Source organism: Centruroides vittatus, unplaced genomic scaffold (genome assembly GCF_030686945.1).
Source record: "Centruroides vittatus isolate TY-2023 unplaced genomic scaffold, ASM3068694v2 scaffold_435, whole genome shotgun sequence".
NCBI classification, from domain to species: Eukaryota; Metazoa; Arthropoda; class Arachnida; order Scorpiones; family Buthidae; genus Centruroides; species Centruroides vittatus.
In genome coordinates this window covers 886,367-1,115,596 of record NW_027122708.1, presented here as the reverse complement: position 1 = coordinate 1,115,596, position 229,230 = coordinate 886,367, and the positions used below count along the sequence as shown (strand labels likewise).

At 30.0% G+C, this 229,230-nt stretch overlaps 4 protein-coding genes across 8 annotated transcripts; 1 reads left to right on the top strand and 3 right to left on the bottom strand.

Annotated features, from left to right (window-relative positions):
* Nucleotides 1-436: 436 nt before the first annotated feature.
* LOC136989037 (guanine nucleotide exchange factor DBS-like) lies at nt 437-177,734 on the bottom strand. 5 transcript variants are annotated; one of them, XM_067287089.1, is made up of 27 exons: nt 177,490-177,734; nt 173,963-174,418; nt 125,941-126,024; nt 124,969-125,083; nt 124,461-124,611; nt 91,456-91,569; nt 86,313-86,429; nt 84,589-84,866; nt 76,244-76,358; nt 74,181-74,300; nt 71,369-71,560; nt 70,723-70,929; nt 70,409-70,621; nt 58,366-58,505; nt 46,587-46,653; nt 46,391-46,506; nt 44,563-44,632; nt 41,658-41,756; nt 41,439-41,531; nt 41,234-41,359; nt 33,303-33,503; nt 25,840-25,941; nt 25,637-25,715; nt 6,610-6,697; nt 6,347-6,521; nt 6,054-6,270; nt 437-3,863 (listed from the first exon to the last, which is right to left on the bottom strand). In XM_067287089.1, the coding sequence occupies exons 2-27, from the start codon at nt 174,315-174,317 to the stop codon at nt 3,787-3,789; spliced, it is 3,711 nt and encodes a 1,236-aa protein (XP_067143190.1). In that variant the 5' UTR covers nt 174,318-174,418; nt 177,490-177,734; the 3' UTR covers nt 437-3,786. The 5 variants fall into 5 exon arrangements, with proteins under 5 accessions (XP_067143190.1, XP_067143189.1, XP_067143191.1 ...); XM_067287088.1 differs by lacking the exon at nt 177,490-177,734 and adding an exon at nt 176,776-177,121; XM_067287090.1 differs by lacking the exons at nt 173,963-174,418; nt 177,490-177,734 and adding an exon at nt 172,579-173,868.
* Zw10 (Zeste-white 10) lies at nt 55,082-57,656 on the bottom strand. The gene has a single exon (XM_067287136.1). The coding sequence runs from the start codon at nt 57,513-57,515 to the stop codon at nt 55,305-55,307; it is 2,211 nt and encodes a 736-aa protein (XP_067143237.1). The 5' UTR covers nt 57,516-57,656; the 3' UTR covers nt 55,082-55,304.
* Nucleotides 104,243-105,724, top strand: LOC136989128 (uncharacterized). Its single transcript, XM_067287229.1, has 3 exons — nt 104,243-104,282; nt 104,370-104,776; nt 105,068-105,724. The coding sequence occupies exons 1-3, from the start codon at nt 104,243-104,245 to the stop codon at nt 105,722-105,724; spliced, it is 1,104 nt and encodes a 367-aa protein (XP_067143330.1).
* A 1,939-nt stretch (nt 177,735-179,673) lies between the features above and the next one.
* LOC136989094 (centrosomal protein of 63 kDa-like) lies at nt 179,674-205,394 on the bottom strand. The gene is made up of 6 exons (XM_067287196.1): nt 205,257-205,394; nt 202,227-202,419; nt 200,760-200,855; nt 198,689-198,781; nt 181,399-181,535; nt 179,674-180,044 (listed from the first exon to the last, which is right to left on the bottom strand). The coding sequence occupies exons 1-6, from the start codon at nt 205,283-205,285 to the stop codon at nt 179,822-179,824; spliced, it is 771 nt and encodes a 256-aa protein (XP_067143297.1). The 5' UTR covers nt 205,286-205,394; the 3' UTR covers nt 179,674-179,821.
* Nucleotides 205,395-229,230: the final 23,836 nt, after the last annotated feature.

Here is a 229,230-nt window from a genome sequence, read left to right as displayed (position 1 = left end):
ATTTGTTACATATTTTGATAAATGTTTTATATAATATTTACAAATGTATATTTTAATTAGAAATTGATTTATTTTAGTGTCATTTTTTTAAATTTATGGAGATATTATTATTATTATATAGGTGTTAAGTTAGTTTAGATTCAACACCTTACATCTGAATGCTATAAGAAACGTATACGAAAATAAACACGTAATTTAATATTTAAACTAATAATTAGCTGTAATGATAACTCAAATTGAAACATAAATGCAAATCTTTTAATTAATGCTCTTACTAAAAACTTGTAAAACAGGATTCAGATTTCTTATTACAATTACACGACGATCAATATCTTATTGCTAGTAGAATAGCAGAAGTTATTGTCTGTTAAAGCATAGTTGTGTTGTTAGTAATGGTGTTTACTTTGATAAAAAAAAAAATAAATTTAAGACAGTCTGGAATGCTAACATTTTATTATCAGGATACATCACAGAGATTATTGTGAGGATAAAACACATTCTTTCCAGCAGTTAATCATTTATTAACTGCACATTTTACCCTCTACATAACAAATGGTTTCAAAGAATTATCAACTTTTAAGAAAAATTTCAACTTTACATTGGATGGGGGAAAAAAACATCAAACTAACTAAACAGCACAATTCTAATAACTTCAAACATTGTATATAAATTTATAACAAGTTGTTTTTTTTTTTTTTTAAACATCTTTCATCAGAAACTGCCATCATTTGTACTTTATTAATCTATGAGTGCTGAACATGTAAATGTTCACACTTACATCATTGGTGTTTTCTGTTTCCGGTGTATTTACATAGTCGTAATTGGTGAGAGCTAATCGATAATAGTACAAAAACTTTAACATAATTATTATTTACTAAATATCAGATCAAAAATTTTCAGCTATGTTAACGTTTGCATGAATGACTCTTTGTGACCAAAAAATTTCTATTTACAAGACTTAGAAAATTGGCAAAAGTTGTGAATTTAAGGATCATAACTTGTACAAATTGATCCTTTCTTTTATTATTTTTTTTTTTTGTACTCCAAAAAATTGCAATGGTGATGAAGCTACTTTTATTTTCTTGTTTTCCACAAATGGGATTCGAATAATGTGAATTACGGCCTGTCCGACCTCGAAAAATATTTGCAGAAAGAGTACAGTTATATAAGAAATACAAAATCATTTTGCATGGAAGTATTTTTTTTTCTTTTATAAATACAATACTTAAAAAACAACTGTCATAAAAAATTCATAAAATTAACATTTCCTACACATTTCAATTTTAAACGAATTTAAATTGTACAATTTCACACATTTACATTACATAGATAAGTTTTTTTAGCTGACACAATTTGAAACCATTGTGCTCGAATGTCGTCATAGAAAAAAACTAAAGAAATTTTTTGGAATTAAACCTCGTTTCTTTTAATACAATATATTGCGTTTCTTCTTCCATCTAATGAAAACTCATTACAAATTTATCCGACTTGAAAATAAGACATATGTAAATATTATAAATCAGTTATTTAAAACATGTTTTTAACAACAAAAATTTATCATTGCATATACAATACTTATATATCTATATATATAAATACATATATAGATTATTGCTACTACCAATTAATAATTACAATACAATATTGAAATATCATATAGACTCTTGCATGTTTATTACTTGGCAATTTAAAATAATTTGTTTTGTCAAAGCCTTATTATTTATTGCTACAAAAATCGTTGTTTCTTTGCTACAGGGAGGAAGAAAATGACGAAAATATGTTCTCGGCAACACAACAAAGATAACGAATGTAGGTGCAAATTCATAAAACTGATGATATCGATAGATGGATTCCCTGAGATTTTAAACTGCAAAATTATCATTAATAAGTTTATAACAATAAATAGAAGAGAAAAAGAGGGAGGAGAGAGGGGGAAAACATAAAAGCTACAAGACAAGTTCTGTATTTGCATTTTCCACATGGAAGTTATAGCTATCTTTTGATTGCAGATGCAAAAACAAGACACTGTTAAAGTTAAGGACTGCTTGGTGAATGACTTGAAAAGTTTTGAAAAACCATAAATTTACTTTTATCTATTTAACTAAATTTATCGTGCCACACAAATCTCTCATATTCTTAACATGGCAGTCATTGATTGTAAAAATTTTTATGAAATTATTTTGTCTACCATAAAAAAGTGTGGAATAGAAAAAGGAATTAGTCGTGCATATTTTAAATATAAATACCCACTTGGCATGAATATGTAACAGTTGAATTACTTTGAAGTCTGGAATGCATCTATGTTATCAAACCTAATGGTAGCTGCGTTTAGCAGGGTTAAATGCAGATGTTTAACTTGTATGATTTTCACAATATCATAAAAGATATTAAATTTTGACAAATGATCTATGCTTCTATGATAGGAATTTCTATTTGACAATTTTTAGAACTAGTCAAATCATATAAGTGCCGAGAAACAAAGACTTTCAACAAAAGTGCTAAATCCTTTCCATTTTCTGAATAACATTTAGTATTATGCAATTTTCTAATTGATGATGAAACTACATACTGTAATCAAAGCATAAGTGCTGTTATGCGTTCACGAGTTTGAGTATAATGCCATTAAACTATCGCTATCGTGAGATATTTTCTTGACATTAAGAATGCCATTAAATTGTGGAAAGGCAAAATTTCTATATTTTAACTTTCTAAAACTCTCAAAATTAATCTGGATATAAGTTTTACAAAAAAACTGGAAGTTTTTAAAACTGTTGTATAGTAGATGAAATTGTAAAATCTTAAAAACTGCAGAAGCTCAGTTATTCGTTCTGACGTTTCTACAAGAAAAAGCCTAGCTAATGAAGGGCCAAATGGTAACTATTAATCTCAAGACTGATTTTGCTTAAATAACTGTTAATGCGATACAACATGAATGCTAGGATAACTATATATACATGAAGCAAAGGCCACACTGGGAGTAATGGTAATAAAAACATTCCATGAAAATTCAATGTCAAAATTAAAAATAGATGACAACTATGGGAAACAACAGTATTACAACATATATAATATACTTTATAGGTACTAGATTTCACAAAATGGGAGAGTCAAGATGAGTAAAACTTCCATTAAAATACAATAGAGGAATATCAAGGACAAAATATTAATCATTGGTAATTTCAAATAACAGTAATTTGGTCATTATTGTGTTTGTTTTGCAACTAGAACTGCACTTTGCTATTAAATTGAAAAGATTTCAATGATTCTAAGCAATATTGATGTTAAATCTTTCGTGTAATTTCTGTTACATTTTAATAATCTGCATAGTATCGTAATAATACATTATCCTAAATGAACGTCGACAAATAATTTGTTGTCGTCGTAACTAAAATAGAATGCAATGAAGTATATTATGAATGTATCAATGTCAAATATTGGTATTAACAATTAAGTTCATGGATTTATTAAAATTTTTTGCCCATATAAAAATCTTATGAAATTTTGTTTTATAAAAAAAAACAGAAATTTTAACAAAATCACATCAATAGTTTCTAAAGAATTAAAACAAGAATAAAAATTGAAGAAATTACTCAAAAACATTTTGGTTTCAGTATTTTTTTTTTTTTTTACAGCTTTAAAATTTGTTCTAAATTTTATTTTCTGAGCTGAGTGTTGAATAGTTTAATCAACCCACTTTGACTAGAATTTCTAAGGCTTCATTTCCTTGTTGAATTAATTCACCAAGGCAGTTATAAATGGCAATGGCATCATGATGGAAGGTAAGTGTTATGCAGTAGTTCCATCGTGGCAGGATATACTGCTTGCAATGCTTGCAATGGGATATACCACACCAGTTGCCGAGTCTAGTCAGAAACAGATACAAAAACTTGGATTATGCTTCAATATCATTTTTTATTGGAAGTACTTTGATATTAGAAATATTCCAAAATGATATCAACATACAATCAATGCTAATAATACTTATATATGTCCTTATTGTTAAAAAAATATCAAATCGCACTTTTCACATTAACACAATTTGTAACATTTTGTTTTACTTCTGTAAGATGATAATATATTATTTTATGTTAATATTTGGACGTTGTGCCGATTTGTGTAAGATCAAATTACTTGTCATTCAACACTATCTAGAAATGTATTTAGTAGTTCAAATGCAACCAAATCTGGTATAGTAACATTCCAGAACATGTGGAAGACATTTCCATTAAAAAAAAGTAGTACTAAAATTCACTACTATGGCACTTTTGAGCTGCAAGCAATGAAAAAGCAGTTTCTTTCACATGTTGCAACCAAATTTTGGTATAAAAGTGGCCAGAACTGTTGAATGTCATTCTTATCAGCTTTGATGGCATCACCTTGCTGGAACATGCATTTCCTGTGAAGATGTTTTATGCAAATAATGGCAATGTTGCAGCTATACTTCAGGAATTTCACTATTGTAAGAATTTCTGCCAAAGACCATTGACTCCACAAGCTCTCAGAATTTCTCTCTCATGATCACTTTGAGGAAACTGACATCTGAGAGTTCAGTCTGGTTAAGTGCACAAACCTGTCATTTCACAAGCTGTTAAAGATGTTACCACAAATGTTGTTGAGCAGACAATGAATAATGTTTCAGAATCCAGTATCACATGTAGTGTCATGGCAGTTGGGTGTATCCAATGGCACAGTGTGAAAGGTACTGAGTAGGTTGGTGCATTATTATACATGCAGATCAGCCATAATGAACACTTACTTGCTCCCATCAGGAAATTCTGACTGACCTTTGCATTGACCTTCCTTGCCAGATTGGAAATAGATGTGTTGTGAAAGATTTAGTGGAGCAGTGAGGCAAATTTTCATCAGAGTGGAACAGTGAACATCTGAACTGTCACACCAGGCCACAGAAAACACTCATATTTTCTAGCAAATTCCATTGCATTCGTCTAAATTTATGATTTGGTTTGAATTCACAGGCATATTTATCCTTGGACCATTATTCTTTGAAGAAGCTAGTCTCCAATGAGTCTGGCATGCTCTATGACAGCCCAGAAATACTGAGAGATGTCAATACTTTTGTCATACTTCAACAGTAACAGCAATAATTCCTTGAGTTAACCACTTTCACACAGGATGGAACCTACACATATTGGATGTTGCACACAGCAATTTGTACAACATTTCACCAATAACAGAGTGATTGGTTGTCAGTTTCCTACCACCTAGCTATTTATTCTCCAAATCTTAATCTGTACGATTTCTGGTTGTGGAACACTTTTAAGTGTGGTTTATTAAGTACACGTTGCAAAGTTGGCAGCTTTGAAAGACAGTACTACACTTCATGTGAGAAGCATCACCTAAACTCAATTACAGTTGGACATTGAATACATTGTTCATTGCCTTCAGGTTTTACACCTTCAGATTGGGGACCACATTGAGCAGTATTTCCTGCATTGCTAGTCTCTGTATTGCATGACTCTTGTATAATAAAATGTCTGTTGTTTGCAGTGCCAAAGATGTCCTAAGGTAAGTTTTGATGATTTTTTTTTACCAAATGTCTTCTACATGTACTGAAACATTACCATACCAGATTTGGTTGCATTTGGACTACTAAATCTCTCTCCAGACAGCATTGAATAGAAGTACAGTACTTTAATTACAATCACTTGATACTCTAGACCAGATCTGGTAGGTCTAGATTGAAAACTGGTAAAAAAGTACCTTCACATTTTGAAATAGTGACCATTTTTATGTTCCTGCCTGTCTAAGCCAGAAAGTTTAGAGAGTCCCTTTGCAATTTCAGCTTTCACAAGGTTTTTACTTTAGTATTAAATTAAATTCAATATCAACATAGCATTAAATATTCATTATAACTTTTTTAAGACTGATAAATTAGAAATTTATGAACTTTAAAAAAAAAAACTTTTCTAGATGAAAGTTAATAATTTATAGCATTGAGCTTCCCGAAAATAATATATTAAAAAAGATATTTGATGTAAAAATTATGAGTTTAAGCTAAGAAACATTTATCGATAAAAAAGTAATAAAATTACCTTGACTACTTAATGATGGTGAAGATGGGCCTCTTCCATTTAATGGTCCCAAATAGGAGGCTGGAACCCATCCTCTGTTTCCTGTTCCTGTAACACGAACATACCACCATCCTGCGCATCCAACTTTTTCTACTTGAATCACTTCTCCCTCTTTGAGAGTGGCTTCTCCAACATCAACTGCTTCATAATCACCCAAAGCAACATAGCGTCCACCCACCTTAATTAATATTTATAAAGTTATATTCAAATAAAAACTTTTTACATATAAAATTCAATATATTTTACAAACTAACTTCTGTGGTATATGCAAAAATATCACTGTCATCATCTTCGTCTTCTGTCTGTGACATTTCGTCTGTCGACCATCCGTCGTCATGACTATCGGAATAGGTGGCAGAACTTATGTTTTCATTGCGATAGCGTCGTAGTGAAGGTAGACTAGCTCTTCGTCCCAATTCTGGTCGACGGCTAAAATACATTTGTCAAGAAATAAGATAGCATTTATAATCAATTACAATAATAATAAAAAATTTATTTGAAATAATAGTGAACATACCTATGTAACACAACAGGTGAATCTATTTTTACTCCATTAATTAAGCTCAATGTTTGAATTTTATCTGAATACTGTTTCATACTAGCATCTAATAATCAATAAAACTCGGATTATTTTTACATGTTCACAAATAAAATGACAAAGAATATAAATTAATGATTAAAAAATACATTAGGAATATAAATTAAATGCACTGTATATTAACTTTCTATTGCTAATTTCAAAATTAGGTTTTGATGAATTCTAATGATATTATATTAATGTAAAAAATTGATAAAATTATTTCATTCTTTAAAATTATTTTACATATTTATATCATCATTTTATCATTCTATTATTTTTTACTTAATGAATGCATATTTTAATTAAAAAAAGCACAAGATAACACGTGTGATTATCTTTATTGCTTATTTACATTCTCTCCACAATTATCACCTCTGATGTAAAGAACTTTGTCCAATTTATAAATTTAAAATTTAAAGTTCTTTTCTTTTCCATTTCATTCAATTCTGACAGAAGTTAAACTAATTCTCACTTATGTACTTTCAGTTAAATCAGTTTTATACATATATATATATATATATATAATATATATACACACATCTTTAAAAGTTGTTTAATAACATCTGCTTTATTGCCCTGCCTTCATATCTGATTTTTGTGGCGTACACCTCTTTCTTTTGATTTAAATTAATTCAAATTAGGTGTAAAATATTTCTTATAATTCAACAACAGGACCAGTAGTTCATCAACTGTTTTAGAGCCTCATTAATTATTGACTTCAGCATCTGTCGTTTCTTGTTCTTATCTTCCTCTATCATCATCTGCTAGTTCCCATTCACACAGGTGACAATTTGGTGTTCTGTTTCTGGTTCCCATTCCCGTAACAGGTTCTAGTTACTGAAATCTGTGATGTTGGATTGCTATTGGTTACCCAAACTTTGAGATTTCTGTTGTTGTGTGATATTTGAAGGTACGGGAAGGTAAAATTAATCCTCATTCCAAAATTATAAGATGATTGACCATTCTGGAAACAGAATGATGTATGTCAAGAATGACAGGAATGGTAGTGATAGGAATAAACATGGGAAGTCAAGCACCACTTAACACAGTCACCACAGAGACACTCAGTAACAAAAGTGATTCTTCAGCCTCCAATTGAATGAATTACTTCCCGTAATGAGAACATCAGTTCTTTCTAACAAATCTTAACCCAGTATTAGATCATAACTAGTATGTTACAGAACCAAAAATTCCACAGGAATTGCTAAGGGCTTAACTTATGTGATCCACACATGGTCTGAATTAGTGTTACTACCAGGCTGGTTTTCACCCAGATAGGCCTGATTTAAAATTCATGGTCTGGATTAATCATTAATTTGTCTGGTTTTTGTAGAAATTGTGAAATTATAGTGAAACAAAATAAATTTATAAAAATATTTGTGAGTATTTTATTTTAATGGTTACAGACTTTAACTTTACATCCCAAACTTATCCCTAGGCTAAGAGCAACAGAAAATATACTTTTAAAATTCTAACTTGCAAATATCTCTGGCAAATACAGTGGAACCTCACTTAATGAGCATAATTCGTTCCAGAATCTTACTTGTAATGTGAAACACTTGTTAAGCAAAACAATTTTTTCCATATAAATTAATGTAAAATACGATAATGCATTCCACGATGAAAAAAAAATACTCAAATATTTTATGTATAACGTTTATTCAAAGAAAATTATACAATCATACATTGTTAAGGAGCGTGAATCATCATCATCTTTTCTTCTAGCACAGAATGAACCAACCTGGAATGTGAATTTGATTTGCAGAAAACAAAAAAATTCAAAAAAATATGTCTCAGTCAAATGATATGCCAAATTTTTGGGCTCTGTAAAGGCTATAATTAGAAATTAATAAATTTGACTAGAGGTGGGCAGTTATGCTTCCATCTCGTAATAAATTTAATAATTATAAATAATTAAATTTTAACTTAAACATTTCTAAAATTTAATTTGAATTGGTCATTAAATTTAATACAAGATAGCAGCATAATTGTCTACCTCTAGTCAAATTAATCAATTTCTAATCTTTAATTATAGCCTTTACATAGCCCAAGAATTTGGCATGTATATTATATAATGGGCTATGGTTGTTGATGTTTATATGTAATATGTCTAAACACAAGTTTGGAAAAGTGTATGATCACAAGCAACACTAAGATGCTAGTGGAACGAGTGCTAAACAAAGACTGATGTAACATGCGCACAATTTGGGACTTTCCCTCTCCTCGTCACTCATTATGCAAACATTGCTCATTAAGCGAGTCATTTTTTACAATTTGTTTTGCTCATTATGAGAAGTACTCATTAAGGTTCCACTGTATTAAGGAATGTTCGGATTAGATAGGTTAGAGTATCTAACATTCTCTTAGGTTAGATAGATAACCTAAGAGAATGTTAGATATTCTATTCTTACTGTGAGGTTTGCCGACAGGGTGCGACTATTTCAAGAGGGCAAGTGGTCGCGAAGGGTCGTATGTGGGCGATCGGCACTGAGACAGACTCTACGGTTACAAGAAACCGTTTATTTGACACGAAAGAAGCTTACAAGATTTCCGCGATCTTGGAAGTTCTAGGTCGGCAGCAGCCTCTGGGTCTTCCTCTCCTTTCGAATATAGTCTCATTTTGAAGGAGTGTCCCTAGGTCGCGAATGGCCAGTTCCCTCGACGACTCCGCGACTCCAGGACGATGCGGTCGACTTCCGTTGATGGAAAGATGTCGATCCGAGGTCGGGAGACGGAGACGAAGATGGGCACCAGACACACACACAACAATAGATCCGTCACTTGGAACTTTCGGGAGAAGAAGCCCTCGCGTCCTTGAATTCTCAGGTTTTATCTGTTTTCCTCCGATTCCGCTTTCCGATTGGTCTCTTCTCGTCACCTGGTGACAATTCGAAACCTTTCGGGGGCGCGGGAGAGGTCAAAATCGAAGTTTAATTCGATTCCCACTCGGAGATAGACGATCTACGTTTCCCCATTGTTCTATTGTTTAAAAGTTCGCGTCGTTTTCTTTAAGAAAAACTATTTCTAACTTCTATTTTTTTTTCCTCTAAAAAAATAATTTTTTCTAAAAATAAATGATTTTAACGCGAATTTCAGTGAGGTTCGGACCTATCCAGAGCCTCACAGAGCTTCCCGCCAATTTAAAATGTCGTAACGAAATAACGACATTTTAGCTGGCAGCTCTGGAAGCTGACAGTCCTTTCTCCCTTTGTTTGCCAAGTGACGTAACAGCGATACTTGTCTGAGAATCCAGCCTTCTCTGGCGCGCGTTCGGTTTCGCGTTACAACAAAGTTTTTTTTTTCGATACATTATTGAATGGTATAGAATATCGTTTACAATTCATCGAAATGTTTGTGTAACATCACATGTCTGTTTATAAGATTGGTTACAAATAATCAAATAACAATCACGGTCCTCGAATAATATTTTAACAACATAAATGATCGACAAACTATTTTCTAAAACATGTGAGTTTTTTTTTTTTCGTTTTCAGACTGAGCAATTCACACAATCTCAAAATTTTCAGAAAATGGTCTGAAACGGAGGGGGGAGGAATGGAATGTATTCGTGTTCCCTTCCTAATTTTTCGGAACATCTGATTCAGAAATCTGATAACAGGTTCAACGTTTAGTTTGATTCGCCTGTCTCAACCAGAATTGGAACTTGGGAACTTCATAGCCATTTCCGGTGCACGTGTAGCGCGGAGTTCTCTGGATCTAAGTTGAAGACACGTGCTTTTCGAAGCTATGCATCTAGTTCCGTTCCAAGTTTTCTGAAAAACTTCGTCTTTACCATGGGGGTCGAATCTTTTCCATTTTTTTTTTTTTTTTTTTTTTTTTTGTACTGGACCGAAAGAGGATCATGGAGCTTCTGCATTGACGGTGTGCAGTTGTGATCTTGCCAATGTCTTTACGGCCATAACTTCCGGATGTCAGTCTCTTGAACCAGTGACAGTTCTCTATCATCGGTTTTCCGACGCAGATTACCGCTAATCAAGGTCACGCAGTTCAGAGTGTTGTTCCGTAACTTCCGTTTGATCTGGTCAGAGTCTATTCGCAGTCTCGACTGTGACAGGTATGATCAATCATCATGTACGCAAAAAAGGAAAAAATTTTCTGACATTTTGACTATATAAATTACTCAATCTATAACAGAAGTTTTCATCAATGTTTTGATCACGACAAAATTGTTTTCCGATGAGCGCGAATCAAATAGAAGATCATCGTTAAGTTTTCTCGAGAGTGATCAAATCCTCATTCTCTCTAGGACGGACAAAGTGACAATTTTCTGTCATCTATCCTAAGTATGAGAAAATTTTGGAAAGGCGTTGACCAAGGAGATAAGTCGCTTCCCCGACATGACTCTCTTCCCTTGACCAGTGTAGGCTCAATCGTGAGCGCTTCGTAAGGGATGGACAGAACAGTTTACACGAAACAAAAACAATACTATGGCTCCCTTTCGAAATGCACCACGCTCACATTGACTTGAATTCCGATTCGCGACAATTTTAACATTTAAGCACGTTTTTTGCATACATTTTTTTCAGCGACAATTTTTATTTTCAGAAAACGTGAATTCAATTAAAATTAACATTCGCTTTTGTTTTTATGATGATCTCTCCTCTCCAGAATGAAAGTTCATCATTCACAGTTCGCAAAACCGGACCGATAGAAAATAGAGAGTAGGATACCGTAATCGCTTATAATCTTGACCTTAGGTTAAAGTTGCTATATTTTTTTTTTGCAATTGACAATCTGCTTGCTTTGCGTCTACCTTGGGACTGAGAAAAGCTAAGCATCTAGTTGCGGTCGCATTGGCCTGTTTCCGGGCTAATACTGTCAGAAAATCCTCTACATAAAGTGCCTGTTCTAAATTTCGATCGACTTCGGATTCGATTTGCCTATTCTGCGGTTGATGAAAGAGTATCTACTGAAATAATTAGCCTATATCGCAATGAATACGATGGATTTATAATCGGAACCTGCAACGCATTGGCCTCGATCTCCACTCGACTAGAGATGGCAGAGGGACGTCCTTTTCTCCGTACCAATCGGGCGACAGTGGTTGCATGTTATGAGGTTGTGAAAAGCATTGCAGCGAATTCGGATAGGGGTGTGCGTTTCCTACTTCGCTATTCCCTCGTTCCATGGGTTGTCCTGTTTGTTTATTCTGAATATTATCTTTGCGCACCAGTTATCGGTACTGACAATGTTCGATTATCTAACAATTTTTCCTAAAGTTTTAAACTGTTTAAAATTTTGACCCATCTTTGCACCGAACGCAGATTTCTTATGGAGTTTCACTCTTCCCGAATCCATTAGGTTATTCTCCGCCGTTTCAGCTTCGCGCCTGACAAAACTGTGCATTCTGCTAGTCACTCGTTTCTTCCCTAATGGCTACCTTTAGAGCTTTTGTGAATGAAGCAGTGCCAAGCATCCTGACGCTCAGTTTAATGTTTTTACTTATATTTTGAAAAACTGACCTCGGAACATCTTGCCTACTTCCGCTGCTGGCACTATTTTATAGTGGCGTTTTGTTGCTCGGTCAAGCCTATTTATTCTATCATTGTCGCACCTGCGAGCTTGCGCTTGGTTAACTAAAGCATTTCTGCGGGATCATCCAGCTAAGCTCGATATTTTTTTAAGGGATCGAAGAAGTCATAATACGCTTACTTTCACCGAAGAAAGCAGGTATCATTCCTCTCAAGGCCAATGAAAGAGAACTGCTAACTAACTCGCGAGTTCGCGCCGAAGTGTCTGTCTCAGCATCTATCGTTCCGACCCACCTTTAACTCAATTTCGGGGCGAAATTTTGATGTCGGCATCCTCAACTATAGTGTGGGCCCGCTGAATTTGTGCAAATTCTGCATTTAAAATCCCACTTCTGACACCAGTGTGAGTTTGCCGACAGGGTGCCGACTATGTCAAGAGGGTCGAGCGGTCGCGAAGGGTCGTATGTGGGCGATCGGCACTGAGACAGACTCTACGGTTACAAGAAACCGTTTATTTGACACGAAAGAAGCTTACAAGATTTCCGCGATCTTGGAAGTTCTAGGTCGGCAGCAGCCTCTGGGTCTTCCTCTCCTTTCGAATATAGTCTCATTTTGAAGGAGTGTCCCTAGGTCGCGAATGGCCAGTTCCCTCGACGACTCCGCGACTCCAGGACGATGCGGTCGACTTCCGTTGATGGAAAGATGTCGATCCGAGGTCGGGAGACGGAGACGAAGATGGGCACCAGACACACACACAACAATAGATCCGTCACTTGGAACTTTCGGGAGAAGAAGCCCTCGCGTCCTTGAATTCTCAGGTTTTATCTGTTTTCCTCCGATTCCGCTTTCCGATTGGTCTCTTCTCGTCACCTGGTGACAATTCGAAACCTTTCGGGGGCGCGGGAGAGGTCAAAATCGAAGTTTAATTCGATTCCCACTCGGAGATAGACGATCTACGTTTCCCCATTGTTCTATTGTTTAAAAGTTCGCGTCGTTTTCTTTAAGAAAAACTATTTCTAACTTCTATTTTTTTTTCCTCTAAAAAAATAATTTTTTCTAAAAATAAATGATTTTAACGCGAATTTCAGTGAGGTTCGGACCTATCCAGAGCCTCACACTTACTTGGGTTTGATCAGTTTGTTTGTCAAAATGTTGACAACAATTTAAATTCCGGGCTAATCCTCACCATCTATGACTAGTTAATTTTAATTTGACAATTCTTTTATCTGTGTAAAGAGGTATCCTCTTTACACAGATAAGAGGCATGTGGTGCCTCCATTAAAATGTCACAAATAAAAGAACAAAAACATGATTTTTGTAAACAGTCAAATTTAACAATAATTCATAAGTAATGCAAGCTTGCCGATTAGGGGTTTTATTTTTATTCCCTTTTGTTGGGATGGTCTAAGGCCTTCGCATATGTGGGTGGTGGTTTTCAGAGGCAGAAAAAGACAAGTGTTTCACAAAAAAACCATTTATTTTTTGAAGATCATGACTGACAAGGTCCCAGAGGTCACTGTCCTGTCAGTTGGATGTCTCTAGGGGTTTTCTCTTCATCTTGCGGTGGTGGAGCCCCGGGGCAATGGTGAGTTAGAGTTTGGAGTAGAAAAGATTTAATGGATATTGGTGAGTTAGGCACTTATTAGTGGAAGCACGGAGAGAAGAGGGTGACGACCAAAAAGAGTATTCTCTAGAGAAAGCTTTCTTTGTCCTTGACATGAGGTTTTATAAGTTTTTTGGGATTGATTCATTTCTAATTGGTCAGGATTTCCTTCCCCACTCCCCTATTGGTCTCTTCCCTGTCTATAGGTGAAAGTTGAGATCCGTTTAGGTCATGAGAAAGGTCTGCCCGGGATAGTTTATTCAACACCTCCCTTTTGACTTTGATTGCGCTTTATTGACGACTAAGACACCTAGGCTCTTATTTTACATTCTTATTTCCTTTTACCTTAATGCATCTTAAATTTTAAACAATTTCCCTTTTAATTTTCTTTTATTCTAAAATTTTGTTTTTCTCTTTATTCTTTTTGAGTGATGATGTCAAAGTCCAGTGTTGCTGACTCAACACTTATATTACCTGTTTTCCCAATGGTTTACCTTAATAAAATTTACATTTCCTTTTTATTGTGAGGGTCTCACAGTAATACAAGATGAATGTACAAGTTGATAAGTAGGCACAAATGAAATAAAAGAGCAATCAAATGAATTTTTGTCCAGAACTTGAATGCCAACATGCACTGTTATAGAACAGCACAGCATGCTGAATTTTAAAAGTTGATGTTCTACCAACTCATTAGAAGGAGAGCATCCAAGTTCATGATGATAATATTTATATATATAAACAATGTAGAAATAAACTGTTGAATTGACCAATTAATTATATTTAAATCATTTTATTAGTAGTTATTTTTTTCATTAGAAGTAAGCATATCACTATATATTAATAATTTTAATGATTAAATATTTTTAATTTACTTGAATATTATAATTTTAAAATACAGAACAATCTCAGTAATCTGGCTGTTTACTAGTTTGACACATCCAGTAATCTGATACTGGATCTAGTCATAAATTCAACTGCTCAAACTGGGAATACATTAATAAACACTGCTCATATAACCAATATACAGCAGATGAGATTACACAAAAGCAATGTTTTCAACAGTATTTAACAGGCATCATCAGGCTAACTGACCTTCACAGTTCAAATGCTGCTGTTTAAAATATAATATTTTAATTTTTAACCCTTTTTTAAATTTAATTTTTAATTATAAACATATAACAGATATGTTTTAAGTATTGATAATTGGCAAAAAAAACCAGGGTGGAAAAATTGAAGTGTATGAAAGAAAGATATTGTTATATTGATAAAAATTATTTTAAATGATATCTTTTAAATTTAAACTGAGGAGGACCAAACAATTAATTTGGCTGAAATACATTTTGTAAAAAAGGTCAAATCACTGGAAAATATAAAACCTTTCTGAATGTAAAAATTCTCATTTACTTGGGTCTCGATGGTCAGTGACAAACAGAGAAATAGAGATCATTATTTATCATCTCAACTGCACTAATTTAGTTATTCAAACAATATAGTAATACCAAACAAATAAACAAATGAATGATTAAACTACTGAATTCACCTTACTTCCAATAGTCCACAATCTCCTTAATCCAACATTCTCCTGGTCCCATATATATCAATTACCAAAATTATACTGTATTTGATAAAGGAATAATTCAATATAGAATTCAAATCTGTGATACAATTCTTCAATTTAGGTGAGTTAACTTGTTTAAAATCAAATAAAACTTTAAAAAATCATCTTTAAAAAATGAGAAAGTACTGATTCTTACAGATTAAATTAGTGTGAAAGATGATATGTAAGAAAAAATTTCAATCCTCAGTACATTAACAATTTACGAGAAAAAGACTGATGACAACACTTTTGTTTCATCTATAAATAATTATATTACTTGTTTTTAAAAGACTTTTAGAGACACTCGATTATTCCTTTTTTTGCAATGATAAATTAAACATCATGTAGTTTTTTGGTGATACTGTACATACAATGAAGTAAGCTACAATCTGGCTGCATCAAGAGCATATGATAAAAAATTTGATAAAATTAATTTTGTATTTTGTCTATGAGAAGTTAATATTCCTTATTTTTAGATAATTTTGTACTTTAAAAATATTTTACTATTTTAAATACAGTAGCCACTTGTTATATTGCACAAAGAGGGATACAAACCAAATAAGCAATATATCTAATGGCTACTGTATTTGACAGATTATATCTTTTTTATTTTACAAGATGATGGTAATATGATCTATTTTATAGATATGATAAAATTAAGAATTAGCTTCATGTATAGAATAATTTTTATATTGAAACTAATTTTTCATAATTAACGTTTTAATGGCTGGTTCAATTTTCAGTCATTCAAATAATGTTATTTTTTAATGTGTTACTCTATGACCTACTCATCACATTTATGTGAAAATCATTTGAATTGCATCAATAATCATGGAATTTTATGTTCCCAAAATGGGAATATTGGTATTATCAATGTACTAAAAATCCATACTTTCATTTAGCTTCATAAAAAAGTTTATTATACAACAAATTTTAGTTATTTAGGTTACTTTTTATAGCAAGCTACAGCAAATTATTTAGTATGATAAAAAATTGAGCATTGTTTGTAAAGATGTTTTTCACATTTTTGGCTTTGGCTTTGAAGTCAAGTGTTTTTACTGTACACTATGTATCCTCGTTGGGTTACAGGGCATAGGATGAAGTTTATACCATCAAAGCGAACATCTCAAATAGTTGGAGCAGTTGGGCTTCCCAGATTAATCCTATCTAATCTCCCTACCTTCAACAGTGACATTGCAATTTTACATCAGAAAGAAATATATGAAAACTTTTCATCAGGATGGAGATATTGCTAGAACTTGATGATAATCATATTCAAGACATTACCAAAGAAATTTCACCACTACTTTTTTAAATCTCAAATGAGGTCTGCATACTCCCATACCTTGATTAAATCTATTTATTAGATTAAGCTGTATAACTTCTCTTTCTCCTTCCTTCTTCATGCACTGCTTTGTTTTTATACTGGAGTAACTGTGTTTAGTAGTTAGTAGTTACTGGCTATTGTTACAATGGAATTATCATTCCATTTTATGCAGATCCCTTTCCATCTGAACAAAATAGTCGTATGAGCCTCTTTCAATTTTTTAATTATTTTTGGTGGAAGAAAGTGAATGATTTGAAGTATGATTCTCTCAGATTGTACCACAGGCTTGGAATCCCTTGTCTGAAAGATGTAGCAAAAGTTTATGGCTAGTGAAAAAATTGTCAAAAAACTGTGTGACTCCAGAACATCCATGCACTGCATCCAATAAACTGCAATCTATTCGACTTCCCAATGGAGTGTTATCATTGTGAAAATTCAAACCTGCCAGAATTAAACCGTTAATAATGAAATATTTAATTGCTTGGTTCCCACGGAGAAAACATGAATCATGAGGAACAACATTCGAATAATGCTGGTTGGTAAAATGGAGAAACGTGACCGAGACGATAAAAGCGTGACAAGAGCGGAAAAAGGGGTCAGTTACATAGTGTCAATTAGACAGAGGGTGTGTGTCCGAAGTCCCAACGGAACCCGACAGCGAACAAAGGAATACTTGACCTAGAGGAAAGACCGACCCAGATCACAAGGTATGACCCAAAGTCATGTAAACTCTCCCTCCGCGTATCCGAACTTAGGTGACAGTAGCTCGCCCCTATTGTAACTTTCGCTTTAGTCTTAATAAACTGTTGTTGTTTTTAATTCGTTGTTAATGTCTGTTATTTGAATATCGCCGCCGCTCTACCGTCAAACCCATCCACTTCCTCCACTCGCGTAACGCGTAACCCATCCGAACCGCCATCTTGACGTGGGCAGGTCTCACCGACCTGTTAGCCGAGAAAAGGAGGAACGAGTCTCCGTCCACCTCCCGGCACCCACAAATTGGTTTTTCAGGAGTGGGGTTCAACTCCTTTGAAATATCGATAAAGCGGAAAGGACCATATTCGAATAAAGAGAACAATTCCAGTTGAAGTAGGGACCTAAATCATAGGTAGAAAGACTAGGAATAGTATCGGAGGTAGTTCCAATCTAATCGAACCTATTAGGAAAAATGGAGGGCGATCCACAACCCGCAGCAGGACCAGCTCACCCGAATCCGAATCCAAATCCCCTCACACTAGGAGGGTTGGGCAGAATCATAACACTACTGCCCGTATTCACCGGAGAAATGGGAGGCATTAGAGTTACAGATTTTTTCGACTCCTTAGCGGACGTGATGAAAGTCGCGGCATGGTCAAAGGCCCAAATGCTGGCCGTAGCCAAGCTCAAACTCACCGGGATAGCTCGGGAATTTGTCCGGAAAGACCGACGAATTCAAGCGCTTAATGATCGCGCGGTTCGAGCGGGAACCCTTTTCATTTAGGCTTAGTAAATTCTATACCTGCGTACAAAGATGGGACGAGGACGTACAAGGTATGCCGTCCGGCTTCAAGCGCTCGCCATGGAAATCGAGATCACGCCGGAGCCCGAGCAAATGCCGCGGAAGCTGCTATTATTCAGCGCATTCAAAGGAAGGAGTTAGACGAACGGTTAAAAGCGCAATTCCTTAACGGGATCGATATAAGGATCTGCAGAAGGGTAATGAGTCGCGAGGCTGAGACCTTTGATGAGGCGCTCAAAGCGGCGATCAGTGAGGAGACGATTGAACAGCTCACCTCCCATCTGCAGGGAATATTGTGAACAGTCCGGGACAGCGAGCGGGTGACAGACTCCCCCTCACAGGACAAGATAGCCCAGCTAACGTTGGCTATGCAGGAACTTAAAGCCAGAGTGAAAGGGTTAACCCGAACCTCCGCGACCGGTAATGCTAGAACCCCTCCAGGAAGGCGGAATAATCGGGGAAATAATCGAGGTAATCAGAATAATTCGCCTTTCCGGCGAGGAGGATACCGGCCAGATAACCCTAGTCGTGGGCCCAACCGACCAAACAATCAACCCTATAGGAACCAGAATCCCTCCGATCGCCGAGATAATAATCATAGTGATTCTCCTACCTGTACACGAAGCAACGTCGAGCATACGGAAGCCCCAAGAAGACGCGAAAGCAATGAGAGCAATCGGGGTCGTGCTAGAGAGGAGAAACCCAACAGGTGGAAAGGAAACGTGCGAAGCGTCCAGGGCCGGCGATCTCCGTATAATAACTGGAAAACTCGAGGGATCCGTCCTCGACGAAGGCCCTCTCATGTCGGACAAAATCCCGAAAAGGACAAAAAGCAAAAATTTCAAGCCAAGAGGCCAAGGACTCAATCGGTAACTGCTATTACCTATCCCGATATTCGGAGCGAAACCACTTTTGAATGTTATATAGGAGGGAGCCCGGCCATCGTGCAGATCGACACCAGAGCTAAAGTATCCCTTTTGTCTAAGGCTTTTGCCAAAACAATGAAGGAAAGGATACAGGTCGACCACAATAAAGAGACCGATTTAAGAAGCGCTACTGGCCATATCATTCAAACGTACGGTATTGCGAACCCTACCTTCAAAATCGGCGACCTGCAGTTCCCCTTTACTTGTTGTCTAGTAGATATAGACGTTACATATCCTTGCGACGGCATTATCGGTAGAGATATGATCACTGATAAGGGCTTTCTTATCAATTTAAAGAAAGGAGAATTGATTATACCCCCTGTTACGGTAGTAACATTATTAAACTCCACGATGTTCGGAGAAGAATCGGGGGAGGAACAAAATAACCTAACGACAGAGAGTAAACCGAAATGTCCGGGAAAGTCAGAAGAAACCTAGAGAAAGGGCCCAGGTAACTGCGGCTATAAGATCTAAAAGGGGATCACAGGGCCAGGTAGAAGTAGAAGGAAAGGAGGTAGTTTTAATAGAACCGTGCCGACTTACCCCTATGACGGATAATATCGTAAGCGCGACCATCCAGGGACGTCACCGTCCAGGTAATAAAATGGGAGTAATCGAGACACTTCCCCTTGCCCAGGAAGGGATTTTTGGAGCCGATGTATTGGTCACACCCAACAAAAAGGGATAAGTACCTATCCGTCTCCGTAACTCGACCCACCAAACTATAACTTTAAAGAAAGGAGAGAAGGTAGGCATGTATTTCGAGGCGGTCCAGGAAACAGACCCGGTCGAGTCTATCCGAGAAGGAGAAACGGCACAATTATCAAAAGCCGAATTTAATCAATTATTTGACTGGACCGATATCCCGGAAGACGAACACCAAGAGCTTTTAGCCTTATTATATAAATATCGACACGTTTTCGCCATAAATGATTATGATTTGGGGTATGGCGATATTCTGCAACATAAAATTGATACCGGCGATGCGGCGCCCGTTTATTCCCCCCTTATCGAATTCCATATGCGCAATGTCAGCAATTAAATGAAACAATCGATGGACTTCTAGCGAATAATATCATCGAACACTCTACATCACCCTGGAGCTCTGCAGCGCTCCTTGTTAAGAAGAAATTGGGCAGATTAAGATTAGTAATAGATTATCGTAAATTAAATAAACTCACCAAAGTAGATCCATATCCACTGCCCTTAGTGCAGGAACCCCTCAGCTTGATGGGCCAAGCAAAGTATTTCTCCACAATAGACACAGTCTCGGGATTTTGGCAATTGAGTGTATGTGATAAGGAGAAAACCGCCTTCTCCACACGTGATGGGCACTATCAATGGAACAGGTGTCCCATGGGGCTACGTAACTCTCCTGCAGCATTTGAAAGGACCATGGACTTCGTCCTGCATGGTCTTAAGGGAAAGACATGCCTCGTCTACATGGACGACATCTTGACTTTCAGTCCCGACTTCCCTACTCACCTCAAACGTTTGGAACAGATATTCCAACGACTAGGCGAAGCCGGAATTAAATTAAAACTGAAAAAATGTCATTTCCTGCAGAGGCAGATAAAATTTCTAGGCCATGAAATTTCCGAACAGGGTATAAAACCGGATAGCAATACGGTAAAGTGCGTCTTAGACTTTCCTAGACCTGAAAATGAGCGAGAAATTCGATCTTTTTGGGACTAACTGGTTATTATCGTAGACATGTAGACCAGTACGCAAAAATCGCTAAACCATTGACTGGATTTATTAAAGAAAGATACCCCTTTTGAATGGGGCCCGACTCAACAGGAAAGTTTCGAGACTCTAAAGCAAATTCTAACGTCGACTCCATTATTAAAATCACCGGATTTTTCGAAGCCTTTTATACTTGCTACGAATGCTTCGAATGTTGTCTTAGGAGCCATATTATCCCAAGAGGAAAATGGCACGGAGAAACCGATTGCTTATGCAAGTCACTTACTAAGGAAACCCCAACTTAACTACAGCACGACTGAGAAGAAGTGTTTAGCTACTGTTTGGGCTGTAAGATATTTTAAACCCTATTTATATGGGCGAAAATTTACGATACTCACGGATCATCGACCTTTGCGTTGGTTACTCGACTGTCACGATGGATTATCTTCCTCCAAGAATTCGACTTTGACATTGTTCACAAGGCAGGAGAGTCTCATAAAAATGCTGATGCTCTTAGTCGCATTCCTATTCGTCAAATCCAGGAGGTAAACCCTATATTTTCCCTGATGCAGATAGTGAAGGCGCAACAAGACGACGCTCGTTGGAAATCCCTCATCCAACAACTGCAAGATGGAGCAACCTCAGGAAGTTGAAACGGCCTTAACTTGGACGAATTCTATCTCAATGAAGAAGGCGCCCTATGCCACAAAGACACCAATAAAGGCCAGTCCGACTGGTGGGAACAAATTGTTGTCCCAGCCACTCTTAAGGATTATCTTCTATATACTTTCCATGATAATCCCATCGCTGGACATCTGGGAGAACTTAAGATGCGAACTAAAATAGCTAAGTCATTTTATTGGCCAGAAATGACCAAAGAGATACAAAATTATTGCCGGAGTTGTCTAAGCTGCGCGACACATCGTCGGCGAGGACGAGCCCAAGCCGAATTACAATTATTTGTGCCCCTTTCACACGTCTTTGAATGTACTGCTATGGATATTGTTGGACCACTCCCGCGCACAACTACGGGAAATAAATATATCTTAGTATTTGTCAATCACTTTAATATAGAGAAGGCAAAATAAAGAATATTGCAGCACCAAAGCAACTAGCAAGTATTACAGAAGAGGCAAAGATGAAGGCTAGTAATATATTTTATTGCTAACCTTCCTTAGTCTAATTCCCCGGTATGCTGAAGCTATTCCACTACCGGATGTTAGTAGTAAAACGATCGCAAAAGCCTTTGTTTCCAACATTATACTATGTCACTCAACGCCGACGCAATTACTAACGGACCGAGCCCCGAATCTCATTTCGAAAATGTTTACCAAAGTATGTGAACTCTTGAACATAAACAGGCTCATCACTACAGCCTATCATCCCGCCAGTAATGGCGTCATGGAAAGATTTAACAAAACGCTAATTGATATCTTAGCACATTATGTAGCCAGAGATCAACACGATTGGGACGAGTGGATACCTTACGCTCTCTTTGCATACAACACATCAGTGCACGCTTCTACGAATGAAAGTCCATTCTTTCTTTTGTATGGAAGAGACCCTACCTATCCGTTTGATATAGTTACTAAGCCGGCGGAGGTGCACTATGATATAGACGACAATTTTGCCTCAGAATTGCAACAACGGATGAAAATGGCTCATCAAACGGCTCAACAAGTGGCTGAACAGGCCGCCGAAGCTTGACAAGAATGACATCGGCGACAAAACAATCCTCCCTGTTATAAGGTGGGAGACCAAGTGCTATTAAAAGAAGTCGTTACGCCACGAGGGTTAAAACAAAAACTAGCACCTCGATGGTCTGGACCCTATCAAATTATCGAAGCTCTCGGTCCTGTTAATTTTAAAATTGAACACCTAGAAACCAAATGGAAAATGCATGTCCATGCGGATCGAATAAAACCAACAACAGCCCGCGAGGAAGTCCACCTACGGCAAGACCAAAGTAACAATCAACGCACAACTTTGCCCTCAACCGCCGAGCTTGACCAATCCTTGTATCTCAACCCGTGGGACGAATTCATCTTAGCCTCAATCCCTGCTCAACCCCCTACGAAAGAAATATTGGAAAGGGAAAGTGAAGAGGACACCGAGCGCGGGGAATCAGAACACGAACAATCAGAAGCCGAAATAACCGAGGAACAAGAAAGTACGCCTCCATACGCTCTACGCAGCCGCGGCCCTGTCCCCGAGCAGCCATGGGTAATGCCGCGGCCGAGCCGTAATCGTAGTCACATCCCGTGATTCGTTTTTCCCCGCGACGAGCCAACTGTCATCCCCTGAGCCGGGGAATTAGACTAAGGAAGGTTAGCAATAAAATATATTACTAGCCTTCATCTTTGCCTCTTCTGTAATACTTGCTAGTTGCTTTGGTGCTGCAATATTCTTTATTTTGCCTTCTCTATATTTTCCGATCGGTTACACGCCGCCGACGACAAACTCTGGCGGGCCGACAACAACCGCAAGAAACTCGACCAGAAGAACTCCCTCTTCCAGAAAGGGAAGCTAACTTGCTTCCGGGAAGTGACACACCCTTACAGGAAGCACCCCGGAGCGATACCACCCGACCTCACCAACGGTCCATTGTTCAAACTTATTAACATCGCCATTTTAAGATCCTTTGTTCAACCTTCTTCTCTCGAAGTTTTCGACCTTATTATAATCCCAACCTATATATCAATATATCATATTATAAAACTATATATCATATCATATATTATATTACATATTCCATTTATTCGAATTTTATTTAACCATTTTAACTAACGCTTTCGATTATACCAACGTATTAGCTTTTCCCATTTAGACTTCAGTAAGGATTTTATCATCCTATCGACCTGAGGGAGAGTAACCCCGTTTATAATTTTTGTAACATGTGTACCTCGATCCGAGAACAAATAAAATTCTCATTTCAAATAACTGTTTGTAATTAACTTTTGTGAGTACCAGATAGGACGACATCCTCGCCGCAATGGACTAAGACTATGACGATCCACCAAAGTTAATCATGCACCGAATTCAATGCACGACGACACCACTACCCTATACCGAACTATGCAAATCACCACTCACCGGAATCCTCCCGCCATCAAGTTCCTGTCCAAGTTCTATCTTCAGCAAACAAGCCAGCAAGATAGCACGAGTCAACGAACTCACCTCCACAAAGGGACATAACGAACACTCAAGACCTTGAACTTTACTCTCGTACCCAAGCGACAAAAGGAAGCTACGTCTGCACCGCGTGCCAGCTAAGAAACAACCCTACTTCCGGAAACGCCGTTATTGTTTACCAAACCCACCGTGTTTGGTCTAACATAACAACTTATTGTAACGCGTGCCTGAATAATCTTTTATTGTCGCAAAGGAATAAATTGTCCAATTCGCCATGTAAATCATTGTTGCGAATATTTAACGTCGCCCTGTAAGTCACCACTCAGGGAGAGAAAGTGCACTTAAAATAGCCATCCTCCCCAGAAAAAAAAATTGAACCTGCCCTTCAGGGACAGCTACGATTTTAGAAAGCCCAAGGTGGTGTGAAAATTCGAACCCGCCGGAACCAAGCCGTTAATAATAAAATATTTTATTGCTTGGTTCCCACGGAGAAAATATGAATCAGGAGGAACAACAGTCGAAAAATGCTAGTTGGTGAAACTGGCAAACATGACCGAGACAATAAAAGGGCGACGAGAGAGCAAAGGGGGGCCGGTTACGTAGTGTCACTTAGACTGTGTGTGCGCGCCGAAATCGAGAGGAAACCGCCTGCAATCCAAGGAATACTTTGACCTAGAGGACCGACCTGGATCACGAGGTATGACCCAAATTCTTGTAAACTCTCCCTCCGCGGATCCGAACTTAGGCGACAGTCGCACGCCTCTTTTGTAATTGTAACGTTAGCCTAAATAAATTGTTGTTGTTGTTATTATCTGTTGTCTATGTCCTTTATTCGAGTATCGTCACCGCCGCTCTATCATCGGACCCACCACTTCCTCCACTCGCGTAACGTGTAACCCATCCGAACCGCCATCTTGACATGGGCAGGTCTCACTGACTGTGAGCCGAGAAAAAGAGGAATGAGACTCTGTCCACCTCCCAGCGCACCCACATCATCATTGCTCCTTCCACAATAAATTTCATAATAATATTTTATATTTTACACAAAATTACATATAATATTCAACAATATTTGTAAAATAATTATAAAACATAACATAATCTACAGCACTAAGTAAAAATTATCCTTTTGTTTTATGAATAAAACCAAAAAATTAAAGTTTTAATTACATTCTCAAAATGGGAACATTGGTCTGTAAAAGGTTAAGTAACAATTTCATAATATTTCTTTATCTTAAAATCAAATTTTTGATTAACAATAAAAAAATTTTAAGAACTTTTATAATTAAATAAAATTTTATTACTAAAATGTTATTTCAGCAACCTAATAGTGAACTTATCACAATGACTTCTGTATATTATAACACTTTCATTCTTTTTTCTCTTCTTAATAATCCAGTATATATACCAAATTCTAATATTTTAACAACTGTAAAACAACTGAACAGAGACGATACAAGTCCAAAATCCATTTTATTAAAGGTACTTAAATAAAAGTGTGTTAGAATAAGTGTGTGAAAAGAATAAAAAAAGTGTGTTATAGTATACAGAAGTTGTGATAAGTTTGGCAAAACAGCACTATTAGGTTGCTGAAATAATAATATAGTATAAGTTACCAAACAAGAAGTTAAATGAAGGAAATAAAATTTTATCATCATTTTGTAACTAATACTATATAGTTAAGTAAAATGCAAAACTTTTACCTTTAAGATTTTCAAATTGTTGAAGAAGTACTTTCTTTATTTCTTTAACCCACGTTTCCTTTATTTCTAATGATGGGGCCTTCAAAAGACCTCATTTATTAAAAATTCTTTTAATTGTATTACATTCAAATAGACATAAAAAGTTTTATTATATTATTAATTATATAGTGTATTTAATTATTATGAAAAGCTTCAAAACTTACTTGAATGATAAATACTTGAGTTCTACCATGAAGCCACACTTCAAATTTACGTCTATCTCCTCGTGATCCACGTACATTCTCTGTTAATCCAATTTGTGATGTCTAAAATTAATAGACAAAAGTTAATTAAATCTTAGTAACTTATTTTTGGAATTAGTTATTTCTATACAGAGCTAGGAAAAATACCAAAAGAGCATTTCAAATACAAATACCAAATACTGATATTTGTATGCCCTATTTGAAAAATAAAAAAAATGTTTATTTTTCCTTTAGGACAGAAATTTTTGACTGTTAAATCAAGGGTCAAGGTCCTAAAGGAAAAATAAACATTTTTTTTATTTGCAAATTTATATATATATATATATATATATATATATAATTACAAGGTAGCTTTAAAAAGTTCCTGGAATTGGTTATTATTCAAAAGTATGTGTACAATTGACAAATCAAACGATGTGTCCTTCAAAGTATTGTCCTCTGGCAACCATACACTTTTGCCAATGCTGGTATAGCTGCTGAAAACATTCTTGGAAGCAATCTTGCAACAGCACCTGCGATGCAGATGTACTCTGAATAACCTCATCCCATATCCTCATTCTTGATGTGGCATCCCTTGATGGCATCTTTCAAGAAGGTAGGGGAACTGGGAAAGAGTACTGGGTACTTAAGGAAGAGGTAGAAATCTCATGAGGTCCGCCAAGAGCATTCATGGCACTGTGTGTTGGCAAACGCTGTGCATGATCAAGTGATCATGCAGGATGGAATGACAACTTTCAACCGAAATTCCTGCTGTCTTGGCGATCTGCTCAATTAACTGCTGCTGTCTGACCTTACAATCTCATATACTATCAACAATTTCTCCTCAGACATTGCTGTTGATGGATGATTGCTTCACAAATCAAAAACAATACTTTCTCATCCTCATCCCTCACAAAAGCATTTTTGCCAGTCATAAACTTGAGAATGCTTCATGGAAGATTTAACATAGGTGTCCTGAGACATCTTCAAGGTCTCAGAAGGTCTCCAATAACACATAGAATTTTATATTTGCATGTTGTTCTTCCACAGACATTTTTGCCAGACTCTATTTCAGACATCTCACTAACACAACCTTCAGTGAATGGTAATTGTTGTCATCTTTGCAGCGAGTATGAATTTGTTTGAACGTATTTCACTATTCCTGACACATTTAGCTAAGACATGCATTACATGTTCCCTTTTTCATCGCCTTTTATTGACTAACCCAAAATAATTCCAGGAACTTTTTGAAACTACCTTGTATATATATTTTGTTTGTTTATTTGTTTAATTATACATAACTAAAATTCATTAAGAACTAGAGATAACTTTCCTCCATAACAAAATGAAAATCATATATAAAAACCCAATAAATACACAGGATAAAAAAAAATACTAAAAATTAGTTAAAATACACAATATGAAAAATCCTTATAAATCAGGGCTGTAGAGTTGGAGTTGTGGATTTATTTTATTTTAGATGGAGTCGGAGTCATAAAAATTCATTTTATTTCGTATTTTAAAAAAATGATTTGAGAATCATCATCATTAGTTTTTATTATGGCTGTTTATACATGGCAATGAAATTACATGTAGGAAAAAATTCAGTTAAACTTTTTTAAATTGTTAAAATTGGAGTTGGAGCTGAAGCTGATAGATTTTTAAATGACTCCATAGCCCTGTTATAAATCTATGATTATAAAGATACTGCTTACAGACAGCTTTGAATTTAGAAAAATTATAATTAAGGTAACCCACAATCTGCTTTAAAAAACCAGAAATTCTGTTATAGTATGCTTTATGGCAGAAATTTTTTGCTTTATTCTGCCTAATTTCATTTTTTTTTTTTTTTTTTGGTTTATCTGATTCTCAACACTAGTTTTACTTTATATCTTTGTCTGAATCTGATAGATCAGCCGAGTTGAACATGAGGTGAATATGAATGTCCAAATTTCTTTGGTAAATGATGATCTCTTCAGCATGAGAGGATGGTTCAGGGTAGAAAAACTTCTCTCTACATCTGCACTGCTAGCAGGAACTGACAGAGCTTTTAATGCCAGCTGGCTCAAATTGGCATTTTCCTGGAAGAGTTCTTCCAGAAATTTATTACATAATTGCACACTGCGCTGTTTTCATTGTTGATAAAAGCATCGTAGTATGCTATCTTTTCCTTTGGTACCTCTTTCTTGGAGAATCTGCAAAATTGAGAAGTTTATCGTGTCTATTGCTTGGTTATGATTTGGATCTAGAACATCAAGCTCTTTCCAAACTGCCATGCTAGATGTCTACTATCTAGATAAAGTTAGAGCTTTGAACCCATACCAAGTGGTACTGACAGTTTCCAAATGCCTCCAAGAATTTGCCAAATATCACTTTGGATCAAACAACACTGGATTTGGATCCAGGCTATGACTCAGTTTCCTGATCAAGTTGCATAAGGCTTCAGCTTGGCTTGCAACTACATATAGCTGTTCAAAGTTTGGACTGATCAAGTAACTTGCCAAGTTCTTGCAATGCAGCTCCTTTCATAGTCTGATTTTCTCTAATCCAAATCACTATAGCATCCCCCCCTCTTATGATAGTATGAAACTGCTTCTAACCACATCCTCCGTCGAGTAATAACTGGTACAGGTGGAAGTGCCAAAGAGTGGTTCTTGGCAGATAGAGCTATCTGCAACAAATGCCTTCATTCCCGAGATGAAATGGTTCAGGATGCTGTACTTAGTGCACACTTTCATGACTAAATGTGTAATGTGTGTCCAGCATGTCATGTGGAACAATCTCATGTATACTGGCATGATTTTCAAAGCAGCAGCATGTACAGAGGGTTGTCTGTCAAAAGTCCAATAAAATTGTCTAACTCAACATTCAAAAGTTTAAGAGATGCAAACACTTCTTTGACAATGATACAGGTATCACTATTCCACTTCTTTACAATCTATGATCACACTAGACAGGGTGGTTCTTAGCTTCCAAGGCACAAAACCAATGTTCCTGTAGGTTCCTGTTTTTTACATTGACTGACTCATCTAGTATCAGCAGAACGTCAATACCTTGACACATTTGTACAGTAGCATCCAGTGCCATAACTAGGATTTTGGATGCCTATGGCCAAGAATAAAAATGGCAGCTTTTTAATTTTTGTTATTAAATAATAATAAAAATGGTGGTTTATTTCTGAAATATATGTTCGTAGAAATTACAGATAATAAATACTATGTAAATATAATTATAGAAGTTTTTTGTGTTATTAATTTTGAATACATATTATTCCAAAATCTTCTCATTGGCGACTTTATTAAATTGGTGCCTATGGCAGGAGCCACATTGACCATACCCTAGGTACGGCTCTGGTAGCATCTAAATCTTTGTTACCAACATTGGGGAGAATCCTGTGCAAGGTGCTTTCACTAGGCAAGTTTTCACTCAGAGATAGTTTTAAATTAGACTTCATTTACTTTTTGTGACAGAAAATGTTCAAAGGTATTCCCACAGAACAGAATACAGAAACCATGTCTTTCCATCTTGAAGGTTTACTACTTCCAGAAGCAGTACTTTTACTTTGCTTGCTGCTGCTACTACTAATTACAATGTTTTACACTTACAATATGTGTACTCACAGTGGATTTCTTCTCAAGTGATCATAGTATTGCAGTATTCACAGTGCAAATTTCCTTCTTACACTACAAATCCTTCATTGGGAAATTCACAAAATCGAAGAGCTGCAAAATCGATTTAACTGGCATCTTGAGCATTATCTTAAGATACAATGAAATACTCTTAATGTGGATAAGCCGACTTACAGGGGGAAATTGTTAATCCCTCGTCAGGGTAACCTAGGGGCTCTCATGTATGTGGGTGGTGTCATAGATTGTCATAGGTGGCAGAGAATACAAGTGCCTTTACAAAACCATTTATTAAGCAAAAGTTGTGCTTACATTAAATATAAATGAGTCCTTTAGGTAACAGACAAATTCTAGATATTCCCGGTTGAGCTGGATTCAGTCCACAAGGTTTGATAGTTGGCAGTGGCAAGTTGTCATAGGTTTGATCAGGTCAAATCCAGTAAGGTCTCATAGAAACTTCGGAAGGAAGGCGATGACACAGAGAGAGAGAGAGAGAGAGAGAGAGACAAAAATAACACTAGAAAAACAACACCATTGACAATTATGATGATGACGTTGTCGATGCTCTCTGTTGATGCTGTACGTGCCTTGACACTTATGGGTAGAGTGTCTTGTCCTTGAAGACCAGGATTAAATAAAGTTTCATCCTCAATTGCCCACTCCGATTGATCACTCTCCCTCCTCCTCACTTTCCATGTGGTTGCCTGCCTACCAATGCAACAAGATCCCAACTTGGATCACGGGAGAGGTCAAATTCAAAATGAATTCAATCTCCCAACCATAGAGGGTCAATTTTAGGACTCACATTTCTCCTATTGTTTATGGTGTTGTGTCGTGACTTTTAAACAGACAATTTTTTCTAGCTTCTATTTTTTTCTCCCTTTAAAATGAATAATTTTAACACAAATCTTAACGGAGGTCCAGACCTGTCCAGGACCTCACATTAATTAGAAATTTGGTTTATTCAAGTCTCTACAGCAATAACTAGTGATTACCATATCCTGAGGCAATGGGAATCATGTTGCCAACCATTTGGAACAAAAAGTTGTTACATTTAAAAAAGACATCTTTTTTGCTTTCAAAATTTTAAAAAGTTGCTACTTTTTTGCTACTTAATTGAGAAAATAAAAATAAATGCCAAATTATCCAAAGTAAAAATTTTAAAATAACAAATGTTTTATTTGACAAAAACAGTAAATTTCTATTTAATAATAAATACAATAAAAACACTGCAATTTTTCTGAAAGGAAGTGATTAAATCTTTATAAGGTATGAAAATGAAGTTTTTAATATTTAAAAATGATACCAACAGAGGGCACATGAAAGTAATGTAAGCTTAATAGAAAAAAAAATTATAAATTTGAAAAGTATAAATAAGAACTGAAATATGGTAAACAAGATTTGTACGTTGTATTTTCATACGGATATATTAAAATGACAAAAAGTCTCTATTTTTGGCTTATTTGGACACAGCTGCGGCAATGCTGCTACAACCCTCAAAAAATTTGCTATTTTGCCAGCCAGTTGCTATGGTTGGCAATGTGGGATGAGAGAAAACAAGGTGTGGGAGTTTGAGAGGGGTGCAGAGGGAAAAACACAACAACCTTGAGAAAGTTCCTATAAATTATTGAGAAGTTGTAATGAATTACAAAAATTCATTCCAGGAAAATCTTCATTATCAGACATTTCTTGAACTTCAACATTAAAACTCTCTCTCTATATTCTAGTATTAAGTACAAAGATATCTTTCTTTTATCATCATTTTTCACTCAAAATCTTTCCAAAACCGTCTAGAACTTTCCAAACGCCAAATTTTTTCTTTGTTCTTGCAGGTGCACATTCTCACCTATCTCAAAAACATCTACTATTGTCTTTATTTCATTAATCAATTATTTTGTCATCTAGGTTGAAAGGGATCAAATAAACTTTTGGAAATAAAGAATTCTCCACCGACGTAATGTTAAAGAAAATTACTTTTTATTTTTTACTGTTTCCATTGAGTAAAAAATTTTAATATTCTATATTACTACAGCACCTTAAGTGTTCTATCATTTATCACACAATTTTTTTGAAATTGCTATCATGTTATGAAAAATCCTTATGAAATGAATTTCTATGAGATAAATGGTCTTAATTTGTGTAAATTTTTATTTACATACCTAATACAGATATGAAAACTAGAGTTTAGCAAAACTTGGTATTTTAAGACTTGACAAGTCAAAATCTGTGTTTAAATACTGTGTATTGGTTTCTGTTTATTGAACTTTGGTATCTCCAATATGTTCAATCAATGAAAAATCTACACATTTTTAACAAAGTCCAGAGAAAATACTTTTGTCTACTTTAGTTACTTTTTGTTTAGGTATTTGCAAACCTAACATAGACATTTTGCAAACACCACTTTAATTATAATTATCAAATTTTTGTTGTTTGCAGCAATACTTTTCTGTAACATTTCAAGTATGCACAAAATGAACCACTATTAAACAAAACAAGATATCTTAAACAGAAATCAAATAAATACAGTAAAACCTGTGTAAACCAGAATTGCAAGGTACAAAATATTTTTTTGTTTTAAACAGGTTTTAGTATACAGTATTTTTCTTTTTATTATTAAACCATACCAGATAAATGTCACACAGTTACGTTAAATTTTTTATAGTAAAATCAATTTTACATATATAAAAATTTTTATTACTAGGTTTAGCCCAAATTAATCCAAAGCAATTCCAAAGGTGTGAGTATTTGAATGCAAAAATTGAGAATTATTCAATTGCAAAAAAGTTTTCATTGTTTCCAAGAAGTTATGTTAGATATTTGAATACTTCTCAGATATAAACTTTATGAACTCATAACACAATGACTAAGTCAATTCAAGTACCAAAATCTAGTGTCTTGCTTGCTGTCAGAAATTCTAATTGAATTACAGTAATATAGAGACTGAGTTATTCTGTGATCTGGCTTCTCAAGGAATTTTAAAACTTACGACTGTGAATAGTGAATGAATACTTTTCCTACAGTTTAAAGATACATAAATGATTTTAATAATTACATAATAGTATTTTGGGCCAAATGTATTTTCTAATAACTCACTGGATTGCACACTTCAAAAAAAATTATAATAAAAGATGGAAAAAAGCAAGACAAATCTGCAACATCAAGCTTTCTAACCCTATGCCTTACTAACTGGTCCATACTCACTTGTTACAATTTGTTTATAGAACTCAATATATAACACAAACGGAAAAGTTTAAATAATGACATCTCCTAAACTATTGCTCATTGGCACGAGTTATGTTACAATGCATTACAGGTATACCAAAATGTATTAAAATTTCAACAAAATTCAGGACGTCAAAGCTTAGATGGCTCCTTATAAGAAGGCCATTTTTTTCTATGCCCATCATGGATTCAGCCAGGACCAAAATGGGGTGGCTGAATGGTGAAGGACAGAACTCTTGAACGTTGTGAATACAGTCATGAGTGAGTTATTTAAACAGATGGTCTATGATATTTAAATATATTAAAAAAGAAATTATGAAAATTTTTTAATGTAATTATTTGTAAGAATACAAAAATGATAACGTAGAAATATCAATATAAAAAATGCAATAATGTAAAACTTTAAACTTTAAGTTATTAATAGCTTATTATTTCTCATCAAAATTAGCAACAAATAGAAAAAACAGAGTAAATTTCTAAAGACTATATTTTAAAAAATGTAACGTTTAAATAAATTTTCTAATAATGAAAAAATGAAAATGGATATTGAATTATTGTAAAAAATAGTTATCTAATTCTCATAATTGCTTAATTCACCTTCAATGCATTTTTGAATGCATAACTTGGATTATCTTCTCGTCCATATTTTTTAGTAAAGAGAACCAGTTGTTCATATAGAAATATATAACGTTGTCTTGGTTTGAATCTTAGTTCTCTTATTTTTTCTTTTTTCTTCCTTTCCATCCAAACATTGAATGAACTTTGTAGCAGCAATTTTCCATAATCAGCAAGACTACCCTATATGATATAATATATCATCTAACTGATACATTTAATATTGTCTAATGTAGCAAAATAGAAAGTAAAAATTCTACATTGTTTAATAATACAAGGTGTCCCAAAAGTTACTGTACAGTAATGCCATTTTCTTTTTTTTTTTTTTTTCAGATATTTTCAAATTAAAATTTTTTCATATATAAATGTCTTGGTGAAAGCCCAACTTAGCCTGTTCAGTTACCAAACCCAAGTCCCACAAAAGCAAACTAAAAATCCAAAGTTCTTTGGATTTTTAGTTTGCTTTTGTGTAGGGTGCACTGAAAGAAAAGGTTTATAAAAAAACAATCCACACTGTTGATGAACTAAAGGTAGCAATAAACACTCATATTCAGCAGATCTCATTGGCCACACTATAGATGCTTTTCAACAATATGATAAAGCATGTCCAGACTTGTCTTCAGGCCCATGAGAGACATTTTAAACATCTGCTTTAGAAAGAACAGATATAGACAATAACTTTTGGGATAGAGTATAGAAAGTTTTCATTTTTTTTTTTACATTTATTTCATAAATTCAATTTCTTAAATTACAATTCGTTTGTTTCCTCTCTAAGGGAACATCTACAAACCATATAGCTCAATATTTTTCAAATTTTGGCCCCTCTTTGCTCTGGTTACTTTTTGTGGCCAGACAAGTAACCTTAAAACAATATATAGTCACCTTCATTTAGCTTCTTGTTTAGATCTGTATTAAATGATTATTTCCGAAACCTAATTGTGCTGTTTTTTCCAAAACTTATCACAACGACATCTGTATGTTATAACTCTATTTTTTTAAAATTCTTTTTAAGTACCTTTAACAAAATGCATTTTGGACTCATATCGTCTCTCTTCAGTTGTTATACAGTTGTTACATATTAAACTGTACAAAACAAAGATACAAATAAAGTCCCACTTTTAACAACAAAATTATTAAAATATAAACAATTACATAAACTTACATTTGATGTACAAACCAAACTATTAAATGCACATTTGGCTTTCAAATCTTCAAATACATTATTGAAATCAACAAGACATACCATAAGATAAGGACACATTTAAAGAATAAATAAAACACAAAATGAAGAACTTTTACTTTACTTTTACAGGGTACTTAAACATTTTTGTAAGGGACTTTGTTTTGTTCCCTGCTCACTAAAAATTGACACCAAGAGAGGTGTAATTGCATACTATCATCATTATTATTAATTTTTATTCCTTAATTTCATTTTCTTATTTTAAAATGTTCAAGAATTTTCCTTTTAAATTGTACAGTTTAATAATATAGTTTAGTATAACAACTGTATACCAACTGAAGAGGAACAATGAGAGTCCAAAATGCATTTTGTTAAAGGTATTTAAAAAAATATTAAAAAAAATAGAGTTATAACATACAGAAGTCATGATAAGTTTTGGAAAAAACAGCACTATTGGGTTGCTGAAATAGTAATTTAACGTATAGTCTGAAAAAGCTGAACCTCGAAATACTTTTATTTTATCTTATTTTTTAAACACCAGATTGGTTTTCTAAATGGTTTTTTCCTGTTTGGTGTTCTTTTAACTTTTACAATTTACATTATACTGTTGTAATTATTCATGCCCCACTATATAAAACTACAGAATCAGTGGCGTGCCGTGACATTTGATGATAGGGAAGCTGTGTTTCTGTAAGAAGCCGACTTTCAGGGGCAATCAGTTAATTGCGCGTCAGTGATGGTCTAGGGTCCATTCGTACGTGCGAATGACAAAAATAAACAATTTATGTACTTTAATTCTAAAATACAAATAATACATACATAATACAATTATAGAAAAACTTGTTTCTTTTTTTATTTTCTATAAATTAACTCTATTCGGCGATGTTTTCCCGCAAAGTCGTTAATTACTTTATCATAAAAGTCACTCGTCGTTGATTCCATCAACGTATTTAAAAGTTCTTTTTCTATAGAAAGCAACGCTAGTGACGACAATCTTTCCTCCGACTGAGTGTTCCTGGCGAATGTATGAATTCGCTTCATTGTTGAAAAACTACGCTCAACAGACGCACTGGTAGATGGTATTGTAAAAATTAATGATATTAAACCATATAATTCTATTAGTACGTCTTTGTTTAGGTCATCATTAATTATAATATTTTTTATGTCTAAGAGTGACTTGCCAATATAGTCCGGACACGAATATAAATATTGCAATTCACTACGTAATTTACATAAATTAAAAAATTCTCCATAAAATTTACGTAAAGCATTAAAACTCTCTTCGGGAAATTGTTTTTCATAATATTTAAAATTATTAAAATCTAAAAGTGATAAAAATTCTAGAGATTTTATGTCGGCAAATCTGTCAATACAATTTTGTATCAATGTATCCATTATTTCATAAAACAGACGTCTATATAAATCCTTTTTAGACTCAATATCAGTATGTCTCATTCCTCTTTTTGGTTGAATTTCTAAAAAAGTTTCATCTTTTTTCAAAGCGTCCCAAATCAAATCAAAATCATTTCTTTTCTGTCGTAAAAAATCAATAAAGTGATTTATTCTAGTAATACAATATGCTATATTAAAATTTTTTTTTGTAATATATCAAAAAGGATATCTGAATGTGCAAATATTTGATGAAAAACTAGTAATAAAAAGTGAAAATCAAAATCTATTAAATAATGGTATAATCCTCTTGCGGCAATTGTAGTATCAGAATCCCATTGTTCTGGACTTTCAACCATATTCAACAACAAAAGTTTTAATTCTTCTTTATACTCCATAACGCAGTTTACAATCCTGCTATTGTAATTCCATCTAATAGGTGTGGCTGAAGGAAAACGCTTATTGACTTCTAGATCTAAGGCGTGAGATCTTTTAGAAGATTTAGAAAAAAATGAAGAAAATCCTGTCATAGTTTGAAAAAATATTTTACATTCTTTTATATATCCAACAGATTGAGAGAAAACTAGGTTCAATCTGTGAGCATAACAGTGCACGAAAATAGCATGTTTGGATATTTCTTTAATTTTAGCTCGGACACCATTATGTTGTCCGGCCATTACGGCAGCACCGTCATATGTTTGTGCCACTAATTTTTTTAGTGCATTGAAATTCGTCTAAGTAACTCTTAATGTGAGTGAATAACGAATTTGCGTCTCTGTTCTCACTCACATCAGTAAAGCCCACAAATCTTTCTTCGACGTTACCGTTTTCTTTCACGTAACGAAATACAGTCGACATCTGGGCTCTGTGGCTAATGTCCGTTGTTTCATCTACAATTATAGCAACAAATTTTGCGTTTTCAATTTCTTTTTTAATTTCTTGCAATAAAACGTTTCCTAACGAATTAACGAGCTCATTTTGAATTTTGTTCGATAAGCCAGTAAAAACTGTAGACTTCTCTAAATGCATTTTTAATTGATTATCTGACGTACTTAATAAAGAAACGAGTTCAATATAATTACCTCTGTTATTAGATTCAATACATTCCCTATGCCCTCTAAATGCCAATTCTTGCTTTGCTAAAAAGCATGTAATATCTATTAATTTAGATACAATATATCTATTAGCCGTAACTATCTTGTTATAATTTTCAATATTAATTTTATATTGTTTACTAATGTTAAATTCTATTCTATTTTGATTTCCAAATTGCTTCAATTTTACGAAAGAATCGATGTGACATTTACGATTTTCGTGTCTTTTTCTAGCTTTACTCAAATTATTTAAATCGTCAAAGCCATTCTTATTCCACACACTAATTTCATTTGAAAATAATAGGCAAGGCCAACAAAACAATTTTTGCATTTTTATGCATCCACAAAGCCATTTTACGTCTTGATAAATTTTATCGTGAAAATGTCGAACAAATTTTTTTGTCGAAGTACTTATATTTAATTTAGGCGTTGGTCTTTCTCTTTTAATAATGGCTTCTTTTTCATTATATTGTCTTGAGCCAAAACTTTTTTTAAGTAAATTTTCAATATCACAATTACAGTTTAAATCGCTAGCCATGATATAAGGGCTAAAATTAAAAATAAAATTATTAAAACTTACTTAGTAAAATAAAATTTGTGATGGATATACAATTATACATACCTGGTACAAAATATTCAATTGTATGAATATACTTTTGCGAAGAAACGTATATAAAAATAACATAAAATATTGTTTATTTTTAAATATTTAAACAATCCACTGAGTTAAAATTGCTCCCTGCGAGTGGCTCACGAATGGAAACAGAGACGATTTTGGTAGGTGTACAGTGAATGCATGCATGACAAATCCCGAGGGTGCCGATACCGGTCAATGTCAAATGCCTCTTTTGTCGCATCACTAGTATATCTCAAAGGACGCGACAGGGCCGTTGTAAATTTTAAACGTTTCTCACCATAGATGTAAATATGTTAAACTTAATAGTCATTTGTTTTCTAACTACTGCAATTCGTTTTAGTACCAGGTGTACACGGAAATCAGTTCCCCACTGTACTGAGCTAGTAATTGCTTCGGTTAAGCTTTTGTTTAAGTCAGCAGGGTTTTACTTATGTCACCATTCCCTAATCTCTTAATTATTTAACTACTTCTTAGTAGAAATAACTCGAAACCAGTTACTTTGTACTCGAATATCTGTAGTCTTGGGAAAAAAGTGGAAAGAAATTTTTATGACAACCGATACTTAGATCGTACATTTAAGGAAAATAATTCTAGAGCTTTTTTTGTACCATTGTACGTCTCGTTCATTAAATTTGGTTGTAAATAATGATGCCAAAGTAACAGTTAATTTTTTAACATTATACAAGAATTGTACACGTTTTTTCTGCATTCCCTTACAGATGGGACATACTATAATCGTAATATCACTGGTTTAACATTGAAATCTGTAAGTAATATAAGATGGGAGAGCGGAATAAACGCAGAATAAATATATCAAATATTTTAATGGAGTTTTTTTAAACTCCTGTCAACTATACAGAACTATCATAAAAACGTGCAAGTAAACTCCTATCGGTTGGGTTGTTATAAATCTAGTCTAGGGTGGGCAACCCTTTTTATAACACGGGCCAGAATAAATTTTACGTTTTTCCGCGGGCCGTAGTAGTTAATTGACGCCTTTTTGTAACTCGTAATTTTTTTAGTCTGCAAATATGAAATAAATAAATAAAAAGTTTATACTACATTTATTTCTCTTATCGTTTTCGAAAATTACAAAGAATTGGAAAATTAACTATTAATTAGTTATTTTTCCAATTTAATAATCTATTAAAGATCTCGCGGGCCGGATAGAAACTTTTCGCGAGCCGTAACTGGCCCGCGGGCCGGGGTTGCCCGCGGTTGATCTAGTCTACTCGTGATTCACGTAATCGGGCGAGAGTGGCCGAATATCTAGCAGGCAGGCGGCTAAACAGCCCACAACCGGTCCGGGATATAAAGTTAGAAGCTTTATGTGTGAAGCATCCACCAGCTAAACCGGGTGAGGTTGGTGCACTGTAAACCGCATGTGCTAATGCCTATATAATCTGGCTGATTGGAGACTGACCCGGTTTCGACATTCCTTCCGCCACCGAATTATTCGAATATACAATAGCAATCATATCGTTTTTTTTTCACATGTAGTATAGAAATTTGTAAAAGATACATAATGCAGTTATAATAAAATATTAATTTTAATTAATTCAAAGTACGTTAAAATATGAAAATTTATATTTTATAAAATTCAAGGGAAAGTCATTGGAAGGTGGAATCGGCGCTTCCATCGCTTCCAATGACGGCACGCCACTGACAGAATATGCATTTTTATGTTACTCTTGTAACTATATTGTATATCATTCTGTATTAATTTTTTATAATAATGAATTAAATTAAATAATTATAACTGTGCAATTACATAAACGCACTCTGCTATTGCATCACTGGTTCTTGATCAATATTGCTGATTTATTGCCCCTTCTGTTCTGTTAATAGTTTCTCTGATACTGTTCATGCTCATACATCATATCTATGATCACTTCTAACAATAGGCTACAGTGGAACCTCGGTATATGTCTGCTTTAGAATACGTCCAATTCGGAATACGTCCTGTTTGGACGAAACAAATTTTGCTCGGTATACGACTTTTGTTCGGTATATGACTTAATTCAATTATACGCGCCATCTATGAACAAGTAGCACTATCGGTGTACTAGACCAGACTAGACGTTCGTGTCCCATGGTTTATAACTTTGTTAATTTTTTTCTGATTTTAATTTGTAAGTAAAATTTTATTATTTTCATTAATCATGAATTGCAAAAATGCAAATGAAAAGCAACAGAAAACTAAAAAAATGACTAGAATCACAATGGAACTGAAAAAAAGAGATTGTTAAGAAATATGAAGGTGGCATGGGTGTTCGAGATTTAACTGTTGCATACCGAGAATGACGATATCGACAATTGTGAAAAATAAAGACATTATTAAATCTGTTAACATTGCGAAAGGGGTTTAATCAATTTCTAAACAGATTATTAGTATTAAGGAGAGTTTGATTTGATTTGATTTTGATTTAATGATTTAAATAATATAATACAATATATTGTAATAACTTTAGAAAATCTATAATAAAATTTATTTTTTTATTAATGTGCTCAAACAGTGTTTAAATTATTTTACAACCCCATTAATATATCATATCAAGAGGGATTTTATTTACATGAGAACAGATTAATCATTTTTACATTACTTCCTATGGGAAAGGTTGGTTTGGTATACGTCCTATTCGGTATAAGTCCAAACATCAGGAACGGATTAAAGTCATATACCAAGGTTCCACTGTATATTGAAACTTGGAACAATTTTTTTAAGAGGCTAGCTACATAACCAGATCTAGAACCCTCCTCCATTATAGTAGTCCATACTAACTGCCGATTTACCCCTATCCCCTTCAATTGGACTATGCGGTTTGTGGACATTCTCTAAACTAGTGTTTCTCAATCTTTTTCTCATTTTGGACCAGTAAAATTATGGATAATTTTACGTGGACCAGTAATTATGCTTATATATGTTTATTTTAGAGCAGTGTTTCTCAACAAGGGCGATTTTTTATGTTGAGGGCGATTAGTAACAATTTATATTCTGGGGGACAAAAACAATTTTTTGGGCAATTTTTTGGGCAACATTATATTAAGAATAATTAGATATTTTATTTGTTATATCGTACAATATTTAAACAAATAACATTATACTAGTCACTAGTCTATTCAATGCAATACAAATTTGAGGCCGAGGCTAACGCCCAAAAAATTCTTTTTGAAGTGAAGGGGGCGATACTATGTAACAGTTTTATTGAAGGGGGCAACAATAAGTAAATCAGCTACTGGAAAAATAAACTATTAAAAAACAAAAACCTTAATGTTTCCAGCAATAAAAACTATTTAATAATAATGTTTTCGATTGTTTTAAACAGCCATCATCAGTCGAAAACGTTATTATTAAATAGTTTTTATTGCTGGAAATATTAAGGTTTTTGTTTTTTAATAGGGGGCAACAATTCGTTAGAGGTTGAGAAATACTGATTTAGAGTTACTGTATATAACAAACTATGTACAGTAACTCTATATTACTATTTAAATATCACCCATAATTAACTGTGCTAATTTCAGTACTGTCAAATGTTTTTCTGCAGACAAGAAGTTGAAAAACACTGCTCCAAATTAATATCATCATTGCAAAGATTATAAATAAATCACTAACATGAAATCCAGTAATAGCTATTTGGTGCATGCTATCATTAACATATTTCAAAACACCTAGCATGGCATCCACCGATTCTTGTAATTCATTTTGACCAGGTCCTTCTTCTGAATACTTCAAAAGATCCTTTAATAAAATTATTTATATTAGATTGAAAAATAAAATATGTTAATATACATGATAATATTTATAATATGTGAAGTACCTTTAATAATAATTGGTATTTGGTTATCCTTTGTACTGGTTTCAGCAAATAAGCTCCTAAAGGTAATTTATGACCCAGATTTTTTTGACATTCCTAACAAATATCATTTTAAAATATTTAGTAAATTATTCTTAAATTTCATATTTTTAATTTACATTCATATTCAATAATATGATGTTAAATATGATTACAATTTTAATTTAATTTAAAAATTAAGACCTTAAAAAATGGATTATCATCACCACATTGTCTCCTGAGTGCTTCTGACTTAGGTTTATTCAAGCAGTATGTACTATAGAGTTTGTGAAAAGTCTCCCTCTAAAATAAAATTAAAATTTTCAAATTAATAATTATGTTATGTATTTTTTCATTTTAAAATAGCTATTTAAATTAATCATTTTATGATATATTACTCTCAAATTTGGCTTTGTTATTAAGAACTATCAAGCTTACATATAGTTAATGCAATAAAAGATTTCACTTAGTCAATACCGACTGTGTCTGTTTACAGGACATAGGGTGATGGGATGGAATAGTTCTGTGGTAATTTTACTACATGTGAGTGCTTAAGCTGTACAAATTTTATCAGTTGTAATATTGATCATGTCATCAATTTTTTAAGTTGTTAACCATCTGTCTCTAGTTGGAATATTAAAAAAGGATTTGAACTGATCCAAAATTATTGGTATGGTCAAAACTTGTTTTAATCAAAGTTCCTTTTAATGGGTCTTGCAGAAGCTAGGTTTTAGGTGAAATAAGCTAAATGGTAGAAAATTTCTGTGAAACTCTGCATATTGTTTCTCAGTGAAGAAATTGTAGTTATTTGATAAAAATGAATGCAGAATCATCCTGTTGTCTGGCTTGATGAAACATGGATTTTGATGAGCCATATGCAGTCAAAATCATAAATGGACACAACTGTTGATGACCTTTTGGGTATTTCTGTCCCTGTGTCAAAAGAAAAAAGACTAATTGTCATTCATGCAGACACAGAAGACAGATTTATACTGATTTGATTTTCACATCTAAAACAAAAGTTGAGGAATATCTTGACAAAATTTTCAATGTTGGTTTGTAGAACAGCTTCTTAAAAACCCAAATATGCCTAAAAATTAAATTATTGTGAAGAACAATGTCTGTTACCACTGTTCAAATCAACAAGGCCCCCCATCAGCCAAAACAGGAAATCAGAGATCATCAAGTAGCTTTGAAGTCATGATGGAGAATGTGACGATGGCTTTCTGAAACTTGAGCTTCTGAAAAAGTCAAATTGTGGCAAAAAGAAATTCATTATTGATGAACTGGCTAAACAGTGGGGACACACAGTGGTAAGGACCTGTAACAGTCCTTTTGGGACTACATGAGTGCTGCAAAGGATAGGTTCAATTAGTATTATTCCAACATTAAATAGACAGTTTAATTTTGTCATTGGTTGTAATACAGTCACCTACACTTGGAAACCAAGTTGACAACTTGGATTAAAGTTGTCAAACCTATCTCTTTTTCTCTCAAACACTAACAAGATTATTGAAGAATACAAAAAACTTCTATCTTCACAAATCTGTCATTTCACAATCACCAGTGACAAACAAACAAACAATCTTCACTTACAGAAATGGCCCTTTATCTGAGGTGAATTAACTATTGCTTAACTCTGTAAACATGAAATCGGCCAAAATTGGCCAAGAAAATGTTGTTTGACTGGTTTTTCTATACAAGTTCCTCTTGTAGCCTGAGGGGTAAAAACAATCTAGTCTGCAGTTACATAGAAAAAAAATTTTCAGAGCAAAAAATGTTAATGAGCAAAGGAATATTTTTTTTTCATAGATCATGCATAAAGAAGTGAGATGAGAAAAGAGCAGATAATAAAATGTTGCAGGTCAAAACCAGAGTGCAAGATGTTATGATTTTGAATGAAAATTTTACTGGTAATTCACAAAGTAATATTCAGGAAATTTGAGAAGTGTGGTAAAAATTTAATTAAATGGAAAATATACACTTTTATATTTTCTATTATATACAGTATGTTTATCTTGAAAAAAGGACTATGTAATTTGTGATGAAATGTAAAGTCAGTTTAATCATGTAATTGTTTAATAATGTAGCAATATATTTAAACATGATTATAAAGAATTAAGAAAAAATTTGATCATTATTTAAGCTCATGAGTTATAGATTCGGGCTGTTTTTAATTAAGGCAAAATTAGATAAAATATTAAACTGCATGCAAAATCCAAACATATCTATACACTAGTTCACTACTATACACTATTCAACAACTGGTTCTCTAGTCTAATCATCAATATAAAATCATTAAGAAGCAACAAATATTTTTGTTGTTCATCCATAAATCTATGCACATTGCATACTATTCTGTGAACCTGGCAATTTAAAGGCTTTCCTTTTTTGATGGAAGCACTCATTATTTTGGAAAAAATCTCCAGAAGCAAGTAATTGAAATAAAAATGAATATGACTGACTGTTAAATACATAAATCACCCATCCAGTCCTCCCCTACTTTTCCAATTATCCCTAGGCTACAAAAGGTTCACTTTTGTTACAGGCTATAAAGGGTCAGCTTAAGTACTCACACATATAGTTTTGTGGTAATTTTGCTACAACATCCCATCATCATACCTCCCCTAAGATAGTCATAGTTGGTATTGACTAAATGTAATCTTTCATTGTGCAAACTATACATATTTTTGAATTGTAGAAAATTAAGATGAAAGTAATTAAAATATAATATAGGTTAATTCCAATAAAATTACTCCTAAAAAGTTTTGATATTTAACACATATAACTATGTTGTTATTCTACAAATGTATATGAAATAAAATTTTCTATATTTTCAACTACTATAAACAAACATTTGAGCATTGTTGAAGTAAGATTTCTAAATTTTAAAATATATTTGAAGCAACTTCAATTCTATTGTCAATTGTAACATTAAAACAAAACTGTTTTAAGCATTCTGTAAGATAAAATAATTTATGGAGTTATTGAAGTTATTTGAAGGTAAGTTAGCCACTTATTATAAACAAAAAAAAAAAAAAAAAAAAAAAAAAAAACTGAAATTTACAGAGAACTCATGAAAATATTTTATAAAAATGATCTTGTTTACCCTTTGAACAAAGCATCCTCCAACCAATTCAGGAGTGTTACTGTATTGTTGTAAATCTCGTAGGAAGACACTGTAAAAAAAAACACAAATCAATATATTGAATGCGAATATTTACTACTTATAATAGTTATAATAGTACTGTAGTTTCTATAACATTTGGAATAGAAAATTTGAATAAAAGCATCTGTAGCTTTCTGTTGAAAATTTAATAGGTTTTGTTTTAGTTATAATAGTGCTATAATAATAGTATTGGCTACTTTTATATGAAATTGAAATATAATAAAATTTTAAAAAACTCAAAACTTTGACATCATTTTAAGTATTTATAATAAGCCTGTACAGTCAAACCTGTTTTTATGCGGGGGATAGGGACCGCATTAAAAAAAACGCATTAAAAAAAATCTCACGAAACTTCACGAATGGCTGTAAATAATAGTTTTCGCAACACAATTAAAAAATAATTTTTTTATGCGGTCAACAGGGACCGCATAAAAAAGTCTCACATAGAAAATAACTCAAAACCGTACGAAATAGAATTTATTGACAACAGATGTCAGCACTTGACTGCATCGTCTGGTCTATCGTCTGTTTTACATATTTTTGTCCAGGTGGTGTTTTGTTGACTTAAAAAGTAAATTATTTCATTTTTCGCATATTCATGCAATAATATTACTATAATAAGTGCATTTATGCTATAATAAGTTTATTTAGCTATAATAAGTCAACGTGAGACATGACGAATCGCACGAGACTAGTCGCCAACTATACCGCACAAATTAAAAATTTGCATTAAAAAAATCGCACATAAAAAGAGCGCATAAAAACAGGTTTGACTGTATTTTCATGTATATAACTCTTGATGGTATATAACCTGTTGAAAACTGATAGAACAAGAATAAAACCTTTGCATAACTCATCCTCATGTATACCCTGTACATTTTCAAACTGCTTTTTAAACACAGATAACTTGCAGGTTAAAAGCATGAAAATACTGTATATAGTTTAAGAAACCAAATATCTTTAATAAAAATTATTGAAATTGATTATCATTTACCAATTTTGTTTGATTTACTATTCTAAAAATTAGAATAAATTAACTTTCAAATGATAAAACAATTTTAAAATTTAGATTTTTAAAACCTTTATAAATTTACAAAGTGATTTGAAAATTATCCTATTATACACTAATCTGAAACAATAATTTAAATATTCTTTAAATTCTTATTATTATTAAATCAAAAAGTATTATTAATATTTACAAGAAATATTTTATGTTGGGTTGGCAACCTTTTTGTTACTAAGGGTGCAATAAAAATTTTAAAAACCATCGAGGGCACATAGTTTAATTTTTGGAAAAAAAAAACAATGTTGTAATAAATAAACAAAATAATTATGTTTTGAAATATGTATATTTATACAAAATAACGATTATACATGCAATGTAATATCTAAAAAATGAAAGTTAAAAGTACATACATAAAATAACACAAAATTAAATTAAATTACAAGTATATGTATATATATTTGTGCTTGCATGACTATGGTCCTAGAGGGTGCATCTAAAATGCACCACAGGTGCCACATCGCCAACCTGTTTTACATCATGACATTGAAGACGTCAGTCATACTTTTGTCATCTGTGTTGCCCAAAGTGTAATTTATATTTTTATATTATTACATATACTTATGTTGTAAAATATTAATATTTATATTACCATAATTATAAAATAATGATATTCATTTTTTCATTAATAACCATTTATAAAATAAAAGTAATCTCTATTGAACAATTTCAGAAGCATCATTTGTCATTTTACGAAAAACTTACTCTTTATGAAATTGGCAAAGATCTTCTATGTTTCCAAAAAGAACTTCAGTTTTACCATAAAAAGCGGATGGAACGAGATCTCTCATTGCTGGGCTATCCATTTGATATTTGTATCCCTAATTTAATCAGGAAAGATATAATATTTATTGTTTTTGTAAATATAATAATTTATATTAAAAATTATAAAATTGACTACCTGAATAATGCTGGTAAGTTCTGAAACATATGCTTTTTCTGTTTCAATCAGTTCTGTCATTACATGACTAAAAATTATATTTTTCATTATTAAATATTTTTTAGAACATATATCTTATTTTTATATTTATGTTTTAATTTTTCTTAATTTCTATTAAAATATTTTGATCATATTAAAGTGAAAAACAAAAGTTAACAGTAATATAACCTATGCATATTATGCAGTAATGTGCTTAATCATGCTTGAACTTAACATCCATTGTTTTACCTACAAGTGCTCAGACACAATGTACTGCTATTCAGTCAAAAACATATTTCTGGCTGTGGGGTTATTTGAAAGATTGTGTATCAGGACACATGCACTCGTGTCAGAGCTGTAGGCCACATAGTGCATCATGTCTCTTAGATTCCTCCTGAAATGTGCAGTAGTTGATAATGCAGTTTTATGATTTCAACATGAGGTGAACAGAGAAGGATCCTATATTCAACACATACTGTAAATATGTAAAATGTAATTTTATTCTTCTAATAAAATTTTGTTCATGTGTCTTATAATTGTCATCCTTGCAGTGCCACATTTTTACCTGGTGCTAAAAATTTCAACTAATTTTTCATCCTTGTAAATCTCTTCCCCATAATCTGCATTGCATGTGTACAGAGTTTCATTCAATTCATGCAGAGCCTGCTTCACATGTCTGAATACTGTCAATTTAATTCTAACCACCCTGCATTTCTAAGATAATGGTCCATTCCTGATTGGCATAATTCTGAGCTTGATCATTGTCATGACCCAGGGGATGCTCATTTTGAGTATGCAGTAGGTTTCTCTTTTAATCATTGTGCAATGACATCACCATCAAGAAACACAAGCTTTTGACATACTGTGGTGATCTTTGTTCGTTTACATTCAAAATTAAGTTTTGGTGGGTGTTCAAAATACAAGTATACAGTGAAATTTAATATTTTCAAAGTATTTGTTAAATAGTAGTGTGTTGACATGTGAATTTTTTAGTTACATGTTCCTTAATCAAGTTGAATAATGCCAAACTGTTGTGTGGCAGTACAAATTTGTGTGTTGTGTGAAAATTACAATCAAAAGACTAAAGTAAGTAATGTAATTTATCATTCTTTCCCTAAGCATCCTACTCTTAGAAGTAAGTGGATTCACGCCTGCAAATGAGAGGACAAAGTCAATGTTGAAAATGGAACAGTTTGCAGTGCACACTTCCTTAAACACGACTATGAGAGAGATCTAAAAGCAGAACTCTTATATATACCTTCCAGGAGACACTTAAAGCCTGATGTTGTGCCATCTTTAAATCTAGCTCCTGTTAATCTTCGGATGTCCAATGTATGTCAGAGATAGTAGAGAAAATACATGACAAAACAATAAGATATACACAGCGAGAGAATCGGAAACATGCACTGAACAGACTGTCCCATCTTTCACAAAAAAAAATAATAAAATTGACAAAGGGTACTGAAACTGAACCTATAAATGAGCCTTCTCTGGAAGTGAAATTAGCAAAAAAAACTGGATTTAGCAAATGCAAAAACAAATTGATCACTTGAAAAGGGAAATATTTACCCTGAAAAGAAACAAATAAATTATTACAGTTGTCTCTTCCTGAGAAAAAACAAAAATTAAAATTATTAAAAAGTAAAAAATATAAAGTGAATGAGAAAATAAATAATATTTTGAAAAAATATTTACCAAAACACAAAAAAGGAAGCTATATTGGACAAAAGAAACCATAGCAAAAGCACTGACTCTGCGTTCTTTGTCTAGGAAGTGTTGTGTATATGAGAAAAAGCCTTGAAATCCCTTTACCTGCACTTTCTACTTTAAGGAGATGGGTTTCTTCATCTTTTCATTGCTACTGCATGATGTTTTGCAAATAATGAAGATGAAATCTGAGTCTCACAGTAATAGAATCTTTCTGCATTCTGAGCTTTGATGAAATGAATGTTGACTCCAGACTCTGTTATGACCAAGAGATGGACAAAGTTTTTTGGACCTCACAGTCAGGTGCAGGTAGTAATGGCTTGTGCTCTCTGTGGGAATTGGAAACAGCCTTTATATTATGACTTTGATACCACTATGACTAGTTATTATTTCTTTCAATAATTCACCTAAGTTCAGAGTGCAGGTTTTATAGTTGTTGGTGTTGTGTGTGATCAGGGGAGGAAAAAATTCAAAGGTATGGAACTATCTCAAAGTTGACCATGAAAATACATGCTTTGAAAATCCTAGACATCCTGGAAAGCACATATGGGTCTATTCAGATGTTCCACACTTGATTAAACTTTTGAGGAATCATGTATTAGACAAAGGCATTATCTTACCAGGAGGAAAGCATGTAAATAAAGATGTTTTTCTGAAAATATTATCCGTGGATAATGGGGAAATAAAACTATGTCCAAAAACTGACACAAGCACACATGGATATGCATGGAAGAGAACGTCAAAGAGTTAATCTTGCTTGCCAGTTATTTTCTAATCGTGTTGCTCAAGCAATATCTTTCCTTCTACCTGATGACCAGGAAATTTCTGATTTTGTAAAACTTGTAAATGATACTTTTGACATCCTCAATTCAAGAATCCCTAAAATTGATGATCGTCCAATTGCTAGTGCCTTTGGAATGCATACAGAAGCCCTTCAAATTTGTGAAGAACAAGTACTTCACAAATTTTATTCTATTTGTAAGAGAATACAAGGTTGGGAAAAAGAACACATTTATTACCATTTCAAAAAGGTTTCCTTATGTCCATTCGTTCGCTCCTCTGCTGCCACACAGACCTTGGTAAAAATTACAATATTAAGTACATTTTAACTACAAGATTTAATCAAGACTGTTTAGAAAATTTTTTTCTCAGATTCGTGCATTAGGAAGAGCATACGACCACCTCCTCCCTGTTGAATTTAAGAATCGTTTACATCTTATGATCATGAGTAGAAATGTTACTGACATTACATCAAGCTCTTCATGTCCAGTAGCAGTTGACAAAGATGCTGATGTATACCTTACATCACATCTTTTCACTGGATTAAGTCCTAGTATGGAAGAAGCACTTAAGATGATTGAGGGGGATTCAGAGGTGCAAGAAATGACTTTAGAAATTTCTCCATCTTCTCTGTCAGTATCTATGGCTGAATGTTCTGAACAAGGACTGCACTACTTAGCTGGTTACATTGCTTATCGTTGCAAGCAAATCGATATTTCTCTTGGTCATAACAGTGAAGAAATGAAACCCTCTTCACCTGAATTGAACAATGACTGGATAGAAAAGTTGTCTCGAGTGGCTTGATAATGCCGACAGATAGCTGGCTGAACACTGTAAAGCAGTTGGAAGTAACATTTTTGCTGTTTATTGGAAACAATATTTCTAAAGTGAGCAATATTGTTAAGGGCCTCTGTAAAATTTTATCAAAAAAGTTTCCACATTTGCATCCCCAAGTAATAATATTGTATGTCAGCAAGACTTTTTATAAGGATACGTTATATAAATGCAAAAAGCAAGATACAAAGGTCCACCAAACAACACCAAAAAAAGGCAAGAAAGTGGCAAGCTTCATATGCTTGCACATCCAGACATTAAAAAATTTATAATTATTTACAGTAGGCCTATAGCTCTCTTGATGCAATGTTTTGCTTAAACCAGTATAAATATACATGTTATTTAATATCTAGCTCTAAGCTAGATCTATTGTAATAACTCCATTAAAAGCAAAAATGTATTTTGTTACTTGTGAAGCATTGGTATCCTTTTAAAACTTTAGTTTTGTAGAAGAAGCATATTTATAACAAAAAAGCTTTTCTAACAATCTTCACATGAAAGTTCAGAATTTTCTTCTTTACTCAGAAAATATCATGGAAAAACATTTACCTGAGGAGCAGCCATAAGGTAAAATAATAATTTAATTGCTTGTAGAATACTTTTTCTCTAATTAGTTTTGTCATATGAGTGAATTGCGGCATGTTATGTAGAATAAGTTTACAGTGTAATTAAATTAATTTATTTGATTTTGAATAGCACCATATTAACAATCATACATGTTTATTAACCGTTGTTTGAGTTTTGCAATACATTCATTTCTCTAAGATTGCATTTCTGACAAAACCAGCACGTGTTACAGAACAGTGGTGAATCAAGTTTCTCGATGGTGACGTCATGCACAGTGGTATTTTTCTCACTAGAGTGAGTTGCGCTACCTTTTCTCAATATACCTTGGTCATGACCATTAAAGCTATAAAACTGCATATATTGTAAACATAAGATTTAACGTTAATTTATTAGCCATTATTATATTACAAATACAGTCAAACCTGTTTTTATGCGGGGGATAGGGACCACATTAAAAAAAATCTCACGAAACTTCACGAATGGCTGTAAATAATAGTTTTCGCAACACAATTAAAAAAATAATTTTTTTATGCGGTCAACAGGGACCGCATAAAAAAGTCTCACATAGAAAATAACTCAAAACCGTACGAAATAGAATTTATTGACAACAGATGTCAGCACTTGACTGCATCGTCTGGTCTATCGTCTGTTTTACATATTTTTGTCCAGGTGGTGTTTTGTTGACTTAAAAAGTAAATTATTTCATTTTTCGCATATTCATGCAATAATATTACTATAATAAGTGCATTTATGCTATAATAAGTTTATTTAGCTATAATAAGTCAACGTGAGACATGACGAATCGCACGAGACTAGTCGCCGACTATACCGCACAAATAAAAAAATCGCACAAAAAAAACCGCACAAATTAAAAATTCGCATTAAAAAAATCGCACATAAAAAGAGCGCATAAAAACAGGTTTGACTGTACATATATAATAAAGTAATTTTAAATCAAGTTGTAAAAGTTCAGCCTTACATCTAGAAGTTAGATATTTTTCAGTTTTGATTTTTATCATTCATAATGAATACAGTGTTGCAAGATAATTTAATCAGGTAAATTAACGAATGCAGTTTAACATCTTTAATAAAAGTGCATTGATTAATTCAGCTAAGTAACCAGTGGTAGTTTATCCTTTTTAAGGTTTATTCATGTAATCTTAAGTTTGATATTTTTTTAATAACTTTATTTTTCATTTGAAAGTTGTAGATTCAGAATTTGATGACAGAAATTATTTAAATTTAACTGTCACAGTGTTATCTTCTAAAATTTGACTAATCAAATTATATTCTTTGCTGAATTACGATTATTGATGTTATATTTGTTCAATATAATCAAATTATATTGATTAACTAAAACAAAGAAATATCTAAAGTTCAGTTGAAAAAATTAGCTTTCTTCAAGCAAAATTTTGAAATAATTAGTTAGCTTAATTAATTAAACATATGTAATTCTTAAAGTTATTAAAAATTACAATTTTGGCTACCTATAGTGTCAAATAAAAATGGTATGAAAAAAACCTGATAGTTACTGTTATTATAAATTACAATCGTAAAACTTGTCACCCTGTACTTATCCTGCAAAAGTTTTGACAGATTCCCTCCTTTTCCCACTACTGAGATTGCCATTAGTTGCTCAAGTTACTTTATGACAACCCTGTGTTTTCAGATTGGCAAATCAGTTCATCCCATATTATATCACCTACATCATGGCCAAATTCATTATCTAATCTTTTATGATTCTTGATCTTAATTGTTTTTGCCTTTCTACTATATTTGAAAAACAGATCTATAGTACAGTGATACCTCAGTTTTCGTCAATAATCAGTCTGAAAACAATCGGGGAAATTTGAAACTGACGAAAACCAAGGCAATTATTTCCATATAAATCAATGTAAATCCAATTAATTTGTTCTAGACACTCCAAAATACATACCAAAAACACATTTTATAGAGAATTAATATAGTGCTAAATACTAAAAGCAGTAAAAAATTAATGTAAAAAACTAATTAGCATAAAGATAAAAGCATTAAGATTACAGATAAGATAATTAGCATTAAGATGAAAGCAATGGAATTGTTCGGCTAGACATGCTGGGTAATATCTTGTCTTGTAGAAGCTAGTTGGACATGAGCTTCTAGCCTATATCGCCCCGTGGTAAAGTGTGACATAATTGTCATGTAATAGTAGTTGTATGCGTTTATGATGGTTGTATCGAGGGGAATAATGCCTTCCAGGAAATCCATTTAAGGGTAACTGGCCCGTATTCAGGAGTTAGACGTGGAGAAAACCCAGAAAACTTCATGTGGCCAGCCTGTCCTGGCAAAGTGCAAACCCATGACCGAACTCCCAGTGTTCATGGAACAGAACCGTTGGCCAATGGTGGGCCTTCGTGGGGTAATGCTCACACGAGAAATAACGCCACACTGAGTCAAAAAACGTGTGGGTCTCCCTTTGTTTTCGCAAAATTAGCAGCGAGGTCACTTGGGCATGCCAACGAAATCCGAGGCAATCGACGAAAACTGAGACAAATTTTTCACGAAAAAAATCGAGGATAACCAAAGTCAACGAAAACCGAGTTATTACTGTATATTCTTTTCATTTCTCAAGAAAAATGTCTGGATATTTAACTTATTCAATATGGATAACGACAAGCACGATACTGAAGCAGTTTTACAGAAATGTAAGGAATATTTTGCATTAAAAAAAAATCTATTTGTACATATTAAGTTTTAATCCTAGAAATAAGGGTCATTTTTTTCATATTTAATAACTTTTAATTTATGACATGAATTTGATGAGTTATGGAATGGTTTAGTGAAAGATATCATAATTATATGCAGTTTAATGTTATGTAGTTTTATCATATATGTAAAAGGACGGAAATGCATTTCTTTCTTATATGATAGTCTACATAACTAATCAAGTGTTTCTGTATGGTAAGTTCTCCATAGCAATTCTGTGCTTATTTCCACAGACCTAAACAGAGAACAAGAAGCAATTGCGTGATAATTACACGCATTCTGCTCATTCAAATTTGAGAGCAGCAACTATTGCCAGTATATGAGTTGATATTAGAGGTTAAACCCATTATTTTTGAATAACAGTGTAATAACTTAGATGCTCACTATTCAATTACTTGTGAGGATCCTAACAGGCATGGAGTAAATAGTAACAAATTACTGATGTTTGATTACTATTCATTTTCAGGTGTAAGCTTTACCAGGGAGACCTCCCTCCTAAAAGAAAAGACTGGCCAGCCAGTACACGAGAAGGTAATCAAGGCTGGTGGGTTTTTTTTCTTTAAGGAAAGGTTTTTAGAAATATTTTAATTGATATTTTAATGAAAATATTTTACTCATGTATTTAAAGAGAATCTTTCACTTTATTTGAAAGAAAACTGAGAAGGGACAAATTCTATATCAAAGATAAGCCCAAAATATATATTTTGTAACAATTTGGAAAGTGTGTATTTAGCTGGTTTACAATTGATAATTTATGTAAATTTAATCAAAACTAAAAAAGCTATTTAATTTGAATAGTTTAAAAAACAAAAATGGATAATAAAATATAGTATACAAATGTAGTAAAACTAACATCAATTTTTAACTTCTAACAAATTCAAATATTTAAACATTTATTTTGAAAAGTTTAGATATAATTTTCAGATTGAAAAAACTAGAAATTTTACATATACGTGATGAAAACAAATCTCTATCAACTTATCTAGGAATTGTATATAAGAATAGATATGTTAGGAAAGTAAAATATAAGTTTAACACACACTAATTAATAAATACAGTATGTTAATATTTATCGATTTAAATTCAAATTACTTAATAAACAACTTCAAATCATTTTATAATGATAATGTAACTTAAATTTTATTCATTCTTGAAATATTTTATTTAGTAGCCAATTTAGTCATTTTGGCAGATGATTACTTTGTAAGCAAGCAATATCACACACACACAGAATTCAGTAAAGATCAAATTATATAGTATATCAAAGATAAAATCAGTTTTAAAATTATCACAATCTGTAATTTTATATTTGCTAATAAAATGAATTATAATTAAATTCTACTGTATCCTAAGTAAATATTTTGTGTAATAAATTTCAAAATCAAACACTCAAGTTTCATTAAAACTAATGCTATACTTGAATGATTCATATAACTTAATGAAAAAAAAAATTAGGATATTAATTTTATATCTCAATTTCAATGAAATTACATTATTATTCTCGAATATCATCTTTTGCAAAAATATAAATGCATCATACATATAATTATTTATAGAGATTGTTAGGAAAACAACTATATACATGTCCAAAGCATTAACATAAACTAAATCACACCATCACTACAAGCAATGATCAGGATAGTAATCACATAACATGTTTCAATTACATAACATGTAATCACATAACATGTTTCCTAGTTCAAATAATAATTCTCATTATTGTAACACTAAAAAAAAAATCTTAATTTTGTTAAATTTAAAATTGTTATTTTGAAAAACTACATAATAAAATTATCATACACAAAGTTGTTAATAGTAATTCACAAAATTTAATGTAAACACAATTTTTACTTTTAATAACTTTTTAAACATTTTAATAACTTTTGGCTTTACACGTAAGTTTTTGATATACAATAAATGCAACTATATAATTTCTTATTTGCATTTGTTAAAATCCATTTATTAATTCAAAATTATATATAAAAATGCATTTTTTAGAAGCAATAATAAATAAGAATAAATTCCATATAATATGCTGATGTTTTACTCAATATTAATGGTATAAAATTAGCGTATTTTTGCTAATGCTGCTGCTCTCCGATCTGTATTTTGAAATAATGCTCTAATTAATTCTTTTACTTCATCTGCACTGAATTCAGCTGCCAAAACACCTTTGCCACCTGCCCATAAGTCAACAATCTCCCTCATGCTGGCTCCAAGCATCCATTGTAATTTCTGAAATTTGTCCCATTTACGTACATAATGATTGACTACCACCATCTCTTCTTTGTCTTGTGTCTTAAATAACTGTGGAGTTTCACTTATAATAAGACTAAAAATTGAGATTAATCTTGTAGCACATGGAACTGTTATATCTTCTAAACATTTAATTCTTAAAATAATTTCTTCTAAACATGTATTAAGCAAAGTTCCAATTGCACGACAGTACACACTTTGTGGTAAAGTGTCACTCCAGGCACGAGATAAGAATTGAAGTTGGCACAAACATTTTCTTACCGCTTGTTCTGCTTTTGGCAATAAATTTTCGTCGGCAGATAAATTTAGAAATATAGAATTATCCTGCAAATATTGTAATAGTTGTTGCTTTTGCTTTCTCATCTGTGAAAGAAAAGAATCTTTTGCTAAAGTACGAAGCAGAGAAATCAGATCTACAAAAGTGATGGAACATGTTGATAAAGGCACTGGAAGTTTACTTTGATAGTAGTGACCAACTGTTAATAAATGATGAGCTAAAAACATGCAATTATTATGATAAATTGCAGATTGTTGTGGGATTTCACTTATTCTATCCTGATGATAAACTGGCACAACATTACAATAAAGTTCACAAATATTTCGAGCAATGTAGAAAAGTTTAATGGCACAAGTCTGATTGCTTTTTGTGGCTTCTTGAAGCACTTCATGAATTAAATCAAGAATTTCTTTAGTAAAAACACTTATTTCACATTTTGGAAATTTAAAATTCTCATTATTTAAACCTTTTTGAGGCATTAGAATCTTTTCATCTGTTTGTTCAGTAATAGTTTTATCTAATTCCACTAATTGATAAAGTGGAGTTGTATCTGGAGTAACTACAATAGTATTGTGCAATTCTTTTTTCAATAAATTTCTTGCCCGAACAAGAAATTCCTGGCACATTTTATTAGCAAACAGAGTATCAATATTTTGTACATATTCTAATGTAGAAGACAGATCTTTTGATAAAAATCCTATATTTATAAGCATATTTTGTAGATCAGTAGTCATTTCAATGACATTAGAATAACTTTCCAAGTCTTCCGTACGGCTCGGAAGAGCAACATCAAGACAATCTCGAATCAAGCAATTGCAGAATTCTTCACCTATTACTCTACCTAACATATTCATAATAACAAGTTCAGATTGCTTATCGTCATCATCTCCGGTTAATGAAATATCAGAAAACAAATCACATAAAAATGAAAACACAGTTTTCAAATTTAAAAACACTTTAACCGGCTCTGGTCGATCTTCATTTATAATGGCAACCGTCACAGAGTTAATGCTATCTTCTACGACGACATCGAAAGAAAAAATCATTTTTAACATGTGCCGCATCAGTTTTTTTCCGAACGACTCAATAAATCCTTTTAATTTATTCACGAAATAGAGAGCTTTAATAAGGCTTGTCCTCTCTTCCATACTTTCTTCTACGACAGAGAGTTTCGTCCGTCTGTCTTCGACGTCCCAGACGACGGACCGGTCCCAGATCTCTCGCAGGTCGTAAAGTAATTTTTCTTTTCTGCTGATCATCTCTATTTTAAGTAATTCGACAATTTTTACACTTTGATCATAATTTAAAATTTCTTGCAAAATCTCTTGGGCATTTTGTAAATTTTGGGCAGAAACAAAGTAATTCTTCTGAATCAAAGCCTCGTCAGCCTCTTCTAAGTTTTCGTGTATTTTAACCAGATTTTCCACTACAGCAGCAATGGTAATAGCATCTCGAAGTTGATCAGAAAGGTCCTGAAAGTCTGTAACAGCACTCTGAATTTCTGGTTTAATCTCTCTTTCCATTTTATTTATAAGATTTTTCACTTCTTTCTGCGCGTGATTTAACTTCTTGTTTAAATCGGTGACGGCAAAATACGGAGAAAATTCCGCAAAATGTAATTTTAAAGCATCCTGAACGTCTAATTTAATTTCTTCTACACGTTTAGTGAGCTTCGTCACTCGATTATTTAAATCCTCCTTGTCCATTTTACCCGCCGAACTCAGTACGTCAGTCACAAGAGACATGTCTAACCTCTAATATAAAAATAAATTGAAAATATAAATTAAAACAACTTATCTTTCTAACGTATTTTTGCCAAACGACATTAACTTACCGCCATTTACTCGCTTACGTTCGAAATTTTGTCGCACTGCGGCGCTCTCCGTTCATTTACCGGATCGATATTTTATTTTTGTTAAATAAATATATAACATATTTCGAAAATATTAAAAGAAGACATAATTTTATCATCATTTTAATCATTTTACTTTTAAAAAGATTAATTTACTTAAATATTATTTTTATATCTCTACAAAAAAATTAAAAAATTCAAATAATTGCCAAAAATAAAACCGTATTTGTTTTAAATTATTAAAAAGTTACGAATTAGTATATTTACATTTATCCTGAAAATAACTGATTTATTTATCATTTGTTTTGAATAAAATTAATTTCCGAGAAATTTTATTTAATTCTCTAATTGGTAATTTTTTTTACACATAAAAAGCACATTTTTTTTTTTTTTTTTTTTTTTGCTCTTTCCGCCCAGTGGGCACTAAGAGGGTCTCTTACTGCAAGTCCATTATGAGTTCGGCCAGGCCCACAATGGGGCGGCCGGGTGGTGGTGGACGGGGCCGACATATCCGGTCGGATTACCTCCGAAAAATTCCTGGGGCTTTTTCGGCCCGTCCGCATTCGATCCCGGGTCCCCCAGAGCGGTAGGCCGCCAACTTGACCGCTCGGCCAACCGGTCAAGCAAACACATTTAATCGCATTTACTTTTAAAATGCACAATAATTAATTATTTGTATATAATAATAAATTTCTAAATTGAAAATTTGAAGTCATGGATACTTTTATAATTGCGATACATACCCTCTTTTATCCTTCATGATCTCGATATTATTTCGGGGTGATGGGGAACGAGATTCAGAACTCCAGGATTCAGAAGGAGGATGGAGAAAATTGGAGTCTTCTGCCGCGACATTTTGACCGAGGCGCACTTCAATTTTCAGCTAGAAAGAATAAAATTATTAATTTAAAACATTATAAAGCAAAATTACAAAGCTTACTAAATGGTATCGATGATACTCGCTAAATGATTTTAGTTGACATTCAATTGATATCACACTATTCATTACAGGATCATTTGATAACAATCATTTTCATCATTTGACACTTGTACAAATTAAATGATTGCAAATGACTTACCATTTGTTACCGTTTTCTACTTATCAATCAGCATTAACGTGTATAATTTGAAATCATTTACCATTAGAAAATGATTTCAAATGATATTTTTACTAGGCTTTATCAATATTATATTGATGGCTTAGATATCATTTGATCAAAATATAAATCCAAAACTTCGTAATAAATATGGAGTAGTCGGTGCCAAAAAGACTACATTAGCACTGTTTCAATACCATTTTGTATGTCAATAAGAGATTCCAGTTGTGGATTATTTTGTGACCATATTTCTTTACCAGAATTTATCAGAATTATGATTTATAAAATAAAGATTCTGTCAATGGTTTTTCTAATTTTGTCAGTAATCTTTCTGATATTAAACAGTATAATTCATTCTTTTGACTACAGTTTAATTTTATCACCAATTTACTACTGCTATTTTAAACCATTTATTTAAGTGGTTCTCATCAATTAAATTTTCGCATATCATCCAAACAACTAATTATGCATTGCTTTTTGAGTAATTTATTGGCAGCAGACATTTCCAATAATTACAATCATTCAGAACTTTTATTCATTCTAAATTATCACGATGATGAACCTTTACACTCTTTTCTCATTTTAACTCTTCAGAAATTTAGTGATATTGTTAGTATATTATGTTTGATTGGGCTGCAATTTGAAAAAAAATGTCTATAAATTCCCAGTCATCCATCTGTCTTTCCTTAATCTCGAGAATGGAGTTAAATAGATAAAATCTGAGACCAGATAAGAAAACCTTAGGGGCAGGAGGCCCTGATTAACTATATATGAACTTCTGATGCAAACTAGAAGTCACATTATTTTAATTCAAAACTTTTCCCCTGAAAATAGTTAATAGATGACTGGCACAACTCTATTGATAATAGGAAAAGTATGATATACAGAGGCAAAATACTACTAATTTGAGGTGGAGAGCATATATTTGAAATTAAATAAATTAAAAATTGCAGCCTGGCATTGTGACGACGTCACAATGAATAATTGCTCATTTTTAACCTATTTTTGAACTATTAGATCAAATTTTTTATAATTCTAATTGTATCCTTTCAATATTTCAGTTTAGTATATTTTCTCTATACTAATTATTTGTAAGTACTGATAATATATATTATTAGAGATTTTTATTAAATATAATGTATAATAAAGAGTGCTTATTGGAATAAACCTATATCTTGTGATAATGAAGATTGCAGAAAACTTATTTTGGTTTATATGATATAGTTCTAATTCAAGTTTATTTTCTTGCAAAGTATAATCAATTAACTTTGCATTGAAGTAATGAACATAAAAGTTCTATTATTTCAGTTTCATTACAGATTAATTTCTAGTCTAATTAATTAATATGATTCCTAGTTTCTGTTTACATTTTTGCAAAGAAATATTCTATTTTAAGAAATTCTGATATTCACTCTAATGAAATGAATATTTCTGTCATCTCAAATCATAATGGAAAATTAAACTCCTCTTGGTGTTAAAATAAGGTTTTTGGTGTGTTGATCAAGTAATCCAACTTTCAGTAATCTTCTAGATCGAAATCACCGAGGATAGTTTCCAGCTCTCTGACTAAACTGCATTGCAGCTCCACATTTCGGATCAACACTGCCCTGCAGCATCTACCTCACCGAGGGACAATCTTATACATCTGGATTTAGAGACAGTTCTGAAGTGATTTAGGAGAACTTTTATAAGCTCCTTTTGAGGGTTAAACTTTTAAAGGAGACTCATTTCCATGTCCACACTCCTACATACTCACCCACATTTGTTCATCCACCCTGACTAGAGGACAAATACTCACAACCCTGTTGGCAAACCCACAAAATCATTTTGTAAAATATTGTTTGTGTTATTTAATAATATATAAATGATCATCAGAATCCCCACAGGGCAGATAAAGTAAAAAAAAAAAAAAATGTTTTATTGAAAACATGTAAAAAGAAAGTTTTGATGTTTAAATTTGTGTAGAACGGTCTATATTTGTATAGAAATTTGTATGGGATAGTGTATTTAACTTGAAAAACAATGTCACTTCTTTTAATCTACCAACAGTTCTTATAAATTTTTTCCCTGATTATTTTATATATTATTAACAAAAGCATTAATTTAAACAAGCAATTATTTATTATGACATCATCACAATGCTGGACTGCAATTTGTAGTCATATTCTTAATTTATTCGATTTAAAATGTATGTTCTCCATCTTAAATTTGTAGTGTCTTGTCCCTGTACATCATACTTTTGCTGATAACAACAGAGTCATGCCAGTCATCTATATAACTCATTCAGTAAAAAATTTTTGAACTAAATTCACATGACATCCACTTTAGACTGGAGGTTTATATATAGTTAATCAGAGTCTTCTGCCCCTAAACTTTCCATATCTGGTTTTGACTTTCATCTATCTAACACCATTCTCAAGGTTAAAGAAGGATAGACAGATGACTGGGAATTTATAGATCTACGATTTTTTCAAATTGCAGCCCAATAATCTTTTCATTATTATTAGAAATGAATTATATCAATTAATTAAAAAGTGTAAATATATTTCTAGTACATAAATAATGATGGCTGAATGCCTACTGTTCTAAGAGACCCAGGATCAAATCTGGATGGGTTGAAAAAACCCCAGAAATTTTTTGGGGTGGTCCATCCAGATATGTCAGACCTTGTCCCTCACCACCCAGCCACCTTATCGTGGGCCTGACCGATTCCATAATGGGCTTACTAAAAAGGTCTTCTTAGTGTCTACAGGGCAGCAAGGGTTTTAAAAAAGTACATATATAACAACTTAGTATATTTCATTGTAATAGTTATTTTATATACAGAAAAATTAACTTTTATATTAATAATTTAAAAAATTAGTATTGATTGACTATTATGATGTAAAAAGGACATCAAAGAATTAGATTCATTAAATCAATTGGTTATTAAATATAAAAGGATTAATGCGTGTGAAAAATAACTGTAAGTAGTAACAATTTTTGCTCAGAACTGGTCCACTAGACATCACCATGTGCAGAATGAAGAAAAAGTGTGCAAACTCTGCAGAAGCGGTCAACATAGAGATTTGTATGAGAAATTTTGTTAATGTGCATGTAGAATGATTGTGCAAAGAATAACAAATTAAAATAATATTCCTTTTTTTCTTAAAATTAAATTTGTAAAATAATCATTTCTTTTATTGTTCTGTAATTATAACTTATATCATCAAGTCTGTTACAAGGCTTCAATACTTGCAGATTTCCAAGTCAAGGATCAAAATATATGAGATACCTCAAGATGACATTGTACCATATTTTGAAGAAAATTCTGCCGATGAAGCTCTATTGGCTGCAACTGTATCAACATTGTCCACAAATAACAAACATCTTTAATAATGTTCAATATGTTCCAGTAATCAGAAAATTATGATGAATTTTTTGAACAGATTGTTTCAGTGATGAAGCCATTTTCCTTCAAAATGGAAAAATTGACTATCATAATGTAAAGATATGGGATATTGCAAATTCCCATATTGCATTTTCAAAGGACTTCATCAAGCATGAGAGAGAAAATCCAAAATTAAGTGTTTTTGTACCATAAACTGATATAAAGTTTGCTTTTTTTTCTTTAGTAAAACATTGTCAATGGAATTATGTACTGTACCTTGACGTGTTTAGAGGATTACTTGCCACCATAGCTCTATGAGGAAGAGGGTATTTATGGTATTTTCAACAAGGAGAAATTCTTCCCCATTTCCACCATGACATGAAATGAGCCTTAAATTCTACATTTTATAAATGGTTAGAAAGAGGGACGAATTTCTGAGATCTGCTGATGTTATCTTCTAGCTTTTTGAGGATTACAAAGAATCGGGTTCCTTTTCCTATTGTGAGGCCAACCATTTTTCTTAAATTTTGTCTGTCATGTCTGTCATATATATATATACACTCTATGTTACTGAATTATTATTATTATTTTGTATAACCTTAATTTTAATCAATTTATTTTAAACTAATAATGTAATCTCTTTAAATAATAAGTTGGACATTTTATTGTATTATAAATTATATATGTATTTTATATCTGTTTTTTGTTCTCTGTTTGTCAAACAATTGTTAGCTACCAGACAAGATGCCTTTTGCACCCATTCAGCTACAGTGAGACTGTGGTTGTTTACTTTATCAAGTAGTGTTGTAATGGAATTTTGTCTATTTTCCCAATTTTAGGGACCCTCCCTTTAAATTTTTAGCAATATAGATTATAATATCAATAGAAATAAATTAGAATAAAAAAATTATCAGTTAATTGTCATTAACCTCACAACATTCAGAGGAAAAGATGAAGGGGATGATCGTCATTTCCTCCTTTCAACTAATGTTAAGTGACAGTTGTTATCTTATCCACATAATTCATCCTAGACAAGAGGAGGAGAATTAAAATAACCAATCAAGCTTATCTGTCATTACATCAGCTTCCTTCAAAATAAAATCATAATGGTCAGAAAAAAAATAAAGCAAAGAGGAATGACAAAAAAAAATGGCAGAGAGAGGAGGAGAGTCAATGTCAAAAGAGAGATTCAATTTGTCAGAAGAAACTCACAGCAGAGAGAAGAGTGTCAACTCTGAAGGAGACAGGAAGAGAAAGAAATGGAAAAGGTAAAATAAAGGAAAAAGGAACTGAAGAGATGACAGAAGCAGCAAATCTTTTCCAAGTATGTTGTGAATTGCAAATTTCAGATTATCCTCTCTGGTTAGGCATCTCTTAGGTTTAACAGTACCTAAATAAGCACGTTCCGAGGATAGGCTTTGTTTATCCAGGTGTAGGTATAATGTCATGTTTAGTTTTGCAATAAATTTTCCATTCTTATTTCTACATTTGATTTTACATATGTTTTCCTGAGAGGCTCATGCTCGAACTTCAGAGTGACTCTTACCCTCATATCTTACATATTTCAATCTTATCTAGAACCCAAATCTTTGCCATCATGTCTGACAATAGACATCTGATGGCAAAATCTCTACTGAGAAGGTTAGATCTGAATTTTGACAGCTCTTAAGCCAACACACTATAATCCCTAAGAATATGCTGCCTGGTATCTGAAGATGAGATTATGTGCTCTTGGGACCTCTATTGTGTAATATCAGGGAGCCATATTAAATATTTTTTATGAAAAACTAGAAAAATATTGAAATCAGAAGCAAGTTACTTCATATCTCTTCTTGTTGTCTATTAATAAATAGTTGAAATTACCCAACTAATTCCTAGACATTCTGTATGCACTTAATATTTTTAAAAAATATTAACTTCTGATATATAAACTCCCAAAGCTGGAACAACAGTCAATACTTCAAATAAAACATAAGTACTTGTTCTACACACACACAAACGTTTTCAGCCCTTAAAAAGACCAAAAAGGTTTGTGTGTTTATTGAATCGTGTGCTAGAGTAAGAACTGAGGATTTATTTGAGGTAACTTCTGACATAAAATTTATACAAAAAACATTTTACATTTTAAAAATTTTATATTCATGATTCAACAGTGCTTTTTATTTTAAAAAAATGTTTGAATCAGGAATATAAAGTTTTAAAACTATTTGATGGTCAAAATGACAATCATCATAGTTTAAGTTTTTGTAAATAATGTACTGTAAATTTTTATATAATTTTCTTATTTAAATATTATCTATTGATATAATAGTATCATAGATATATGCACACTACATAAATATGTACATACTCCAGAGTACATGTACAGTACATACATATATGTAACATGCATTATTCTAACTCATACATTGTTTTATTTCTTCCAAATATGTACAGTATATGTTTCTTCTGGGTTCTAAGTTCTGATCATGTAGTGGAAAGTTATTGACTCTGTTTCCACTTTATTATATTAAATTATACAGAGTTTCTGATAAAAGGGACTGAAATTTTAATTAAACTGTAGCAAATAAGAAATCAGAAAGTTATTCATACAGAAAATCTGTCTAAATTATGTAAGGCAATTTTATTAAAAAGTTCTAAAAAATCTTCAAATTTTATTAATGCATTATACAAATTAGCATATTTTATCAAATTATCAGAGAAATGATGAAATTTTAAAAATTAATCTTTACCTATGATATATCTGCATTTGTTAAATTTTTAAAATAATTAAAAAAAAATAAATCAATGGAATTTGCAATTATAGAAATTTGACATTTTGTTTATGATCACAAATATTTTATGCATTATCTGAAACACTCAAATAGAAAAAAAGGCACTGGACATAAAAAAAAAGCTATTAAATGTTATATTTGTCCTATTACTAATTCAATGAATATTGTTTTATGAGTTATTACATTAAATAAATAATTGTAATTATTATTATTTTTAATGATTTAATTACTAAGAAAATATCCAGACACTTTGCAAATCTTAGCACCATATTATATTTTGCTTCATAGGACTGCTTGTTAAGGACACCAACATAATTAAAAACTATAAATGGAAATGTTTTTGACTCTCTTCAGTAAACAAAAGCAAAACAAAAAAAAAAATCATTACAAACTTTCTAGAACTTTGAATGGAACTCTGTTGTACTGTATGAAGGAATAAAATGAGAAAGAAAATGTAAATGTAAACATTTTCAATGATGGCTATTTTAATATAAAAATAACTTTGACATTTTATTTCCAAGATTATGATCAATAAGTAACCTAGAGTTGGCAATGATATTAATTTCTTCATTATAATAATTAATACAATTATATATTTTTTTAATGTACAAGGTCTTCCAAAACGAATGCTATCATTTTAAATTAATTATTATCTGAGAAGTATGCGATGTACAGTACACCAATGATAGATTAACTTCCTAAGGTTCATCTGCATTCAAATGTCTTGTTGTCTACTATTTTTAGAAAGCACCATAAATGAAAATGACAACTCCACAACAGAGAAAGCATTTTGTGTTCTGCAGTTTGCAGTCAGAATCACTCATCATTGCGGAACATCAGTAATCTGCAGGAGCTGTAGAACTGTGGCTGCTATGGGAGTGATAACAGATATGCTGTAGTGAGCATTGGAAGAATTTGAGTATTGGGTGGATGTGTGCTGTGTAACACAAGGTGCACACATTGAGAAATTATAATGAGCAAATTGAAATATGGAGAGTTTTTCAATGTTTTAATGTACATTATAATGTTCTCAGATAATAATTAACATAATTACAATAATTTAAAATGGTAGCATTCTTTTTGAAAGACCTTGTATTTCTACTTTCTTTCCATCAATTCTTTTATTCATAATAAAAAAAAGTGTAAAATGATTTTCCTCATTAATCATTCTAAAAATTAAGTATATTTAATATATAAGAGTGCAAAGTATTGAGTAAATACAGGGTAGAAAAGAAAGTCACTTAACACCCCTGCTACAGAATATAGAATGTACCAAAAAATGTACATTGAGCACATCATGTAGCGTGCATAACTGTAACTGTTTGAGGTAGGTCAATAAAATCTTTCAGCATTCAATTCCTTGTGAAATTCTGACCCTAAATGATGTGTCACATGATCCCCTTTCCATTTACAGTTTTGGAGTTGCATTCAATATGGCCACCATCTTTAATGGTGGCCATGCATGTAACACACATCAATCTGTTTCCCCTTTAGTCAAATGTGTTCCTGACAAAAGCAAATTAACTCTGGGTATATTCTATATTCTGTAGCAGGGGTGTTAAGTGACTTTCTTTCCCACCCTATACAATAACATCATTTCTTTTTGAAGTAAAAGATTTTATATGTAAAATAAATATTGAAAAATAAATAAATAAATAAGTAAAACACAACAAATTAAAGAAAATAAATTTTATTTAAACGTGCACAATAAAACAATATACAAAAATAACACAAATTTTTTAAAGTATATAAAACTAAAAACTTTTCTTATAACAGATCATAAAATACAATGCAACAGGAGAAAGCGCAGAATGTCATATTTCATATTTACAAACCAAAATCAAAACTTGGTAACAAAATTATAAAATAATTTTAGATAGATATATTTTATATTAATTAAATTGTTTGGACTTGCTGCATAATTATATTACATTAAAAATTTTACAAAAATTCTTAATTTATTTATATTTTTTAATACTTTATATATTCCTTTAAAATAAGGTATGTAATGAAGTAAGATTTGAATACATGTGAAATATATGATTAATTATATTTATATACAGACAATCTGTTCCACTTTAATGACAAGTTGATTAAGGAAGGATTACCCCTTCTCAGAACTCTTGGTAGAACAAAAGGGTAGAGGAATTATCGTTTCTCCAAATTTTCAAGGGAAACAAAAAGGCAAGGACCGGAGGCAAAACTGCCAACGGAAGAGTCATTCTTGGTCAAGATCTCAGAGTGGATGGCAGGACAAGAGAGTGCTCCAAACTTGAAAAAGGGACAAAGGGGACTGCGAAGCCAAGGAAAACCGAAGAGGTCGAAAAGAACAGAAAGAGAAGGGTCGTAGGGACAGTGAGTACAACTGGAGATCTACGAGGCACCGTTTTGTTTGTTTTCGAAGGAGGGAGGCATCTGAAAGCATAATATTCTAGAGACACCTTCCACATGGTACCTACCACTTAACAAGATCCAGGTATTTTCTACCTTCGTCTGTCTATCTGACATACTTCCCCAAGTCTCTGTTTCTTCCTTTTCTTTTTTCTTAGATTTAAGATAGATATAAGCTTAGTTGTAAGTCGGTCGGGTTAATACTGTATGTATATGCGCATGTTACCTATATGCTTATGAGAGAACAATAGACCATCCTTTTGTTAATTAGTAATATTAATATCTGTAAAGTTGGGATCTGTACTACAAGAATCAGTTTGAAGAGAAATAAAGGATATTTTAATTCTTTTTAATTTAAAACTCTAAAAATCTTTCTAAAACTCTAACAAATTTTCAAAAAACCTTTAGGTTAAAATTCAAGTAAAAACTACTCTTTTATATCTGATTTCGAGTGAGTTAACTAGCGTGCAAACAAATAGACAACGAAAGTATAGCTATACTTTCGTTGTCTATTTGTTTGCACGCTAGTTAACTCACTCGAAATCAGATATAAAAGAGTAGTTTTTACTTGAATTTTAACCTAAAGGTTTTTTGAAAATTTGTTAGAGTTTTAAATTAAAAAAAGAATTGGATATATTACCTGATCCCATTGATTTTTTATCTCTTTGAAAGGATATTTTGTTTATACATCTGTTTTATGTATCCCTCTTAGTAATGTTTGTTCGCGGGCATTACTATCTCTCAGTACGAACAACCACATTAGAATGTCTTCTGATGTGACCAGTCTTATTTGAATACCTTGATTATGCAATGTTATACTGCTGTAGTTGTTGGCATATTAATGTATATTTTTTGTAATTAATAATTCTATAAATTTAAGTTAGGCTTAAGATTTCTTTTGTTTCTCTCCCTTTCCTGTCGACTAAAGAAAAGACTTCCTTCCTAATTACTTTACTATTTAATTGCTTTACTATCTGATGGGGAGTAATGCCTCCGACACGAAAAACAACGTTGTAAAAAACAAAGTAATAAAAGAAAGGTCAAGGAGAACAGGCTCTAAAGCGGAACGACAGAAGGTAGGAATTGAGGCTCGACAAGTGAAGTCAAGGCGGAGAAACCATCTAGTCTGTTAAAGTAGGCAAAGAACTTCTTACTGATCTGCCAATTTTGTTGGACTGATTCGGCAGTGGATTATCGACAAAGCGAACGATAGAAATCTACTAAAATAGATAAAAGAAAGAGCCAAGGAAAGCCTCATTGATAGGAGTGGATGATCAGAGACATCAGTAACCCTGCCCAGTATCACGGAGCACCCAGAGCAGAAATCCGGATATTTCCACTTCCCCTTATCTGTACTTATATTCTCTCTCCTTTCCTTCTTCTAGTTTGTAAGTAGGTTAAGTATAGATATAAGGATACTTGTAATATTAATAGTATTGTTTTATGTATTCTGGATTTTGTAATTTCACTGCCTAAACGTTGGGATCCAGTGTACAAAGAACCCAATATTGTAGCAAATAAAAGTATAGTTTGTAAATTAACAAAGTGTGTTTGTTAATCCTCGCTTGTCATTCGCTGTCAGTTATCACACTGCTTTACTATTTTCATATCTGTGGCATAATAAAAGTATATGATGATGAGATAGTTTATATAACTGATATTCAAAAAGAAATGAATAATTCAAAAACAAAATAACTTTTATGGTATCTGTGATTGTACAGTAGTTGATTTTTTATTTAACATGAAAAAATTCATCTTCAATTTTGAAAATGTAAGTATATAATAATTAATGGTATTGAATAGCAAATGAATTAAAGTTATAATGCAATTGACATAATGATGAAGAACATACTAGATCATAGTATACATCAAGCATGTATCAGTTATCAGCCAATGTGAAAAAATATTAAACTATTTGATACCATTCTATATTAAGTAATTGAAACTGTTTGATAAAAGAAACCAAATTTGAACATTTCAGTAACCTTACATCCAATCCAGCAGGGTAACAACAAATCAGTTCAAATGTTTTTGGCCTATACCAAAGATCTTCCTCAGGAACAACCAAGTTCTAAAGTGAAAAAATGCTAACATACCATGGAACATGAATTTAAAAAACTTGAAAACACTTGATCTGATGGAATTCAAAGATCAATTGCAATTATGTTGTCAAAATTAGCAACTTTCATTGGATACATACTGGGTTCACACAAATCATAACAGGCTTGTCATGCTCTGGAAACAGGTTTCTCATTCTTGTAATTGATACAATTGCCCTTTAAGATAGTTTTATGTTTGAAGTGATTTGTTTCTTATTCTGCTGGATTGGATGTAAGGTTCCTGAAACATTTATAATTATTGTCCATTTGAATTTGAAGAATTTGGCAAAACCAAATATATTTTTCAATATGATACTAGATGAAATCTTAACTTCTGACTCAGAAAGAGAGGGGATCATTAAAATGACAATATACAATATCATCAAGGGCAGAGAGTATAAAACTCAATGTTGTGTAAAAATTTCCTAGCCTGGTAGAATATTACAGTCAAGTTCACTTAAGAGAGCACCTTCATTATGCTTCTTTATCCAAAGTAATATTCTTAATTAATATTTTTTATGTAATAATACTCTAATAAATAGATAAACTTTTTATTGAAATTTATTGAAAATATAATAAAATTTTGTTATATGCTATAAATTTATTCACATTGTATTTTCAAATCATACTTCATATCTTATTAAAATTATCACATTTTTATTTTATCACTAAAATTTTATTGCATGCTTTTATAACTTTTCAATAACTTTTTGGAAATTGCAATAATAATACAATTTCCAAAATGAGTTATTTTTTAATATATATTTTGATATTTCATTTCTAAACAAATTAAAATTTTGGAATGAAAAATAAAAGTTCTAAATGTAAGATATATATTAATTGCACTTTCATTTTAAATGAAATATTCGAATTGTAACAAATATTTCTCACAGAGATACCAGTGAAAATATTCATAAATAATTAATCTTAGTATATTTAATAATTAGGATTTAATATATTGGAAAGTTAGGAATTAAAACAATGAAATAAAAAAACTCTTTAGTAATTGTATAAAATAAAACTTTTTTAAATTTTAAATAGAAGAATTATTCCACCTTAGGCACTGTCTTTGCTTTCCTCAATAATCTCCTACTGGCATCAGGAGATCTTTTGGAGACAAAAGAGGAACGTGCAAGGGAGTTGAATTGAGGCACTGCTGGTTCAGGAACTACAGCTTGCACAGGGCACGTAGGTCGACTAACTAAATTATGGAGACTAGCTCTACGTTTCTCACACATCATTTGGACATCTTCTATCCTTTTTAAAACCTATATATAAATATACATATATATATTTATTATATGCATTAACAATGTATTTTTGAAATGCATTAAATATACAACATCTATTTTTATTAAAAAATTGTTACCTGCTGGACTAATGCCCTTGATTCCGGTGTAATGGTATTTTGAAAAAGTGCATGAAATTCTCTTGGACTATTAAGATGAAACTCATTTGAACTATCAAGAAATTCTTCTACTTCTTGTAATGCAATTTCTGCTGCAGATGATGATGAATATTTCTCTATTTGTTGGCTTGCTAATAAATCAACACCTTTTCCACACCATTTATTAGCCTGGTAAATTATTAAAAGAACATTTATTTTCAAATTTAAATATATCTTTTAAAATTTTTAGAGCATGTTCTAATTTTAAACATATAAGAAATTCTGCTTGAAATGATAAATAGTTTCTAAATTTTAAGTTGCTGTGAGTTGTACTGTACACAATATAATATTTTATTAATCAAGAAAAAAATAAAATACAATATATTTATTTCACTTTTTCAAACTGACAAATTCAAGTTTTAAAAAAATTTATATATTTTGTAAAAATTTCTAACTCTCACACAGAATTAGTAAAATTAATTTATTTATATTAATATTTTAACACTGATTTTTAATGGTTATTAATTTAGAAATAACTAAAATAAAAAATTATAATATAATTCCAAAAAGTCCATTTTGATTATTAATTATTAAAAATTGGTATTATTAAATATGGTAAATTAATTACCTTTTCAATTCTTTTTTGAAGATCTTTATGTTTTTGAAGCACTTCAAATTGTCGAGATACTTTCTGACGAATGTTGCAGACCATCCTTTCTAATTCTACACATTTTGGAGCAATTGAATCAACAGCATAATGATTAGCAATTATTAATTCCTTTCCCATTTTCTGAAGACTTTCAGCCTTTTCTAATTCCTCCTAGAAAATTTTTTTAATTGATTACATAAATATATATTTTGTAATGCAAGAATAGTATTGTTTTTATTAATTCATTCATTAAATTTAAAATTAGATTTATCGTTTAAAACAGGGGTGAGCAACCTTTTTAATCAACGGGCCAATTTAAATTTTAAAATTTTTTGGCGGGCCGCACATAAAGTAACACTTATTAATAATTTACAAAACTTTATTTATAATAAACATTAGAATAAAAAAATATAAAATTTAAAAAAAGTAAAGATTTCATATACAAATTTTAATGCAAAATAAAAACAAACAAGAAAAGAACAGAAAAACGAATTTACTTGAAATTTTTAATGAGAAATTTGGCACTGTTTTTTCGATACAAGCTGATCAATATCAGCCGAAATTGATGAGGTAGCTACACGTACGCAGCTTTCTAATCGTGCATCACTCAGTCTTGATCGGTGGTCATTTTTGATTAATTTTATGGTTGAAAATAATTGTTTGCAAACGTACGTACTTCCGAACAGAGACATCATTTGCTTTGCATTTTTCGTCAAAAGCGAAAATTTCTCAGGGCTCACATGAGATTTATAAAAATTTTCGATGTTTGCTGAGAAAAATACATTTTTTAAATCGGTATTATTCTGCATGTCAATCACTTCCATTTGAAAGTCTTCGGGAACTGTATCCACATCGATATTAAATGGCGAGGAAAACATTTTCGTGGAAACCGCTGTCTTCTCAGCTTTGAACATTTGGAATCGTAATTGAAATTCGTTGATTAAAATGTCTATATATTGTGCGTACTTTTGAGAAGTAGTAACGTTTTCTTTTTCTAAATGTGGAAAGTGAGACACATTATTCTGCAAAAGATGCTGTTTCCACAATTTTAATTTGCACTCAAAGCCCTGAATTTTATCATACAAATTGTGAATAAACTGTCCTTTGCCTTGAAGTTCCACATTAAGATCATTGAGATGCTGAGTCATGTCGATAAGAAACCCAAAATCGCACATCCATTCTTTATTACCAAAATGAGGAAAGGCATATCCCTTCATATCCAAGAACAATTGTATTTTGCTTTTTAAGTTGTATACTCTTTTTATCGTTGCACCTCTCAGCCAATGTACTTCGGTATTAAAAACCACATCTCCATATTCAGTTTCTAAATCTTTCAGGAATTCTTTAAATTCATGGTGATTTAACGCACGCGACTTTATAAAATTGATTAGTTTAATTATTGGTAGGCCTACTGTGAAATTTGGCAAACTCAATCTTTTCGCACACAAATTTTCCTGGTGAATTATGCAGTGGTTAACGAATATTTCCCTTCCTGTGACCTTCTTAATGTCTTGAAATAGCCTTCCCGATACTCCTACCTCCATGCTTGACATTGCTCGTGCTCCATCTGTCGATATACCAATAATCTTTTCTAATGAAATTGAAAAATTTTCCAACACAGACTTTAGTTCATTGTACAGGTCTTTGCCGGTTGTAGTCCCTTGCATTGGAATCAGTGAACACAATTCTTCGGTAATATTAAATTTGGTGTCAATACCACGTAAAAATATAGCCAGTTGTGCTGTATCGCTAATATCGCAACTCTCATCAAGTGCCAAAGAACAGTATTCGAATTTTGCAATGCGTTCACGAAGCGTTGTTGCTATGTTCTCGGACAAGTCTTCAATTCTCCTTGCAATGGTGAATCTTGATAAACTAATGTTTGAAATAATATTTATTTTATCAGGAAATGCTATTTCTGCAACAGCAGTCAGACATTCTTTTATCATCTCTCCATCCGCAAAGGATTTCATTTTTTTTTTTTTGCCAGTATTTGACTGACAACAAAACTAGCCTTTACTGCCGTATTTGATAAAATAGCTTGATTTTTAAAAATAGCCTGTTGGTTTCCCAAGTTTTTCTCCATTTGATTAAACTTATCTATCCGGAGTTGTCCTGTTAAGTTTTTATATTGTTGTTCATGTTTTGTATCGTAATGCCTTTTTATGTTATATTCTTTTAATGTCGACACAGTCTCTGAGCATATTAAGCATACAGCTTTATCTTTGACGAAAGTGAAAAAATAATCAAATTTCCACTTTTCTTGGAAATGCCTGTGCTCATCCGCAATCTTCCGTTTTTTTTGTTTGCTTTTCCGACATGCTATTATGGATTAAAAATTTGAAAGTTAAAAAAATTTGTAGGAAAACTTAATTTTGAATAAAAAAAAAACTCTAGTATTACCTTTTTGACAATAATATTGCACTAACGCCTTTCAAGAAATACAAGAATTGCTAAAATTGCTAGTTAACAGCTTACCAGTCTGACTGTTTGTGTGACAGTAGCAAACACAAACAAGCACAGACGTGGCACGTTCGTATTGCATGTTTGAACAAGTCGCCGACAAGTGAGTAACTCGTCACAAAAAATTGTTTCGGTTTAGTATGTACTACCATTTTAATATAATTAATTTTATAACAATATATTGATGGGAGAAAGTCGATAAAATAAATTCAATTTTAGAAATGCTTGGCGGGCCGCATAAACATCTTTAACGGGCCGTGTGTTGCTCATCCCTGGTTTAAAACATTTGATAATGTAAGGTTTGTTTAACTGTTTTTAAATTTAATACCTCGGTTTGAAGTTGAAATATTTCTAAATCAGCTAAAATACTCTCCACTTGTGCAACTGTTTCTCCAGTTTCTGGCATATCACATAATTCTCTCATACTACTAGCAAGAGCCACTTGAAGCTAATTTATAATTTAAAACAAATATTTATAAAATATATTTTTAAAAATTTAATTTTATGCTCTAAAATGATAAATGATGAAGAATTATCAGTTTATTATATTAATAATTAATACAATAATTAAGAATAAGAATTATGACATTAAATATAGGAAAAGTTTAAAGTAATATTTACCATAACTGTAATTTTAGAAAATATAAATATTCATCATATCAACACACATTTTTAATTTTGAAAACCAGTTATTTCATTAAAATTATTTATATGAAATATGACAAATATTACAATGTTTATTGAATGAGTACTCTTTTATCTATAATTTAAAACATTAAATAAGAAAGTATTAATATATCTTTCAAATATTTTACATGGCTAAGTGGAAACAACTAACTAAAAAAATAATCACTAAATTGATTATACATCAAAGAATTTGTGACTAAAGTACAACTACTTTACTAGAGATAAACAACTAACCTAGAGTCAAACAAATACATATATCAGAAAGTGATTTCAAGTTTATAGCTAATAATCAGGCTGAACAACATGTTTTCAAAATTTCAAATGTTATGAATGCATAGTTATTGTTAGGTAATAGCCAGTCTGCTACAGATTAAATGATGTTTTACACATTTAATTTATAAAATATTTTTTTATATAATCACCCATTATTTATTTATTTAATTAACTTTTCTTTTGTATCTTTACTTTAAATTTTTAAATCATGGAAATGATTTAAGTAAAGATTTAGGGTTTTTTTCCATTGATTATGCTGTTCTGTAGATAGCTGACAATATCCATATTTATGGCCATCTTAATATTATTGTATGGATGCAGTTTTTCTAAATGCTTGACAACAATGTTTCTCTAATCTTCAGGTGCAAGGCCACACAGTAACTGAATTGCTGCCAAGAATGACCAGCATTTATATCCCGGGGTAAACGGCTCTGCCTTGGACTATTAGTAGAACACCCTTGTAAATTGGAAACTGCCTGAGATTCTCATCCTGTACTCTTCTACAAGAGTAATACATCTGTAAGATAATTTTTTTCTTTATGTTGTAATAAATCAGGATGAATTTATGTAACTGTAGGGTCTGTCTCTGTGCCAATCACTCCCACTTACAAACAGGAACTACTCTGTCATTCTGATGTTATGTGCAGATCAGTGTTCTCACAATATATTTCTACCCCTACCATGGTCCGACTTAACTATTGCCATCAATATGACACTTCATCCATTCAAAGTATTGCCATCTGTCCAGTTTTTGCATTGTGTGTCTGGGCAAAAACCAAAAATGTCTAGGTTTTAAGAAAATTTAGCAAATCATCAATAATTAATTATTTTTTAATGATACAGCTAATTTTATAACCAACAAACAGAAACAGTCTGATAATTTAATTAGTAAGTCATTTATAATAACATTCCAGAGTAGGAATCCAGATACTGAGCATTGAGGATAGCCTTTATTTAAGAAGTGGGTTTTTTTAAACAAAGCTCAGCTGTTCTTTTTTTTAAAGAAATCCTTGAGCAAGTAGAAAATATTTTGTGGTACTTTGGTATCTCTGATAAGTTTTAAAATTGAGGGCCACCATGCATTGACAATGCATGGTGGCCTCAATTTGATATCTAGAAATATTAACAGAGACATCAATCTCTTCTTCTTTCCTTGCTGTACATCTGTCTATCTTGTATCACATAATTTAACAAGGGCATCTGCTGCAGAATGCTGGGATATGAAACCATATTGGTCATTGCTCAAAAACTTTCTTTAAATAGAAAAAAATGTATGGGAAATGGCAATTCATGATACAACTACTATTTGATGAAATACATTATGATAACCTGGAGTACATCTGTAATTTTTAATTTTTGAAATCAACATTTAATAGTATTCCACAGTTAAACTAAGCTTCCATTCTGTAAATATATTTTTAAATAAAATACCTCTTTAAATTCATGTTCAAATTTTCTAAGTTCAAGGCACTGACTAAGTTTCCTTTCATGTTCAGTCCAGAATAAATCAAAATCTTTTTCTACATCTTCTAATTGATCCAATAGCCTGGAATAAAACATAATAAAAAAAAAGTTTTATTATATAAAAGTATGTTAATGGCATTGTTCAAATGGAATAATAATATTATTCTATTCTTTTGAAGAGCAAATATAATAAATTAATTCAATCTCAATGTTTTAACTGCATTCCCATAATTGTATTTTAATCACATTGTAAATGATGCAAAAAATAAAATCTCTCTGTTTTTGGAGAAAATCCTGAAAGTTTTAGTGTTATCAATGGAATTTCTGGTATTGAAAGGTTTCCAACCAGTCCAGGTATATTAATACCTGGACTGGTTGGAAACCTTTTTATTCTTTATTAAAAGAATAAAAACTCTGAAAATAATGATCTACAATGTCAGTAACCTTATAATTAGCAATTTTCCTCAGCCTAAAACCATCACTAAACTCTGTTGTTTTTCAGCCATGCTCAATTTTTATAGATGCTTTTTGCCAAACACTGCACAGACACAGGCACCACTACTCAAGTTCCTTAGAGATTCTAAGAAAAATGATAAATGCATCATTTCCTGGAATGAACCTGCTCTAGTCTGCTGAAGTCCTTCAAAGAATGTAAGACAGATCTCCCAAATGCAACAACCCTAGCATACTATTCATCAAATGGCAGGCCCTCCATAATGGTTGACACATGTGACATCACCATTGGCACTGTACTCCAAACCCACACTGCTGAGGGACCTCACCCACTAGCCATTTTTTGCAGAAGCTAACTCCTACTGAAATAAAATACAATACCTACAACAGAAAGCTGCTCGCTATAGACTCCGCAATCAAACACTTCTGCCTTACTGTCGCGGGTCAAGACTTCATCTTCTTTATAGACCATCATCCACTCACCTTCGTGTTTCACCAAAAACTGGAAGCTTGTTCCCCACACCAACTACAGCACCCCGACTTCATTGTATAGTTCAGCATTGATATCAGATACATTACTAGCTCAAATAATATTGTGGCAGACACTCTTTCTTGGATCAATGAGATTTGACTTCCCATGACAGACTTTACTGCCATAGCAAAGTACAACAAAACATCACTCACACTATAGCCACTTTGAATCAGCACGTCACTACAGCTATATTGTGACACAAAGGACAATGGGTTTGCCCATACATACCCCTCCAATTTTGCCATCAATTCTTCTTTTTCATGCACAATTTGGCCCACCCAGGAATGAGACACCTAATTCAAGAACATTACATTTTGTATGGCCTTCAATGCAGAAGGACATTACTAACTGGACCCGTTCCTGCATAAGCTACCAACACTCCAAGGTGAACCAGCATACCAACAGCCCTCTTCAGAAATTTGACCTTCAATCCCATTGATTTGCATGTGTACATCTTGTCAGATCACTTCGTCCATCAGATGGATCTACCTACCTACTCACTTGCATAGACAGATTCACAAGGTGGCCCAAAGTTGTTCCCCTTTACAACATCACCACCAAAACAGTTGCTTGCACCTTCATTTCTCATTGAATCTCCAGATTTGGCCTACCTCCATCTGATCAAGGCCAGCAATTCCAATCACACCTCTCCCTGATAGCTATGCTGGACATCCAAGCACATATGTATGACACCATACCACACCAATGGAAACATTCAACTAAACCATTGGCCATCAGCCAATGGTTTAGTTGATCGTTTCCATTGTTCCGTAAAACAAGCTCCCAGATGTCATGAACAACACTGGATGAAATCCCTCCCAATCATTCTTTTTGGCCTTCAATTCGAATCAACAGTACTTGTACTGAGATAGTATACAGCACAACTGTTTGTCTCCTGGCAGAATTCTTTCATCCTTGATGGGAATCATCAATGGGTCCTATATCCTTTCTCCACTGCCTACAATCCACAATTCAGTCTCTTATGCCAACTCTAACATGTGCACACTAGGATTTCTCTAGGATTTAAGAAATTTGCAGGATATTACTTTAGTTATAATTAGGGTTTCTCTAACCAGATCCTGGGATCCCGGCTGTTTTTTTAATCCAGGAAATTCTTCTCATCCCGATAAATCCCGCAAATTTCTTAAAAGTTCACATTTTCTTATTATGTGTTAAGGTTGAGGAAATTTTGCAAATAGAAAGTATAATTAACTCATAAATTGTCAGAATACATTTGTATTTACTAATTTTAAGCCTGCTTATTAGGTTTTTAAATTTTTGCTTATTATGGCATGTCACAGATTGTCAATAATCAATATGTAGCCTATTTGTGGCAAGACTTTGAAAATTGTTTACTTGTCGGAACCTGTAATATCTCGAATAATTGCACTGGTGCTGTCTTAATTTTTAACCATCATGCCCAGTAGATTCAATAACTGAATTATGCCAGGTTGTGCAAATTGGGTAAGGATACAAACAAGTATGAAGTTTTTCTTCATAAACCTGATTATTAAAGCCAAATGAACTGCTGAATTATCAGGCTTTAAGCTTGATGCTGCTATTAAAGTAGCTGAGGTAGACAAATCAAGAATACCAGACAACAATTTTTCTATTTCTGAAAATTTCTACATAATTGATGAGACTATGTCTTGTTTATAAAATCACACTGCTGTCAATGGCTGGATACCTTAGAGGTATTGAAGGGAGTTGCACTTTGGCACAGAGTATTTCGTGCCAAATCTTGCGCACATAAAAAAAAAACTTGTAGGTACTCAGGGGACTGAGAACCGAGTCAAAATAAAATACAAATTGGCGATGGCGACACTCTTTCTACAAACAGGTGCTAGTGCGAGATTTGTGCACGAGTTTCTCGTTGGGAAGTTGGAAATGCAAACGCTGTGAAATAGAATTTTGACAAATGAATCTTTGAAAAAACCCATTTACCTGTCCCATGTTATTCCAGACATATCTCTGGTCGCGACCTGCTGACCTTGACTGGTTGACCCAAGATATCTTGTTTCAGCATAGGAACATTTTTGAAACTAGATGGCACTAGTCATTATAATTTAATATTAAAACTAACTTCTGAAATATAATTTTTTTTTTGTTTTTACATTTATTAATATATTTATTTTGTTTGTGCAAAATAAAAAAATAATTTCAGATGATACAATAGCCATGATTACTTTTTCAAAAATGGGAAATTTTCGTTAGGCATTGACAAAAATTCAACCTGGGGCAACACGCAACGGAGAGAAATTTCAACATTGCATAGGTTAATTTCACCAAAAATGCATCCTGGATGACCTTGTGGTTGTGGTCGTGGTCGTGGCCGTGAAGTTTTAACATCGTGCTCAAAACCAGAGATACCAAAGAAGATTGGAGAATGAGAATGAGACCTGCCGTGAGTGTCAAAGTGATCCCACTTAGTAGTGAGTCTCCAAGACGTAGTCTTGTCCCAAAAATGGCCTTGCCATTTTTTCTTGTTTAAAAGTAATTTTTAATGCATATTTTACAGCATTATTAATATTATTTTGGAGGTTGCAGGACATATTAAATTACTTAAAAAATAAAAAATAATTATATCATTCAATTTTGAGATTTATTTTATACCTTAAAAATAATTAATTATATCCCAGGATTCCAGTGTGGCAATACACCATATTAATGTATATATTAGATATAAGTTTAGTTTTAAGTTTTCTTTCTTCTTTGTTCTTCCTTTTGTTTTCTATTAATAGAAAACTTTCCACAAACCAGGTTAACTAAGGGAAGTGAAGTAAACCCTTTCCACAAACCAGGTTAACTAAGGGAAGTGAAGGCTCTGAGGGTACTAGAACGATAAAAAGGTTCATTCTTGGGTCGGACTCTCAGTGAAGGTAGACGTGCAAAAGTTACGCTCCTGCTCGTCATCTAAAAGGACAAAGGGAGATGAAGCTGGCCTACAGAAAGAGAAAGGACCCCACTAACGTAAAGAGAGAGAGAGACAACGTCCCTTGTATAAAGAGAATCTTCGAAGAGATCTGAAAAAGATCAGCGAAAAATGATTTAGAGTGGTTCCGCACCAGAAGAGTGTCAATACCAAACAGAGAACCCGGGTATTCCTCATAACCTCCTCTATCATACTAAAACTTCTTGCTATTCTTCTTTTCCTTTTTAGTTTATAATTTATTGTAAGTTAGTTGTAAGATTACAGGTCCATCTTTTCTTATTTGTCACGAGCACGTTCTTTTGCTCTGTATTCACTCGATTCCTTGCCCCAGTTTGGGATATTGTATACTATTAAGAGTTGGAATTTGAAAGAATCCTGTATATTGCTAATCACGTGAAAAAAAATAATTGTTGTTATTTTTTTGGTGTGCTGTCTCTCGTGGATTATTGTACGCTCACATGACCATTACACCAGGAGACAAATCACTTTTTTCTTGAAATCTTAGGAGAAGCAAAGGACCAGAAAATGAGAGACCCTAGTGTACACCTTGTACACCCAGAACTTGACACCTGCTTGCACGTTTTCATGTGAACAGAAGGACATAGAACTTCTCTAAGCCCCCCTTATGACGTCCCCTTCTGGTTACCATTTGGACACCTAAGCATTTCATGATCCTTGCCTATGAAAAAATGACAACAGTCAACATCAACCGACAGCACACCATCAAACTCATCGTACAAGATTGCATGCCCAGACTGCCCAGAATGACCAACTACGCACTGAGTGAGCCAGCACCTCCGATACAATGACGACATGATCAGGAAGGAGGGTCAGGTTCAACTCCCAATACCACTAGCTTCATACCTACTGTACTGGGGGGAGTACTGTGGTGATGTTGCTGGCCATAAATCCAAAAATTGCCACCAGAAGAACTCCAAAACCTCAATGGACCCAGCAACACTGATTTGAAACCTTCTTCTAGGTTCAGACCTTGTAATGTCTACACGTTTGATATTGTGTTCATTCAATATTATTGCACCGCATCATATATGTGGTACAATCCAAAAGTTCGGGGAATGCAGTAATCTATGACAACAAAAGCATGTATTTGAAGTTACAGCGTATGAAATGGATTCTACCAAACCACCTCTACATGTTCAGGTTAATTTCACCCATGTCATGTGATTAAACCGCGAGCGCTGCTGTTTTTTTCCGGAGATAGTTACCTTTGTTCTGCGACGTAACCAAAGTGGAGTTTCAAGAACAACCTCCAACATTTCGACTTCACCGTGACCTTTCACCGTAGAATCACCGTACACCTTTCTTAGCAATTTTAAAATCTCCATAGGTGTTTTACCTAAACGCTGACAAAATTTAATGTTGGAGGTTGTTCTTGAAGCTCCACTTTGATTACGTCACAGAACAAAGGTAACTATCTCCGGAAAAAAACAGCAGCGCTCGCGGTTTAATCACATGACATGGGTGAAATTAACCTGAACATGTAGAGGTGGTTTGGTAGAATCCATTTCATATGCTGTAACTTCAAATACATGCTTTTGTTGTCATAGATTACTGCATTCCCCGAACTTTTGGATCGTACCACGTATAACCCTAAGGAATAATAAAAGGAGAAGTTATTAACTCTTTTCTGTGGCCTAGTATTGTACCCTAAGAGAATTCATCATTTCCTCCATATGGAACTTAATAATTAGTTACAAGCTGATGCTACAGTACTGTACCTATAACTTGACTAACTCTCTCTCTCTCTCTCTCTCTCCCTCCCAGGTTGATAAAATAGTAACTGAAATTTTGATAGTAACCAAAATTAATATGACTTAATGTAAAAAATGTATCATAATAAATGAATCTTTTTTTGGTTAAACTTTTGAGCATAATTATTCTTCATCTGAAGTCATTTGGGGCAAGATCACTTGACAACCAAACTGAAATCTTCATATTGAGCATAAATGTGAACATAATGATAAACAATGTTGAAATGGATTACATAACCTGTGTGTGTATATATCTCATATAATAAAATCTAATGAGTCTATGTGTGTTTATTTGAAGATTAATTGTTGTTTGAAAGTTTCAGGAGATTGAAAGTAAAGCATAAAAGTAAATGTTGTGTATTCTGAAACCACCAAACTTTTATTTAAAGAATATCAAAAATAAAAGAAATTCCGATTTCAGATCAAAATCAAGAATTTTTTCTAAAAATACTATAATACAGTAGAGCATCGATTATCCGACCCCCGATTAACCGACCGCGTTCTAGTTGGCAAATTCAAATATCCACTAGTGATGTGGCGCTACAATATTTGGTTATGTCTTAGCTACTTTAATATTATTTTTGTTAACTTTTTGCATGTTTTAGCTGGCAGCACTGGCTCGATCATGAAAAGGAGGCTAGTATTTAAACCAGGCCTAATACACTATACCAGTGATTCTCAAACTTTTTCAATCCACCGCCCCCTTTGTTCCATAAAGTTATACCCAACGTCCCCGTGAGAGAAAGGATTGGAAATATTCTTAGGAAAACTTTTCTATGAATCTCACACTTTGTGCCCTTATCGTACATTGTTCTCGACATCTGGAAACCATTAAATGCAATGTTTCCTCTTATCCATTTGACAGAGGAAAGGGAACTTTTACCTTTGATCACCGTTCAGTACCCTGCCTCCAGCGCCCCCTAGATTTATTTACTGACCACAAGGGGCGTTATCGCCCACTTTGAGAAACGCTGCACTATACTAATAATGTATTTTTTCATACTTTTTGGTTATCCGACCAACCCCAGTCCCCAATTAAGTCGGATAATCAATGCTCTACTGTATATATTTATAGTAGGAAAAAACCAAAATATCAATTCAATATAAAACAGATAGCAAAAAAATGGACTAATGTGTAAATCCAATTCTTATTTGTCAAACCAATGTTTTGCACAAATACATGGGTTATTCAAAAAGTTTCCAGACTTTTTGAATAGCATGCCCCCAGTTGGTTATTTTTTAATCTGCTTGGAGGCGTGTCTGAAAAAACCTTCCGAGTAACATGTTTCAACCTGTTTGTTGATATCTTGTTTTGGTGATTAGTTATGGCTGTTTATGTGAAGGGGTGTTTGTGGGGTTCGTAAAAAAATCGGATCTGCGGAAATGAACTCTTTGAAGGAACAGCGTTGTTCTGTGAAATTCTGTGTGAAACTTGGGAAATCCTTCACAGAAACTTTTGAGTTGATTACCAAGGCTTATGGTGAGGGTGGGTGAAACATCCCCGCCTCAAAAAAACTGGACAAGTTTGCTTAAACATTATGATGATGTTAACTGTTTTTTTCAATACAAAGGGGTTGTGCATCGTAAATACCTACCTACAGGCCAGACAGTCAACACAGAGTACTACTGGGGGGTTATGAAACACCTAAGAAACAAAATAAGGTGAAAAAGGCCTGAACTTTGGAGGAGCAGTGAGTGGTTTTTTCACCATTAAATGCAACGACCGACTCCTTCGTCCCTCAGAACTCATGGGTTTTTAGCCAAAAAAGAAAAAAAAAAAAAGACCACTGTTCTTCCCCACCCACCCTACTCACCTGACTAGCCCCATGCAATTTTTTCCTGTTTCCTGAACTAAAAAACACACTCAAAGGAAAAAGATTTGCCACCATTCCAGAGATAGAAAAAAAACGACGGAGGAGCTTATGAGCATTCGGGAAAAAGCGTTCCAGGACTGTTTTAAAAAGTGGAAACACCATTGGGATAATTGTGTATGTTGGGGAGGAGACTACTTTGAAGGGGACCCTGACAAATAAATTATAAGTGAAGTTTTTTTTTTTGTAATAAATAAAGTTTGGGAACTTTTTGAACAACCCTTGTAATATGATGTAAAATATTTCTGTTCATAATAAAATGTAAAATTTAATAATGACTAATAAAATCATTTAGCAAATTAGAAGAATAAGATGTTTATTAGTTATGAAAAAGTCACAATTAAAAAAGGTCAAAACGACCATCTCATGACTAATTACATTCCATTGTTGAGCATAGCCTCATAGAAATTAAATTTATGCTACAAGTGTTCAATTTTATAAGAAATAATGAAAATGATCAGATTCTAATTTTTATAACAAATCTATAAATAGGCTACTATTTTAAATTTTGATAAACAATTGTGGCTTTATTAAACCTTATTTATTTTCTTTTCTTTACTTTCCTTATACTATCTTCCTGTAGTAACAATTTTACTTCCGTTTTCTGTTTACTTAACCATTATATAAAAAATGAATTATTTTAAAAGTTTTTGTTATGCAGAACATATAGTATATCACATTTAATTTTATAATTATGTTTAAGCTATTAATAGTTAATATTTATTTTTTTTATTTGAAGAATAATTATTTACCTTTCTACTGCTGATACATTAATTAATCGATCTGGATAACGATCCAATACCAAATAATTATCAAGGGAAGGTCTACGAATGCAATTTAACAGACTTTCTCCATGTTTTGAAGCATTACGAATATCATCTTTTAATTCTCTGTATTCTCCACATTGATTTTCTAGCAGAGCCATTGTTGAACCCACATCATTAGGTAATTCTGTTTCCCTTAAACTTCTTTTCATTTCTTTTAGTGCAAGAGAAATTTCTTGAAGATTACTTGAAAATTTTTCTACTGCCTATAAAAATCATAAATATAACATTGTATCATTTTCAATATTTATAAAATTGTATAAATTGAAATGTATATAATTTTATATAATTTTTAAACATTAATAGTATTATAAAGACATTTGTCACAGCAAAAACTGGTTTGGAATAAAAGTACACACATCAAATACCCAAAAAACCAGTAAAAGGAATAAAAGTACACACATCAAATACCCAAAAAACCAGTAAAAGGAATGAAAATATTTACTTATACAAATGTATTTGTCCATTTGTAATAAACATCATCAGGTATTCTGTAAGGAAAACAGATCAAGCAATTGAATACATTTTAAATACAATTAAAGTAGTTCAAAGTGTGGACATGCATAATGTTAGTGTTACTAAGGTAAATTAAAAATTAAAATTTCCTACATGCAGGTGTACAGTAATAAATATACAGAATGGAAGTCCTAGGAGTGTTCTAAACAAGCCCTCCATGCTGTAGAAAATATATCCATCTCTCTAAAGTTGACCACCTTCCAGTTTCTAACAATCTTGTAAATTTCAAGTGCTTTTAAATATTTCAAATGTGTGGATCTAACACCTGATTTGATGAGTGGGTCTATTACATTGGATGTCAGATCCTACATAATTGAAATATTTAGAAGTTCTTGAAATTTACAAGGCCATTAGAAGGCAGTCAACTTTAGAGGAATGGATACACTTTCTACAGCATGGAAATGTTTTGAACTCTCTTAAGATTTCCATTCTGTGTTTTTATTGCTGAACACCTACACATAGGCAATTTAATTTTACAATTTTTAATTTTTACAATTTAAAATGTACAATTTTTAATTTACCTTTGTAATACCATACCATTTTACATGTGCTAGCTTCAAAATACTTTGAATTTTTGTATTTAAATGCATTTGATTGTAAATGGATGACCAAGTAAAGCATTAATCTACTGCTCTGGGGAGACAGAATTGTATCCAGGCAAACCAGCCCAGTAATTTTTCATAGACAGTCTGTTCTGGATAGACTCCATCCCTCGCCACCTGTTACTTCCATTGTGGTCCTGACTGAACCCATAATGATCATGATTAAAAAAGTCTCTTAGTGCCCACAGGATAAAGAGCCAAAAAATGGAAAAATCACACAAATGTAAATGTAGAATTGTCATCTTTTCTTTTTTATCATCAATAACATTTGACAAAATGTTTGTGAAAAATTAATTATATTTATAAAAATTCATATTTATTTTTAATATAATATTTAATAAAATAAATTTTTTCCATATTCATTGAATGTAATATTTATGTTGACAAAATATACATCATATTTAGTAAAAAAATTATACAACACTTGAAAATCTTAAATTTCAACTAATTATACAGAAATAAATAATTTTAAAAATTTAACACAAAGATATTATATATATGATTTTTACATCAAATTAAAATTTAAAAAATTACCAGTCTTTGTTCTATCCAATCTTCATGGTTATATGGAATTGTTCCTCCAAGATCCTCTGTTAATAAAGTTGGGTTAATGTGTTCATGAAGTTCTTCTAGACAACTACATATGACCAGCTAAAAATTTTAAAAAATTATTATTATTATTCAAGAATAAACCCAAAATTTTGAAATTATTAGAATACAAATTAAAGTATTTACTAAATCTTCAGACAGCTGGTTATATAGTAAATAACATCAACAAACCTTTATAATTAAACCAGCAAATAAAGTTTTTAATATATTTTGACAAGCGCTTTCGATCCTGATTGGGTTCTGCTTCAGGTCAAATGTTTTATACACAAAAGTTTGGAATGCTTAAAGAGCAATTCTAAATTTTAAAATCGCTAAAGATTACCTATTCGAACAAATACAAAAATTCCCACCTACGCATTAATATTAACATTAAAAGTTAAAATTAAAACTAACAATAACATTAAAATACAATAAAATATTTTATTGTATTTTAACGTTATTGTTAATTTTAATTTTTGTGTATAGAACATTTGATCTGAAACAGATCCCAATCAGGATTGAAAGCGCTTGTCAAAATATATTAAAAACTTTATTTGCTGGTTTAATTATAAAGGTTTGTTGATGTTATAAAATATATACTATTAAAATAAATTATTATATCAACATTTTGTGTCTTTTATTTTAAATTAGTTTATTCATTCACATGACATCCTCTTTACAGAAGGTTGCAGTTGATGAACAGTTCTTCTCCACTCTTCATAGTTGTAGACTTTTCCCAAGCTTAAGCCAGTCAATTTTTTGATGTTGTCTTGCCATGTTAGCCTAGGTCTTACCTTTCTCCATCTGTCCTCCACTATTCCTTGAACTGCAATTTTTCAATAATAAAAGGATCTTCAGGGAAACTGATGACAGTTCCCCCCTGAGGATCCTCTTATTATATGCCCAGCATATGCTGTTTTTCTTCTCTGGATGCTGACCATCAGGTTTTTTTCCATTCCAAATCTACTCATAACCTCCTCATTCATTATTCTATCTGTGAGCTTGCCAACTAGAGAGGAGGAGATCTTTAGTACTGCGTCAGGATGAACAATTGGTGATATAACAAGGACAGATGAACAATTTTGTGATATAACAAGGATGTTTCTGTTTAGAACTTCCTTGTCAACTAAAATGAAAGTACACCAACCTTTCGTTTTTCACCCCCTTTTTAAATCAATGTTATAATATTCTCTAAAAGGAATAATGTTGTAATTCAGATATTCCTCTTTGAATGAAGTTGTTATATGGCTCAGGTGATATAAGAAATGAATATTAAAAGAATATAAAGGGTCAACCATTTTGGTAGAGTGAAGGGAAGAAGTTTCATCCCCTTTCTGTTAAAGAGGAAGCAAACTTCCTTTCTACTGAACTTTTATCACCACTTTCATCACCAAGTTTTGACATCATCTGAAGGTTTAATCCCATAGTTTTACCCCTTGCAACTCATTGACATAAAGCAAATCCATCATTTTGATTGGACTAAATCCGAAAATATTATCGAATTTTGCGCTCAAAACGGAAAGTTTGCCATCGGCCTTCAGAGAGAAGAAGAGCAATAGAAAAGGCTACTCCAGGAGTTTGCCAACAGTCTCTCACAAGAGGAAGACAAACAAAAGGGTTCTTTGGAGTTTATTGTAGACCTCCACAAGAAGCTGAACTCCAGAAAAAAGCACCCCATAGTCCACAATATATCAGAAGGAAACTGTATCCTGAATTCGTCGCTGATCTGCAAGTATTATAGCTTCTACATGAACTTTAATTAGAAGATGGCATACAAGACTACGAGAATTCTACATATCGTCTAAAATGTTAAGGTAGTATAACATCGAATTTATTGTAAACTCTCTCTCTCCATGAGATAGATATAAGATAGTATAGTTAGACCTCGATATAATTAATCGCTTCCATTTATTGTAACGTATCTCATGTGTATTTGTAACTTTTATTTTTCATTTCATTAAATATTTTATTTGTTAATATGGATTTATCTCTGACTCATCATCTACCTATGTCCTTCCAAACTTACTCTCGACCCTCCCACTCGAAGTTCCTCACGAATAATCTTTACGCATGGTAATCCACGTCAGAAAACTGATTACCTGGCATCAGGGCCTGACAGGAGACAAGATTTTACAATCATATATCTCCACCTTTTTTTTTTTCACTTATTTAGGAAGCCATCCCTTTGACAACTGAGGGTTAATCAGACAATTAACTGCCCGAGTAAGCAGTATCGTGATCACAACGATATCCTTTACCCCCGGCTAGCCCCTCACATTTTTGTAAATGTGAGGGGCATTACAAAAATAATGAACAAATAAAAACTGCATAAATATTCAAGAAAATAATTATTTTTATAAATAAAAAATACATCTATTATCTGCTTTTCTACATTTTTGTTATAAAAGTTCTTTCTTCAAATAACAAACAGTAATTAATCTATCAGTTAAATGTCAATTGATTTACATTGTAAATTCGTATCTCATTCCTTCAATCTTCCAAAGCAAATGTGTATATGAAATTTCTATGATATTGCTAATACTGAATGACTTATGATCAGTCAACTTCTATTGATAGCTATACTTGTGATCCCGATGAAAAAAGTTTCAAAATGCACTTTATTTTATTTTTTCTATTTGTTTTATAAATAATTTTGCTTATCATAGTCTTTTTTAAACTTTAGATGTTTTTAAAAATTTCTATCATGTTTATATCTAATGTTGTCCAGATCTGCTAAATTAATGACAGTTCAAAGTTTAATATCTAAACAGATGCTTTTGATAAAGAACAAATAAATCACAGTACATAAAGTAATGTGTCATTTTGACTACTTACAACAGAATTTTTATAAAGAACAATTAATTTAAAAGAAATTCTTTCACTAAATTAATTTATGAACTAAAATATTTTCATAATTTTTACAATAAATTTAAAGTTATCAATATTTATAGATTACAGATATAAACAACAGAAAATGATTTTCTCATTAAATTTAAAAACTTTTAAAGCCAGCAAAAATAAGATATTAACATTACAAGATATTTAAAGAACACTTCTACATTATTGTAGAAGTGTTCTTTAAATAATATTTTTTTAAAACCAAATTTTATCAGAAGAATGAATGAATAGATTTTTACAGACTGCTATGTATATTATACTATCCTCAGTATTTAAATAATATGATAGTATGGACTATTTAATATTGTAAAGAACTGAGTCCGAACCTTATTTTTTATTTTATTATTATTTCCGTTTTATTATCTTTTTGTTTGGGGTTTATGTTTATTTAGGACGAAGGTTCCCCACCACTCTCTTGTTAGTAATGAAAAATGAAGATAAAACAACTCACGGAGAAATAAGCGCCATAGGAAACATCTTGCGCACTTGCGCTGCCCGGCGGAAGTAACAGTCCGCAGAAAAAAAAATGGAGGGGGGAGTCCCCACAATCACTAGTAGAGAAATACTTGATAAACCGTCTTAAACATCCCAGAAAATTATGATAAATATTTTGTAAACGATTTATAAGCTTTGTTGGAAACTTAAAGCTGCCAGAACAAAGTTAATGTTAGCAACTAAGTATGTAAATAAGAGGAGTAACCCAGCTCAAGTGTGACGTCACCTCACAGTATAAAACCCGTACGTTAACCGAAGAAGGAGAGGTGATTTCCAAACCGAGGTGAATTCCAAATCGAGGCGACTGTGAGAGCGAGGTTAATTCGAAAGCGAAGTATTTTCTGATAGAAGTCCAGATTGATAATTGGACGATCCAAGGTGTTAAAGAGGAGTTCGATTGACGATTTGACGATATCGAAAGGATTGAGGAAAGTTTCTTCGTATAGTGAGGTGACGGATAGACGTTTAATTAGTAAGAGATATTGTTCATAGTTTCTAAGTATTTGATTGTCGAATTTCAAGGGGAATTACTATTAAGTTAAGCTAAGTAGCTGAGTTTATTGTCGGGTTGACTTGTTGATTTTCGTTAATAAATTTTGTTTGGATTATTGACATTTGTACGTAGTACGTTCTAGTTGCTAATTAAATATATTTGAACTTTTGATCTGACTTGATATTTATCGTTATTATTACTAATCTCTCGGTGCACGCTTAAAAGCCCAGGCCTGGCAAACTAATCTCAAATCCGCGTAAAGTACCCGTTAGGTTAACGGAAGTTTTACCGACCGTAATTATAGTCGGTTTCCTAAGATACTAAAAAAAAAAATAGTACTTTACAATATGGTCTTCTATATTACTTATTTGGGCAAAATTATATATACTAATGTATATCCTGGACAATCAAGTGTTATTACATTGTGCCAGTATTTTGGGGATGACCCATATCTTCGTCAATAGAGCAAATGCCTTATTGCATAACAAGTAGCATAATGTAAATCATACTATTTGTGATGGATTGATCTAAGGATAAAAATGCCTAAAAAATATACTGGCCTATCTAAAATTTTCTTTTTTTGGATGATCTCTTCTTTCACATATCAAATAGTTCAAAGTTAAACTGATGGCAGAGAAAAGTAAAAAATATCAGATCTATGCAAAACAACAAATTTAAAATAAAAATGATATATAGTATTGAGTGAATATTGATAAATTGATGCTATTATTGGAGAATAAAAGCTAAAATACCATGTAAATATTTTTGGGCTGCAATTTTCAAAAATTTAGACCTATAAATTCCCACTGGTGTCCATCTGTCCTTCCTAAATCTTGAGAATGGAGTGAGATAGATGAAAGTTGAGACAGGTATGGAAAGTGTAGTGGCAGGTGGCCCTAATTAACTTCCAGTGCAAACCTAGAAGTCACGTTATTTCAATTCAAAAATTTTCTCCTGAATGGAGTTAGAGGACTGGCATGACTCTTGTGTTAACAGAAAAAGTATGATGTACAGGGGCAAGACACTACTAAAATTGAAAACACTGTGACATTGTCACAATAAATAATAGGTCATATCATTTTGCATTACAGCTTAATCCATTACTAGTTTTCCAAAGATTGTTTACAAATCAGCAGGTAGTCAGATATTTACAGCAATATAGAGCATTTGTATATTTTATAAAACATAAGTGAAAGTAAATACCTTGAATCTAAATTCTTCCTTGAAAAATTTATTGCTGACTTCAGATATAGCTTTCTGGAAGAATCCTAATGGTCTCAAGACAAATACAACATGGACATTTCCTGGAAAATATCCCTGAAATCAAAATTGCATAAATGAAATACAGTATTTGTTAGATATAAAGGGCAGTTATTAAAATATATTCTATTGAAGCTAAAATTATTGACACAACATGTACTGTTTCTTATTTTAAAATACATAAAAAAAAAGAAAGCTTATCTTTAACAAACAAAAAATCTATTTCTAATGCATCAAAATATTAAATGAATATAGAAAATCACAAAATTCTGTTTGATTGTAACATTAAGAACAGACTTCATAGCTGTGCTCCATGAACTTGTGTGTCCTATATGTCCCTAGGCTTGTGGGGTCTGAACACCAAAAGCCCATTCACAACTTAGTATAGAAAATAACTGTTATTGACGACTTATTAATCTGTGAAGTGTTTCAAAAACAGATTTTATGGGACATAACAGAAATAAATAATCTGCATATACTAAACATTATAATGCACATTCAAGACCTAGCACATCACTTCTGCTCTTATTCTGAGATATAGAGGAATAGGGTAGTGGTGCCATCCTGGGTAATACTACCACCCTCAGTAACTAGTTCTGTTTGCATCAAAAATCTGCCAACATTGCCAAAATCTTGCTAACATTGCCAATAATTAATGGCTACAATTGCAAAAATGTGCAGTTGAAGCCATTAGGTTGCACTTCCATGTACAGTACTGCAATGTTCATTTTTGTGCATTGATGCTGATGATAACATCATTTTTTACTTGTCTAAAAAATCAAGATATGAAGACTTAAGAATCTCTTTTGTTTTTATCATTATTTTTTATGAAATACTTATTAATGAATAAGTTGGCATTATGTAACAGACTGCTTCACACGTTGTAAGGAACTGAGTCCGAACGTTATTTTTATTTTATTATTATTTCCGTTTTATTATCTTTTGTTTGGGGTTTATGTTTATTTAGGACGAAGGTTCCCCACCACTCTCTTGTTAGTAATGAAAAATGAAGATAAAACAACTCACGGAGAAATAAGCGCCGTAGGAAAACATCTTGCGCACTTGCGCTGCCCGGCGGAAGTAACAGTCCGCAGAAAAAAAAATGGAGGGGGGAGTCCCCACAATCACTAGTACAGAAATACTTGATAAACCGTCTTAAACATCCCAGAAAATTATGATAAATATTTTGTAAACGGTTTATAAGCTTTGTCGGAAACTTAAAGCTGCCAGAACAGAAAGTTAATGTTAGCAACTAAGTATGTAAATAAGAGGAGTAACCCAGCTCAAGTGTGACGTCACCTCACAGTATAAAACCCGTACGTTAACCGAAGAAGGAGAGGTGATTTCCAAACAGAGGTGAGTTCCAAACCGAGGTGAATTCCAAATCGAGGCGACTTTGAGAGAGAGGTTAATTCGAAAGCGAAGTATTTTCTGATAGAAGTCCAGATTGATAGTTGGACGATCCAAGGTGTTAAAGAGGAGTTCGATTGACGATTTGACGATATCGAAAGGATTGAGGAAATAGTTTTCTTCGTATAGTGAGGTGACGGATAGACGTTTAATTAGTAAGAGATTTTGTTCATAGTTTCTAAGTATTTGATTTGTCGAATTTCAAGGGGAATTACTATTAAGTTAAGCTAAGTAGCTGAGTTTATTGTCGGGTTGACTTGTTGATTTTCGTTAATAAATTTTGTTTGGCTTATTGACATTTGTACGTAGTACGTTCTAGTTGCTAATTAAATATATTTGAACTTTTGATTTGACTTGATATTTACCATTGTTATTACTAATTTTTCGGTGCACGCTTAAAAGCCCAGGCCTGGCAAACTAATCTCGAATCCGCGTAAAGTACCCGTTAGGTTAACGGAAGTTTTACCGACCGTAATTATAGTCGGTTTCCTAAGATACTAAAATTAAGTACTTTACAACATTCTGTTCTCAAATCTAAAAGTTCTTTGCAATATTATGTGGGTAGTGTTACCATAATAATTGGGATAATACTGCCATATGATTGTATTACCAAGTGCATTCATTGTAACTTTTATTATATGTAAGTCTTAAAAATGCTTCCCAGATTCCAGCTTGCACTGAAAAGTTTAACTTTAATGTGACTGACTTATCCTTGCCATTAGTCATTTTAAAGAATGATGATAATCACAATAAGCAACATTTGACTATTTCCACTAAAACCTAAATATTGAAGAACTTTTTAAATTAACTTATGTTAATTTTGTTTATATGTTAAAAGATCTATTTCTATTGTTTATGTAAAATTTATGTAAAACAGCAGAAGCAAATAATAAATAAATTAACAAAATAAAATGGTTTGAATCTACTTCTATCTCAAACAATTGCACTTAAAATTCAATGTTTGGCTGCAGCTGGAGTTAGTGCTGTCATCAGGATACCTGCTCCAAAGCTTTGCTAATAGCTAGTTTTACTCATGCATGAATGATACAAGGGTACTAACTTAGACTAGCCCATTTTTAAGTAATGGTGATGCTTTTAAAATATGCAGTCAAGTGACAAGTTACTCGGTAGAGCTACTAATATATAATCTTGTCAGAATTTTTTTTAAAACAAATCTACAAACTACAGACAAGCAATATTAATAAGAGTATCAGATCAATAATGAGTAAACACTACAATATTTTCAGAATGAATATATATCTTCCATATCTCAATGCTGCTGGACCACTGCTTTTTATAATTTATGCTATGATAAAAATAACACATTATAAAACCAGTCAAATTCTGGTATTAACAGAATATTTTGACACTGATAAAACTGAATTTGTTAAAAATTTACTATAAATCACTTTCATAAAAGAATATCCCAATGCAGTGAACATAATACAATTATAGAAGAATTTTAAGTTTTCACAAATAATTTGTGCTATAACTACTAATGATGCAACAGTAATGAAAAATGAAAGAAGTGGACACTAAATTTATTTAAAAAAACTGTTTCAATGAAATTTTTCTTCTGTATTGTTCAAGAAATACTCATCAGTAAAACTAAGTGTATTACTTATAAGATGTAAAAACACTCCACACCAAGCAATGATACAGAATTAACAACACAACTATCTATTCGCATTACAGAAAAGGCTTATTTAAGTGAGTATTTTCAACAGTTCATAACTGTCCTCTTCAGGCTTTATTATCATATACAGAGAACAGAATAATACTTTTTGAAAAATGGAATACAAATGGTAAAGAACATTTTTCAAAATTGTTCCTTGTGCATAAGCATGGAATACAATTGAAATATAAAAGTAAGTAAGTAAATAACTATTAATTGATATAGCAATAGCTTTTACATGGGAGTTAATAAAAATTTTACACAAAGTTAAGTATTTGAACAAAAAAGTTATACAATTTGTACAGCATTGACATACTGAGACTATCATCTAGTAAATTAATAGGATTGAAATCAAGTCAAAAAATAGATCTTATTTCGGAAAGCAGTACACACAACGAGAACAGATGATCTAACAAAGGGTTACAAACATTTTACAAAAAGAGCATTCAACATTATTCAATATAATGATTCATTTTTCCTTTTAAAGTAATTGAGTATCTATTTAGACAAAGCTGAATAATTAATGATTTAATTTTATAATTTATATTAGATAGTAGATAAAAAGATGGACGCCAAGAGGTTTTCTCCAATGTTTTGAAATTATATTCTTTCTCCCACAAATAAGACACTTCCCAAGGCCAATATATTTCTCTTAATCTTTGCTCACAGGTTAAAAAAAATTAATTTTCATTAGCAAATTCCAAACAACTGGCAAAAGATAGACCAAGATTGTTTAACAATTTTTTAACAGTGGTGAACCACAACTGCTGGGAAGTGATGTTACTGGTTGACAATAATTTGTTATATATCAATTGTCCATAATCACTACTCAGTAAAAAAATGATTTTATGCCAGAATCAAAGCAAACACAGAGACAAATTAACAGCCAGAGTAGGCCTACCCAATTCTGTTCTTATCACAGGCCCTGGCACAGAATGATTTAAACAAAAAACTTGTTTGAAGAAAAATAATTGTATTTTTTCCACTTTGTCTACCAACAATCTTCTCTATATGGGAAATGCATATAAAATGCTCAATCTAATTAATGTGTCGAATAACCTGAAATGATTAAGTGAAGAAATTCTTAGTTTGATAAAAGCTTGATGAGATTTGAATTTTTGCTTTAGCATCTAGTATAACTTTTTCCAGGTGCAAAGAAAATGAACCGAGTGGTAAAATGAATACCTGGATATTTAAAGTGTAAAACAATATCCAATTTATGATACTCTAAGTAAAATTTATCAGATTTTTTAAGCTTGCCACTCCTTCAGAAAATCATTATTTTCGTTTTTTTGAGATTAACTGATAGCCTTGGCAATATAATCTTGGCAATATTTATGAATCAAATTTATTCTTTCCTGAAGAGATACTACTGGGTTAGTCAACAAAAGAACATTGTCCACATATAAGAGGCTATTTATATTTATATGTTGGACGTAACAAACTCTGTACTAAAAAGTGTTTCTTCTATTAAATAACATGTACTAGAAAACAAATTTTTAAGTAAATTAGTGAAATTTGTTGAAAGACCTATTTATCTTAATTTAAACCATAGTATATCATGATGAACAGAATCGAAAGCTTTTTTTAGTCTATAAAACCTACATAAAATTTTTTCTATTTTTTTTGAAAGTGTGGATTGAATAATTCCGTTTAAAATGAACAAATTATATTCTACTCCTTTATTCTTTACAAAAGCTCCTTGAAAAGAAGTAATGATGTCATACTCTTCCATCCAGAATTGAAGATGATTTGCCGATATGGTTGAAAACAATTTTCTTAGTACACTGATTAATGCTATTGGCCGATAATTACTTGAAACTGATCTACTGCCATTTTTATATAACATTTTTAAGTTAATTTGTTTCCAAGTTGCAAGAAATTCACAGTTTGATTTAAATAAATTGAACATATTTAGAATATCACTGAGTATTTCAATGGAAAAATATTTAATCATTTCATTTTGAATATTATCTAAACCTGGTGATGTACAAAGTTTTAGTTTTCTGACTGCATAATCTAATTCCGAATGAGAATCTGGATCATCTAAGAGAGGAATAGGAATATAATATATATATAGTTGGAGGTGTAATTTATTGGTGTGATTTATTTGGTGAGAAAGATGTGAATATAGTAGGAGTTTATAAAAAAACATAACCGTATGAAGACCAGAAAAATGTTCTCTCAGGAAGCTGAGCCAAACCTCACTTGGAATTACACTTACATAATTTCTCTTGGTTCTGAATTTGTTAACTATAAACCAAAATTTTTTTGAACTTTTTGTACATTGTAATTGTAGATTAATTTTGGCCCTAAATAGCTTTTTCTTAGCTTTACATAATGATTTGCAACTCTTGTTTAATTTATAATATTCTTATAATAAATCTCTGGTCTTATTTTTATGGAATAAAAAACAATTCCTTCTTTCATTTAATTGTAAACATTCCACAACAAACATTGTTTATCAAACAGTTTTATTAAATAAGTCATTTTAAACAGTCCACATTGGGCTGCTGAAGTTAGTAAAATTTTTGAAAATTTCAAGTAAAAATCCTGAACATCCAATAAAAAACTCATCTTTAATGTTTTATACAATGAAATAACTTGCATAAGATATTTTCCAAACATATCCTGTTTCCATATGTAACGTGCCTTGTATAATTTCCATAATATAGATTTTTCTGAATTAAAAATAAGAATTGTTGAGATCGGAAAGTGATCAGAACTAAATTTGTCAAGTACGGTTACATTGAAAATGTACCGTACTTGACAAATTTTACTTGTATCTAGATTTACATTTAGTGATATCAGATCTATTACTGACATACCATTGGATGAAACAAAAGTAAAATTGGCTGGATAATCATTAACACTGTAGCCATTTAAAATATACAAATCCATAGGATTGAATCAACTGTAAATATTTTTTTCCCTTTGAAACATCTGGATAAGTTTCTACTCCTCAAATACATGCACTGTGATAAAGGAATGTTTGAATTTTCCCAATTTTTTTCATATCCTTTATATCCTAAATATACATGCTGTGATCATTATATATACAAGTAACCTTTTTATTTTTTTCATCCAAAGAAATTTCTATAGCATTGGGAAATCTTGTACCAGATGTGGGTGGATTTAATTGTCTTCCGTGCAATCTTTTATCAATATCTATTCCTAAATACAGTAGAGCGTCGATAAGTGGAACGTCAGTAAGTGGAACGATTTTCAGTCGGACTGTATCGTGCTGAATCGAATGTTTTTGATACTAAATTTACTTCTAAAGTATAATTTTCATGTTTTTTATATTCTTTAATATATTTATTTTGTTTGTACAAAATGCAGAAATAATTTTTAACGATACGATAGCCTCGATGATCATTATAAAAATTTTCGTTAGGCTTAAAATCGACGAAAATTCAACACGAAGCGACACGCAACGGAGAAAAATTCAACAGGAAGCAATATGCAACGGAGAAAAATTTGAACAGGTTAATGTATTTTTTCGTACAAAGTCGGAAACTGGAACAAATCATTAACTGGAAGGACCCCAGTCCCCAATTGGTTCCACTTATCGACGCTCTACTGTAATGAGGATGAGGAAGAGTACATAAAAATTGAAGATTAAAAGGATTAAAGCATCTCACAACTCCTTCAGCAATCCTATAAAAATATAGTCTTTTCCTACAGATATACAGTTGACATTAGCTTCCAGATTTAGTAATTGCATAGGTGCTGTCATTTCGCCTCATCTACACAAGACATCACAGAAATAATTATTTCTCTGATTACCTAATATTGCCTATCTTCCCATTCATGCAACTGGTTCAAGTTTATACTTGGCTGAATGTGAATATTTTAAATACCAAAATTTGACACATCTGTTTCCTACTGTAACAAAGTAATTTTCACTTGAATTAAATGATATGGCTTTAACTTCACAAGAAACTTTATTTGAAGCTATCTTGACATTTGATTTCCATTCCCATATATTAACAATCATGTCATGTTTAGTTATTCCTGATTGTAAGTTAGATTAGGGTCTCTAAGCTTGATTTTCAGTTAGGTTATGATAAGTTAGGTTAAATTAGAGTAGGGATAAGAGACAAAAAAAAAAGAGCTAACTACATTAAATATTACAGTAAAGTAAATAATTATATTTATCATAACTATTTAAGCATTTAATGATGCAAAAAGCTAATGTTGCAGGAGATTAAATTATGATGATTAAATGATTTAATGTCTAAAATGTATAAGATTTCTTTTACAAAAAGTAAGCTGAAATTTTTACATTTTTACAGAAAGTTTTACAAATTTTTACACAGTTAAAAAAATGTGTTTTAAGCCCAAACTAGTTTAAAGGAAAATTCTAATGCAGATCTAACTAAATCAGTAGTATACCTTCTATGTAAAATATTTTTTTGATATTCTGCTATATGATATTGAAACATCATCAGGAAGGAGAGCCTATGTTTTTTTAAACTGAATTTACTTGATAATATTCAAACTATACACTTAAATTCAACATTCTGTTCTGTTCAAATTTTTTCCTGATGATGATGATAATGATAATGTTAACTTGTATATTTTGTATTTTTTTGCTTTATCACCCATTAAAATATTTAATGTCAAAAGACAGGATTTCTTTCATATTTTAAACAAAAAATTAACATTACATGACACTTTTACAGCAATTGTTAGATGGCATATTCTAATCTAGTATCCATTAGACCAGCACAGTATTAGACCACTGATTCCCAAACTTTTTTGAGGCACTGCTCCTTGGTTTCATAAACTTATGTTATACCCAATGCCCCCTAACCCATTTTCTCTTGTGTGAGAAAGGCTTGGAAATATTTTTAGAATATCTTTCCTATGAACCTCACACATTTTTCTCCACATCTGGAAACCATTAGATGCAATGTTTCTTCTTACCTGTTTTAACAGAGGCTAGAAAAAGTTGTTAGTGACCCCAATCCTCACCTATGATTATCTATTCAGTACCCTACCTCCAGCACTCCCTTCCACTCACTTGCTTTGTTTCACCCCCCTAGATTTACTCATAAACCCACAGGAGGCAAACTTTTTATTTATTATATCATGCCTAGGCTTTCATAAGGGCATAATGCTAATTCCCAACATATTGTAGAAACAAAAAAAAAATGTCTCAAAATTTGAAATATATTTTTATAAAACTTGATTGTCATAAGGTAAATAAGGTAACATTAAAGACATTTTAAAATGAAATTTATCGTTTATCTCTGTTAAGAACAGAAATTTAGTGGGTTATGTTCTTATGTTTAGATCATCTAAATAATAACATTGTCAAATAAGGATGAACACAAGGATCTGTCAGTGTATTCCTCTTAATTCCAAATTCAATAGTGCTATACAATCAATCTGAGACATTTAACTTGTCATCCAGTTCATCCTCCTCATCTGTACGTAGAATGTCTTCAACTGGTAGGTTCTGTCTAATTTGAGCATCACACTCCCTTTTTTTTTTGTATTTCATTTGGAATTATTCCTGTGGTGCACAACTTCATAAGGTTCTTGTATTTTGCAAGTAAAATTGATAGAGTATCATGATAACATCTAGGAGTAATGTTAACTCCACAGTTGTCTTCTCTGCATTCCTTGTTTTGCTGGGATTTCCAACTTCCAACTTTCTGGCTTTTTCTGGGTCTACCAACAGGTTTTGTTTAGAATTCACTTGTGGCACTCAACAGAACCTCATAGACTTTTGCATTGTCTTTCAGGGAATATTGTAGGAAAAATGATGTCACTCCCTTTTTTAAACCACACAATATCAAACCTTCTTTCATTTGAGTCTTCTTGGTTTTTCCTTGTGCTGTCATTTCAACATCATCATGAATTAGTGCTTGCTAAAGGACTTTCCAGTCAAGAAAGTCTGTGCGCTCTAGCTTTAGAACCATGTACAGCTTATTTTTCCTTGCAAATCTAATTATAGGTACCCATGTTGAAGGCACCCAAATTATTTGATTTTTGGAATATGTCTCAATACATCGAGCGCATACTGTCACAAGTACAGTACTTGTGGTCAGGTGTAGCAGGTAATGTATGTTAACTTCTTTTATAGCAGAAAAGTTTGGACATAAAAAGAATTGTGTAGTTAGAAATTGGCAATGCTTGTTCTGGATGCAACATTTCAGTTTACAGCACTTCAGAAATAGTAGTGAAGTTTGGAATGACAGCAACATGTAGGTTAAGCCAATATGTTAATGGCTATAACTTATGCATTATAATTGAAACAGTTATATCTTTTTGCAAGATAAAGACAAGAATATCAACAATGTAATCTAGATATATAACCATACTAAATTATAAGGTTTCTCATTTCCCGGTCTTTTGCTTGTCCTGGGATTTTAAGAAAAAAGTGATGTTTCCTGAGATATAATTAATTATTTTTAAGATATAAAATAAATCTCAAAATTGAATGATATAATTATTTTTCATTTTTTAAAGTAATTAATATGTTCTGCAACCTCCAAAATCATAATATTAATAATGCTGTGTAAATATATATTAAAAATTACCTTTGAATTACATAGCAATTTTCACAAATAGAAAAAAATTTATTAAAGTTTGTTAAAAACTGCTTACAACAACAATAATCGAATAAAAACAAAAGAAAAAAGCCTTTTAACTGAGTTTAAAATTTAAAGAAAAAAATGAACTTCTAACTTAGAAGGTAATTTTCATTTTTAAAATAAAACATAATACAAAATATTATTGTACATTTTAATAAGATTTTAAAAAGCAAAGATGGTCAATACAGTCACCAACCTGTTTATTTATAGCGGTCTTTTTTGTGCGATTTTTTATTTTGTGCGGTATAGTTGGCGACTAGTCTCATGCGTTTTGTCATGTCTCATGTTGACTTATTATAGCTAAATAAACTTATTATAGCATAAATGAACCTATTATAGTAATATTATTGCATGAATATGCGAAAAATGAAATAATTTATTTTTTAAGTCAACAAAACACCACCGGGACAAAAAATATGTAAAACAGATGATAGACGAGACGATGCAGTCAAGTGCTGACATCTGTTGTCAATAAATTCTACGTCTGTTTTAATTACGTTAATTAAACCTTCAAAGTGCTTTCACATTCCTAGACCATTAAGATAAGATTCATTTCAAAGCGTAAATTGAAGGTAAATGTACTGTATTATTTTTTCTATTTAGATATAAAATTTTAGGATTTTTATTTTGTTTAGACATAATCCCTGAAAATGAATAAGGGCAAAAACAAAGCAAAGAGGAAGGTAATTTCCTTAGAGACTAAGACTACGATTTTAAAACGAGTTATTTTCTATGTGAGACTTTTTTATGCGGTCCCTATTCACCGCATAAAAAAAAATATTTTTTTAATTGTGTGCTGAAAACTATTTTTTCTATACCACCGTGAAGTTTTGTGCGATTAAGTTATTATATTAACTTAAGTGCTTCTCTGATATGAAAAGAATATTCTTTTCACAGAAGCACCGAATAGCATGAAAACTAGAATAAAATAAGCATTGATATTATCTCTCCCTCAAATTTACAATATATGAAAGGATATCGATTATTTATAACTTATAATCTTTAATAAAATACAACGATAAATCATGGAATGGCAAGATATGAATGATATCATTGCTACATTATAATTGTCAGTAGTATGCAAGTAGAACATTCAGAACATGCTGTAAAAACATACATTTATTCATTAACTTTATTCTTTTATGTCTTTATAATCAAATTATTATTATAATTTTATTTTATTTTCTTACGTTTTACAAGTGAACTAAGATAAAACTGTCGTAAGTATGAAAATTAGTGTTAACCAAGGAACCAAGGCCGAATCTGCACATAAGCTGAACAAGCTGGAGGTTAGAGCTCTCGTTATGAGTCTATAGCTTATAAGGTCTCACATTTTAACATGTTTATTGTTATTTGGTGAATGGAAAGTGCTTGTTAGATGTTAGTTTAGGGCCACAACAAGTTTAAGTTCAAGCCTTCTTATCGTATTATCAGGTAGAGTACAATGTAAAGTTATAATATATCCGAAAAATAATTAAATAATTAACTTTCTTCTATGCGGTTTAATATGCCTTTAAACGTATTTCACGTGACTTGCCGTTAATTCGTGATGCGGCATACACCTTTAGGCGTAATTAATCAAAAAAATTTGATTATTTTGCGTTATATTCAATTTTCCAGCGATCTAGCTTTGATTCGCGCTTCTGTAGGTCGATTGACTTTGTTTAAGCCAAAAAGTGTTTTGTGACCACCCCTGGGCCTAAATATTTCAATAAAATGGACCCCTACCATTCTACAGCAAATCTTCCCAGTTAACTACACAGTTGACTGAAAACAATCAAAGGGAAACTCCTTCTACAGTTTTATTGGGTATCTTCTGTCTTTGTTGACATTACTTTAACTAATCACAGACTTGTGAAAGGAAAATTTACCACGAAAAGTCCCAAGTAAAATGTAAACAATCACAATAAATCTGCTTTTTAAATCGTTTTTAAGCATTAATTAGCTAATTTAATGTACTTAGACATTAAATTAGCTAATTCTACAATATTTTCGGTTAGTAAATATGTTTTAAAAACTATCTAGCAATTAAATATTTCCAGGAAACTCCACCTCCCTATAGTAAATCTATGGAAGATCTTGCTGTTTAATTGGCTTTAAAAATTTTCTACGCCTATTAAGCTCTAATTGGTAATTTATATGATGACTGAATCAACTTCAACGAGAGTTTTTTTTTAAACCATTTGGTCGGGATTTTCCCGCGAAGAACCAATCCATGTGATTAAAGTCAGAATGTAAACAAACGTTAAAAGATAGCTATATTCATCATTTTTGAGCCGTAATTCTACTAGTTTCCATGTTATTTGACTTTATTTAGACAAGAAGATTTCTTATCAAAAGCTTCTATCTGAAAAATTTACCGAAAAACTCATTACTTCCGGATATTGCGTAATTGCAGGAAAAAATTAACTAATCGCTTATTTTAGTGTATTATTGTATAAAGCATTGGAAAAATATAAAAAAGTGTCAAATATTCACTATTTTAAGCAGAAATATATAATGATAAACTTTAACGTGTTGCTTTACGATAACAATCATCCCCTCTCCCTGCTAAGTAATTAGAGACATAGTGTAAAATAATGGCAATAACTTCTCCCCCGCTCTAGCTAGAGAGCTGCAGTTTCTTTTATTTAAAAGAAGACAGATGTATCTAACTAACAAATGTACAAAGTTTAGCGATTCTCTGTAAATTAATTTTTTTTTTCTTTTGTTCATAAGCTTCAAATTTTCATATTATTTTAAATTTCTATTAAACTAAAAATTAAACAATCGTAAACTGTGATATTTTTTTTAATCAAACACAAAAAACAGATTAAACATAGCGCGATTTTGAAGAGAAATATCGCGATTTAAAAATTATCCAAAAACTGCAAAAAATGCGCCACATGACGTAATTCCACTCAATTATTTGCTGTAGATCGCCAGCATGGAAAGGATTTAATAAACAATAATTTAGTAGCATAATTGTTATATTGTTTAAGTATTAAACAATAATATTAATAAGACTACATTTTTACAAATTGATATTAAATTGAGAATGAGCGATCAGAAAGGAAATAGATGGAAATCCCTCAGGAGTAAGACCGAGATTCATCGTGATGAAAGACAAGAAGCAATAATAAATCATCGAAAAGAAAAACAGGCAATTTTGCTTATGGAGAGATAAGGCATTACTACTGATTATGATCCTTCTAAAATTATCAAGAGATTAGAAACGATAAAAGAAAACATCGCACTTAACCTAAGCACTGTCCCCGATGAGTGCTGTCTGAAGATATTCCGAGAAATTCAAAAAGGCCTTGAGATAAATCAAGAGTTAACTCTTGATTGCGTAATCAATTCTGGAATCGTACCTATATGTGTACAATATCTGAATCATACAGATAAACCCGACTTAACTCTCATACCAGCTGAGATTTTAGTTCATTTATCTTCGTGTGAACTTCATCATACTAAAATGGTTGTTGAATCGGGTGCTCTGCCTGTTTTTATACGATGTTTATCGTCTATTTCGGATAATATACGTGAATTATCTCTTATGGCATTAGGAAATATTGTCTTAACATCATCATGATTTTGCAAACTTAGTAATTCAGAACGGAATTTTTCAACCACTTTTCGAATTAATTTCATTCAAATGTCCAACGCAAATACCAGTTTTGAAGCGTGCTCTATGGGTCCTTTCTTGTATCGTACGCAAAAGTAAAGCCACTCTCGTTTCAGAAAATAAACAACTCTTTTTTCCAGTTCTTTGTCAATATCTGTTTTATGATGAACCAATCATCGTCAGTCAATCTGCTTGGGCGCTTTCTTACTTGATAAAATCGGAACCTGATCTTATACAGAAAACAGCTAATTCCAGTATCATCTTGCACCTCAAACAACTTCTAAATCACCAGAGAGAGATGATATAATAATGCCAAGTTTACGAGTGATTGGTAATGTGGCTGCGAGTGACGATATTGCAACAGAGTCCATCCTCAACAATGATATTCTCCTTTGCTTCCATCATCTTCTAGAGCATAGAAACTTTAAAATTCAGACAGAAGTGGCTTGGGTCCTGTCAAATATTACAGCAGGGACTACCGAACAGATCCAATACGTTCTGAATATTGGATTAATGGCACCCGTCAGACAGATCTTAACCGTCGGAAATTACAAAGCTAGAGTGGAAGCTATGTGGATCGTGGCTAACATAGATTATAATAAATGTGAGACACAAGTCAAGTTTCTGATTGAGATGGGTGTTATACCCCCTTTATGTCATATGCTGTACGCATCCGATCCAGAAATTATCTCCAATATTCTGGACATTCTGAAAATTGTAGTGAAGGTTGCAGATGCGACTGAAATGGAAGAAAAAATTCGCATGATGATAGAAGAATCTAGCGGCTTCGAAATTATAGAAAAGCTGCAATATCACGAAAATCTCACGATTTCTAAACATTCTGTCGAATTAAGTGACATGCTACACTCAAAAAATCTTAATAATAGACTTCATTCTTTAAAGTATAATTAACTCATTTTTCTCAAATGAAAATGAACCGATTTTCAATTAAGTGAAATTTAAAAATTTTGAGAGTTGGCCTGTTATATTAAATATTAAAAAAATAATAATAATTATGACTTGTTTATTTTCTCAGTTGTGTATATTGTATAACTTATTTATCCATCGCACCTACATTTATCTAATTTCAACTTCAATCCTTTTAAAATTATGAGATTCTTTCGAATAGATATTCTTTTTGCTTAAAAAAAAACTAATAATATTTTAATTCTAATAATAGCCTATCTTTTAAGAGGAATAACTATTAGACTTATTTAAATTTTATCGGTTCGAGGCTCCATTTTCCATGCCGCAGGTCCCATTGCCAGTTTTCATGCTCATGCCCCATTGCGAGTCAGACCCGTCATTAATGGTCGTAACTGTGCTTATACGTAGACTGTTTTTTTTCAACCTCTGATGGTCCATAAAACAAAGACAAGTGTAAATAACAATATAAATTTATTACCAAAAGTTAAGTACAAACATGGTTACTTTTCGACATAATCACCGTGAAGATTGAGGCATTTCTCATATCTGTGGACGAGCTTTGCAATCCCCTCTTCCTGCCAGTGACTTGCGATGGCCCTTAACATTGTTTTGAAGATTGTCATTAGTTTCAAACTTCTGCTTTATCATTAATTAAAACAAATATTTAAGTAAAATTTTCAAACGTAAACGTATAAAATTATTATACGACATTTTAGTTAATACTAGCAAAGAATGCCAAGCGTTGCCCGGGAACTCAAGGAGGGGGTTGAGTTGTCCTCGTCATGGGGTAGCGTATGTTTCCCGCAAGAATAACAGAGAGTAACTATACAAAATTTAGTGCAAATCAATCCAAGGGTTTGGCAATTTGTAGGAGGTGAAATCAGGGGAAGAAGTGAAGATCCGAGTTTTAAAGTAGCGTATATTTTTTGGAGAATTGTAGAGAGTAACTATGCAACATTTGTTCAGATCTCTGAATAGGTTTGGGAGTTTGGAGGTAGGGGATGAAATCAAAGATAATAAGTAACAAAGCAAAGAGGAAGGTAATTTCCTTAGAGACTAAGACTACGATTTTAAAACGAGTTATTTTCTATGTGAGACTTTTTTTATGCGGTCCCTATTCACCGCATAAAAAAATATATATATTTTTAATTGTGTTGCGAAAAACTATTTTTTATAGCCACCCGTGAAGTTTCGTGCAATTTTTTTATGCGTTTTTTTTATGCGGTCCCTATCCACCGCATAAAAACAGGTTTGACTGTACTCCGATCACTCAATATGATTCTATATTTTAGTAATGAAAAGTCCTGCTACTGAGAATGCCCCTTTCCAATTCAATTAATGTGAGTGGAATCATCTTTAATGCATTTAAGAGAAGACAGATGTTATGTGTTTTTTCACCTGTAGCCTCAAAGATTTCTAGTTCATTTTTGAGATGTGTTACATTACTTCTTTTGCTGTTTAGTATTCTTGATTTATCTATCTTGGCTGCATTAATAGTGGCATCAAGCTTATAGGCCAATAATTCGGCAGTTTGTTTGTCTTTAATAATGAGGTATATGAAGAAAAACTTCATACTTGCATACTTCATACTTGTTTGTATCCTTACCCAATTTGCACAACCTGGCATAAATGCAGTTATTCAAGCTACTGGAAATGGTTAAAAATTAAGACAGCATCAGAACAATTATTCAAAAATATTACAGGTTCTGACAAGTAAACAATTTTCAGAGTCTTGCCACAAACAGGCTACATATTGATTATTGACAATCTGTAACATGCCATAAAAAGCAAAAAATTTAAAAACCTAATAAGCAGGCTTAAAATTAATAAATACAATTGTATTCTGACAGTTTATGGAGTTAAATTATACTTTCTATTTGCAAAATTTCCTCAATCTTAACACAAAATAAGAAAAAAGTGAACGTTTAGAAATTTGCGAGATTTCCCGGGATGAGAAGAATTTTCCAGGTTAAAAAAACAGCTGGGATTACCAGGATCCTATTAGAGAAATCCTACTAAGTTACTTATGGTGACAGTTGAAGATGACTCAGCACACATGGCCTATAACTCTCACTACGGCACTCAGTCAGCTATTGTTTTCTACCCCAGCATAATGTATACATACTAATATCAGCATCTAAAACCCAATAGTTATATATTAAAAACAAATGATTGCCAGATTATATTGGGCTGTATTACTACTACTATTAATAGTTAAATGCCAAGTAACTTGGCACTAGAAGTAGGCATTAGATACCATCTTTTTCTAAATTTAATAATTTATAATTAATTAATATTTAATAATTAATTTAGAAGGTTTCTGAAAGAAAAGAATCAGCCTGAAGAGGGACTTGAACTCACAACTCCTGCATACCCATTTTATGATGGGTACATAGAAATTATGTCCAAACTTAGTAACCTGTATGTTGGTTTCATCTTTACATCCATCAGTTTTCTTATTAATTCCTTGGTGTTTTTGATTGAGTAGATCAAGTATGGGACTATTTTTAGTTGTTTTCTTTATGAATAGTTCTAAGTTAGATAATATTGTGTGTTTAAAATCTACAAGTGGTCTGCATACATCACCTGCTTTGTGTGTTTTAAGTCATATTTTAAGTTGTGGTTTTCTAATGTCTTTGCAGCTGAGTATTTGTTTTTTATCAACTGGTGTTATCTTTTTCTGTTTGTATAATTTTGTGATTTCTTTTTTTCATCCATTTTTTATTTCTTCTTTTGGGTCTTTGGTTAGTTCTACAAAGTCATCTGTTAGAACTATTTCAGATGTTTTTCTTTTTTTCCCATTCTTTATTAACAATGATGATTTGGTTAGTTTTATCTGCTTTGATTAGGTTTAAATTATTTTTCTTTAAGTAATTTTTTAATATTATATATTTTTTTGAGTAATCTTTTCCCCCCTATCTCTTAATATTATCTTACCTAATTTACTGCTGTTTTCTAGTCTTTTAATGTCATTTTTTATTTGGTGTTTTAAATTGCACCTATCCCCTATTTTTATCTAATTTATTGCTTTATCAATTTCGGACACTATATTAATTGCTTCATCGTTTAGTAGCATATTGTATTCTTTTGTAACCTGTAAAAAATTGTAATAACTTCTTGTAACTTGTAATAATTCCACTACAATAATTACTGTAATAAATGTATTTTCTACCACTTGTAGAAATGTAACTCCTAATGAGGGGTGCAAGTTACACCAAAACATTGCACCCAAAATGCAATTTAAAATAAAGAACAATGAAGATAAAACCCAGTAGTCTTTGTCTCAGATGAAATGCAGTCCAGATAAAATAACAATGGTTGAACTTATCGTTCTTAACTGTGAAGTTTCATCAATTATTTAAAAAAAAAAACAAGTCTTTTTTAAAGAAATTGATTTCTAAACAATATAAAGAAGCCGCACCATTGATATTACATATCTGTTACTTATAAAAAGAAAATTACCAAACAAACATATTGTGAAGATCCTAAAATCGCGCCGGGAATTCGATTGTTTACGAGATCGCTACATCGGGAAATTTCGGAAAGTCAATCGGAGCGAGAACGCACATCGGGCTATAAACCAGACATCTGTAAAGCATTTCTTCTAAAACAAACACAACGCGGTAATAAATGACAAAGGGAATGTCGCGGTGCTCGTATACAAGAATCGAGATGTAGACAATTAACAAAAAAGGGGAGAAAGAAGAGAGACAGATGGTCAAGGACACCTGCTAGACCATATGAGCCCGGGATCGTCTCGAAAGGGGGGCAGCCACAGAACGTTTGGCTGATCGGTTCAGCCAGATGTCCGCGAGAGGGGGGCAAACAGTGTAAATTATGTGAGTAGCTGTCAACGCCCGGGCGCCGTCCCCGGCCGAACTTGGTTTTCGTCTTGCTTAGAAACAGTAGACTGACCAATCAAAAAAAGGAAAAAGGGACCTAAGACCAATCAAGAGGGGAAGATTCGAGGGAAAATCGTATAAAAACCCCCGAATCAAGGTCAGAGGGGAGACGACGGAGCTTTCTACCAGGAAGTGGACGACGGGACTCCAACCAGCCACCTACTCCTTCGCCGACGTCCGTCACCAACCCCTCGGACTCTCCTACCCGACTGCCCCGGGGCTTTACCGACGACTCTGACAGCATTCTCCGATCGCCGTCATCCAGAGCGCCTTCTGCCGCAGACGATCTAGATCGCATCTTGTATTGTAGGCCTACTTTGTAAGTTTGTTTTGAAACTAAAATAAACGGTTATTGTAAGACACTTGTCATCTTTGCCTCTGCCGCCACCACCCACATACGATCGGTCCCTAGGTTTTTCCTGACGTGCAATTAACTAATTGCCCCCATATGTCGGCAACTTACAATATCGAATACAAAACAATCACCAAAACACAAAATATAATAGTCAATGTACAATATCCAAATACATAAATGCAATAACCAATAGATGAAAATACCATATCCATTGCATAAACACAAATTCAATACATAATACAATATCTAATACATTAAAAACCAAATTAAATTTTATTCAGTGATGTTTTCATTCTTTTTCGGCAATTGGAAAAATTATTAAATGTGTTAGAATTAATACATTTAATAGAAGAAAAACATCTCTACATTCCAAGTTTTTCAAATTTAAAATTACAAGGAAAATTATAATAATTCAGAAATTAATAAAATGAAGTAAAATCAAAATAAAGTAAAACAGAAAATTATAAACAAATTTAATTAAATAGAACACATTACATTAAATGTCAACTCACAGCTACCCATACTACATGGCCTTCAACAAATACCTTCTGATGTATCAATGCTGCTTCTAGATAAAGTCAGAAAATACTTTTTGAATGAAAAAGGTAGTGCCATCTGTTACCACCAGATGGCAAGTGGCTACATAGACAATTCAAAATAGACAAAGTCCTGAACATTGGACCTTGTTCATTTATCTTAAAATTTCAAAATACTTCCATGCAGCACTAAAAGAGAATTTTGGCCTATCTGATGTACTACACAATATAGTTTGCCTCAGAGACTCAGTTTCACTCATAAAGTGAATTTCAATAAAATGTGAACTTTGGCCCTTTTTGAATTGATGGATTCAATTATTTGTGTTATGTAGAGAATAACTTGTCGCTAGTCAGATCACCAAAAGTTGATAATATTTATAATTTGGCAAGAAGTTTTTCAGGTTGTTTCTTCAAAAACAAATATCTATTTCTCAAGAACTATGCATTTCAGTATTCTAACTTTCCTGCACTCTTATTTTGCCCTACATTCAACTTGGTAACAAACTAATATCCCATGTTCAATGACACTCTGCTCAACAGAGATGCCAGATGTGCCATAATTATCAATTTCAAAATAAATTTGCATAATTTAGTTTTCAATATGCATTTTGCATGTAAAAGTAAATTTTGGATGTAAAAGTAATGAAAGTGTATTTTCAGTGACAGCAACAATCTAACAATGAAATTATTAGTAAATGTTAATTAGGCTTGGTGTCTGGTGTAAGAGATTGGTAGGGTTGTGCTCCACAGTGCTCTGTCTTTTTTGTGTTTCTTGGCAAACCTTTTGGATTTATGCTTTGAATTTTGGTACCATCATGTGCAGTTCAATTACCTGGTTAGTTCGATGTCTCATTTACATATTTTAATTAATTAGGGAGGGAGCTAGGGTCTCGAAAATTCCGTAATTTTGGCAAGGTCTAGTGGGTGGGGGAGTCTCGATTTTGGGGGCAGCAAAGGGTGTCGCGTAGGTACTAAGGGGTTGTACCCTGTGCACAAGTTACATTAATGGAAGTAAATTTTTAAAGTAGCTATAGAGGTTTTTGTTTCTTTCCATAGGATTAGCATAGCTTATTTTAAAATTTGACCATTATAGACCTGTAACAATGGTTCTAACAGCTCTAAAGGGTTCATTGCATTTTCTTTGGTTTTAGTTAGTTTTCAGCCTGGGTTTTTTTATTTTATTTTATTTTATTGTTTTAATATGCTTGCTTTGCAAGGGGTCAACCTGTGCCCATATTAAGTACTCTTTTTCAGTGTATTTCTTAATTAATTTGTCAACTTTGTTTGAGTTTCTAGCGAGGCATCGGGTTCAAAAGCAAGCTTTGTCTCAAGGATCCTGGGGTAGTGAACTTGGCTTTAGGCAAGGTAGGTGGTTTTCTTTTGTTTTGCCAGCCAACAACCTGGTTCCTGCTTCCATCTGTGCTGGGAGATTTGAAAACAAATCCCTGGTACAGATTTTCCTAGGCAATAGGGCCAAACTATCTTGTTTGGTCACTTCTTCATACACTCTCGTTGGCTAGATTTGGGGTTGAACAAGTTCACAACAGTTAGGTCCTGGTATTGAGCGTGTTCTGTTGGTACCAGAAAGGCTCAAGCAAGGAGGAACCCTTTTCTCATCAACAGACTTGTTGAAGAATCAAGATGGATAAACTACAGGACTCTCTACTGGAGGTGGGAATTGTGCCTCTGGAGGAAATGATTCTGAAAGTGGCTTCGGACTTCTTCGATAGAGTGATGGAATTATGTCCAGCTACCCTTCACACTAGGCTTAATAATGAAGAGGGAAGTGAGATATGGAATTCGATGGCAAAATTACATAGATGTGTGCATCAGTTATATGGAGTTTTATGGGAACTAAGACAACAGCAACTCCAATTTACCAGAAAACAACCTTCGCAGACATAGCAGGAATTAACTGCAGCCCTAGCATAATGACCAAAAGCATTAACAAGACCATAAACAGCAAAATGAACAGGGAAGGCCCAGGAGGTGGAGTGGCTCTGGTTCTGTACCCCAAACAAGACAAAAAGTGCCTGAATAGAAGAGAAATAATAACGACACAGTTAGAGAAAGAGTACAGTCTCACAAGCTTAGGGTAAGCATAAAGGCAATAGAGAAATCAAAAGTGATGGGGTCTGTGTGAAAGTGGGGTCCCACAAAGATGGGCACACCCTCAAGAAGGCTGAAGATGCCAATCCACAGGTAGCTTCTAAAACATCTACAAAAATTTCTGAGAGATGATGACTGAAAGTCATCTTGTTACACAAATCCAATTACATAAAGGATGATGAAATAACTGAAACAATTTATGACCAAAACCAGATATGGATGGAAACCACAAATAAGGAATTTGCTGAACAATGCAGAGTAGCTACGACACTAAACAAAGGAAAGGTACGTGAAAACTGTAGACACATTGTGCTAAGGTGTCTCACCTATGATCAGGACCATACTTATTAGAGAGAGATACCTGGCTTTATCCTGGAGCCATGTAAAAGTGGATGACTTTGTCTTAGTGCTCAGGTGTTTCAAGTGCTGTGGTTTTGGGCACCTTGCTCGTGATTGCAAGAAAATACTGAAGTGTAGTCATTGCACTAAAGAACATAGATACACAGAATGTCCAAATAGGGACTCACAACCTAATTGTACTAACTGTATAGATGCAAACAAAGGGCTTTCTACAGAAAAGAAGTATAACACTGAGCACAATGCTTATGATCCAATCTGCCCACTATGCAGAAAGCAAAGACTGCCATAATAAACTTTACTAATTATGGGTACTAACATCCAACATAACTCGCAAGTCTCTGCAACTACACTCAACACAGATAATACCCAGTCCAAATCAAATATGTTTCTACAGATAAACCTGGATAAAAGCAAAGCAGCCACTTCTCAACTTCTCAAGGACATCCATACAATAGATATTGACTTAATAACCATCCAAGAACCTTATGTAATAAACAATAAGCCTGCCTTCTGAAAAACTGTAAAGCTCTTTACCTACTGCACTTGGAATGCCCAAATGCTGCAGTTATTGTGGCAAACCCACACGTGGATGTCCAACTCAAAACAAACTTAAGTACCAAATTCTGTACTATGGTCAATGTTAATACCAGCCAATTCTCATTTCACTTGTTGACAGTGTATATTTCACTAACTGAAGACATAGAAGCACCACTACAAGATATGGACTGCATTATTCACTCTCTCCCCAACTCTCCTCTGTTTATATCTGGTGACTTTAATGCTAAGTCGCCCTTGTGTTATGCTCCAAGAGAAGACCCAAGGGGCAGAAATCTAAGGGAACTTATTGAAGTACACAATTTGTGTTCTACTAATACCAGCGATCTCCCAACATTCTCCATCACCCAGGGAGAGAGTTGGATAGATGTATGTATTAGTAATGCCACATTTTACGACAAAGTGATTTCCTGCTCTACCCGAAAATCCCAGTGATCACAATTATATCTTAAGCAAGATCACCCAAATTGTTGCATCAAGCAGCACCAAAATTACGAAGAAAACTAACTGGGATCCTATGAAGAGATCCTTAAAACGAATTGGGGTCCTGGTCCCTTCATTCATATACAGATACCAAATGAACTAGATATCTTGATCAAGAAGTTGACTTTTATCATGCTGTAGGCATATAATTCAGCCACAAGGCAAAAGACAACCATCTGTAAAGTGACATGGTGGAGTTCAACCCTACAGGAGAAAAGGAAAAAAGTTAGGAAGCTTAAAAGAAATTACCGGAAGGAAACAAATCAGTCCAGAAAAGAGGAAATCAGGGAAAAATATATCAAAGAGAGGAAAGAGTACAAAAAGCTTATAAATAAAAGCAGAACAGAATCTTGGAAAGACTTTTGTACAAACATTCGTGGCAGTGACCTATGGAAAGAGTCTTTCTACATAGCTTTTAAAAAGGCAAAAGCCTCCAGTATCCCAAGCACAGTAATGAAAGAAGATGGGAGCTTTAGACAGATTTCAATGATACCTATGACTACATCTTCAGTAGTCTCTTCCCAGAAGACAAGTGGGAAAAAGACACTGGGAAACATAAACTTGTTAGAGAAAACAACCTGCAAACCATTAATAGCTCTATTGATAAAAAGTTTTCACCATCGAAAATAGACAATCGTTTCAAAAGAATAAACCAGAAAAAAGCCCCTGGGCCAGACGGTATTTCCAGCAATATGGCTAAAAGGGCTTATTGGGCCATTTCAACTATGTTCTCAGTAATGTATAACAAGTGCTTAGCCTTAGGCTACTTTCCCAAGAAGTGGAAGACTGCCAAAATCAAACTTATCCCTAAAGGCACCACAGGCAAACAAACAAAACCACAGGACTTCCGGCCCATCTCACTGCTTTCCATCTTGGGCAAGATGCTAGTCCTTAATTGCGAGAAGACTACAACATCACATGGAGTCTAATCAGCTTCTATACCCGAACCATCATCGGTTTCAGAAGAATAGAAGCACTTGAACGGCCCTCTGTTAACTGATGAAATTCATCAATGAGGCCAAGCAACAGGTCAAACACATGCTTGCCGTATCTATCGACTTTCAGGGAGTGTTTGATCACGCATGGTGGCCGATGCTCATAGACTCACTCATCAAGAACACTTGTCCCTCAAACATTGCCACCCTATTCACAAGTTTCCTCCTTATGCAGGCCTGCATAAGGACTAACTCTACAACTCTCACAAGGAAAATTAAGAGAGACTGCCCTCAGGGCTCCTACTCAGGACCCCTCCTGTGGCTCTTAGCTTATGACAGCCTTCTCAGAGTCCAGGAAAGGCAAACTCCCCAGCAATCCTACCCTGATAATGATATTATAGGCTTTGCTGATGACACACTCATCATCATGAGGCATAGAAATCAAGAAGTGCTGCAGGTCAAAATGAACAGACTTCTAAGGATTTTTAATTGGAAAATGTAAGTCTATAGTCTTCCTGAGAAAAAAGACCCCTTGTCAATCATCCGGCTATTGAGATTAATAGACAAAAAATCCAAACTAGCACAGAAATGAAATATTTAGAGATCATACACAACAACACTTTGACATGGACTGCACATATCAAAAGCATTAAAAAGTAATGTATCAACCTCGCAACTCACTTCGCTCCATTTGCAAAAACCTTTGGGGCATTAAATACCAAACATCAAAGATAATCTACGAGAATGCAATTGAGCCAGCAGTACTCTATGGGACCAATGTGTGGGGGGAAGGTGGTCATCAAACAGCATGCAAAAAGAATTATTCTATCCATTCAATGAGGTTGCCTGGTGTCTATTGTAAGGGCCTAAAGAATGGCTCCCACAAGTCATTGCAAACTTAGTTTGCACTTGACATCAAGATCTTGGAGGCATACTGGAAATTCCATCTCAACAAAAATCCAGATGGCCTTCTACTAGAAAAAAATCTGCCAACTAAAATCAAAAGCATTGCAGAGAACATTGTCAAGTATAAAATGAATCTTATGCAGGGATACCATCAGACACATCCAGCCCACACCCAGCCTTTCATAAATGGGATCCACAACAACTGTCAGGACATTTGACCAGGGATAAAAATTTTTACCAACAGGTCAAAAACTCCTGAAGGTGTAGGGTGCTTGGCAGTGATCATTGGTGAAAATAGGCAGTATGTCCACCAAATGCACTCAAAACTGGAGAGCCACTGCTCAATAAATCAAGCTGAGAGCCTGGCTATCCTAAAGGCACTTCAGTATGTGGAAGCGCACCATAAAAATTCCAAAAATCCAATTGTTCTCTAAAGCGATTGCAGGACAGCTCTCCTTAAAATTCATAAGTTAAATACCAAGTACATAATCATTAAATGTATCCTGATATATCTTCAGCACAGTGAGTTGGCAGGCCTTACGTTAGCCTTCTCGTGGATAAGGAGCCACTTGGGCATAGATGGTAATGAGAGGGCCGGTCTCTTTGCAAGCAAGGCTGCTCGGTTGCAGAGAGAAGCAGCCTTTAGGGAGCTTCCCTAGCTGTTGACTTCAAATTGAATTGAAAAACCACATCACGGAAAGTTGGCAACTTAGATGGGACAACGAAAACACAGGAAGATCAACACATGAATTTCTTCCAATTATCAAGAATAGGTGCAAAATGGACTTCTTGTTCCAGACTTTCATATGACCCAAATAGTGACTGGTCATGGAAACTTCCATTCCTACTTAAGTAGGTTCCTGCAAAAAGGAAACAGAAAGTGTGACTGCCCAGTTGGTGAAGAAGATACTGCTCACATCCTCTTTGTGTGCACTTCACAGAGGAAAACCCTCATCGACTCCATATACCATCAAGGACTTCATTGGCCCTGTGCTGTTAAAGACTTTTTTCTTAACAAAAGACATACAGCACTCTGATCTTTGTCATTGACATTGGGATCACAGCCCCATCTTTCTAAGTATTTGGTCTACTCCTCCTTGTACAATACGTTCCGTTCCCTATGTACCTTGGCCAAGAGGCCATTAAGGGAGTTTTTTATCTGTAGTTATATGTTGTTCTGTTTTTATTTGTTTGGGTTTTCTTTGTATTTGGGAAGCCCCAGGCCCTAGGGGTAGCCTTTCATGTTGTTTTCATCTGGGGCTCACTGTTTGTTTACCCATCAGGTCTAAGTATAGGCCATTTTATGGGCCCAAGGTTGGAATGTGTTCTCCCACCCATCTTTTGTACATATGCATTTATTTGTTTTTGTGAGTTTGTTTGTTTTTGGCTGTTTCCAGTAGCAAAGTGCTTGCCCTTCCAGGTTGCTGTCATCTACAGGTCCACCGTTTGTTAACCCATTGGGCCTAGGTTGAGCATTTCTAGGACCCTAGGTCTTTGTATCATTTCCTTTTGTTTTTATTATTTTCATGTAAATTTTGTTTTGGGTTTGTTTATTACTTGGTAGCCCATTTGTCACCACCAGGTGTCTGGCCATTTTCATTGCTGCTATTTGTATATCGCCACACCTGCCTCATTAGAGGCAGCCCCTTGGACGTCCATGCCTTTCTGTAATTCCTTTATATTCACTGTTTGCTTATGTAATTCCTTTATATTCACTGTTTGCTTATTTGCTTATTGCCCCATGTTATTGTACATTTTGTTAATTTCAATTAATGGAACTGGGTGCTCTGAGGTCTCATGTTTCACACTTTCCTATTAGTCTTTTCTTTTCTTCCTCTTTCTCACTTCCTCTAAAAGTCTTCAACCTTCCTTTTCAAAGGCTATGCTGTAAGGTTGGGCCTTCTACTTCTTTCCAGTAAAGTAAAGTAAATGTTAATTCTATTTTAATTGAGTTGCGCTATGGGAATATCCTAACATTTGTTTCCATCCTGTATCATTTTTCAAGATTTTTATTTTTGAATTTGAAATTTCTCTTATTCTCCTGACTATTTTGCCTCATATGTTGTTGAAATTTCATCAAAAAAATTTTTCAGGCATAACTGGTATTACAGGGATTCTGTGTTACATGACTGTTCATAGAAATTAAATTAGCACATCAACAATTCTTGAGGGAGAGGGAAGCAGTCACACAGGGTATTCTTGCTTTATTAATTTTGCTAGAAATGTACATATACAAACATCCTAGAACCCTGATATATATTAGTAATTACTATATATCGAGTTTCGGGATGTTCATATATGAATAAGTGTATGTATGTATATATATATATACAGTCAAACCTGTTTTTATGCAGTGGATAGGGACCGCATAAAAAAAAACGCATAAAAAAATTGCACGAAACTTCACGAGTCGCTATAAAAAATAGTTTTCGCAACACAATTAAAAATATATTTTTTTATGCGGTCAATAAGGACCGCATAAAAAAAGTCTCACATAGAAAATTAACTCAAAACCGTACGAAATAACTTGGAATTGCTTTTTTAAACGAAATCATGAGGAGGCTTGGCAGCTACTTGGAATTTCGCCAAACCTTTTGGAATCTGATTTAGAAAATACGTAAATAATACAGTACATTTACCTTCAATTCACGCTTTGAAATGAATCTTATCTTAATGGACCAGGAATGTGAAAGCACTTTGAAGGTTTAATTAACGTAATTAAAACAGACATAGAATTTATTGACAACAGATGTCAGCACTTGACTGCATCGTCTTGCCTATCGTCTGTTTTACATATTTTTGTCCAGGTGGTGTTTTGTTGACTTAAAAAATAAATTATTTCATTTTTCGCATATTCATGAAATAATATTGCTATAATAAGTTCATTTATGCTATAATAAGTTTATTTAGCTATAATAAGTCAACGTGAGACATGACAAAATGCATGAGACTAGTCGCCGACTATACTGCACAAATAAAAAATCGCATTAAAAAAATCGCACAAAAAAGACCGCATAAAAACAGGTTTGACTGTATATATATATATGTACCATGCCATGGTTTTGTAATGACTAGTTGAGTGCTGTAAGCGGGAGATTATAGGATGAGGACACTGAAAGCATTTCCATTCAGCAGCATAAATAACTGGAGATGGTTATATCATATTTTAATATGTCTGGAAGGGAAGGTCAATCTGGAAGCTTGGGTAGCATAACTGGCAACACATCCACATATTAAGCAGGCATTGAGGGTTTGAGTCCCACTTTGGGTCGATACTTTTCTTCCAAAATATTCTAAATTATTTATAAATTATTAATTTAACTATAATTATTAAATTTAATATGAGATAGCACCTAACACCTGTCTCTAGTAACAAATTATTTAGAAATTAATTTAAAATAATAATGGAGAAATAGCCTGCTTTAATCTGACAGTCGTTTGGCATATTGGCTAGAAATCCTATGCTTCCAGGTTATACTTAATTATGATATCCTTTTTTATTTTTTCTGGATCCACAAGTTATCAAACAGAAACATTTGTATGTATTTAATGTGTGTATTTATTTATTTAATCAAAACAAAATAAAAATTTGCCAAACTAAGAAAATTGAAGGTAGATTAAAAATTTGTTTCAAAGTTTTGATGAATTCTCTGATAAAGATATTGATGTGGAAAACTTCAGGGACATTTGAAAGCTGCAAAAATTAGCATTGAAGAGGCAAAGGAATGAATAGCATTGTATTTACTGGAGTTTATGTGAAATAGGATTTTTGTGATTCTTTACCAAGTCTGTCATTGTGTTTGAGATTTTTTTTTGACTGTCTATATGAAGAGTAATAATCACATAATCTTTCAAAATTGAGTGATAAAAAAATATGAAAATTTGAAAATTCATTTGAAAACTTCTTAATCTTGTCTGGTACATGGTTGAACCAGACAAGATTAAGAAGTTTTCAAATAAACATGAATATACAAGGAAGATGAATTTTGATGAGATCATTGATTGTTTTACAGAAATTAAAGCTTTAAAGCAGAGACTGTGAATATTCTCTATTTACTTTGAAGAATAGGCCGAGAATTGAGAATGAATTTTAAAAAATTTTTTATTTTATTATTTTTTTTATATTTACATTATATATTTTTTTTAATAAAATAAAATGCAGTTTACTTGTTCACTGAATCTTCAAATACATGTATTTTTCCTATAATCAAATTTGCTCACAGAGTGGCTACCAAAATTCAGATTTTCCATGACCATCTACTTTCATTTGCATTCTTCAGAAACTACAATATCAGGCTATGTCTTACAGTGTAACATATATGCAACAATTATACAGAATGGAATTTCAATGAATGAAGCATCAATAATTTATTTTCTTATTGTAAAAGTCATAGTTTTTGTCTTTATCACTGACTAGAGTAACAGAAAAAGAAATATACTACTATTAATCACTGTTAGACAAGTAAATGAAATTTAGGGACTGAATTAGATGCATTATGCAACAGTTGGTAATAATTCTAACATTGAGTTTAAAACCCTACTTATTTTCTATTTAATGTTTTATAATTTACAGTTATTCAACAAATATTTATAACAAACTACTATGTTGTAAATATCCTCTATTGTACAAGATCCTCCTTTTTTGTACAAATAAGTTGACAACTCTATATATGGTAATCAAAGACTACAGAAGATACTCTTTATTTAAAGCTATTATGATTTTTTATATCATAAACTGATTTAAAAAAATGCCAAATTGTTTTAACTTTAATATTTTGTATCAATCTTCCATAATTATGACTAGTTACTCAACAGTTAAAACTACAAAGAGTAAAACTTTCAATTCCTTACTGGCCATACATAGAGAAAATGCTAATGATATTTCCACTCTTTCCATAACAGATGTTAGTTACTTTATGTTAGCAGCATCATACTCTACAACAGCTTTTGTGAATCAGATCTATGACAAATCACTAAACTATCATTGTTAACAATACTGCTAATGTATGATATCATTGCTATCAATACTTTTGTGAATCCAGCCTCAAAACAAAAAAAAAACTCTTAAAAAAATCAACATTTTTTTTTCAATTAATTCCATTAATGTATCTTTAAGTTATTTATCTTTTGTATTAATGCTAACAGTATAATAATATTTTTACACAAGTTTTCCAGATAAAGCTGGTATGGCACAAGAATACTCAAAATATTGAATTGTGCACAGTTTTCAAATGATCTCAAAAATTGTATGTCATACCTAAATATTTTTAATTTATTTCTATTTGATATTAAGTAATCAATAATTATAAAATTAAATAAATTACTTCAACTGTCACTATGGTATATTAGAATGCAATTTTTAACTATTATTATTTTCATAACTATATGCCATGCTATTGTTACTCATTCATAGTTGCATTTCTAATATAAATCCAAAAATTAAGATTTATTTCATTGTATATATTCAGAATATCTTATTCCATAATATATAAAAATTGGTGAGGTGATCTACAAATGTATATCTTAAAGTTAAAATTATTATAACTAACTTTTTAAATTAATAATGCAATATAATAATAGTAAGTGTGAGTTCATGTGAGAGAATCTGACATGAGAGTGTGAAACTAAACTTTTTAAAGATCAGTTGTGCAGTTGTATGTTTATGAATCACTCAAATTATGAGTGAGGAACAAATCTAATACAGACTACTTCAAGTATATTTTGCAATTGTTAGAGGTATGACTGCATTGCATGCCTACTAATCTCTTTGAACTACAGATTGATTATAGGAAAGTTTAAAGTTATAAGACATTTTGGATTTTTGCAAGTAGGTCACCTTTTCTACTTGTTTGTTCATTTTGTTATCAAATATGCATTTGTTTCTAATAAATATTAATATATTTACTTCATTTATGAGAAATACATAAAATTGAGCAAAATTACTTAATAATTGGTTAAATAACCCAATGATGTAATTTAAATTAACCAAATAATGCCTGTACAGTCAACAACAAAAGTAAATCACAAGCCAAATCTTAAGCCAATCAGTATGAACATGAGATCACAATGTCAAATAAAACTAATAAATATAACTAGTATCTAGTAACTTTAGCATCAAATCTGATAGTAATCCAGTGAAAATGCAACAAAATTGTAAATTATTATATAAAATATATTAAGAAAATGCCACATACATCATTATATTTCTACACCTGGTATATTTATTGATACAAAAAAATTATCCTGTAACTTTAATTTCTGTACTGCTCTTTTGACACATCTTATATTGTTTTTACTGTTACTGTAAGTTTCTAAATACATTTAGTAACTGTAAATGTTTAGTAAATGTTGTCAAGTTTGAAAAACTTAAACTTGACAAGTATCTAATTATTTGTCTATTAAAGAGTAATTATTCATCAAAAATAAATTATTGATGTTTTGTTCTATGATATGAGAATGAAAGAAAATCAAAAAGTGAATAAAATTTGTCTTACAATGAAATCTTGCAATGAAGAAAGGAAATGATAATTCAAAAATAACTACAAATGTTGTTTCTTATGATAAAAGAATGTATTATACATATAAAATATGTGTAAGATGAATATATGTTAAAGAAAGCAATAACAAGAATAAATATAATATTTGTATTTATTCTTGTTATTGCTTTCTTAAAAATTTACAAACATAAATTGTAACCTTATATTCAGTTAGTCAAAGATCTAAAGTTGGATTATTTGTGGAATGTGAGATTAATTTAAATACAGTAAAAATAAAGAAATGGATTTAAAAGACAATTATTTGAACATATTTATACAAAAAACAACATAATAGAATTAATAATAATTTAGGAAGAGAAATTCACTAATCATGGAATAGCATCATTTATAGAAGTAATACATAGAAAGGCATTTAAAGAGAAAATAAAAGGGAAAAATATTATAGAAAAAGGAAGTAAGTCCAATAGAGACAAAAATAACCACTCTAGATAAGTGAGTAAAGTCATTTTTAACAATTTTTTAATAAAACCTTTAATTTTCAACAGATTTTATCCTTTTATACAGGCAAATTTTAAATAACATTATGTTAAGAACCCTTTTATGGATACTTTATGTCTGTATTGATATATTAATAATAGACAATAACAAACTTGTAAGTAATTTTATTCATTTTCAATATCATTGTTGGGTATAATATTGTTGTTTTAAACAAAGTTTTTTAAAAATTTGTTATAGAATATTATTGTAAACCTACTGAAGAGGGGCCTTCAGATCCAAAACACAAAAACAGTGTGTACAGGTGAAAATAAAGATATTTTGTTTTGACTTTTTGACTACTTGCTAAACAGAAACTACACCAGTGTAATATGTCCTATTAATAAACAAGGTCCAAAGTGGACAAGGATACAAACAGAAATAACAGTAAGAAATTAACAAAATTAACTACTTTATACAGCTATAGCTTATAATAAAATATTTTTGTTCTGAATGATTGAAAAAAATGTGTAAATAAGAAGACATTTTTTGCATTTTAATAATTTTAAATTAAGATTAGTTTGTTTGATATTGACAGTCTTCTGATATAATTTATCAAAATTTATTCTAACATTTCTGATTATTGTTTCTATATTTGTTTTTTTTTGGGGGGTTTTTTTTATTCTTTTATATATATATATAAGTATATTAATATGCAGAAATATATATTCCTGCATATTAATTTGAATTATAATTATAGCTAAATAAAATTATATTTTAAATGTTTTAAATTTGAATATAACTTTCAATTTTTTCATGGACAATAAATAAAATAGAAATGGGAATGCTCCAGCATTTATTTCAAGTAATATAATGGAGATAAATGACTAGAAAAAATAAAAAAAACTTAGTAACTGAAACAGAAATAAAATAACAATCAATCATCAAAAATCAATTCATCAATTTGAGTAAAAAAATTATTATATCAGTCATTTTAAAATATGATTCTGTCATATTTTGAAGGCTATTATTGGTTTGTTCTTTTTTAAAATTAAAACTAATATTAAATAACAGATTCATTACTATAACAGAATAATAATCTGTTATTATTATAAATAACAGAACAACAACAGATATTTTATTATTAAATGTTTAAAAATAATAAGAAACAGAATCTTATTTGACGGTTTTAAGAATTAAATTTAAATATTGAAAATTCTACATTTTTGAAGTATTTATAAAATATATTATGTGCTATGTTATTTATTACATTTCAGAATTTAATTTATAAACTTTGTTTGTAAATCCTTAAAGGATTATAAAATTAAATTTTTCATATAATTTTGTTAGTTTTATAATAAAAAGAAAATTGGTGTATAAATTAAATCCTTTCTAAGATATAAAAAAAAATTTGTTTTTAACTAACACAAGGTTTTAAAATTTAATCTTTGTGAACTGATTTTGATTAAAAATTTATTGAAATAATTCTAATTGTATTAATTTTTAACATACTTGATTTCTTATACACATATATTACTTCAAAATTTCCATAATAAGCTAATAAAATTAAAACTTGTCATTATTAATTAAAATAATAATTATTACTTACTGATATTTTCAGTAAAACAGTCTTTACTGAACTCCATTTATCATTTCTTCTATCTACAATAACAACAAATCCCAAATCTGCATCTTGCATTCTAGATGAAATCAATCTTCTATCCGAAGGATATTGAATACAATCACCTTTCATAAAAGGTCTAAAGAAGTAATATAAAGTCATACATGGTTGAAATTTCAATAAATATATTGATTGATTTTAGTGCTTTAAGTAATATTTATACCATTGTGTTTGAATTATAATATCTTATCTGTATCTATTTGGTAATTCTTCAAATAAAAAGGAATGCATTGTATTTCAGAAAATTTTACATCTACTATATATAAAACATCTACAAATACAATTTTATTCACTCATTTGAAATTAAAATGTAATAACATAATTTAAAATTTTATTTTTTTTAAATTTATACTTAACTTAAAAATATTCTTATAAAAACAAATAGAAAACTTATATAGGTATATCTATAGAGCTGTGACTATATTAATGAACTTACGATGGAACACTGGTCAAGTACACCATCAATTTTCTGTAGTCGTCATCAGATAAGCTGCAAAATGACCCTGTGTCGGGAAATGTCACAATTGGATATCCTTCTCGAGTTTTTCCACCTACAAGTTTATAGTTGCAACGTTATCACAATATTGGCAAATTTTTCCATTAAGTAGCATAATTAAATTAAAGACCAGGAGATTCAACTGAAATGAAAGTTTGAATGTTTAAAAAAATAATTAAAATGATAAAATCTATTAAGTTTATACTCTATGTGGGTGATTTTTGTTTGTTATGAAACAACAAAAAATTTAATGCTTTTAAGCATTTTTATAAAATTAAATATGTTTTACTAAAAAAAATTATTTCACTGCAAATATTTAGGACTTTTTCATATTTTTATTAGTTCTTTTTTAAATATAAACATTAGAAACATTCTTGATTATAACTTGTTTGATTTTCTTTGATTTCTCATAAAAGCTTTTCTTTTTGGAAGTTTTTCCACTAATAACTTTGATTAAAGTCTATTTATAATTTAAAATAAGCAGTACAAATTTTTGACTTTGATTTTTCTGTGTGTAATCTTTTCAACTACTGTACTTAAAATAGACCATTTTCAATAATTCTTAAATAAAGCCATTGAAATGTGATCTCATGAAACCTGTATATATAAATTTAAGATTGAATACTTACTAAAAAGCTTTAAAATTTCTTTTGTGGAAAAAAAAGTCAATTTTTTTTCATTATCATCTTTAATCATAAAATCCTGTATTTTGATGCAATAAATTTGCAATATTCTATTATAGAAGATAGTATGGCGTTATTCTTCTTATATGATTTTAAACAATATAATAAAAAAATTAAAAGCAATAAAGAAAAGGGATGATTATTTCTGATGAAAAAGAAGCCAATGCTGTAAAATCTCAAGACAGATTTTGAATTTGGATGAAAATACATTACTTGGTATTACATTTACCTGTTATGATAACATAACGTGAATGCAGTAAATCAATGACATCCCTGACAGTTAAATAACAGGATGAATCATCCATTGTGTCATCTGAAATTATAAAAAAAAATTTTAAATATAATATAATAAATACATAAATTATAACCAGATGTTAGATAATATAACTCTATATTTAAAATATAAATTTTAAATATATTTTAAATATAGAATATAATATAATTAAATATAGAATTATATTATAAGAATTATACTATCATGTATGTTACTGTGTTCTATTATAATTAACAGATTTTAATACATCTTGCAAATATTTCATTTTTTGTTCAAATTTCTTATATTGAGAATTAAGAATTTAAAATTCACTAATCTTAAAAACTGCATCAAATAATAATTATTAAGAATGTTTGACCTTCACTTCAAAGCTTTCATTAGATAAAGTATAGAATTTTTAATAAAGTATTAAAGTATAGAAGATATTTTAGCTTTGATCAGGATTCTCTAATTTAAACAATTTAATTTAATTTTACAATCAGATTTACTATATTTCTTGTATTTTTCTAAAATAAATTTTATTTACATTTCTCTTTTGATACATTTCAACCAAGTTAAAGAAGTCTACAAAATGCAATTTATGTAATGTAACTGTAGGGTTATTTTTATTTTTTTACAGAAATGAAAGTAACACCAGAAAATTTATGATTAATGATTCCTATTTTTAAAATGTTCATCTACTGTTATTCTGTAATTCACTTCTCTCAAAGCATTCTTATTCTTGGATGCACATCAATTTCTTTAACTAGTGAAACAATTAAATGAAAAAATCCAGAGACTAATAACTGATAATTAGACAATGGACATTTAGGCCCTTAAACGTAGTATTTTAGGCACTTAAAATAAGCTCTTAAATTGCCTTGTTTTGGCATTATAAACAAAAAATAGGCAATCAAAATTTGCACAATGAACACTTAACATACTTATCAGGACAATAAATTATTTATTTAACATACATATTCCAAACAGAAATGCATTTATTTAGAATGATGCAAACACAAGAGTAGAAACACAATGTCCTTACATTTTTTATTCACTTTGTTTCCCATAGTTAGCTTCACAATATATTACAAGCACTTTTCCCAAATTTTCAATAGAAAAATTGCAACATTTGTCACTGAAAATTAATTCATATGCAGAGAAAGTGTTCTACATCTACTGAAGATAACGGACAGTATTTCAACCTTGGAAGAAGATGAATTGGGAATTCACTTTCAGTTTTGCTCTTCTTTCCTGCCAAAACATCAGCCACAACAAACAAGCACTTTAATCCAATACTCTTTTGAAGCACTGCTTTCAAACTCTTTCTTCACTTTTTTTGCAACAGTGCCTGGTGCATCACAAAGTTTCTGCTTTGCTCTGTTGAGGAAATCAATTTGTTCATATATAGGTTTCCCACTATATTCAAGAGCAGTAATAGTATCTGTGTGAGGACCCAAACGGGGGTCGACTGGGAGGTCCGAATGGAGGTGTTAACAAGATCTTAAAAATCTCCCTTTACAACGCAAAGGGATGAAATTAAAGATCTAAATTACACAATGGAAGTTTTTTGTGAAATATTTAAAACAATGGAAAGGAATGAAGTCGAGAAACACGCGACGAGAGAGGAATCATATTCAGTCGCAACGTTGACCTCTCGTGCACCCTGCATCGGGTTTCGAATTGGCACCAGATGACAATGAGAGACCAATGGAGAGGCGACTTGGGGGGAAAACATTATAAAACCATCGTTTTCAAGGACATTTTTGGTTCTTGGATGCGTGAGTTTCTTCTCTTGGTCGTGTGTGCTCCCGAAACATTGGAAAAAAGGACCCCTTTCGGACCCGGAGGAAGCATCGTCAATTGCTGTCTTCTAGCTATCTCCAGATCGTCGGTTTGCCTGGAGAGAAGCAGCCGAAGGATGTGCTATATGCCCTGGGGCCCACGGATTTTCGCTGTCCACGTCGAACTACAAGTCACGTAGACATGAACTTTTGTCAAACTTTTTTTTTTGACAATTATTCTCACGCTTTGTGTGGTTCTACCTCATCAAACAAGAGCAAATTGTAAGGAAATTTCGATGTTTATTAAATGGTTATTGATGGTAACCTGTCTCAGTGAGTCCATCCACTCCCACAAGACCGTTTGACCACTCGACCGCCGTAACATTCTTTCACTCCAATTGGCTAACCTCATATCTGCAATGAATGTGAAATAAGACGTGATGTACACCAACTCGTTCTGAACAGAAATGTCATTCAAAATTTTCTTCACTTTAGTTACACAAACTGTATCATCTGCTAAAGTGGCCAGTTTTTGATATTGGAGAAATGTTCACTGTAGTAGTTAACACAAAATCTTAGCCATGTATATGCTAAGGAAAAAATAGGCATTTGCCTAAAATCCACTGTCTAAAAATGACAAATAAAGTATGTCTAACACTATATTTATTAAATAAAAGCATTTATTTTAAAATATTTCATATGGTTCTAATTTTATTACTATAAAATTTCATCAGGGGGTCTAATTTATTTCCGTTATTATTGCATTCTAATTTTTTCTGCTTGGGATATGCATTCACTGGGACTTAAACATAAATAATCAATAATAATAATAAAATAAATTTGTCTGATTGCATTTTCAGAAAAAAACAAAACTTAAGCAGTTTAATTTAAGAATTAAAGTAAACCTTTGCGGAAAACAAAACAAAAAATTAATAAAAACTTTTTAAAAATATGAAAACAGACTAAACTTTGTGTTTTAGGCAAAAATAGGCAGAAATGTCAAAATAAGCATTTTTAGGCATTATAAAATACCATTGTTTCGGTCTAAATGTTCATGAAAAGTGTTCATACTAAATCTTCACCATGTATATGCTAGAGAAAAAAATGGGCATTTGTCTAAAATCTGCTGTCTACTGATAATACATTTAAACAGATTAAAAGAAAAATAATTTAGGAAATTTTGTAATGTAAAACATTTTTTGTTGATAATGTAATTTTGTTGTTAAAAATACAATATGTTATTTTATAATATTATGTTACACTTTGTATGTCAATTACATATATAATTTCAGTCAATCAATAAAAAATTATTTTCAGAAATTGAAAAGCATAATCTTGAAATCATCATGACTATAATAAATTATGAAAGAGTCAATATTTAAAGAATATCATTAATAATCCACTAAACACAAAATTCTATTTGATTGTTTCCATTTTTGAAATATAAATCTATTAAACTTTGAAATTTGTTGTTCATAGGTTAAAATTTAATTACACATTATATATATACACACAATAAAGTATTTGTCAATATGAATAAATATGAGATATTCTTCAACATGAATAAATATGAAATTTGAGAGAGAAATATGTCAGTTAAATTCTAAGACATTTTTCTAAAGTATTTACCAATACAATTCAGCTGATAAAGATCAATGAAAATTTTTTTAATGAACTTCTAGGATATTTCTTTGACTAATTTGCTGTTATTATAAATAGACAAAAGTTTTATTTTGAAACCAGTAGATAGTAATTTCATTTTTATATGCTTAGGCTATTCATATTGCATATGTAAAAAATCAGCAATTTACTAGTACTGTACATGAATATACTGATCGTTTAATATTTCATAGACGAAAGGAATAAGAGTAATTCATACAATATTTATGACAAATTTAATTTTGATTAAAATACAAATGTTTTTGCTAAATTAAAAGATAACAGTATATTGAACTTAAAAACTCTTCTACAATTTATTGTAACATACTTTTTAGTTCAAAGCATATATATAAATTTTTTGAATATATTCTTATTGACCTAATTTAATTTTTCATCTTAAAACTAATTTTTAAAAATATTTTTAAAACATAACAAGTATGATCAATGCTTTATAATTAATACATAATGTTTTATTAGTTTTTCTTGTACATTGAAAAACATAAATAAGTTTTTAAGTACCATTCAATTAAGGTTTAGATTTTTCTGTTCTTTTTACACACAAACTATAAAACATACAGCTCATTTCATAAATCTTGTCTGGGCTGTAAAAATGCACAGTAGCAGGAACTAGTCTATTTACTTAGCAAAGGGAACAGACTGTTTGTCAATATGTAATAAAGTCACTGTGCATTACCAAATGGGGTTCTTGAACTTCATAAAACTTCCCACAGCCCTAACAGAATACTATGCATTGTTTGGCTGAGATATATGAAACAATCTGTAACAAAAATATGTCTGATATAGAATAAAAATGTTAAAGAAATAAGACTGTTTTGAGAAACATGTTCATGAAGAAAAAATTTATTTGTAAAATAGTTTTTCATTTATGAATGTGTTTTCTCTGTCTTTTGATTTTTCTCCAAATTGTACTTCCTTAATTGTTCAATTAGAAGTGCAATATTTTAGTAGAATGTTATATTTAATACCATAACAATGTTAAATTTTGCTAGTATTTTATAATGAAATTTTATTTAGAATAGTATAAATGTTAAATGTTGAAAAAATTCATACCACATAGCCTACAACTGCTTATTGTTTACATAGAAGTAAAAAATATCATTTTCATACTATTATGCAATAATTGCATTAAGTTGCATAACTTTCCCATCAAACAAGTTAAAATTGCATGTGGTGCCATCTGTTATGAGATTTTATTAGAAATCTTTTTATATTATTAATTATTATAAAATAATAATTAATAAAATGGCAGAAAGCTTATTTTTAGGGTAGAGATGAGTTTTATAAAAAATTGTAAATGTTAATAACAAGTAAAATCTTCATTAAGTTTGATCCATCAGTATAATATATGTTATTTATAATTTATTAAAATAATATAATATTATAAATAATAATTAATAAAATGGCAGAAAGCTTATTTTTAGGGTAGAGATGAGTTTTATAAAAAATTGTAAATGTTAATAACAAGTAAATTCTTCATTAAGTTTGATCCCACTCAAGATATAATATATGACCCCCCTCTAGTTCCCTACCCCCTCAACCTTTTACCACCAAAATTTAATAGTACCAATCCCATAACACACAAACCTCCCAGCAAAATTTCAGAAATTTTCAACAAAAGGCACTGGAATTATTAGGACTTCAATGCGGATGAACAAAATCATATATACAAATTTTTCAACAGAAATTTAAAAAATAAAAACAAATCTTTTTGCATTTTTATGTTTCAGGATCACCCAAGTCCAAAAATGTAAAAATCTGAAGGGGGGGGTCATTTTTTGACCAATTGCCATACTTTCCCTGTTATATGTAACAACCAGAAAAGTAACATTATCAAAGTTTACGATGCAATATCAGTTATGATTATTTATATTAATATAACATGTATTAGGATATTGATACTATTAAAATTTGATGGTTAAAGGCTGAGGTATGGTTAGAAAGAGGGGGTTATGTCATATCAAGTGGAGTTTGACTTGAAGATTTTACTTGTTATTAGCATTTATAATTTTTTATAAACTTCATCTCTACACTCAAAATTAAGCTTTGTCATTTTATAATAATTAATAATATAAAAAGTTTTTTAATAAAATCTCATTACAGATGGCACCACATACAATTTTAACTTTCTCGCTGGGAAAGTTATGCAACTCATTGCTGGATTTTATTACATTGTAAATAAATTATTTTCAATACCTTACACACTGAAATACAGTACCATCTCAACCATCTTTATTCCAAAAACATTAGCTTAAATGACTTAAAGCTAATGTTTTTGATATTTAATTAATATAGCTTTGTCAGGGAGGTACTCCCTAATGTACATTTAACTTAGTGGAATACAATGCAATTAAATTACAAAAATTTCAAAATATCAATATTATAACTATTGGTATACTTTGAATCTTTTTATCCATTGATCAAACTGCAATCCTGCTTCAGTAAATTAAGACTTCCTCCTTAGCAATATTTAAAATTCACACAAATACCATCAACAAGTTTTGGAACTAGCACAACTAGACTGCTATTCATCTTTTTTGACTTTGAAGGCAATGTGTACAAACAAGAATGTGAGGTCCCTAAGGGCAGCCCACTCTCTGGTACTTTGTGTAAGCTTATTTTGAGAGATTTAGAAAACCATATCATTTCTATCATTAGGAGATTAGACCAACAGACACATTTGTATATGAAATACGGCAAATACAGTCAAACCTTGGTTTACAAAGTTAATTCATCCCTAAAAGTTGTTAGGAAGCTGTTTGGTTCTCAAAGCAAAATAAATTTTCCCATAAGAAACAATGTAAAATAGATTCATCTGTTTCCAACACCACAAAACGAAACCTTTCTTTTATTTACCATTTTAGCTGTATTTCATGCATATGCATAAAATGCCTATAAAGACAATATAATATTATACATAATATTGCTTTATATATATACTAGCAGGGGTAGGCCCGGCGTTGCTCGGGCAAAAGTAATGATAGTGAAGATTAAGATTATTACATTATAGTCAACCTTATCCATTTTCACAAAATGCAAGAATTGGGTTCCCCTGTGTGAAGCTTCGGAAATAGGTCTAGAATTTGTGCAAAAAGGGGAAAAGAAATTTTTTCCCATTGTTTAGGAATAGAAGCCAATAATAATTATTATTGTTATAATAAAATTATGTTGAAAAAAACCCATCAACAAGAAAAAAAAAAGGAAAACGAAAAATGAATGTTTTATGTCCATAAAAGGACATGTCTGTAGAGATTTCCGAGAAAGTCAGACTTCTCAGGTTAAAACAATAGATGAATTTGATGCTTAGATCGAACATCTTCGGTAGGAATCGAATTGTCAGCCGATGTTGACTCATCTAACGACCTGGGTTCCGATCTCGTTACAATTCGTAGCGAAGGGGGGGACCAATTAGAGAGCGGAGGCAAGTCGGCATTGACCTATCGGAATGTTCGATCTGGGACTCAAAGGAAAGTTATAAAACCCAAAGAAAAAGAGGAGATGACGTTCTCTCGGTTACTAGTTCTCTCAGTTCTTGGTTCGTCCTATCTTGGACGTGTGTGCTTCCGTACAATTAGGAGGGAACTTTTCGGACATCGTGGAAACAACCTCCTCTGTCGTGTCGCCTAGTGCCATCCAGGTTCCTCGGAGAAAAATCGCATGAAGTCGTGCCCAAAGCCTCGGGGTCTACGATTATTTCACCATCCACGCCGAACTGTAGGAAAAGAAATCCCAAACATTCGAACTTTATTTGGACTTAATTCTAGTGCTTTGTGCGGTGATACCCCTTTATCCAAGGAGATATTGTAAGAAATTTTTATTTTATTAAACAATTTTGAGATGGAAAACCTGTCTCAGTGAAATTCTTCCACTCCCACACGGCAGTGTTGACCGCTCGACTGTCGCGACATCTTTTCACCCAATCGGCAAACCTCACACCTGTTTCCAGACTAATTAGAGAATTTTTAGATGGGTCTAAAAATATGTTTGATTTCCCACAAAAATGAAAAAACTGCATCTGCGTCTTGCACATCGCTTTCTCTTAACAATTCCATTGTTACGTAACACTTCTTATTGTTGGCACTTCCATTGTTACGTAACACTTCCATTGTTGATGGAAGTGTTAAGCCTTATTCATGTCCCTCTCCCCCTTGGGAGGAATTTCGAAAAATCCCTTCTTAGTGTGCATTCTCATGACATACCTTAACTGTGTACCAAATTTCAACTTTCAACTCCTAATCGTTTGGGCTCTGCACTGATTATTATTATTATTATTATTAACTCGTATTGATTATATATATAGATGTGTGAGGTACCAGATGGAAGCTGCTTTGAAGGTCCAAAGGTGACCACTCTATTGAGGAATAAAGAGCTCTGTTTCAGACACAAATAGGGAGAATTAAATGTCCCAATTGAACAATGAAAGTTTTTATTAAAACAATAGAAAAGACGAAAGTTGAGGGAAACATAGCTGGAGAGGGGTCGTATTTAATCACGAAACTGACCTCTCCCATGCCCTCCAATCAGTTTTGAATTGTCACCAGGTGACAAGTAGAGAATAATGAAAAGGTGGCTTTAGGAGAAAAACTTATAAAACTGCATGAAACAAGGATGTGATGTTCTTGGTTCATAGTACTCCTCTCCTGGATTTTTGTAATCCAGCGGTTCACCAAGAAAAGCTTGTTCAATGTCCAGGAATTTCGGCAACTTTGCTCTCCTGTGCCATCAAGATTCGCCCAGGTCCACCTAGTCACAGGAAGACATCTCTCCAAGTTGTGCTGTGTACCCCGGGGCCATCACTCTTCACACCACCATCACCAGAAGAAGAAAAACAAGTTGGGACATTTGGACTTTTTGTACAGACTTGCTTTCCACCTTTGGAGAGGCATTACACCTTTTTATAAGAATTGTTGTAAGAGAAATTTTTATACTTATTAAATAGTTTACAATGGAAAACCTGCCTCAGTGAGTCTCTCCACTCCCACACGACAGTGTTGACTGCTCGATTGTCCTGACATTTCCACCCCGGTCGGTTAACCTCATATATATATATATATATATATATATTTATATTTCAAGACTGACAAGTACTTTATCCCCACTTTCCAAATATTGTGTTTCAATTGATTTGATTTCAATTTTAATTTTATTTTTAGTTTTGGTGTAAAGGCCAGTTTTAATTATTATTTTTAGTTTTAATTAACTGGCTACCTAGTATTAATAAATATTAAATATTACTATTATACTATAATATAATAGTAATCAATTTTTGTCATTTAATTTAACTTAAGCATATTTAAACTCAAATTTTTGAATGCCATTTATATTACACAAATGCCAACTAATGCAGTTTATATTAATTAATTTGAGTTAAATTAAACCATGGTGCATACTGAAAAATGAAAATAGTATCTTTCCTGCATGTGCATTAAAATGTAATTAAATAGCAATGTCTCATCAGTGATTCGTTACATGATGCAAGGCAATCTCGGCATCACTAACTTCTGAATTGGTAGTTCTGTCGTTGATTGGTTGGGCTGTCGACTTTCTTTAAACAGGAAGTATAGGAAAGTATAGAGAGGTGACCATCTGTGAATGGCTCTTGCCGAATACCTTGTTGAAAACTGAGTTATTGAACAGCAGCCAGTACAAATATGGCATTCAAAATTTTGTTTGTAAACGGGTGTTTGTAACGCAAGGTTTAACTGTATATATATGAGATACATACTCATCTGGCAAAAAAACCAGAGATACAAGAATTTATTTATAAAAAGAGTCAGCAATAACCCATAAGGACTAGTTCTTTGCTTAGAGCAGAAAAGTGAAAAAGGTAAGCATTTTTTGGATATCCTTTTTAACCTAGAGCAGGGTACTATTATTACGAAAACATTTTGAAAACCAAGTTATTGACTGATTTTATACAGTAAAATCTCATTATCCTCATCAGTTTAAAATTGCTGCTTTTCATGAACTCACAAAAAAAGATTTAACCAATGTGTAAAATTGTTTAAACATTTGGGACAGACAATACAAAATAAAATACATCAAAGTTATAACTACGGAACATGGATCTCAATCCAAACTAATTCATAAATTACTCAAAAATCTGTTGAATAAGGGTCAAGATAATAACTGTAACTGTAATTTATAAAAAATTGCTAGAATCACAGGCAGACAAATCCTCTATAGAAGGAATCCAACTGTCTTTTGCCTCTTAAGAAATGATATAGAGAAATTGTACCCTATGCTATAGTATTATGCACATGTGATTAACATTTGAATAATGTTAGAGTTAAGAGTAAATAATAAAATTTGTACAAAAAAAAAAAATGGGGATAGTATAGATTGCACCCTATGAAACTTTGGGACTTTGAGTATATATTTGAACTCAGGGGACTGAGACGAGTTCAATGATATCCTACTTTTGGACCAGAGACAAAAAATAAGAAAGTTATCATACTTTTTAAGTTATATTTATTTAATGCTATCATGCAGACGGCACCATAGTTGCTAGTGCTGCCATAATAAAGATGGTATAAAAACACTTGAGTATACTTCTAGAAATGTAAAAACAAACAGCTGAAAGAGATCAGATCCATGTCTCAATGCTCAAGAGAATAGTCACATGTCTGCTTCCATCTCTTTCATATGACATAGACTCTTCCAGTTCAGGCTGACATATGTCTATAGTACTGGGAATCTACAGCATCCCAGTAACTAATTGTTGATTTAATAGAAATTTCAAATATATTGGCACAACTGGTTATTTCCTTAAGATATTATTAAGGAGCATAAATATAATATATTGATGACTCAACTAGTGATGGCATTATCCGTGTATGTGATGGACAAAGAGGTAGAAGTTGAGTGTGAAGATGCCAAAATAATAAGCACATAAAAGATATAATGGAATTAAGCCATCTGAAAACCTGGAAATCTATAAATCCACCTGGATTAGAAAGTCAATTAATTATAAGGATCAAACATCTATCTCAAGCATGGTATGAGATGCCATAATGTGAAGCTGACCCTTTCTACATTCTGCCATATAAGGACAATAATATTGTGTTACAGGGAATTATTATTGTTTGCTGTTATATTTTCTCTTCTTTATTTTTATTCTTAATTTTTGCTTCTATTTTACTGCTAAAATATAGTTAGGTAAGTTTAGATTTTAAAAAATGATATTATTCTTTAAATAAAATGTAATTATTCCAATCAATAGCGAGGTTGAGGCCAAAGTTTTAAACGCGGAAACATGTACGTCGGATGTTGGGCGCCGCTTTCCTGTAAGCCTAGAAGTTTGACAATGGCGTTTGGAATGTCGAGCATGATTCCACTGACTTTCCAAACACCATTGTCGAACTTCTAGGCTTACAGGAAAGCGGCGCTGAATGTCCGATGTACACGTTTTCGCATTTAAAACTTCAGGCTCAACCTCGCTATTATAATATTTAATATTTTGAAATTTTTTGTAATTCAACGACATTGTATTCCACTAAGTTAAATGTATGGCAAGGAGTACCTAGCCTAATAATCACATGTTAATTAAATGTTGAAAATGCTAGCTGTAAGTCATTTAAGTTGGAATAAAGGTAGTTGAGACAGTACTATAAATAAATTATTTGCTATATAATATATCAATTTATATTCTATGCAGTTAATTTTTTACAAAATGTATTGTGCTGTTTTTTTTATAATTGTCAGAATTAACTCTACATAATCTTATACTATTTATTTTATGTATTATTCAAAATTATGTATTTATGGATATGTGAAGATTAATAAGATAATTTTATCAATATATGAGATTGACATTGACATAATCTTTCAGCAAAAACAAATCACAAGATATTTTAAAAATTTCATTTCTAAACTTGCAGTTACATGTATTGATATGTAATATTTTTATAATTTTTGTAAGGAGTTTCACTTTTACATTAAGATTTATAAAAAATTAATTTTTTCAATTACTTTGTAAAAAAAAAATTGTTGTTATTTAAATAAGTAAACCTATAATTAAATAATAAAAATTTTAATTCTGATTTTATAATTATAATTTAAAATCAAATTTAGGTTAACAAATTTTTAATTTAATAAAATTTGATAAATTAATCTGCATATAATTCATATAATAAATTACAGGCTGTCCTTATTTTATGTCCATTCATGATAATGCTGGTTTCAAATTTTTCCCAAAAACTGTCAAACAAATTTTTTCACAATGTGTAGAATATTTTTTTGTAAATGCTAAATGCAAATATTTATATAAAAGAATTAGCAAATTTAGAAGAACATTTAGATGCATAAAGAGAGGAGGAGATGAATGATGAACCAGTGTATAGTAAAAATAATAACTACTGATGCCCTTGAAAGGATTTCTTGCTAATGCAAAGTCATTGACTGAAGTGTACTGCAAAATGGACCAAAGTGACTTCATAAGGAGAAGTTTAAATAAAACCTTAGCATCTTATTACAAAATTCTCAAGAAGAGGAAAAGCGAAGCATAGCAAATAACTTTGGATTCATATTTTACAAAAGTGCAGGATCTTCACATAGATGCCTAACCCATCACAATGGATAACTCTCAACTTCAGCTATCATCACAGAACTGAAGTTGCATGCAGTGGTACTGTTGTGTGAGATCAGAACAGTGGTGGTGTATATATTTTAATTCATGAATGTCTAGAATACTTCCCTATTGGTTCCATAATAAAATGGATTTATTTTACACTGATTTTGTTTATGCCATCTCCTCCAGGAATATGTTATCAGTGTAAAATGAGGGCAGCCTGTACTTTTACTTAATAAGAATTCTAATGTAAGGGGTTGTCCATAAATGACATCCACAATGGAAGGGAGAGGGGATTTAAACTAATTGAACAAAAGTCAAACAAGGGGGAGGAAAGGGTACACAAATTTCAAGTCCAACATACATATAAAGAAATTATAAATGTAAATTCGATAGAATAAATTAGAAAACTTAATAATAAAAGCATAATTAAAAATAAATATAAATTATAAAAGCCTATCTTAATATGAAATCAAAATAAAAATCAAATAAAAGCTATTTAACTAAAGGAAAAAATAGAAATGAAATATTTTTGGTAATACGATAATTTTAATAGATCAAAGAAAAATTATACAAAATTATGGGACTTTGAGATATAAAAATATAAAATATATTCTTATAAAATAATAATTTTATTCTTACAAAAATATAGGAAAGAACAATAAGAAAATTTAAAATGATGATTACAGGAAGAACCATTGAAATATATCTTAAAATACAAAAAGAAACTGATAAATAATTTTAGATATTTAGTGCCTGGAAGTGAAGTGAAGTGAACAAGTATTGAAAGAGAAATTAAGATAAGAACATCTGTGAATAAAGAAGCTTTTAACAAAAGAAGATTAATATTCACCTGAAAAAGACTATGAGAAAACAATTGATTAAAAGACTTCATTTGGAGCATTGCAATCTATGGATCAGAGACATGTGAGAAAAGATTGAAAGATGTAAGCCTATAGAAAGAATGCAAATCAGTTGAAGAGAGAAAATATAAAACTGAAATATTACAATATAAGAAGGTTATAAAAAAATATTAAGAAGATTAAAGAGAAAGGGAAAAAAATTAAATGGAATTTATCAGAGAAAATATATACTTAAATACAACAATTTGCTTAAAAATAAATTTGGAAATAATAATTGAAACTGAAAAAAATAAAATAAAATAAACAGAAAAAAGATTAAACTAAACAATTGAACAAGTTATGAAAGGATGAAACAAAAGCTAGATAACTGAAATTATAAACTCTATGATTAGGACTGTTATTAGCAAAACACTATAAAAAAATTAAATCAGATCATATGCCAATGAAGTTATTGTAAATTAAATATATCATTAATATTTAATAAAGATTAATTTTTCAAAAATTAAAAACAACAACATGAAAAGAAAACTTATGGATTTAGTCAATGGTACATGCTAAAATTTAAACAAATGGCTTGCTAGGGAAAAAACCCAAATGTGTGCTTTGTTAAAATATACTGCAAAACAGTTCCTATTCTAACATTCAACTGGACACAAAATGTGTAATGGGAATTTTGAATTGTGCAGTGGGAATCCCATATTTGTGCAGTAATTAATTGTCTGATTCTGGGTTTTATAAGTTTTTTTTTCTGGTTATGTTAAAGTTAAAATATTTACCTAAATTACATATAGTAAAACCTGTCTAAAATAGAACCTGAATAAAAATGAAACCAGTGTAAATGGAAAAAAGTCTTTGAAACAGAGTGATTTTCTGTTAAAAAAAAGAACTTGTTCATAACAGATACATGCCAAACCAGAAAAAATATTCAATACTATGCGATTTGGTTTACAGGTTTTACAGTATATTTTATTCAGTCAATGAAAAAAGAGCTATGGAAAGAATGTTGGTAGGATTTACCACTTGTATTGAATATATATAATAGATATTTTTTTATGCAGCTGCAACGTCAACATTATCATTTAAACTATAATCCACAATCACAGTGCACTTATCCGATAGTAAATTATATCATTTGCATGCACACAGTGCACACTGTACATCTAATGATTAAGACAACAGTGATTGAAATTAATAAATAATTATATTATAGTCCTTATTTTCCATTTATGCATTTTAGAACAGCTTATTAATGCTAGGATTTATTGGCTTGGCCAAAACAAAACTGATATTTCTGCAGTAGGGAAAAAATCTTAGAATGAGGCCTGCTCCAAAACTGGATGAGACATTAAAACACCAACCAACACCTGTAATCCAGTTAATATGAACCAATTTATTATAAGAACAAACATTTTCAACTGTCTAACAGTCATTTTCAGATTATAGAATATTACATAGAACAAAATTCAAATAAAACAGAAATTGTTAAATTTGTGCTGGTGGTTGCATGTGTAAAATAATGTTAAAGAAAAATAAAATAAAATAAAATAAATTTTATTTTATTTTATTTTTCTACTTATTTTTTTTCTTTTACGCATGAATTTAACACGTTCTATTTTATTTAAATTTTGTTTTTTGAATTTTATTCTATGTAACATTTCATAACCTGAAGATTGCTGTTAAAAATAGTTGAAAACATTTGATCTTATAATAAATTGGTTCATATTAACTGGATTATAGGTATTAGTTGGTGCTTTTATTATGTGTTTTGTTATAATTTTTACTGATTTACAACAATTTGGAATACAAAAGTTTCAAACAATAATAAAATATTCATTTTTATTGTAATTTCATTAATATAATTTAACTCTTATTGTAACATTGGCTCACATGAACTGATGTGAGCTGGATCAAGCACATTACTGGATTTAGTTCTCAATTCATAAAAAACCACAAAATTCTAAAATAAAAAATTAATCATTTAAAAATCTGGAAAATTATATTTCAATATATACATGATAGTTCAATAATAATTTGAATTTATATTTAAATATTGTTACAGCCATTTATATTCAATATTAGTTTTAAATATGATTTATCGTAAATGTTCTGATAAGTTATCTAATGCAAAGAAAGCAATAAACATATCTGATGCAAAAAAGCAATGACAATATTATCTGAAATTTTATTAGCAGTTAAATGTTTTGTTTTTACTTTATTATTTATTATCAAACTAAAAAGAAATAAAGCATCAGAGTCTAGCAAAGATTGCATGCTTTTGACTAAGAACAAAATTTTCAAAATAAACTAATCAATTAATCCTAAAAATCATTTAAGTGTCAGAAGGAACTTTTACACTAATACCCTGAAATATAGGGTGTGGACTAGTCTGAGTTGAATGGGTCATTGCCCCAATCAATGTATAGATTAGCTACTAAATGAAATTGTCAATATTCATCAAGATTATTTCCTACTGTTAAAAATATACAATTATATGATTATAAAAGTTGAATTTATTAATACGTATTAATTTTTTTTTAAATTGATTTTTGAAATTCCTAAATATTTCTTATATACTTTGTAAAAATAAGTTTTGTAAAAATATATATCAAAAAATCTTTTAACTGTATCATAATGGTAATTTTTAAAATATTTCAATTATTAATAAAAGTAAAATTACATATAATGAATTTTATTTTTATTTTATGAATAAATGCAATTAATTCATGGAAAATTTGGTTTAAAAAATTTAATTTCAAAACTTAATAGATCAGATATGGCCAACTCCATTAAAAGAATTGTCAGTAAAAGACACAAGAAAAAAATATCCAGGAAGTGATCAATCTCATACAATTTATCAGAGAGAAGTTCAATAAAACCACATTGTATTGTCAGTATGAAAAGTTTGCACTATTTTCTGAAAATATTTCTCTTAAACAGTTGTGTATTACCAATCATTCATTCTTATATGTGAATCTGATATTAATATAAAAATTTTTCGACTATTATAAATGATTTTTGATGTTTTTAACAATATAATTTAAACTTTCCTCAAAGTTCAATTATGTAATTTATTTAATATTACCTACAGAAGTTTAATTTATTAAATATTAGGGTTATCTAAACAAAACATTAAAATATATTGTTAACTTTTTCAACATGTATACAGTGTATATTATATATATATATAAATTTATTACATCAAAATAAAATTTCAATGTTAATAGTTTAAAAAATTCTGAAATAAAGAATGTCAACTAAACAGGTTCAACAGGTTCAATATATATTAACCAGTTTGTTAGACATAGTAGTAAAAAAATCTTAATGAACTCTTAGGTCTTAAAAAATGGAAAATATATTTAGAAAATCTGAATGTAAAGCTTTAGTCAAATATAACAAAGATTTCAATCGATAGAAAGCTGCCTATTAAAAGAGATTATAAGTTACAATAAAGAGACAAGAAACTATATCTCAAATGCAAAGGCAGTATATTTTATTAAATATAGAAATATTGATATTAAAAAATTCTCTAAATATTTTTTAAAATGCAAAATTATTTTTATATTTAGTATTTATATTCTTCAAACTATAATCCAAAATTTATTACAACATAACTGAGAATAAATATTTGGCTTTCAATGCAAAATATTATGACAGATAATTATAGAAAATAAAAAACAAATAAATAAACTGAATCATCTCTTGAAGTATATAAGTAATTTAAACAGAATATTATTATTATATTTCATGTACTGTGCTATACATTCATTTATAGTTTGCAAATGATATCAATAAGACATTATATATTAATTATTTTTATACTAAAATATTATGGACATATTTAATTAAGGTTTAAATTGTAATTTTTTTAAAATAAAAATTTAAATATAAAAATATGATTGGAAAATACTTGTTTAATTCTATAAATTTTGATTATTCATAATACACCAACTTGTATAAAATTATGCTTGCAGGTACACGGTGAGTCACTTAAGACTGAACACTTAAAATCTATTTAAAAATTAATACTTAAGTAATAGAAATGATGATATATTTTCCTTGTGATGATAAAGATTATCTTATAAAGTTGCAATAAGGAAATATGTAAGAAACAAATAAATTAAAAGGAAAGATGATAAATTAGACAAAATAATTAATAGTAATAAAACTATTATAAATCGAATACAGAAATGATTTCTTTCATATACTGTAATTATAATTCTAAATATATTTTAATGAGTATTTTTATTTTGATATTTTAAAAAAATATTTAAAATATAAACTTAAATTCCTTTAAACATTCTTGTGATATTATTCTACAACCATTATTCAATTGTACAATTATGCTATTTTGACTGAGATTCAAGGCTATATATTCACATAAGTATTTGAATAGAAAAGAAAAAAATTAGCTTAAAATAAAGAAAAACTTTGTAAAGAAAACATTGTAAATTATCTTCTCAGATTTTTTTATAATTATAAATTATATCTTTAAATATAATATTTAAATGGCATTATTCCAAACTTTGAACCTGCTATGGACATTCAATATAGAATCTGCTTAACTTGACACAGGCCACTGAAGGTAGCCAAAAATGTTTGTTTTTAATCAGTGAATGCAGGAAAATGAGAGGAAGGTGTGAATTCTAGTATTTAGTATTTAAATGTAAAACTTATAAAAATAACTCAATGCTATATTAAAGTTTATCTCTGAATAATTACTGAATAATGTTTGGAAGTATTTTAAATTTATTTGCATAATAGCTTAATTTCTTTTAAGCTTAATTCATATTATTGAATTAATCCTTTTATAATTATATTTAGAAACTTTTGGAATTAAATCAAAATTTTCAAAAAATGAATAAAATACTATCTTTAATTCATATCTAGCAATTTTGATTTTCTGTTATGAAGCATCTGCAGCATTTCCATTACTGTAGTAAGAAGATTTATTTGTACAATGAATCAATGTGGATAGAGTCTCCAAATAGATCTACTAGAAAATTTATGAATGTAAGTTATAAATAATAGTGTTCAAAGAGACTACAGTAATTGCTAAAGTTTGGATATCAAATCTTAAATCATAATTCAGTAGTGATAAAATACTGAAAAATATCAAGAATAACTATAATGATCAAATGATAAGTTCTTGATGGATGTGAAGAACAAAACAGAATATCTCCCACAAAATGAAAACAAACTTTAATTATGTGAAGCCATGCATGTTATTTCCTGTAACTCTAACTAATGAGATATAAAACATGAAATACATCAGGTGAAGATGTAACAGATGTATGATTTAATAACAGCCAAACAGTTTGGTACTATCATTAATTTTTCTTCATGATCACGTATATTTCTAATATAAAACTGATTTATTAAGCAATTTAAAATTCAGTATTTTATTTTTTGTATGATATAAATTTATATACTTTAAAACATTTTATATAAAACCATGTATAAACTTTATTCATTTTTAAATATTAATATAATAATTACAATATTTATACTATATTTTATGCAATCAATAACTGATCAATAAAATTGAATATCATCATCAAAATAACAATTAATTTTATATAATTTAAATTATGTGAAAAATTTATTTAAAAATTCTTTATTTAAATTATGCATTATAAAAACTGAAAATTTTTTCCTATATATATTCAAGAGTAAAAAGCTCAAAAGTGCTGCATTAGATCTTCATTATAGTATTTTGTTAATTTAAATTTCCAAAATACTATTTAACATCATATTTTCTATTTTGCAATTAATTGACAGTTACTGCAATTAATTGCAATAACTGTTAATTTCTAACAAATATTTCAAGATTTTGGATTATTTTACTAGAAATCTAATAGAACCATAGGATTTAAATATGATAATAATCATAACAACAGTCACCTAATAAATTTTAAATCATTATCAAAAATAAATATCATATATATACATTAAGGTAACCAGATTTTGCAAACATACTACCTTCAGTGTGATTTACAAAAGACAAATTTATTTATTTAGCTGACTATACCTTTAATTGATTTCATATATAAGAGAATTTATTCAAACAAAACATATGTAAGTTCCCATTTTGATTTAATACATTTTAAAATTCTTCACAGGTATAGGTAAGATTTATTTCAATTGTCATTATAGCTAATAATGTTTCATCATTCAATTTAGTTTTCTCACAACTCCAAAACCCATTAGTTATTGAAAAAATCTTTCAATAATTGAATTTTTTCCTGATAAATAAATAGTGTGGCTTTAGTATCTTAAAAATACTTCAAGAAAATTTTTTTCAGTGTTTAAATGCTTATTTCCATTAGTCATCTATGTATTCCTATATTAGTTTGTTTCCATTTGTTTAATTTGTTCTGAATAAAAATATCCAGACTCCCTTAATTTCATAATATAGGCTAATTATACATAATGTTTTTTCATGATTCGTTTCCATATAATGAACAATTAATTTCTAAAATTACATCTATGCCTTACAGAAATAATAGAAAATTTATTTATGTTTTATTCATTATTATTTTTTTTGTTGAGAAATTACAATAAGAAAGTGCAATATTAAACAAGCAGTACAAAACCAGTACAAATCTGACAGTGCAAATTGTTTCAATGCAGTACTGTACTACCAAAAGCAGTATGTCTTATATATTGTATGTATATATTTGAGTATATATACTATATATAGATATAAGGTCAAAAATAAGCTTAAAACTCTATAAAGGTTTTACAAAATCTGCTTTGTTTTCAAGATATGGCCTGCCAAAATATCATACCAGAAACCAACTTTAAACCTCCCTGTAAAAACATACCATGATTTGTTTTCCACTCCTGTGTTATTTAGAGGGTAGAGATGAATGAGTTTTTAAAAAAAATTGTAAATGTCAATAACCAGTAAAATTTTCATTAAGTCTGACAACACTCAACATATGATCCTCTTCTATTGCCTCATTCCCTTGACATTTAGTTACTAAATTTAATAGCTTCAGTGTTCTATATATAGAAATAACTCTGCAAAGTTTCAAAATTTTTGGATCATGAGATATAATGCAAAATGCCAATACACAAGCACATACAGAATGTTGTAAAGGGTATTTTTACATTTTTGGGCTCCTGGAGTATCAAAATTTTGAGAAATATGAAAAACATGTAGATCAAAATTTGACTTATCTCCATACTTTCTGTGTATACTTTCCTTACATTATATTCTATAATAGCTAGGAAAATAATATATTAATATAATTTTCAATGTTTATAATCAATACACTCTATAAATAATTTTCATTTTATTTTCTTTTAAAAAATTTATAAAATTAAAAAAACATTTAAAAATAAATTTAAGTTGATATGCAATAAAATAAAAATAATTTAATAAACTGATTATTTAATTCACATTAACATTAACATCACATTTAAATTGATTATTAAACATCACATATTTAAAATACACAAAAAATTATAATTCTTTAAATTCAGATATATTAAAATTTAGGCATGCTTTACTCTTAATCTATCTAACTTTCAGGACTTTTTTAACTGAAAAAAGAAAGTTTATATAAGCAAATTTTAAGTTAAAAATTACATAATAATTAAGTATCTAGTCTATTTCATCATCTTATTTTATATAAATAGCATCCAAATGGTAAACAAACATCTTCAATAACTTCAAAATTCAAAAAACAAATAATTTGGATAAACATGGCATATATTGAAAAGAAAAAAAAGATAAATCAACCCTGCATCAATTTTCTTTTCTATTTTACTGTTTTTTCTCTGTATTTTCTGTGAAAATCTGACTAATGTAAGTTTTTTTCTACTGTATTTATTGTTGTAGATAAGATTATAAAGATTTTGATGAATTTATTGTGCTGTGTTTCAGTAAAAACTTTTTTATAGTTGACAAAACAAATAAACAAAATCTAGGTCTCTAAATTAGAATAATTGAATTTTCAAACTACACAGAATAAATATTCTCTTATTCATCTTATTCTATTTCAGAATTCAACTATATATTATTAATATTCTCTACTCATATTTATTATATATTGTATTTTATAGTATCTTTAGAATTTTAAAAATTTGTCTAATGAAGCTTATTAATCTAAAGTTATCATATTTTGAAAATATTAGGCCTCAAAAATTAATACATTAATGTCAATCAATAAGAACCAGAAACATTACAAAAGAAAGAGATTTAATAATCTAAAAATTTTCAGTTATATATATATATATATATCATCAAAGACAAACTAATAACTTCATTGGTTATTACTGTTTTAAAATAAATAAAAATTAAATATATTATTCATTTATTTGATTAAACTGTTGAATGTTAATATCCAAAACATCAGTATTCCCATTATTTAAAAAGTTATAATGCCTTCATTATTTAAGTTTTTTGGAGTTCATTTAAATAGTGTAAACATATTATATAATTTTTTCATTCAATTAAACTGCTCCAAGTTATTTAGTTATTTCAGCAGTTTATTTAAATAAAAATGTCATGTTATATTTGTTTTACATTTATTTTAAATTACTAATTTGTAATAAAGATGCTATTTCTTTGTCTCTAATAAGAGTTACATGTGACTGAAAATATTTAAACTATAAACTTTTTATTTTGGCGATTTTTCTTCTCTTCTCTCTTCTTTAACTGACATTAATAAGTATTAAAAAAACTGATAATACTTAATATATATATATATTAAAGTATTATCAGTTTTTATATATATTATATATATATATATATATTTAAAAATTATACTTATATATAAGCACAATTTTTTTTGTAAACTTTATCTATGCATATACTTATTTATTTACCTTAATAGAAAATTCATCATTTTGGTTTGAACTGGTAAAAATTATATAAAAATTAAAAGTTAATTAAATATATTTAATCTAAAATAAGACATTGAAGTTATAAATCTTGATTAAAAATTTTTTAATTGGATCAAAATTTGTAATTCAACTGAAATTAGAGAGATAAGATGAAATTTGATCTCTATAATTCAAATAAATGTCCAAATCAAAAATTTTTTAAAAAAACAATAAGAAAGCAAATAAGAATTCTTATCAATTCTTATTACGGTTAATGTTACCTTAGGTAGCCAAGATGGCGGCTCGTCTCTAATTCCAGCAAGGAAACAATGGGACGCATGTTTTAACTTAACCTAACCTAACCTATTCTAATAAATTACCATGATTATTAGCAACCAAATTATTAGAATAGGTTAGGTTAGGTTAGAACGTGTGTCCCACTGTTTCCTTGCTGGAATTAGAGACGAGCCACCATCTTGGCTACCTAAGGTAACATTAACCCTTATTACTTTTTAAAAAAATTTACTATATGCTATTATGCCATTAGTATACTATAATACATTATGTTAAACACACTATAAATTTTGAATTCTTTTAATTTCTAATATTTTATATGTAATAAAAACATCAATATATCATGATAATCAAAACTGAAAACAATTCTGAAAAATCTATGTAATACTAACTAGAATATCGTATCAATAAATTACAAGTTTCTTGAAGAAACTTTCTCATAATTTGTTGTTAATGGTATTGGTGAAGTAGGGATTTTAAAAGTTTTATTTTAATTCAATAATGCATAATATATATTAAATGAAGAATTAAATTTTTAAGTTATTCAAATATTACTATAGTTTGATCTTGTTTTGTACAGTGGTTGCATGTCAATAGATACTGCAAAAAAATAAAATTTTGCATAAATTTGTGTTCCACCCAAGTAGTCCCAGATAATTACATAGACACTTATGCAACCATTTACAATTAACACAAAAATGTTAAAATGTGTTTAAAATGTTTTACTAATGTTTTCATTATAATAAATAAAATTTTAGTTTGATGTTTCTTAATACAGTAAACAAAATTTTATTATACTATATTTTTCTTTATTATACTCAATACAATCATAAATGCTAACAACACCACAGTGAGTGGCATTCAATAGTTCTGTGTTTGGAGTGTTACAAGCTAGAGAAGCATGGTTTGACGACTTAACAGTCAGATTCAGTGGCACTAGGAGTGAATTAATCTAACCATTTATCATCTTGAAAACATGAATATTAATCCCACGTAACACAAGATCCTATTATTATATAAATATATACAATTATAATTCAGTTATAATTTGTGTCAAATATAGTGTTTCCAAGTACTCAGGAATAAAATCTGGGGCAAAATGAGTTCTTCCCAAAGGATACTGGAATGCTTTAATTCCAGAACATGCAATAGATGTGTAATTTTACTATGCCAGTTACTTAAAATGTTTAAAAGAGAAATACTTCATTGTAAGAAGTTTTTAGAATAACGTTCTCCCATCACTAGACGGCAGTCAAAAAAGTTCTGGGACAATCCTGGAAAACCAGGACATCTGATAACCCTAGTCAAATATTCAAATAACTGAAAGCAAAACTGTATGAGTTTGGTATATTAATTTAATAGTGAATTAATATTTTAAAAATATTGTCATTGCATAATAAACAACATATACATTATTGTAAATAATTTCTAATAAATAGAGGGAAAACTTTGTCCTAAAAAATAGTTTTACTTATTCTATTTTTAAAATCTGTTCACAAAAGATTTAAAGAAAAAATAAAGTACTGTATTTAAATTTCTTCATAGAAAGAATTTAAAGAGGAAGTTAAAAACAAATATTAGACTTCTGACATGGATAAAATACAAAATCTCGTGAGATTTGCAAATCTTAAGATTAATTCATACTAAGTATAGTGCTGCTATCATGCATGACAGTAAAGAATCTCAGGAAGCACTGTATATTTAATGAAAACAGAACAAGATATATTAATTAATCGACCTGGTTCAGCTTACTACTACTAGAGTGTACTGTTTAAGATGAATCAATAACAAGAATCTTGCTTAAAATTACTGAGTTCTTGAAACAATATTTATTATAAGAACTATTTCAAAATAATGTAGAATATGTTTTATGGAGTGGTATTCTAAGATACCAAAAATTTTTGCTGTTTTATAATTTTGAATTATGTATTTAGTATTTATTTGCTTATCTGAAATTTAAAAATAAATATTTTTATAGATAGTAACTATCACTATGCAAATATGAAATATTTCAATAAATAAGTTTGTTTATATTGCACATATTGCTTTATTTATGAAAAATGATTTATCCTAGTGGATGACCTAATAGGTCATCCAATTCATAAAGACAGCTGACTGCTTCTGAGCAACAAATTGAGGTAATACTTATTACATACATTAATTTCATTTTATTCCCATTAATTACATTCATTTATTTTATTGAATGTTTTCAAATATCTATTTTATTTGAAAATTTTTGATAAAAAAATTCAAATCAGTTCATTCAATTTCTTTAATTTTTAAAATACACCTTTATATTACAATATACAACTGAAAACATATAATTCCATATAATTTAATCATCTAAAAACCAAATATTTATCATTTGTCTTTTAGCTAACTAGCCTTTTAGGCATTATCATAGAAGTAATTTACAGCTAGTTGGATGCAATGGGAATATGTTAGTGTAATGAAATATGACTTCTATAACTTTTGCATTAATTTCACATTAATGATACACTATATCAAGGTTTCTTACAAGAGAAACTGATAATGGAGTCACCAGCTTTTTATTAGTGTAAGTCTAAACTATATTTAAAATTATTCTTCTTCCTCAACTCTTTTTTTTTTTTAATTATAATAAAGACTTCTAGTGATAAATTCAGCCAATCATTAATTCCTTAAACTAGCATAAAAATAGTCCTGCAAAATCCAACAATTTGGTTTTTTATTGTACAAATTCTTTTCAGATATAATGAAAATATACAAATAAAATTTTACAGAAAAAGTTTATAGAAATAGAAAAATATTTAATGCTGAGAACCTTTGACAAAAGAAAGATTAGAAAAGATTTTTCCATATACAGTATAATGCTATAGTTTGTGTTGAACAACAATGAAAGTTAGGAAATATATTAATTTAGCTCAATGATTTAACAGAAATTCATAATGACAAGGAAATATATTATTAATGTATAATATTTGTTAACAATTTCACTTTAAGATTTTGTTTTTAGATAAAGATCTATTTCAGTATTCTCTTTTGAAAATGACATTTTAGTATATCACTGACAATTATCTATTTGAGCAATGATTTATTCATTTTTATTTGAATTTGTAAGATATCTGAATAATACAAAGTCATTGACACAAAACCTTTTACAGTGTTGAATACAACAGAGAACCAACTAACGTTTTCAGCCTCCACCAAGGCCTTCTTCAGGTTGAGAACTAAATGATTATTCAGGGCCAGCATTTTGTCAGTGACTTTGTGTTACTCACTGCAGTGTTAATAGTAGAAGACGTTTATTGTATTATCTGAATAATGAAAATAATTTGTTAGTTATGTTAAAAACATAAAATTAACATAGTATTTTGTTTTTATTAAATAGAATTTAGAAAATGAAATATTCCACATTAGATCAAAAATAATAAAATTGTTAGAAATTGTTTTTGATATTAAAATAATCATGAAACATCTAAACAGTCCTTCACATTTCAATGGAGTTTATAACAAGCTATTTTAATGGCTTCTTTCTCTAAAATAAATTCAAAACAAAAACCTTTAAAGCAGCTATAACTTTTTAATGAAAGAATGTTTTTGACCATCTTAAATGGCCATTTTCAAGTATTAGAATGCAAGTAATTTAAAATACAAAGATATCTATGTACAGTACCTGTTAAAAGAAAAAAGTGTTTGAACATTAATAACATATAAAAATTAATAATAAATAAATGACGTTGATAAAAAATAAATAGAATAATTTTATTTTTATTTATTTATTGTTATTTCCATATTTTATTAAAATTCAAATGTTTATTTTTATTCTAATCTTTCTGTATTTAAATTAATTGTGTGTTAGAATCTAAAGATGGGTATTTAAGATGGTTAGAAATGTTCATTCATTAAAAATTTACTGCTGGATTTAAAAGTTTCTTGTTTTAAATTGATTCAAATTTATCTGATTGAACTGGTTCCTTTAAGATCATTTTCATTATTATTATTATTATTCAGGGCCAGCATAAACTTTTTGTGTGGCTAGATTCCAAAATTGTGCAAAGCTGAATAATGCAATTATATGTATGGTACAGTACCTCTAAATTTTACAACAACAAATCATTTATTATAAGTAAAGAGTACAAGTGTATACCTATATACAAGTTATTTTCAAACTTGTAGTTTGGGTAAACTACATATTTTTAGATTTTTAACTACATATTCTGCAATTGAATTTATTATACGTGTATGACACTATGCATAAAGCCCTGCAAAATTTACAATGAACTTTTTAGGGACTGTAGGCTTGATTCTAGGGAACACACTAAACCTGCATTGCACCAGCGTTGTTTCTATCCTTATATCAATTATATACTTGAATGATTAAATGATTATAAGATGACCTTATTTCATTACAAATTCCTATTGAGATGCAATTTATTATGTTAACATCAGTTAACAAGTTCTGGCTTACTGTAGTTTGATATCTCACTTACACTAACAAAGAATTTGTGTTATACCAGTATATGAAATTATTATGTAATATCAGAAGATAATGATTATTAAATTTACATTTTTATCTTCATCTTATACTAAAATAAAATATACTTTTTAATGTTTTACTATAAACTGTTGTCATTTTCTATTGGAAACAAATACAATCATTCAGATAGTTAGAAAAACTTTTGCATAAAATTAAACAATAGTTATTCAGTTAAGATAGTTTTGAAATTTAAAATTTATCATTTAACACAATTGTTTAATGGTGTTTTAAATGATAAATTGTATTTTAGTTTTTAGAAGTAGATAATAATTTGAAATTATAGATATTTTGGGATTTTTATAATAGATTTAATAATGTTAGGCCTTACAAAATGCATGTAACTAGATGATAAATACAATGACATAGCAAATTACATTTGATTTAAACAAAATTCTTCAGAGAAACACTACAAAGCAGTTTTGGGTGAATAAATTGATATGGGAGTTGTTTTATATAGTAAAATCATTGTCAGATTTGAAAAAAAAGTGTACTTATATTCTCACATATCCAAGTTTTACTAAATCAGGTAAATTAAAATTTAAGTTATCTTTTAGATAACTTAAATTTTAATTTACCTGAATTAATTTAGTAAAAATATATAACAATTATTTAATTCATGTTATGTCGTACTTAAAGTATTAATATAACCATGTTATATAACATTAAAAGTATATCATTCATTTTAAAATAACTTTACAATTAGCAGACACTAAACAATTCAGAATTATTCAGTTCAGCATTTATAAAAGATATGAAAAAATTACAAGAGTTCATACATTTTCAAGCTTAGACTCATCTTCCGGGGACTCTGTGTGTAAAAGGATTGAATCAAGAGTCTTTTCACTGAAGTTACTATAAGTGTTTTCTCTTTCTTTGTTTTAAGAAACAGTGAAGTAGTGACTGAGGCAATCAATGGCTTTCCTTTAGAGCAGAATTGATTTTTAAAAAGTAGTTGAAAAAACTGAAAACACTATAATAATTTTTTGTTTTTGTTTTTCAACAATTTCAATTACTTTAACATTAATTAATAATTAAAAAGTTTAGAAAAAGCATTTATTAAGTTTCAAATCTCTTAATAAATGTTTTTCAGTATTTATTCACTTGTCAGTAAGGTTAGTCACATCTATTAACAAAAGTCCTTTATTGTACAATTTATTTTTTTAAGACTCTCCACTTGCTAGTTTAATTGTTGAATTGATTGTGTGCAAGCTCAAAACAATGTCATGGAAGAACTGGGAGAATATGTTTAATTAATGTTGAGATACGTGGATGATGATATTGCTATTTGGAGAAACGATGGTATGGTTAGTCACTTTGTGCAGGCCTTCTCTAACACAAGCTGTGTACAATGTTTAACCCTGCAAAGATCAATGCTCAGAATAATAAGTGCATTTTTTGGATGTTTTAATTGGAAAGAAAATGGATATATAAGCAGAATTAGTATATAGTAAAAGTACATTTAAGCTTATTTATATTTCCATTGATTTGGAAAATTCTAGAAAGTATGTTTTAGTGGCATACATAGTCCTCATACATAGGGCAGTAAAAGTTACAACTGAGTATAATGATTGAGAAAGAATTTAATCTGATAGTGTGAATTAAGTATGAAATATTTCTTTTAAGTGAAAATGATAATTAAATTGCTAATTATATTCTCAAATCTTAAAATTAAAAACAAAAAAGATTATTATTGTAACTTCACAAAGTAAATAAGTGGAGAAAAAAACAGATAACAATCACATAACATATGTTTTACAATCAGAAAAAAATTAATAGAAATATAATTTGAAATCGAAAACTTATAAAACTAACAAAATCAATGAATAAGAAAAAATAAAAATAAAAAAAAACTTATTGCCAAATCAATTTTGACATTAAAGAAGATATTTTATTAGATTTGATGTTTCCTTAAATTATTCTTTATACAAGAATAAAGTATTAATTTTTGAATATAATCTCATAACTGTGTTTATGCTTTTACAATTTTCATTACTGAATTAATATATTTACAATTTTTAGAAATAAATTCTAATGAATAAAGAACAATTGTCTGTCAGCATTTGAAAGACATTTAATAACAGAAAAACTCACTAGTACTTTACACTACCTTAATGTCATCTTCAGGCAAGACAGATCAAACAGAACACACACAGATTTCAAAAGTTTTAAGTTGATTCTAATTCTATATACATCTAAAGGTATGATTTTTTTTATCAGATACATTTCAAACTGTAAGACACGTCAAAAACAAGCAGATAATCCTTAAATATTCTCAAGTGAAAAAATACTTCTCAAATTCATTACAAACTGTAAATGAACACTAACACATTTAAATTTATAAGGAAAACTTTACAATAAGGAATAACAAAATTTCAGAATACACAAAATAAATTATTTGAATTATAAAAATCCAGAAAAATGTGAAAACTGTTCATATAATACTTGAAAATTAAGCTTTTCATATTATAATACGGTTCAAAAAATGCTGTTTACTAAAATAATAATGAATTTTTTTTATCACTATAATACATATCCTTTTAATTTCTAATGTTATAAAACAGAAATAAAATTCCTAATAATTTTTCAAATCCAATTTTAAAAAACTCATGTAATGAAATATTTATTTAGTGCATTATATAATCAAATAAAATCATTCTATTCTTTAATTTATATAAATTATATTATTAATACACAATATATATCAATGTAATAATGTAAAATTTGAACAAATTCATTAATCATTCAAAAATTTTTACCAACTTTAAAAAATTTAGTATTTTTATTAAAAAGGTCAGTATTGAATTGTTTTTATAAATTTCAAAATCCACAAGAAATGAAATTTTGTTTTAAACAAAAATCACACAAACATGCAATTAAAAGTCACAGGGGAGATGGTCATAAAGGACGTCCACACTGGAAGGGAGGGGGTTAAGACAAGTCGGACAATGGGAGGGGAGGAGTTGAGCTTCAGTGGACGTCCGTTTATTTCATTAAATTTTCTAAATTTTTCAAAATTTCTTGTATGTTTCGTTTCTATCTGTGATATTTAGCATTTATAAATTGATAAAGGGGGTCGAGTTTTGCTGTACGTTGGAGGAGGGGAGGGGGTTACAGAAACTTTGACAAATTGGGTCAACAGGAGAAGGGGAAGTAAAATTTTCAAGAAAAATGTGCACGTAATTTATGGACAGTCCCTATGGATAAATATTACTTCAATATTTTTAGAAATATTTTTTAAAAGTTAATTTTCCTTCAAAGAAACTATATCTAATTTAAAAAATGTAATGATTTTATAAATACTAGGTTAATTACAATAAAAAGATACTAGTAATATTAATTTTGAAATATATATCAAAAATAGAACACATAAATTTTAAAAGTTTTTAAGATAAATCTAATTCCATATACTGTATATAAATTCACATATAGTATATTCTTGTTAATAAAACTAAACTCTATTTAATTACAAGGTGATAAAAAGTTCATTTGAAACCTTTATATAATTAATTCAGCACAACTTCAGAAAAAATTTTTTATGAAAAGGTTAATAATTATAATAATATATAATTTTGTTTTTAACTGATAATTTTTTATGTGATTATGAAACTTTTCTACTTCAGGAATTAATATGTTTAAAGTTATTTTACTACTAATAACTACAAAATTTTGCAAATTTATAATCATTGCATATTGCAAATGATATTAAAAATTTAAGATCATTTGCAAAATTTCTACAAATTTAATTTTTGGAAAATTAATTTGTTAATTATGTTTTAAGATAAAATATTAATTAAATGATCAATATATTTTAATTTATCAATTAGTAAATAACTGATGTTTTAATCATTTTATTGTTTAACTTCTATTTAAATTAGTAGCAATACATTTTAATTATAAGTAGTCATTAAAAAAAGTTTCAAGCTAAAACCAATTCATTTTGATAACTGAAATTTCTAATAAATACATTACACATGAAAATGATGTATAAAATGCAAAGTCACATACTAAAAATATTAGAATATTTATTATTTATTATTAAATAATTGAGATTGTATTGAGATGAAGTTACTCTTCCTCATTTTATATACTGTAGATCAAATAATTTAATCTTTATAATACTAAACAGTGATAAAATGGTTTTAAATTAGAAAAAAAAAAATGAGATTTGAAGTAAAAAGATAAACATGGAATTCAGAAATATAATGAAACTATTCAAAAATGCAATGTCAGATGTGAGAATTTTATATATTCTGTTTTGTATTTATTTATGTATATTAATTTTAAATACACGTGTTTAGAATATCTGATTTTCTTGTTAAATTGACAAATAACCACTTTCTTTGTTGCAGATTTAATATTGTATGTTAATTTATTTGAAGTGAAATAAGAAAAATAGCTTGACAAATTAAATTTATATAAATTGATAGCTTAAAAAGAGTTATTTGTGTCTACAACACAGCCAATGCAACTTTCAATATCAAATATATCTAATAGTTGCTATTTTAGTTTTTGAAAATAAACTAAACTACACCTCCTACAAAAGTTGAATATAAAAATAATATTTAAAAAATGAGAGAAAGAGGAAAAAAATAAAAACGCAATTTTATAATTTTTAATTAAAAATTCACTGTAAATACTATATTCATGTAAGTTTACCTGTTTCTGGAGGAATTTCTGTCTCTTTCATAACACCTGTATACATCAAAGAAGCTTATGCTTTACACCTGTACACAAGATATTGAATGCGATGCAAGAATAACTAAAACGCGATATGAAATACGCCGCGCAGCATTAACTATTTTCAAATGAGTCACGCTCCCCGCAGACAAGTATAACGGCACACCTGCGGCCTACAAATACCGGTGAAAGTCTTTCTACCAATGAAAAATCGTTGTCTACGAAGGAAGTAACAGCACGTTTATTATCTCATCGCAGTTTAAAAACTATTGCAATTCTCATTTAGAATACACGACAAACGAATAAAAATATTTACATTTTATCCAAATTTATAAAAGAAAAAAATCTAAAAAAAAAAAAGTTAGTTTTATATGACCTAATTATATAAAAATTGCAAAGAGTATTGTAATTTGTAACCTTGACTGTATATCATTAAATAATCCGACGGAATTATGGATTAAAAAGATCTTATTAAGTAACTTTTAAACAGAATACATTAGCTATTTGTTTCCTCTCGAGTACTGAATAGTGTTATAAATTTATTCCAGTGCGTGTATGCTTTTATGTTAGTCACGTGATGAATTGCATCACATTTAAAACTTGCTTTTACAGAATAGTATAATTAACTGATAAGGTAATATAGCTTTAGCTCCAGTAAATTAACTGCATTTTAAATATAATTATTCGCTTGATTTTTTTCTTTAATTAGTTTATTTTTAATATGTAATAGAACAGTGTTTCTCAAACTTTTTGGACCACGACCCCCCCTTATGCACTAAAAAATTTCAAAGGACCCCCGAAGAATAAGTATGTGTCAAAAAACATTCCGAGGGAGGGGGTTAGGCTCGTATTAAATATTTATATTATTTTTATTATTTATATGTGCAATTTATTTAAGTAAAAATTATTTTATATATTTTTTTATTTCTATTATTTCTAAACATGAATCCATAGTAAATTTATAAAATATTTGAAAAAATTGATCTGGCATCAATTTTTCAGCGACCCCCCAAATATTTTTCACGATCCCCACTTTGAGAATCACTGTAATAGAATATAGCCTGTATAATAGGTGGAATAGTCAAAGAATTTTATACGGCAATAGAATAAATTTTTGAGTTTTCGTCAAAATTAAGAATGCTGCCTAAGCGTAATAAAACTGATTATCAAAGCAATTTAAACGGAAAGAGAATTCCTAACCTTTGACTCTGAAGTAGGTCACCATATTATTTTATTTCTTTCTATTATTTCCCACTTTCTCCTTTGACCTATATTACAGAAAAATTTCCAAACTCTACCATTTTTTCCCCTACTCATAAAAATAAATAGGTGTCAATTTATTTTATGGGACTGATTTTAGAGATATCTAAAATTCTAGAATGAAAAATGTATTATTTACGAAAAACAACTATGTAAAGTTATTTATTTGATACAAGAAACACGTCACATCCTACATTAACATACAGTTTATATAAATATAAACCCATATATTCATCACGATGACAGACAACGACATCAATTCGTGACATTATTCATCTATCATACCGTCATATGTTAGAGTCATCTGGAGGTATCTGTTCATTGTGATGTCACGATCGCGAAAACTGAATTATAAACATTTATGCAACACAAGTGAGAACTGATACAGCTGTATGAAACGTGAATGATGGAAGAAGTTTATATTCCCCGACTTAATCAAATACATCATAATAGCTGTGATATAAAGACACTACATATTTCAAATATCAGTGATTTTAGCAACTATAGGTATATTTGAAAAAAATAAAATAAAATAAAATACAGTGTGTATATATATATTGATGTATGAAAATATTCAATGGACTAAACGTTTGCCAGAATTATTATTCATAAAAGCTAAACAGAACTATGAAAAGGAAAAGGTGACAAAAAATATTATCAATACTATCCTTTCCTTTCATTTCACGACAAATGATTCAATATCTACGTTTCATTTATATATATTTTAAAATTATTTGGAAACTTGAATTCAATAATTCATATACCAGCACAGCATCTCTCGTAAAGATCTTTATCCTGAAGAAAAATAGATGTAAACGGGAGAGAGAGAGAGAGAGAGAGAGAAAGAGAAGAAAGTTTATTTAAGCTAGCTCATATAAAATAAATTATTTTAAAATTTTATTTAGTGTATAGAAGAGCTTATCTCTCGATAACATACAATTTTTACGTTTTTTTTTTTTTTTTTTTTTTTTTGCCAGACTATATTCGTAAAATATTATACAGCATCACAGTAACCAAAAATAAAAAATATAGGCGTTTATATTATTTAAATGTATCGTTAATTATATTAGGCAATATAAGGACGTAGGCTTATATTCTAGAAATCTGCACACATTTCAGAGTTGTCTAAAATTCATTATTTATTTTAAAATGAGATTGTTTGGGTACGGATAGGTTGTTTAACGTTTAGATGACACGATTAGGATGCGATTCGAACTTCACTCTTAACCCGTTCCATTAACCTCTGGAAGTTTGGCCTTGATCCTGCTTTCCAACTCCTTTGCGGATCCAGATTCCCAATCACTTTCATAAGCTTTTTGCTTCGGGTGGTACCAAAATCTCTGAGGTTGAGAAACGTTTGGACCATTAGATTCACGTGAGATGTATCGAATTCCATAATGGTCCAACTTGGCAACCATGTCGGGCTGTAGCAATGTTTGGCCAGAAGACATCCTTGGTAAGGATAGTATTTTTTTAGGAAGGGTATTAGCCTTTTCTAAATGCATCCGTTGCCATACACTTCTTTGATGACGGAGAGCCGTAATCGGGCAACCAAGGCCCGTGAATGGCCCTTTCGACTGATTGTCAGCCAAACCAGAAGCTTCGGCAAAAACTTGGAGTGTCGTTTGAATTTGAGTTTAGGTTCCAAACCTAATACTTCTTTGGTGAAATAGTGATTCTTACCAACACATTCAGTTTCGTCAAAAGTGAAATAGGTCGACCATAACCACATCGGGATTTTTTTATCTCTTCGAGATTCCATCAAACAGCCTCCGCAGAAGGGTTTTTTATTTTTAGTAGCAAGTTGCTTCGTCGTATATTTTTGGAACAGACTTTCGCTTCTTGAGAATCATTTGACGTTCCTTCAGAATCCAGCGAACACAACCATGTGAAAATTTGAACTTTCTTCCCAATTTTCTAAGCATTTCTCTAACTTTTTCCAAGGCTTCTTGCTCCAGTAGTTTCTCTTCCTTTCGGTCATTTTCCTCCTCCTTCGGCTATTCCCCGTCCTTTCTGTAGATTCTCTTTGCTCTATCCTTGAAACGATGCTATACACCGTAGGCCTATACGTGGAACTCCCATTGCAGAAAAATGTTTAACTGTGTAAGACTTCCTATTTTTGTGAATATTGGTATAAAATCTACCAATTATATCTCTTCGATCGAATTCATTTAATCCTTCTATTTTTAAAATGTAACGTTATTTACGTAAACTTTTTCGATAAATGGAATCAAGGACATTCTAGAAAGAGTGCATGCAAGTCTCGTGAGCATTCAAAATTACCGGAAAACACTATGGAAATTTGTGCAGATTTTTAGAATATACGCCTATAGTTAACGATATATCATTTAAATAATATAGGCTATACAATTTATTTTTGATTATTTTGATGATGTAAAATATTATATAAATATAATCTATAATTTAATATATTAGACAATATATTAATATACGCTATTCAGTATCGGAGTATGCCTGGGGTCTCGAAATTGGAAAAAAATTAAGCAATTGGAGTATATTTTATTATTTTTTTCATTTTTAAATACTGTATATTACATCATTATCTCATTTCAAATAGAGAAAAATGATGCATTAATCTACCTCTAATGAATGTAAAATTTTTTGTTTTTTAATTGTTGGAAAATAATAGATAACGTTCCTAAAATATTTATTAAAATGCAATTTTATTGTTTTGATTTTATCTTTATAAATTTAAAAATTATAAATTGCAGTTTCATTGTGGCATATATCATTCAAAACTTCGAACAATTGCTAAATAGTCCCATATTTATAAGAGTTCCGCATCAATGATGGTCTGTAACGCACGAGTAACTTGTAATAGATAGATTCAAGTATAGTAGCCTGGAACTTCAACCGCAGACTAAACAATACTAAATATTAATACCTATCTAATCATACATTTTTGACCTCTAGATTAGAAAATAATTTCACATATCTTCCATTTAATAAATTTAAAAACTTAAAACTGAGAGAATTTAAATTTTATTTTAAATATTTACATTAGGCCTGTATTCATTATTTGCATTATATCATAACTGTATAAATGAATTATTATAAAAAAATACATGATAATTTAAATATATATTTTTATATTATTACACTCTGAACTTATCAAATTATCTTATAAGAATTTTAATAGTTATATTTTTAAACCTCTGAAAACAACGACCACTGACAGGAACATAAACAATGACTATTGTTAGGGGATGGCTGTTGTTTAGAGGTTAAATAAAAGTTATTTTTTCTCTCTAGGCTATCGTTTATATAGGCCTAATACTGCTTATAATTTGAAAATGTTATGATTTAATTTGAAAGTTATTTCGTACTTAATTCATATCTCACTTTTATTTCTAAAAGGACGTAATTTCGTAAGGAATTTTATAACATTGTGAAAGATTAAATCATGAGAGTCAACATTAGAATTTTTGACTCGGTGGAAATCTAGTTAAAAACAAAAAGTGATTTTCTACGGAGAATTTTTACTTTCAAACATTTATTTGAATCCCTTCCAAACTAGATAAGAATGGAAATTGATTAATGAAATAAAGACAATTAGTAGGTGTTTTTGAGATAGATGAGGACGTACGCCTGCAAGAGGGAAGTAAAAAATTTAGAGTTTGAAAAGTTTTAAAAAGTTCTAGAATGTTCTAGATGGTTTTCGAATTATTTTTATATTTTGAAAATTCTTGGAAAATTTTAACACTTCCAATAAATTTATTATTGATATTTTTAGTGTCGAGTTCAAGAAATGTCTGATAATGAAGATTCTCTTTGAATGAATTTTTGTAATTACAACTTCTCGATAAATTATATTCCTTATGAAAATAAATTGATGTTAATTCAATTTCCTTCCTATAATTTAAAAAATCCTTTATTATTTTCAACATTGAATTCACCTTACCCTCTTGCAGGCGGATGTCCTCATCTATCTCAAAAGCATCTGCTTGTTGTTAATAGACATAATGTTAAAGAAAATCGCTTTTTTTACTTTTTTACTCTATTTCCAGAGTCAAAAATTCTAATATTTTACTACGATATTCACCTGAAAGTATATTATGATTTAGTCGAAATTACTGTACAATGTTATAAAAAGCCTTATGAAATGGCGTCCTTTTAATTATGAATATAGTGAATAGAATTATGATTTTACTGAATATTTAAATATATTTTACATGCATAAATATGAGTATTAGACTCATATAACTTAAATCATTGCTTAAAATAAAGGATTAAGGAGGAATGAATCGTCGCTCTATATGGGTAATCCATGCAACCATTCTATCAGTTTCTTCTATGGCAGGAGCCTAAACATCTATGAAATCTGATGCAGATACATTATAGTTGATGCATAATAATCTATAGGGTTATATTATAATAATACCAATTCAAATTAGATCATTGCATGGCAATTCAATAATACCATACGTTATGATATAAACTTTAGCAACTGAAATTACATCTGTATTTACACCGGTATATAGAATATGCAATCAATAATCAACAAAATAACATTATTTCAACATAGATTATAACGAAATTAAGGTAATATTTTATTGGAACCAATTATCTTTATGAAATTAACATGTAGGCTAATATTCTAAACACGGAAAATGTGGGTAATACGTAATAATTATCGTTATTTCGGAACAGCTTCATAAATAAAGTGTAATTAAGACAGGGGAAAAAAAGAATAAAGACATTTGCAATATCTTCGATAAAAAAAATGTAGATGTTAAAATTGCATGACGAAGTACATTTAGCAAAATAGCGATTTTTGTCTTTGCTCTTTCTTTCTTTCTCTTTCTCTGTACTTTATCAAGAGAGCAAAATCAATTTATTGATATTTTAAATTCTGAAATGATCAATATTTGTTCGAAATAGCTTATTGAGAATTAGAAAAGTGCAGTATTTGTTATTCTCTATATTATCATTAAATAAATATAGGTCTATATAGATTGTATATACTCATTTATTTAATCATATAGGTAAATATCGTTTGTTTGTGTAGTGCATGAAAATCGTCAGAAAAAGTTATAATAAATTGAATATTTTTTTTTACTTTATCTTATTAATTAATATATAAAAGAAGACATTTTAAAAAATTATAAATTTAATTGTGATACTTTTTTGTCCTACGCAATATCCAGACTCTATTAAAATGTTTTGCTCAAATTCAAGGCCGGCCATAGGGAGTTTAGGGATTTAACCCGTCTCCATTTGGGAAAAATTTTTAAAATTTTTTAAAACTATATTTATTTATTTTTTACCCGTTCAATTCCTCTTCATTCTACACGACCGTATAGGCCCGGGGGTAGAGCGGGATCCTTTTCACATTTTGTTTTTTGAAAAAAAAATGTGTAGAATGTTTTTTTATTAATAAAAAGCACTCTTAAAGATTTTATTTTCTGTTAGTAAAAATAACATTAATTTTATAGGGGCAGGAACCACTACAGGGCATTTAAGTTTTCTCGCAGTGAGGTAAAACTCCCTATCTCCTGTAAGACAATACAATAGATTAAGGAATAGCCTTACTTTAGTCTACTCTTTATATTTATATTATAAATATTAATTAATTCCATTAGAAAAAAATGTTTCTTAAAAAAAAAATCCATTCTTTTAAAAATTCAGCGTGCGGGCCCGCTCCTTTTATTTTATTTTATTTTTTTCTTCAAAATTTATTCCGATAAGAAAATATAATAAAATAGAAAACACAATTTGTTATCTAAACTTAATGTCGAAATCTGGTTACATAAATCTAATTTTGAGGTAAAATTACGAAATAAAAGATAAAAAAAAAGAGAGAAAAATAAGGAAGAAAACAATTCTTGACTTAATAAATGGAATATTTAAATATTGAATATTATGACTTTCATAAAAACGAAATTACGCGATAAAGTATGCATTTTTTTCTCGATAGATAGCGCCACTTCATCTCACGAATATTTTTTTAATACAGTACTAATTTGCATATTATGCACTAAGCATAACGCAGAAAAATATATATCGGATCCGTATTATTTTATTAAAATATACGAAACATTATTTAAATCTCCATAAATCTTTAATATTACTGAATGAAATCGTATTTGATATTTATCACATCGTTCATACTATCGTGCGATTTTCGCATGTCTATCTAACAGTGATTCATCTTCTCGTATTATCACTTACAGCTATATTTTTTATAGCTTAAAAAATAATGTATGACTTAAGAATTTCGAAATTTATAAGTTAATTATATAAATCTATATTAAAATGATATAATCACAAGGTTTATTAAAAATTTATGTATTCTATAGTCGAAATAATATCACAAGTGCACGCAACGTGATGAAAATTAAAAAGAAAAAAAAATACTCAGAAAGAAATCGTTCAAAATTGCCATTTTATGCTGTGATTGATATATTTAATTATAAATGAACGCTTCAATTTATCCAATAAATTTTAAATTATAACATTCATTTCCTTTGGTGCGGAGTTAAATAATTATAGTAAAATGGAGAAAAGTGCCTAACAGAATAAGAAAAAAATATATAAAATTATTATGATTTATTATTATTTTATTATATTTAATAATTTTCCTTTAAAAAGTAAAATAAAACAACATTTATTTATATGATAAGTGTGACATTGAGTGTATCATATCTCAAATAAACTCTCGATTTACTTTCTTCCAGTGTTTTTCAAAAAATTATTAGAGTTTTGTCATTTGTCCATGTTTTCCTAAATATAATATATATAGCTTTTATTTATTTATTTATTTTTTCTTTTTAGTTAAATCGATAAACAGATAGACAACAATTCACAAGGTCGTTCTTGAGATGAAATGACTTTGAGAAAGTTTTTATTAGTATTTTCTTAATTTAATATCTGAGAAAAATTTTATAAAAATAAAATATATTTCTGGATAGCATAGAATAATTTATCATCATCGACATCATTATCATCATCATCATAGTTTTTGAAAAAAATACACACATATATATATAGCCTATATATATATATTACAATAGAATAGTATTAAAATTATTTCAAAAATATAAAAAAATATATTAAAAAAGTAAAATGTCAAAAACGTGATATCTGAAAACCATAGCCTGACAATCATTCTCTTTTTTCTTTTTATTTTTTATTGAATTCGGTTGGTGATGATACATCATCATTCTTTACCTGTCAATCTCTTTCCTTTCGCTTATCTTCACAATTGAATTTCTGCCTTATATTAATTGTTTTAAACTTAAATAACAATTTTTTATTAAAATGCAATGTTTAATTGCATATTTAATCATTCGAACAGAAAATAACTTAAAAATATCGATATAATTATTTTTAAATATTAAAAATAAAAATTAATAATTTTAATTAAGAGATTTATTATTATTTTTTTAATGAAAGGTAGATAAGTTTTTTTAAATAACCGTTATAATGAAATGCAATTATAAACAAAAGATGTATGGGAAAAAGTAGAAAAAATATAAGTACAATCGTTAAGGTATTGCATAACGATAGTCAATATTGAATCCAGTTTTCCCGGAGGAAAGCCGCATGCCTCAAGGGTGAGGTATGTTTTATATCTTCCAGTTTTAGTTAGATTTTTTTTTTTTTTAAATCGAAATTTAATTAAATGTTATTTAAAAAATTATAAAACTATTTACACAACAAACATTATTAATTACTTTCTGCGGATGGTTTTATATTCCCTCTCCGAATTCAGTACTGCGCACTGCCAAAATCCGACAGCTGCTATAAAATAGTTTAAATTTTACGTCGTCGTCAGAATTGGCAAACGTGTACATCTTTCAAACGTAAAAAGAAGCAGAGAAGGAGTACAGTAACGGTTACTATAGCAAAAATAATCAACCAAGCGTGCACGTGCAATTGGTATGTCAGTGACGTCATTGGTGCGAGTGAGCCGGAAAATGAAATGTTGCCTATCTCATTGCAACAGCACCAGTCGGAATGACGTCACTTGGAATCGCTACCTCTAGTCGAATTATTAATCTCTGTCTTGCCAGAATATAAAGTAGATATTAAGAGGAAGCATTTGGTGACAAAATGACGTCCTGGTATTATTTTTAAATCTTGGTCGATTCGATGCGGATTGTTCTGCGACAAACTTTCATACAAAAGAAGCGCTTCTTACAAATTTGAATTTTTCTTAATTCTCAAGAATCTAAAATATTTTTCTTATCTAAAAAAATAAATATATATATATAGTGCATAGATATATATTAGCGGACAGTAATTTGTTTGAAAAAACACTTTTATGAAACTTAGCGGTCAACTTAACTCATTAGCGAAAGGTTGACTCGCTCTTCCTTAGCAGAAGCTAATTTGTAATTGGGAACCTTACGAGAAAACAGATGTCGCCTCAATTTATTAACAGCTGTTACCGACTGCAGCGAATTAATATGAATTTTATCAATTAATCAGAGAACAACGAAAATGTTTCTGCGTATACAAAGAAAATATTTCATTAAAAACTTTATATCCTTTTCCTATGCTTTCTGTTCTCGGACAAACGCCTATTATTAATTTAATTTTGAAAGGTTCTGGAATATTTTAAAATTAATAATAATTTGTTTGCCGAATGATTTAGTAAACAAAATTTAACCGATACGGCCGCCATTTTTTATCTTTATACTGTGCTTTTAAATTTATAAATCCTAGCTATCAAGCGGCATAAATATATATAATTATCGTTTTAAAATAAAGTAATAATAATATTTTATAACAAAATATTATTATTATTGTAGTTATTATTATTTTTTTATTCCAAATAGTGTTGCCAGAAGTTAAAATTCAGAAATCGGGACATTGTGATAAAAATTGATGGATATCATCAAATTAATTTTATTGAATTATCAATTATTGAGCATTACTTATTTTTTGTTACTATGTTATATATTTTAACTAAGTTTTTGTTAGGAAACCCGGTTGCCCAATCGTGAATCTGTCAAATCCATGATGGTCATGATTAGATGTGAAAGCCTCTTAGCGCCCAAAGGACGAAGATAACCAAAAAAATAAAGCTAGACTATGAGGGACAGATATAACCATTGATAGATATATCGCCAATGATTGCACAAAACCATAGTACAGCACCACACAGAACCACAGAACACGACGCGTACGCTAAAGATTACTAAAGGCGTGCGCATGTAAGATTGTGCGAATGCATGCACGACACTTAATGCCCACAATTTTTATTCAACTTTTTTAAAAATACAAATAAAATTAACTTTTTTTAATAAAAAGCGGGACATTTCGGGAAAAATTTTCCAATCGAGACGAAATGTGTCCAAATGGAGAAAATCCCGAAAAATCGGAACGTGTGGCAACATTGATTCCAAACGATAAGAAGTTCAAAAATTGTAATACGTCATCAAGAACGCAATTAAAATTTAAATTTAAAAAAATAATAAATGATGATATATTATTATTTTATAATTAGAATATTTATATAACTCTTTTAAACTAATATTCACCTATAATGATTATAAAATAAAAATATTTAATTAATTTATAAATATTAAAAATTCCACCTCAAACGGAAGAAATCGATGGATTACGATTATAATTACCATCGATAAAAAAAAGATAAAAATTAAATAATTATTATTTTTTTAATTGCAAATATTTAAATATATAAATTTAACGTAAGATAAATATTTAACAATTATAACGTTTCAACCGGCGAAATCTTTTAATAGACAATAGCGTAGGCACGTGATAGTTTGACTCAATTCAAATCAGCAAGGCGTGAAGAGAAGAATCATTTTCCCTTTACATTTCATTATTTCTCGCTAGGGATGTGAAATTGTCAAGAGATTAGATTCAGTTTTCGATAGAGTCTCGTTAATATAGATACATACAATTCTTTTGTGGACACATCGCAGCGAAAATCTTAGTATAACCTTGAAGTAACCAACGAGAATAACATTTTAATGCTAAGAAAACCTTAAAAAACCATAATTATTTACGTAATAAATAAATATTTTTCTTCTAGTTTCATTCCAAACGAAATTTAATACAAAATAGAGGAGGAAAAAAAAAAGAAATTCGCATTTATCAATTTTTAGATGAATTTGAAAGGCACTCAGTAGTTTGCTATTGATTTTATTTTTTCGATGAAAAATCAAAAATTTGAAAGCAGAAATGATGGCATCGCTCCAGTCCATCTACTCCATCCCTACCTACAGCGTATTGGAGTAGAAAGTATTTTAGAGATTTCAATTCTACTTATTTTTAAAGAAGTGCTTCTTAAAACATTGAATTTTTAAATCTTTTAACCCGAAACAAATGCGAAAATTTATAAAGTTTGTAAAGAAATATCTTAAATAATATAAACTATATCAAATTAATTTTAAAATATTTTATTTATTTATTTATTTTTAATCATTTTTAATAGTAAAGATATTATTGACGGGATATCAAGAAACTATCCTGTGCATTAATTAATTTATACAAAATTAACTTGTATAATTGCTAGAAATGTATAGAAATGCTGTCAAATTTTGCCAAATCTATATAATAGCGGCGGATTAAGACTTTCCAGGACCCCTAAGCGCAGAAGTGGAGAGCCTCCGGGAGCCGGGACCCCTAGATATATGCTTGACATACCTAATGACCTTTCATCCGGCACTGATAATGGTTTAAAATCAATTTGATAACAGTGGCGGGTTATCCTATGGGCAAAAGGAGCAATTGCATGGGACCCACACCAACAGGGGGCCCAAAACCAATGTTTTATAAGAAAATATTTCTCCAAAAACATTCCCCGAAGAAAAAATGTCCGAAGTCAATACTGTACGTGGGGTTCCCAAATTCAAATTCGCCTGGGCCTTACGAAGCTATAACGCGCTACTGTTTGATAAATCTAATAAATTAATTAATGGGAAAATTATATTTTAATTTAAAAAAAAACTGCGAGTATTTTAGAATTTGGTAACCAAGTTTAGGGTATTTATTTGTAACAAATATTTGATGTAGGCCCTACACTCCGGATATAGATAAGTGTTATACAGTGAGGTATAAAAGGAGAAGATAAAATCATGCAGAAACATTATCAGCAAGAGCAATCTGAAGCTTAGGAAGAGCGATATCATCCAAGCATATTTGTTAATTTGATCGGCTGATGAAATATCAAGTTTTGTTTTCAACAACCGATTGAAGTCAGTCGGATTAATGAAAATCGGAAGTGTTCGAAATGAAAGTTAAATTACTTTGCTTCCATTATTCATTGCAAATAACCTTTTTCTCTATGCTTAATTTTGTCATCTCTGTCCTCCTTTCTTTTTACGGCGCTGTTTAATTATTCATGTTGTACGTTCCTGCAGAAGATTCAAAATGTCTCAGGCAATGCAGATATAAAAATACTTCATTAGAAGTACACATTACTCGATGGAATTCTTATCAAACAGTATTAACGGTAAAAATACACTTAAATTAATTAAATTCATTCGAGAAACTGTATAAATAACACATCAAATATAGGAAAAAGAATTTTTACAGCGCTTAAAAATGAAATGATATACATCAAATTCGTAAGAAAAAGTTCCAATAATTCACAATTTTAATTCAAAATATATTTATTTCATTTCCAAAATTTTCAAAGTGAATAAAAATATTAAAAATAAGCTTTGAGCCTAATTACTGTAGCACCTCTCTATTAAAACACCATCTGTTTGCATGTAAGGATTTTAATGAAAATTTGCTTTTAGATAAAGAAGAGAAAATTATTATTATTTTTTAAATTTTTATTCTAATCTAGTGGAAGATTTTTTTTAACAGAAAACTTTTTCTTATCATTTTAGCTATAGTCGATATTCTCTAATTTTTGCTAACTGATGCAAGCACAATCTAGAATTAAAAAGTATTTCGTAGAAAACATCCTGCATTCAATATAAATATTTTATAAATTACATCATAAAAGTATAAAAGGCAAGCGATATATAAAAGATCATTCGTTTAATTTTCAATTAATAAACTTAAAATTCTGCATAATAAATGAAATTCAAATTGCTTGAAAAAACCACGAATTTGAATTTAAATATTTCTATTTGATTACAATAATAATTATTAAATTACCATTTATTTCTGTATTAAGTAAATTTCACTTTCACTAATTCGTTTTTCTGCGCGAATTCATTTTTAAGGTCAATTTTTGTACAATTTTTTTCCCTTTTTTATCATCACTTTTCTTCTTTTTGATTTTATATAATTAATTCTCTTCTTTAAGATTTCAATTTATTTAATTTTTTTCGATTTTAATTTATTTATTTCTCTATGATTACAATAAATCATAGAGAATTTTTTTTACTGCTGGGATACGATTCTAGTTGCAATCTTTATTTATTCTTATCATATTTCTCTAAATATTTTTTCTAGTGAATTTTAGCAATTTTTAATGTAACTCTAAACAGATGTAATTTCAAATTTAAATATAAAACTCTCAATTTTTTTTTCTTTAAGTAATCGCTAGCATTTATATAACGCGTTTTATTTTTATAATTTACTAAAGGGAACACGAGTAACTAAAATACAACGGAACCTTTAATAACGGCCACCTCCCAACAACGGACAACGTTAAACAGCGGCCATTTTTTCAGGAACTTTTCTTTTTTTAAACAAAAATGCATATAAAATAGCTTCCAAGCAACGACCACCTCCGAACAACGGACATTTTTTATGTTCCCATCAGTGGCCGTCGCTCAGAGGTTTGACTGTTTTAAGGTTTTGAATCGAGTTTTTTTATTTTTAATGGAATCTTTCAAATTATATTTACATTAATTTTACCGTTTAATCTATATTTAATATTTTGTACAATATTTTTAAAGATTATTTATATATAATATTTAAACTTGGTTTCAAGCGCTGCGATTTTCTTAAGTTTTAGCAATTAGCAGCGCTTATGCAAGCGTGCAAAAAGTCTATTTATATCCTGTATATTATAATTATAAGCCTTTAAAGTTTGTTTAAAAAATAATGGCGGATCATAGGAGGGCTTTTATGCCAAAAAGCATCTAAAAAGATTAGCGGCCAAAGAGAATAATCTCATTAAAGTGAACTTATTTGGAAACTCTGCTCTTTTAATCAAAAGCAACGAGGCCATTTGCAATTTTAAGTAAAATACGTGACGTAACTAAATGACATTTAATCTAAAATTAATCCTAAAATCAGAAAGAATGCGTAGGGAATATTCGCATGCTTAAAGGTAATTGAGAAAAGTTACCATGGTGATATAATAATTACAGGAGATGCGAAAGAACAAAAATAATTTACAATCCAATTGTATGAGAAGGAGGAAAAAAAAAATCATCGATTTTCTCGTGTCTTCTCCCCTTTTTTTCTTCTTTTAAAAAATTATTAATAAATTGATAAAATTATTAAAGAGGAGTTAAGCCGTCGACTGTTGGGAAAGGCTATTTTAAAACGAATCTGTAATTAAAAAAGATCAGAAAACCGGTCGACACGATATTTTTCGTGCTTAAATTTTAAGATAATTTGCATTTACGATAAAATTGAAAGTTTGGAGAATTAAAAAGATGCCGTAATTTGATTTTAAGAACGGAAAACTCTTGCCTTCCTCTTCTTATTTTATTTAAGATACGGGAAATGTTGGATGCGAATATTAAATTATTATTTTTATTATTTTGAAGCAACAGACGGACAAAAGTTTCTGCCCTTTACCGGTCAACAAACGAAACAGGGCTTGGAATTATTTCTCAAGTTAAAGCATAGTGGCGGCATGGAAGGCGCCGACCGGACTGCCCTCTGTTATTTGTACGGCGCCCTACTTTTGTTCCTAACAAAAAGCAGAAAGAGGAGAGTGTACTTTCAAGGAAATGAACATCATTAGAGAATCTTTAGAAGTAGAAGAAGCTAAAAGAAAGGAGGTCGCTCCGAAATTAAAAAAAGAAAATGGAAGTATTTATCCTTTTAGATATTAATTTTACGTTGCTGGGATGGTAACAAACGGAAATGTATTCCCAATTTTAAAAACCGTAACGAGTAACTACGAATAAACTTTCCTTTTCCTTCAATAGGTACTGCTAATTGATTACACTTTCGATTTTGTAATTAATAGGAGAAGAAGGGAAAAAATAAAACACTTACCACAATTACTGATAAAGTTGGGCCCAGCATTGCACCGGGCCTGAAAGAAAAACCAGGAAGTCATGTGATCTTAATACATCCTTTGTGATCGGTTAAGAGAACACACTCGAGAAGAGTAGTGGCACGTTATATAGCAAAGCGTCGACTGACTGACTACGAGCTTCACCCATCAGATGTAGGAAGACTGGAAACGGGGGAAAGGAAATCGTTCTCCACCCTCAATGTTTCTGGCACTCTGCCCGTTTGTCATAGGGCGGGTCACGTGATTTAGGGTTAGAGTTTTGTCACTTTCTGGGTTTCTAAAACGTTTTTTATCGATAAAATCGACTCCGTATATTTTGTCGGCCCATTCCACTCCAAATATGTTAAATCCGGTTTGGTCCACTTTATCGATTTTTCCGCTTTATATTTATACATATATATAAGGGAATTTCGACGGAGATTATTCCAACGAGATGGATAATGGTTGAATTAACAGCACGCCAATAACTATCAGATGATGCCTTTAATAAAATATCGACTCTGACATACCAATAATGCAGCATCATCTTTTATCAATCATTTGAGCGAAGTGGTAATCCAGCTTGCCCCCACGAAGGTCACTTTCGCGCATGATATACCTGCTGAGCGGGGCAAGCAGTCGTCCAGGTGTAGACGAGATAAGGAAGTAGGAAAAAGTCAATAATTCTCTCCTGCGAAACAAGACGGTTTAATGTGCCCCGTAGGGGCCATGAGAGAAAACCTGATAAGCTCTCTTCATCCAATCTTAACTTGCATGCATGGCTGCGTACTTGAAAAGTTAGATTGACAGTAAATATTCAATATATATACTTTAGTATAATAGAAAATAGGACATGTACGTAAATAGAAATATTACTTTTAGATATGAATTTACACGTAAACAATATTTAGAGTGCGTAGTTTCGAAGTATAAATTATACATTAATAATAAAATAATTAATCAGTTGGACGTATTAAAAATTGTTTTTATACAGTTTTAAATTTCATAAATTTCCACGAATAATATTTAAAATTAAATATGAATAATCAGATATCTATAGTATTTAAATATGCGCCTGTAAAGGATACTTCACCGCGAATATAATTAGTTTGAGGAAAAGTTTATTTACAGGGGAATATATTAAATGGGTGATTTTAATTCAACCGAAACGTATATTTTTACATTTTATATTCGTCAAAACACTGTCGATTAAAATTTAAGCGATGTACATAAATTTATCTATCATTTTTGCATTGTTTACATACAGAATATTGTCAAAGTATTATATATATATTTGCACGAAATTTTAAAATTAAGAAAAAATCACCGCATCTCTTGTGAAGTTAATGCAGAAATTCGTTTATTTATGAATTCAAAACTTACTATTATCAGTGAGGAGGATATCTTCACACGAAGAAGAGTCATAATAACACGATGATCTGGGATAAGGCGATCTTCGCCCCATTCGCCCGACTTTTTTTGACGAAAAATGGTGATCGCAGAGACTTTCATCGGAAGGCGTTAATTGTCCAACACTGGAACCACAAGAGTCAACACTCAGATTACTAAAGAAAACAGAACCGTTTTTTCTAAAATTTGTTACAAATGATTCTATTTGATTTTCGATCTGACTGTGACTTGTTGGAAATTTTAAATTCATTTTTCCGATGGCAGCACCTGGCTGATCCACCAGAAACGTCTGAATTCTTCGGAAAAATCGTTTTCCAATATCCAACATGGCGTTTCAAGTTTCGCAATTCCCCATCTTTCTGCTACGGATCCATGTATCCGACCGTTCTTTCATATAAAACTTCTCTATCAATTTTCTTCAGTTATATTCTGTAAGAAAAGGAAGAAAAAATGAGGATAAATTATAATAATTTGCACTTAATTGATTAAAAAAAACCAAATTTCTTTTCGTACGAATGTTTTTCTCCGTGTCATTTTTTTAATAAATCGATTTAATCGGAAAAATAATTTTCAAATCGGATGACAGAAAAAAAATACTGATTTGACCAATTCGAATTTTTTTTTGTTGTCCTTGAAGGGAATTCCTTAGAGTTTTTCACTCGGAAAAAATTTATTAGAAACAAGTAAAAGAGCGCGGGGCAGCAATTCTTCTTCCCTTTTTTTTTTCTTTAAATTCATCTTTCGTTTTGGTTTGCAGAGAAAATAAATTATGTGAAATGTTTAAAAATTTTTTAAATATCACCGACTAACCTAGTGTTCCAGACGAGATTAATCGATCAGAAAGTAGTCTGCTTTTCAGCAAAATGAAGGAATGGAGATAGAGAAAGAGAGTGGAGGAAAAAAGCTGGATTGCAGCCAAAATAGGCACAAACACGAGTAGATAAAAAAAAAGAAAAACTAAAATACTTTGCAGTTTTTCCTTTTATCAACTTTCACGGATTGAAACTGTTATTCTTAAGAAAGCTTTCTTATTTATATTTTCTTATGAAATTACAGTATGTATACTTTAGATAAATAAACTGCTGTAAATGACGTCTTCATCATAAAGCTGTTATTGGATCATTTTCTAAATGATAAAATTCAAAAATCCGACGTCTAAACCAAGCTTAACAATAAATTTAACAGGAAAACAAACTTAAAAATAGTTATATTTCAAATATAAAGATACATTTCTATTAATTGTCAATTGGAAATCAAAGTAATCGTTTTAAATTTTTATATTATTTAAAATCTTTGTTGCAAAAATTAATATACATCGAAACTCCGGCATATACGTTTGATATAGGAGAGTTAATGATTATAAATTAAGCGAAGAAAATGATTGCGATTAAGAGAAGCTAATTCACTTATTCGAAGCGATTTCAATATATTAATTTATAATCCGAAAAATAGATATAAATTTAGATTTTATAAATCAATTGATAATATTTGTATCTAGTGATATCAATCGCTTGTAGTTAAATTAAATAATCGTTTACTATAATATATATATATTTCACATCGAAATAGCTTTATTCATCCGGAAAAAATGGAAGAAAATAAGATCAAATATCGAACAACTTCGAAATTCGAACTAGAATGATGCTACAGGTATTAATAAACGGAAGAAAAATCACGGAATTAATGTTATCTGCGATCATTTACCTTTTCTAAGTCGCATTAGAATCATTATTATTGAATATAAATATCTAAGTACTTTGCCTCATTACAATAAACGTTAACTAAATAACCATTTTCATTAAAGTCGTTTAATATTTAAGTATTAGCGGACGGTAAACGACAGATAAATTTTTCTCATCTGTACGTTCCCATTATTGCAAATAGTACTTAAGCGTAAGTAGATTAACTGTGATAGAAATAAACCAATGTTATCTCCTATACTAAATCAGATATTTAACCGGATAAACTCATAATTTTATTACTTAGCACTTTTTTATTTATTTAATTACTCTTTTATTAATTTAATATTAATTCAACGCTTCATTGCTACAAAAAAGTTCTAAATAGTATTTAATATTTTAAACATAAAAGACAAATTGAAGATATTTCGAATACTTAAGCTGAAATAAATGATTAAATTTGAAAATTTAAAACTTTAAAAATATTGTCAACATATGTTAATTAATTATGTATAGGCCTATGTACTCTTAAGATGACGATATTTATCTAAAATAGAAAAATTATTATAAAAAAATTAAGTAGTTATACTTTTAAAGGCTTATTTAATGTTATTTATGGATTTAAATTGTAATTAAAAGGTGGTCGAGGGTGAAAAGAAAGCTTATGTTGAAGTTGACGGAAATCAGCTGCTGCACTGTGACGTCATATTTGAAACACTTCCTAGTCAACCAGGAAATGCATTTGCGAATTTCCATAGAAAACAACGCCACCTATAACTACTAACCTAAAAATCTCGGCAATCCTTTAACATGGATAAATCGATAAATATGCAAAACCCTTTACATTACTGGCCATAAAAAAGGAAAGCATAAAAAAAAAGGAAATCAAAGAATTATCACTCTCCTAATCTAATTCTTCACACCTGGTCTCACCTGGTCTCACCTCGTTTACTTTCCATTCTCCATTACAATTACATTAAGGTGGGAAGACCATCACACATCCTAAGTTTGATGTTTGCAAAGGCTCCCACCTGTCAAGGTATAAATAAAAATCCTCTACTCCCTCGTTTAATAAATTAAGTATGCGTCTATGCACATCGTACTTACTGAGATGGAGAACTTGCAAGACGAACAATGCGCTGTCTACTTAAATCGGGAGATGAAAAGTATAGAGAAATTGGATTTAGGCAACACACAGGGCGGTGGCGAAGGCAACCCAGGTCGGCATAGCGACAGTGTCATAGCACTGCGCAGTGGCTAGAATGCCGTCGTTTCAGATATCGATTGCCTATCCTAACCACACTTCTATCCTTTCACGCTTTCTGACTTAATGACTTGAGAAATGTCAGTCAGTACAGTTTGAATTTACCACCACCTATAAGTTGGCTTCCCCTCTCACATAGTAATTATGCGGAGTAAACCGATTTACAGGGGCCGGAGGTTGGGAAAGATTTTTTTTCTTCCCTCTCTTTGTGTCTCTAGAACAATGGGAGTTTAATTAAGCGCAGGAAACAAGAAATTGACGGAATGGGGATTGTTAATTCCACTAGACGAATATCATGTTCTCCGACTGAGTTGATTACACAAATGACTGGAATTCCACGCATTGTTGGTCGTAAATGGAATTGCATTAAAGGGGAGGAAATATTGTTTTATTTCCGTTTTCTGATTACTTCCGGGATTTTGTAGATTATTACTAATAGTTTTTGAGAAATTCTTCCTTGATTTATATCATATTATCATTTCTGAAATGGTAATTTAATAATTCTGTCGTCGGCCGAACTCATTCATCATTAAAAAATTGACAATTACGTACTGTACGTTAACCTATTCATACACCGTCGCTGCTTTTTTTCTGCCTTTTGATTGACGTCTCGAGTAGTTGTCAACTTTTCATTCCTGTAAAGATCACCTCGGGGACACGAGAGGTGTTTCCCACATTGTCAATGACAGATGGCTCTGACACGTCTTTTCCCATCTCTCTAATCATTAAGACCATTACATAGAATATGGATACGTGACGTCTCTCTTTAATTTTCTTTCGGATATTTACTGCCATCTGGCGAGAAAAAAACGCAACTATTAATACCAACACTAGTAATAGTTTTCACACAATTCAACCACCTTAAAATCATATTCCTATAAAAGCCTTGACATTTTAACCCATATTTTTATTAATAAACTTTTTACGAAGAAATTTGTTTCGAACTATCTATCTATATCTAAAAAATAGAGATTCTTTATGATAAAATTCGAATTTACTAAACTTTATTGTGATAAAAATTTCCCCCAGAAAAGTTAAGCAATTGTGCTATTTTTATTACAGAAAAATAAATATTATCTCGTTATATATATATGATCATTATACTGAATTATACTGTATTTATTATACTTAAACTGAGGATTCTGTATATATATATTGATTTGTTTATTATTAAATTGATAAAGACTGAATAAGAAAAATTCTCTTAAAAATTTTTGTAATTATGAATCATTTTTCTTCTTTAACATGGAGAAACCACGATAGATAATCAAATATTAGATATCCGATATAAAAATTGTTTTCATTCTTTCAAAAATAAATAACTTATCTGTTCAATAATTAATTATACATAGAATAAAATGTGTCATTTGCACTCCATGCTATTATACTTTATTAGAAGCACGAATGAATTTTAATTGTTTGTATTGCCAATCGATATCCAAGAGTACATAGCAATATTTTTATTAAATAATTAATTTGTAGCTGAAATTTGAACCATAACTCATTTTTTAATACATTAGGAATAGAGTTTATCATTTTATAAAAGTTCTAGAAAATTCATATTTACAATATTCAGTCAATAGAATTAATAATGCTTTTATGATGATATTCGCAAGCAATATAATCAAACCTCCGAACAATGGCCACTGAGGAAACACGAAAAATGGTCGCCGTTTAGAAGTTCCACTGTATTATTAAACAATTATTATCTGTATACAATGCTTAATTCTTAAATATATTATATATGCAAATTTATTGCATATTAAAATTACTGAATATCAAATGTATTTGTTAAAAAATTAATGTTAAATCTATAGTTTAAGTATTCAATCAATAATTTTATTATAAATTATTTAAATTATTCTCAAAAATTTGATAATTAAAAACTTTTGGTTTTGTTTGACGATTTCGGTTTGTATATTTGAATCAGTTTTTCAAAACTTGAACTATTTGATTTTCTTTATTGAATTACCTTGAACCGAATCAATATTTTGTGATGGAATTTCTGATTCTAGCTACCTATTTTTATAAAAATGTGGTAAATATGAATATTCTATTTTTAGTAATCATTATAAAGAGAAATAATCTGAACAGATGCAAAATGTCTTTCCTGAGAAAAAAAAACAATTTATCAAAATATAAATTCATTACCTTAATACTAAATTCGGTTCAAAAATAATTTAATTTGGCTAAAATATTATGTTTTAATTCATTAAAATATTTCTAGATTTTTTAAATTTCATCTTCAGTAATTGTATATTTATTATTTACATTATTTAATTAACTGTTTGCAAAATTATTCCCGGCCTACTATAATACATCATAAATAATTGCATCGTACTTTAATAAACCGATATCGTTGATAAAATGATAAATTATTAAACAGTTTGGATGTGTTCCATTTCCTTTTAAATATTCAAATAGTAATAATATTATTATCGTTATTAAATTTTCAACTATTATATAACAATTATTGTAATCTACAATTAAAGATAAGAGGCTATTTATATTCATGAATTAAAGAAATTTTGGAGATAAAAATAAAAAGATATATCGTGTGATTTATCACAGAACTACACCTTTTAAAATTTTTATCTTTTGATTAGAAAATGAAAAAATATATATATTAACGAGTGATAATATTTAATATTTTTATTAATAAAATAAATTTTTAAAATATATTTCACTATACATAATATATATATATATATATATATTTTCATAAGATAACATTTACATTTTTATATGCAATAAATTAATGAAAGTGTATTTAACATATAACACAATATGATTTCCTTACTCGGATTTAAGTAAAATTGACGAAACGATATAAACGAATAAAATTATGTATTTACAACTTGATGAAATAACAAATGATATATCTCATAACTAAAGAGATGATATTTTTAGTCTTTCTTCTAATTTGTCAATATCATTGGCAATGCTCTTCCTTAACTGTTCTCGATATTCGGCTTCTTGTCTCCAAACGCTTTCGCTGGCTTCATTGATTAACTGATCGACTGTCGAAGGGTCAAACATTAATCTGGAACTTTTTGATTTATTTAAAATGTCAATTTCTTTTTTAAGCTGTTCTTCATTCTTTTGTGTTTCTCTAAATTTGAAAATAAATGTTTATATTAATTATTATTAAAAACAACTCTTTATTAACTAACTACTATGAAAGATGACAGTTATGAAAGAAATATTTTTCTAAAATTATAATTTATTCATTAGAAATATTCTATTAAACAATTTGGAAATAGAACAGAAAATAAGCTAATACTGTAGGAATAATTTTGAATTTGTGATCTTAATTTTTATAATAAGTATAAAATGTACACTTAAAAATGTTTCTAAAAAATAATATGCAAAGAGAGAATATTAACTAGTTTTTCATTACAGTAGAAACCCGATTAACCAAAGTTCTGCATTATCCGAGGCAAACCTGTAAGTGAATAACTAAAAATAACTGCTTTTCTTATACTGTAATTGATAAAAGAAAGTTTAAAATGATAACAGAAACAAATCATTTTGTAATATATGATTTCTTTTATCATTTGACTTCAATATGAGACAATCATTCATATTAAAATGTAACTACAATAATACATATTTTTATTCTTAAAACTGTTGTATGTATTAGCTGTATAATAAATGATGTAAAAAATATTGTTCTTATATATGTATGATTAAATTCACTAAAGTATAAAAAAGAAGCTTAAAAGTGATATCGTATAAATCTTTTATATTCATAATTTTTAATGGCCATTGGCCATTAAAAATTTGGAAAACGGACAACAATTTTTAATGGCCATTGTTGTCCGTTTTTCCTGGATGTTTTTGATTATCCGAGGATGTGTTGGTCCATATTACTTTGGATAATTGGGGTTTTACTGTACTAATATTAACTACACCGATGGGCAACCTTTTTCTATGTAAGGGCCGCATTTTAAGACTTTTGAACTGATGCGGGCCGCATACAAGAGAAAGAGAAAAAAAATGTTGGTAAATCAGAATTATTTATTCATATATAATTATAAATTAGCATAGTATACTTAATTTAGCTCCTGGAACTGATGTAAATGTAATATATTGGAAATATTTGGTTAAATATTCGTCACTGCTAGTTTTAAATTAGTTTCAATGTGTCTGTTAGCCAGTTTCTTGTTTTAATTTTTATTAAATTCATAGCGAGAAAAACTATTCACATACATAAGTTGTAAAAATAATGTTTGAATGTTTGCTGCATACTTCCTTAAGCTGGGAAATTGATATATTTATTCACAGTTTATGCATCACGGACCGCAAAATATATGAATGTGGGCCGCATGCGGCCCGAGGGCCACAGGTTGCCCATCCCTGAACTACACAATGCTTTTCCCAAAAAAATGTTTTTAAAAAAGAGAGTAAATTAATGAAGATTAGAAAAAAAGAAAGGGAATGCAATTATAAAAATAAAAATTTACTTTAAAAGTTTATCTTTTTCTAAAAGAGACTGTTCTAGATTTGTTATGACTTTTAAATATCTTTCATGACTTGAATCAGCATTTCTGTTTGTTTCATCCTTACTGATCATTTCATATTTTGACTGATGTGAAGCAATCTGCAAATAATAAGTTTTCAATTGAATAAATTGCTATTTAAGAACTTTAAAAATTAATTAATTTTAATTATATAAATTTTTTATACAGTAGAATCTGTTTAATGTAATCACTCTGAAACCTGCTTGAACCGATAACAATAACCGATTGATAACATTAAGTGGCAGGGAAGTAAGTATGAGCAATTAGAATATAATAATAAAATTATAAAAAATAGCAATTTAAAAATGTATAATAACTATTATTAATATTGATGAATAGTAATTGATCCAGAATTATTTGTGTGATTTTTCTTTTTGCAGTACCATCTCTAACAATAGCTAGCTTATAATTGAAGTAAGAAATGCCTATAATTTAAACTATTACCAAGAACAAATAATGATTAAAATGATTAATGTTTAAACATTGGTTAAGACCAATAATGATAACTGATAGCATGAACAGACAGCTTAAAAATGCCTTAAGGTAATAACAACAACTCTACAATAAGTGTAAAGTTTTATACATATATTTTAACTTGTGTTCTGGGACATGCTAATTCTGATAACATTAATTAAACAACTGATAATAATATCCACGATTACAATAAGTGATTCTACTGTATTAATAATAAAATATAATGTAAGTTTGAAAAACTCTTTTATACTTTTCAAAAGAGAAAATTTAAATATCATAAATTAGAAAAAAATGAAATATTGTGATAAAATATTCTAAAGAAAATATTTATTTTATTAAACAATCTCACATTTATAATGTGAATATTCTAGAATCATATTATTTTAACCATTTTCAAACAAGCAATTATTTATTGTGACATTGTCACAATGCTGGGCTGCAATTTTTAATTAATTTAATTTAAAATATATTCTCTCCACCTCATATTAGTACTGTAGTGTCTTGCCCCTGTACATCATATTTTTCCTTTAACAACAGAGTTGTGCCAGTCATCTATTAACTGTTTTTAGGGGAAAAGTTTTGAAATAATGTTTGTATCAGAAGTTTATATATAGTTAATCAGGGCCTCCTACCCCTAAGGTTTTCATATTTGGTCTCGGATTTCATCTACCTAATCCCATTCTCGAGATTAAGGAAAGACAGACATACAGACAAATGGATGGCTGACATTGGAAATTTATAGGTCTACAAATTTTTCAAATTGCAGCCTAATTAATGTATGGTCTTGTTCTATGTGGAGGTTGTGTCAACAGGTAACACAAAATGAAATTCTGCATAAATTTGTGCTCAACTCCAAAGTCTCAGATGATTGCAGTCATTTATGAAACCATTTACAATTAATAAAAAAATATTAAAATGTTTTATGTTTTTACTATAATGAACAACATTTTAGCTGAATGTTTCTGAATATACAGTATAAAATTTTATTACATCATATTGGAAAAAATGCATGCAAACCAGAGTGAGAAGCACTCATCACTCTTTCACTGTGGTGAGAAGCACTCAGTAGCACTAAATGTTACACATCAATGTGGTTGTCTTTTGAATGTACTGTACAGTACATAATGTTAGAAAGTTACTATTTCTTTCATTTTAATTCTCTAAACACAGTTATGCATGATAAAATATCATCAAGTTTTTCCTTAAGTTTCATTGTCCATATTAGACCTTTTTTGTTTCATTTTGATAAGTTTTTCTCAAATTTTTTATTTTTCTTCTTCTGTTTTTAAACTTTCAGGTAGGCTGTAGCTAATTAATTCTAATTTTTATATCACTATTTTTACTTCACAAAGAATTTCATAATAAATATCAGTATCTGCATTAATAGTCAGAATTATTCCTGTACATCCAAAGGTTAATCTAACTATTCATTATCTGTGAAGACACAAATCCAAATAAAAAAAAAAACCCTACTGTATATATTCTTCAAAGCAGTGGTTCTTGACCTGAATGCACACACTCCTGGAGATGTGAAACACCTTTTCTGAGAGCATGAGCTTCTGTAGGAAACATTTTCTGAAAAATAAAAAGTGTAGAAGTGGAAAAGTTTAAGAACCACTGCTTTAAAAAATAAATTCCTTACATTTTGTACTATAAATATAAGGGAGACTGGAAAGTAATGTCATTTTTGTGCATGTCAACATTTATGTATTGCTAATCAGTTGATTGTGTATGCCTGTGAATAAGTTGTAAAAGATATTTTTGCAAGTGAAAGTGACTTCTTTTCTTTTGTTTTACAGATCAATTTTATTTTTATAGCATTCCTGTTTGAAATCTGAAGCCAAAAACCAGAAGAGTTGCATATCTGACACTGCATGTTACTTGAGTTTTGGAAAGGTAGTGACACAAAAAAAGCTACAAAAAACATTTGTGATGTTTATCCAGCTGCATTAGATGTCCATAAATCGACAGGTGGTTTTCTAGGTTCAGGTTGGGTAATTTTGATCTTTGTGACTTGCCTCATTCAGGAAGACCGGTGTCTCTTGATGATGATGTTTTATGGGCAGAAATGGAAGCAAATCCTTGTCAAACGATTGAAGAGTTATTAGATAAGTTTAACACACCTTGGTCAACCATTCAAGAACATTTGAAGCAGATTGGTAAAGTTAACAGAGAAGGTGTTTGGGTTTCCACACACTTTGTCAGAAGAAAACAAAGCTAATTATTCAATCATCTGTAATTTGTTGTCGCAACAACATAACTCAGAAGCATTTCTTGATTGGTGACTGGAGATGAGAAATGTGGTTACAATTTCTCATTATCTTTGCCACCTAGTGGACAAATTTTTAATTCCAGACTTGTAGAACAAAGATGGTTTTTGATCAAAAAAATTGGACTGAAGGTGACTGGAGATGAGAAATGGGTCCTTTATGACAATCCCAAATGTAAAAGACAATGGCTCTCTTCCAATCAAACCCCATTAGCTATCCCAAAGCTAGGCATACACCCTAAAAAGGTAATGTTGTCTGTCTGGTGAAATGCTCAGGGCATAATCCATTTTGAGGTGCTAGAACCAGGTCAAATCATAACTGCAGACCTTTATTGTCAACAATTAGATTGAGTAATCCAAGCTTTGATTGATAAGTATCCAGCCCTTGTTAACAGAAAAGGCATTATTCTACAGCATGACAATGCAAGATCACACTCTGCAAGAAAGACTCTGGATAAAATCAAAGAATTGGGATGGGAGGTGTTACTTCACCCACCTAATTCACCTGACACTGCACCTCAGATTACTATTTATTCAGGTCTTTGCAACATTTCTTGAGTGGTGAAAAATTTTGAAATGTGAAAGAAGTCAAAAATAGAGTTTCCAATTTTTTTGATCAAAAACCATCTTTGTTCTACAGGTCTGGAATTAAAAATTTGCCCACTATGTAGCAAAGATAATGAGAGTGATTACATCACTGACTCAAAATAAAACTATGAAATGAATTAAAGCAATAATCTTATAATAATCTTTTATGCTGCTCCAATTTATTCAATCGTTTTTAAAAAAATTATTAATACTGTATTAATGAATTGAATTTTGTGATGTATTCTAAGAATAAAATCAAAGCTATTATTTAACAGGAAAATAAGTTCTCAAATTGTCCAATTTTTCAATAAATGAAAAAATGACATCATGTTATATATTAATTTTCACACTAAATTGTTGCTGCTCTCAAAATAGGGATCAAATTATCATAAAAAAACTTCATGTCACTTGACCTTATAAAAAAACAATTAGTTTTGTTCAGTTTTCAATAGCTATAGAATATCTGTATACTTTTCCAAAGGTTAATATTTAATTGATAAGTGAATTTTTTTAATAAAGATAATTTTATTGTTACAAAAATGAAAGTGAATGAATACATTAGATTTTAATTTAATAATTTTGTAAATTATAAGTATTATTTACTTATTAAGATTTAAAATATTTACTTTCAAAGTACAAAATCTTATGTATTCTTAATTAAGTATAAACTTAGGAAATTATCATATTGCAAAATTCATTACATAATTATGAACTTAGTTATTAAATCTATGTTTAAGTCATTATTTTTCTTTATTCTGCTACTTGAAGCCAAACTTAAATTTTTAAATGTAAAGTTTGAGTAATTCAAATTACTCAGACTATACGTCTGAAGATTTAAAAAGTGCGACATTCAGCAGTCTATTCTTTTTTTATTCAAATGCTAAGTTCCATAACATATTCTGGAAGTTTGTAACGACAATTCGACTGAAGTTGACTCGAGTCAGAAACATTTCCGATAGTAATTCTCAACAAGTTTGACTTCCTCAAGTAGCAGAATAAAGAAAAAGGTATTAAACATGGTGCCAAGTTTTACCAATTGTGACATTAAAACTGTTTTATTTTCAATAAAAAATTATTTTAAAAATTGTATTTTACTAAGTAAATTATGTATAAATCTCACATGATTTACACCAAGATTCAAAAAAAACATAGTAACCAATATTTTTAATTATTCTCAATAATTTTAACCAAATATATAAATTGAAAAGACTTAAAAAATCGAAACATTTTTCAACAATTTGTAGTATGTTCAACCTCTGTGATAAAATTTTAAATATTAATTCAATCAAATAATAATATAATCAAGTTAAAATAATAATTATTACTACTTATTTTAATTTTGGTTTCATTAAATATAATTTTGCTGCACTGATTTGCTTTCTGTAAAAAAATCTAATATTTAATATTCCATTACAAATACAAATGCCTTGGATTTTTTATTTTTTTTTTCAACCTATAGGTTAGTTTATTAATGTATATTAAATATTGATAACAATGATAAATTGACATCAAACTGCAGAATGAAAAAGATTTATTGGAAGGCAATTTCATAATGATATATTATATTTGAAAGAATAAAAATGTTTATTTAATACAGCTGAAATAGCATATACAGACAGAGTAAAAAGATATATGATAATTTTTTATATGCTTACAATTTATTGAATTCATTTTAGTAAATATTATAAAAGCTTTATAAAATTAATATGAAAGTCAAACGTTATATTTTAAAGGTATAATTTGGAAGTATATCTTATATGTAGAAGTCTTCAAAAGTCTTCTTTTCTTACATCTTTCGGTGTAGGTAGGAAGTCATTGCCGATCTCTTTCTTCTCTTGTATTTTTCATATCTTGAGAAGGCCTTCCTCTTTTTCTTGACATGTCTGATGTCTCATTCTACGTAAACATTCAGCTATTTCAGCTCTAAATTCTGCTTGGGACATTAGTTATTCTTTTCATTCTGTACAAATTCTTCTGTATAGCAACCAACTATTCATTATTGTCAAGTCCAAAAAGTGATAAAATAGATGAAAATACCACTTTTTTTGTCTGCATTATAATTTTATATTGACCAATATAGCTGTCCATAGCATCGACACCACCCATATGGATAGTATATTATTTTACAAGGTTTGGACAATCTGTGTTCATTCATATGGGTGTGGTTTCTTCTATCCCAATGCCTAACTTCAGTAAGAGGCATTTTTCCAGAAAAAATGAACAAAAATGTCACTGCTTTACGTATGTTATTTGGTTGGCTAATAATTTCTACCCTATCAATAACACACATATATTCAAGAGAGGTCCCACTTGCTTTTCAACTGGTAGCTTACAATTAGAGATCATTTGGCAGTACACAGTTCCTAAAAAATATATTCTTTGCTTAGCTAAATACACTAAAAAGGGTACTGAAGTATAAAAGTTGTCAAAATATACTCTATAATTTTGATTATTGGATATAATTCTAGATAATCAAATGACGATATTGGTACTAGACCCTAAGTTTGGTTGAGATTTCTGTCAAAATTTTGGATCATTTTCTTCTGTAAAAATTTCAAAATTGTAAGAAAAACCATCTGCACCACAAACTATAGATAATTTATATTGTGATTTGTGGAGTTTGGCTGGTAAATATTGTTTCGTATGGTGCCTAGCCTTAGTGGCACACAGTTGTTCATCTACTGAGAGATTTTTTGCAAAGGAACAGATCTATATTTACTGTTCAGAGCATGAACAATTGGTCTCAATTTATGCAAATGGCCATGGTTTTTATTCTCTCTAGGTAATATCTTAGAATTGTCAGAGAAGTGTAAATGTTAATGAATAAATTCAAATTTTTTTGGCTCATTACATCTTTTATTTGACTAAAGCCTAGTGTAGTGGACCAACAGGAACAAACATTTGGCATATGTACAATTGACATATATATATATATATATATATATATATTCCAATATACAGTAGAGAGTTGTTTATCCGAATCAATTGGGGACTGGGGTTGTTCGGATAAGTGATTTGTTCGGATAACCAATTATGTACGAAAAAATATTTTAACCTATCCGATGTTGAAATTTTTCTCTGTTGCATGTCACTTCATGTTGAATTTTTTTCCGTTGTGTGTCGCTTCATGTTAAATTTTCGTCGATTTTAAGCCTAACGAAAATTTTTATAATAATAATTGAGGCTATTGTATCGTTAAAAATTATTTCTTTATTTTGTACAAACAAAATAAATATATTGAAAAATATAAAAACATAAAAATTATACTTTAGAAGTAAATCTAGTAAATCTAGTGATGGTAATGATATGTCACCTCTAAAAGTTGAAACATCTTCATTGAGAATCAAATTTCTTTTTCTCTGTAAAATTTTAGAATATTTTTCTTTCGACTCAATAGCTTCTCTTTTTGGATCACATTCTAATTTAGGATCATGCATATTCTGATTACTGACATTGTGTTAATTATTATCTGAGAAGTATGGAATGTACACCAATCAATAGAGTAACTATCCAAGGTTCATTTCCCATTTGCATTCAGATGTCTTGTCACCAACTACCTCTAGGAAATGCCAAAAATGAAAATGGCAACTCCAAAATTGACAAGGCATTTTGTGTTCTGCAGTTTGCAAGTCAGAATCACTCATCATTGTGTAACATGAGTAATCTGCAGAAACTGTACAATCGTGGTTACTATGGGAGAAATGACAACAGATATGCCATCACAAGCATAGAAAGAATCTGAGTATCAGTTGAATGTGTAGCATGTTACATGAGCTGCTTACATTGAGAAATTGTAATGGGAAAATTGTGAAACTTGGACAGTTTTCCAATGCTTTAATGTATGTTACAATGCTCTCAGATAATAATTAACATAATTACAATAATTTAAATTGATAGCATTCTTTTTGAAAGACCCTGTATAAAGCAAGACCAATTACTGAAAACCAATTACTTTAAAAGTTTTTTTGCTTCTTTTCATTTTTTTAGAATTAGCAAAGGCATGACACAAATTATAATCTCAAGCATTTTTTGTTTTACTGTAAAATTTTTTGCAGAGAATTTGAAATTACTGAGATTATATTTTAAATGCACCATAAATTCTATGTATTGTTGTTTTTGAAAATAAATTATTTTTACAAATTAAATATGTATTGTATTAATTTATATATTCAAAATTTATTTCAATAGATTTAAATAAAGTTAATTTCAATACATAATTCAAAAACATTTGATGCAGTTTTACTGGTAGAATCATTTAAAAACTCAAATTCTCTTACATTTTTTAAAAATCTTGATATAAAATTCCTAGAAGAAATTTTTGAACATCTATAGTTAATGATTCAAAAATGTTTGCAATTATTAAAGTAAATTTCCAATGCAATATTGAAAAATATAATAGAAGTTTTGGATTTGTGTTTTTATTAGATAAAAAGAATGTCATTTTATTTATTAAACAATTCAAAATATTTTAGCCTATTATAACTAGGGTTTCTCATTTCCTAGTCCTTTGCTTGTCCCAGGATTTTGGGGAAAAAGTGAACTCTTTCCTGGGATCCTGGGAAATCCTAGGGTATAATTAATTATTTTTAAGATATAAAAAATATCTTGAAATTGAATGATATAATTATTTTTCATTTTTTAAAGTAATTAATATGTTCTGCAACCTCCAAAATCATAATATTAATAATGCTGTGTAAATATATATTAAAAATTACCTTTGAATTATATAGCAACTTTCACAAATAGAAAAAAATTTATTAAAGTTTGTTAAAAACTGCTTACAACAACAACAACAAAAAAAAAAAAAAAAAAAACAAAAAGCCTTTTAACTGAGTTTAAAATTTAAAGAAAAAAATGAACTTCTAACTTAGAAGGTAATTTTCATTTTTAAAATAAAACATAATACAAAATATTATTGTACATTTTTATAAGATTTTAAAAAGCAAAGATGGTCAATACTCCGATCACTCAATTTGATTCATATTTTACTAAAAAAAGTCCTGCTACCGAGAATGCTCTTTTCGATTCAATTGATGTGGGTGAAATCGTCTTTAATGCATTTAAGAGAAGACAGATGTTATGTGTTTTTTCACCTGTAGCCTCAAAGATTTCTAGTTCATTTTTGAGATGTGTTGCATTACTTCTTTTGCTGTTTAGTATTCTTGATTTATCTATCTTGGCTGCATTAATAGTGGCATCAAGCTTATAGGCCAATAATTCGGCAGTTCATTTGTCTTTAATAATGAGGTATATGAAGAAAAACTTCATACTTGCATACTTGTTTGTATCCTTACCCAATTTGTACAACCTGGCATAATTCAGTTATTAAAGCTACTAGGCATGGTTAAAAATTAAGACAGCATCGACACAATTATTCAAGATATTACAGGTTCTGACAAGTAAAGAATTTTCAGAGTCCTGCCGCAAATAGGCTACATATTGATTATTGACAATCTGTGACATGCCATAATAAGCAAAAATTTAAAAACCTAATAAGCAGGCTTAAAATTAGTAAATACAAATGTATTCTGACAATTTATGAGTTAATTATACTTTCTATTTGCAAAATTTCCTCAACCTTAACACATAATAAGAAAATGTGAACTTTTAAGAAATTTGCGGGATTTATCGGGATGAGAAGAATTTCCTGGATTAAAAAAACAGCCGGGATCCCAGGATCTGGTTAGAGAAACCCTAATTATAACTAAAGTAATTTATAATACTTATAATTTCTTAAAGTGAAAAACTTTGAAGGAAAGAAAAAAATTTGAACAGGTTAAAGGTGTCAGGATATTTATTTAGATTAAGTGCTTTTCAGAATTTTTAATTTGATCTTCAGATCAACAACATTCACTATTCTAATAATTTGAATAGAACAACTGTTCCTTCTTAATTAATCATCAGTCTTATGGCTATCTTCTGACTTTTATTTATTTAGCCAAGAAAAATTTTGAGCCATGCATTCAAAAATCATTCTATATTTAGTATTTTATTTCACCTTCATGTCCTTTTATCATAATTTTAATTCTTCTTGACAATGATTTTACAAATTTATTTGCATGTGTATTCCAGGAATTTAAATTAAAATGGCTTTATTTTAATTTGCTTTTATTTATCAGATATTAAAAATTTATGCGGGAATAATATGATTTAAGCTTTATGAATTAAATGCAGCAACAAATTTGTGATACAATTTGTCATCCTGAAAATAATTGCAATCTCCAAACTGATATATCAATATAAATAAAAAAAATTCTTCCAAAATATCAAATATATATATAAATTTGCCAGAATACATATTTGAATCCTATCTAAACTAGGTTCCAAAGAACTAGGTATAATGATTTAACAAATACTGTCACTAGACTGGTGATAGATTTAATTAATATTCATAATTATTATTAAATAGTGTAATGTAGATGATAAATCGAATCACATACCATAAAATTTTATATCCAATGTATGTAATATTAATATTAACAGAAATTTATGCACGATGATTACAAATTTACATAAATATATATTATAATAAGATATGAATATTTACAAAGTGATTTAAAATAACAGAATCAATAAACAATATGAAAGATATTAAAAAAAAGTTATTCTTCTGGTTTAAAAATTTAACTATTAAGTTTTAGTTATTAAAGATTTCTTGTAATGAAATAAAATAACCGTCAGCTAATAAATAAAATAAAAAATGATTAGTTTAAAGCAAATCAATATTAAATATGTTTTATTATAAAAAATCATTTATTTATTATAAAACAATACTAAAAATAATATACTTTTTTATTTTTAACCTAACAGTTAAATAATTTTCTTCTTTAAATACAATTATAAACTAACATTCCTAGTACTACTTAATAACTGAAAGTAACATTAATCAGATGTAGTAAGACTTCTGTTAGCTGTCACTCAATTATCTGTCTCTGTTAGTCATTGCATCACTGATTTTATGGGAAATTGGGTAATAATAATGGCAGCACATGTTTATTCCACATTATTTAAACTTTAGTTCTTCAATATGTTAAGATAAAGAACTAGTGTAATAGCTGTGGATAAGTGCAAAAATGTGGAATGCAAAATTAAACAGATATAGAACCGTAACTACAGTGAAACTGAAATTATTCTGTTAAAGTGCATAAAATGATTTGAAATACAAAAGGAAGCAGAGGCAACACAAGTGAAGTTTGTATACAAATTGCAATATTGTTTCTAAGAAGGTTAACAGTGAAAAAAATACAGATTACTGATTATTTAAAAATTAACTTGAATTAAAAATTCAAAAAACATTCGAAAGCCGATCGAGCATCTAGCTCAACGACTAGTGAGGCAGCGCATGCGCAGACCCGCGCTTACGCTAATTGTATATTAGATAACGCTAAAGCGCGTTTAAACGCTTGAATAACGTGACCCAAATATTGGGCAGCTCAAGAGTGGGAGTGTTGCATGCTTCTAACGTGGTGGTAAGGAGTAGGCTCTCGAACAGGGTTTCAATCTGCTATGGTCGCAAGCGCATATGCTCAAGTGCTGCAATGATAGAAAAACAGTTTTCATCTGGGAGTCCCTCCTTACCATTAACTTGAATATGTGTCTAAACTGATAATTTACAATAATTGTATTTATATTGTGTATTTACATTAAAGATATTCATATCATATGTATTTCTAACATTGTATAAAGAAGTTTTAGATTTTCATCAAGTTTTTCTATTTATCAGAATTTTACTGTAGTATAAAATTAATACACTTTATAATTGAAATTTTTCTTTTTGTTGTGATAATTGTTTTTATAGATTTATTTTTTGAAATGCTTTTCTTATTTCATTGAATAATGTTAGTTGACAATCATCTAAGAGACCTGTTTATTATCCATGTTTCAAAACAAAATGAACAACAAAAAATGTGCATAGTAACATGATGCCAATAGGAACATGACAATGAAAAAGGATGGAAATGACTGTTAGCAACATAATATATAATCAGACACTTCCAATGACCAACATGCCCCTTTCTCTAGATGACCTTGTTAAGTAACTTCAGTGGCCACTTCACAAGACCAATAACTTAGTACTGTAGGCTTCATACAAATTTTGAATAAGAATTTCTATCAGAATAACTGGATTTCTCCCACTTGAATTGTATCTGACACTGACACTGACACTTTTAATTCTGTACATTAACTGATTTCTCACTATTTTCATTCTTTAATTCCTTAGTATCATTGGTTAGTATTTTGACAACAGATGAGTTAGAGATCTTTCATCCTCTTTCTTTAGGATTCAAACTTTGCATTCTTGTGCAGAATCTTCTATCTCTTCTGAACTTGCTTTCCCAAGTGAGCTATTAGTGCTGCATGCTCTTTCCAAGTACACCTGTCTGAGATGGAAAAACTTCATTTTAGAATTTGACAGTTGGAAATGTTTCCTTGTTAGTATTTCTATCGCACACTCTCTAAATATACAGTTCCTGGATTCTACTATATATTTCATTTCAAGAACCCATATCTCCATTCTCTCCCAAAAGTTTAACCAATAAGATTACCTTCAAGTGCATATGCATACAATTTAAGACTTCCTCTTTTTCTCAGGAATATAAATGAAGAACTTGAAGTTGAAAGAAATGACTTGATTTCTTTTTGAACCAAAGTTGCTTCTCTATTATTGACATTGATAACATAGTTTCTAATATACACAGCTTTACATGTCAGTTCTGTCCAAGTTGCTTTTGGTAGTCTACATTCACAAAAAGTACCACAACTATGAACAAAATCTAATAATGTGCAATTCATTTATTCTGCTATCCCATTTTGCTGTGACAAGGTCATTGTGCATTCATGTATAATATAATACCAGTTCTTTGCCCAAACTTGGACAAAATTCTAAGCCATTATTTAGGCTCATCTGAGAGTGCTTCTCAGCTTCTTTCTTTCACTCCTTAAAATTGTCATTGTTCTTGACATTGTTCCAGACATTGTCCTTGTTCTTCAGAAAGAATAAGTACAGTACATGCATCATATGGCTTCAACAATGATACTGAGGATGTATCTGGCTATATCCTGGCTATGGACATCAAAAGGACCAATCATGGTGCTTAGTCTTGAGTTATGTGAGTAATAATACAAATGCATTGGGAGTGTCATGTCATGAACTCATTAAGTGAGTGGTCTCAATGAATGAGTTAATACCACATGATATTCTCAACACATTCACGTTGTTACTCATATACTTGAGACTAGCCACCCAGATCACTGTACACCAGTTCAAGTAATTGGGCTGCAATTTGAAAAAATTGTAGACTTATAAATTCCCACAGTTGTCCATCTGTCTTTCCTTAATCTTGAGAATGGAGTTAGATAGATGAAAGCCAAGACCAGATATGGAAAGATTAGGGGCAAGAGGTCCTGATTAACTATATATGAACTTCCAGTGCAAACCGAGTCATGCTATTTCAATTCAAAAATTTTTTCCTGAAAGGAGATAGATAGATGACCGACATGACTTTATTGCTAATGGAAAAGTATGATGTACAGGGGCAAGACACTACCAATTTGAGGTGAAGAGCATATATTTTAAATTAAAAAATTATTAAAAATACAATTAAAAATTGCAGCCTGGCATTGTGACAATGTCACAATAAATGATTGCTTGTTTTAATTGGATTTTTGATTCACCATTTGGATAATTTGAGAAGGGTTATTGCATTGATTTCCTTTTTATAAAGTTTTCTTTCTTCTCTAGCTCTGCAGTTTGTAATTTAATATCTCTTACACTCTAGTTTTGATCCTCTTTAATATCTTTTCTATTCACATGCATTAACCCTTTATGCCAGAGATCTAGGTAAAGCATATTACAGGTAAGCCTCCTACAACGCGGTACCTTTACAATGCATTTTTGCTCCAACACAGTTGGAAAAACGTGAAAATTTTCTTACAACACGGTTTAGAGTATTTAGAAACAAATTATCTTTCACATAACAGAAAAATCGCAATGGATCACATAAGTGCAGTGGAACTTGATGAAACAAGCTCATATCTTGAAATAAGGCCAGTCACTTATTATAGTTCTTGAACAACTATAATAGGTGACAATGAGGACTGAATTTGTGAGCATAACATTATGTTTCTTTTTGATTTTGACTTGAAATCATAATCTTTTTAGTTTTTATATGATGTTGAATTTTATTTAAGCTTTTTATGTACATAAATTTAAAACATGATGAAAATGTTACACCATAAAAGGCAGTTTTTCTCTTTTTAGAACTGACTCCCAGTTTTTGTATTAAGTTGATGTCTCCTAATACGCGATTTCCCACAACGTGGTATTTTCAAGGAACGTATCTACTGCGTTGTAGGAGGCCTACCTGTACTTTTGCACCTCAGCAATGAATTCATCGTGATCCTTATGCTGACTTGAATAAAAAGAGTTGTCTTCATAAGGAATAGTCTGTCAGTTTCTCACCTTTGATGAGAATCATATCATCCAAAACAACGATATGACTTCTGTCATAAAACAGAACTTTTCTACTGTTCTTAGAAATTTGGAGTAAATGTTCTCCGTAAATGCCATGTTTGATACCTGGTGCATAAATAGTATTTCTTGTAATAAATCTGTCCAAGCTCCCATGAATTTTAATATTTGCACGAGGTGTCTAACGCCACTTATTTCTATCATAGTCCTATCTACAACAGTAATGATTTTTTTGGATCACTCAATCCTTCCCTTAGATCTAAGAAATACCTCTTGATGGGAGTCATATGTTGCATAGCTTCAAAATCAAACAATCCAAGTAGCGTGACTTAACCCAATCAGGGCATTGAAGAATGTAAATATACAAAGACTTACTTACTTCTCAAACTTTTCTGCCTTATTTTTATTTCTGGTTTTGCTTTTCCTTAAGTACTTATTCACAGTATCTTTCTTCTCCATGCTTATAACAAGTAATATTTACTTTGTTGAATTGTCTTTTATCTGTATGTATCCTTGAAGAAACATTTTCAAATCTCTAGTGCTGGCATCTTCACTTAAATCAGAACAATGTCTTTTGGACTCTGCCAGCAGACTTCTTTTGACCGTTGTACTTGTAAACAACCATAGTTAGACCATCTCAGTTCACAGGCAATCCACACAAAATAATCATGGCAAATCTCTATCATCAATTCTGTCTGCAATGTTTCTTAATCCATTTACTTTATGAATCATTTTTCCAAGTAAGTGCTAAAGTATTTTTCACAATAAAGTTGCCTTCTCAGTTGCAGAATTTTAAATTTATTGTTTCTGGCTGCATATAATTTTCCTAATTCTTCCCAAATTTTTCAAGAGGATTTAAGTGCTGTACATGTGCTGTTGCTGCTCATCCCTAATACTAAGACACATTTTGGCTAATACTTTTCCTTGCCTAGGTGAGAAAATCAGATAAACTGAAACTCTTCTCTTCTGATTTAACTCTCCAGAGTCCACTATTGTCATTTTTCCATTAAAAGAAGTTTCATTTGATAATGTCACATGCATAATTTGTGCTATTCAACTTAGTAATAATTGTTGGATTCATTTCAGATAACTATTTTAGTAATGATAATAGAACTTTATTGGAGATTATTAATACTAAGCTGATGACCAAAATATCAAACTGAAACTGAAAAATTGATATTGATATTTTAAACTTTAGAATGGCTGTATTTAGTGAACAGCAATGCTGCAGTACTTTAGTGAAGGGGCTTACATGACATCACTCTTCCAGCACTTAATTAAAGCAGTCTGCCATTGTTCAAGTTGATCTTTTACTCTGCTGATTAAGTTCTATTTTAAAACATATTTTTCTGTTCTTCTGTTGTGCTTAAAAATGAGTGAAAACAAATTTAAATTTAAAATTCAACAAACAAATCTTCAGTTTAACTATTAGTGTGGAAGAACAAAAGAGAATTACAAATACAGAAATATATCATGTATAAATGTTTAAAATTATGCTTCTGAGTTCTGAATCACTACTACATTTGTTGGTTAAGAAACTGAACACATCTAACCAATCTCACAATGCTGCTTTATAGTGCTAATAAAGTGCTGCATACTTTTTATTCACTGAATGCATCTATTATTGACATACTGAAAGATAGTGAATATTGGTATGTTGGTAATGGAGATGTTAAAAAGTTCTGGGGGGTTGTTACAGCTCACAAATTCTTAATACTGTAGTGCAATCTTCTGATAGCTGGAAAAATTGTTATGCTGAAACAAGTAGAGTTGCTTATCATTGACAACAAATACCAATATTCAACTTTGTCGATAAAAGTCAGTATTTTATTGGTTTCGGTATATTGACATTCTAAAATTTAATATATCAATATTATAAACATTTGGACCGTTTATTTTGAAAGTGGTGTCCATGTTTTCTTTTTTCAAGAAAGGTTTGCATTTTAGTTGATTCAAAAATATAAATAAAGTGTACTAATTTGGCAATGTTTTTATGTGAATTTAACTAAACCAATATATTCTTTCTGGGTCATAAATTAACTTACAGTTCAATAATTATGAAAGTGGTGTAAAAGTCATTAAATTTCAATTATCTAAAATTCAATTTTAGTTTAAATACATTGTGTTTTATTCTGATTTTGTTTACAAATAATAACAAGAATAAAATATTGTTGTTTATTCTCAACATTAAAAATCCTTACTTATTGTTAAACTATTTTTTGATGTTTATCATTGCTATGAGCTTGACACATTGTTATCACTTGACACTGCTTTTCATTTAGAATCTTTTATGGAAGTGTTTTGAAATATTCATGATACATTAAAAGTACAGCACATAAGGCCATAACTGTATCATATCATTATATTTTTCATATGTAATTGGCCTGACATCTTTAAACAAAGGTATTAGTGTGGTTCTTTCAAATTTTGGCAGTCTCTCGTGACCAGTTGATGATAAATCTAGATTTCCTAGACTAGACTAGATTCTGTGCCTTCCATCAATGTTTTTTTTATAAAATAGTATATGATGCACTTTTCCAAACCCTCATCCAACATATTTTCAGCCAGTTTACCTTTCTCCTTCAATATATTTTTTCTGAAAGGGGGGGAGGGGGTTTCAACTAATTGGACAAAAGTCAAACAAGGGGGGAGGGGTTGAGCATCAGTGGACGCCTGTTTATTTCATTAAATTTCATACAGTTCATGTTTTTTTTATTAATTTATTTAAAAATTTACAATTCAGAATTTTGAAAATTCAATTTGTTAATTTTCTATAAAGTTTCTACGACTAAAAATTCATAAAAAATTAACAAATTTAGTTTTCAAAATTCTGAACTGTATAGTAATATAAGAATTAAATAGGATTATAATTCAGAAACTGTTTGGTTCTATCTGCTTCCATTTTTGAGAATTTTGAAGAAGGATTTCTCATAGAAAAAGCATTAAATTTTCAATGTCTTCTGTTGGAGATTGCATGCATAACCAAAGAGATTACAACCAGCCTTAATTTTATGTATAAATATTTTTATAATCTTATTTATGTACAAGTACTTTATATTTTTATATGCATAATTTTATAATTTTTAATAATTTTGTTTATCTTTTAGTTTTGCATTTTTATTATTTCTTTAATCTTTAATCTAGGTTATTGTTTGTTCTGTTGCAATGGGAAGGTCACTTTCTTGCCTGTAGTAATTTTTAACATAAATAGATTAACCAATTAAATAATTTTATTATTATTACAACATGAAAAATTTTTATTTCACTGGAGGAAAAAAAGAATCACAATATAGAAAAAAATCATAAATATAGAATATATTTTATATTTATGATTTTTTTCCAAAATTTATTTTGGATGAATTGGATTAATAAGACACTAATAATGATGTTATGATATGTATAATTATTCAACTATTCATCAATAATCTTACCTTTCTATCAGGAGAAATCTGTTTATAAGCATAATAGACATCCCTTTTGGATGCTGGTGTTTGAACAGCTCTTGCAGAATTCAACTTTTTTACCTAAAAATTAAATAAAAATTTCATGGTTCTATTGCATTTATTAAAACATTTTAATAACTGTTTTCAATTAATGTATAGGCCCTAAGTGTATGTAACACATTCATTTGCCACATTTACTTAGACATTTTTTTCATTGAAATTTGAACTAATTTTATAAGAAAAAAAATAACAACAACAACAACAACAAAAAAAAAAATTCATATATTAACATTATAAATATTTTTGAAATAGATGGAAAATTTGTATTACAATTACCCCTGCTAACTTGGACAAATTTTTTTGAAAAATTGCACAGTAATTAAAATTCTTGACAATAGAAAAATTACAAATATCAAAAACACTCAATAATTAAAGTCTTTGCAATACTGTGAATTATATTACTATAGTCAATAAATTAGCAAAGACGATACTTTACTGTCATAAAATTTTTGAAATTTGTTGCAACAATAAATTCTGCAGTATAACCTACTAAATAAAGCTCAGTAAAATTTTTGTATAGAACTGAAAGTAGATTTACAGTACAGCAAGTCTACGTTCTTGTTTTCCATGTCATTGCAGAAAAATTCCTTCTAACTTGAACTTTTGTAAACTCAGACAACCTTCATCCCCTATTAGTCTGAGTTATTAGGGTTTACTGTATTTATTGAAATTTTTATTAATTACATTAATGGATATTTTATGCAATAATTATGTATAAACGCATTTTTTACACACTATATATATTATAGATTCTGTTTACTACAATATCAATATTGTTATCAGTTTTTTAATTTTATTAAAATTAGAAAAATATAGGTTAAAATACATTATAAAAACTTAATGTAATTAGTCATTTATTACACTTAGCTTAAAAATGACCTATTGTAAATAATATCTTTATGCTATTAGCCTGAAAGTGTAGTTGATAATACACCAGTGGCAGCTCATGGCATTTTATATGAAGGTGCAGTCACAGAAGGCCCTAAGAGAACCATTTTTATTTTGTATAATGTTTAGAACACTGTTGGTTTTGAGTAAGTTTAAGTTAAAATTAATGTTTTTATTGAATCAACACTGATCAAAACATTACATGAAATCAAAACAAATCCTATTAGAGTTGTATGCTGTGTGTTGCACAGCACTCTCAAATTACACACCACAAATTGCCACTGTAACACACAATCATTATCAGTCTTAACCAGTGCTTTAAACATTAAAATATCTTTTAAAGAAAAGAAATATAAATGATATTAAATATCATTGATATGCTTGAATAAAGGAAATTAATTCTATGTACTTATGAGTTTTTTAAAAATGTATTTCAATTTTATTAGTATTTATTTAGTATATATTATACTTTCAATCTTTCAAAATTTGAACACAATTTATTAAATCTATCAACTATTCAAAATAAATTTTAAATATAAAATAAGATCGAAGATCTCATAATTCATTAAGGATATTAAATTTTTCTATAACTAGAATTTTTTTGTAACTAGAAAATTTTGCTTATCTCTAAAAGTTTGTGATATTTAATTTTCATAATTAAACTTATTCACAGATCACTACTACTATCATTTATTTACTTAACAATTTTGATTTGATTATAAATTAATGTTCTGATTTTTAATTCTTGAAAAAAATAATTAAAATGGCAGAATTTTTGTCATTTCATGTTATCTAAATGTAATATAGTTATATGATTATACTGAAATAGCTGTCATGCTTTTACACTTTAATTATCTAAAAAGCCTTTTAAAAAATTTTTGACTTTTACAGTTATGATCATTTGACAAAAATGTAAATTTGATGCTAAAAAAGTCAATTTTAATAAAATTTTATGGAAGCCTTATTATTTATATTTTTAGAAAATAATAATGGCCAAAATAATAAAATTTAGACTTTTGTTTTAAATAAAAATTATAACTGTAACTCATAAATTTTACTGAAAAAATTCTTATTTAAAAGATAAAAGATCATTTAAAAAGTTATGCAATACCTCATTTCTTAATTCTGAGAGTTCATTTTCATATTTTTTTTTCATATCAACTTGTGAATTCTCCAATGTATGTATATGATCTCTGAGTTCCTCTATCTGTGTAAAGAAAATTTTAAAAAAAAACATATAAAGGGGTATGTTCAATCTTTAACAAAATATAAACTAAAATATGGACATTTATAAATTCATGTTAGATGCATTCAAAAAAATAAAAATTTATATGCTATATACATTTTAATCAAAGTTCCTTCGATCAACATATGAAAATTTGATAGATAAAAAAAAAAGATACAAAATTGCAGCAAAAACTGGTGCTATTGAAACAGTAACTGCAATTTATCATTTTACACAAAATCAAAAGAACTATATTACCAAAAACTTTATTTTGGAATCACAAAATATTCTCATTTGATCTTGTAATGTAGAAAAAATAATTTTGTCTATATTTCTGGTAATGTATTTCTTGGCTTTCTAAATTTCAATTTAAATTAAAATAATGTTTTAATTCATATTTGCTATGCCACCTGTTTGGAAAAAAAGCTATAATGTATGAAATTTCAAACAAAATACTTTCAACAGTTGTCATGTCTATAACAAATACAAATATAAATAAAATCCATTTAAAAAAAACTAAAAATGTTATAGCTTTAAAAACATTTAAAGCTGTAAAATTTCGCTAAAATGCAAAACATGATTAATTAAACTTTAAACAATAACAGAATTTTATAGATTTATTGGTGTTGATAACTGCAACTATGCTTGCTACATTGTATTTGATATGTACACTGTTTACATCAACTATTATATTTTCATGTGTATATAATCCATGATGTTATTGTACATGCAGAAAATTGCTAAAATGAAAATAAAACTTTACCTAGTTTATAGAACAGCCATTGCTCCATAGGGTTCCTAATTGCAATTTAAAATTATTATATAACTTGCCCCATCACATAATCTTTATCCATTTCAAACTGTCTTTTAAACACAGATAAGCCATAGGTTACATGCACAAAAATACAGCATTTGTGCATATAACATATGCATTTTTGTATTTTGTTTTTTTACTGCATATTTATAAGTTTGTAAAATAACATCTATTTGGTTGTTGTTTTCTTATTAACCAAGAGCATATTAAGGTTCTATAATGGTTTCAAGGTTAATAAATAAATTAAAGTTTTAAAAATATTAACTTGTGGAATAACACTATATTGTGTAAACCAGTTGAATGTAACTGTTGCATGTTTTGAAGTAATCTAAGAGGGATGATATTATTTTATTATCTTAATTAACTTTAAAATAAATTTTAATTAAATTTGAAAAGTTTCAAATAAGCTTTGTTACTAAATAAACAGTTTTAAAATTCAGTAATTATTAGAAAACAATTTAAATAATTATGAAGTGAATTATAACTATGAAAAACATAAATTGACAAATTACCAAAATTAATACATTTAATTATATTACCTCATTCTGGCTGGTTTTCAAAGCAGCTTTCAAAAATTCATTTTCCTGTTTTTGAGAATTTAAATTTGATTTTACTACTTCAAGTTCTTTTCTCCATATCTGATACTTTTTGGACACAACCAGATTAATTTCTGCTATTAGCTTCAAAAGTTCAGCTTCACACGAAGATTTTATTCCAGGCATAGAAGGCAGACTATGATTAAATTGATTTAAAATAATTGTATTAATAACAGCATATCAAATTTTTCACTTTTTGTTGTAATTATTTTATTTATAATTTGTTTAATTTAAATAAATAAATAAATATATACCATATTTATGCGCATATAGAACAAGATGTGACTTTAAAGATCAAAATAAAGAAAATTAGATTTATTAATACAATTCTAATTTTATTTCGTTTAATCACAAGTAAAATATAAAATGAACGTAAATGCACACATTGTCCTGCAAAAATTAATTCATTTTAAACCTTAAGGAAAATTCTTGTAAAATCGACAACATAATTTGTTCTCGTAAAGCTGGACAATCCAGAACCTTTTTTTGCCAATTCTTAATAGTCGAATCCACTCTCCATTGATTACACTTATGAGTTTCTCCGAATTCTGATTTCCGAATAATCATCTGTTTTCACGTGGGAATGGATTAAAACCTTAATCAGGTGTAATTTTGGAATTTCAATCTGGAATTCAATTCAAAAGCTTTGCTTTGTTCCTATTGCTATTTATCTTTACTCCTGACAATATAATACAAGAACGATTCAAATGACCCAGATAAAATACTTACATTTTTAAAAACAAGACGATAAGCATTCGATAAAAAAATGCCAATACATGGTTCACAAAACTTATTTGCAAAAACACAAAGAATCTTTCACTCACGCGTATAGGACGACCTAAGAATTTGAGGCTGTGATAAATGAATAAAAACCTCATCTTATATATGAGTAAATACGGTATATGAAATACTAAATTTTATCAAATGAAAGATATTTTTCTCTAGTAAGCATCATTTTAATAAACATATAAGAATATATATTTTATGTGGATGCATAACTTAAAAAAGTTAGAAATTTAATGAAAACAATTGTCATGCAATAATACTTTATGCTTTAAAACATGAACTAAAAATATTAGTAATTAAAGATTGTAAGATATACTTCATGCCAACATTCAAATAAATAAAATAATTAACACTTCAGTGTTGCAGTGTTACAAACTGCGACTTTTTAGATTTTAGACGTATTCGCTGGCACTTTCAGTAGCTTATAGTTACCATATTCAGGTGAAAAATCGAACACAATTATTTTCGAATGTTCAGCTTTTGAACAAACTTTTGAAAATATCTAATGCACATGGATGGAATTCAGAGTAAATTGATTTTAAAATTTAAAAATATTCAAAATGTATAGAAACATGCTGCAAATGATGTAATATCCTCAAAAATACTTAAAAAGCAATAAAGTGAGCTGTATTTGGCTGTGGTACAAATGAGAATGCATAATCATAATTTAAATTGTTTGAATAATGTTATCCACAGTTGTGGGATTTCTAAGGTCGGTGCATTGCACAGTGTTACAGCGGATATATAAAGGTTCTCTCATATGAATAACTCTCTTCGATTGTTCACCGCTTAATTTATTTAGTGTGTGCCCAAAGCGGTAGATAATCCCGGTCTAGTACCTTTTTAGCTAACTCCGTTGCTGGTCTATTGTTTCTAATATCCTCTTGATGTTCAAGGATGCGGGACTGTAGCATTCTGGTTGTAGCCCCTATGTAGATAATTTCCTCCCGACAGTGCATGTTTTAACAGAATTTTGTAGACCTCCAATTTTTCATTTAATGCAAGAGTATCTGTATCATTGCATAACACTCTTCTTAGTGTTGGTTGTGGGGTTATAGGTAAAGTAAAGCCATGTTTTCTAAAAAGATGTGTTATTTTTATTGATATAGGGCCCAAAAACAGTATTGGAGGTTGTACTATCTTTAGTTCTTCTTTGTTGCAGAGGAAAGATTGTGGAAACAATTTGTTTTTGACATGGTTATGGAAATAATGAAATGTGGAAGGAGAATAACCAACATTGTGTACTGTCCTATTAATAAGTTGTAGGCCTAATTCCTTGTCTATTAATGTCAGTTCACCACCAATAATAATAAGAATATCTGGTTAATGTTACTTTAAGTAGCCAAGATGGCGGCTCGTCTCTGAAACAGTGGGAACGCATGTACTAACCTAACCTATTCTAATAAATTACCCCTATTCTAATATTTTGGTTGGCAATAATTATGGTAATTTATTAGAATATAGGTTAGGTTAGGTTTAGTACGTGCATCCCCACTGTTTCTGAGACAAGCCGCCATCTTGGCTACCTAAGGTAACATTAAGCAAATAACCTAAATCTAAATACCATCTTCCCGAGCCCCACCGCCTCTGCTTATTTATTGCATTCGTGCCGTATCGACGGAAGCGTCCTCTTTTTTTGCTCCAAAAATTTGGCAACCCGACTCGACCACACCACTGTTACCATTTGTACACCATTTTAATTCGTTGGTTTTATATTTAAATTGTATATTACTCACCCCAATGTCATTATGTGTTTATAATCTAGCACTTAACTTTCCTCCTTGTAATTTATTTAGAAACTGTCATATAATTTTTAGCATGTCTTTTGTAGTATATTTTTCAATCCTATATAAAAACCATCAACAATTCTTAATATGGCTATGCATTTGAAGTATTTAAATTTATTTGGTTTTCATTTTAAGGATCAATATAACATTCAATGGAACAATGACTTAATTGTCAACCCACATCAAACGGTAGAAGTTACTTTTAAGTAATTGATCCATATGTAAATATATAGATATTAACCTAAACGTAACTTCTACTTTACATTTCATTTGTTAATATTTTATTATTATATATTTTATAAAAAATTCTCGTTAATGTTTTTCGCTTTTACGTATAATTAAAATAATTTATTCCAGAATATATAATAGGAGTAATTGAAAAATACAATCTTATACATACTTTAAGTCGCCGAAAATAGAATCCTCCATTTTGTCATAATTCTCCGCTGTGGGGCGCTTCGAGCGTTTTTTTTTTTTTTTAAATGGATTTAAACTTCAGTTTCGGAAAATGATTACTTGTTCTTTATTATACCTATTATTATATAAAATATGTCACTACAACGAGAGAAAATTTTACGGAAAAGTAATAGTTATATTTTAATGGGGAAAAAAGATGGAAAAAATTTCGTGGAGATATGTTCTCCATATAAACCGCGAGGAAGAGAAGTGATGTGTTTTGGCGTTTACTTCGTTTAATATTTCAGGATGGGATAAAGATTAAGAAACGAAATTTGGCAGGGTAGCCTGTATATAAGGGGCATTGATGCTATTGAATTTTGGTGATGAAAGGTCGAGGGGGAGGGGTGATACTGTCAAATCTCGCGTGGGGTTGGGCTTAATGAAGATTTTACTTGTTATTAGCATTTACAGATTTTTATAAAACTCATACCTACCCTCAAAATTAAGTCCTTTGCTATTTTATAATAATTAAAAATATGTAAAGTTTTTATAACAAAACCTCATAATAGATGGCCCCACATATAATTTTATTTGTTTATTATGATTAATAATTAAAAAATGATTTTTAAAATAAAATCTCATAACAGCCGGGAAAGTTATGCAACTCGTTGCTAGATTTTTATTATTTGTTATTTTGTTAAGAACTGTGTGCGTGTGTGCGTGTGTTTTTTAAATTTATAAATCCATTGCCCCAAACTTCTTTCACTGATACTGCGTAATATGTTCTAACGTTCAGCCAAATTAATGTACAGTACGTGCAACGATTTTTCTGTGCCGATGTTTATTTTTCTTATTTATTATGGCGACATTGCTTCATTCAAAATTTCCTGTAGTTGTAGTCTGCACTTTATTTACATGCTGAGTCTTACTGTCAAATCTCATTTTGAGAAAATTAAACTAAATAAACCAGTAACGAGTTGCTCAACTTTCCCGGCAACATTTAAAATTTTGTTATATTTTATTAAAAACCCAAGTATTTGTCTATTTTAAAAAGTGACTGTAATTACAAAATATCAAAGTAAATGTATAACAATAGCACAGACAATTTAATAAATAACTGAAATTTTTTTATCATAATTATTAGTTATGCAACAAATATTCGGTTACTATTCGGTATTCGGCCTCTTCGGCTTATTTTTCGCTTTTTGGCCGGATACCGAATACCTAAAAACAGGAGTAAAAAAATAACAAAAACACAGTAAATTAATCATTTTGGTATTTAGATTTAATGTTATCGGGTTAGTGTTGTTTGTTTATATTTATTTATAACTTATAACATGCACAAAATAAAAAACAAAATAATATTAGTCACACGTATTCACAATTTATAATTACAAAGATCAGCACACGTACAAACTATTCGTTCGAGAATCGTCGCACATCCGAGGGTCTGACCATGCCTATCCTTCTTTTTAAGCGCTCCTCTTTGCTCTTCCCTTTCTCTTTCCTATATCGCTCTAGTCCACGTATGCCTATGCCTACATCATAATGTGCGCGTACGATACTTTCGATTCGTTACTTTTCCGTCGTAGATTTCCCATTTTACAATTACGTGACTCATAGCCTGGTGATAACGGAGAAAAGAGACAGATACAACGTCGGCATAAGTCACAGTTATGATTTCACAGATTCGAGACAACTTGCCTGAACAGCCCCAGGTTTTCGCCCGTGCACGCTAAGTAACTTTCATTACAAGCATTTAGCTTTCCGAAGTCTATGAGAACAATTATTTGGCATTGACGGCCGCGAATTTCGCGCCAATAAGCTGCCTCGACTTGTTGGATTACGTTATCAACTCAATTTCATATTTATTTTCACATTTTCACTTCGCGGTCCTTCTCTGTTTTTTTCCCCGTTATTTACACGTGTAGGTCATTTCATTGTTATCCACATTTTATATCGTCACTTATCACATACTGCCATGTCTTGTCTGTCCGCTACAACTATCAAGAATTAACGCGATTGGCGAAGCGGCCAATAGAGAGCAGGGTCCTTACCATAATGCGGTTTGCGCGCCAATTTTCGTACATGCGTTAATCAAGCTGAATAGTTTGGCCGAATATTCGGTAAACGGCCTGAAGCCGAATATACTATTCGTTGCAACATTAATAATTATACATGTACAGAACAGTTTTTAACTGCTTCCTGCCTACCTTTCTGTCTTAACGTTAATTTACCATTTAAATTAATCATATAAATTTTTATAAGGTTATTTTTTGGTTTTTCTTTCACCCATTTCTCTCTTTATCTTATTTTATTTTACTTTTTATTGTTATTTTTTGAACCTGTTGTTGTGGAGCGAATAGTAAGCCAGAAATGTACTGTATATCCCAAATTAAACAAATGTCTGTTGGTTGAGTATGGCTTCCTGAACGAAGGAACTGACAAATAGCTTCGAAAAAAACGAGTGATTTATAAAATTAATTTATTTCTTATATAAAAAAATTAAATTGTAAAATTTAAGTGATATTTTTCTCGTTGTTATTAAAGAATCCATTAAAAATTAATTCAAGAAAGAAGAATTCAAAAATCTTTCAATGTAGTGATCAAAAATAATTGCAGAAGGATATTTTGTTTTTGAAAATATAAATAATGTAATTTATAAAATTTAATACAATTTTATAGGTTTTTGTATAGGCTCAATATTAAACTGGGGAAAAGTAATTTAACTTGTAACATTCTTTTTAGAATGTCAATTCCGGAATTAACTAAAGATATTTGCAAAGTAATCTCTTCAGGTAGAAAAATAATTGCAAAGAATGTGCTCTCGTGTGGCATTTTAAATAAATAATGAGACAAACAAAGAACCATTTTTGTTAGAGATAAAAATTATAGCGTAATTGAACAAATGAATTATTCATACATTTCTGAATAATGAGTCATGAATATTCGCACGAATTTCGCTTATTTGTTACGTTATGAAACTATTATATTACTAAGTAAATTCAGTATAAACAAGCAAATTAATATCCAAAATTGCTGATGAAGTTTATGTTTTGTTTTTCACATCTCTTCAAATTATAAACCGAATGTCAATGGTCGTATAAATAAACTTTATGCTTTAAATGCTTCTAAGCATCCAAATAAGATTATGTTAAAGTAATTAATTATTTCATATACCGGTATTTATGTTTATTTATTGAAATATATTAAATCGTTTAAGTTCTACGTTATAGTTTGTTTTCTCGTATGAAATGTAATATAAAATTAGAAGATATAAGGAACCTTTAAAGTATCACGTCTGCAGTTTATGAGAGAGGAGAAATTCGTTTATATCTGACGATTGCTGACGATGGGAAGAAGGAGGGTGATTCTTCTGTGACGTAAGATTGCACTCTTTGTTTATTTTTCTCTCCAGTCATCACAAAATTGTCTTGAAAATAATTCCTGTGTATTTGCGAATAGTTTTAACCTCTGACCTGATGACGTAATCAGGGAGTGGTTGATTCTGATGACGTAATGATGGGGGAAGGGATAAAAAAAGAGGGATGATGTATTACACGAACGGCCCCTAAGTAGCCTTACATAGCCTTATAAAGTTAATTATATATTGTATAAATTAATCTACTTTTAAATATAAGATGAAAATTGTTGTAAATTTATTTCTTTTTATACTTTTGACATTATTAACTTCATAAATTTTATATGTTGTTTCTTTGCGACAATATAGTCTCTTTGGACAATTCATTTAACTTAGTATCTATATAATGCAATTCGATCATGGAAAAACCGAAGAAAAAACAAAGATAAACTATAAGATAAATTAAATAAAATTCTTTAATTATCAAAAAAATGCACAAAATTGATAGAATATATAATACAGTATTATCATTTCTTGTGGTATTTTTATAAAAGAAAAACACTTTAATAAATTATAAAATAGGTTAGTGAGAAAAATATTTATAGGTAAAAATTTATTATTATGTACTAAATATTTTATACTTTATCCAGGTCTGTAAAAATAACTTCGCCTCTTATTATGTAAAAATTATTATTGTCAAATATTAATGTATTTATTCTTTCGGAGTAGTTTTCTGCTTATTCTTTAATCCTATTCAATATTTAATGTAAACAGTTCATTGTTTTCGTATCTCGCAATAAAAGATATTGGTTATTTAAATTAAGGTTTATAATAATTCCAATAAATATATGTATATAGCGATATTTTATTTTATTTTTCATTTAGAATAAATCCATATTTTTTATGGTTTTCTTTAAAAATATTATAATTATATTTCGGCATTTATTATCCTCTTTATTTGATTAATAAAAGAAATAAATATTAAATAAATATAGTATTACATTGATATTATTTATTAATACGAAGCCTGGCTAATTTTTTTTTCTTATAAACAATTCAATGTACAATATACGCTCTTTAAATAATAAATTAAGAAATTCATATTTTTATTTTAATATTCTAAAGGCGGCTGCTCTATTTTAAATTAATAATTTAGTTGATAAAAGATTCTATTTCAATTATTTCTGTATGAAAAATTATAAAATTTCATTCTGTAATTGTGAAATTTAACAGCAGATGGTGCTAAGTTCTCAGTATTTCTGCTATTTCGAGCAATACTTTAAGCGCTGTGCGATTAATTTATTGCAAGAATATCAACAATTGATAACTAATCGGACATCATTTATGTCAGAAATTTAGAGAAGCGTGAAGATATTTAAACGTCATAATGTGTATGATGATAGGATGTCAGGAAATAAGTTATTTGTTACACGTATACACGTATATATCATACATGTAAATGTCCTTGTTCGGCTAAAATGTATGGCTGATTCAACTGAGCATAGCTTAATCTTTAATAGGAAATTCCATTAAGTGACGTTTTGAGTGTAATTTTCGGCCAAGACCGCACATATACAGGTAACCGACTCCTCTTAATTTGTAAATTAGTCTCTAGACTTGGCATTTATATCATTTAAACGTCGTATTAAATTAAATAATTATGTTTAATTGAAAGGAATTTAAATTTATAGCGTTTAATCGGTTAAAATGTTCATGTAATTATTCTTTGGTGAAAAAAATAGAAAATAAGTTTATGATATCGATCCATAAAATGAACAAAACTGATTAAAGTACAAAGTTTTGTAATCAAGCGACGGAAAGTTGGGAATAAAGAGAAAAAAGAACGAAGAGAAAAAAGCAGAGGAAGATTCTTCTTCATCGATAGAATCACTAGGACAAAGAGTAGCCAATCAGTTCGATTCAATAGAAAAGGGAAGCGCAATTCTGACAATTACGAAGAAGAATGCTGATCCACAACATCCGTTTCATCAATGAAAGGACTGACGTCAGCTTTACTATATTAAAACGAAATGTAAGATTCATTCATAACCCTTTTACGTTAATTATTCACGCGACTTTAATTCATATTTCCGCTGTCACGCGCTGCTCAATCATCTGTCATTTCTTTCTACTTCGAAGTGTGCGGTTGTCATGACAACTTAGTTACACGCGAAATAAGCTTTTATTACGCGCTTACCGTGTTTCTGTAATTGAGAAACCGAATGAGTAGTAGCCTAAATTCTAGGATTTTAATGTTAAATTATATAATTCGTCTCTTTTAACAAATACCTCTCGAACTTTTACCTTATCTTTGAAACTCCATTAGAATTAATATCTAGAACAGCGGCCCGCGGGCCAACTGTGGCCCCGAATGTATGTAATCCGATCCCTTGGTCGCTTTCAAAATCTATTTATCTTAATAAACGGCCCGCAGGATAATATATAATCGTATAATTAGGTTTATTGTAACTTCATATTATATACCGACTCTTTACGTGTTGCTCGATATTATCTTATCGCCTACGTCCTCCTTTTCGACTGTTTCGCCCCCTTTACAATCAAGTGGTCGATCGCGACCGACTTGTTGACCATACCGCTAGAAAGAAACCTAGAAAATTTGGCCCCGTGCACGTACTTTCACATTTTATTTGGCCCTCCATTTAGAAAAGTCGCCATCTTTTATTTATAATATACATATATTTAAATTAGCTGGCAATTACAGAATTAGATTTACTATACATTTACACTTCCGATTCAAAAATATATAAAAACATCAATAATTCAGTTTCAATTAATTACACATGTCAAATTTGGCAAAGCAGCTATAAATATTCATAGCGAAATAAAATTCATTAATATTTAATTTATGGTATCATTTTATTTTAATTGAAAAATATATTTAATCGAATTTTTTTACGTAAATATTATATCAAAAAGTTTATTCATTTATTTTTTTATGTCTTATTTATGTTATTAATAATAAGAATTTCAATTGAAGACGTTGTATAGTTCGATGATATTGTTAAGTCTCAAGTGGGATTTGTCTGGAGGATTCTCAATTTACAGTTAAAAGAGACAATTGAAACTTTTTTCCTCGTGTTCACAAGCACAACTATTAAATCCTAAAAGAATATTCTTTTGTTAAAAGAGAGGATTTATCCTTTGTAAAATGAAATAACAAGAAAGAAAGTTCAATAAATTGTTCAGTATTATTTTAGTAAATATAATTTACAGAGCAATTTGGTAAATATAATTTTGTAGACGAGGCTCGTAAAATTTATGTGTTGTCGAGTTCTGTAAAGAATATTTAAATTAAAAAAAAATTCAAGAGCTTAAAAAGTAAATAAATATGCCAATAAGCTTGTTTACTTTTAACGTAATTAATATTTATTTACGTAAATAGAAATATAAATATTTTATTTCCAAGGAAAATAGAATTATTGAATTTTCAAAAATTAATTAATGTTTTATAAATGTTTTCAGAATATATTATTAACGTCATTCAAATTTTATATCCTATATTTTAATTATTTTAATATAAAGTCTGAAATAGCTTTATCTGTGCTTCCAAACAATTATTAAATTATATATTTTACAGGTAGGATCTTGACTTATATACTTAAACTGAGTTTATTATTTTTATAGAAATTATTTCATTGAGTGTAGATTTATTGAATATTTTCAAATAGTGAAATATTTTATTGAACAAGAAGTGATGCAAGCAATAAATTGGGCCATTGCCTAGATAAATTCTGATCCAACGAAGCTTTCCAAATCATGTAGGAAGTGCTATAGCAGCAATTTGACCAGTCTATTGAGGACACAATAAGTTTTATTAAAGAATCCGATCGAACAGGAATTTTCTATATAAACTTAAGTCAACAACTCCAATAAAAATGCGCTAAAATTATTTTATTTTTTTTTGTCCTTAACTATCTTTTATTTAGCATTTTTATTATATCTAAATAATTTATTATCGTAGGTTTACATTGTAAGACGTCCTCATAAACTAAAATTATACGCCTTATAAGAGAAGAATATCTTATAAACAGTGTAGAACAAATTAAATTTTTCTTTAATTAAATGGATTTTAACATAAAAACTTTATGTAAAACGGCCGAGTGGTTAGAGTAGCAATCTACCGCTCTGGGGATCTGTGGATCGAATCCGGACGGATCCAGAAACCCCGGGAATATTTTGGGGGTGATCCGTCCCGATAGGTCGGGCTCAACTCGTAATTGTCTTGCCTCTTAGTAGGACGAAAAAGAGGTTTATAAAATGAAATTTTGCGTAAAATTATTTAAATATTGTTAAACTGTATCATCTAAAGTTGATTGGAGAAATCGAATTAAAAAAAAAAAAGCAAAAAGGTATATCATACACTTAACCGAAATGAGTCGATTACATGATTTATCTTCCTTCTTTATCTTAATATATCTAGGCTTACCATTCTTGTCATTATGACTGATAGATAACATAGAAATACCCGACACAATATAAATGATTCGGATACGCATGATTCGAACAATAGAAGAAAAAGAGAGAACCACGTGATATATTCTACAGGCTTTGATCAATGATTGATTAAATCAATTGTTCTCTAACTTAATTACAAAGTAAATCAGAACAATGTTCTTTTGTGCAAAGAGACTCCCGCATTCGCACTTATAACATTGGAATGCTTTTAGTCTTGCTGAGGAATTTCGCTTTGCAACAACGTCCAAAATCATTTCTCATACACAATATTTAGTAAATTATATTAATTAAAACTGCAAACGAAAATAAACGAAGAAAAAAGTAAGTTAATTTTAAGTACTTATCGATTAAATCACCGATAATTAAAAATATTAATTAAAAATAATTAATGGATGCGTTTCGGTTAAGTAATTTCCAAATGTAGCATTTAATTAGATATATTCTGTTTATAGTTTTGTCTTAAATAATTAAATTTAAACAATTAAGACTTATCGATTTTGTAAATTCGATTGTCTAACCACATTTTAATTTTACGCACCTTAAATTTATATTCATTATAAGAGTCTACGCTTACATTAAATTCTCTTTGTCTTATTTATGCTACAAATAATTATTTTTACCATTTTAAGCTTTACACATACTTGTAAATGCGCAAATCTGCAGCAATTTGATAAATGGACCGATAGTTAAGGACATTAATTAGTAGCAAAACTTAATAATCGTACAAATTAGCAAGAAGCAAGACAATTATCAGGTGCCAACAATATCTTTCCCATTGTCCTTTCCATATCAGTTTCGTGACATTTATTATAAGCACCCGACTGACGAAGCTCTTAATTTATTATAACCACTGAGTAATTATTTTATTTCCATTATTCATTAACTTCTAAATTGTTAAATTATATAAACTATCTGTCTTAAACTTTATGTGTCATTACAAAATATAAATTTATAATTTAACCTTTATTTATATTTGAAATTTGTGCTTTAAAACTAATCGATTTTTTAAAAATCATCAGTAAATTTATTTTAAAAGTAGGAATTATTTTAATTAAAATGCTTAAAATTCAATTGTTATAGTCAGACTTCGATTTAGTGCACGACCCCTGAAACTAACGCTAAATCGAATTGGCGCTAAACTGAAGTACCTCAAATAAGAGTTATGCCTTGTAGTGAGGTTCTATAAGCAAGTTTGTTTGATATTTTAGTGAAAACAATGCCGTTTGCAATGCGAATACGTACATTTAGCAACTATTTGTCTGCGCTATACGAGGATTTAGGAGGACACTACATCGAGTTTATATAGGTAGATCTTATCGAGTGCACCACTCTATGGAGTACAGCACTATAGGGAGGTTTGACTTTCTACAATATTTAAAAAAATCTACAAAAATTTCTTTAAAAACTTCGAACAACTTTAAATTTTTTACGTAATAAATTTTATGATAATTTTTATGATTCAAATTAAATATTTTAATCCATAATTTCAAAATTTTATGGATAATATAAAACAGGCTACGAGCTCGAATGAAATATAAGAAATATGGAAGAAGAGTTTATGTTTTAAAGTTTATTGCTATTTTTCTTGATTTATTACTTCTAGGTGTATTCTTTCTAAATGAGAAAAGTGATAAGATTTTGAAAGGAAAAATTTAAAAATATGATTTATTTAAGTACAGCACACCAAAATGGAGATGAATCTTACAAAACTCATTCTACAGGGGGAAAAAAATATTATAAGAAATTTCTGCATACTTTCATCGAATACAAATTTATAAATCGACAATTTATCATCTGGAAACAATCTTATAACCTAGTTTTTGATCAGTTAAAGTCTTGTATTTTGTTTAATTTTTTTCTTACCATTTTTTTTTTAATTTATGCTTATAGAAAGTTTTGTAAAGGAAGAGAAAAAGCTGCATTCTTCACATTTTAAAAGGGATGCCACAAAAATTACAGGATTAATTAGTTTTTCTTGACTAAAATATAACAAAAAATAGGTTCTGAGCTTATGATTTTCCATTAACTCATTAATCTTTTTTCACATAAGAATAAAAAAAAACTATAATTCGAATATCTTCGGGGAAAAATGTTTCCCTGAAGATCGAATGGGAAAGTTGTAAAAACTATAAATTTTTATTTAATTTTTCTATGAAGTTTATTCATAAATAATCCTTAATTTCGGAAAAAAGGGTCGCTTGTATATTATACATAAGGATAAAAATTTGGAAAAAATAATAATAATAAATTGACATTTTATTTATAATTAATTTTGGCGATGAATGTCGCGATGTACTGTACGGTAATTAACCTGTACATATTAAATTTTATAATTAAAATTTATGATTAGTAATCACTCGACATTGATATTTTAAATAGAAAATTTCCCTAATTATCAAGATAATTAATTAAATTTACAGAGAAAAAAAAATTGTAGTCACTTGTTTTTGATAGAAATCAGACTGGCTCTCGATTGTCTTCTTTACAGACCTGTCTAAAATAAACTATTACGTTACACAGATTTATAGTTTTAATAATGCATCTTTGACATTTTACAACTATTGATCAACAGATGATAGCTATAGAATTTTTTAAAAGTTCCTTATTAAAATATTTCAGTAACAAATACTTCAATACGATGATTTACAATTGTATAATTATCTAAACTTTAGGGATTACACTCCTGTTGCAAGGGGAATACATTGTTTTTAATTCTCTAAACTTGAAGAAAATACATTAAAAAAAAATTTTTTTAAACTATTAGACTAAATAAACTTTGATCCCATTAAACATATCCAGATAAAAATTTATATTCCTTGAAATAACTTAGAATATAAATCTTTCATAGAGTTACAACCATTCGAAAATATAACGTCACACATCCTCCGGAGACCTTCTATCTCTACATTCACAACATAAATGAAAAGTAAAAAAATTGACCTTAACATTTTTCACACGAGAACTTCTTATCTTCGAAAAATTTGAGTCTATGGTGATGTTGAAATTACTCAATCTTGACTTCATATAGAATATTTACAAATAAATAAATCATCATCAAATAGGAGCGACTTTTATCATCGATCTGTTTTTTCTTTTACTTCAATGAATATATTGACGATAAAGTTTTTGAATAGTTAAAAAGGAGACATTTACAATCAAATGAAAATAGCCTGAAAAGTCTGAAATTGAGAAATAAAACATAATGAATCGAAGAAGACTATTCTTGTAGCAAATTTGAATCACTAATGTAATTGAATCCCATTTTTTTCCTCTCTAATTTAGCATTTGTGTTGACCCTATTATCATTAATCTTTTTATTATTTTGTGTGAAAGAAACAGGAAAAATCCTTTAGTTTTGGCACAAACAGGACTAATATTTTGGCAGAGAATAGATATAACATCAATTTCTAGCTTCGTTTTAAGGAGCTCTTTTAAATCATCCGTATCTTTTTAACGATGACCTTTCACCTTTTTTTAAAAAAAAGGTAAATAGAAAAGAAAAGAAAGAGAAACAAAAGTAAAATCGAACCGTTTAATTTTCCAATAATTTTTTTCCTTGTTAAGATAGGAATTTGTAATGGAATTTTATAATGAAATTACCTGCTACGTATATAATGATTTAAATTTTTTTTTCTTTTTCCTTCTTACAGATTGGTTCTAAGAGAGAATCTACAGAATTTTCATAATAGAAAATTCAATTATTGGAATCCTTTTAAGGTAAGTATTTTGGAATTTTTATATTAAGATAAAAATGAATTATTAATACGTTTAGATGTTTAACTTTGCTTTATTAAACATTACGTAATTAAATATTATTAAATTATTAATTTATTATGCTAATAAACTTATAAATAATTCTTAAAACCAAAAAAAAAAAAAAAAAATATATATATATATATATGCCATGTTTCACTGACGAACATCACGCCTTAACTTTATTATTGTCTAGTGTAAGATATAAATTTTAGTAATTTAAATATTATAAAGTCTAATTTATATTCTTTTAGTTTTTTATTAAGATACTTTATTAGCTTTAATTTAGTTTAGTTTACTTATTGAGAGTGAAAAATAAAAGTGAATATCATTATCAATTTTACTGAAGCAAACCACGTGGATAACGGAATAATTTAGTTTGGAATCTTTTTCTTTTTTTTAACACGAATTCCCGAAGGCATTTGCAAGTGTATTTATCTACCAATTCAACAAAAAATAAAATAAAATTTTAAAAAAGACGCCACAAAAATTGATAAAAATCAATCTCTGTTAATATTTTCGAATTAAAGTAACTAAGGTTAATGTAACCCTTGGTGCCAAGATGGCGGATTATATTTTCGGAGACACGTGATCTCCGATGAAAATAGCGCTAAACGCGCAGTCTCCAGGCTAATTTAAGATGGCGACCGGAAGCGCGGCCATCTTGGCACCGAGGGTTACATTAACCCTAACTAATTATTGTTTTTTGAACGTCATGCAAATTATGGAAATTAATGATAAATTTTACATGCATAATGAACTTTTATTGTTTGAATTTTCAGTTATTTGTGTAAAAGAATATTATTTTTCGATTGTTATTTAGGTTAATTTAATTATCACGTATCAACCCAGAAATTATTGAATAATCACAACGTTGAGATGAATATTTAAAGTCAATTTAGGTAAACATTTAATCATATTTATTCACAGATTAACGAAAAAAAATATTTTTTTACGAGCCTTAATTTATCAAATTACGAATATAAAATAAAATTAGTTATTTATAAATGAATAAATTTTGCGTAAAATTATTTGTATTATCAACAGGGATATTTCTCTATCATTCATGTTATTTTCTTTAAGAATAACTTACTTTTTCTTTTTTTTTTTTTTAAAGAAAGGACACATACAAATACAAATGCAAGTAGACGGTAATAAAATATTTAATACTGTTTTCTTCCTTAGGATTTTTGTAATTTCAAGCAACTACTGCAATGGACAACTGCAACCATGAAGGCCAAGTTGTAATGCTCATATCCTTAAGAAATGAAATGATTTATTTACTCTAATTATTCATTTTTAGCGAGTTTTAATAAATTAAAACATTATTGATGTAGATAAACATTTAAATAATTATATAATTAATAAAATTAAAATTTTTGTAGTAATGTGGCACTCGTGTAAAAAAAAATAGTAAAAAATTTATATTCTGAGAGAATTTTTGAGTATTTTGATAACCTTACTTGTTTATTTTATATAATTTTATCAAAATAAACTCCATTTTTCCATAGAGAATGTAACTTTAATGAAATATTTTAAATATATTTTCTCCCTTTACGAATTTATATGTTTACTTTTTCTGTTTCATTCTTCAATTCCTACAGTAAATGATAAAAAAATAAGCATTTTTTATAATAAATGAGATACGAAATTCTACTCTACAAATTTATTGATATCGATATGACATATAAAAGAAATTCTATTCCAACCTTCTTAAAATATCCTTAAAAATAAAATATTAGTAAAAAAAAATTATTGACGATTTGCATAAAATGAATTATAGATTAAAATTAAATTAAAATTTTTTTTCTTTAATAATTCTTCCATTTCTTGGCCTTCTATAGGGCTTCAATTTGCATTTTCTGATGATATGTTTGATTGAATATTTAATTTATGAAGAATATTTCGTGTTCACTATTGTGAAGTTTTGATTATTCAAAATATAAAGCAAACATGTAGAGAGAAGAATGGTTTATTTTCCTGTTTCTCTCTCTCTCTCCCAGCAACAAATTCCTGCTATCTTTAATTTTTATTTTGTATTCTCTAAAGGATTCCGCTCCAGAAAAGGAAACTGAAGCATTTCCTTAATCAATAATAAGAACAATTATTTTTTCCCCTCTTTCAGAAATTCCTTACAATCAATCATTAAAGCAAGAATTCTGACATAAATTACTTTTACAAATTTATATTTATTTAATATTCTCTCGGTAGATCAATTTTTTAAAACATTTTTCTTCATCTCAATTTCTCATTATAAGAAATTCGTGTAATTTATTATTACTTTATTATTATTATTTTTTATTATAAAAAATAGGATCGTTTTTAAGATAATAATATTTTAGTAAATTTTTATGAAATTCTCCATCATTAATTTTGTTTGGGAGAAGAGAAGTAATATGTCTTCTATAGATAGAAGTTTAAATTCAATAAGATATTTTCAAGGTGAACGTAGTGTTATTTTTTATTGGATGTTTTATTGAAAGGTGAAAATCAACGTGTAACCGAGTGAGAAAATCGAAGAAGAAAGTGACTTAAAACAGCTCAATATTTTTCTATATATATTTACTTAGAAAATCTAGATTTAAAAAGGTACATTTTGTAAAATTTAACAAGATTTTAAATCAAATTGAGCTATGTTTCATCATTCTATTGACGATTCTAATGTTATTTACTTAAATTTAAATTATAAAATGTCAGAGTTTTAGACAAAAATCGATAACATCATTGATTTTTTTGATAAATAATTAAATTTTTACGTCAAGCAAATGATAAATTAAAGCAGAAACAGCGATATTAATAGAATTATATCTTTTATAATTTTAAATTTTTATATATATTTTAAGTAACTTAAAAAATATCTGTTTAAATAGCATAATTTATCCGTTATCAACAACAACTTAGATATTTAATATGAATTTGAAACAGTTATAAATCATATACTTTCATCATACTTATCGAAGAACATGTCTTTCATTAATTCACTTTCGAATATTTCACATGTGAAACTCATTATTTCTTTAATGGACCATTACAGATTTAGTTCTTATTCTATCAATATCCCAAGTGATTTTGATTAATATTTTTCAACCGGATGAAATATTTAAAGAAGTTTTAAAATGGCTTGTAATTAAACGAGATTGTCTTGTATTGCGATGTAAAAAAATATGTTTGTAGCTTTTGTCTTGACGCCTTGTATTGTCTTCTAACTTACAGGTAAAGCACAGTTGGGCGGAACTAATGGTCTTTTATAATTCAACAAATCGATTCTGTAATTAACCGATCGCTGTAATGTTCTTTCGTTGTCTTTATAGGTTCTTTCCAATTTGTTTGACCTTTAGATGATTCCTGCACAAATTGGCTTCTGTGTTGATCAAACTAAAACTCATCCCCACTTTTATATATTTTAATAATATAATATCGCTACTCGACTATCTTTTCAATAAGAATTTCTACGTAAAATATAAAGAAATACGTTTCTTTTTTCTTTTACTTCTACATATTGATTATTTGATTGAAAGAGACTAAATGCTGCATAAAGCAGAGTTGTATCTCTAAAAATTTTATAGCCTCTTCGAAAACTAGTGTTCAATTTGGCACACGATGACCTGGATACATGCCAAAACTAATGACATCCATTTCAAGAATTATGTACAGTTGCAAATATTCTTCAGGTAGATAGCGAGAAAAAAGGAGCTTCGGATATACGAAATTCTTGATTATCATATTCTTTTATTCCTGATAAAATGTAGTCGAATGTGTTGCCATGATAAAATTGCGCTCTTATGGTCTATTGTAGTAATCTCTAAAGGAACGGATATTTCACAAACTTTCGACTTTTCTTCACTATCTTGCCAAAATGACTCCTTAGAAAAGAGTGCGGAGGTTTTCAAAAGCATTTTCATCCCAATATTGGCACAACCTCCGGGAAAATTTTGATAGTGTTAAACAATAGTCCAATAATTTTTTTCCTGCATTCGAAGCAATTTACAATAGAATAAAAACTTTCAGGCTAAAAACTGGAAAAATAAAAGATATTTTGGGGACATTGAAATATATACCCCTAGTACTAGAGGTTCACCCAAAATTTCCCATGAGACATTTCACAAGTGATTGACTCGTAATACCATTTTATGCTATTCCGTAAGAAATAGACATAGCCTATGCTATCTGTTCCGAACCAACAAGAACTTTCATTCCCTTAAGTGACAAATGCCCTTGAATGGGTCACAACCCTTTATAAAAACTAACTTTCTTTTTTTCTTTCTTGGATATTTCAACAAAAGTTTCGATTAACTGTCCGACACACGTTAGTGTTTTGTTGTCTCGTCTCAATCTACTTTCACATTATTGACATTTCGAGAGAAAAACCTATCCTACAGAATTTGATATCAAAGCTCAATCAGACTTATCAGTATTGACTTACAAGAGTTTTATTTTAAAATACTCTAAATTTTTAAAATATATTTTTAATAAAATAAGCGAAAATTTTGTCATTTATCCACGTGTCCTGCAATTGACATTTTCTTCCCAGTTTCACCAGCGCGCCTCGTTAAAATTGGTTAGTTTTTAAATTCAATTTGGCACGAGCAATGCAATTAACCAATAAGAAACACTGAATTATGACGTTATAAATTTAAACTAACGAATTACCTTATTAAAAATTTAAAAGGATTGTTTAAAAGTAATCAGATTAACGTGTTAAATAGGGGATTCTATATATTAATCTTTTGTTAAATTGTACGGTAGATAATTTAATCAGAATATTTTTCCTCCCGGAGAGCAATTTATATGTTTATGTTTAATGAGAAATCGACCTAAATTTTAGAGGTCAAGTTGTAACGATTACAGGAAAGCTATTTATTATAATTCAGTTAAGTCTCGAGAAAGTAGATCGTTAGACAACTGAATCAAGTTAAATGATAGCATCAATTTTCTCTATTTAATTCTTTCATGATGTGTGCTTTTCTCATTAAGCAGTCTTAATAGAATTAATGATTTTAATGATATTTCGAATAACTTTATTTCTTTAAGGATGCGACTCTTTTAATTCGAAAGAAAACACGATTCTAAAAGCATATTTACTAACGAAAAATAATAATATTTCCGGTTGTTTTGACGTTTTCTTTCTTTATGAAATTAGACGTTTTGTACATACAAGATTTTACTTGATGCTTTTTCCTTCGAAGGGATTTCTCAATAAAATTGAACAGAAGATTGTAAGGTTGAGTGAGTCTTTCTGAAGACATTAAATTTCAAATTTGTAAAAGTTGTTGGAGATTTTTTCCCTATTTCCTCCCTCCTGCTTGGATTTCTCTTGGGAGGGAATGGCTAACTTTTGCACTGACGAAACTTTTTGATTTTAACTTCGTTTTTATATCATAACATCGACTGACTTCACATTCAATATTTATTTATCATATTTTAAGTTGATTTTATCCAACTGTAAATATCATATAAAAAATAAATAATCTACAAAAATTACATTTTGATTAATTTTAATTTAACTAAAAGGAAAACTTAATAAATTTATTTAAAAAAATAAATAATTAATTAATTTAATTAGTTAACGTTTGCAAATTATAAAATAAAATAAAAAATATATATATTTTAACCTTTTTTTATTTTTTAATTTACGTTATAAAGATTTAATTTAATATTTATGCTCTTAAATTTTATTACTGAAAATTTTAATTAAATAATGAAATTATAAACTTGTTAAAACTTTATAGTTGTGGCATTCAATTATAAATTCAATGGTTCTTTAGTTTATTTTTGAACCAGTAAATTTTTATATTGCTGTATAATGAATAAAATTCTATTTTAATCTGTATTTAATTCGCTACTTTTCAATATTTAATCATTTTTGATCGATAGACGAGTCGAAAATTGATTTTTGCCGATAGTAAACGAAGTTTAATAGACATTTACTAGACGAAAACATTATTTTTCTATTATAAAACAATTGTTTTTTTTGCAACATTAACGTATTAAACTTTCATACGCAAGACTCAAAGTAATTATGAATTTATTAAATAATCAATCAATTCTTTAATTAATCATTGATAATTTGAAGAATTTTATAAATTATAAGCCTATATAAATGCAAATATACTATGTAAATCCAATTAGAAATTTATTAATAATATAAATTAAATTAGGAAATAAATACAAATCAGAAATAATTAAATAAATAGAAATTAAATATTAAAAAATATTCTCTAGAGAGAAATATGATTCGGTTTTTGGATCGAAAAGTAAAATTAAATGAAAATAGAGAAGTAAATTATGCAAAATATATAAATAAAAAATTGATGAAAGCAAAAATCTCGGAGAAATAAACATTCCTTATTATGGAAAGATCTGTTGAAAAAGTCATTAGGGAAATCAGTTTGATAGGTTTAATTTTCTACCTTTTGCAATACATTTTTCTTCGTTTTGATCGCTCCAATAGGTAATGTGACTTAATTAAGATGCAGCTAACGTCATTAAGAAAGCGCAACAGCTGTTGTATTAACATTCACTTTTAGTTATAACAGTTATAAATTTAAAAGGTTGCAGATAGAGATGGACTGTTTATGAAGTCAACGCTTCTCTTTGTTATTAAATTACTCAAATTGATTATTTAAACTAATTCGAAAGCTAATTTTCTACTATTCAATCGTGTAATCTGTTCGGAATATTTTACATAAACATTTTTTTTTATTCCAATTTTTTAAATTGGGAATTGATTTACAGTCTCTTCTCTTCATAACGTATTTATAGGTCTTAAAAATAAGAGGAAAAGTTATTTTCTCGGCATTTTTTTCCGCCAGTTAAGTGCTTTAAGTTGCTTTCGATTCCTACCTTTCAACGTTAAAGATTTATGACTCGAGTTTAAACACATAGCATTTATATTTACGTGATATTTATAAATATTTTTCGTTCATACGTTTTTTTTATTAATTTAATTAAATATAAATTTAATTAATTTACGATTATTTTGTATAAATATTAAATAAAACCAGGCGTAAAGAGCGCTTTAAGGTTAGGTCCTTGGCGAAATTAAAACACTGTCGGGGTTCGATCGCACATTAGTGGTTCGAGAACATTCCTAGCTAATTAATGGTTGGTGTCAGCAATTGATAGAGACTGGAATTCTTAAAGAACTGTACTCATCAACATTGAGAGAGTATCTCGCTTAGGACAACTAATGACTAAATGTCAGGCATCATTAAGAATCATAGGAGTGTAGCATATGAGACGATAGGAAGCCGTGATGTATGACTCAAAATACTACAGCAGTATCCGAAAATTGTAATTTATCTGCTGCCGAAAGTAAAAAAACAAGATTTCTAGTTTGAATAAAAAACGATTTACTTCAATCGTGAAGTCGGAAAGATATAGAAGAAAGCGGGAGAAGATAGACAAAATGAACAATCATTATTTTAAATAATGGATAATCGGGAGTTTTCTCTCATTCTATTCTATTTTCGATATCACTAATCCCTTCGTACTTTCATATTTTAGGAGCTAATATTTAGGGGCTGACATATTTTCATAATTTCATATTTTGGGGGCTAATAATATTTATGTATTTTCGTAGTAACAGGGATTTAATAGTTTAGGACCTGTATCTAAAATGGACTAATGTATAACTGTTTATATTTAAAACATTTGAAATCTAAATTAAATAATTAAATTGTCTTTTTAGTAATTTTCACAGATGATCAACAATCGTGCGAATAGGAAAGTAACCTTTGTTTGATCTTTTATTGCCGTGGAGAGAAAGATAAACACGAAGAAAATGGACATTTTGCCTGACTTCAATGCCATAATTATTAATATAAATAATAAAATTAGATTTTGCGATTTATACGATAAAAAAATTATTAATTTGTAATTTTATTTCCGATTAAAATGTTTACTTTTAGATGCTATTTTTGCATTAGATTTGAAACAGGCTTTAACATTTAAAGTAAATTTTATAAAGCATGAAATCGAAATTTTATTTAGTAGAATTCGTATCAAAAGTATATTTGTAAATTAGCAATGCATTTTCAAGAAAGAAAACTAGTACAAGAGGCAATATTTGCAGTTAATTTAGATAAAAGCATCAACAAAGCATCAAAACATTTACCGTTACGATGATAATGTTAATATGATTTTTTAAAATAACAGAATAAAATTCCATCAATCAATCTCGAATGCCATTGTCGGTGATGCCATACAACTGCAAAAATATCATAGTAATTTAATTACTGTGATATTATAGTTGAGATATAATCAATTAGCCTATAACTTTGACAGATTTCGAGCCTCTATATAGATAATGAAGATCATATTATCGGTAAATTTGTAGATAATTTGTCTTCTTTAAATAAAGGTTGAGCTAAAGATAAATTTGATACTTTCACTTATCGTAAGCCATTTTCAAAATAAAGAAATAAAATACCGTTGTATTTCAGTTAAATTATTTGAATATTTTACACAAGATGATAATATTAAAATTCGATTTTTGCGACTAAGAATATTCTAAAATTAAAAATAAATTAAAATGAAAAAAAAACGCTTTTATTGGCCATGTTTTTCGAGATCGGAGGTAGAAGATGGTGTGGGCCAACCCACCGTATACACCACTGCAATGTATTTACATATGCAGGTGAGCTCTATGTTTGGTTATGTTTATAGTATTTCGGAGTGGGAAGGATGGTAGGTGACCCAACCCCCTAAAACATCATTGTTATCGGAATTAGTTGTCCTCAAAGTTTCAGCTTTATTAATTAGAAGTGGATGAAATTTGAGTTGAAATATCTGTGGACATACGAAGCAAGTTAAACAAAAGCGCTCAATAATTAATAAAAATGTAATAATTATTGAACATTTTATAAAATAAAATCTTAAAAAAAAACTTTGAGTTTATGTGGAAACTTGTCAAAGTCACTGTGGTGTATGGTGTGCTATTGACGTTGCTATTTTGCAAGAATGCATGGCAGGTTTTCGAATTTGACGTCTTGTTATGAAGATTCGACAATGTATTTTATATCTACTTAGTTAAAATAATATATTTTTATTTTACAAATTCATTAATTAAAATAAATGAATCTATCTTACCCGACTTTCTCTACTATTCAGAAAAAAAAAAAAAAAAAAAAAAAAAAATCTGAAAGTTCGAACGTGTACTTTGAACAGTCAATGTGTAAGCAGAAACAATATAGGAGCTTTTCTACGGATGTAAATTTAATTATATATCAGAGAAAAATTCCAAAAATAGAAGTTAACCGCGTATTACATATATGACATTCGGCTTGATGAGTCTTCCGGGAGTCATTAGAGAAATAAGTAGAAAATAAATAGAAGAAAGAAAAGACATTAATCACTAAGGAACAAAGAGAATAAAAATACGTTTGACTATATGTTCCCAAAGGACCTCTATGACCAAAAGTTTTCTGACAGATGTCGTGTTTGTCTTTACCCATGCTTTGATATATTATATGGAAAGTGAGGAGAGCGTCATATGGAAGCTTTCAATATAATATACTTATTTAATATGCACTCCATATTTCATTCGTCGTATTCAAAATAATTTGTAATCAACATCATATATAATGCCGCCTTTCATAAAATAAGGTTTAATTTACAACATATCAGAACTTTACAGACTTTCGGCGGCGTTAATCCATTTATAAACATGTCAGTTGCGCTATAATCGTACGACAAGGATTTAATATAGGTACAAGAATTTCTCGTGTAAGATAAATTTGATAGTAGAATAAAATATCTGTAATAATAATTTATGAAATCCGTTAATTCTATAGAGAATCACAGCCAGACAAAAACTTTAACTTAACTGTTTCTAACCATCTAGTTATATAATATTATAGCTTAGTGTCAGATTTACTATTCAAATCGAATGTTTTTGCATTTATAAAACAATAGACTAAGCCATGAAGATCTTTGTTATACTCTTTCCTAAATCTCCTATACTTTATATTATTACTTTTATAGCTTGAGTAGAAGTCAAAATATCATTTTCACTATATTTATGGCTTTAAACACGCTAATTCCTTACATAAATTGGCATTAAATAAGGGAAATATATAAAATTCAAAATGTTCTCAAAATGTTTAACTAGAAATCAAAATAGTATCAAAATTGCATTGAGTAGAAATCGAAATAGCATTTTCACTATATTTACTGCTTTAAACACGCTAATTCCCTACATAAATCGGCATTAAATAGGGGAAAAATCTATAAAGTTTAAAAAATTTCTCCAAATATTTAACTAGAAAAATTCTTCCGTCATAAATCAAAGCTGAATGTCTGATTTTATTTACGTAAAAATTATATTGTAATTGAATTATTTTTATATTTCAAATTACAGAATAATAATATTAATTAATAACACATTTTTCGTCTCTTTTTATTGCCATTTTAGATTTAATAGCGTTATTAAAAGTTTCTCATAGGTAAACTCCTTTTGGAATTTCCTAAGTTATAGGGTAAATAAATTAAAGACGATGCATTCATAAATCTCACCGTAAAATCGCTTTCATTAAAGTTTCAGGTGTGAGATAGCAGCTGTCTTTATAAGATCGTTGGAGTAGAAAGACTAATCGATTGTAAATATAGAGCAGAAAGACTTATCTATATGGATGATGCACAGCTAAGATAAGTATGTAAATAAATCTAAACAGTAAAGTAGGTAATGGGTCACTTTATGTTTTTCAAAAGGATGTATAACGTTAAAAGGAAAATTTAAGAACTTAAAACGAACTTCTAGACGTTTCTAGACGACAAGTTAATGGCAATTTACATCTATTAAAGTTAAAACGATAAACATGTAAATATAAATAAAGAGTGACTAAAAGGTGTTTTTAATAAAGTAAAATTATACAATATTTTAAATTTAAATAAATATTAGGGCTGTGTTTTATATAAATTATTATTATTATATTTTGTAATTTGCAATTTGCAATTTCATATATTTTATTTTAAATTCAAAACTGATAAAGTATTGAAAATTGTAGTTAAACTGATAAGTTACTTGTAGCGTGTTTAATATTTTAATTTTAATTTCGCCTTATTATTGACTTGAATGGAACACCTTTTAAATATTAGTTTTTGGGGCAAATAAAATTAGAAATTTAAACTTTCCAAAATAATAAAAAAACGAAGTAAAATTGTTGACGGTTTCCCTTCGATTGAAAGAAGAAAATACAATATTAACAGTTGAAGAGTGAATATTTAAACTTTTCCTGTGAATTTCATCAGCAATGTGAATTTAACAGGAAGCAGTATTGCATGTTTATTGCTCGAATGATTCTTAGATATTTGACGTTCGTATCAAGATTGTGACACTTAATTCAATATTGTCATTTCATTATTAAAACAATAACCGATAACATTCAAATTGCTGAAATTGCAGAAATTAATCATAAAGGAAACGCTGTTGAACAATATTATATTATACGCCGTATTGAATTCAATTGTATAATACTTTCGTCCCGATTAATTCTATTGAAAATATAATTAGAGATCAATAAAATCATTTAAGTGTATTAATTCATTCATAACATAAAATTTATTATATTAGACTATACATAATATGTTATCCAACGTGTAAATATACAATTAACTTATCTTTATGTGGGATTTTTTTTAAATATTTTATACAAAATTCCAATATATATACGTATATACTATGAGTTATTTCGGAGTTCCCTTAGGTTATTAAGAAGAAGCCAAGTATATCAGGTAGGAAATCAGAATTGAGCAATTTCTCATCCAGAGAGGCATCAATGGTCAGATAAATTCTGCTTTGAGGTATTGTATCATCAAATGTTGGATTTACTACACTTGTCTTCTTTTATTACTTACAATTTCTACACTTTTACTTTAATCACAACTGTTTTATATTGTTTCCAATTCAATTTATCATAAAACTTTCGAACAACATCCGAGAGAAGAATACATATACACAGCTCTAAATATGCATTTCCTTCAATAACTTTAAAAAGTTTTGAATAATTTATATCAAGAAATAGAGTAATACATTACAAAAAAGTTAAAAACATAAGATATTATCCCGAAAAGCTATTACTAAAAAATAATAACAATAAATAGATAACGTTAGAGGAAAATTAAATTAAAATCGACTATCTTAAAATATTGTGAAAAATAAAAGAAATTCTCTCAGAAACAGTAAAAAAAAAAAGGAAAAAAATAGAAAAACAAAATAAACTTATCACATTAATTTTATGACATTAAAAATAAAATCGAATTTGGTTTTGTATATTTTTAGACAGTTTTATGATTCATCTTTAAGAAGCTATTTCTTATTTTTAATACGGAGAAAGATTTTAAATAATTATTTCAAATTTATTTTTAAACGTTTCTTCTCCGTCTA

Coding starts and splice junctions, on each gene's coding strand:
- LOC136989128 (XM_067287229.1), top strand. CDS start 104,243: ATGAGCGATCAGAAAGGAAATAGATGGAAATCCCTCAGGA. Junction 104,283..104,369: donor TAGATGGAAATCCCTCAGGA/GTAAGACCGAGA, acceptor TTATGGAGAGAT/AAGGCATTACTACTGATTAT. Junction 104,777..105,067: donor ATATTGTCTTAACATCATCA/TGATTTTGCAAA, acceptor AGCTAATTCCAG/TATCATCTTGCACCTCAAAC.
- LOC136989094 (XM_067287196.1), bottom strand. CDS start 205,285: ATGGAGGATTCTATTTTCGGCGACTTAAA. Junction 198,782..200,759: donor TCTCAGAATTAAGAAATGAG/GTATTGCATAAC, acceptor TTTAATTTTTAG/GTAAAAAAGTTGAATTCTGC. Junction 180,045..181,398: donor GAAAAAGATAAACTTTTAAA/GTAAATTTTTAT, acceptor TTTCAAATTTAG/AGAAACACAAAAGAATGAAG.
- Zw10 (XM_067287136.1), bottom strand. CDS start 57,515: ATGTCTCTTGTGACTGACGTACTGAGTTCGGCGGGTAAAATGGACAAG.
- LOC136989037 (XM_067287089.1), bottom strand. CDS start 174,317: ATGTTGGATATTGGAAAACGATTTTTCCGAAGAATTCAGACGTTTCTG. Junction 70,622..70,722: donor CAAGGGCATTAGTCCAGCAG/GTAACAATTTTT, acceptor ATTTATATATAG/GTTTTAAAAAGGATAGAAGA. Junction 6,698..25,636: donor ACAATTTGAAAATCTTAAAG/GTAAAAGTTTTG, acceptor ATTGATTATTAG/ATGCTAGTATGAAACAGTAT.